The sequence below is a fragment of the Pristiophorus japonicus genome, chromosome 11 (assembly GCF_044704955.1).
Source record: "Pristiophorus japonicus isolate sPriJap1 chromosome 11, sPriJap1.hap1, whole genome shotgun sequence".
In the NCBI taxonomy this organism is placed as follows: Eukaryota; Metazoa; Chordata; class Chondrichthyes; family Pristiophoridae; genus Pristiophorus; species Pristiophorus japonicus.
In genome coordinates this window covers 148611302-148899659 of record NC_091987.1, presented here as the reverse complement: position 1 = coordinate 148899659, position 288358 = coordinate 148611302, and the positions used below count along the sequence as shown (strand labels likewise).

General features: G+C 50.9%; 1 long non-coding RNA gene across 1 annotated transcript in view; it reads left to right on the top strand.

Annotated features, from left to right (window-relative positions):
- The first annotated feature begins 285174 nt into the window (after positions 1-285174).
- The window catches only part of LOC139275871 (uncharacterized), a 47595-nt gene continuing 44411 nt past the window's right edge, over positions 285175-288358 (top strand). The window contains exon 1 of the long non-coding RNA XR_011595776.1: positions 285175-285257. This is a non-coding gene — a long non-coding RNA (uncharacterized lncRNA). The remainder of the gene's footprint in view (positions 285258-288358) is intronic.

Here is a 288358-nt window from a genome sequence, read left to right as displayed (position 1 = left end):
CATCCCTGGATACATGAGCACGAGAAACCCAGCCCTGGATACATGAGCCTGAGCTCAAACCCAGCTCTGGATACATGATCCTGAGCTCAAGCCCATCCCTGGATACGTGAGCCTGAGCTCAAAGCCAGCCCTCGATACATGAGCCTGAGCTCAAGCCCAGGCCTAGATACATGAGACTGAGCTCAAGCCCAGCCCTGGATACATGAGCCTGAGAAACCCAGCCCTGGAGACATGAGCCCGAGCTCAAACCCAGCATTGGATACGTGAGCCTGAGCTCAAACCCAGCCCTCGATACATGAGCCTGAGCTCAATCCCATCCCTGGATACATGAGCCCGAGTTCAAACCCAGCCCTGGATAAATGAGCCCGAGAACCCAGCCCTGAATACATGAGCCTGAGAAACCCAGCCCTAGATACATGAGTCCGAGCTCAAACCCAGCTCTGGATACATGAGGCTGAGCTCAAACCGAGCTCTGGATATATGAGCCTGAGCTCAAACCCAGCACTGGATACATGAGCCTGAGCTCAAACCCAGCCCTCGATACATGAGCCTGAGTTCAAACCCAACCCTGGATCCATGAGACTGAGCTCAAACCCAACCCTGGATACATGAGCCTGAGCTCAAACACAGCCCTGGATACGTGAGCCTGAGCTCAAACCCAGCCCTGGATACATGAGCCCGAGCTCAAACCCAGCCCTGGATACATGAGCCTGAGAAACCCAGCCCTGGATACATGAGCCCGAGCTCAAACCCAGCCCTGGATACATGAGCCTGAGCTCAAACCCAGCCATGGACACATGAGCCCGAGCTCAAACCCAGTCCTGGATACATGAGACTGAGCTCAAACCCAGCCCAGGATACATGAGCCAGAGCTCAAACCCAGTCCTGGATACATGAGACTGAGCTCAAACCCAGCCCTGGATACATGAGCCCGAGAAACCCAGCCCTGGATGCATGAGCCTGAGCTCAAACCCAGCCCTGGATACATGAGCCTGAGCTCAAACACAGCCCTGGATACATGAGCCTGAGCCCAAACCCAGCCCTGGATACATGAGCCCGAGCTCAAACACAGCCCTGGATACATGAGCCTGAGCTCAAACCCAGCCATGGACACATGAGCCCGAGCTCAAACCCAGTCCTGGATACATGAGACTGAGCTCAAACACAGCCCCTGGATACATGAGCCTGAGCTCAAACCCAGCCCTGGACACATGAGCCCGAGCTCAAACCCAGCCCTGGATACATGAGCCTGAGAAACCCAGCCCTCTATACATGAGCCCGAGCTCAAACCCAGCCCTGGATACATGAGCCTGAGCTCAAACACAGCCCTGGATACATGAGCCTGAGCTCAAACCCAGCCCTGGATACATGAGCCCGAGCTCAAACCCAGCCCTGGATACATGAGCCTGAGCTCAAACCCAGCCATGGACACATGAGCCCGAGCTCAAACCCAGTCCTGGATACATGAGACTGAGCTCAAACCCAGCCCAGGATACATGAGCCAGAGCTCAAACCCAGACCTGGATACATGAGACTGAGCTCAAACCCAGCCCTGGATACATGAGCCCGAGAAACCCAGCCCTGGATACATGAGCCTGAGCTCAAACCCAGCACTGGATACATGATCCTGAGCTCGAACACAGCCCTGGATGCATGAGCCTGAGCTCAAACCCAGCCCTGGATACATGAGCCTGAGCTCAAACACAGCCCTGGATACATGAGCCTGAGCTCAAACCCAGCCCTGGACACATGAGCCCGAGCTCAAACACAGCCCTGGATACATGAGCCTGAGCTCAAACCCAGCCATGGACACATGAGCCCGAGCTCAAACCCAGTCCTGGATACATGAGACTGAGCTCAAACCCAGCCCAGGATACATGAGCCAGAGCACAAACCCAGTCCTGGATACATGAGACTGAGCTCAAAGCCAGCCCTGGATACATGAGCCCGAGAAACCCAGCCCTGGATACATGAGCCTGAGCTCAAACACAGCCCTGGATACATGATCCTGAGCTCTAACACAGCCCTGGATGCATGAGCCTGAGCTCAAACCCAGCCCTGGATACATGAGACTGAGAAACCGAGCCCTGGATACATGAGCCCGAGCTCAAACCCAACTCTGGATACATCAGCCCGAGCTCAAACCCAGCCCTGGATACATGAGCCTGAGCTAAAATCCAGCCCTGGATACATGAGCCCGAGAAACCCAGCCCTGGATACATGTGCCTGAGCTCAAACCCAGCCCTGGATACATGAGCCCGAGGAACCCAGCCCTGGGTACATGAGCCTGTGCTCACACCCAGCCCTGGATACATGAGCCTGAGAAACCCAGCCCTGGATACATGAGCCCGAGCTCAAACCCAGCTCTGGATACATGAGACTGATGCTCAAACCCAGCCCAGGATACATGAGCCAGAGCACAAACCCAGTCCTGGATACATGAGACTGAGCTCAAACCCAGCCCTGGATACATGAGCCCGAGAAACCCAGCCCTGGATACATGAGCCTGAGCTCAAACCCAGCCCTGGATACATGATCCTGAGCTCTAACACAGCCCTGGATGCATGAGCCTGAGCTCAAACCCAGCCCTGGATACATGAGCCCGAGCTCAAACCCAGCTCTGGATACATCAGCCCGAGCTCAAACCCAGCCCTGGATACATGAGCCTGAGCTCAAACCCAGCCCTGGATACATGAGCCCGAGAAACCCATCCCTGGATACATGTTCCTGAGCTCAAGCACAGCCCTGGATACATGAGCCTGACCTCAAACCCAGCCCTGGATACATGAGCCCGAGAAACCCAGTCCATGTTACATGAGCCTGAGCTCAAATCCAGCCCTGGATACAGATCCTGAGCTCTAACACAGCTCTGGATACATCAGCCCGAGCTCAAACCCAACCCTGGATACATGAGCCTGAGCTCAAACCCAGCCCTGGATACATGAGCCCGAGAAACCCAGCCCTGGATACATGTTCCTGAGCTCAAACCCAGCCCTGGATACATGAGCCCGAGGAACCCAGCCCTGGGTACATGAGCCTGTGCTCAAACCCAGCCCTGGATACATGATCCTGAGCTCAAACCCATTCCTGGATACATGAGCACGAGAAACCCAGCCCTGGATACATGAGCCCGAGGAACCCAGCCCTGGGTACATGAGCCTGAGCTCAAACTCAGCTCTGGATACATGATCCTGAGCTCAAGCCCATCCCTGGATACATGAGCCCGAGCTCAAAGCCAGCACTGGATACATGAGCCTGAGCTCAAACCCAGCCCTCGATACATGAGCCTGAGCTCAAACCCAGCCCTGGATACATGAGCCCGAGCTCAAACACAGCCCTGGATACATGAGCCTGAGCTCAAACCCAGCCATGGACACATGAGCCCGAGCTCAAACCCAGTCCTGGATTCATGAGACTGAGCTCAAACCCAGCCCAGGATACATGAGCCAGAGCACAAACCCAGTCCTGGATACATGAGACTGAGCTCAAAGCCAGCCCTGGAGACATGAGCCCGAGAAACCCAGCCCTGGATACATGAGCCTGAGCTCAAACCCAGCCCTGGATACATGAGCCTGAGCTCTAACACAGCCCTGGATGCATGAGCCTGAGCTCAAACCCAGCCCTGGATACATGAGACTGAGAAACCGAGCCCTGGATACATGAGCCCGAGCTCAAACCCAACTCTGGATACATCAGCCCGAGCTCAAACCCAGCCCTGGATACATGAGCCTGAGCTAAAATCCAGCCCTGGATACATGAGCCCGAGAAACCCAGCCCTGGATACATGTGCCTGAGCTCAAACCCAGCCCTGGATACATGAGCCCGAGGAACCCAGCCCTGGGTACATGAGCCTGTGCTCACACCCAGCCCTGGATACATGAGCCTGAGAAACCCAGCCCTGGATACATGAGCCCGAGCTCAAACCCAGCTCTGGATACATGAGACTGATGCTCAAACCCAGCCCAGGATACATGAGCCAGAGCACAAACCCAGTCCTGGATACATGAGACTGAGCTCAAACCCAGCCCTGGATACATGAGCCCGAGAAACCCAGCCCTGGATACATGAGCCTGAGCTCAAACCCAGCCCTGGATACATGATCCTGAGCTCTAACACAGCCCTGGATGCATGAGCCTGAGCTCAAACCCAGCCCTGGATACATGAGCCCGAGCTCAAACCCAGCTCTGGATACATCAGCCCGAGCTCAAACCCAGCCCTGGATACATGAGCCTGAGCTCAAACCCAGCACTGGATACATGAGCCCGAGAAACCCATCCCTGGATACATGTTCCTGAGCTCAAATCCAGCCCTGGATACATGAGCCCGAGGAACCCAGCCCTGGGTACATGAGCCTGTGCTCAAACCCATCCCTGGATACATGAGCCCAAGAAACCCAGTCCATGTTACATGAGCCTGAGCTCAAATCCAGCCCTGGATACAGATCCTGAGCTCTAACACAGCTCTGGATACATCAGCCCGAGCTCAAACCCAACCCTGGATACATGAGCCTGAGCTCAAACCCAGCCCTGGATACATGAGCCCGAGAAACCCAGCCCTGGATACATGTTCCTGAGCTCAAACCCAGCCCTGGATACATGAGCCCGAGGAACCCAGCCCTGGGTACATGAGCCTGTGCTCAAACCCAGCCCTGGATACATGATCCTGAGCTCAAACCCATTCCTGGATACATGAGCACGAGAAACCCAGCCCTGGATACATGAGCCCGAGGAACCCAGCCCTGGGTACATGAGCCTGAGCTCAAACTCAGCTCTGGATACATGATCCTGAGCTCAAGCCCATCCCTGGATACATGAGCCCGAGCTCAAAGCCAGCACTGGATACATGAGCCTGAGCTCAAACCCAGCCCTCGATACATGAGCCTGAGCTCAAACCCAGCCCTGGATACATGAGCCCGAGCTCAAACACAGCCCTGGATACATGAGCCTGAGCTCAAACCCAGCCATGGACACATGAGCCCGAGCTCAAACCCAGTCCTGGATTCATGAGACTGAGCTCAAACCCAGACCAGGATACATGAGCCAGAGCACAAACCCAGTCTTGGATACATGAGACTGAGCTCAAAGCCAGCCCTGGATACATGAGCCCGAGACACCCAGCCCTGGATACATGAGCCTGAGCTCAAACCAAGCCCTCGATACATGAGCCTGAGCTCAAACCCAGCCATGGACACATGAGCCCGAGCTCAAACCCAGTCCTGGATACATGAGACTGAGCTCAAACCCAGCCCAGGATACATGAGCCAGAGCACAAACCCAGTCCTGGATACATGAGACTGAGCTCAAAGCCAGCCCTGGATACATGAGCCCGAGAAACCCAGCCCTGGATACATGAGCCTGAGCTCAAACCCAGCCCTGGATACATGATGCTGAGCTCTAACACAGCCCTGGATGCATGAGCCTGAGCTCAAACCCAGCCCTGGATACATGAGACTGAGAAACCCAGCCCTGGATACATGAGCCCGAGCTCAAACCCAACTCTGGATACATCAGCCCGAGCTCAAACCCAGCCCTGGATACATGAGCCTGAGCTAAAACCCAGCCCTGGATACATGAGCCCGAGAAACCCAGCCCTGGATACATGTGCCTGAGCTCAAACCCAGCCCTGGATACATGAGCCCGAGGAACCCAGCCCTGGGTACATGAGCCTGTGCTCAAACCCAGCCCTGGATACATGAGCCTGAGAAACCCAGCAGTGGATACATGAGCCCGAGCTCAAACCCAGCTCTGGATACATGAGACTGAGCTCAAACCCAGCCCAGGATACATGAGCCAGAGCACAAACCCAGTCCTGGATACATGAGACTGAGCTCAAACCCAGCCCTGGATACATGAGCCCGAGAAACCCAGCCCTGGATACATGAGCCTGAGCTCAAACCCAGCCCTGGATACATGATCCTGAGCTCTAACACAGCCCTGGATGCATGAGCCTGAGCTCAAACCCAGCCCTGGATACATGAGCCCGAGCTCAAACCCAGCTCTGGATACATCAGCCCGAGCTCAAACCCAGCCCTGGATACATGAGCCTGAGCTCAAACCCAGCCCTGGATACATGAGCCCGAGAAACCCAGCCCTGGATACATGTTCCTGAGCTCAAGCACAGCCCTGGATACATGAGCCTGAGCTCAAATCCAGCCCTGGATACAGATCCTGAGCTCTAACACAGCTCTGGATACATCAGCCCGAGCTCAAACCCAACCCTGGATACATGAGCCTGAGCTCAAACCCAGCCCTGGATACATGAGCCCGAGAAACCCAGCCCTGGATACATGTTCCTGAGCTCAAACCCAGCCCTGGATACATGAGCCCGAGGAACCCAGCCCTGGGTACATGAGCCTGTGCTCAAACCCAGCCCTGGATACATGATCCTGAGCTCAAACCCATTCCTGGATACATGAGCACGAGAAACCCAGCCCTGGATACATGAGCCCGAGGAACCCAGCCCTGGGTACATGAGCCTGAGCTCAAACCCAGCTCTGGATACATGATCCTGAGCTCAAGCCCATCCCTGGATACATGAGCCCGAGCTCAAAGCCAGCACTGGATACATGAGCCTGAGCTCAAACCCAGCCCTCGATACATGAGCCTGAGCTCAAACCCAGCCCTGGATACATGAGCCCGAGCTCAAACACAGCCCTGGATACATGAGCCTGAGCTCAAACCCAGCCATGGACACATGAGCCCGAGCTCAAACCCAGTCCTGGATTCATGAGACTGAGCTCAAACCCAGACCAGGATACATGAGCCAGAGCACAAACCCAGTCCTGGATACATGAGACTGAGCTCAAAGCCAGCCCTGGATTCATGAGCCCGAGAAACCCAGCCCTGGATACATGAGCCTGAGCTCAAACCCAGCCCTGGATACATGATCCTGAGCTCTAACACAGCCCTGGATGCATGAGCCTGAGCTCAAACCCAGCCCTGGATACATGAGCCTGAGCTCAAACACAGCCCTGGATACATGAGCCTGAGCTCAAACCCAGCCCTGGATACATGAGCCCGAGAAACCCAGCCCTGGATACATGAGCCTGAGCTCAAACCCAGCCATGGACACATGAGCCCGAGCTCAAACCCAGTCCTGGATACATGAGACTGAGCTCAAACCCAGCCCAGGATACATGAGCCAGAGCTCAAACCCAGACCTGGATACATGAGACTGAGCTCAAACCCAGCCCTGGATACATGAGCCCGAGAAACCCAGCCCTGGATACATGAGCCTGAGCTCAAACCCAGCCCTGGATACATGATCCTGAGCTCTAACACAGCCCTGGATGCATGAGCCTGAGCTCAAACCCAGCCCTGGATACATGAGCCTGAGCTCAAACACAGCCCTGGATACATGAGCCTGAGCTCAAACCCAGCCCTGGATACATGAGCCCGAGCTCAAACACAGCCCTGGATACATGAGCCTGAGCTCAAACCCAGCCATGGACACATGAGCCCGAGCTCAAACCCAGTCCTGGATTCATGAGACTGAGCTCAAACCCAGCCCAGGATACATGAGCCAGAGCACAAACCCAGTCCTGGATACATGAGACTGAGCTCAAAGCCAGCCCTGGATACATGAGCCCGAGAAACCCAGCCCTGGATACATGAGCCTGAGCTCAAACCCAGCCCTGGATACATGATCCTGAGCTCTAACACAGCCCTGGATGCATGAGCCTGAGCTCAAACCCAGCCCTGGATACATGATACTGAGAAACCCAGCCCTGGATACATGAGCCCGAGCTCAAACCCAGCTCTGGATACATCAGCCCGAGCTCAAACCCAGCCCTGGATACATGAGCCTGAGCTCAAACCCAGCCCTGGATACATGAGCCCGAGAAACCCAGTCCTGGATACATGTTCCTGAGCTCAAACCCAGCCCTGGATACATGAGCCCGAGGAACCCAGCCCTGGATACATGAGCCTGAGCTCAAACCCATCCCTGGATACATGAGCACGAGAAACCCAGCCCTGGATACATGAGCCTGAGCTCAAACCCAGCCCTGGATACATGATCCTGAGCTCAAGCCCATCCCTGGAAATATGAGCCCGAGCTCAAAGCCAGCCCTGGATACATGAGCCCGAGCTCAAACCCAGCCCTGGATACATGATCCTGAGCTCAAACAAAGCCCTGGATACACGAGCCTGAGCTCAAAGCCAGCCCTGGATACATGAGCCCGAGAAATCCAGCCCTGGATACTTGAGCCCAGGAAACCCAGCCCTGGATACATGAGCCTGTGCTCAAACCCAGCCCTGGATACATGAGCCCGAGAAACTCAGCACTGCATACATGAGCCCGGGAAACCAACACTGGATACATGAGCCCAAGAAACCCAGCACTGGATACGTGAGCCTGAGCTCAAACCTTGCCCTGGATAGATGAGCCTGAGCTCAAACCCAGCCCTGGATACATGAGACTGAGCTCAAAGCCAGCCCTGGGTACGTGAGCCTGAGCTCAAACCCAGCCCTGCATCCATGAAAATGAGCTCAAACCCAGCCCTGGATACATGAGCTTGAGCTCAAACCCAGCCATGGATTCATGAGCCCGAGCTCAAACCCAGTCCTGGATTCATGAGACTAAGCTCAAACTCAGCCCAGGATACATGAGCCTGAGCTCAAACCCAGCCCTGGATAGATAAGCCCGAGAAACGCAGCCCTGGATACATGAGCCCGAGCTCAAACCCAGTCCTGGATAGATGAGACTAAGCTCAAACCCAGCCGAAGACACATGAGCCTGAGTCAACCCCACCCCTGGATACATGAGCCTGAGCTCAAACCCATCCCTGGATACATGAGCCTGAGCTCAAACCGAGCCCTGGATACATGAGCCTGAGCTCAAACACAGCTCTGGATACAAGAGGCTGTGCTCAAACCTAGCTCTGGATACATGAGCCTGAGCTCAAACCCAGCCCTCGATACATGAGCCTGAGTTGAAACCCAGCCCTGGATACATGAGCCCGAGCTCAAACTCAGCTCTGGATACATGAGCCTAAGTTCAAACACAGCACTGGATACATGAGCCTGAGCTCAAAACCAGCTCTGTATATATGAGCCCGAGATCAAACCCAGCCCTGGATACATGAGTCTGAGCTCAAACCCAGCCGTAGATACATGATGCCGAGAAACCCAGCCCTGGATACATGAGACTGAGCTCAAATCTAGCCCTGGATAGATGAGCCCGAGCAACTCAGCCCTAGATCCATGAGCCTGAGCTCAAACCTAGTTCTGGAGACATGGGCCTGAGCTCAAACACAGCCCTCGATACATGAGCACGAGAAACCCAGCACTGGATACATGAGCCCGAGCAACTCAGCCCTAGATCCATGAGCCTGAGCTCAAACCCAGCCCTGGATACGTGAGCCTGAGCTCAAAGCCAGCCCTCGATACATGAGCCTGAGCTCAAGCCCAGGCCTAGATACATGAGACTGAGCTCAAGCCCAGCCCTGGATACATGAGCCTGAGAAACCCAGCCCTGGAGACATGAGCCCGAGCTCAAACCCAGCATTGGATACGTGAGCCTGAGCTCAAACCCAGCCCTCGATACATGAGCCTGAGCTCAATCCCGTCCCTGGATACATGAGCCCGAGTTCAAACCCAGCCCTGGATAAATGAGCCCGAGAACCCAGCCCTGGATACATGAGCCTGAGAAACCCAGCCCTGGATACATGAGTCCGAGCTCAAACCCAGCTCTGGATACATGAGGCTGAGCTCAAACCGAGCTCTGGATATATGAGCCTGAGCTCAAACCCAGCACTGGATACATGAGACTGAGCTCAAACCCAACCCTGGATACATGAGCCTGAGCTCAAGCACAGCCCTGGATACATGAGCCTGAGATCAAACCCAGCCCTGGATACATGAGCCCGAGCTCAAACCCAGCCCTGGATACATGAGCCTGAGAAACCCAGCCCTGGATACATGAGCCCGAGCTCAAACCCAGCCCTGGATACATGAGCCTGAGCTCAAACCCAGCCATGGACACATGAGCCCGAGCTCAAACCCAGTCCTGGATACATGAGACTGAGCTCAAACCCAGCCCAGGATACATGAGCCAGGGCACAAACCCAGTCCTGGATACATGAGACTGAGCTCAAAGCCAGCCCTGGATACATGAGCCCGAGAAACCCAGCCCTGGATACATGAGCCTGAGCTCAAACCCAGCCCTGGATACATGATCCTGAGCTCTAACACAGCCCTGGATGCATGAGCCTGAGCTCAAACCCAGCCCCGGATACATGACCCCGAGAAACCCAGCCCTGGATACATCAGCCCGAGCTCAAACCCAGCCCTGGATACATGAGCCTGAGCTCAAACCCAGCCCTGGATACATGAGCCTGAGAAACCCAGCCCTGGATACATGTTCCTGAGCTCAAGCACAGCCCTGGATACATGAGCCTGACCTCAAACCCAGCCCTGGATACATGAGCCCGAGAAACCCAGCCCATGTTACATGATCCTGAGCTCTAACACAGCTCTCGATACATCAGCCCGAGCTCAAACCCAACCCTGGATACATGAGCCTGAGCTCAAACCCAGCCCTTGATACATGAGCCCAAGAACCCAGCCCTGGATACATGTTCCTGAGCTCAAACCCAGCCCTGGATACATGAGCCCGAGGAACCCAGCCCTGGGTACATGAGCCTGTGCTCAACCCCAGCCCTGGATACATGAGACTGAGCTCAAGCCCATCCCTGGATACATGAGCCCGAGCTCAAAGCCAGCCCTGGATACATGAGCCCGAGCTCAAACCCAGTTCTGGAGACATGAGACACAGCTCAAACCCAGCCCTGGATACATCAGCCCGAGCTCAAACCCAGCCCTGGATACATGATCCTGAGCTCAAACCCAGTTCTGGAGACATGAGACACAGCTCAAACCCAGCCCTGGATACATCAGCCCGAGCTCAAACACAGCCCTGGATACATGAGCCTGAGCTCAAAGCCAGCCCTGGATACATGAGCCCGAGAAATCCAGTCCTGGATACTTGAGCCTTTGCTCAAACCCAGCCCTGGATACATGAGCCCGAGAAACTCAGCACTGGATACATGAGCCCGGGAAACCAACACTGGATACATGAGCCCAAGAAACCCAGCACTGGATACGTGAGCCTGAGCTCAAACCCTGCCCTGGATAGATGAGCCTGAGCTCAAACCCAGCCCTGGATACATGAGACTGAGCTCAAACCCAGCCCTGGGTACGTGAGCCTGAGCTCAAACCCAGCCCTGCATACATGAAAATGAGCTCAAACCCAGCCCTGGATACATGAGCCCGAGCTCCAACCCAGCCCTGGATATATGAGCCCGAGCTCCAACCCAGCCCTGGATGCATGAGCCTGAGCTCAAACCCAATCCTGGATAGAAACATAGAAAATAGGTGCAAAAGCAGGCCATTTGGCCCTTCGAGTCTGCACTGCCATTCAATTATTTAATCGCTGAACATGCAACTTCAGTACCCCATTCCTGCTTTCTCGCCATACACCTTGATCCCCTAGTAGTAAGGACTACATCTAACTCCTTTTTGAAAATATTGAGTGAATTGACCTCCACAACGTTCTGTGGAAGAGAATTACACAGGTTCACCACTCTCTGGGTGAAGAAGTTTCTCCTCATCGCGGTCCTAAATGGCTTTCCTCTTATCCTTAGACTGTGACCCCATGATACATGAGCTCAAACCCAGCCCTGGATACATCAGCCCGAGCTGAAACCCAGCACTGGATACATGAGCCCGAGAAACGCAGCCCTGGATACATGAGCTTGAGCTCAAACCCAGCCATGGATTCATGAGCCCGAGCTCAAACCCAGTCCTGGATACATGAGACTAAGCTCAAACTCAGCCCAGGATACATGAGCCTGAGCTCAAACCCAGCCCTGGATAGATAAGCCCGAGAAACGCAGCCCTGGATACATGAGCCCGAGCTCAAACCCAGTCCTGGATAGATGAGACTAAGCTCAAACCCAGCCGAAGATACATGAGCCTGAGTCAACCCCACCCCTGGATACATGAGCCTGAGCTCAAATCCATCCCTGGGTACATGATCCTGAGCTCTAACACAGCCCTGGATACATGAGCCTGAGCTCAAACCCATCCCTGGATACATGAGCCTGAGCCCAAACCCAGCCCTCGATACATGAGCCTGAGTTCAAACCCAGCCCTGGATACATGAGCCCGAGCTCAAACTCAGCTCTGGATACATGCGTCTGAGCTCAAACCCAGCTCTGTATATATGAGCCCGAGATCAAACCCAGCCCTGGATACATGAGTCTGAGCTCAAACCCAGCCGTGGATACATGATGCCGAGAAACCCAGCCCTGGATACATGAGACTGAGCTCAAATCTAGCCCTGGATAGATGAGCCCGAGCAACTCAGCCCTAGATCCATGAGCCTGAGCTCAAACCCAGTTCTGGAGACATGGGCCTGAGCTCAAACACAGCCCTCGATACATGAGCACGAGAAACCCAGCACTGGATACATGAGCCCGAGCAACTCAGCCCTAGATCCATGAGCCTGAGCTCAAACCCAGCCCTGGATACGTGAGCCTGAGCTCAAAGCCAGCCCTCGATACATGAGCCTGAGCTCAAGCTCAGGCCTAGATACATGAGACTGAGCTCAAGCCCAGCCCTGGATACATGAACCTGAGAAACCCAGCCCTGGAGACATGAGCCCGAGCTCAAACCCAGCATTGGATACGTGAGCCTGAGCTCAAACCCAGCCCTCGATACATGAGCCTGAGCTCAATCCCATCCCTGGATACATGAGCCCGAGTTCAAACCCAGCCCGGGATACATGAGCCTGAGCTCAAACCCAGCTCTGGATACATGAGGCTGAGCTCAAACCGAGCTCTGGATATATGAGCCTGAGCTCAAACCCAGCACTGGATACATGAGACTGAGCTCAAACCCAACCCTGGATACATGAGCCTGAGAAACCCAGCCCTGGATACATGAGTCCGAGCTCAAACCCAGCTCTGGATACATGAGGCTGAGCTCAAACCGAGCTCTGGATATATGAGCCTGAGCTCAAACACAGCACTGGATACATGAGACTGAGCTCAAACCCAACCCTGGATACATGAGCCTGAGCTCAAACACAGCCCTGGATACATGAGCCTGAGCTCAAACCCAGCCCTGGATACATGAGCCCGAGCTCAAACCCAGCCCTGGATACATGAGCCTGAGAAACCCAGCCCTGGATACATGAGCCCAAGCTCAAACCCAGCCCTGGATACATGAGCCTGAGCTCAAACACAGCCCTGGATACATGAGCCTGAGCTCAAACCCAGCCCTGGATACATGAGCCCGAGCTCAAACCCAGCCCTGGATACATGAGCCTGAGCTCAAACCCAGCCATGGACACATGAGCCCGAGCTCAAACCCAGTCCTGGATACATGAGACTGAGCTCAAACCCAGCCCAGGATACATGAGCCAGAGCTCAAACCCAGTCCTGGATACATGAGACTGAGCTCAAACCCAGCCCTGGATACATGAGCCCGAGAAACCCAGCCCTGGATACATGAGCCTGAGCTCAAACCCAGCCCTGGATACATGATCCTGAGCTCTAACACAGCCCTGGATGCATGAGCCTGAGCTCAAACCCAGCCCTGGATACATGAGCCTGAGCTCAAACACAGCCCTGGATACATGAGCCTGAGCTCAAACCCAGCCCTGGATACATGAGCCTGAGCTCAAACCCAGACCTGGATACATGAGCCTGAGCTCAAACCCAGCCATGGACACATGAGCCCGAGCTCAAACCCAGTCCTGGATACATGAGACTGAGCTCAAACACAGCCCAGGATACATGAGCCAGAGCACAAACCCAGTCCTGGATACATGAGACGGAGCTCAAAGCCAGCCCTGGATACATGAGCCCGAGTTCAAACCCAGCCCTGGATACATGAGCCTGAGCTCAAACCCAGCCCTGGATACATGATCCTGAGCTCTAACACAACCCTGGATTCATTAGCCTGAGCTCAAACCCAGCCCTGGATACATGACCCTGAGAAACCCAGCCCTGGATACATGAGCCCGAGCTCAAACCCAGCTCTGGATACATCAGCCCGAGCTCAAACCCAGCCCTGGATACATGAGCCTGAGCTCAAACCCAGCCCTGGATACATGAGCCTGAGAAACCCAGCCCTGGATACATGTTCCTGAGCTCAAGTACAGCCCTGGATACATGAGCCTGACCGCAAACCCAGCCCTGGATACATGAGCCCGAGAAACCCAGCCCATGTTACATGAGCCTGAGCTCAAACCCAGCCCTGGATACATGATCCTGAGCTCTAACACAGCTCTGGATACATCAGCCTGAGCTCAAACCCAACCCTGGATACATGAGCCTGAGCTGAAACCCAGCCCTTGATACATGAGCCCAAGAAACCCAGCCCTGGATACATGTTCCTGAGCTCAAACCCAGCCCTGGATATATGAGCCCGAGGAACCCAGCCCTGGGTACATGAGCCTGTGCTCAAACCCAGCCCTGGATACATGATCCTGAGCTCAAACCCATCCCTGGATACATGAGCACGAGAAACCCAGCCCTGGATACATGAGCCTGAGCTCAAACCCAGCTCTGGATACATGATCCAGAGCTCAAGCCCATCCCTGGATACATGAGCCCGAGCTCAAAGCCAGCCCTGGATACATGAGCCCGAGCTCAAACCCAGTTCTGGAGACATGAGACACAGCTCAAACCCAGCTCTGGATACATCAGCCCGAGCTCAAACCCAGACCTGGATACATGATCCTGAGCTCAAACACAGCCCTGGATACATGAGCCTGAGCTCAAAGCCAGCCCTGGATACATGAGCCCGAGAAATCCAGCCCTGGATACTTGAGCCCAGGAAACCCAGCCCTGGATACATGAGCCTGTGCTCAAACCCAGCCCTGGATACATGAGCCCGAGAAACTCAGCACTGGATACATGAGCCCGGGAAACCAACACTGGATACATGAGCCCAAGAAACCCAGCACTGGATACGTGAGCCTGAGCTCAAACCCTGCCCTGGATAGATGAGCCTGAGCTCAAAGCCAGCCCTCGATACATGAGTCTGAGCTCAAACCCAGCCGTGGATAAATGATGCCGAGCAACTCAGCCCTAGATCCATGAGCCTGAGCTCAAACCCAGTTCTGGAGACATGAGCCTGAGCTCAAACACAGCCCTCGATACATGAGCACGAGAAACCCAGCACTGGATACATGAGCCCGAGCAACTCAGCCCTCGATCCATGAGCCTGAGCTCAAACCCAGCCCTGGATACGTGAGCCTGAGCTCAAAGCCAGCCCTCGATACATGAGCCTGAGCTCAAGCCCAGCCCTGGATACATGAGCCTGAGCTCAATCCCATCCCTGGATACATGAGCCCGAGTTCAAACCCAGCCCTGGATAAATGAGCCCGAGAACTCAGCCCTGGATACATGAGCCTGAGAAACCCAGCCCTGGATACATGAGTCCGAGCTCAAACCCAGCTCTGGATACATGAGGTTGAGCTCAAACCGAGCTCTGGATATATGAGCCTGAGCTCAAACCCAGCACTGGATACATGAGCCTGAGCTCAAACCCAGCCCTCGATACATGAGCCTGAGTTCAAACCCAACCCTGGATCCATGAGACTGAGCTCAAACCCAACCCTGGATACATGAGCCCGAGCTCAAACACAGCCCTGGATACATGAGCTGAGCTCAAACCCAGCCCTGGATACATGAGCCCGAGCTCAAACCCAGCCCTGGATACATGAGCCTGAGAAACCCAGCCCTGGATACATGAGCCCGAGCTCAAACCCAGCCCTGGATACATGAGCCTGAGCTCAAACACAGCCCTGGATACATGAGCCTGAGCTCAAACCCAGCCCTGGATACATGAGCCCGAGCTCAAACCCAGCCCTGGATACATGAGCCTGAGCTCAAACCCAGCCCTGGATACATGAGCCTGAGCTCAAACCCAGTTCTGGAGACATGAGCCTGAGCTCAAACACAGCCCTCGATACATGAGCACGAGAAACCCAGCACTGGATACATGAGCCCGAGCAACTCAGCCCTAGATCCATGAGCCTGAGCTCAAACCCAGCCCTGGATACATGAGCCTGAGCTCAAAGCCAGCCCTCGATACATGAGCCTGAGCTCAAGCCCAGGCCTAGATACATGAGACTGAGCTCAAGCCCAGCCCTGGATACATGAGCCTGAAAAACCCAGCCCTGGAGACATGAGCCCGAGCTCAAACCCAGCATTGGATACGTGAGCCTGAGCTCAAACCCAGCCCTCGATACATGAGCCTGAGCTCAAACCCATCCCTGGATACATGAGCCCGAGTTCAAACCCAGCCCTGGATAAATGAGCCCGAGAACCCAGCCCTGGATACATGAGCCTGAGAAACCCAGCCCTGGATATATGAGGCCGAGCTCAAACCCAGCTCTGGATACATGAGGCTGAGCTCAAACCGAGCTCTGGATATATGAGCCTGAGCTCAAACCCAGCACTGGATACATGAGCCTGAGCTCAAACCCAGCCCTCGATACATGAGCCTGAGTTCAAACCCAACCCTGGATCCATGAGCCTGAGCTCAAACCCATCCCTGGATACATGAGCCCGAGCTCAAACCGAGTCCTGGATACATGAGCCCGAGAAACCCAGCCCTGGATACATGAGCCCGAGCTCAAACCCAGTCCTGGATACATGAGACTGAGCTCAAACCCAGCCCTGGATACATGAGCCCGAGCTCCAAAGCAGACCTGGATACATGAGCCTGAGCTCAAACCCAGCCCTGCATAGAAACATAGAAAATAGGTGCAAGATTAGGCCATTTGGCCCTTCGAGCTTGCACCGCCATTCAATGACTTCATCGCTGAACATGCAACTTCAGTACCCCATTCCTGCTTTCTCGCCATACCCCTTGATCCCCCAGTAGTAAGGACTACATCGAACTCCTTTTTGAAAATATTGAGTGATTTGGCCTCAACAACTTTCTGTGGAAGAGAATTCCACAGGTTCACCAGTCTCTGGGTGAAGAAGTTTCTCCTCATCGCGGTCCTAAATGGCTTTCCCTTATCCTTAGACTGTGACCCCATGATACATGAGCTCAAACCCAGCCCTGGATGCATCAGCCCGAGCTCAAACCCAGCGCTGAATACATGAGCCTGAGCTCAAACCCAGCCATGGACACATGAACCTGAGTCAAACCAAGCCCAGGATACATGAGCCTGAGCTCAAACACAGCCCTATATACATGAGCCCGAGAAACCCAGCCCTGGATACATGAGCCTGAGCTCAAAACCAGCCCTGGCTACATTAGCCCAAGAAACTCAGCACTGGATATATGAGCCCAAGAAAGCCAGCCCTGGATACATGAGCCTGAGCTCAAACTCAGCTCTGGATACATGAGCCTAAGATCAAACACAGCCCTGGATACATGAGCCTGAGCTCAAAACCAGCTCTGTATATATGAGCCCGAGCTCAAACCCAGCCCTGGATACATGAGTCTGAGCTCAAAGCCAGCCGTGGATACATGATGCCGAGAAACCCAGCCCTGGATACATGAGACTGAGCTCAAACCCAGCCCTGGATACACGAGCGCGAGCAACTCAGCCCTAGATCCATGAGCCTGAGCTGAAACCCAGTTCTGGATACATGAGCCTGAGCTCAAACACAGCCCTCGATACATGAGCCTGAGCTCAAACACAGCCCTCGAGACATGAGCACGAGAAACCCAACACTGGATACATGAGCCCGAGCAACTCAGCCCGAGATCCATGAGCCTGAGCTCAAACCCATCTCTGGATATATGAGCCTGAGCTCAAAGACAGCCCTCGATACATGAGCCTGAGCTCAAGCCCAGGCCTGGATACATGAGACTGAGCTCAAACACAGCCCTCGATACATGAGCGTGAGCTCAAAGCCAGCCCTCGATACATGAGCCTGAGCTCAAACCCAGCCCTGGATACATTAGCCTGAGATCAAAGCCAGCCCTCGATACATGAGCATGAGCTCAAGCCCAGGCCTAGATAGATGAGACTGAGCTCAAGCCCAGCCCTGGATACATGAGCCCGAGAAACTCAGCCCTGGATACATGAGCCTGAGAAACCCAGCCCTGGATACATGAGCCCGAGCTCAAACCCAGCATTGGATACGTGAGCCTGAGCTCAAACCCAGCCCTCGATACATGAGCCTGAGCTCAATTCCATCCCTGGATACATGAGCCCGAGATCAAACCCAGCCCTGGATACATGAGCGCGAGAACCCAGCCCTGGATACATGAGCCTGAGAAACCCAGCCCTGGATACATGAGTCCGAACTCAAACCCAGCTCTGGATACATGAGGCTGAGCTCAAACCTAGCTCTGGATATATGAGCCTGAGCTCAAACCCAGCACTGGATACTTGAGTCTGAGCTCAAACCCAGCCCTCGATACATGAGCCTGAGTTCAAACCCAGCCCTGGATCCATGAGACTGAGCTCAAACCCAGCCCTGGATACATGAGCCCGAGCTCAAACCGAGCCCTGGATACATATGCCCGAGAAACCCAGCCCTGGATACATGACCCCTAGCTCAAACCCAGCCCAGGATACATGAGCCCGAGCTCAAACCCAGTCCTGGAGACATGAGACTGAGCTGAAACCCAGCCCTGTATACATGAGCCCGAGCTCCAACGCAGCCCTGGATACATGAGACTGAGCTCAAACCCAGCCCTGGATAGAAACATAGAAAATAGGTGCAAGATTAGGCCATTTGGCCCTTCGAGCTTGCACTGCCATTCAATGACTTCATCGCTGAACATGCAACTTCAGTACCCCATTCCTGCTTTCTCGCCATACCCCTTGATCCCCTAGTAGTAAGGAATACATCAAACTCCTTTTTGAAAATATTGAGTGAATTAGCCTCAACAACTTTCTGTGGAAGAGAATTCCACAGGTTCACCACTCTCTGGGTGAAGAAGTTTCTCCTCATCGCGGTCCTAAATGGCTTTCCCTTATCCTTAGACTGTGACCCCATGATACATGAGCTCAAACCCAGCCCTGGATACATCAGCCCGAGCTCAAGCCCAGCGCTGGATAAATGAGCCTGAGCTCAAATCCAGCCATGGACACATGAGCCTGAGTCAAACCCAGCCCAGGATACATGAGCCTGAGCTCAAACACAGCCCTTGATACATGAGCCCGAGAAACCCAGCCCTGGATACATGAGCCTGAGCTCAAAACCAGCCCTGGATACATTAGCCCGAGAAACTAAGCACTGGAAATATGAGCCCAAGAAAGCCAGCCCTGGATACATGAGCCTGAGTTCAAACTCAGCTCTGGATACATGAGCCTAAGTTCAAACACAGCCCTGGATACATCAGCCCGAGCTCAAGCCCAGCGCTGGATAAATGAGCCTGAGCTCAAATCCAGCCATGGACACATGAGCCTGAGTCAAACCCAGCCCAGGATACATGAGCCTGAGCTCAAACACAGCCCTTGATACATGAGCCCGAGAAACCCAGCCCTGGATACATGAGCCTGAGCTCAAAACCAGCCCTGGATACATTAGCCCGAGAAACTAAGCACTGGAAATATGAGCCCAAGAAAGCCAGCCCTGGATACATGAGCCTGAGTTCAAACTCAGCTCTGGATACATGAGCCTAAGTTCAAACACAGCCCTGGATACATGAGCCTGAGCTCAAAACCAGCTCTGTATATATGAGCCCGAGATCAAACCCAGCCCTGGATACATGAGTCTGAGCCCAAACCCAGCCGTGGATAGATGATGCCGAGAAACCGAGCCCTGGATACATGAGACTGAGCTCAAACCCAGCCCTGGATACAGGAGCCCGAGCAACTCATCCCTAGATCCATGAGCCTGAGCTCAAACCCAGTTCTGGATACATGAGCCTGAGCTCAAGCCCAGCCCTGGATACATGAGCCCGAGCAACTCAGTCCTAGATCCATGAGCCCGAGCTCAAACCCAGCATTGGATACGTGAGCCTGAGCTCAAACCCAGCTTCGATACATGAGCCCGAGAAACCCAGCCCTGGATACATGAGACTGAGCTCAAACCCAGCCCTGGATACATGAGTCCGAGCTCAAACCCAGCCCTGGATACATGAGCCCAAGAAACCTAGCACTGGATACATGAGCCCGAGCAACTCAGCCCTAGACCCATGAGTCTGAGCTCAAACCCAGCTCCGGATACATGAGCCCGAGAAACCCAGCCCTGGATACATGAGCCTGAGAAACCCAGCCCTGGGTACATGAGCCCGAGCTCAAACCCAGCATTGGATACGTGAGCCTGAGCTCAAACCCAGCCCTCGATACATGAGCCCGAGAAACCCAGCCCTAGATACATGAGACTGAGCTCAAACCCAGCCCTGGATACATGAGTCCGAGCTCAAACCCAGTCCTGGATACATGAGCCCGAGAAACCCAGCACTGGATACATGAGCCCGAGCAACTCAGCCCTAGACCCATGAGTCTGAGCTCAAACCCAGCTCTGGATACATGAGCCTGAGCTCAAACCCAGCCCTTGATACATGAAACTGATCTCAAGCCCATCCGTAGATACATGAGCCCGAGTTCAAACAAGCCCTGGATACATGAGCCCGAGAACCCAGCCCTGGATACATGAGCCTGAGAAACCCAGCCCTCGATACATGAGCCCGAGAATCCCAGCCCTGGATACATGAGCCTGAGCTCAAACACAGCCCTGCATACATGAGCCTGAGCTCAAACCCAGCCCTGGATACATGAGCCCGAGAAACCCAGCCCATGATACATGAGCCTGAGCTCAAACCCAGCCCTGGATACATGATCCTGAGCTCTAACACAGCCCTGGATGCATGAGCCTGAGCTCAAACCCAACCCTGGATACATGAGCCTGAGAAACCCAGCCCTGGATACATGAGCCTGAGCTCAAACCCAGCTCTGGATACATGATCCTGAGCTCAAGCCCATCCCTGGATACATGAGCCCGAGCTCAAAGCCAGCCCTGGATACATGAGCCCGAGCTCAAATCCAGCTCTGGATACATGAGACACAGCTCAAACCCAGCCCTGGATACATGAGCCCGAGCAACTCAGCCCTAGATCCTGAGCCTGAGCTCAAACCCAGTTCTGTATACATGAGCCTGAGCTCAAACACAGCCCTCGATACATGAGCACGAGAAACCCAGCATTGGATACATGAGCCCGAGCAACTCAGCCCTAGATCCATGAGCCTGAGCTCAAACCCAGCTCTGGATACATGAGCCTGAGCTCAAAGACAGCCCTCGATACATGAGCCTGAGCTCAAGCCCAGGCCTGGATACATGAGACTGAGCTCAAGCCCAGCCCTGGATACATGAGCCCGAGAAACCCAGCCCTGGATACATGAGCCTGAGAAACCCAGCCCTGGATACATGAGCCCGAGCTCAAACCCAGCATTGGATACGTGAGCCTGAGCTCAAACCCAGCCCTCGATACATGAGCCTGAGCTCAATCCCATCCCTGGATACATGAGCCCGAGTTCAAACCCAGCCCTGGATACATGAGCCCGAGAACCCAGCTCTGGATACATCAGCCTGAGAAACCCAGCCCTGGATACATGAGACTGAGCTCAAACCCAGCTCTGGATACATGAGGCTGAGCTCAAACCTAGCACTGGATATATGAGCCTGAGCTCAAACTCAGCACTGGATACATGAGCCTGAGCTCAAACACAGCCCTCGATACATGAGCCTGAGTTCAAACCCAGCCCTGGATCCATGAGACTGAGCTCAAACCCAGCCCTGGATACATGAGCCCGAGCTCAAACCGAGCCCTGGATACATGAGCCCGAGAAACCCAGCCCTGGATACATGAGCCCTAGCTCAAACCCAGCCCAGGATACATGAGCCCGAGCTCAAACCCAGTCCTGGATACATGAGACTGAGCTCAAACCCAGCCCTGGATACATGAGCCCAAGCTCCAACGCAGCCCTGGATAAATGAGCCTGAGCTCAAACCCAGCCCTGGATAGAAACATAGAAAATAGGTGCAAGATTAGGCCATTTGGACCTTCGAGCTTGCACCGCCATTAAATGACTTCATCGCTGAACATGCAACTTCAGTACCCCATTCCTGCTTTCTCGCCATACCCCTTGATCCCCCAGTAGTAAGGAATACATCGAACAGCTTTTTGAAAATATTGAGTGAATTGGCCTCAACAACTTTCTATGGAAGAGAATTCCACAGGTTCACCACTCTCTGGGTGAAGAAATTTCTCCTCATCGCGGTTCTAAATGGCTTTCCCTTATCCTTAGACTGTGACCCCATGATACATGAGCTCAAACCCAGCCCTGGATACATCAGCCCGAGCTCAAACCCAGCGCTGGATACATGAGCCTGAGCTCAAATCCAGCCATGGACACATGAGCCTGAGTCAAACCCAGCCCAGGATACATGAGCCTGAGCTCAAACACAGGCCTTGATACATGAGCCCGAGAAACCCAGCCCTGGATACATGAGCCTGAGCTCAAAACGAGCCCTGGATACATTAGCCCGAGAAACTCAGCACTGGATATATGAGCCCAAGAAAGCCAGCCCTGGAAACATGAGCCTGAGCTCAAACTCAGCTCTGGATACATGAGCCTAAGGTCAAACACAGCCCTGGATACATGAGCCTGAGCTCAAAACCAGCTCTGTATGTATGAGCCCGAGCTCAAACCCAGCATTGGATACGTGAGCCTGAGCTCAAACCCAGCCCTCGATACATGAGCCTGAGCTCAATTCCATCCCTGGATACATGAGCCCGATATCAAACCCAGCCCTGGATACATGAGCGCGAGAACCCAGCCCTGGATACATGAGCCTGAGAAACCCAGCCCTGGATACATGAGTCCGAACTCAAACCCAGCTCTGGATACATGAGGCTGAGCTCAAACCTAGCTCTGGATATATGAGCCTGAGCTCAAACCCAGCACTGGATACTTGAGTCTGAGCTCAAACCCAGCCCTCGATACATGAGCCTGAGTTCAAACCCAGCCCTGGATCCATGAGACTGAGCTCAAACCCAGCCCTGGATACATGAGCCCGAGCTCAAACCGAGCCCTGGATACATATGCCCGAGAAACCCAGCCCTGGATACATGACCCCTAGCTCAAACCCAGCCCAGGATACATGAGCCCGAGCTCAAACCCAGTCCTGGAGACATGAGACTGAGCTGAAACCCAGCCCTGGTTAGAAACATAGAAAATAGGTGCAAGATTAGGCCATTTGGCCCTTCGAGCTTGCACTGCCATTCAATGACTTCATCGCTGAACATGCAACTTCAGTACCCCATTCCTGCTTTCTCGCCATACCCCTTGATCAACTAGTAGTAAGGAATACATCAAACTCCTTTTTGAAAATATTGAGTGAATTAGCCTCAACAACTTTCTATGGAAGAGAATTCCACAGGTTCACCACTCTCTGGGTGAAGAAGTTTCTCCTCATCGCGGTCCTAAATGGCTTTCCCTTATCCTTAGACTGTGACCCCATGATACATGAGCTCAAACCCAGCCCTGGATACATCAGCCCGAGCTCAAACCCAGCGCTGGATAAATGAGCCTGAGCTCAAATCCAGCCATGGACACATGAGCCTGAGTCAAACCCAGCCCAGGATACATGAGCCTGAGCTCAAACACAGCCCTTGATACATGAGCCCGAGAAACCCAGCCCTGGATACATGAGCCTGAGCTCAAAACCAGCCCTGGATACATTAGCCCGAGAAACTAAGCACTGGAAATATGAGCCCAAGAAAGCCAGCCCTGGATACATGAGCCTGAGTTCAAACTCAGCTCTGGATACATGAGCCTAAGTTCAAACACAGCCCTGGATACATGAGCCTGAGCTCAAAACCAGCTCTGTATATATGAGCCCGAGATCAAACCCAGCCCTGGATACATGAGTCTGAGCCCAAACCCAGCCGTGGATAGATGATGCCGAGAAACCGAGCCCTGGATACATGAGACTGAGCTCAAACCCAGCCCTGGATACAGGAGCCCGAGCAACTCATCCCTAGATCCATGAGCCTGAGCTCAAACCCAGTTCTGGATACATGAGCCTGAGCTCAAGCCCAGCCCTGGATACATGAGCCCGAGCAACTCAGTCCTAGATCCATGAGCCCGAGCTCAAACCCAGCATTGGATACGTGAGCCTGAGCTCAAACCCAGCTTCGATACATGAGCCCGAGAAACCCAGCCCTGGATACATGAGACTGAGCTCAAACCCAGCCCTGGATACATGAGTCCGAGCTCAAACCCAGCCCTGGATACATGAGCCCAAGAAACCCAGCACTGGATACATGAGCCCGAGCAACTCAGCCCTAGACCCATGAGTCTGAGCTCAAACCCAGCTCCGGATACATGAGCCCGAGAAACCCAGCCCTGGATACATGAGCCTGAGAAACCCAGCCCTGGGTACATGAGCCCGAGCTCAAACCCAGCATTGGATACGTGAGCCTGAGCTCAAACCCAGCCCTCGGTACATGAGCCCGAGAAACCCAGCCCTAGATACATGAGACTGAGCTCAAACCCAGCCCTGGATACATGAGTCCGAGCTCAAACCCAGTCCTGGATACATGAGCCCAAGAAACCCAGCACTGGATACATGAGCCCGAGCAACTCAGCCCTAGACCCATGAGTCTGAGCTCAAACCCAGCTCTGGATACATGAGCCTGAGCTCAAACCCAGCCCTTGATACATGAAACTGATCTCAAGCCCATCTGTAGATACATGAGCCCGAGTTCAAACAAGCCCTGGATACATGAGCCCGAGAACCCAGCCCTGGATACATGAGCCTGAGAAACCCAGCCCTGGATACATGAGCCCGAGAATCCCAGCCCTGGATACATGAGCCTGAGCTCAAACACAGCCCTGCATACATGAGCCTGAGCTCAAACCCAGCCCTGGATACATGAGCCCGAGAAACCCAGCCCATGATACATGAGCCTTTGCTCAAACCCAGCCCTGGATACATGATCCTGAGCTCTAACACAGCCCTGGATGCATGAGCCTGAGCTCAAACCCATCCCTGGATACATGAGCCTGAGAAACCCAGCCCTGGATACATGAGCCTGAGCTCAAACCCAGCTCTGGATACATGATCCTGAGCTCAAGCCCATCCCTGGATACATGAGCCCGAGCTCAAAGCCAGCCCTGGATACATGAGCCCGAGCTCAAATCCAGCTCTGGATACATGAGACACAGCTCAAACCCAGCCCTGGATACATGAGCCCGAGCAACTCAGCCCTAGATCCTGAGCCTGAGCTCAAACCCAGTTCTGTGTACATGAGCCTGAGCTCAAACACAGCCCTCGATACATGAGCACGAGAAACCCAGCATTGAATACATGAGCCCGAGCAACTCAGCCCTAGATCCATGAGCCTGAGCTCAAACCCAGCTCTGGATACATGAGCCTGAGCTCAAAGACAGCCCTCGATACATGAGCCTGAGCTCAAGCCCAGGCCTGGATACATGAGACTGAGCTCAAGCCCAGCCCTGGATACATGAGCCCGAGAAACCCAGCCCTGGATACATGAGCCTGAGAAACCCAGCCCTGGATACATGAGCCCGAGCTCAAACCCAGCATTGGATACGTGAGCCTGAGCTCAAACCCAGCCCTCGATACATGAGCCTGAGCTCAATCCCATCCCTGGATACATGAGCCCGAGTTCAAACCCAGCCCTGGATACATGAGCCCGAGAACCCAGCCCTGGATACATCAGCCTGAGAAACCCAGCCCTGGATACATGAGACTGAGCTCAAACCCAGCTCTGGATACATGAGGCTGAGCTCAAACCTAGCACTGGATATATGAGCCTGAGCTCAAACTCAGCACTGGATACATGAGCCTGAGCTCAAACCCAGCCCTCGATACATGAGCCTGAGTTCAAACCCAGCCCTGGATCCATGAGACTGAGCTCAAACCCAGCCCTGGATACATGAGCCCGAGCTCAAACCGAGCCCTGGATACATGAGCCCGAGAAACCCAGCCCTGGATACATGAGCCCTAGCTCAAACCCAGCCCAGGATACATGAGCCCGAGCTCAAACCCAGTCCTGGATACATGAGACTGAGCTCAAACCCAGCCCTGGATACATGAGCCCGAGCTCCAACGCAGCCCTGGATAAATGAGCCTGAGCTCAAACCCAGCCCTGGATAGAAACATAGAAAATAGGTGCAAGATTAGGCCATTTGGACCTTCGAGCTTGCACCGCCATTAAATGACTTCATCGCTGAACATGCAACTTCAGTACCCCATTCCTGCTTTCTCGCCATACCCCTTGATCCCCCAGTAGTAAGGAATACATCGAACAGCTTTTTGAAAATATTGAGTGAATTGGCCTCAACAACTTTCTATGGAAGAGAATTCCACAGGTTCACCACTCTCTGGGTGAAGAAATTTCTCCTCATCGCGGTTCTAAATGGCTTTCCCTTATCCTTAGACTGTGACCCCATGATACATGAGCTCAAACCCAGCCCTGGATACATCAGCCCGAGCTCAAACCCAGCGCTGGATACATGAGCCTGAGCTCAAATCCAGCCATGGACACATGAGCCTGAGTCAAACCCAGCCCAGGATACATGAGCCTGAGCTCAAACACAGGCCTTGATACATGAGCCCGAGAAACCCAGCCCTGGATACATGAGCCTGAGCTCAAAACCAGCCCTGGATACATTAGCCCGAGAAACTCAGCACTGGATATATGAGCCCAAGAAAGCCAGCCCTGGAAACATGAGCCTGAGCTCAAACTCAGCTCTGGATACATGAGCCTAAGGTCAAACACAGCCCTGGATACATGAGCCTGAGCTCAAAACCAGCTCTGTATGTATGAGCCCGAGCTCAAACCCAGCCCTGGATACATGAGTCTGAGCTCAAACCCAGCCGTGGATACATGATGCCGAGAAACCCAGCCCTGGATACATGAGACTGAGCTCAAACCCAGCCCTGGATACATGAGCCCGAGCAATTCAGCCCTAGATCCATGAGCCTGAGCTCAAACCCTGTTCTGGATACATGAGCCTGAGCTCAAACACAGCCCTCGATGCATGAGCACGAGAAACCCAGCACTGGATACATGAGCCCGAGCAACTCAGCCCTAGATCCATGAGCCTGAGCTCAAACCCAGCCCTGGATACATGAGACTGAGCTCAAGCCCAGCCCTGGATACATGAGCCTGAGAAACCCAGCCCTGGAAACATGAGCCTGAGAAATGCAGCCCTGGGTACATGAGCCTGAGCTCAAACCCAGCTCTCGATACATGAGCCTGAGCTCAATCCCATCCCTGGATACATGAGCCCGAGTTCAAACCCAGCCCTGGATACATGAGCCCGAGAACCCAGCCCTGGATACATGAGCCTGAGAAACCCAGCCCTGGATACATGAGCCGGAGCTCAAACCCAGCCCTGGATACATGAGACTGAGCTCAAACCCATCCCTGGATACATGAGCCTGAGCTCAAACCCAGCCCTGGATACATGAGTCCGAGCTCAAACCCAGCTCTGGATACATGAGACACAGCTCAAAACCAGCCCTGGATACATGAGCCCAAGAAACCCAGCCCTGGATACATGAGCCGGAGCTCAAACCCAGCCCTGGATACATGAGACTGAGCTCAAACCCATCCCTGGATACATGAGCCTGAGCTCAAACCCAGCCCTGGATACATGAGCCCGAGAAACCCAGCCCTGGATACATGTTCCTGAGCTCAAACACAGCCCTGGATACATGAGTCTGAGCTCAAACCCAGCCCTGGATACATGATGCCGAGAAACCCAGCCCTGGATACATGAGACTGAGCTCAAACCCAGCCCTGGATACATGAGACACAGCTCAAAACCAGCCCTGGATACATGAGCCCAAGAAACCCAGCCCTGGATACATGAGCCGGAGCTCAAACCCAGCCCTGGATACATGAGACTGAGCTCAAACCCATCCCTGGATACATGAGCCTGAGCTCAAACCCAGCCCTGGATACATGAGCCCGAGAAACCCAGCCCTGGATACATGTTCCTGAGCTCAAACACAGCCCTGGATACATGAGCCCGAGAAACCCAGTCCTGGATACATGAGCCTGAGCTCAAACCCAGCCCTGGATACATGATCCTGAGCTCAAACCCATCCCTGGATACATGAGCCCGAGTTCAAACAAGCCCTGGATACATGAGCCCGAGAACCCAGCCCTGGATACATGAGCCCGAGAATCCCAGCCCTGGATACATGAGCCTGAGCTCAAACACAGCCCTGGATACATGAGCCTGAGCTCAAACCCAGCCCTGGATAAATGAGCCCGAGCTCAAACCCAGTCCTGGATACATGAGCCTGAGCTCAAACCCAGCCATGGGAACATGAGCCCGAGCTCAAACCCAGTCCTGGATACATGAGACTGAGCTCAAACCCAGCCCAGGATACATGAGCCCGAGCTCAAACCCTGTCCTGGATACATGAAACTGAGCTCAAACCCAGTCCTGGATACATGAGACTAAGCTCAAACCCAGCCCAAGATACATGAGCCTGAGCTCAAACCTAGGCCTGGATACATGATCCTGAGATCTAACACAGCCCTGGATGCATGAGCCTGAGCTCAAACCCAGCCCTGGATACATGAGCCCGAGAATCCCAGCCCTGGATACATGAGCCCGAGCTCAAACACACCTCTGGATACATGAGACACAGCTCAAACCCAGCCCTGGATACATGAGCCCGAGAAACCCAGCCCTGGATACATGAGCCTGAGCTCAAACCCAGCCCTGGATACATCAGCCCGAGCTCAAACCGAGACCTGGATACATGAGCCTGAGCTCAAATCCATACTTGGATACATGAGCCTGAGTTCAGACCCAGCCCTGGATACATGAGCCCGAGAAACTCAGCACTGGATACATGAGCCTGGGAAACCAACACTGGATACATGAGCCCAAGAAACCCAGCCCTGGATACATGAGCCTGAGCTCAAACCCTGCCCTGGATAGATGAGCCTGAGCTCAAACCTTGACCTGGATACATGAGACTGGTCTCAAATCCAGCCCTGAATACATGAGCCTGAGGTCAAACACAGCACTGGATAGAAACATAGAAAATAGGTGCAAGAGCAGGCCATTTGGCGCTTCGAGCCTGCACCGCCATTCAATGATTTAATCGCTGAACATGTAACTTCAGTACCCCATTCCTGCTTTCTCGCCATACACCTTGATCCCCGAGTAGTAAGGACTACATATAACTCCTTTTTGAAAATATTGAGTGAATTGGCCTCAACAACTCTCTGTGGAAGAGAATTCCACAGGTTCACCACTCTCTGGGTGAAGAAGTTTCTCCTCATCGCGGTCCTAAATGGCTTTCCCCTTATCCTTAGACTGTGACCCCATCATACATGAGCTGAAACCCAGCACTGGATACATGATCCCGAGAAACGCAGCCCTGGATACATGAGCTTGAGCTCAAACCCAGCCTTGGATTCATTAGCCCGAGCTCAAACCCAGTCCTGGATACATGAGACTAAGCTCAAACTCAGCCCAGGATACATGAGCCTGAGCTCAAACCCAGCCCTGGATAGATAAGCCCGAGAAACGCAGTCCTGGATACATGAGCCCGAGCTCAAACCCAGTCCTGGATACATGAGACTAAGCTCAAACTCAGCCCAAGATACATGAGCCTGAGCTCAAACCCAGCCCTGGATAGATAAGCCCGAGAAACGCAGTTCTGGATACACGAGACTAAGCTCAAATCCAGCTCTGGATACATGAGACGAAGCTCAAATCCAGCTCTGGCTACATGAGCCTGAGTCAAACCCAGCCCTGGATAGATAAGCCCGAGAAACGCAGTTCTGGATACACGAGACTAAGCTCAAATCCAGCTCTGGATACATGAGACTAAGCTCAAATCCAGCTCTGGATACATGAGCCTGAGTCAAACCCAGCCCTGGATACATGAGCCTGAGAAACCCAGTCCTGGATACATGAGCCCGAGCTCAAACCCAGCTCTGGATACATGAGACACAGCTCAAACCCAGCCCTGGATACATCAGCCCGAGCTCAAACCCAGCACTGGATACATGAGCCCGAGAAACCCAGCCCTGGATACATGAGCCTGAGCTCAAATCCAGCCCTGGATACATGATCCTGAGCTCAAACTAAGCCCTGGATACATGAGCCTGAGCTCAAACCCAGCACTGGATACATGAGCCCGAGAAACCCAGCCCTGGATACTTGAGCCCAGGAAACCCAGCCCTGGATACATGAGCCTGTGCTAAAACCCAGCCCTGGATACATGAGCCCGAGCTCAATCCCAGCCCTGGATAGATGAGCCTGAGTTCAAACCCAGCCCTGGATACATGAGACTGAGCCCAAACCCATCCCTGGATACATGAGCCTGAGCTCAAACCCAGCCCTGGATACATGAGCCCGAGAAACCCAGCCCTGGATACATGTTCCTGAGCTCAAACACAGCCCTGGATACATGAGCCCGAGAAATCCAGTCCTGGATACATGAGCCTGAGCTCAAACCCAGCCCTGGATACATTATCCTGAGCTCAAACACAGCCCTGGATACATGAGGCTGAGCTCAAACCCAGCCCTGGATACATGAGCCCGAGAAACCCAGCCCTGGATACTTGAGCCCAGGAAACCCAGCCCTGGAGACATGAGCCTGTGCTCAAACGCAGCCCTGGATACATGAGCCTGAACTCAAACCCAGCCCTGGATACATGAGACTAAGCTCAAACACAGCCCTGGATACATGAGCCTGAGCTCAAACCCAGCCCTGGATACATGAGCCTGAGCTCAAACCCAGCCCTGGATACATGAAACTGAGCTCAAACCCAGTCCTGGATACATGAGACTAAGCTCAAACCCAGCCCAAGATACATGAGCCTGAGCTCAAACCCAGCCCTGGATAGATAAGCCCGAGAAACGCAGTTCTGGATACACGAGACTAAGCTCAAATCCAGCTCTGGATACATGAGACGAAGCTCAAATCCAGCTCTGGCTACATGAGCCTGAGTCAAACCCAGCCCTGGATAGATAAGCCCGAGAAACGCAGTTCTGGATACACGAGACTAAGCTCAAATCCAGCTCTGGATACATGAGACTAAGCTCAAATCCAGCTCTGGATACATGAGCCTGAGTCAAACCCAGCCCTGGATACATGAGCCTGAGAAACCCAGCCCTGGATACATGAGCCCGAGCTCAAACCCAGCTCTGGATACATGAGACACAGCTCAAACCCAGCCCTGGATACATCAGCCCGAGCTCAAACCCAGCACTGGATACATGAGCCCGAGAAACCCAGCCCTGGATACATGAGCCTGAGCTCAAATCCAGCCCTTGATACATGATCCTGAGCTCAAACTAAGCCCTGGATACATGAGCCTGAGCTCAAACCCAGCACTGGATACATGAGCCCGAGAAACCCAGCCCTGGATACTTGAGCCCAGGAAACCCAGCCCTGGATACATGAGCCTGAGTCAAACCCAGCCCAGGATACATGAGCCTGAGCTCAAACACAGGCCTTGATACATGAGCCCGAGAAACCCAGCCCTGGATACATGAGCCTGAGCTCAAAACCAGCCCTGGATACATTAGCCCGAGAAACTCAGCACTGGATATATGAGCCCAAGAAAGCCAGCCCTGGAAACATGAGCCTGAGCTCAAACTCAGCTCTGGATACATGAGCCTAAGGTCAAACACAGCCCTGGATACATGAGCCTGAGCTCAAAACCAGCTCTGTATGTATGAGCCCGAGCTCAAACCCAGCCCTGGATACATGAGTCTGAGCTCAAACCCAGCCGTGGATACATGATGCCGAGAAACCCAGCCCTGGATACATGAGACTGAGCTCAAACCCAGCCCTGGATACATGAGCCCGAGCAATTCAGCCCTAGATCCATGAGCCTGAGCTCAAACCCTGTTCTGGATACATGAGCCTGAGCTCAAACACAGCCCTCGATGCATGAGCACGAGAAACCCAGCACTGGATACATGAGCCCGAGCAACTCAGCCCTAGATCCATGAGCCTGAGCTCAAACCCAGCCCTGGATACATGAGACTGAGCTCAAGCCCAGCCCTGGATACATGAGCCTGAGAAACCCAGCCCTGGAAACATGAGCCTGAGAAACGCAGCCCTGGGTACATGAGCCTGAGCTCAAACCCAGCTCTCGATACATGAGCCTGAGCTCAATCCCATCCCTGGATACATGAGCCCGAGTTCAAACCCAGCCCTGGATACATGAGCCCGAGAACCCAGCCCTGGATACATGAGCCTGAGAAACCCAGCCCTGGATACATGAGCCGGAGCTCAAACCCAGCCCTGGATACATGAGACTGAGCTCAAACCCATCCCTGGATACATGAGCCTGAGCTCAAACCCAGCCCTGGATACATGAGTCTGAGCTCAAACCCAGCTCTGGATACATGAGACACAGCTCAAAACCAGCCCTGGATACATGAGCCCAAGAAACCCAGCCCTGGATACATGAGCCGGAGCTCAAACCCAGCCCTGGATACATGAGACTGAGCTCAAACCCATCCCTGGATACATGAGCCTGTGCTCAAACCCAGCCCTGGATACATGAGCCCGAGAAACCCAGCCCTGGATACATGTTCCTGAGCTCAAACACAGCCCTGGATACATGAGCCCGAGAAACCCAGTCCTGGATACATGAGCCTGAGCTCAAACCCAGCCCTGGATACATGATCCTGAGCTCAAACCCATCCCTGGATACATGAGCCCGAGTTCAAACAAGCCCTGGATACATGAGCCCGAGAACCCAGCCCTGGATACATGAGCCCGAGAATCCCAGCCCTGGATACATGAGCCTGAGCTCAAACACAGCCCTGGATACATGAGCCTGAGCTCAAACCCAGCCCTGGATAAATGAGCCCGAGCTCAAACCCAGTCCTGGATACATGAGCCTGAGCTCAAACCCAGCCATGGGAACATGAGCCCGAGCTCAAACCCAGTCCTGGATACATGAGACTGAGCTCAAACCCAGCCCAGGATACATGAGCCCGAGCTCAAACCCTGTCCTGGATACATGAGACTGAGCTCAAACCCAGCCCTGGATACATGAGCCCGAAAAAAACCCAGCCCTGGATACATGAGCCTGAGCTCAAACCTAGGCCTGGATACATGATCCTGAGATCTAACACAGCCCTGGATGCATGAGCCTGAGCTCAAACCCAGCCCTGGATACATGAGCCCGAGAATCCCAGCCCTGGATACATGAGCCCGAGCTCAAACACACCTCTGGATACATGAGACACAGCTCAAACCCAGCCCTGGATACATGAGCCCGAGAAACCCAGCCCTGGATACATGAGCCTGAGCTCAAACCCAGCCCTGGATACATCAGCCCGAGCTCAAACCGAGACCTGGATACATGAGCCTGAGCTCAAATCCATACTTGGATACATGAGCCTGAGTTCAGACCCAGCCCTGGATACATGAGCCCGAGAAACTCAGCACTGGATACATGAGCCTGGGAAACCAACACTGGATACATGAGCCCAAGAAACCCAGCCCTGGATACATGAGCCTGAGCTCAAACCCTGCCCTGGATAGATGAGCCTGAGCTCAAACCTTGACCTGGATACATGAGACTGGTCTCAAATCCAGCCCTGAATACATGAGCCTGAGGTCAAACACAGCACTGGATAGAAACATAGAAAATAGGTGCAAGAGCAGGCCATTTGGCGCTTCGAGCCTGCACCGCCATTCAATGATTTAATCGCTGAACATGTAACTTCAGTACCCCATTCCTGCTTTCTCGCCATACACCTTGATCCCCGAGTAGTAAGGACTACATATAACTCCTTTTTGAAAATATTGAGTGAATTGGCCTCAACAACTCTCTGTGGAAGAGAATTCCACAGGTTCACCACTCTCTGGGTGAAGAAGTTTCTCCTCATCGCGGTCCTAAATGGCTTTCCCCTTATCCTTAGACTGTGACCCCATCATACATGAGCTGAAACCCAGCACTGGATACATGATCCCGAGAAACGCAGCCCTGGATACATGAGCTTGAGCTCAAACCCAGCCTTGGATTCATTAGCCCGAGCTCAAACCCAGTCCTGGATACATGAGACTAAGCTCAAACTCAGCCCAGGATACATGAGCCTGAGCTCAAACCCAGCCCTGGATAGATAAGCCCGAGAAACGCAGTCCTGGATACATGAGCCTGTGCTCAAACGCAGCCCTGGATACATGAGCCTGAACTCAAACCCAGCCCTGGATACATGAGACTAAGCTCAAACTCAGCCCAGGATACATGAGCCTGAGCTCAAACCCAGCCCTGGATACATGAGCCTGAGCTCAAACCCAGCCCTGGATACATGAAACTGAGCTCAAACCCAGTCCTGGATACATGAGACTAAGCTCAAACCCAGCCCAAGATACATGAGCCTGAGCTCAAACCCAGACCTGGATAGATAAGCCCGAGAAACGCAGTTCTGGATACACGAGACTAAGCTCAAATCCAGCTCTGGATACATGAGACGAAGCTCAAATCCAGCTCTGGCTACATGAGCCTGAGTCAAACCCAGCCCTGGATAGATAAGCCCGAGAAACGCAGTTCTGGATACACGAGACTAAGCTCAAATCCAGCTCTGGATACATGAGACTAAGCTCAAATCCAGCTCTGGATACATGAGCCTGAGTCAAACCCAGCCCTGGATACATGAGCCTGAGAAACCCAGCCCTGGATACATGAGCCCGAGCTCAAACCCAGCTCTGGATACATGAGACACAGCTCAAACCCAGCCCTGGATACATCAGCCCGAGCTCAAACCCAGCACTGGATACATGAGCCCGAGAAACCCAGCCCTGGATACATGAGCCTGAGCTCAAATCCAGCCCTTGATACATGATCCTGAGCTCAAACTAAGCCCTGGATACATGAGCCTGAGCTCAAACCCAGCACTGGATACATGAGCCCGAGAAACCCAGCCCTGGATACTTGAGCCCAGGAAACCCAGCCCTGGATACATGAGCCTGTGCTAAAACCCAGCCCTGGATACATGAGCCCGAGCTCAATCCCAGCCCTGGATACATGAGCCTGAGTTCAAACCCAGCCCTGGATACATGAGACTGAGCCCAAACCCATCCCTGGATACATGAGCCTGAGCTCAAACCCAGCCCTGGATACATGAGCCCGAGAAACCCAGCCCTGGATACATGTTCCTGAGCTCAAACGCAGCCCTGGATTCATGAGCCTGAACTCAAACACAGCCCTGGATACATGAGACTAAGCTCAAACACAGCCCTGGATACATGAGCCTGAGCTCAAACCCAGCCCTGGATACATGAGCCTGAGCTCAAACCCAGCCCTGGATACATGAAACTGAGCTCAAACCCAGTCCTGGATACATGAGACTAAGCTCAAACCCAGCCCAAGATACATGAGCCTGAGCTCAAACCCAGCCCTGGATAGATAAGCCCGAGAAACGCAGTTCTGGATACACGAGACTAAGCTCAAATCCAGCTCTGGATACATGAGACGAAGCTCAAATCCAGCTCTGGCTACATGAGCCTGAGTCAAACCCAGCCCTGGATAGATAAGCCCGAGAAACGCAGTTCTGGATACACGAGACTAAGCTTAAATCCAGCTCTGGATACATGAGACTAAGCTCAAATCCAGCTCTGGATACATGAGCCTGAGTCAAACCCAGCCCTGGATACATGAGCCTGAGAAACCCAGCCCTGGATACATGAGCCCGAGCTCAAACCCAGCTCTGGATACATGAGACACAGCTCAAACCCAGCCCTGGATACATCAGCCCGAGCTCAAACCCAGCACTGGATACATGAGCCCGAGAAACCCAGCCCTGGATACATGAGCCTGAGCTCAAATCCAGCCCTTGATACATGATCCTGAGCTCAAACTAAGCCCTGGATACATGAGCCTGAGTCAAACCCAGCCCAGGATACATGAGCCTGAGCTCAAACACAGGCCTTGATACATGAGCCCGAGAAACCCAGCCCTGGATACATGAGCCTGAGCTCAAAACCAGCCCTGGATACATTAGCCCGAGAAACTCAGCACTGGATATATGAGCCCAAGAAAGCCAGCCCTGGAAACATGAGCCTGAGCTCAAACTCAGCTCTGGATACATGAGCCTAAGGTCAAACACAGCCCTGGATACATGAGCCTGAGCTCAAAACCAGCTCTGTATGTATGAGCCCGAGCTCAAACCCAGCCCTGGATACATGAGTCTGAGCTCAAACCCAGCCGTGGATACATGATGCCGAGAAACCCAGCCCTGGATACATGAGACTGAGCTCAAACCCAGCCCTGGATACATGGGCCCGAGCAATTCAGCCCTAGATCCATGAGCCTGAGCTCAAACCCTGTTCTGGATACATGAGCCTGAGCTCAAACACAGCCCTCGATGCATGAGCACGAGACACCCAGCACTGGATACATGAGCCCGAGCAACTCAGCCCTAGATCCATGAGCCTGAGCTCAAACCCAGCCCTGGATACATGAGACTGAGCTCAAGCCCAGCTCTGGATACATGAGCCTGAGAAACCCAGCCCTGGAAACATGAGCCTGAGAAACGCAGCCCTGGGTACATGAGCCTGAGCTCAAACCCAGCTCTCGATACATGAGCCTGAGCTCAATCCCATCCCTGGATACATGAGCCCGAGTTCAAACCCAGCCCTGGATACATGAGCCCGAGAACCCAGCCCTGGATACATGAGCCTGAGAAACCCAGCCCTGGATACATGAGCCGGAGCTCAAACCCAGCCCTGGATACATGAGACTGAGCTCAAACCCATCCCTGGATACATGAGCCTGAGCTCAAACCCAGCCCTGGATACATGAGTCCGAGCTCAAACCCAGCTCTGGATACATGAGACACAGCTCAAAACCAGCCCTGGATACATGAGCCCAAGAAACCCAGCCCTGGATACATGAGCCGGAGCTCAAACCCAGCCCTGGATACATGAGACTGAGCTCAAACCCATCCCTGGATACATGAGCCTGAGCTCAAACCCAGCCCTGGATACATGAGCCCGAGAAACCCAGCCCTGGATACATGTTCCTGAGCTCAAACACAGCCCTGGATACATGAGCCCGAGAAACCCAGTCCTGGATACATGAGCCTGAGCTCAAACCCAGCCCTGGATACATGATCCTGAGCTCAAACCCATCCCTGGATACATGAGCCCGAGTTCAAACAAGCCCTGGATACATGAGCCCGAGAACCCAGCCCTGGATACATGAGCCCGAGAATCCCAGCCCTGGATACATGAGCCTGAGCTCAAACACAGCCCTGGATACATGAGCCTGAGCTCAAACCCAGCCCTGGATAAATGAGCCCGAGCTCAAACCCAGTCCTGGATACATGAGACTGAGCTCAAACCCAGCCCAGGATACATGAGCCCGAGCTCAAACCCTGTCCTGGATACATGAGACTGAGCTCAAACCCAGCCCTGGATACATGAGCCCGAAAAAAACCCAGCCCTGGATACATGAGCCTGAGCTCAAACCTAGGCCTGGATACATGATCCTGAGATCTAACACAGCCCTGGATGCATGAGCCTGAGCTCAAACCCAGCCCTGGATACATGAGCCCGAGAATCCCAGCCCTGGATACATGAGCCCGAGCTCAAACACACCTCTGGATACATGAGACACAGCTCAAACCCAGCCCTGGATACATGAGCCCGAGAAACCCAGCCCTGGATACATGAGCCTGAGCTCAAACCCAGCCCTGGATACATCAGCCCGAGCTCAAACCGAGACCTGGATACATGAGCCTGAGCTCAAATCCATACTTGGATACATGAGCCTGAGTTCAGACCCAGCCCTGGATACATGAGCCCGAGAAACTCAGCACTGGATACATGAGCCTGGGAAACCAACACTGGATACATGAGCCCAAGAAACCCAGCCCTGGATACATGAGCCTGAGCTCAAACCCTGCCCTGGATAGATGAGCCTGAGCTCAAACCTTGACCTGGATACATGAGACTGGTCTCAAATCCAGCCCTGAATACATGAGCCTGAGGTCAAACACAGCACTGGATCGAAACATAGAAAATAGGTGCAAGAGCAGGCCATTTGGCGCTTCGAGCCTGCACCGCCATTCAATGATTTAATCGCTGAACATGTAACTTCAGTACCCCATTCCTGCTTTCTCGCCATACACCTAGATCCCCGAGTAGTAAGGACTACATATAACTCCTTTTTGAAAATATTGAGTGAATTGGCCTCAACAACTCTCTGTGGAAGAGAATTCCACAGGTTCACCACTCTCTGGGTGAAGAAGTTTCTCCTCATCGCGGTCCTAAATGGCTTTCCCCTTATCCTTAGACTGTGACCCCATCATACATGAGCTGAAACCCAGCACTGGATACATGATCCCGAGAAACGCAGCCCTGGATACATGAGCTTGAGCTCAAACCCAGCCTTGGATTCATTAGCCCGAGCTCAAACCCAGTCCTGGATACATGAGACTAAGCTCAAACTCAGCCCAGGATACATGAGCCTGAGCTCAAACCCAGCCCTGGATAGATAAGCCCGAGAAACGCAGTCCTGGATACATGAGCCCGAGCTCAAACCCAGTCCTGGATACATGAGACTAAGCTCAAACTCAGCCCAAGATACATGAGCCTGAGCTCAAACCCAGCCCTGGATAGATAAGCCCGAGAAACGCAGTTCTGGATACACGAGACTAAGCTCAAATCCAGCTCTGGATACATGAGACGAAGCTCAAATCCAGCTCTGGCTACATGAGCCTGAGTCAAACCCAGCCCTGGATAGATAAGCCCGAGAAACGCAGTTCTGGATACACGAGACTAAGCTCAAATCCAGCTCTGGATACATGAGACTAAGCTCAAATCCAGCTCTGGATACATGAGCCTGAGTCAAACCCAGCCCTGGATACATGAGCCTGAGAAACCCAGTCCTGGATACATGAGCCCGAGCTCAAACCCAGCCCTGGATACATGAGCCTGAGCTCAAACACAGCCCTGGATACATGAGCCTGAGCTCAAACCCAGCCCTGGATAAATGAGCCCGAGCTCAAACCCAGTCCTGGATACATGAGACTGAGCTCAAACCCAGCCCAGGATACATGAGCCCGAGCTCAAACCCTGTCCTGGATACATGAGACTGAGCTCAAACCCAGCCCTGGATACATGAGCCCGAAAAAAACCCAGCCCTGGATACATGAGCCTGAGCTCAAACCTAGGCCTGGATACATGATCCTGAGATCTAACACAGCCCTGGATGCATGAGCCTGAGCTCAAACCCAGCCCTGGATACATGAGCCCGAGAATCCCAGCCCTGGATACATGAGCCCGAGCTCAAACACACCTCTGGATACATGAGACACAGCTCAAACCCAGCCCTGGATACATGAGCCCGAGAAACCCAGCCCTGGATACATGAGCCTGAGCTCAAACCCAGCCCTGGATACATCAGCCCGAGCTCAAACCGAGACCTGGATACATGAGCCTGAGCTCAAATCCATACTTGGATACATGAGCCTGAGTTCAGACCCAGCCCTGGATACATGAGCCCGAGAAACTCAGCACTGGATACATGAGCCTGGGAAACCAACACTGGATACATGAGCCCAAGAAACCCAGCCCTGGATACATGAGCCTGAGCTCAAACCCTGCCCTGGATAGATGAGCCTGAGCTCAAACCTTGACCTGGATACATGAGACTGGTCTCAAATCCAGCCCTGAATACATGAGCCTGAGGTCAAACACAGCACTGGATCGAAACATAGAAAATAGGTGCAAGAGCAGGCCATTTGGCGCTTCGAGCCTGCACCGCCATTCAATGATTTAATCGCTGAACATGTAACTTCAGTACCCCATTCCTGCTTTCTCGCCATACACCTAGATCCCCGAGTAGTAAGGACTACATATAACTCCTTTTTGAAAATATTGAGTGAATTGGCCTCAACAACTCTCTGTGGAAGAGAATTCCACAGGTTCACCACTCTCTGGGTGAAGAAGTTTCTCCTCATCGCGGTCCTAAATGGCTTTCCCCTTATCCTTAGACTGTGACCCCATCATACATGAGCTGAAACCCAGCACTGGATACATGATCCCGAGAAACGCAGCCCTGGATACATGAGCTTGAGCTCAAACCCAGCCTTGGATTCATTAGCCCGAGCTCAAACCCAGTCCTGGATACATGAGACTAAGCTCAAACTCAGCCCAGGATACATGAGCCTGAGCTCAAACCCAGCCCTGGATAGATAAGCCCGAGAAACGCAGTCCTGGATACATGAGCCCGAGCTCAAACCCAGTCCTGGATACATGAGACTAAGCTCAAACTCAGCCCAAGATACATGAGCCTGAGCTCAAACCCAGCCCTGGATAGATAAGCCCGAGAAACGCAGTTCTGGATACACGAGACTAAGCTCAAATCCAGCTCTGGATACATGAGACGAAGCTCAAATCCAGCTCTGGCTACATGAGCCTGAGTCAAACCCAGCCCTGGATAGATAAGCCCGAGAAACGCAGTTCTGGATACACGAGACTAAGCTCAAATCCAGCTCTGGATACATGAGACTAAGCTCAAATCCAGCTCTGGATACATGAGCCTGAGTCAAACCCAGCCCTGGATACATGAGCCTGAGAAACCCAGTCCTGGATACATGAGCCCGAGCTCAAACCCAGCTCTGGATACATGAGACACAGCTCAAACCCAGCCCTGGATACATCAGCCCGAGCTCAAACCCAGCACTGGATACATGAGCCCGAGAAACCCAGCCCTGGATACATGAGCCTGAGCTCAAATCCAGCCCTGGATACATGATCCTGAGCTCAAACTAAGCCCTGGATACATGAGCCTGAGCTCAAACCCAGCACTGGATACATGAGCCCGAGAAACCCAGCCCTGGATACTTGAGCCCAGGAAACCCAGCCCTGGATACATGAGCCTGTGCTAAAACCCAGCCCTGGATACATGAGCCCGAGCTCAATCCCAGCCCTGGATAGATGAGCCTGAGTTCAAACCCAGCCCTGGATACATGAGACTGAGCCCAAACCCATCCCTGGATACATGAGCCTGAGCTCAAACCCAGCCCTGGATACATGAGCCCGAGAAACCCAGCCCTGGATACATGTTCCTGAGCTCAAACACAGCCCTGGATACATGAGCCCGAGAAATCCAGTCCTGGATACATGAGCCTGAGCTCAAACCCAGCCCTGGATACATTATCCTGAGCTCAAACACAGCCCTGGATACATGAGGCTGAGCTCAAACCCAGCCCTGGATACATGAGCCCGAGAAACCCAGCCCTGGATACTTGAGCCCAGGAAACCCAGCCCTGGAGACATGAGCCTGTGCTCAAACGCAGCCCTGGATACATGAGCCTGAACTCAAACCCAGCCCTGGATACATGAGACTAAGCTCAAACACAGCCCTGGATACATGAGCCTGAGCTCAAACCCAGCCCTGGATACATGAGCCTGAGCTCAAACCCAGCCCTGGATACATGAAACTGAGCTCAAACCCAGTCCTGGATACATGAGACTAAGCTCAAACCCAGCCCAAGATACATGAGCCTGAGCTCAAACCCAGCCCTGGATAGATAAGCCCGAGAAACGCAGTTCTGGATACACGAGACTAAGCTCAAATCCAGCTCTGGATACATGAGACGAAGCTCAAATCCAGCTCTGGCTACATGAGCCTGAGTCAAACCCAGCCCTGGATAGATAAGCCCGAGAAACGCAGTTCTGGATACACGAGACTAAGCTCAAATCCAGCTCTGGATACATGAGACTAAGCTCAAATCCAGCTCTGGATACATGAGCCTGAGTCAAACCCAGCCCTGGATACATGAGCCTGAGAAACCCAGCCCTGGATACATGAGCCCGAGCTCAAACCCAGCTCTGGATACATGAGACACAGCTCAAACCCAGCCCTGGATACATCAGCCCGAGCTCAAACCCAGCACTGGATACATGAGCCCGAGAAACCCAGCCCTGGATACATGAGCCTGAGCTCAAATCCAGCCCTTGATACATGATCCTGAGCTCAAACTAAGCCCTGGATACATGAGCCTGAGCTCAAACCCAGCACTGGATACATGAGCCCGAGAAACCCAGCCCTGGATACTTGAGCCCAGGAAACCCAGCCCTGGATACATGAGCCTGTGCTAAAACCCAGCCCTGGATACATGAGCCCGAGCTCAATCCCAGCCCTGGATACATGAGCCTGAGTTCAAACCCAGCCCTGGATACATGAGACTGAGCCCAAACCCATCCCTGGATACATGAGCCTGAGCTCAAACCCAGCCCTGGATACATGAGCCCGAGAAACCCAGCCCTGGATACATGTTCCTGAGCTCAAACACAGCCCTGGATACATGAGCCCGAGAAATCCAGTCCTGGATACATGAGCCTGAGCTCAAACCCAGCCCTGGATACATTATCCTGAGCTCAAACACAGCCCTGGATACATGAGGCTGAGCTCAAACCCAGCCCTGGATACATGAGCCCGAGAAACCCAGCCCTGGATACTTGAGCCCAGGAAACCCAGCCCTGGAGACATGAGCCTGTGCTCAAACGCAGCCCTGGATACATGAGCCTGAACTCAAACCCAGCCCTGGATACATGAGACTAAGCTCAAACACAGCCCTGGATACATGAGCCTGAGCTCAAACCCAGGCCTGGATACATGAGCCTGAGCTCAAACCCAGCCCTGGATACATGAAACTGAGCTCAAACCCAGTCCTGGATACATGAGTCCGAGCTCCAACCCAGCCCTGGATACATGAGCCTGAGCTCAAACCCAGCCCTGGATAGAAACATAGAAAATAGGTGCAAGAGTAGGCCATTTGGCCCTTCGGGTCTGCACCCCCATTCAATGAGTTAATCGCTGAACATGCAACTTCAGTACCCCATTCCTGCTTTCTCGCCATACACCTTGATCCCCTAGTAGTAAGGACAACATCTAACTCATTTTTGAAAATATTGAGTGAATTGGCCTCACCAACTTTCTATGGTAGAGAATTACACAGGTTCACCACTCTCTGGGTGAAGAAGTTTCTCCTCATCGCGGTCCTAAATGGCTTACCCCTTATCCTAAGACTGTGACCCCATGATACATGAGCTCAAACCCAGCCCTGGATACATCAGCCCGAGCTCAAACCCTGTTCTGGATACATGAGTCTGAGCTCAAACACAGCCCTCGATGCATGAGCACGAGAAACCCAGCACTGGATACATGAGCCCGAGCAACTCAGCCCTAGATCCATGAGCCTGAGCTCAAACCCAGCCCTGGATACATGAGACTGAGCTCAAGCCCAGCCCTGGATACATGAGCCTGAGAAACCCAGCCCTGGAAACATGAGCCTGAGAAACGCAGCCCTGGGTACATGAGCCTGAGCTCAAACCCAGCTCTCGATACATGAGCCTGAGCTCAATCCCATCCCTGGATACATGAGCCCGAGTTCAAACCCAGCCCTGGATACATGAGCCCGAGAACCCAGCCCTGGATACATGAGCCTGAGAAACCCAGCCCTCGATACATGAGCCGGAGCTCAAACCCAGCCCTGGATACATGAGACTGAGCTCAAACCCATCCCTGGATACATGAGCCTGAGCTCAAACCCAGCCCTGGATACATGAGTCCGAGCTCAAACCCAGCTCTGGATACATGAGACACAGCTCAAAACCAGCCCTGGATACATGAGCCCAAGAAACCCAGCCCTGGATACATGAGCCGGAGCTCAAACCCAGCCCTGGATACATGAGACTGAGCTCAAACCCATCCCTGGATACATGAGCCTGAGCTCAAACCCAGCCCTGGATACATGAGCCCGAGAAACCCAGCCCTGGATACATGTTCCTGAGCTCAAACACAGCCCTGGATACATGAGCCCGAGAAACCCAGTCCTGGATACATGAGCCTGAGCTCAAACCCAGCCCTGGATACATGATCCTGAGCTCAAACCCATCCCTGGATACATGAGCCCGAGTTCAAACAAGCCCTGGATACATGAGCCCGAGAACCCAGCCCTGGATACATGAGCCCGAGAATCCCAGCCCTGGATACATGAGCCTGAGCTCAAACACAGCCCTGGATACATGAGCCTGAGCTCAAACCCAGCCCTGGATAAATGAGCCCGAGCTCAAACCCAGTCCTGGATACATGAGCCTGAGCTCAAACCCAGCCATGGGAACATGAGCCCGAGCTCAAACCCAGTCCTGGATACATGAGACTGAGCTCAAACCCAGCCCAGGATACATGAGCCCGAGCTCAAACCCTGTCCTGGATACATGAGACTGAGCTCAAACCCAGCCCTGGATACATGAGCCCGAAAAAAACCCAGCCCTGGATACATGAGCCTGAGCTCAAACCTAGGCCTGGATACATGATCCTGAGATCTAACACAGCCCTGGATGCATGAGCCTGAGCTCAAACCCAGCCCTGGATACATGAGCCCGAGAATCCCAGCCCTGGATACATGAGCCCGAGCTCAAACACACCTCTGGATACATGAGACACAGCTCAAACCCAGCCCTGGATACATGAGCCCGAGAAACCCAGCCCTGGATACATGAGCCTGAGCTCAAACCCAGCCCTGGATACATCAGCCCGAGCTCAAACCGAGACCTGGATACATGAGCCTGAGCTCAAATCCATACTTGGATACATGAGCCTGAGTTCAGACCCAGCCCTGGATACATGAGCCCGAGAAACTCAGCACTGGATACATGAGCCTGGGAAACCAACACTGGATACATGAGCCCAAGAAACCCAGCCCTGGATACATGAGCCTGAGCTCAAACCCTGCCCTGGATAGATGAGCCTGAGCTCAAACCTTGACCTGGATACATGAGACTGGTCTCAAATCCAGCCCTGAATACATGAGCCTGAGGTCAAACACAGCACTGGATAGAAACATAGAAAATAGGTGCAAGAGCAGGCCATTTGGCGCTTCGAGCCTGCACCGCCATTCAATGATTTAATCGCTGAACATGTAACTTCAGTACCCCATTCCTGCTTTCTCGCCATACACCTTGATCCCCGAGTAGTAAGGACTACATATAACTCCTTTTTGAAAATATTGAGTGAATTGGCCTCAACAACTCTCTGTGGAAGAGAATTCCACAGGTTCACCACTCTCTGGGTGAAGAAGTTTCTCCTCATCGCGGTCCTAAATGGCTTTCCCCTTATCCTTAGACTGTGACCCCATCATACATGAGCTGAAACCCAGCACTGGATACATGATCCCGAGAAACGCAGCCCTGGATACATGAGCTTGAGCTCAAACCCAGCCTTGGATTCATTAGCCCGAGCTCAAACCCAGTCCTGGATACATGAGACTAAGCTCAAACTCAGCCCAGGATACATGAGCCTGAGCTCAAACCCAGCCCTGGATAGATAAGCCCGAGAAACGCAGTCCTGGATACATGAGCCCGAGCTCAAACCCAGTCCTGGATACATGAGACTAAGCTCAAACTCAGCCCAAGATACATGAGCCTGAGCTCAAACCCAGCCCTGGATAGATAAGCCCGAGAAACGCAGTTCTGGATACACGAGACTAAGCTCAAATCCAGCTCTGGATACATGAGACGAAGCTCAAATCCAGCTCTGGCTACATGAGCCTGAGTCAAACCCAGCCCTGGATAGATAAGCCCGAGAAACGCAGTTCTGGATACACGAGACTAAGCTCAAATCCAGCTCTGGATACATGAGACTAAGCTCAAATCCAGCTCTGGATACATGAGCCTGAGTCAAACCCAGCCCTGGATACATGAGCCTGAGAAACCCAGTCCTGGATACATGAGCCCGAGCTCAAACCCAGCTCTGGATACATGAGACACAGCTCAAACCCAGCCCTGGATACATCAGCCCGAGCTCAAACCCAGCACTGGATACATGAGCCCGAGAAACCCAGCCCTGGATACATGAGCCTGAGCTCAAATCCAGCCCTGGATACATGATCCTGAGCTCAAACTAAGCCCTGGATACATGAGCCTGAGCTCAAACCCAGCACTGGATACATGAGCCCGAGAAACCCAGCCCTGGATACTTGAGCCCAGGAAACCCAGCCCTGGATACATGAGCCTGTGCTAAAACCCAGCCCTGGATACATGAGCCCGAGCTCAATCCCAGCCCTGGATAGATGAGCCTGAGTTCAAACCCAGCCCTGGATACATGAGACTGAGCCCAAACCCATCCCTGGATACATGAGCCTGAGCTCAAACCCAGCCCTGGATACATGAGCCCGAGAAACCCAGCCCTGGATACATGTTCCTGAGCTCAAACACAGCCCTGGATACATGAGCCCGAGAAATCCAGTCCTGGATACATGAGCCTGAGCTCAAACCCAGCCCTGGATACATTATCCTGAGCTCAAACACAGCCCTGGATACATGAGGCTGAGCTCAAACCCAGCCCTGGATACATGAGCCCGAGAAACCCAGCCCTGGATACTTGAGCCCAGGAAACCCAGCCCTGGAGACATGAGCCTGTGCTCAAACGCAGCCCTGGATACATGAGCCTGAACTCAAACCCAGCCCTGGATACATGAGACTAAGCTCAAACACAGCCCTGGATACATGAGCCTGAGCTCAAACCCAGCCCTGGATACATGAGCCTGAGCTCAAACCCAGCCCTGGATACATGAAACTGAGCTCAAACCCAGTCCTGGATACATGAGACTAAGCTCAAACCCAGCCCAAGATACATGAGCCTGAGCTCAAACCCAGCCCTGGATAGATAAGCCCGAGAAACGCAGTTCTGGATACACGAGACTAAGCTCAAATCCAGCTCTGGATACATGAGACGAAGCTCAAATCCAGCTCTGGCTACATGAGCCTGAGTCAAACCCAGCCCTGGATAGATAAGCCCGAGAAACGCAGTTCTGGATACACGAGACTAAGCTCAAATCCAGCTCTGGATACATGAGACTAAGCTCAAATCCAGCTCTGGATACATGAGCCTGAGTCAAACCCAGCCCTGGATACATGAGCCTGAGAAACCCAGCCCTGGATACATGAGCCCGAGCTCAAACCCAGCTCTGGATACATGAGACACAGCTCAAACCCAGCCCTGGATACATCAGCCCGAGCTCAAACCCAGCACTGGATACATGAGCCCGAGAAACCCAGCCCTGGATACATGAGCCTGAGCTCAAATCCAGCCCTTGATACATGATCCTGAGCTCAAACTAAGCCCTGGATACATGAGCCTGAGCTCAAACCCAGCACTGGATACATGAGCCCGAGAAACCCAGCCCTGGATACTTGAGCCCAGGAAACCCAGCCCTGGATACATGAGCCTGAGTCAAACCCAGCCCAGGATACATGAGCCTGAGCTCAAACACAGGCCTTGATACATGAGCCCGAGAAACCCAGCCCTGGATACATGAGCCTGAGCTCAAAACCAGCCCTGGATACATTAGCCCGAGAAACTCAGCACTGGATATATGAGCCCAAGAAAGCCAGCCCTGGAAACATGAGCCTGAGCTCAAACTCAGCTCTGGATACATGAGCCTAAGGTCAAACACAGCCCTGGATACATGAGCCTGAGCTCAAAACCAGCTCTGTATGTATGAGCCCGAGCTCAAACCCAGCCCTGGATACATGAGTCTGAGCTCAAACCCAGCCCTGGATACATGAGTCTGAGCTCAAACCCAGCTCTGGATACATGAGACACAGCTCAAAACCAGCCCTGGATACATGAGCCCAAGAAACCCAGCCCTGGATACATGAGCCGGAGCTCAAACCCAGCCCTGGATACATGAGACTGAGCTCAAACCCATCCCTGGATACATGAGCCTGAGCTCAAACCCAGCCCTGGATACATGAGCCCGAGAAACCCAGCCCTGGATACATGTTCCTGAGCTCAAACACAGCCCTGGATACATGAGCCCGAGAAACCCAGTCCTGGATACATGAGCCTGAGCTCAAACCCAGCCCTGGATACATGATCCTGAGCTCAAACCCATCCCTGGATACATGAGCCCGAGTTCAAACAAGCCCTGGATACATGAGCCCGAGAACCCAGCCCTGGATACATGAGCCCGAGAATCCCAGCCCTGGATACATGAGCCTGAGCTCAAACACAGCCCTGGATACATGAGCCTGAGCTCAAACCCAGCCCTGGATAAATGAGCCCGAGCTCAAACCCAGTCCTGGATACATGAGCCTGAGCTCAAACCCAGCCATGGGAACATGAGCCCGAGCTCAAACCCAGTCCTGGATACATGAGACTGAGCTCAAACCCAGCCCAGGATACATGAGCCCGAGCTCAAACCCTGTCCTGGATACATGAGACTGAGCTCAAACCCAGCCCTGGATACATGAGCCCGAAAAAAACCCAGCCCTGGATACATGAGCCTGAGCTCAAACCTAGGCCTGGATACATGATCCTGAGATCTAACACAGCCCTGGATGCATGAGCCTGAGCTCAAACCCAGCCCTGGATACATGAGCCCGAGAATCCCAGCCCTGGATACATGAGCCCGAGCTCAAACACACCTCTGGATACATGAGACACAGCTCAAACCCAGCCCTGGATACATGAGCCCGAGAAACCCAGCCCTGGATACATGAGCCTGAGCTCAAACCCAGCCCTGGATACATCAGCCCGAGCTCAAACCGAGACCTGGATACATGAGCCTGAGCTCAAATCCATACTTGGATACATGAGCCTGAGTTCAGACCCAGCCCTGGATACATGAGCCCGAGAAACTCAGCACTGGATACATGAGCCTGGGAAACCAACACTGGATACATGAGCCCAAGAAACCGAGCCCTGGATACATGAGCCTGAGCTCAAACCCTGCCCTGGATAGATGAGCCTGAGCTCAAACCTTGACCTGGATACATGAGACTGGTCTCAAATCCAGCCCTGAATACATGAGCCTGAGGTCAAACACAGCACTGGATAGAAACATAGAAAATAGGTGCAAGAGCAGGCCATTTGGCGCTTCGAGCCTGCACCGCCATTCAATGATTTAATCGCTGAACATGTAACTTCAGTACCCCATTCCTGCTTTCTCGCCATACACCTTGATCCCCGAGTAGTAAGGACTACATATAACTCCTTTTTGAAAATATTGAGTGAATTGGCCTCAACAACTCTCTGTGGAAGAGAATTCCACAGGTTCACCACTCTCTGGGTGAAGAAGTTTCTCCTCATCGCGGTCCTAAATGGCTTTCCCCTTATCCTTAGACTGTGACCCCATCATACATGAGCTGAAACCCAGCACTGGATACATGATCCCGAGAAAGGCAGCCCTGGATACATGAGCTTGAGCTCAAACCCAGCCTTGGATTCATTAGCCCGAGCTCAAACCCAGTCCTGGATACATGAGACTAAGCTCAAACTCAGCCCAGGATACATGAGCCTGAGCTCAAACCCAGCCCTGGATAGATAAGCCCGAGAAACGCAGTCCTGGATACATGAGCCTGTGCTCAAACGCAGCCCTGGATACATGAGCCTGAACTCAAACCCAGCCCTGGATACATGAGACTAAGCTCAAACACAGCCCTGGATACATGAGCCTGAGCTCAAACCCAGCCCTGGATACATGAGCCTGAGCTCAAACCCAGCCCTGGATACATGAAACTGAGCTCAAACCCAGTCCTGGATACATGAGACTAAGCTCAAACCCAGCCCAAGATACATGAGCCTGAGCTCAAACCCAGCCCTGGATAGATAAGCCCGAGAAACGCAGTTCTGGATACACGAGACTAAGCTCAAATCCAGCTCTGGATACATGAGACGAAGCTCAAATCCAGCTCTGGCTACATGAGCCTGAGTCAAACCCAGCCCTGGATAGATAAGCCCGAGAAACGCAGTTCTGGATACACGAGACTAAGCTCAAATCCAGCTCTGGATACATGAGACTAAGCTCAAATCCAGCTCTGGATACATGAGCCTGAGTCAAACCCAGCCCTGGATACATGAGCCTGAGAAACCCAGCCCTGGATACATGAGCCCGAGCTCAAACCCAGCTCTGGATACATGAGACACAGCTCAAACCCAGCCCTGGATACATCAGCCCGAGCTCAAACCCAGCACTGGATACATGAGCCCGAGAAACCCAGCCCTGGATACATGAGCCTGAGCTCAAATCCAGCCCTTGATACATGATCCTGAGCTCAAACTAAGCCCTGGATACATGAGCCTGAGCTCAAACCCAGCACTGGATACATGAGCCCGAGAAACCCAGCCCTGGATACTTGAGCCCAGGAAACCCAGCCCTGGATACATGAGCCTGTGCTAAAACCCAGCCCTGGATACATGAGCCCGAGCTCAATCCCAGCCCTGGATAGATGAGCCTGAGTTCAAACCCAGCCCTGGATACATGAGACTGAGCCCAAACCCATCCCTGGATACATGAGCCTGAGCTCAAACCCAGCCCTGGATACATGAGCCCGAGAAACCCAGCCCTGGATACATGTTCCTGAGCTCAAACGCAGCCCTGGATTCATGAGCCTGAACTCAAACACAGCCCTGGATACATGAGACTAAGCTCAAACACAGCCCTGGATACATGAGCCTGAGCTCAAACCCAGCCCTGGATACATGAGCCTGTGCTAAAACCCAGCCCTGGATACATGAGCCTGAGCTCAAATCCAGCCCTTGATACATGATCCTGAGCTCAAACTAAGCCCTGGATACATGAGCCTGAGTCAAACCCAGCCCAGGATACATGAGCCTGAGCTCAAACACAGGCCTTGATACATGAGCCCGAGAAACCCAGCCCTGGATACATGAGCCTGAGCTCAAAACCAGCCCTGGATACATTAGCCCGAGAAACTCAGCACTGGATATATGAGCCCAAGAAAGCCAGCCCTGGAAACATGAGCCTGAGCTCAAACTCAGCTCTGGATACATGAGCCTAAGGTCAAACACAGCCCTGGATACATGAGCCTGAGCTCAAAACCAGCTCTGTATGTATGAGCCCGAGCTCAAACCCAGCCCTGGATACATGAGTCTGAGCTCAAACCCAGCCGTGGATACATGATGCCGAGAAACCCAGCCCTGGATACATGAGACTGAGCTCAAACCCAGCCCTGGATACATGAGCCCGAGCAATTCAGCCCTAGATCCATGAGCCTGAGCTCAAACCCTGTTCTGGATACATGAGCCTGAGCTCAAACACAGCCCTCGATGCATGAGCACGAGAAACCCAGCACTGGATACATGAGCCCGAGCAACTCAGCCCTAGATCCATGAGCCTGAGCTCAAACCCAGCCCTGGATACATGAGACTGAGCTCAAGCCCAGCCCTGGATACATGAGCCTGAGAAACCCAGCCCTGGAAACATGAGCCTGAGAAACGCAGCCCTGGGTACATGAGCCTGAGCTCAAACCCAGCTCTCGATACATGAGCCTGAGCTCAATCCCATCCCTGGATACATGAGCCCGAGTTCAAACCCAGCCCTGGATACATGAGCCCGAGAACCCAGCCCTGGATACATGAGCCTGAGAAACCCAGCCCTGGATACATGAGCCGGAGCTCAAACCCAGCCCTGGATACATGAGACTGAGCTCAAACCCATCCCTGGATACATGAGCCTGAGCTCAAACCCAGCCCTGGATACATGAGTCCGAGCTCAAACCCAGCTCTGGATACATGAGACACAGCTCAAAACCAGCCCTGGATACATGAGCCCAAGAAACCCAGCCCTGGATACATGAGCCGGAGCTCAAACCCAGCCCTGGATACATGAGACTGAGCTCAAACCCATCCCTGGATACATGAGCCTGAGCTCAAACCCAGCCCTGGATACATGAGCCCGAGAAACCCAGCCCTGGATACATGTTCCTGAGCTCAAACACAGCCCTGGATACATGAGCCCGAGAAACCCAGTCCTGGATACATGAGCCTGAGCTCAAACCCAGCCCTGGATACATGATCCTGAGCTCAAACCCATCCCTGGATACATGAGCCCGAGTTCAAACAAGCCCTGGATACATGAGCCCGAGAACCCAGCCCTGGATACATGAGCCCGAGAATCCCAGCCCTGGATACATGAGCCTGAGCTCAAACACAGCCCTGGATACATGAGCCTGAGCTCAAACCCAGCCCTGGATAAATGAGCCCGAGCTCAAACCCAGTCCTGGATACATGAGACTGAGCTCAAACCCAGCCCAGGATACATGAGCCCGAGCTCAAACCCTGTCCTGGATACATGAGACTGAGCTCAAACCCAGCCCTGGATACATGAGCCCGAAAAAAACCCAGCCCTGGATACATGAGCCTGAGCTCAAACCTAGGCCTGGATACATGATCCTGAGATCTAACACAGCCCTGGATGCATGAGCCTGAGCTCAAACCCAGCCCTGGATACATGAGCCCGAGAATCCCAGCCCTGGATACATGAGCCCGAGCTCAAACACACCTCTGGATACATGAGACACAGCTCAAACCCAGCCCTGGATACATGAGCCCGAGAAACCCAGCCCTGGATACATGAGCCTGAGCTCAAACCCAGCCCTGGATACATCAGCCCGAGCTCAAACCGAGACCTGGATACATGAGCCTGAGCTCAAATCCATACTTGGATACATGAGCCTGAGTTCAGACCCAGCCCTGGATACATGAGCCCGAGAAACTCAGCACTGGATACATGAGCCTGGGAAACCAACACTGGATACATGAGCCCAAGAAACCCAGCCCTGGATACATGAGCCTGAGCTCAAACCCTGCCCTGGATAGATGAGCCTGAGCTCAAACCTTGACCTGGATACATGAGACTGGTCTCAAATCCAGCCCTGAATACATGAGCCTGAGGTCAAACACAGCACTGGATAGAAACATAGAAAATAGGTGCAAGAGCAGGCCATTTGGCGCTTCGAGCCTGCACCGCCATTCAATGATTTAATCGCTGAACATGTAACTTCAGTACCCCATTCCTGCTTTCTCGCCATACACCTAGATCCCCGAGTAGTAAGGACTACATATAACTCCTTTTTGAAAATATTGAGTGAATTGGCCTCAACAACTCTCTGTGGAAGAGAATTCCACAGGTTCACCACTCTCTGGGTGAAGAAGTTTCTCCTCATCGCGGTCCTAAATGGCTTTCCCCTTATCCTTAGACTGTGACCCCATCATACATGAGCTGAAACCCAGCACTGGATACATGATGCCGAGAAACGCAGCCCTGGATACATGAGCTTGAGCTCAAACCCAGCCTTGGATTCATTAGCCCGAGCTCAAACCCAGTCCTGGATACATGAGACTAAGCTCAAACTCAGCCCAGGATACATGAGCCTGAGCTCAAACCCAGCCCTGGATAGATAAGCCCGAGAAACGCAGTCCTGGATACATGAGCCCGAGCTCAAACCCAGTCCTGGATACATGAGACTAAGCTCAAACTCAGCCCAAGATACATGAGCCTGAGCTCAAACCCAGCCCTGGATAGATAAGCCCGAGAAACGCAGTTCTGGATACACGAGACTAAGCTCAAATCCAGCTCTGGATACATGAGACGAAGCTCAAATCCAGCTCTGGCTACATGAGCCTGAGTCAAACCCAGCCCTGGATAGATAAGCCCGAGAAACGCAGTTCTGGATACACGAGACTAAGCTCAAATCCAGCTCTGGATACATGAGACTAAGCTCAAATCCAGCTCTGGATACATGAGCCTGAGTCAAACCCAGCCCTGGATACATGAGCCTGAGAAACCCAGTCCTGGATACATGAGCCCGAGCTGAAACCCAGCTCTGGATACATGAGACACAGCTCAAACCCAGCCCTGGATACATCAGCCCGAGCTCAAACCCAGCACTGGATACATGAGCCCGAGAAACCCAGCCCTGGATACATGAGCCTGAGCTCAAATCCAGCCCTGGATACATGATCCTGAGCTCAAACTAAGCCCTGGATACATGAGCCTGAGCTCAAACCCAGCACTGGATACATGAGCCCGAGAAACCCAGCCCTGGATACTTGAGCCCAGGAAACCCAGCCCTGGATACATGAGCCTGTGCTAAAACCCAGCCCTGGATACATGAGCCCGAGCTCAATCCCAGCCCTGGATAGATGAGCCTGAGTTCAAACCCAGCCCTGGATACATGAGACTGAGCCCAAACCCATCCCTGGATACATGAGCCTGAGCTCAAACCCAGCCCTGGATACATGAGCCCGAGAAACCCAGCCCTGGATACATGTTCCTGAGCTCAAACACAGCCCTGGATACATGAGCCCGAGAAATCCAGTCCTGGATACATGAGCCTGAGCTCAAACCCAGCCCTGGATACATTATCCTGAGCTCAAACACAGCCCTGGATACATGAGGCTGAGCTCAAACCCAGCCCTGGATACATGAGCCCGAGAAACCCAGCCCTGGATACTTGAGCCCAGGAAACCCAGCCCTGGAGACATGAGCCTGTGCTCAAACGCAGCCCTGGATACATGAGCCTGAACTCAAACCCAGCCCTGGATACATGAGACTAAGCTCAAACACAGCCCTGGATACATGAGCCTGAGCTCAAACCCAGCCCTGGATACATGAGCCTGAGCTCAAACCCAGCCCTGGATACATGAAACTGAGCTCAAACCCAGTCCTGGATACATGAGACTAAGCTCAAACCCAGCCCAAGATACATGAGCCTGAGCTCAAACCCAGCCCTGGATAGATAAGCCCGAGAAACGCAGTTCTGGATACACGAGACTAAGCTCAAATCCAGCTCTGGATACATGAGACGAAGCTCAAATCCAGCTCTGGCTACATGAGCCTGAGTCAAACCCAGCCCTGGATAGATAAGCCCGAGAAACGCAGTTCTGGATACACGAGACTAAGCTCAAATCCAGCTCTGGATACATGAGACTAAGCTCAAATCCAGCTCTGGATACATGAGCCTGAGTCAAACCCAGCCCTGGATACATGAGCCTGAGAAACCCAGCCCTGGATACATGAGCCCGAGCTCAAACCCAGCTCTGGATACATGAGACACAGCTCAAACCCAGCCCTGGATACATCAGCCCGAGCTCAAACCCAGCACTGGATACATGAGCCCGAGAAACCCAGCCCTGGATACATGAGCCTGAGCTCAAATCCAGCCCTTGATACATGATCCTGAGCTCAAACTAAGCCCTGGATACATGAGCCTGAGCTCAAACCCAGCACTGGATACATGAGCCCGAGAAACCCAGCCCTGGATACTTGAGCCCAGGAAACCCAGCCCTGGATACATGAGCCTGTGCTAAAACACAGCCCTGGATACATGAGCCCGAGCTCAATCCCAGCCCTGGATACATGAGCCTGAGTTCAAACCCAGCCCTGGATACATGAGACTGAGCCCAAACCCATCCCTGGATACATGAGCCTGAGCTCAAACCCAGCCCTGGATACATGAGCCCGAGAAACCCAGCCCTGGATACATGTTCCTGAGCTCAAACACAGCCCTGGATACATGAGCCCGAGAAATCCAGTCCTGGATACATGAGCCTGAGCTCAAACCCAGCCCTGGATACATTATCCTGAGCTCAAACACAGCCCTGGATACATGAGGCTGAGCTCAAACCCAGCCCTGGATACATGAGCCCGAGAAACCCAGCCCTGGATACTTGAGCCCAGGAAACCCAGCCCTGGAGACATGAGCCTGTGCTCAAACGCAGCCCTGGATACATGAGCCTGAACTCAAACCCAGCCCTGGATACATGAGACTAAGCTCAAACACAGCCCTGGATACATGAGCCTGAGCTCAAACCCAGGCCTGGATACATGAGCCTGAGCTCAAACCCAGCCCTGGATACATGAAACTGAGCTCAAACCCAGTCCTGGATACATGAGTCCGAGCTCCAACCCAGCCCTGGATACATGAGCCTGAGCTCAAACCCAGCCCTGGATAGAAACATAGAAAATAGGTGCAAGAGTAGGCCATTTGGCCCTTCGGGTCTGCACCCCCATTCAATGAGTTAATCGCTGAACATGCAACTTCAGTACCCCATTCCTGCTTTCTCGCCATACACCTTGATCCCCTAGTAGTAAGGACAACATCTAACTCATTTTTGAAAATATTGAGTGAATTGGCCTCACCAACTTTCTATGGTAGAGAATTACACAGGTTCACCACTCTCTGGGTGAAGAAGTTTCTCCTCATCGCGGTCCTAAATGGCTTACCCCTTATCCTAAGACTGTGACCCCATGATACATGAGCTCAAACCCAGCCCTGGATACATCAGCCCGAGCTCAAACCCTGTTCTGGATACATGAGTCTGAGCTCAAACACAGCCCTCGATGCATGAGCACGAGAAACCCAGCACTGGATACATGAGCCCGAGCAACTCAGCCCTAGATCCATGAGCCTGAGCTCAAACCCAGCCCTGGATACATGAGACTGAGCTCAAGCCCAGCCCTGGATACATGAGCCTGAGAAACCCAGCCCTGGAAACATGAGCCTGAGAAACGCAGCCCTGGGTACATGAGCCTGAGCTCAAACCCAGCTCTCGATACATGAGCCTGAGCTCAATCCCATCCCTGGATACATGAGCCCGAGTTCAAACCCAGCCCTGGATACATGAGCCCGAGAACCCAGCCCTGGATACATGAGCCTGAGAAACCCAGCCCTCGATACATGAGCCGGAGCTCAAACCCAGCCCTGGATACATGAGACTGAGCTCAAACCCATCCCTGGATACATGAGCCTGAGCTCAAACCCAGCCCTGGATACATGAGTCCGAGCTCAAACCCAGCTCTGGATACATGAGACACAGCTCAAAACCAGCCCTGGATACATGAGCCCAAGAAACCCAGCCCTGGATACATGAGCCGGAGCTCAAACCCAGCCCTGGATACATGAGACTGAGCTCAAACCCATCCCTGGATACATGAGCCTGAGCTCAAACCCAGCCCTGGATACATGAGCCCGAGAAACCCAGCCCTGGATACATGTTCCTGAGCTCAAACACAGCCCTGGATACATGAGCCCGAGAAACCCAGTCCTGGATACATGAGCCTGAGCTCAAACCCAGCCCTGGATACATGATCCTGAGCTCAAACCCATCCCTGGATACATGAGCCCGAGTTCAAACAAGCCCTGGATACATGAGCCCGAGAACCCAGCCCTGGATACATGAGCCCGAGAATCCCAGCCCTGGATACATGAGCCTGAGCTCAAACACAGCCCTGGATACATGAGCCTGAGCTCAAACCCAGCCCTGGATAAATGAGCCCGAGCTCAAACCCAGTCCTGGATACATGAGCCTGAGCTCAAACCCAGCCATGGGAACATGAGCCCGAGCTCAAACCCAGTCCTGGATACATGAGACTGAGCTCAAACCCAGCCCAGGATACATGAGCCCGAGCTCAAACCCTGTCCTGGATACATGAGACTGAGCTCAAACCCAGCCCTGGATACATGAGCCCGAAAAAAACCCAGCCCTGGATACATGAGCCTGAGCTCAAACCTAGGCCTGGATACATGATCCTGAGATCTAACACAGCCCTGGATGCATGAGCCTGAGCTCAAACCCAGCCCTGGATACATGAGCCCGAGAATCCCAGCCCTGGATACATGAGCCCGAGCTCAAACACACCTCTGGATACATGAGACACAGCTCAAACCCAGCCCTGGATACATGAGCCCGAGAAACCCAGCCCTGGATACATGAGCCTGAGCTCAAACCCAGCCCTGGATACATCAGCCCGAGCTCAAACCGAGACCTGGATACATGAGCCTGAGCTCAAATCCATACTTGGATACATGAGCCTGAGTTCAGACCCAGCCCTGGATACATGAGCCCGAGAAACTCAGCACTGGATACATGAGCCTGGGAAACCAACACTGGATACATGAGCCCAAGAAACCCAGCCCTGGATACATGAGCCTGAGCTCAAACCCTGCCCTGGATAGATGAGCCTGAGCTCAAACCTTGACCTGGATACATGAGACTGGTCTCAAATCCAGCCCTGAATACATGAGCCTGAGGTCAAACACAGCACTGGATAGAAACATAGAAAATAGGTGCAAGAGCAGGCCATTTGGCGCTTCGAGCCTGCACCGCCATTCAATGATTTAATCGCTGAACATGTAACTTCAGTACCCCATTCCTGCTTTCTCGCCATACACCTTGATCCCCGAGTAGTAAGGACTACATATAACTCCTTTTTGAAAATATTGAGTGAATTGGCCTCAACAACTCTCTGTGGAAGAGAATTCCACAGGTTCACCACTCTCTGGGTGAAGAAGTTTCTCCTCATCGCGGTCCTAAATGGCTTTCCCCTTATCCTTAGACTGTGACCCCATCATACATGAGCTGAAACCCAGCACTGGATACATGATCCCGAGAAACGCAGCCCTGGATACATGAGCTTGAGCTCAAACCCAGCCTTGGATTCATTAGCCCGAGCTCAAACCCAGTCCTGGATACATGAGACTAAGCTCAAACTCAGCCCAGGATACATGAGCCTGAGCTCAAACCCAGCCCTGGATAGATAAGCCCGAGAAACGCAGCCCTGGATACATGAGCCCGAGCTCAAACCCAGTCCTGGATACATGAGACTAAGCTCAAACTCAGCCCAAGATACATGAGCCTGAGCTCAAACCCAGCCCTGGATAGATAAGCCCGAGAAACGCAGTTCTGGATACACGAGACTAAGCTCAAATCCAGCTCTGGATACATGAGACGAAGCTCAAATCCAGCTCTGGCTACATGAGCCTGAGTCAAACCCAGCCCTGGATAGATAAGCCCGAGAAACGCAGTTCTGGATACACGAGACTAAGCTCAAATCCAGCTCTGGATACATGAGACTAAGCTCAAATCCAGCTCTGGATACATGAGCCTGAGTCAAACCCAGCCCTGGATACATGAGCCTGAGAAACCCAGTCCTGGATACATGAGCCCGAGCTCAAACCCAGCTCTGGATACATGAGACACAGCTCAAACCCAGCCCTGGATACATCAGCCCGAGCTCAAACCCAGCACTGGATACATGAGCCCGAGAAACCCAGCCCTGGATACATGAGCCTGAGCTCAAATCCAGCCCTGGATACATGATCCTGAGCTCAAACTAAGCCCTGGATACATGAGCCTGAGCTCAAACCCAGCACTGGATACATGAGCCCGAGAAACCCAGCCCTGGATACTTGAGCCCAGGAAACCCAGCCCTGGATACATGAGCCTGTGCTAAAACCCAGCCCTGGATACATGAGCCCGAGCTCAATCCCAGCCCTGGATAGATGAGCCTGAGTTCAAACCCAGCCCTGGATACATGAGACTGAGCCCAAACCCATCCCTGGATACATGAGCCTGAGCTCAAACCCAGCCCTGGATACATGAGCCCGAGAAACCCAGCCCTGGATACATGTTCCTGAGCTCAAACACAGCCCTGGATACATGAGCCCGAGAAATCCAGTCCTGGATACATGAGCCTGAGCTCAAACCCAGCCCTGGATACATTATCCTGAGCTCAAACACAGCCCTGGATACATGAGGCTGAGCTCAAACCCAGCCCTGGATACATGAGCCCGAGAAACCCAGCCCTGGATACTTGAGCCCAGGAAACCCAGCCCTGGAGACATGAGCCTGTGCTCAAACGCAGCCCTGGATACATGAGCCTGAACTCAAACCCAGCCCTGGATACATGAGACTAAGCTCAAACACAGCCCTGGATACATGAGCCTGAGCTCAAACCCAGCCCTGGATACATGAGCCTGAGCTCAAACCCAGCCCTGGATACATGAAACTGAGCTCAAACCCAGTCCTGGATACATGAGACTAAGCTCAAACCCAGCCCAAGATACATGAGCCTGAGCTCAAACCCAGCCCTGGATAGATAAGCCCGAGAAACGCAGTTCTGGATACACGAGACTAAGCTCAAATCCAGCTCTGGATACATGAGACGAAGCTCAAATCCAGCTCTGGCTACATGAGCCTGAGTCAAACCCAGCCCTGGATAGATAAGCCCGAGAAACGCAGTTCTGGATACACGAGACTAAGCTCAAATCCAGCTCTGGATACATGAGACTAAGCTCAAATCCAGCTCTGGATACATGAGCCTGAGTCAAACCCAGCCCTGGATACATGAGCCTGAGAAACCCAGCCCTGGATACATGAGCCCGAGCTCAAACCCAGCTCTGGATACATGAGACACAGCTCAAACCCAGCCCTGGATACATCAGCCCGAGCTCAAACCCAGCACTGGATACATGAGCCCGAGAAACCCAGCCCTGGATACATGAGCCTGAGCTCAAATCCAGCCCTTGATACATGATCCTGAGCTCAAACTAAGCCCTGGATACATGAGCCTGAGCTCAAACCCAGCACTGGATACATGAGCCCGAGAAACCCAGCCCTGGATACTTGAGCCCAGGAAACCCAGCCCTGGATACATGAGCCTGAGTCAAACCCAGCCCAGGATACATGAGCCTGAGCTCAAACACAGGCCTTGATACATGAGCCCGAGAAACCCAGCCCTGGATACATGAGCCTGAGCTCAAAACCAGCCCTGGATACATTAGCCCGAGAAACTCAGCACTGGATATATGAGCCCAAGAAAGCCAGCCCTGGAAACATGAGCCTGAGCTCAAACTCAGCTCTGGATACATGAGCCTAAGGTCAAACACAGCCCTGGATACATGAGCCTGAGCTCAAAACCAGCTCTGTATGTATGAGCCCGAGCTCAAACCCAGCCCTGGATACATGAGTCTGAGCTCAAACCCAGCCCTGGATACATGAGTCTGAGCTCAAACCCAGCTCTGGATACATGAGACACAGCTCAAAACCAGCCCTGGATACATGAGCCCAAGAAACCCAGCCCTGGATACATGAGCCGGAGCTCAAACCCAGCCCTGGATACATGAGACTGAGCTCAAACCCATCCCTGGATACATGAGCCTGAGCTCAAACCCAGCCCTGGATACATGAGCCCGAGAAACCCAGCCCTGGATACATGTTCCTGAGCTCAAACACAGCCCTGGATACATGAGCCCGAGAAACCCAGTCCTGGATACATGAGCCTGAGCTCAAACCCAGCCCTGGATACATGATCCTGAGCTCAAACCCATCCCTGGATACATGAGCCCGAGTTCAAACAAGCCCTGGATACATGAGCCCGAGAACCCAGCCCTGGATACATGAGCCCGAGAATCCCAGCCCTGGATACATGAGCCTGAGCTCAAACACAGCCCTGGATACATGAGCCTGAGCTCAAACCCAGCCCTGGATAAATGAGCCCGAGCTCAAACCCAGTCCTGGATACATGAGCCTGAGCTCAAACCCAGCCATGGGAACATGAGCCCGAGCTCAAACCCAGTCCTGGATACATGAGACTGAGCTCAAACCCAGCCCAGGATACATGAGCCCGAGCTCAAACCCTGTCCTGGATACATGAGACTGAGCTCAAACCCAGCCCTGGATACATGAGCCCGAAAAAAACCCAGCCCTGGATACATGAGCCTGAGCTCAAACCTAGGCCTGGATACATGATCCTGAGATCTAACACAGCCCTGGATGCATGAGCCTGAGCTCAAACCCAGCCCTGGATACATGAGCCCGAGAATCCCAGCCCTGGATACATGAGCCCGAGCTCAAACACACCTCTGGATACATGAGACACAGCTCAAACCCAGCCCTGGATACATGAGCCCGAGAAACCCAGCCCTGGATACATGAGCCTGAGCTCAAACCCAGCCCTGGATACATCAGCCCGAGCTCAAACCGAGACCTGGATACATGAGCCTGAGCTCAAATCCATACTTGGATACATGAGCCTGAGCTCAGACCCAGCCCTGGATACATGAGCCCGAGAAACTCAGCACTGGATACATGAGCCTGGGAAACCAACACTGGATACATGAGCCCAAGAAACCGAGCCCTGGATACATGAGCCTGAGCTCAAACCCTGCCCTGGATAGATGAGCCTGAGCTCAAACCTTGACCTGGATACATGAGACTGGTCTCAAATCCAGCCCTGAATACATGAGCCTGAGGTCAAACACAGCACTGGATAGAAACATAGAAAATAGGTGCAAGAGCAGGCCATTTGGCGCTTCGAGCCTGCACCGCCATTCAATGATTTAATCGCTGAACATGTAACTTCAGTACCCCATTCCTGCTTTCTCGCCATACACCTTGATCCCCGAGTAGTAAGGACTACATATAACTCCTTTTTGAAAATATTGAGTGAATTGGCCTCAACAACTCTCTGTGGAAGAGAATTCCACAGGTTCACCACTCTCTGGGTGAAGAAGTTTCTCCTCATCGCGGTCCTAAATGGCTTTCCCCTTATCCTTAGACTGTGACCCCATCATACATGAGCTGAAACCCAGAACTGGATACATGATCCCGAGAAAGGCAGCCCTGGATACATGAGCTTGAGCTCAAACCCAGCCTTGGATTCATTAGCCCGAGCTCAAACCCAGTCCTGGATACATGAGACTAAGCTCAAACTCAGCCCAGGATACATGAGCCTGAGCTCAAACCCAGCCCTGGATAGATAAGCCCGAGAAACGCAGTCCTGGATACATGAGCCTGTGCTCAAACGCAGCCCTGGATACATGAGCCTGAACTCAAACCCAGCCCTGGATACATGAGACTAAGCTCAAACACAGCCCTGGATACATGAGCCTGAGCTCAAACCCAGCCCTGGATACATGAGCCTGAGCTCAAACCCAGCCCTGGATACATGAAACTGAGCTCAAACCCAGTCCTGGATACATGAGACTAAGCTCAAACCCAGCCCAAGATACATGAGCCTGAGCTCAAACCCAGCCCTGGATAGATAAGCCCGAGAAACGCAGTTCTGGATACACGAGACTAAGCTCAAATCCAGCTCTGGATACATGAGACGAAGCTCAAATCCAGCTCTGGCTACATGAGCCTGAGTCAAACCCAGCCCTGGATAGATAAGCCCGAGAAACGCAGTTCTGGATACACGAGACTAAGCTCAAATCCAGCTCTGGATACATGAGACTAAGCTCAAATCCAGCTCTGGATACATGAGCCTGAGTCAAACCCAGCCCTGGATACATGAGCCTGAGAAACCCAGCCCTGGATACATGAGCCCGAGCTCAAACCCAGCTCTGGATACATGAGACACAGCTCAAACCCAGCCCTGGATACATCAGCCCGAGCTCAAACCCAGCACTGGATACATGAGCCCGAGAAACCCAGCCCTGGATACATGAGCCTGAGCTCAAATCCAGCCCTTGATACATGATCCTGAGCTCAAACTAAGCCCTGGATACATGAGCCTGAGCTCAAACCCAGCACTGGATACATGAGCCCGAGAAACCCAGCCCTGGATACTTGAGCCCAGGAAACCCAGCCCTGGATACATGAGCCTGTGCTAAAACCCAGCCCTGGATACATGAGCCCGAGCTCAATCCCAGCCCTGGATAGATGAGCCTGAGTTCAAACCCAGCCCTGGATACATGAGACTGAGCCCAAACCCATCCCTGGATACATGAGCCTGAGCTCAAACCCAGCCCTGGATACATGAGCCCGAGAAACCCAGCCCTGGATACATGTTCCTGAGCTCAAACGCAGCCCTGGATTCATGAGCCTGAACTCAAACACAGCCCTGGATACATGAGACTAAGCTCAAACACAGCCCTGGATACATGAGCCTGAGCTCAAACCCAGCCCTGGATACATGAGCCTGTGCTAAAACCCAGCCCTGGATACATGAGCCTGAGCTCAAATCCAGCCCTTGATACATGATCCTGAGCTCAAACTAAGCCCTGGATACATGAGCCTGAGTCAAACCCAGCCCAGGATACATGAGCCTGAGCTCAAACACAGGCCTTGATACATGAGCCCGAGAAACCCAGCCCTGGATACATGAGCCTGAGCTCAAAACCAGCCCTGGATACATTAGCCCGAGAAACTCAGCACTGGATATATGAGCCCAAGAAAGCCAGCCCTGGAAACATGAGCCTGAGCTCAAACTCAGCTCTGGATACATGAGCCTAAGGTCAAACACAGCCCTGGATACATGAGCCTGAGCTCAAAACCAGCTCTGTATGTATGAGCCCGAGCTCAAACCCAGCCCTGGATACATGAGTCTGAGCTCAAACCCAGCCGTGGATACATGATGCCGAGAAACCCAGCCCTGGATACATGAGACTGAGCTCAAACCCAGCCCTGGATACATGAGCCCGAGCAATTCAGCCCTAGATCCATGAGCCTGAGCTCAAACCCTGTTCTGGATACATGAGCCTGAGCTCAAACACAGCCCTCGATGCATGAGCACGAGAAACCCAGCACTGGATACATGAGCCCGAGCAACTCAGCCCTAGATCCATGAGCCTGAGCTCAAACCCAGCCCTGGATACATGAGACTGAGCTCAAGCCCAGCCCTGGATACATGAGCCTGAGAAACCCAGCCCTGGAAACATGAGCCTGAGAAACGCAGCCCTGGGTACATGAGCCTGAGCTCAAACCCAGCTCTCGATACATGAGCCTGAGCTCAATCCCATCCCTGGATACATGAGCCCGAGTTCAAACCCAGCCCTGGATACATGAGCCCGAGAACCCAGCCCTGGATACATGAGCCTGAGAAACCCAGCCCTGGATACATGAGCCGGAGCTCAAACCCAGCCCTGGATACATGAGACTGAGCTCAAACCCATCCCTGGATACATGAGCCTGAGCTCAAACCCAGCCCTGGATACATGAGTCCGAGCTCAAACCCAGCTCTGGATACATGAGACACAGCTCAAAACCAGCCCTGGATACATGAGCCCAAGAAACCCAGCCCTGGATACATGAGCCGGAGCTCAAACCCAGCCCTGGATACATGAGACTGAGCTCAAACCCATCCCTGGATACATGAGCCTGAGCTCAAACCCAGCCCTGGATACATGAGCCCGAGAAACCCAGCCCTGGATACATGTTCCTGAGCTCAAACACAGCCCTGGATACATGAGCCCGAGAAACCCAGTCCTGGATACATGAGCCTGAGCTCAAACCCAGCCCTGGATACATGATCCTGAGCTCAAACCCATCCCTGGATACATGAGCCCGAGTTCAAACAAGCCCTGGATACATGAGCCCGAGAACCCAGCCCTGGATACATGAGCCCGAGAATCCCAGCCCTGGATACATGAGCCTGAGCTCAAACACAGCCCTGGATACATGAGCCTGAGCTCAAACCCAGCCCTGGATAAATGAGCCCGAGCTCAAACCCAGTCCTGGATACATGAGACTGAGCTCAAACCCAGCCCAGGATACATGAGCCCGAGCTCAAACCCTGTCCTGGATACATGAGACTGAGCTCAAACCCAGCCCTGGATACATGAGCCCGAAAAAAACCCAGCCCTGGATACATGAGCCTGAGCTCAAACCTAGGCCTGGATACATGATCCTGAGATCTAACACAGCCCTGGATGCATGAGCCTGAGCTCAAACCCAGCCCTGGATACATGAGCCCGAGAATCCCAGCCCTGGATACATGAGCCCGAGCTCAAACACACCTCTGGATACATGAGACACAGCTCAAACCCAGCCCTGGATACATGAGCCCGAGAAACCCAGCCCTGGATACATGAGCCTGAGCTCAAACCCAGCCCTGGATACATCAGCCCGAGCTCAAACCGAGACCTGGATACATGAGCCTGAGCTCAAATCCATACTTGGATACATGAGCCTGAGTTCAGACCCAGCCCTGGATACATGAGCCCGAGAAACTCAGCACTGGATACATGAGCCTGGGAAACCAACACTGGATACATGAGCCCAAGAAACCCAGCCCTGGATACATGAGCCTGAGCTCAAACCCTGCCCTGGATAGATGAGCCTGAGCTCAAACCTTGACCTGGATACATGAGACTGGTCTCAAATCCAGCCCTGAATACATGAGCCTGAGGTCAAACACAGCACTGGATAGAAACATAGAAAATAGGTGCAAGAGCAGGCCATTTGGCGCTTCGAGCCTGCACCGCCATTCAATGATTTAATCGCTGAACATGTAACTTCAGTACCCCATTCCTGCTTTCTCGCCATACACCTAGATCCCCGAGTAGTAAGGACTACATATAACTCCTTTTTGAAAATATTGAGTGAATTGGCCTCAACAACTCTCTGTGGAAGAGAATTCCACAGGTTCACCACTCTCTGGGTGAAGAAGTTTCTCCTCATCGCGGTCCTAAATGGCTTTCCCCTTATCCTTAGACTGTGACCCCATCATACATGAGCTGAAACCCAGCACTGGATACATGATGCCGAGAAACGCAGCCCTGGATACATGAGCTTGAGCTCAAACCCAGCCTTGGATTCATTAGCCCGAGCTCAAACCCAGTCCTGGATACATGAGACTAAGCTCAAACTCAGCCCAGGATACATGAGCCTGAGCTCAAACCCAGCCCTGGATAGATAAGCCCGAGAAACGCAGTCCTGGATACATGAGCCCGAGCTCAAACCCAGTCCTGGATACATGAGACTAAGCTCAAACTCAGCCCAAGATACATGAGCCTGAGCTCAAACCCAGCCCTGGATAGATAAGCCCGAGAAACGCAGTTCTGGATACACGAGACTAAGCTCAAATCCAGCTCTGGATACATGAGACGAAGCTCAAATCCAGCTCTGGCTACATGAGCCTGAGTCAAACCCAGCCCTGGATAGATAAGCCCGAGAAACGCAGTTCTGGATACACGAGACTAAGCTCAAATCCAGCTCTGGATACATGAGACTAAGCTCAAATCCAGCTCTGGATACATGAGCCTGAGTCAAACCCAGCCCTGGATACATGAGCCTGAGAAACCCAGTCCTGGATACATGAGCCCGAGCTGAAACCCAGCTCTGGATACATGAGACACAGCTCAAACCCAGCCCTGGATACATCAGCCCGAGCTCAAACCCAGCACTGGATACATGAGCCCGAGAAACCCAGCCCTGGATACATGAGCCTGAGCTCAAATCCAGCCCTGGATACATGATCCTGAGCTCAAACTAAGCCCTGGATACATGAGCCTGAGCTCAAACCCAGCACTGGATACATGAGCCCGAGAAACCCAGCCCTGGATACTTGAGCCCAGGAAACCCAGCCCTGGATACATGAGCCTGTGCTAAAACCCAGCCCTGGATACATGAGCCCGAGCTCAATCCCAGCCCTGGATAGATGAGCCTGAGTTCAAACCCAGCCCTGGATACATGAGACTGAGCCCAAACCCATCCCTGGATACATGAGCCTGAGCTCAAACCCAGCCCTGGATACATGAGCCCGAGAAACCCAGCCCTGGATACATGTTCCTGAGCTCAAACACAGCCCTGGATACATGAGCCCGAGAAATCCAGTCCTGGATACATGAGCCTGAGCTCAAACCCAGCCCTGGATACATTATCCTGAGCTCAAACACAGCCCTGGATACATGAGGCTGAGCTCAAACCCAGCCCTGGATACATGAGCCCGAGAAACCCAGCCCTGGATACTTGAGCCCAGGAAACCCAGCCCTGGAGACATGAGCCTGTGCTCAAACGCAGCCCTGGATACATGAGCCTGAACTCAAACCCAGCCCTGGATACATGAGACTAAGCTCAAACACAGCCCTGGATACATGAGCCTGAGCTCAAACCCAGCCCTGGATACATGAGCCTGAGCTCAAACCCAGCCCTGGATACATGAAACTGAGCTCAAACCCAGTCCTGGATACATGAGACTAAGCTCAAACCCAGCCCAAGATACATGAGCCTGAGCTCAAACCCAGCCCTGGATAGATAAGCCCGAGAAACGCAGTTCTGGATACACGAGACTAAGCTCAAATCCAGCTCTGGATACATGAGACGAAGCTCAAATCCAGCTCTGGCTACATGAGCCTGAGTCAAACCCAGCCCTGGATAGATAAGCCCGAGAAACGCAGTTCTGGATACACGAGACTAAGCTCAAATCCAGCTCTGGATACATGAGACTAAGCTCAAATCCAGCTCTGGATACATGAGCCTGAGTCAAACCCAGCCCTGGATACATGAGCCTGAGAAACCCAGCCCTGGATACATGAGCCCGAGCTCAAACCCAGCTCTGGATACATGAGACACAGCTCAAACCCAGCCCTGGATACATCAGCCCGAGCTCAAACCCAGCACTGGATACATGAGCCCGAGAAACCCAGCCCTGGATACATGAGCCTGAGCTCAAATCCAGCCCTTGATACATGATCCTGAGCTCAAACTAAGCCCTGGATACATGAGCCTGAGCTCAAACCCAGCACTGGATACATGAGCCCGAGAAACCCAGCCCTGGATACTTGAGCCCAGGAAACCCAGCCCTGGATACATGAGCCTGTGCTAAAACACAGCCCTGGATACATGAGCCCGAGCTCAATCCCAGCCCTGGATACATGAGCCTGAGTTCAAACCCAGCCCTGGATACATGAGACTGAGCCCAAACCCATCCCTGGATACATGAGCCTGAGCTCAAACCCAGCCCTGGATACATGAGCCCGAGAAACCCAGCCCTGGATACATGTTCCTGAGCTCAAACACAGCCCTGGATACATGAGCCCGAGAAATCCAGTCCTGGATACATGAGCCTGAGCTCAAACCCAGCCCTGGATACATTATCCTGAGCTCAAACACAGCCCTGGATACATGAGGCTGAGCTCAAACCCAGCCCTGGATACATGAGCCCGAGAAACCCAGCCCTGGATACTTGAGCCCAGGAAACCCAGCCCTGGAGACATGAGCCTGTGCTCAAACGCAGCCCTGGATACATGAGCCTGAACTCAAACCCAGCCCTGGATACATGAGACTAAGCTCAAACACAGCCCTGGATACATGAGCCTGAGCTCAAACCCAGGCCTGGATACATGAGCCTGAGCTCAAACCCAGCCCTGGATACATGAAACTGAGCTCAAACCCAGTCCTGGATACATGAGTCCGAGCTCCAACCCAGCCCTGGATACATGAGCCTGAGCTCAAACCCAGCCCTGGATAGAAACATAGAAAATAGGTGCAAGAGTAGGCCATTTGGCCCTTCGAGTCTGCACCCCCATTCAATGAGTTAATCGCTGAACATGCAACTTCAGTACCCCATTCCTGCTTTCTCGCCATACACCTTGATCCCCTAGTAGTAAGGACAACATCTAACTCATTTTTGAAAATATTGAGTGAATTGGCCTCACCAACTTTCTATGGTAGAGAATTACACAGGTTCACCACTCTCTGGGTGAAGAAGTTTCTCCTCATCGCGGTCCTAAATGGCTTACCCCTTATCCTAAGACTGTGACCCCATGATACATGAGCTCAAACCCAGCCCTGGATACATCAGCCCGAGCTCAAACCCTGTTCTGGATACATGAGTCTGAGCTCAAACACAGCCCTCGATGCATGAGCACGAGAAACCCAGCACTGGATACATGAGCCCGAGCAACTCAGCCCTAGATCCATGAGCCTGAGCTCAAACCCAGCCCTGGATACATGAGACTGAGCTCAAGCCCAGCCCTGGATACATGAGCCTGAGAAACCCAGCCCTGGAAACATGAGCCTGAGAAACGCAGCCCTGGGTACATGAGCCTGAGCTCAAACCCAGCTCTCGATACATGAGCCTGAGCTCAATCCCATCCCTGGATACATGAGCCCGAGTTCAAACCCAGCCCTGGATACATGAGCCCGAGAACCCAGCCCTGGATACATGAGCCTGAGAAACCCAGCCCTGGATACATGAGCCGGAGCTCAAACCCAGCCCTGGATACATGAGACTGAGCTCAAACCCATCCCTGGATACATGAGCCTGAGCTCAAACCCAGCCCTGGATACATGAGTCCGAGCTCAAACCCAGCTCTGGATACATGAGACACAGCTCAAAACCAGCCCTGGATACATGAGCCCAAGAAACCCAGCCCTGGATACATGAGCCGGAGCTCAAACCCAGCCCTGGATACATGAGACTGAGCTCAAACCCATCCCTGGATACATGAGCCTGAGCTCAAACCCAGCCCTGGATACATGAGCCCGAGAAACCCAGCCCTGGATACATGTTCCTGAGCTCAAACACAGCCCTGGATACATGAGCCCGAGAAACCCAGTCCTGGATACATGAGCCTGAGCTCAAACCCAGCCCTGGATACATGATCCTGAGCTCAAACCCATCCCTGGATACATGAGCCCGAGTTCAAACAAGCCCTGGATACATGAGCCCGAGAACCCAGCCCTGGATACATGAGCCCGAGAATCCCAGCCCTGGATACATGAGCCTGAGCTCAAACACAGCCCTGGATACATGAGCCTGAGCTCAAACCCAGCCCTGGATAAATGAGCCCGAGCTCAAACCCAGTCCTGGATACATGAGCCTGAGCTCAAACCCAGCCATGGGAACATGAGCCCGAGCTCAAACCCAGTCCTGGATACATGAGACTGAGCTCAAACCCAGCCCAGGATACATGAGCCCGAGCTCAAACCCTGTCCTGGATACATGAGACTGAGCTCAAACCCAGCCCTGGATACATGAGCCCGAAAAAAACCCAGCCCTGGATACATGAGCCTGAGCTCAAACCTAGGCCTGGATACATGATCCTGAGATCTAACACAGCCCTGGATGCATGAGCCTGAGCTCAAACCCAGCCCTGGATACATGAGCCCGAGAATCCCAGCCCTGGATACATGAGCCCGAGCTCAAACACACCTCTGGATACATGAGACACAGCTCAAACCCAGCCCTGGATACATGAGCCCGAGAAACCCAGCCCTGGATACATGAGCCTGAGCTCAAACCCAGCCCTGGATACATCAGCCCGAGCTCAAACCGAGACCTGGATACATGAGCCTGAGCTCAAATCCATACTTGGATACATGAGCCTGAGTTCAGACCCAGCCCTGGATACATGAGCCCGAGAAACTCAGCACTGGATACATGAGCCTGGGAAACCAACACTGGATACATGAGCCCAAGAAACCCAGCCCTGGATACATGAGCCTGAGCTCAAACCCTGCCCTGGATAGATGAGCCTGAGCTCAAACCTTGACCTGGATACATGAGACTGGTCTCAAATCCAGCCCTGAATACATGAGCCTGAGGTCAAACACAGCACTGGATAGAAACATAGAAAATAGGTGCAAGAGCAGGCCATTTGGCGCTTCGAGCCTGCACCGCCATTCAATGATTTAATCGCTGAACATGTAACTTCAGTACCCCATTCCTACTTTCTCGCCATACACCTTGATCCCCGAGTAGTAAGGACTACATATAACTCCTTTTTGAAAATATTGAGTGAATTGGCCTCAACAACTCTCTGTGGAAGAGAATTCCACAGGTTCACCACTCTCTGGGTGAAGAAGTTTCTCCTCATCGCGGTCCTAAATGGCATTCCCCTTATCCTTAGACTGTGACCCCATCATACATGAGCTGAAACCCAGCACTGGATACATGATCCCGAGAAACGCAGCCCTGGATACATGAGCTTGAGCTCAAACCCAGCCTTGGATTCATTAGCCCGAGCTCAAACCCAGTCCTGGATACATGAGACTAAGCTCAAACTCAGCCCAGGATACATGAGCCTGAGCTCAAACCCAGCCCTGGATAGATAAGCCCGAGAAACGCAGTCCTGGATACATGAGCCCGAGCTCAAACCCAGTCCTGGATACATGAGACTAAGCTCAAACTCAGCCCAAGATACATGAGCCTGAGCTCAAACCCAGCCCTGGATAGATAAGCCCGAGAAACGCAGTTCTGGATACACGAGACTAAGCTCAAATCCAGCTCTGGATACATGAGACGAAGCTCAAATCCAGCTCTGGCTACATGAGCCTGAGTCAAACCCAGCCCTGGATAGATAAGCCCGAGAAACGCAGTTCTGGATACATGAGCCCGAGCTGAAACCCAGCTCTGGATACATGAGACACAGCTCAAACCCAGCCCTGGATACATCAGCCCGAGCTCAAACCCAGCACTGGATACATGAGCCCGAGAAACCCAGCCCTGGATACATGAGCCTGAGCTCAAATCCAGCCCTGGATACATGATCCTGAGCTCAAACTAAGCCCTGGATACATGAGCCTGAGCTCAAATCCAGCACTGGATACATGAGCCCGAGAAACCCAGCCCTGGATACTTGAGCCCAGGAAACCCAGCCCTGGATACATGAGCCTGTGCTAAAACCCAGCCCTGGATACATGAGCCCGAGCTCAATCCCAGCCCTGGATAGATGAGCCTGAGTTCAAACCCAGCCCTGGATACATGAGACTGAGCCCAAACCCATCCCTGGATACATGAGCCTGAGCTCAAACCCAGCCCTGGATACATGAGCCCGAGAAACCCAGCCCTGGATACATGTTCCTGAGCTCAAACACAGCCCTGGATACATGAGCCCGAGAAATCCAGTCCTGGATACATGAGCCTGAGCTCAAACCCAGCCCTGGATACATTATCCTGAGCTCAAACACAGCCCTGGATACATGAGGCTGAGCTCAAACCCAGCCCTGGATACATGAGCCCGAGAAACCCAGCCCTGGATACTTGAGCCCAGGAAACCCAGCCCTGGAGACATGAGCCTGTGCTCAAACGCAGCCCTGGATACATGAGCCTGAACTCAAACCCAGCCCTGGATACATGAGACTAAGCTCAAACACAGCCCTGGATACATGAGCCTGAGCTCAAACCCAGCCCTGGATACATGAGCCTGAGCTCAAACCCAGCCCTGGATACATGAAACTGAGCTCAAACCCAGTCCTGGATACATGCACTAAGCTCAAACCCAGCCCAAGATACATGAGCCTGAGCTCAAACCCAGCCCTGGATAGATAAGCCCGAGAAACGCAGTTCTGGATACACGAGACTAAGCTCAAATCCAGCTCTGGATACATGAGACGAAGCTCAAATCCAGCTCTGGCTACATGAGCCTGAGTCAAACCCAGCCCTGGATAGATAAGCCCGAGAAACGCAGTTCTGGATACACGAGACTAAGCTCAAATCCAGCTCTGGATACATGAGACTAAGCTCAAATCCAGCTCTGGATACATGAGCCTGAGTCAAACCCAGCCCTGGATACATGAGCCTGAGAAACCCAGCCCTGGATACATGAGCCCGAGCTCAAACCCAGCTCTGGATACATGAGACACAGCTCAAACCCAGCCCTGGATACATCAGCCCGAGCTCAAACCCAGCACTGGATACATGAGCCCGAGAAACCCAGCCCTGGATACATGAGCCTGAGCTCAAATCCAGCCCTTGATACATGATCCTGAGCTCAAACTAAGCCCTGGATACATGAGCCTGAGCTCAAACCCAGCACTGGATACATGAGCCCGAGAAACCCAGCCCTGGATACTTGAGCCCAGGAAACCCAGCCCTGGATACATGAGCCTGTGCTAAAACCCAGCCCTGGATACATGAGCCCGAGCTCAATCCCAGCCCTGGATACATGAGCCTGAGTTCAAACCCAGCCCTGGATACATGAGACTGAGCCCAAACCCATCCCTGGATACATGAGCCTGAGCTCAAACCCAGCCCTGGATACATGAGCCCGAGAAACCCAGCCCTGGATACATGTTCCTGAGCTCAAACACAGCCCTGGATACATGAGCCCGAGAAATCCAGTCCTGGATACATGAGCCTGAGCTCAAACCCAGCCCTGGATACATTATCCTGAGCTCAAACACAGCCCTGGATACATGAGGCTGAGCTCAAACCCAGCCCTGGATACATGAGCCCGAGAAACCCAGCCCTGGATACTTGAGCCCAGGAAACCCAGCCCTGGAGACATGAGCCTGTGCTCAAACGCAGCCCTGGATACATGAGCCTGAACTCAAACCCAGCCCTGGATACATGAGACTAAGCTCAAACACAGCCCTGGATACATGAGCCTGAGCTCAAACCCAGCCCTGGATACATGAGCCTGAGCTCAAACCCAGCCCTGGATACATGAAACTGAGCTCAAACCCAGTCCTGGATACATGAGTCCGAGCTCCAACCCAGCCCTGGATACATGAGCCTGAGCTCAAACCCAGCCCTGGATAGAAACATAGAAAATAGGTGCAAGAGTAGGCCATTTGGCCCTTCGAGTCTGCACCCCCATTCAATGAGTTAATCGCTGAACATGCAACTTCAGTACCCCATTCCTGCTTTCTCGCCATACACCTTGATCCCCTAGTAGTAAGGACAACATCTAACTCATTTTTGAAAATATTGAGTGAATTGGCCTCACCAACTTTCTATGGTAGAGAATTACACAGGTTCACCACTCTCTGGGTGAAGAAGTTTCTCCTCATCGCGGTCCTAAATGGCTTACCCCTTATCCTAAGACTGTGACCCCATGATACATGAGCTCAAACCCAGCCCTGGATACATCAGCCCGAGCTCAAACCCTGTTCTGGATACATGAGCCTGAGCTCAAACACAGCCCTCGATGCATGAGCACGAGAAACCCAGCACTGGATACATGAGCCCGAGCAACTCAGCCCTAGATCCATGAGCCTGAGCTCAAACCCAGCCCTGGATACATGAGACTGAGCTCAAGCCCAGCCCTGGAGACATGAGCCTGAGAAACCCAGCCCTGGAAACATGAGCCTGAGAAACGCAGCCCTGGGTACATGAGCCTGAGCTCAAACCCAGCTCTCGATACATGAGCCTGAGCTCAATCCCATCCCTGGATACATGAGCCCGAGTTCAAACCCAGCCCTGGATACATGAGCCCGAGAACCCAGCCCTGGATACATGAGCCTGAGAAACCCAGCCCTCGATACATGAGCCGGAGCTCAAACCCAGCCCTGGATACATGAGACTGAGCTCAAACCCATCCCTGGATACATGAGCCTGAGCTCAAACCCAGCCCTGGATACATGAGTCCGAGCTCAAACCCAGCTCTGGATACATGAGACACAGCTCAAAACCAGCCCTGGATACATGAGCCCAAGAAACCCAGCCCTGGATACATGAGCCGGAGCTCAAACCCAGCCCTGGATACATGAGACTGAGCTCAAACCCATCCCTGGATACATGAGCCTGAGCTCAAACCCAGCCCTGGATACATGAGCCCGAGAAACCCAGCCCTGGATACATGTTCCTGAGCTCAAACACAGCCCTGGATACATGAGCCCGAGAAACCCAGTCCTGGATACATGAGCCTGAGCTCAAACCCAGCCCTGGATACATGATCCTGAGCTCAAACCCATCCCTGGATACATGAGCCCGAGTTCAAACAAGCCCTGGATACATGAGCCCGAGAACCCAGCCCTGGATACATGAGCCCGAGAATCCCAGCCCTGGATACATGAGCCTGAGCTCAAACACAGCCCTGGATACATGAGCCTGAGCTCAAACCCAGCCCTGGATAAATGAGCCCGAGCTCAAACCCAGTCCTGGATACATGAGCCTGAGCTCAAACCCAGCCATGGGAACATGAGCCCGAGCTCAAACCCAGTCCTGGATACATGAGACTGAGCTCAAACCCAGCCCAGGATACATGAGCCCGAGCTCAAACCCTGTCCTGGATACATGAGACTGAGCTCAAACCCAGCCCTGGATACATGAGCCCGAAAAAAACCCAGCCCTGGATACATGAGCCTGAGCTCAAACCTAGGCCTGGATACATGATCCTGAGATCTAACACAGCCCTGGATGCATGAGCCTGAGCTCAAACCCAGCCCTGGATACATGAGCCCGAGAATCCCAGCCCTGGATACATGAGCCCGAGCTCAAACACACCTCTGGATACATGAGACACAGCTCAAACCCAGCCCTGGATACATGAGCCCGAGAAACCCAGCCCTGGATACATGAGCCTGAGCTCAAACCCAGCCCTGGATACATCAGCCCGAGCTCAAACCGAGACCTGGATACATGAGCCTGAGCTCAAATCCATACTTGGATACATGAGCCTGAGTTCAGACCCAGCCCTGGATACATGAGCCCGAGAAACTCAGCACTGGATACATGAGCCTGGGAAACCAACACTGGATACATGAGCCCAAGAAACCCAGCCCTGGATACATGAGCCTGAGCTCAAACCCTGCCCTGGATAGATGAGCCTGAGCTCAAACCTTGACCTGGATACATGAGACTGGTCTCAAATCCAGCCCTGAATACATGAGCCTGAGGTCAAACACAGCACTGGATAGAAACATAGAAAATAGGTGCAAGAGCAGGCCATTTGGCGCTTCGAGCCTGCACCGCCATTCAATGATTTAATCGCTGAACATGTAACTTCAGTACCCCATTCCTGCTTTCTCGCCATACACCTTGATCCCCGAGTAGTAAGGACTACATATAACTCCTTTTTGAAAATATTGAGTGAATTGGCCTCAACAACTCTCTGTGGAAGAGAATTCCACAGGTTCACCACTCTCTGGGTGAAGAAGTTTCTCCTCATCGCGGTCCTAAATGGCTTTCCCCTTATCCTTAGACTGTGACCCCATCATACATGAGCTGAAACCCAGCACTGGATACATGATCCCGAGAAACGCAGCCCTGGATACATGAGCTTGAGCTCAAACCCAGCCTTGGATTCATTAGCCCGAGCTCAAACCCAGTCCTGGATACATGAGACTAAGCTCAAACTCAGCCCAGGATACATGAGCCTGAGCTCAAACCCAGCCCTGGATAGATAAGCCCGAGAAACGCAGTCCTGGATACATGAGCCCGAGCTCAAACCCAGTCCTGGATACATGAGACTAAGCTCAAACTCAGCCCTGGATAGATAAGCCCGAGAAACGCAGTTCTGGATACACGAGACTAAGCTCAAATCCAGCTCTGGATACATGAGACGAAGCTCAAATCCAGCTCTGGCTACATGAGCCTGAGTCAAACCCAGCCCTGGATAGATAAGCCCGAGAAACGCAGTTCTGGATACACGAGACTAAGCTCAAATCCAGCTCTGGATACATGAGACTAAGCTCAAATCCAGCTCTGGATACATGAGCCTGAGTCAAACCCAGCCCTGGATACATGAGCCTGAGAAACCCAGTCCTGGATACATGAGCCCGAGCTCAAACCCAGCTCTGGATACATGAGACACAGCTCAAACCCAGCCCTGGATACATCAGCCCGAGCTCAAACCCAGCACTGGATACATGAGCCCGAGAAACCCAGCCCTGGATACATGAGCCTGAGCTCAAATCCAGCCCTGGATACATGATCCTGAGCTCAAACTAAGCCCTGGATACATGAGCCTGAGCTCAAACCCAGCACTGGATACATGAGCCCGAGAAACCCAGCCCTGGATACTTGAGCCCAGGAAACCCAGCCCTGGATACATGAGCCTGTGCTAAAACCCAGCCCTGGATACATGAGCCCGAGCTCAATCCCAGCCCTGGATAGATGAGCCTGAGTTCAAACCCAGCCCTGGATACATGAGACTGAGCCCAAACCCATCCCTGGATACATGAGCCTGAGCTCAAACCCAGCCCTGGATACATGAGCCCGAGAAACCCAGCCCTGGATACATGTTCCTGAGCTCAAACACAGCCCTGGATACATGAGCCCGAGAAATCCAGTCCTGGATACATGAGCCTGAGCTCAAACCCAGCCCTGGATACATTATCCTGAGCTCAAACACAGCCCTGGATACATGAGGCTGAGCTCAAACCCAGCCCTGGATACATGAGCCCGAGAAACCCAGCCCTGGATACTTGAGCCCAGGAAACCCAGCCCTGGAGACATGAGCCTGTGCTCAAACGCAGCCCTGGATACATGAGCCTGAACTCAAACCCAGCCCTGGATACATGAGACTAAGCTCAAACACAGCCCTGGATACATGAGCCTGAGCTCAAACCCAGCCCTGGATACATGAGCCTGAGCTCAAACCCAGCCCTGGATACATGAAACTGAGCTCAAACCCAGTCCTGGATACATGCACTAAGCTCAAACCCAGCCCAAGATACATGAGCCTGAGCTCAAACCCAGCCCTGGATAGATAAGCCCGAGAAACGCAGTTCTGGATACACGAGACTAAGCTCAAATCCAGCTCTGGATACATGAGACGAAGCTCAAATCCAGCTCTGGCTACATGAGCCTGAGTCAAACCCAGCCCTGGATAGATAAGCCCGAGAAACGCAGTTCTGGATACACGAGACTAAGCTCAAAATCCAGCTCTGGATACATGAGACTAAGCTCAAATCCAGCTCTGGATACATGAGCCTGAGTCAAACCCAGCCCTGGATACATGAGCCTGAGAAACCCAGCCCTGGATACATGAGCCCGAGCTCAAACCCAGCTCTGGATACATGAGACACAGCTCAAACCCAGCCCTGGATACATCAGCCCGAGCTCAAACCCAGCACTGGATACATGAGCCCGAGAAACCCAGCCCTGGATACATGAGCCTGAGCTCAAATCCAGCCCTTGATACATGATCCTGAGCTCAAACTAAGCCCTGGATACATGAGCCTGAGCTCAAACCCAGCACTGGATACATGAGCCCGAGAAACCCAGCCCTGGATACTTGAGCCCAGGAAACCCAGCCCTGGATACATGAGCCTGTGCTAAAACCCAGCCCTGGATACATGAGCCCGAGCTCAATCCCAGCCCTGGATACATGAGCCTGAGTTCAAACCCAGCCCTGGATACATGAGACTGAGCCCAAACCCATCCCTGGATACATGAGCCTGAGCTCAAACCCAGCCCTGGATAGATAAGCCCGAGAAACGCAGTTCTGGATACACGAGACTAAGCTCAAATCCAGCTCTGGATACATGAGCCCGAGCTCAATCCCAGCCCTGGATACATGAGCCTGTGCTAAAACCCAGTCCTGGATACATGAGCCTGAGCTCAAACCCAGCCCTGGATACATTATCCTGAGCTCAAACACAGCCCTGGATACATGAGGCTGAGCTCAAACCCAGCCCTGGATACATGAGCCCGAGAAACCCAGCCCTGGATACTTGAGCCCAGGAAACCCAGCCCTGGAGACATGAGCCTGTGCTCAAACGCAGCCCTGGATACATGAGCCTGAACTCAAACCCAGCCCTGGATACATGAGACTAAGCTCAAACACAGCCCTGGATACATGAGCCTGAGCTCAAACCCAGCCCTGGATACATGAGCCTGAGCTCAAACCCAGCCCTGGATACATGAAACTGAGCTCAAACCCAGTCCTGGATACATGCACTAAGCTCAAACCCAGCCCAAGATACATGAGCCTGAGCTCAAACCCAGCCCTGGATAGATAAGCCCGAGAAACGCAGTTCTGGATACACGAGACTAAGCTCAAATCCAGCTCTGGATACATGAGACGAAGCTCAAATCCAGCTCTGGCTACATGAGCCTGAGTCAAACCCAGCCCTGGATAGATAAGCCCGAGAAACGCAGTTCTGGATACACGAGACTAAGCTCAAAATCCAGCTCTGGATACATGAGACTAAGCTCAAATCCAGCTCTGGATACATGAGCCTGAGTCAAACCCAGCCCTGGATACATGAGCCTGAGAAACCCAGCCCTGGATACATGAGCCCGAGCTCAAACCCAGCTCTGGATACATGAGACACAGCTCAAACCCAGCCCTGGATACATCAGCCCGAGCTCAAACCCAGCACTGGATACATGAGCCCGAGAAACCCAGCCCTGGATACATGAGCCTGAGCTCAAATCCAGCCCTTGATACATGATCCTGAGCTCAAACTAAGCCCTGGATACATGAGCCTGAGCTCAAACCCAGCACTGGATACATGAGCCCGAGAAACCCAGCCCTGGATACTTGAGCCCAGGAAACCCAGCCCTGGATACATGAGCCTGTGCTAAAACCCAGCCCTGGATACATGAGCCCGAGCTCAATCCCAGCCCTGGATACATGAGCCTGAGTTCAAACCCAGCCCTGGATACATGAGACTGAGCCCAAACCCATCCCTGGATACATGAGCCTGAGCTCAAACCCAGCCCTGGATAGATAAGCCCGAGAAACGCAGTTCTGGATACACGAGACTAAGCTCAAATCCAGCTCTGGATACATGAGACGAAGCTCAAATCCAGCTCTGGCTACATGAGCCTGAGTCAAACCCAGCCCTGGATAGATAAGCCCGAGAAACGCAGTTCTGGATACACGAGACTAAGCTCAAATCCAGCTCTGGATACATGAGACTAAGCTCAAATCCAGCTCTGGATACATGAGCCTGAGTCAAACCCAGCCCTGGATACATGAGCCTGAGAAACCCAGCCCTGGATACATGAGCCCGAGCTCAAACCCAGCTCTGGATACATGAGACACAGCTCAAACCCAGCCCTGGATACATCAGCCCGAGCTCAAACCCAGCACTGGATACATGAGCCCGAGAAACCCAGCCCTGGATACATGAGCCTGAGCTCAAATCCAGCCCTGGATACATGATCCTGAGCTCAAACTAAGCCCTGGATACATGAGCCTGAGCTCAAACCCAGCACTGGATACATGAGCCCGAGAAACCCAGCCCTGGATACTTGAGCCCAGGAAACCCAGCCCTGGATACATGAGCCTGTGCTAAAACCCAGTCCTGGATACATGAGCCTGAGCTCAAACCCAGCCCTGGATACATTATCCTGAGCTCAAACACAGCCCTGGATACATGAGGCTGAGCTCAAACCCAGCCCTGGATACATGAGCCCGAGAAACCCAGCCCTGGATACTTGAGCCCAGGAAACCCAGCCCTGGAGACATGAGCCTGTGCTCAAACGCAGCCCTGGATACATGAGCCTGAACTCAAACCCAGCCCTGGATACATGAGACTAAGCTCAAACACAGCCCTGGATACATGAGCCTGAGCTCAAACCCAGCCCTGGATACATGAGCCTGAGCTCAAACCCAGCCCTGGATACATGAAACTGAGCTCAAACCCAGTCCTGGATACATGCACTAAGCTCAAACCCAGCCCAAGATACATGAGCCTGAGCTCAAACCCAGCCCTGGATAGATAAGCCCGAGAAACGCAGTTCTGGATACACGAGACTAAGCTCAAATCCAGCTCTGGATACATGAGACGAAGCTCAAATCCAGCTCTGGCTACATGAGCCTGAGTCAAACCCAGCCCTGGATAGATAAGCCCGAGAAACGCAGTTCTGGATACACGAGACTAAGCTCAAAATCCAGCTCTGGATACATGAGACTAAGCTCAAATCCAGCTCTGGATACATGAGCCTGAGTCAAACCCAGCCCTGGATACATGAGCCTGAGAAACCCAGCCCTGGATACATGAGCCCGAGCTCAAACCCAGCTCTGGATACATGAGACACAGCTCAAACCCAGCCCTGGATACATCAGCCCGAGCTCAAACCCAGCACTGGATACATGAGCCCGAGAAACCCAGCCCTGGATACATGAGCCTGAGCTCAAATCCAGCCCTTGATACATGATCCTGAGCTCAAACTAAGCCCTGGATACATGAGCCTGAGCTCAAACCCAGCACTGGATACATGAGCCCGAGAAACCCAGCCCTGGATACTTGAGCCCAGGAAACCCAGCCCTGGATACATGAGCCTGTGCTAAAACCCAGCCCTGGATACATGAGCCCGAGCTCAATCCCAGCCCTGGATACATGAGCCTGAGTTCAAACCCAGCCCTGGATACATGAGACTGAGCCCAAACCCATCCCTGGATACATGAGCCTGAGCTCAAACCCAGCCCTGGATAGATAAGCCCGAGAAACGCAGTTCTGGATACACGAGACTAAGCTCAAATCCAGCTCTGGATACATGAGACGAAGCTCAAATCCAGCTCTGGCTACATGAGCCTGAGTCAAACCCAGCCCTGGATAGATAAGCCCGAGAAACGCAGTTCTGGATACACGAGACTAAGCTCAAATCCAGCTCTGGATACATGAGACTAAGCTCAAATCCAGCTCTGGATACATGAGCCTGAGTCAAACCCAGCCCTGGATACATGAGCCTGAGAAACCCAGCCCTGGATACATGAGCCCGAGCTCAAACCCAGCTCTGGATACATGAGACACAGCTCAAACCCAGCCCTGGATACATCAGCCCGAGCTCAAACCCAGCACTGGATACATGAGCCCGAGAAACCCAGCCCTGGATACATGAGCCTGAGCTCAAATCCAGCCCTGGATACATGATCCTGAGCTCAAACTAAGCCCTGGATACATGAGCCTGAGCTCAAACCCAGCACTGGATACATGAGCCCGAGAAACCCAGCCCTGGATACTTGAGCCCAGGAAACCCAGCCCTGGATACATGAGCCTGTGCTAAAACCCAGTCCTGGATACATGAGCCTGAGCTCAAACCCAGCCCTGGATACATTATCCTGAGCTCAAACACAGCCCTGGATACATGAGGCTGAGCTCAAACCCAGCCCTGGATACATGAGCCCGAGAAACCCAGCCCTGGATACTTGAGCCCAGGAAACCCAGCCCTGGAGACATGAGCCTGTGCTCAAACGCAGCCCTGGATACATGAGCCTGAACTCAAACCCAGCCCTGGATACATGAGACTAAGCTCAAACACAGCCCTGGATACATGAGCCTGAGCTCAAACCCAGCCCTGGATACATGAGCCTGAGCTCAAACCCAGCCCTGGATACATGAAACTGAGCTCAAACCCAGTCCTGGATACATGCACTAAGCTCAAACCCAGCCCAAGATACATGAGCCTGAGCTCAAACCCAGCCCTGGATAGATAAGCCCGAGAAACGCAGTTCTGGATACACGAGACTAAGCTCAAATCCAGCTCTGGATACATGAGACGAAGCTCAAATCCAGCTCTGGCTACATGAGCCTGAGTCAAACCCAGCCCTGGATAGATAAGCCCGAGAAACGCAGTTCTGGATACACGAGACTAAGCTCAAAATCCAGCTCTGGATACATGAGACTAAGCTCAAATCCAGCTCTGGATACATGAGCCTGAGTCAAACCCAGCCCTGGATACATGAGCCTGAGAAACCCAGCCCTGGATACATGAGCCCGAGCTCAAACCCAGCTCTGGATACATGAGACACAGCTCAAACCCAGCCCTGGATACATCAGCCCGAGCTCAAACCCAGCACTGGATACATGAGCCCGAGAAACCCAGCCCTGGATACATGAGCCTGAGCTCAAATCCAGCCCTTGATACATGATCCTGAGCTCAAACTAAGCCCTGGATACATGAGCCTGAGCTCAAACCCAGCACTGGATACATGAGCCCGAGAAACCCAGCCCTGGATACTTGAGCCCAGGAAACCCAGCCCTGGATACATGAGCCTGTGCTAAAACCCAGCCCTGGATACATGAGCCCGAGCTCAATCCCAGCCCTGGATACATGAGCCTGAGTTCAAACCCAGCCCTGGATACATGAGACTGAGCCCAAACCCATCCCTGGATACATGAGCCTGAGCTCAAACCCAGCCCTGGATACATGAGCCCGAGAAACCCAGCCCTGGATACATGTTCCTGAGCTCAAACACAGCCCTGGATACATGAGCCCGAGAAATCCAGTCCTGGATACATGAGCCTGAGCTCAAACCCAGCCCTGGATACATTATCCTGAGCTCAAACACAGCCCTGGATACATGAGGCTGAGCTCAAACCCAGCCCTGGATACATGAGCCCGAGAAACCCAGCCCTGGATACTTGAGCCCAGGAAACCCAGCCCTGGAGACATGAGCCTGTGCTCAAACGCAGCCCTGGATACATGAGCCTGAACTCAAACCCAGCCCTGGATACATGAGACTAAGCTCAAACACAGCCCTGGATACATGAGCCTGAGCTCAAACCCAGCCCTGGATACATGAGCCTGAGCTCAAACCCAGCCCTGGATACATGAAACTGAGCTCAAACCCAGTCCTGGATACATGAGTCCGAGCTCCAACCCAGCCCTGGATACATGAGCCTGAGCTCAAACCCAGCCCTGGATAGAAACATAGAAAATAGGTGCAAGAGTAGGCCATTTGGCCCTTCGAGTCTGCACCCCCATTCAATGAGTTAATCGCTGAACATGCAACTTCAGTACCCCATTCCTGCTTTCTCGCCATACACCTTGATCCCCTAGTAGTAAGGACAACATCTAACTCCTTTTTGAAAATATTGAGTGAATTGGCCTCACCAACTTTCTATGGTAGAGAATTACACAGGTTCACCACTCTCTGGGTGAAGAAGTTTCTCCTCATCGCGGTCCTAAATGGCTTACCCCTTATCCTAAGACTGTGACCCCATGATACATGAGCTCAAACCCAGCCCTGGATACATCAGCCCGAGCTCAAACCCTGTTCTGGATACATGAGCCTGAGCTCAAACACAGCCCTCGATGCATGAGCACGAGAAACCCAGCACTGGATACATGAGCCCGAGCAACTCAGCCCTAGATCCATGAGCCTGAGCTCAAACCCAGCCCTGGATACATGAGACTGAGCTCAAGCCCAGCCCTGGATACATGAGCCTGAGAAACCCAGCCCTGGAAACATGAGCCTGAGAAACGCAACCCTGGGTACATGAGTCTGAGCTCAAACCCAGCTCTCGATACATGAGCCTGAGCTCAATCCCATCCCTGGATACATGAGCCCGAGTTCAAACCCAGCCCTGGATACATGAGCCCGAGAACCCAGCCCTGGATACATGAGCCTGAGAAACCCAGCCCTCGATACATGAGCCGGAGCTCAAACCCAGCCCTGGATACATGAGACTGAGCTCAAACCCATCCCTGGATACATGAGCCTGAGCTCAAACCCAGCCCTGGATACATGAGTCCGAGCTCAAACCCAGCTCTGGATACATGAGACACAGCTCAAAACCAGCCCTGGATACATGAGCCCAAGAAACCCAGCCCTGGATACATGAGCCGGAGCTCAAACCCAGCCCTGGATACATGAGACTGAGCTCAAACCCATCCCTGGATACATGAGCCTGAGCTCAAACCCAGCCCTGGATACATGAGCCCGAGAAACCCAGCCCTGGATACATGTTCCTGAGCTCAAACACAGCCCTGGATACATGAGCCCGAGAAACCCAGTCCTGGATACATGAGCCTGAGCTCAAACCCAGCCCTGGATACATGATCCTGAGCTCAAACCCATCCCTGGATACATGAGCCCGAGTTCAAACAAGCCCTGGATACATGAGCCCGAGAACCCAGCCCTGGATACATGAGCCCGAGAATCCCAGCCCTGGATACATGAGCCTGAGCTCAAACACAGCCCTGGATACATGAGCCTGAGCTCAAACCCAGCCCTGGATAAATGAGCCCGAGCTCAAACCCAGTCCTGGATACATGAGCCTGAGCTCAAACCCAGCCATGGGAACATGAGCCCGAGCTCAAACCCAGTCCTGGATACATGAGACTGAGCTCAAACCCAGCCCAGGATACATGAGCCCGAGCTCAAACCCTGTCCTGGATACATGAGACTGAGCTCAAACCCAGCCCTGGATACATGAGCCCGAAAAAAACCCAGCCCTGGATACATGAGCCTGAGCTCAAACCTAGGCCTGGATACATGATCCTGAGATCTAACACAGCCCTGGATGCATGAGCCTGAGCTCAAACCCAGCCCTGGATACATGAGCCCGAGAATCCCAGCCCTGGATACATGAGCCCGAGCTCAAACACACCTCTGGATACATGAGACACAGCTCAAACCCAGCCCTGGATACATGAGCCCGAGAAACCCAGCCCTGGATACATGAGCCTGAGCTCAAACCCAGCCCTGGATACATCAGCCCGAGCTCAAACCGAGACCTGGATACATGAGCCTGAGCTCAAATCCATACTTGGATACATGAGCCTGAGTTCAGACCCAGCCCTGGATACATGAGCCCGAGAAACTCAGCACTGGATACATGAGCCTGGGAAACCAACACTGGATACATGAGCCCAAGAAACCCAGCCCTGGATACATGAGCCTGAGCTCAAACCCTGCCCTGGATAGATGAGCCTGAGCTCAAACCTTGACCTGGATACATGAGACTGGTCTCAAATCCAGCCCTGAATACATGAGCCTGAGGTCAAACACAGCACTGGATAGAAACATAGAAAATAGGTGCAAGAGCAGGCCATTTGGCGCTTCGAGCCTGCACCGCCATTCAATGATTTAATCGCTGAACATGTAACTTCAGTACCCCATTCCTGCTTTCTCGCCATACACCTTGATCCCCGAGTAGTAAGGACTACATATAACTCCTTTTTGAAAATATTGAGTGAATTGGCCTCAACAACTCTCTGTGGAAGAGAATTCCACAGGTTCACCACTCTCTGGGTGAAGAAGTTTCTCCTCATCGCGGTCCTAAATGGCTTTCCCCTTATCCTTAGACTGTGACCCCATCATACATGAGCTGAAACCCAGCACTGGATACATGATCCCGAGAAACGCAGCCCTGGATACATGAGCTTGAGCTCAAACCCAGCCTTGGATTCATTAGCCCGAGCTCAAACCCAGTCCTGGATACATGAGACTAAGCTCAAACTCAGCCCAGGATACATGAGCCTGAGCTCAAACCCAGCCCTGGATAGATAAGCCCGAGAAACGCAGTCCTGGATACATGAGCCCGAGCTCAAACCCAGTCCTGGATACATGAGACTAAGCTCAAACTCAGCCCAAGATACATGAGCCTGAGCTCAAACCCAGCCCTGGATAGATAAGCCCGAGAAACGCAGTTCTGGATACACGAGACTAAGCTCAAATCCAGCTCTGGATACATGAGACGAAGCTCAAATCCAGCTCTGGCTACATGAGCCTGAGTCAAACCCAGCCCTGGATAGATAAGCCCGAGAAACGCAGTTCTGGATACACGAGACTAAGCTCAAATCCAGCTCTGGATACATGAGACTAAGCTCAAATCCAGCTCTGGATACATGAGCCTGAGTCAAACCCAGCCCTGGATACATGAGCCTGAGAAACCCAGCCCTGGATACATGAGCCCGAGCTCAAACCCAGCTCTGGATACATGAGACACAGCTCAAACCCAGCCCTGGATACATCAGCCCGAGCTCAAACCCAGCACTGGATACATGAGCCCGAGAAACCCAGCCCTGGATACATGAGCCTGAGCTCAAATCCAGCCCTGGATACATGATCCTGAGCTCAAACTAAGCCCTGGATACATGAGCCTGAGCTCAAACCCAGCACTGGATACATGAGCCCGAGAAACCCAGCCCTGGATACTTGAGCCCAGGAAACCCAGCCCTGGATACATGAGCCTGTGCTAAAACCCAGCCCTGGATACATGAGCCCGAGCTCAATCCCAGCCCTGGATAGATGAGCCTGAGTTCAAACCCAGCCCTGGATACATGAGACTGAGCCCAAACCCATCCCTGGATACATGAGCCTGAGCTCAAACCCAGCCCTGGATACATGAGCCCGAGAAACCCAGCCCTGGATACATGTTCCTGAGCTCAAACACAGCCCTGGATACATGAGCCCGAGAAATCCAGTCCTGGATACATGAGCCTGAGCTCAAACCCAGCCCTGGATACATTATCCTGAGCTCAAACACAGCCCTGGATACATGAGGCTGAGCTCAAACCCAGCCCTGGATACATGAGCCCGAGAAACCCAGCCCTGGATACTTGAGCCCAGGAAACCCAGCCCTGGAGACATGAGCCTGTGCTCAAACGCAGCCCTGGATACATGAGCCTGAACTCAAACCCAGCCCTGGATACATGAGACTAAGCTCAAACACAGCCCTGGATACATGAGCCTGAGCTCAAACCCAGCCCTGGATACATGAGCCTGAGCTCAAACCCAGCCCTGGATACATGAAACTGAGCTCAAACCCAGTCCTGGATACATGCGACTAAGCTCAAACCCAGCCCAAGATACATGAGCCTGAGCTCAAACCCAGCCCTGGATAGATAAGCCCGAGAAACGCAGTTCTGGATACACGAGACTAAGCTCAAATCCAGCTCTGGATACATGAGACGAAGCTCAAATCCAGCTCTGGCTACATGAGCCTGAGTCAAACCCAGCCCTGGATAGATAAGCCCGAGAAACGCAGTTCTGGATACACGAGACTAAGCTCAAATCCAGCTCTGGATACATGAGACTAAGCTCAAATCCAGCTCTGGATACATGAGCCTGAGTCAAACCCAGCCCTGGATACATGAGCCTGAGAAACCCAGCCCTGGATACATGAGCCCGAGCTCAAACCCAGCTCTGGATACATGAGACACAGCTCAAACCCAGCCCTGGATACATCAGCCCGAGCTCAAACCCAGCACTGGATACATGAGCCCGAGAAACCCAGCCCTGGATACATGAGCCTGAGCTCAAATCCAGCCCTTGATACATGATCCTGAGCTCAAACTAAGCCCTGGATACATGAGCCTGAGCTCAAACCCAGCACTGGATACATGAGCCCGAGAAACCCAGCCCTGGATACTTGAGCCCAGGAAACCCAGCCCTGGATACATGAGCCTGTGCTAAAACCCAGCCCTGGATACATGAGCCCGAGCTCAATCCCAGCCCTGGATACATGAGCCTGAGTTCAAACCCAGCCCTGGATACATGAGACTGAGCCCAAACCCATCCCTGGATACATGAGCCTGAGCTCAAACCCAGCCCTGGATACATGAGCCCGAGAAACCCAGCCCTGGATACATGTTCCTGAGCTCAAACACAGCCCTGGATACATGAGCCCGAGAAATCCAGTCCTGGATACATGAGCCTGAGCTCAAACCCAGCCCTGGATACATTATCCTGAGCTCAAACACAGCCCTGGATACATGAGGCTGAGCTCAAACCCAGCCCTGGATACATGAGCCCGAGAAACCCAGCCCTGGATACTTGAGCCCAGGAAACCCAGCCCTGGAGACATGAGCCTGTGCTCAAACGCAGCCCTGGATACATGAGCCTGAACTCAAACCCAGCCCTGGATACATGAGACTAAGCTCAAACACAGCCCTGGATACATGAGCCTGAGCTCAAACCCAGCCCTGGATACATGAGCCTGAGCTCAAACCCAGCCCTGGATACATGAAACTGAGCTCAAACCCAGTCCTGGATACATGAGTCCGAGCTCCAACCCAGCCCTGGATACATGAGCCTGAGCTCAAACCCAGCCCTGGATAGAAACATAGAAAATAGGTGCAAGAGTAGGCCATTTGGCCCTTCGAGTCTGCACCCCCATTCAATGAGTTAATCGCTGAACATGCAACTTCAGTACCCCATTCCTGCTTTCTCGCCATACACCTTGATCCCCTAGTAGTAAGGACAACATCTAACTCATTTTTGAAAATATTGAGTGAATTGGCCTCACCAACTTTCTATGGTAGAGAATTACACAGGTTCACCACTCTCTGGGTGAAGAAGTTTCTCCTCATCGCGGTCCTAAATGGCTTACCCCTTATCCTAAGACTGTGACCCCATGATACATGAGCTCAAACCCAGCCCTGGATACATCAGCCCGAGCTGAAACCCAGCACTGGATACATGAGCCCGAGCTCAATCCCAGCCCTGGATACATGAGCCTGAGTTCAAACCCAGCCCTGGATACATGAGCCCGAGCTCAATCCCAGCCCTGGATACATGAGCCTGAGTTCAAACCCAGCCCTGGATACATGAGCCCGAGCTCAATCCCAGCCCTGGATACATGAGCCTGAGTTCAAACCCAGCCCTGGATACATGAGCCTGAGCTCAAATCCAGACTTGGATACATGATCCCGAGAAACGCAGCCCTGGATACATGAGCTTGAGCTCAAACCCAGCCATGGATACATGAGCCCGAGCTCAAACCCAGCTCTGGATACATGAGGCTGAGCTCGAACCTAGCTCTGGAAATATGAGCATGAGCTCAAACCCAACCCTGGATACATGAGCCTGAGCTCAAACCCAGCCCTGCATACATGAGCCCAAGAAACACAGCACTGGATACATGAGCCCAAGAAAGCCAACCCTGGATACATGAGCCTGAGCTCAAACATAGCTCTGGATACATGAGCCTAAGTTCATACCCAGCCCTGGATACATGAGCCTCAGCTGATAACCAGTTCTGGTTACATGAGCCTTGCTCAAACCCAGCCCTGGGTACATGAGACTGAGCTCAAACCCAGCCCTGGATACATGATGCCGAGAAACCCAATCCTGTATGCATGAGACTGAGCTCAAGCCCAGCCCTGGATACATGAGCCCGAGCAACTCAGCCCGAGATCCATGAGGTTGAGCTCAAACCCAGCTCTGGATACATGAGCCTGAGCTCAAACCCAGCCCTGGATACATGAGCCCGAGAAACCCAGCACTGGATACATGAGCCCGAGAAACCCAGCACTGCATACATGAGCCCGAGCAACTCAGCCCTAGACATGAGCCTGAGCTGAAACCCAGCTCTGGATACATCAACACGAGCTCAAATCCAGCCTTGGATACATGAACCTGAGCTCAAACCCAGCCCTCGATACATGAGCCTGAGTTCATGCCCAGCCCTGGATACATGAAACTGAGCTCAAACCCAGCCGTGGATACATGAGCCCGAGCTCAAACCGAGCCCTGGATACATGAGACCGAGAAACATAGCCCTGGATACATGAGCCCGAGCTCAAACCCAGCCCTGGATACATGAGCCCTAGCTCAAACCCAGCCGAGGATACATGAGCCTGAGCTCAAACACAGCCCTGGATACATGAAACTGAGCTCAACTCCAGCCCTGGATACATGAGCCTGAGCTCAAACCCAGCCCTGGATTAGTCAGCCCGAGCTCAAACCCAGCCCTGGATACATGAGCCCGAGAAACTCAGCCATGAATACATGATCCTGAACTCAAACACAGCCCTAGATACATGAGCCTGAGCCCAAACCCAGCCCTGGATACATGAGCCCGAGCTCCAACCCAGCCCTGGATACATGAGCCTGAGCTCAAACTCAGCACTGGATAGAAACATAGAAAATAGGTGCAAGAGCAGGCCATTTGGCCCTTCGAGCCTGCACCGCCATTCAATGATTTAATCGCTGAACATGCAACTTCAGTACCCCATTCCTGCTTTCTCGCCATACCCCTTGATCCGCTAGTAGTAAGGACTACATCTAACTCCTTTTTGAAAATATTGAGTGAATTGACCTCAACAACTTTCTGTGGAAGAGAATTCCACAGGTTCACCACTCTCTGAGTGAAGAAATTTCTCCTCATCGCGGTCCTAAATGGCTTTCCCCTTATCCTTAGACTGTGACCCCATCATACATGAGCTCAAACCCAGCCCTGGATACATCAGCCAAAGCTGAAACCCAGCACTGGATACATGAGCCCGAGAAATGCAGCCCTGGATACATGAGCTTGAGCTCAAACCCAGCCATGGATTCATGAGCCCGAGCTCAAACCCAGTCCTGGATACATGCGACTAAGCTGAAACTCAGCCCAGGATACATGAGCCTGAGCTCAAACACAGCCCTGGATAGATAAGCCCGAGAAACGCAGCCCAGGATACATGAGCCTGAGCTCAAACCCAGCCCTGGATAGATAAGCCCGAGAAACGCAGCCCTGGATACACGAGACCGAGCTCAAACCCAGTCCTGGATACATGAGACTAAGCTCAAATCCAGCTCTGGATACATGAGCCTGAGTCAAACCCATCCCTGGATTAATGAGCCTGAGCTCAAACCCAGCCCTGGATACATGAGGCTGAGCTCAAATCTAGCTCTGGATACATGAGCCTGAGCTCAAACCCAGCACTGGATACATGAGCCAGAGCTCAAACCCAGCCCTGGATACATGAGACTGAGCTCAAACCCAGCCGTGGATACATGAGCCTGAGCTCAAACCCATCCCTGGATACATGAGCACGAGAAACCCAACTCTGGATACATGAGCCTGAGCTCAAACCCAGCTCTGAATACATGATCATGAGCTCAAGCCCATCCCTGGATACATGAGCCCGAGCTCAAACCTAGCCCTGGATACATGAGCCCGAGAACCCAGCCCTGGATACAGGAGTCTGAGAAACCCAGCCCTGGATACATGAGCGCGAGCTCAAACCCAGCTCTGGATACATGAGACACAGCTCAAACCCAGCACTGGATACATGAGCCCGAGAAACCCAGGCCTGGATACATGAGCCTGAGCTCAAACCCAGCCCTGGATACATGATCATGAGCTCAAACTAAGCCCTGGATACATGAGCCTGAGCTCAAACCCAGCCCTGGATACATGAGACTGAGCTCAAACCCAGCCCTGGATACATGAGCCTGAGCTCAAACCCAGCCCTGGATACATGAGCCCGAGAAACCCAGCCCTGGATACATGTTCCTGAGCTCAAACACAGCCCTGGATACATGAGCCCGAGAAACCCAGTCCTGGATACATGAGCCTGAGCCCAAACCCAGCCCTGGATACATGATCTTGAGCTCAAACACAGCCCGAGATACATGAGCCTGAGCCCAAACCCAGCCCTGGATACATGAGCCCGAGCTCCAACCCAGCCCTGGATACATGAGCCTGAGCTCAAACTCAGCACTGGATAGAAAGATAGAAAATAGGTGCAAGAGCAGGCCATTTGGCCCTTCGAGCCTGCACCGCCATTCAATGATTTAATCGCTGAACATGCAACTTCAGTACCCCATTCCTGCTTTCTCGCCATACCCCTTGATCCCCTAGTAGTAAGGACTACATCGAACACCTTTTTGAAAATATTGAGTGAATTGACCTCAACAACTTTCTGTGGAAGAGAATTCCACTGGTTCACCACTCTCTGAGTGAAGAAGTTTCTCCTCATCGCGGTCCTAAATGGCTTTCCCCTTATCCTTAGACTGTGACCCCATCATACATGAGCTCAAACCCAGCCCTGGATACATCAGCCCGAGCTGAAACCCAGCACTGGATACATGAGCCCGAGAAATGCAGCCCTGGATACATGAGCTTGAGCTCAAACCCACCCCTGGATACATCAGCCCGAGCTCAAACCCAGCACTAGATACATGAGCCCGAGAAACCCAGCCCTGGATACATGAGCCTGAGCTCAAACCCAGCCCTGGATACATGATCCTGAGCTCAAACTAAGCCCTGGATACATGAGCCTGAGCTCAAACCCAGCACTGGATACATGAGCCCGAGAAACCCAGCCCTGGATACTTTAGCCCAGGAAACCCAGCCCTGGATACATGAGCCTGTGCTAAAACCCAGCCCTGGATACATGAGCCCGAGCTCAATCCCAGCCCTGGATTCATGAGCCTGAGTTCAAACCCAGCCCTGGATACATGAGCCTGAGCTCAAACCCAGCCCTGGATAGATAAGCCCGAGAAACGAAGCCCAGGATACATGAGCCTGAGCTCAAACCCAGCCCTGGATAGATAAGCCCGAGAAACGCAGCCCTGGACACACGAGACCGAGCTCAAACCCAGTCCTGGATACATGAGACTAAGCTCAAATCCAGCTCTGGATACATGAGCCTGAGTCAAACCCATCCCTGGATTAATGAGCCTGAGCTCAAACCCAGCCCTGGATACATGAGCCTGAGCTCAAACCGAGCCCTGGATACATGAGCCTGAGCTCAAACACAGCTCTGGATACATGAGCCTGAGCTCAAACCCAGCATTGGATACATGAGCCAGAGCTCAAACCCAGCCCTGGATACATGAGACTGAGCTCAAACCCAGCCGTGGATACATGAGCCTGAGCTCAAACCCATCCCTGGATACATGAGCACGAGAAACCCAGCTCTGGATACATGAGCCTGAGCTCAAACCCAGCTCTGAATACATGATCCTGAGCTCAAGCCCATCCCTGGATACATGAGCCCGAGCTCAAACCTAGCCCTCAATACATGAGCCCGAGAACCCAGCCCTGGATACATGAGCCTGAGAAACCCAGCCCTGGATACATGAGCGCGAGCTCAAACCCAGCTCTGGATACATGAGACACAGCTCAAACCCACCCCTGGATACATCAGCCCGAGCTCAAACCCAGCACTGGATACATGAGCCCGAGAAACCCAGCCCTGGATACATGAGCCTGAGCTCAAACCCAGCCCTGGATACATGATCCTGAGCTCAAACTAAGCCCTGGATACATGAGCCTGAGCTCAAACCCAGCACTGGATACATGAGCCCGAGAAACCCAGCCCTGGATACTTTAGCCCAGGAAACCCAGCCCTGGATACATGAGCCTGTGCTAAAACCCAGCCCTGGATACATGAGCCCGAGCTCAATCCCAGCCCTGGATTCATGAGCCTGAGTTCAAACCCAGCCCTGAATACATGAGCCTGAGCTCAAATCCAGACTTGGATACATGAGCCTGAGTTCAAACCCAGCCTTGGATACATGAGCCCGAGAAACTCAGCACTGGATACATGAGCCAAGGAAACCAACACTGGATACATGAGCCCAAGAAACCCAGCCCTGGATACATGAGCCTGAGCTCAAACCCAGCCCTGGATACATGAGACTGAGCTCAAACCCAGCCCTGGATACATGAGCCTGAGCTCAAACCCAGCCCTGGATACATGAGCCCGAGAAACCCAGCATTGGATACATGTTCCTGAGCTCAAACACAGCCCTGGATACATGAGCCCGAGAAACCCAGTCCGGGATACATGAGCCTGAGCTCAAACCCAGCCCTGGATACATGATCCTGAGCTCAAACACAGCCCTGGATACATGAGCCTGAGCTCAAACACAGCCCTGGATACATGAGCCCGAGAAACTCAGCCCTGCATACTTGAGCCCAGGAAACCCAGCCCTGGATACATGAGCCTGAGCTCAAACCCAGCCCTGGATAGAAACATAGAAATAGGTGCAAGAGTAGGCCATTTGGCCCTTCAAGCCTGCACCGCCATTCAATGAGTTAATCGCTGAACATGCAACTTCAGTACCTCATTCCTGCTTCCTCACCATACACCTTGATTCCCCTAGTAGTAAGGACTACATCTAACTCCTTTTTGAAAATATTGAGTGAATTGGCCTCAACAACTCTCTGTGGAAGAGAATTCCACAGGTTCACCACTCTCTGGGTGAAGAAGTTTCTCCTCATCGCGGTCCTAAATGGTTTACCCCTTATCCTTAGACTGTGACCCCATGATACATGAGCACAAACCCAGCCCTGGATACATCAGCCCGAGTTGAAACCCAGCACTGGATACATGAGCCCGAGAAATGCAGCCCTGGATACATGAGCTTGAGCTCAAACCCAGCCATGGATTCATGAGCCCGAGCTCAAACCCAGTCCTGGATACATGAGATTAAGCTCAAACTCAGCCCAGGATACATGAGCCTGAACTCAAACCCAGCCCTGGATAGATAAGCCCGAGAAACGCAGCCCAGGATACATGAGCCTGAGCTCAAACCCAGCCCTGGATAGATAAGCCCGAGAAACGCAGCCCTGGATACACGAGACCGAGCTCAAACCCAGTCCTGGATACATGAGACTAAGCTCAAATCCAGCTCTGGATACATGAGCCTGAGTCAAACCCATCCCTGGATTAATGAGCCTGAGCTCAAACCCAGCCCTGGATACATGAGCCTGAGCTCAAACCCAGCCCTGGATACATGAGCCTGAGCTCAAACACAGCTCTGGATACATGAGGCTGAGCTCAAATCTAGCTCTGGATACATGAGCCTGAGCTCAAACCCAGCACTGGATACATGAGCCAGAGCTCAAACCCAGCCCTGGATACATGAGACTGAGCTCAAACCCAGCCGTGGATACATGAGCCTGAGCTCAAACCCATCCCTGGATACATGAGCACGAGAAACCCAGCTCTGGATACATGAGCCTGAGCTCAAACCCAGCTCTGAATACATGATCCTGAGCTCAAGCCCATCCCTGGATACATGAGCCCGAGCTCAAACCTAGCCCTGGATACATGAGCCCAAGAACCCAGCCCTGGATACATGAGCCTGAGAAACCCAGCCCTGGATACATGAGCGCGAGCTCAAACCCAGCTCTGGATACATGAGACACAGCTCAAACCCACCCCTGGATACATCAGCCCGAGCTCAAACCCAGCACTGGATACATGAGCCCGAGAAACCCAGCCCTGGATACTTGAGCCCAGGAAACCCAGCCCTGGATACATGAGCCTGTGCTAAAACCCAGCCCTGGATACATGAGCCCAAGCTCAATCCCAGCCCTGGATACATGAGCCCGAGAAACCCAGCCCTGGATACATGTTCCTGAGCTCAAACACAGCCCTGGATACATGAGCCCGAGAAACCCAGTCCTGGATACATGAGCCTGAGCTCAAGCCCAGCCCTGGATACATGATCTTGAGCTCAAACACAGCCCGAGATACATGAGCCTGAGCCCAAACCCAGCCCTGGATACATGAGCCCGAGCTCCAACCCAGCCCTGGATACATGAGCCTGAGCTCAAACTCAGCACTGGATAGAAAGATAGAAAATAGGTGCAAGAGCAGGCCATTTGGCCCTTCGAGCCTGCACCGCCATTCAATGATTTAATCGCTGAACATGCAACTTCAGTACCCCATTCCTGCTTTCTCGCCATACCCCTTGATCCCCTAGTAGTAAGGACTACATCGAACTCCTTTTTGAAAATATTGAGTGAATTGACCTCAACAACTTTCTGTGGAAGAGAATTCCACAGGTTCACCACTCTCTGAGTGAAGAAGTTTCTCCTCATCGCGGTCCTAAATGGCTTTCCCCTTATCCTTAGACTGTGACCCCATCATACATGAGCTCAAACCCAGCCCTGGATACATCAGCCCGAGCTGAAACCCAGCACTGGATACATGAGCCCGAGAAATGCAGCCCTGGATACATGAGCTTGAGCTCAAACCCACCCCTGGATACATCAGCCCGAGCTCAAACCCAGCACTGGATACATGAGCCCGAGAAACCCAGCCCTGGATACATGAGCCTGAGCTCAAACCCAGCCCTGGATTCATGATCCTGAGCTCAAACTAAGCCCTGGATACATGAGCCTGAGCTCAAACCCAGCACTGGATACATGAGCCCGAGAAACCCAGCCCTGGATACTTTAGCCCAGGAAACCCAGCCCTGGATACATGAGCCTGTGCTAAAACCCAGCCCTGGATACATGAGCCCGAGCTCAATCCCAGCCCTGGATTCATGAGCCTGAGTTCAAACCCAGCCCTGGATACATGAGCCTGAGCTCAAACCCAGCCCTGGATAGATAAGCCCGAGAAACGCAGCCCAGGATACATGAGCCTGAGCTCAAACCCAGCCCTGGATAGATAAGCCCGAGAAACGCAGCCCTGGATACACGAGACCGAGCTCAAACCCAGTCCTGGATACATGAGACTAAGCTCAAATCCAGCTCTGGATTCATGAGCCTGAGTTCAAACCCAGCCCTGGATACATGAGCCTGAGCTCAAACCCAGCCCTGGATAGATAAGCCCGAGAAACGCAGCCCAGGATACATGAGCCTGAGCTCAAACCCAGCCCTGGATAGAAAAGCCCGAGAAACGCAGTCCTGGATACACGAGACCGAGCTCAAACCCAGTCCTGGATACATGAGACTAAGCTCAAATCCAGCTCTGGATACATGAGCCTGAGTCAAACCCATCCCTGGATTAATGAGCCTGAGCTCAAACCCAGCCCTGGATACATGAGCCTGAGCTCAAACCGAGCCCTGGATACATGAGCCTGAGCTCAAACACAGCTCTGGATACATGAGCCTGAGCTCAAACCCAGCATTGGATACATGAGCCAGAGCTCAAACCCAGCCCTGGATACATGAGACTGAGCTCAAACCCAGCCGTGGATACATGAGCCTGAGCTCAAACCCATCCCTGGATACATGAGCACGAGAAACCCAGCTCTGGATACATGAGCCTGAGCTCAAACCCAGCTCTGAATACATGATCCTGAGCTCAAGCCCATCCCTGGATACATGAGCCCGAGCTCAAACCTAGCCCTCGATACACGAGCCCGAGAACCCAGCCCTGGATACATGAGCCTGAGAAACCCAGCCCTGGATACATGAGCACGAGCTCAAACCCAGCTCTGGATACATGAGACACAGCTCAAACCCACCCCTGGATACATCAGCCCGAGCTCAAACCCAGCACTGGATACATGAGCCCGAGAAACCCAGCCCTGGATACATGAGCCTGAGCTCAAACCCAGCCCTGGATACATGATCCTGAGCTCAAACTAAGCCCTGGATACATGAGCCTGAGCTCAAACCCAGCACTGGATACATGAGCCCGAGAAACCCAGCCCTGGATACTTTAGCCCAGGAAACCCAGCCCTGGATACATGAGCCTGTGCTAAAACCCAGCCCTGGATACATGAGCCCGAGCTCAATCCCAGCCCTGGATTCATGAGCCTGAGTTCAAACCCAGCCCTGAATACATGAGCCTGAGCTCAAATCCAGACTTGGATACATGAGCCTGAGTTCAAACCCAGCCTTGGATACATGAGCCCGAGAAACTCAGCACTGGATACATGAGCCAGGGAAACCAACACTGGATACATGAGCCCAAGAAACCCAGCCCTGGATACATGAGCCTGAGCTCAAACCCAGCCCTGGATACATGAGCCTGAGCACAAAACGGGCCCTGGATACATGAGCCTGAGCTCAAACACAGCTCTGGATACATGAGCCTGAGCTCAAACCCAGCATTGGATACATGAGCCAGAGCTCAAACCCAGCCCTGGATACATGAGACTGAGCTCAAACCCAGCCGTGGATACATGAGCCTGAGCTCAAACCCATCCCTGGATACATGAGCACGAGAAACCCAGCTCTGGATACATGAGCCTGAGCTCAAACCCAGCTCTGAATACATGATCCTGAGCTCAAGCCCATCCCTGGATACATGAGCCCGAGCTCAAACCTAGCCCTCGATACACGAGCCCGAGAACCCAGCCCTGGATACATGAGCCTGAGAAACCCAGCCCTGGATACATGAGCGCGAGCTCAAACCCAGCTCTGGATACATGAGACACAGCTCAAACCCACCCCTGGATACATCAGCCCGAGCTCAAACCCAGCACTGGATACATGAGCCCGAGAAACCCAGCCCTGGATACTTTAGCCCAGGAAACCCAGCCCTGGATACATGAGCCTGTGCTAAAACCCAGCCCTGGATACATGAGCCCGAGCTCAATCCCAGCCCTGGATTCATGAGCCTGAGTTCAAACCCAGCCCTGAATACATGAGCCTGAGCTCAAATCCAGACTTGGATATATGAGCCTGAGTTCAAACCCAGCCTTGGATACATGAGCCCGAGAAACTCAGCACTGGATACATGAGCCAGGGAAACCAACACTGGATACATGAGCCCAAGAAACCCAGCCCTGGATACATGAGCCTGAGCTCAAACCCAGCCCTGGATACATGAGACTGAGCTCAAACCCAGCCCTGGATACATGAGCCTGAGCTCAAACCCAGTCCTGGATACATGAGCCCGAGAAACCCAGCCCTGGATACATGTTCCTGAGCTCAAACACAGCCCTGGATACATGAGCCCGAGAAACCCAGTCCTGGATACATGAGCCTGAGCTCAAACCCAGCCCTGGATACATGATCCTGAGCTCAAACACAGCCCTGGATACATGAGCCTGAGCTCAAACACAGCCCTGGATACATGAGCCCGAGAAACCCAGCCCTGCATACTTGAGCCCAGGAAACCCAGCCCTGGATACATGAGCCTGAGCTCAAACCCAGCCCTGGATAGAAACATAGGAATAGGTGCAAGAGTAGGCCATTTGGCCCTTCAAGCCTGCACCGCCATTCAATGAGTTAATCGCTGAACATGCAACTTCAGTACCTCATTCCTGCTTTCTCACCATACACCTTGATCCCCTAGTAGTAAGGACTACATCTAACTCCTTTTTGAAAATATTGAGTGAATTGGCCTCAACAACTCTCTGTGGAAGAGAATTCCACAGGTTCACCACTCTCTGGGTGAAGAAGTTTCTCCTCATCGCGGTCCTAAATGGTTTACCCCTTATCCTTAGACTGTGACCCCATGATACATGAGCACAAACCCAGCCCTGGATACATCAGCCCGAGTTGAAACCCAGCACTGGATACATGAGCCCGAGAAATGCAGCCATGGATACATGAGCTTGAGCTCAAACCCAGCCATGGATTCATGAGCCCGAGCTCAAACCCAGTCCTGGATACATGAGACTAAGCTCAAACTCAGCCCAGGATACATGAGCCTGAGCTCAAACCCAGCCCTGGATAGATAAGCCCGAGAAACGCAGCCCAGGATACATGAGCCTGAGCTCAAACCCAGCCCTGGATAGATAAGCCCGAGAAACGCAGCCCTGGATACACGAGACCGAGCTCAAACCCAGTCCTGGATACATGAGACTAAGCTCAAATCCAGCTCTGGATACATGAGCCTGAGTCAAACCCATCCCTGGATTAATGAGCCTGAGCTCAAACCCAGCCCTGGATACATGAGCCTGAGCTCAAACCGAGCCCTGGAGACATGAGCCTGAGCTCAAACACAGCTCTGGATACATGAGGCTGAGCTCAAATCTAGCTCTGGATACATGAGCCTGAGCTCAAACCCAGCACTGGATACATGAGCCAGAGCTCAAACCCAGCCCTGGATACATGAGACTGAGCTCAAACCCAGCCGTGGATACATGAGCCTGAGCTCAAACCCATCCCTGGATACATGAGCACGAGAAACCCAGCTCTGGATACATGAGCCTGAGCTCAAACCCAGCTCTGAATACATGATCCTGAGCTCAAGCCCATCCCTGGATACATGAGCCCGAGCTCAAACCTAGCCCTGGATATATGAGCCCAAGAACCCAGCCCTGGATACATGAGCCTGAGAAACCCAGCCTTGGATACATGAGCGCGAGCTCAAACCCAACTCTGGATACATGAGACACAGCTCAAACCCACCCCTGGATACATCAGCCCGAGCTCAAACCCAGCACTGGATACATGAGCCCGAGAAACCCAGCCCTGGATACTTGAGCCCAGGAAACCCAGCCCTGGATACATGAGCCTGTGCTAAAACCCAGCCCCGGATACATGAGCCCGAGCTCAATCCCAGCGCTGGATACATGAGCCTGAGTTCAAACCCAGCCCTGGAAACATGAGCCTGAGCTCAAATCCAGACTTGGATACATGAGCCTGAGTTCAAACCCAGCCCTGGATGTATGAGCCCGAGAAACTCAGCACTGGATACATGAGCCTGGGAAACCAACACTGGATACATGAGCCCAAGAAACCCAGCCCTGGATACATGAGCCTGAGCTCAAACCCAGCCCTGGATACATGAGACTGAGCTCCAACCCAGCCCTGGATTCATGAGCCCGAGAAACCCAGCCCTGGATACATGATCCTGAGCTCAAACACAGCCCTGGATACATGAGCCCGAGAAACCCAGTCCTGGATACATGAGCCTGAGCTCAAACACAGCCCTGGATACATGATCCTGAGCTCAAACACAGCCCTGGATACATGAGCCTGAGCTCAAACACAGCCCTGGATACATGAGCCTGAGCTAAAACCCAGCCCTGGATACATGAGCCCGAGAAACCCAGCCCTGGATACATGAGCCTGAGCTCAAACCCAGCCCTGGATAGAAACATAGAAATAGGTGCAAGAGCAGGCCATTTGGCCCTTCAAGCCTGCACCGCCATTCAATGAGTTAATCGCTGAACATGCAACTTCAGTACCCCATTCCTGCTTTCTCACCATAAACCTTGATCCCCCAGTAGTAAGGACTAAATCTAACTCCTTTTTGAAAATATTGAGTGAATTGGCCTCAACAACTTTCTGTGGAAGAGAATTCCACAGGTTCACCACTCTCTGGGTGAAGAGGTTTCTCCTCATCGCGGTACGAAATGGCTTACCCCTTATCCTTAGACTGTGACCCCATGATACATGAGCACACACCCAGCCCTGGATACATCAGCCCGAGTTGAAACCCAGCACTGGATACATGAGCCCGAGAACCCCAGCCCTGGATACATGAGCTTGAGCTCAAAGCCAGCCATGGATACATGAGCCCGAGCTCAAACCCAGCTCTGGATACATGAGCATGAGCTCAAACCCAGCCCTGGATATATGAGCCCAAGAACCCAGCCCTGGATACATGAGCCTGAGAAACCCAGCCTTGGATACATGAGCGCGAGCTCAAACCCAACTCTGGATACATGAGACACAGCTCAAACCCACCCCTGGATACATCAGCCCGAGCTCAAACCCAGCACTGGATACATGAGCCCGAGAAACCCAGCCCTGGATACTTGAGCCCAGGAAACCCAGCCCTGGATACATGAGCCTGTGCTAAAACCCAGCCCTGGATACATGAGCCCGAGCTCAATCCCAGCGCTGGATACATGAGCCTGAGTTCAAACCCAGCCCTGGAAACATGAGCCTGAGCTCAAATCCAGACTTGGATACATGAGCCTGAGTTCAAACCCAGCCCTGGATGTATGAGCCCGAGAAACTCAGCACTGGATACATGAGCCTGGGAAACCAACACTGGATACATGAGCCCAAGAAACCCAGCCCTGGATACATGAGCCTGAGCTCAAACCCAGCCCTGGATACATGAGACTGAGCTCCAACCCAGCCCTGGATTCATGAGCCCGAGAAACCCAGCCCTGGATACATGATCCTGAGCTCAAACACAGCCCTGGATACATGAGCCCGAGAAACCCAGTCCTGGATACATGAGCCTGAGCTCAAACACAGCCCTGGATACATGATCCTGAGCTCAAACACAGCCCTGGATACATGAGCCTGAGCTCAAACACAGCCCTGGATACATGAGCCTGAGCTAAAACCCAGCCCTGGATACATGAGCCCGAGAAACCCAGCCCTGGATACATGAGCCTGAGCTCAAACCCAGCCCTGGATAGAAACATAGAAATAGGTGCAAGAGCAGGCCATTTGGCCCTTCAAGCCTGCACCGCCATTCAATGAGTTAATCGCTGAACATGCAACTTCAGTACCCCATTCCTGCTTTCTCACCATAAACCTTGATCCCCCAGTAGTAAGGACTAAATCTAACTCCTTTTTGAAAATATTGAGTGAATTGGCCTCAACAACTTTCTGTGGAAGAGAATTCCACAGGTTCACCACTCTCTGGGTGAAGAGGTTTCTCCTCATCGCGGTACGAAATGGCTTACCCCTTATCCTTAGACTGTGACCCCATGATACATGAGCACACACCTAGCCCTGGATACATCAGCCCGAGTTGAAACCCAGCACTGGATACATGAGCCCGAGAACCCCAGCCCTGGATACATGAGCTTGAGCTCAAAGCCAGCCATGGATACATGAGCCCGAGCTCAAACCCAGCTCTGGATACATGAGCATGAGCTCAAACCCAGCCCTGGATACATAAGCCCGAGAAACCCAGCCCTGGATACATTAGCCTGATCTCAAATCAAGCTCTGGTGACATGACCCTGAGCTCAAACCCAGCCCTGGATACATCAGCCCGAGAAACCCAGCACTGGATACATGTTCCTGAGCTCAAACGCAGTCCTGGATACATGAAAATGAGCTCAAACCTAGCTCTGGATACATAAGGCTGAGAAACCCAGCCCTGGATACATGAGCCTGAGCTCAAATCCAGCTCTGGATACATGAGCATGAGCTCAAACCCAGCTCTGGATCCATGAGCCTGAGTTCAAACCCAGCTGTGGATACATGAGCATGAGCTCAAAGCCAGCCCTGGATACATGAGCCTGAGAAAACCCAGCTCTGGATACAGGAGCCCAAGAAACCCAGCCCTGGATACATGAGCCTAAGCTCAAACCCAGCTCTGGTTACATGAGCCTGTGCTCAAACGCAGCCCTGGATACATCAGCCCGAGCTCAAATCCAGCCATGGATACATCAGCCCGAGCTCAAATCCAGCCCTGGATACATCAACCTGAGTAAAACCCAGTCCAGGATATATGAGCCTGAGCTCAAACACAGCCCTGGATACATGAGCCTGAGCTCAAAACCAGGCCTGGATATATGAGGCCGAGGAAGTCAGCTCTGGATACATGAGACTAAGTTCAAACACAGCCCTGGATACATGAGACTGAGCACAAAACCAGCTCTGGATATATGAGCCCGAGCTCAAACCCAGCCCTGGATACATGAAACTGAGCTCAAACACAGCCCTGGATACATGAGACTGAGCTCAAATGCAGCCCTGGATACATGAGCCCGAGAAACCCAGCACTGGATACATGTGCCCGAGCTCCAACCCAGCCCTGGATACATGAGCCTGAGCTCAAGCCCAAGCCTGGATACATGAGACTGCGCTCAAACCCAGCAATGGATACATGAGCCTGAGCTCAAACCGAGCCCTGGATGCATGAGCCTGAGCTCAAACCCAGCTCTGGATACATGAGGCTGAGCTCAAACCTAGCTCTGGATGCATGAGCATGAGCTCAAATCCAGTTCTGGATACATAAGCCCGAGAAACCCAGCCCTGGATACATGAGCCTGAGCTCAATTCCAGCTCTGGATATATGAGCATGAGCTCAAACCCAGCTCTGGATACATAAGCCCGAGAAACCCAGCCCTGGATACATGAGCCTGAGCTCAAATCCAGCTCTGGATACATGAGCATGAGCTCAAACCCAGCTCTGGATACATGAGCCTGAGTTCAAACCCAGCTTTGGATGCATGAGCATAAGCTCAAAGCAAGCCCTGGATACATGAGCCTGAGAAAACCCAGCCCTGGATACATGAGCCCAAGAAACACAGCCCTGGATATATGAGCCTAAGCTCATATCCAGCTCTGGTTACATGAGCCTGTGCTCAAACGCAGCCCTGGATATATCAGCCCGAGCTCAAATCCAGCCCTGGATACATCAGCCTGAGTCAAACTCAGCCCAGGATACATGAGCCTGAGCTCAAAACCAGGCCTGGATATATGAGGCCGAGGAAGTCAGCTCTGGATACATGAGCCCGACCAACTCAGCCCTAGACCCATGTGCCCGAGCTCAAACCCAGCCCTGGATACATGAGCCTGAGCTCAAGCCCAAGCCTGGATACATGAGACTGCGCTCAAACCCAGCACTGGATACATGATCCTGATCTCAAATCCAGCTCTGGATACATGAGCCTGAGCTCAAACCCAGCCCTCCATACATGAGCCTGAGCTCAAGCCCATCGCTGGATACATGAGCCCGAGTTCAAACCCAGCCCTGGATACATGAGCCTGAGAACCCAGCCCTGGATACATGAGCCCGGGAAACCAACACTGGATACATGAGCCCAAGAAACCCAGCCTTGGATACATGAGCCTGAGCTCAAACCCTGCCCTGGATACATGAGCCTGAGCTCAAACCCAGCCCTGGATACATGAGACTGAGCTCAAACCCAGCCCTGGATACATGAGCTTGAGCTCAAAGCCAGCCATGGATACATGAGCCCGAGCTCAAACCCAGCTCTGGATACATGAGCATGAGCTCAAACCCAGCCCTGGATACATAAGCCCGAGAAACCCAGCCCTGGATACATTAGCCTGATCTCAAATCAAGCTCTGGTGACATGACCCTGAGCTCAAACCCAGCCCTGGATACATCAGCCCGAGAAACCCAGCACTGGATACATGTTCCTGAGCTCAAACGCAGTCCTGGATACATGAAAATGAGCTCAAACCTAGCTCTGGATACATAAGGCTGAGAAACCCAGCCCTGGATACATGAGCCTGAGCTCAAATCCAGCTCTGGATACATGAGCATGAGCTCAAACCCAGCTCTGGATCCATGAGCCTGAGTTCAAACCCAGCTGTGGATACATGAGCATGAGCTCAAAGCCAGCCCTGGATACATGAGCCTGAGAAAACCCAGCTCTGGATACAGGAGCCCAAGAAACCCAGCCCTGGATACATGAGCCTAAGCTCAAACCCAGCTCTGGTTACATGAGCCTGTGCTCAAACGCAGCCCTGGATACATCAGCCCGAGCTCAAATCCAGCCATGGATACATCAGCCCGAGCTCAAATCCAGCCCTGGATACATCAACCTGAGTAAAACCCAGTCCAGGATATATGAGCCTGAGCTCAAACACAGCCCTGGATACATGAGCCTGAGCTCAAAACCAGGCCTGGATATATGAGGCCGAGGAAGTCAGCTCTGGATACATGAGACTAAGTTCAAACACAGCCCTGGATACATGAGACTGAGCACAAAACCAGCTCTGGATATATGAGCCCGAGCTCAAACCCAGCCCTGGATACATGAAACTGAGCTCAAACACAGCCCTGGATACATGAGACTGAGCTCAAATGCAGCCCTGGATACATGAGCCCGAGAAACCCAGCACTGGATACATGTGCCCGAGCTCCAACCCAGCCCTGGATACATGAGCCTGAGCTCAAGCCCAAGCCTGGATACATGAGACTGCGCTCAAACCCAGCAATGGATACATGAGCCTGAGCTCAAACCGAGCCCTGGATGCATGAGCCTGAGCTCAAACCCAGCTCTGGATACATGAGGCTGAGCTCAAACCTAGCTCTGGATGCATGAGCATGAGCTCAAATCCAGTTCTGGATACATAAGCCCGAGAAACCCAGCCCTGGATACATGAGCCTGAGCTCAATTCCAGCTCTGGATATATGAGCATGAGCTCAAACCCAGCTCTGGATACATAAGCCCGAGAAACCCAGCCCTGGATACATGAGCCTGAGCTCAAATCCAGCTCTGGATACATGAGCATGAGCTCAAACCCAGCTCTGGATACATGAGCCTGAGTTCAAACCCAGCTTTGGATGCATGAGCATAAGCTCAAAGCAAGCCCTGGATACATGAGCCTGAGAAAACCCAGCCCTGGATACATGAGCCCAAGAAACACAGCCCTGGATATATGAGCCTAAGCTCATATCCAGCTCTGGTTACATGAGCCTGTGCTCAAACGCAGCCCTGGATATATCAGCCCGAGCTCAAATCCAGCCCTGGATACATCAGCCTGAGTCAAACTCAGCCCAGGATACATGAGCCTGAGCTCAAAACCAGGCCTGGATATATGAGGCCGAGGAAGTCAGCTCTGGATACATGAGCCCGACCAACTCAGCCCTAGACCCATGTGCCCGAGCTCAAACCCAGCCCTGGATACATGAGCCTGAGCTCAAGCCCAAGCCTGGATACATGAGACTGCGCTCAAACCCAGCACTGGATACATGATCCTGATCTCAAATCCAGCTCTGGATACATGAGCCTGAGCTCAAACCCAGCCCTCCATACATGAGCCTGAGCTCAAGCCCATCGCTGGATACATGAGCCCGAGTTCAAACCCAGCCCTGGATACATGAGCCTGAGAACCCAGCCCTGGATACATGAGCCCGGGAAACCAACACTGGATACATGAGCCCAAGAAACCCAGCCTTGGATACATGAGCCTGAGCTCAAACCCTGCCCTGGATACATGAGCCTGAGCTCAAACCCAGCCCTGGATACATGAGACTGAGCTCAAACCCAGCCCTGGATACATGAGCCTGAGCTCAAACCGAGCCCTGGATACATGAAACTGAGCTTAAACCCAGCCCTGGATACATGAGCCCGAGCTCCAACCCAGCCCTGGATACATGAGCCTGAGCTCAAACCCAGCCCTGGATAGAAACATAGAAAATAGGTGCAAGAGTAGGCCATTTGGCCCTTCGAGCCTGCACCGCCATTCAATGAGTTCATCGCTGAACATGCAACTTCAGTACCCCATTCCTGCTTTCTCGCCATTCACCTTGACCCCCTCGTAGTGAGGACGACATCTAACTCCTTTTTGAAAATATTGAGTGAATTGGCCTCAACAACTTTCTATGAAAGAAAATTCCACAGGTTCACCACTCTGGGTGAAGAAGTTTCTCCTCATCGCGGTCCTAAATGGCTTACCCCTTATCCTTAGACTGTGACCCCATTATACATGAGCTCAACTCCAGCTCTGGATACATGAGCATGAGTTCAAACCCAGCTCTGGATACATGAGCCTGAATTGAAACCCAGCTTTGGATACATGAGTATGAGCTCAAACCCAGCTCTGGATACATGAGCCTGAGCTCAAACCCAGCTCTGGATACATGAGCTTGAGCTCAAAGCCAGCCCTGGATACATGAGCCTGAGAAAACCCAGCCCTGGATACATGAGGCCAAAAAACCCAGCCCTGGATACATGAGCCGAAGGTTAAACCCAGCTCTGGTTACATGAGCCTGTGCTCAAACGCAGCCCTGGATACATCAGCCCGAGCTCAAATCCATCCCTGCATACATCAGCCTGAGTCAAACATAGCCCAGGATACATGAGCCTGAGCTCAAACACAGCCCTGGATATACGAGCCCGAGAAACCCAGCCCTGGATACATGAGCCTGAGCTCAAAATCAGCCTTGGATACATGAGGCCGAGGAAGACAGCTCTGGATACATCAGCCTGAGCTCAAACACAGCCCTGGATACATGAGCCCGAGAAACCCAGCCCTGGATACATGAACCTGAGCTCAAAACCAGGCCTGGATACATGAGGCCGAGGAAGTCAGCTCTGGATACATGAGCCTAAGTTCAAACACAGCCCTGGATACATGAGACTGAGCACAAAACCAGCTCTGGATATATGAGCCCGAGCAACTCAGCCCTAGATCCATGAGCCTTAGCTCAAACCCAGCTCTGGATACATGAGCCTGAGCTCAAATGCAGCCCTGGATACATGAGCCCGAGACACCCAGCAATGTTTCCATGAGCCCGAGAAACCCAGCACTGGATACATGAGCCCGAGCAACTCAGCCCTAGACCCATGTGCCCGAGCTCAAACCTAGCCCTGGATACATGAGCCTGAGCTCAAGCCCAAGCCTGGATACATGAGACTGCGCTCAAACCCAGCACTGGATACATAAGCCCGAGCTCAAATCCAGCTCTGGATACATGAGCCTGAGCTCAAACCCAGCCCTCGATACATGAGCTTGAGCTCAAGCCCATCCCTGGATACATGGGCCCGAGTTCAAACCCTGCCCTGGATACATGAGCCTGAGAACCCAGCCCTGAATACATGAGCCCGAGAAACTCAGCACTGGATACATGAGCCCGGGAAACCAACACTGGATACATGAGCCCAAGAAACCCAGCCCTGGATACATGAGCCTGAGCTCAAACCCTGCCCTGGATAGATGAGCCTGAGCTCAAACCCAGCCCTGGATACATGAGACTGAGCTCAAACCCAGCCCTGGATACATGAGCCTGAGAAACCCAGCCGTGGAGACAAGAGGCGGAGAAACCCAGCCGTGGATACATGAGCCCGCTAAACCCAGTCCTGGATACATGAGCCTGAGGTCAAAACCAGGCCTGGATACATGAGCCTGAGCTCAAACCCAGCCGTGGATACATGAACCCGAGAAACCCAACCCTAGATACATGAGCCTGAGCTCAAACCCAGCCTGGATACATGAGCCCGAGAAACCCAGCCGTGGATACTTCAGCCCTCGATCAAACCCAGCCCTGGACACATGAGCCTGAGCACAAACCCAGCCCTGGATAAATGAACCCGAGAAACCCAGCCCTGGATACAAGAGTGCAAGAAAGCCAGCCGTGGATACATGATCCTGAGCTCAAACACAGCCGTGGATACATGAGCCCGAGCTGTAACCCAGCCCTGGATACATGGGACCAAGCTCAAATCAAACCCAGCTCTGGATACATGAGCACGAGAAACCCAGCCCTGGAAACATGAGAACGAGAAACCCAGCACTGGTACATGAGCCCGAGCTCAAACCAAGCCCTGGATACATGAGCCTGAGTCAAACCCAGACCTGGACACATGAGCCCGAGAAACCCAGCCCTGGATACCTGAGCCCGAGCTCAAACCAAGCCCGGGATACATGAGCCCGAGAAACCCAGCCCTGGTTCCATGAGCCTGTGCTCAAACCCAGCCCCGGATACATGAGTCTGAGAAACCCAGCCCTACATGCATGAGCGCGAGAAACCCAGCCCTGGATACATGAGCCCGAGCTCAAACCCAGCCTTGGATACATGAGACTAAGCTCAAACCCAGCCCTGGATACATGAGCCCGAGCTCAAACCCAGCCCTCGATACAGGATCCTGAGCTCAAACCCAGCCCTGGATAAATGGGCCGAGAAACCCAGCCCTGGATACATGAGCCCGAGAAACCCAGCTCTGGATACATGAGCCCGAGCTCAAACCCAGCCCTGGATACCTGAGCCTGAGCTCAAATGCAGCCCTGCATACCTCAGCCCGAGAAACCCAGTCCTGGATACATGAGCCCGAGAAACCCAGCCCTGGATACATGAGCCCAAGCTCAAACTCAGCCCTGGATACATGAGCCCGAGAAACCCAGCCCTGGATACATGAACCTGAGATCAAACCCAGCTCTGGATACATGTGCCTGAGCTCAAACCCAGCTCTGGATACATGAGCCCGAGAAACCACCCTGGATACATGAGCCCGCGAAACCCAGCCCTGGAAATATAAGCCCGAGAAACCCAGCCCTGGACACATGACCCCGAGCTCAAACCCAGACCTGGATACATGAGCCCGAGCTCAAACCCAGACCTGGATACATGAGCCAGAGTTCAAACCCAGCCCTGGATACATGAGCCTGAGACACTCAGCTCTGGACACATGAGTCTGAGCTCAAACCCAGCTCTGGATACATGAGTCTGAGCTCAAACCCAGCCCTGCATACATAAGACTCAGCTCAAACACAGCCTGGATACATGAGGCCGAGAAACCCAGCTTTGGATACACGAGTACGAGCAACTCACCCCTCGATCCATGAGCCTGAGCTCAAGCCAGGCTCTGGATACATGAGACTGAGCTCAAACCCAGCCCTGGATACATGAGCCCGAGAAACCCTGCCCTGGATACATCAGAACGAGCTCAAACCCAGCCCTAGATTCATGAGACTAAGCTCAAACCCAGCCCTGAATACATGAGACCGAGAAATCCAGCCCTGGATACATGAGCCCGAGAAACCCAGCCATGGATACATCAGTCCGAGCTCAAATCAAACCCAGCCCTGAATAGATGAGCTCGAGAAACCCAGCCCTTGATGCATGAGACTGAGCTCAGCCCCAGCCCTGGAAACATGAGCCTGAGCTCAAATCCAGCCCTGGATACATAAGACTGAGAATCCCAGCCCTGGATACATGAGCCCGAGCTAAAACCCAGATCTGGATATATGAGACCGAGCTCAAATCAAACCCAGCCCTAGGTACATGAGCCCGAGAAAACCAGCCCTGGATATATGAGCCGGAGAAACCCAGCCCTGGATACATGAGCCCGAGAAACCCAGCCCTGAATACATGAGCCCGAGAAACCCAGCCGTGGATACATGAGCCTGAGCTCTAACCCAGCCCTGGATACATGAGCCTCAGCTCAAACCCAGCCCTGGATGCATGAGCCCGAGAAACCCAGCTTTGGATACATGAGCCCGAGAAACCCAGCAGTGGATACATGAGCCCGAGAAACCCAGGCTTAGATGCATGAGCCTGAGCTCAAACCCAGCCCTGGATACATGAGCCTGAGTCAAACCCAGCCCTGGATACATGAGCCCAAGAAACACAGCCGTGGATACATGAGCCTGAGCTCAAACCCAGCCCTGGATACATGAGCCTGAACTCAAACGCAGCCCTGCATACATGAGCCTGAACTCAAACCCATCCCTAGGTACATGAGCTTAACTCAAACCCAGCCCTGGATACATGAGCCTGAGGTCAAACCCAGCCCTGGATACATGAGCCTGAACTCAAACCCAGCCCTGGATACATGAGCCCGAGAAACCCAGCCGTGGATACATGAGCCCGAGAAACACAACCCTGGATACATGAACCTGACCTCAAACCCAGCCGTGGATACATGAACCCGAGAAACCCAACCCGAGATACATGAGCCTGAGCTCAAACCCAGCCTGGATACATGAGCCCGAGAAACCCAGCCGTGGATACTTCAGCCCTCGATCAAACCCAGCCCTGGACACATGAGCCTGAGCTCAAACCCAGCCCTGGATAAATGAACACGAGAAACCCAGCCCAGGATACATGAGCCCGAGAAACCCAGCGCTGGATACATGAGCCCGAGAAACCCAGCCCTGGATACATGAGCCCGACAAAGCCAGCCGTGGATACATGATCCTGAGCTCAAACACAGTCCTGCATACATGAGCCTGAGCTCAAACTCAGCCCTGGATACGTGAGCCTGAGTCAAACACAGCCTGGATACATGAGCCCAAGAAATTCAGCCCTGGACACTTCGGCCCTAGCTCAAACCCAGCTCCGGATACATGAGTACGAGCTCAAACCCAGCCCTGGATACATGAGCCCGAGCTGAAACCCAGCCCTGGATACATGGGACCGAGCTCAAATCAAACCCAGCTCTGGATACATGAGCACGAGAAACCCAGCCCTGGAAACATGAGCTCGAGAAACCCAGCACTGGATACATGAGCCTGAGTCAAACCCAGACCTGGACACATGAGCCCGAGCTCAAACCCAGCCGTGGATGCATGAGCCCGAGCTCAAACCAAGCCCTGGATACATGAGCTCGAGCTCAAACCCAAACCTGGATACATGAGCCCGAGCTCAAACCCAGACCTGGCTACATGAGCCCGAGAAACCCAGCCCTGGTTCGATGAGCCTGTGCTCAAACCCAGCCCTGGATACATGAGTCTGAGAAACCCAGCCCTATATGCATGAGCCCGAGAAACCGAGCCCTGGATACATGAGCCCGAGCTCAAACCCAGCCCTGGATAGCTGAGCCTGAGCTCAAATGCAGCCCTGCATACCTGAGACCGAGAAACCCAGCCCTGGATACATGAGCCCGAGCTCAAACTCAGCCCTGGATACATGAGCCCGAGAAACCCAGCCCTGGATACATGAACCTGAGATCAAACCCAGCTCTGGATACATGTGCCTGAGCTCAAACCCAGCTCTGGATACATGAGCCCGAGAAACCCAGCCCTGTATACATGAGCCCGAGAAACCCAGCCCTGGATACATGAGCCCGAGAAACCCAGCCCTGTATACATGAGCCCGAGAAACCCAGCCCTGGATATATGAGCCCGAGAAACCCAGCCCTGGATACATGAGCCCGAGAAACCCAGCCCTGCACACATGACCCCGAGCTCAAATCCAGACCTGGATACATGAGCCTGAGACACTCAGCTCTGGACACATGAGTCTGAGCTCAAACCCAGCTCTGGATACATGAGCCTGAGCTCAAACACAGCCCTGCATACATGAGACTCATCTCAAACACAGCCCTGGATACACGAGCCCGAGCAACTCAGTCCTCGATCCATGAGCCTGAGCTCAAGCCAGGCTCTGGATACATGAGAATGAGCTCAAACCCAGCCCTGGATACATGAGCAGAGAAACCCAGCGCTGAATACATGAGCCCGAGAAACCCAGCCATGGATAGATGATCCTGAGCTGAAAACCAGCCCTGGATACATGAGCCTGAGGTCAAAAACAGCCCTGGATACATGAGCCTGAGCTCAAACCCAGCCCAGGATACATGAGACTGAGCTCAAACCCAGCCTTGGATACATGAGCCCGACAAACCCAGCCCTGGATATATGAGCCCGAGAAACCCAGCTCTGGATAGATGAGCCCGAGAAACCCAGCCCTGCACACATGACCCCGAGCTCAAATCCAGACCTGGATACATGAGCCCGAGCTCAAACCCAGACCTGGATACATGAGCCAGAGTTCAAACCCAGCCCTGGATACATGAGCCTGAGACACTCAGCTCTGGACACATGAGTCTGAGCTCAAACCCAGCTCTGGATACATGAGCCTGAGCTCAAACACAGCCCTGCATACATGAGACTCATCTCAAACACAGCCCTGGATACACGAGCCCGAGCAACTCAGTCCTCGATCCATGAGCCTGAGCTCAAGCCAGGCTCTGGATACATGAGAATGAGCTCAAACCCAGCCCTGGATACATGAGCCCGAGATCAAACCCAGCCCTGGATACATGAGCCCGAGAAACCCAGCCCTGGATGCATGCGCCTGAGAAACCCAGCACTGGATACATGAGCCTGAGCTCAAATCCAGCCCTGGATACATGAGCCCGAGCTCAAAACCAGCCCTGGATACATGAGCCCGAGCTCTAACCCAGCCCTGGATACATGAGCCCGAGCTCAAACCCAGCCGTGGATACATGAGACCGAGAAATCCAGCCCTGGATACATGAGCCCGAGAAACCCAGCCATGGATACATCAGTCCGAGCTCAAATCAAACCCAGCCCTGAATAGATGAGCCCGAGAAACCCAGCCCTTGATGCATGAGACTGAGCTCAGCCCCAGCCCTGGAAACATGAGCCCAAGAAACCCAGCCCTGGATACATGAGCCTGAGCTCAAATCCAGCCCTGGATACATGAGACTGAGAACCCCAGCCCTGGATACACGACCTGGATATATAAGACCGAGCTCAAATCCAGCCCTGGATACATGAGACCGAGCTCAAATCAAACCCAGCCCTAGATACATGAGCCCGAGAAAACCAGCCCTGGATATATGAGCCGGAGAAACCCAGCCCTGGATACATGAGCCCGAGAAACCCAGCCCTGAATACATGAGCCCGAGAAACCAAGTCCTGGATACATGAGCCTGAGCTCAAACCCAGCCCTGGATACATGAGCCTGAACTCAAACGCAGCCCTGGATACATGAGCCTGAACTCAAACCCATCCCTAGGTACATGAGCCTGAACTCAAACCCAGCCCTGGATACATGAGCCTGACCTCAAACCCAGCCCTGGATACATGAACCGAGCTCAAACCCAGCCCTGGATACATGAGCCCGAGAAACCCAGCCGTGGATACATGAGCCTGACCTCAAACCCAGCCCTGGATACATGATCCTGAGCTCAAACCCAGCTCTGGATATTTGAGCATGAGCTCAAACCCAGCCCTGGATACATAAGCCTGAGCTCAAACCCAGCTCTGGAGATTTGAGCATGAGCTCAACCCCAGCCCTGGATACATGAGCCCGAGAAACCAAGTCCTGGATACATGAGCCTGAGCTCAAACCCAGCCCTGGATACGTGAGCCTGAGCTCAATCCCAGCCCTGGATACATGAGCCCAAGAAACCAAGTCCTGGATACATGAGCCTGAGCTCAAATCCAGCTCTGGATATATGAGCCTGAGCTCAAACCAAGCCCTGGATACATGAGCCTGAGCTCAAACCCAGCCCTGGATACATGAGCCTGAGCTCAAACCCAGCCCTGGATACATGAGCCTGATGTCAAACCCAGCCCTGGATACATGAGCCTGAACTCAAACCCAGCCCTGGATACATGAGCCCGAGAAACCCATCCGTGGATACATGAGCCCGAGAAACACAACCCTGGATACATGAGCCTGACCTCAAACCCAGCCCTGGATACATGAACCGAGCTCAAACCCAGCCCTGGATACATGAGCCCGAGAAACCCAGCCGTGGATACATGAGCCTGACCTCAAACCCAGCCCTGGATACATGATCCTGAGCTCAAACCCAGCTCTGGATATTTGAGCATGAGCTCAAACCCAGCCCTGGATACATAAGCCTGAGCTCAAACCCAGCTCTGGATATTTGAGCATGAGCTCAACCCCAGCCCTGGATACATGAGCCCGAGAAACCAAGTCCCGGATACATGAGCCTGAGCTCAAACCCAGCCCTGGATACGTGAGCCTGAGCTCAATCCCAGCCCTGGATACATGAGCCCAAGAAACCAAGTCCTGGATACATGAGCCTGAGCTCAAATCCAGCTCTGGATATATGAGCCTGAGCTCAAACCAAGCCCTGGATACATGAGCCTGAGCTCAAACCCAGCCCTGGATACATGAGCCTGAGCTCAAACCCAGCCCTGGATACATGAGCCTGAGCTCAAACCCAGCCCTGGATACATGAGCCTGAGCTCAAACCCAGCCCTGGATACATGAGCCCGAGAAACCCAGCTTTGGATACATGAGCCCGAGCTCAAACCCAGCTCTCTGCCCCGGAGCTACTTATCAAATGCTTGACTCGGTTACAAATAGAGAGGTTTTAACTGATGAATCTGACTCCCTCAATAGATGGTCCACCTTCCCTGCACATAAAAGCTTCACCTTTAGGCTAGAAGTCCACACCGTGCAGATCAATTCTTAATCTTAAATACTCAAAGGGGAAAGCAAGCCTAGTCCCATTGAATTATAGAAATTGACATCACAGAAGGAGGCCATTCGGCTCATCATGTCTGTTCCAGATGAAAAAGAGCTATCCAGTCTAATCCCACTTTCCTGTAGTTTACAGCATTTCAAGTGCATATCCAAGTACATTTTAAATGCATTGTGGGATTCTGCCTCTACCACCCTTTCAGGCAGTGAGTTCCAGAGCCCCAGCATTCTCTGTGTGAAAAGAAATTCTCAATTCCCCTCTTATCCTTCTACCAATTGCTTTAAATCTATGCCACCTGGTTATTGACCAGGATGCTAAGGGATTTAGATACTTCTAAACCAATCTATCTAGGCCCCTCATAATTTTATACACCTCAATACGGTCACCCCTCAGCCCACTATGTTCCAAAAAAACAAACCCAGCCTATCCAATCTTTCCTCATCGCTAAATTTCTCCAGTCCTGGCAAAATCCTCGTAAATGTCCTCTGTATTCTCTCCAGTGCAATCACGTCTTTCCTGTAGTGTGGTGAGCAGAACTGTGCGCAATACTCTAGTTGTGGTCTAACTAGTGTTTTATACAGTTCAAGCATAACCTCCCTGTTCTTGTATTCTATTCCTCGGGTAATAAAGGAAAGCATCCCGAATGCCTTCTTAACCACATTATCTACCTGTCCAGCTACCTTCAAGGTTCTGTAGACATGCACTCCAAGTCCCTCTGTTACTGTATACTTCTCAGTATCCTACCATTTATTATGTATTCCCTTGCTTTGGTGGCCCTATCCAAATGCATTACGTCACACTTTTCCGGATTGAATTCCATTTGCCACTTTTCTGCCCATTTGACCAGTTCATTGATATTACATAGGAATTCCATAGCATATACAGCACAGAAACACCATTCGGCCCAACCAGTCTATGCTGGTGTTTATGCTCCACTCGAGTCTCCTACTGTCTTTCCTCATCTAACCCTAATGGCAAAACCCTCTATTCTGTCTCCCTCATATGCTTAACCAATCCTTAAATGCATCCATACGATTCGCTTCAACCACTTCCTGTGGTAGCAAGTTCCAGATTCTCACCATTCTCTGAGTAAAGAAGTTTCTTCTGAATTACCTATTTGATTTCTTGTTGACTATCTTATATTGATGGCCTCTAGCTTTGCTCTTCCCCACATGTGGAGACACTCTCTCTGTATTCACTTTATCAAAACCTTTCATGATTTTAAAGACCTCTATTAGGCCATCCCTCTGCCTTCTCTTTTCAAGAGAAAAGAAACCCAGCCTATTCGTCCTTTCCTGATAGGTACAATCCCACATTTCTGGTATAATTCTTGTGCATCGTCTCTGCACCCTCTCTAGTGCCTCTATATCCTTCCTATAATACAGCGACCAGAACGCAGTACTCCAAGTGGGGTCTAACCGAGGTTCGATACAGGTTTAGCATAACTTCCCTACTTTTCAATTCTATCCCTCTACAAATAAACCCTAGTGCTTGGTTTGCTTTTTTACCTGTGTCGATACTTTTAGTGATTTGTGTATCTGTACTCCTAGATCCCTTTGCTCCTCTACCCCATTTAAATTCTTATTTTCCAAGTAACGTGTGACCTCCCTATGTTTCTTACCAAAATGTAACACTTCACAAAATGTAATTTGTTAATTATATGACCATTCTGCAAGTTTATTAATGGCTTCATGTCATTTCCTCAGTATTGACTATACCCCCAACTTTGGTGTTGTCTGCAAATTTAGAAATTGTGTTTTTGAGGGATGACCTTGTTGAGGTATATAAAATTATGACGGGCCTAGATAGAGTGAATAGGAAGGACCTATTTCCCTTGGCAGAGGGGTCAACAACCAGGGAGCATAGATTTAAAGCAGTTGTTAGGAGGTTTAGAGGGGATTTGAGGGGACATTTCTTCCTCTAGAGGGTGGTGGGGTCTGGTACTCACTGCCTGAACGGGGGGTAGAGGCAGAAACCCTCAGCACATTTAAAAAGTACTTGGATGTGCACTTGAAGTGCTATAACCTGCAGGGCTACGGACCAAGAGCTGGACAGTGAAATTAGACTGGAAAGCTGTTTGTCGGTCGGCACGGACATGATGCGCCGAAAAGGCCTCCTTCTGTGCCGTAAATTTCTATGATTCTATGGCTCGGGTAATAATCCAGAGATTATAATCCAGAGATTATTATCCTCGAGGTCCTGCTTTTTAATTTAGCTCCTAACTCCTGATTCTCCGGCAGCAGGAACTCCTCCCTGTTCTTATCGAAGTTGTTTGCCATCTTTCTCCCCACCTGACCAGTACATTGATATCTTCTTGCAGTCTACAGCGTTCTTCCTCACTATCAACCACATGGACAACTTTTGTATCATCTGCAAACTTCCTAATCATGCCCCCCACATTGAAGTCTAAGTCATTGATATATATCACAAAAAGCAAGGGACCTAGGGCTAGATTTTTTATTATTTTTGCATTCATAACGCCCACTTAATGTCCATTTTACCGGTGAAATGAGGAATACTGCCCAGATATCGCCCATTTAGCCACAAAATGGAAATTGACACCCATTTTTCGGACATTTATCGCCTAGGGTTATTGTCCCCATGTATGTAACGCCGGGAAAAAATAATACCGCCCGCCCACTTTTTGGGTGGAATCATCAGAATGGGTGAAACCAACGCCCATAATATCGCCCAGCGTTACTTTCTGCAAGTAATTAATGCCGAGATTCAATAATACCGACCGCCCACTTTATTTTGTCATAAAGATCAAATTTGCCGAAACTAACGCGCAGGAGATCGCTCAGCGTCTCTTTCACCACCTCCCACACATCTCGCATACAATATCGCTCGCCCAAAACACTGCTCTGAAAAAGTGGAACTGTTCTGAACAAATCATAGCGGTATGGGTGCCATTTTTCAAATCGCAGGTCGCTTCATTCAAAAGGCTGCTTCAACTTTGGGGGAGTTTGGATTGACTCTGGAGTTCTTCTCAGGTGAAGTGACCATCTCAACAGACATCTTTTCAGACTCTGGACAATTGGGGTTTAATGTAGGTGTATTTTAGTGTGGAAATTATTGCTTCTGATCAATCGTTATTATACTTTCATTGGAATGGGGCCAGCCATTTCTCAGCCTGTATCGATTAATACGCAGATTCTGCAGAGTGCAAATGGCACAACGTCGAATGCACATTATTATGTGCTCAATCTAAGACATGCCAGAATGAGGAGGTCGACCATACACACCCCTCACTTACAGGGAGAAGAGGTCTTAACTCGACGTGTCCAAGCACACCTGCCTTCGGAGATTGCGCTTCCACAAGGTGGTGATCACTGAAATATGTGAGCTCATCAGGCCAGATAAGCAGCCTGCCATCAGGACATCACTGTTGGTCGAGGTCAAGGTCACCGCAGCACTGGCTTTCTACGCGTCCGGTTCCTTTCGAGCCTCTGCAGTCGAGATTCCCCCTCTGTCTCCCATGCCACACATCGCTTCATTAGACAGGCCATGGAGGCCCTGTACGCGCGTAGGATGGACTTTATCAGCTTCCCCATGAGTACAGAGGCTCAGGCGGACAGGGCTGGAGCATTCTAACGCATTGCTAAGTTCCCCAGGGTGCAGGGAGCAATACAGTGCACTCACATCGCCATGCGGGCACCTTCTCTGGACCCAGAGCTTTTTCATAACAGAAAAGGATTTCACTCCCTGAAGATCCAACTAGTTGTTGACCACAACCAGATAATAATAGCAGTGAATGCCAAATGTCCGAGCAGCTTCGATGAGGCTCACATCTTGTCGTCTGGCATGGACACGATGGGCCGAAATGGTTCCTTCTGCACTGTAAATTTCTATGTTTCTATGTTTCTATCCTGCGTGAGAGCACTGTCTCTGACACGTTTACGAGTCAGCCACAAGGACAATGCTGGATGCTTGGTGACAACCGATATGGCCTAGCCACCTGGCTGATGATCCCCCGCGTGACACCCACACCGAGGTCGAGAAGTGATACAACCAGAGCCACAGAGACAATTGCAATGTGATCCAGAAAACATTAACTGCGCTTAAGCAGCACTTTAGATGCTGGAGCACTTAGGAGGGGAGCTACAATACAACCCTGAGCAAGTAGCTAAATTCGTGCTCGTGTGCTCCATGCTGCACAACCTGGCTATCAGGAGGGGACAAGAACTGCCAGAAGGGACCTCAGGAGAGAGAGGAAGAGAACGACAAGGGGCTGGATGCTGATCAGGCTGACTATGCAACTATGCCCACGTCCCCCCTTCATACAGCAGGAAACGGCCCGTGGTGGCTACATAGCTGCAAGTCTCTTACGTCAGGAGCTCATAACCAAAGGAATCAATGGTGGGCATTACTTTGGTGCCAGTTAAACTTTAAGTTGATTCAAGTTAAGTTTTATTTAACCCTTTCATGTTAAAGAATCACCAGAGTGTAACGGTCCAGCTATCTGAAACAATGCGCAACAAAGTTATGTTGAATAAAAAACATTTTATACAGCCATTGGTCTGAAATCATAAGCATCACAGGCAAAAACACCCAACCCCCACTGCACTTTTTCGATCATTGACATCAATCAAATGGTCAACATGTCCAGCAACACAAAATACAAATGCAAAGCAGGAGGGTGTCCCCCTCCCCCATACATTACAACAAATTGCATACACCCAGATGGAGATATAACACAGCCATCACCTGCGGACATGCACCTCACTTTCCTTCCTCCCTCCCCTTCTTCTCCCCACCTCTACGTCTTGCCCTCCTCGCTCCATGCCACTTGGCCGAAGAGCTCCTCAGGCAGTGCCTCATTGTGGGGGGATGAAGGCAGAGGCGGTATTTGGACGGGTATGGGAGCGGGGGTGGGTGCCGAGGTGGGAACGTTCTCGGATCCAGAAGTAGGATCTTGGTCCTGCCTCTCATCAGTCATTGGCACTGGTGGTGCGGAACCGAGGATGGAGTGCCGCGCTCTGGGATCACTGGGAGGTCTGTACCAGCAGTGTTCCTGGCTATCGCATCCAGGGCCTCTGCTAGCCGCGGAATGTACTCAGTCATGGTGGCCAGCTGTTGGGATATGCCCCCCAATGCATCGATGAGCTGGTCACCAATGTCTACAGTCCTCCTGGATAACTATACCATCTCTCCGCTCTCATATGGCGCTCGTGGAACAGACCTGCTGCGTCCACGAAACATCCGCAGGGTCGTTCCCGTCCTGGGGACAAATGGGGTGCCCTGTGGCGAGGTGCTTGGGCCAGAGTGGAGGCGGGAATGACCGGAGGACCACTAGATGGCCTTGGGGTGGAATGGCTTCTGGAGTGTGGCGAGGCAGGTTCCTCGAAGTCCGCGCTCTCATCCATCAAGAACAGACTCAGCAGATTGATGGGCGAGAATCGGAGCTCCTCAGCACCAGATGTAGGATCGTCCGGCGAGTCTGGCCCCGCGCCCCCACCTTCTGGCCTCTATGGTCTTGCCTGGGGATGTGCTGCTGGCTGAGCTTCAAAACACAAATGAGGTTATTAGAAGAGAAGGAGGTGCGAGGGTCACAAGGTGATTCCAGCACTACACACAGTATATGCACGACAAAAGCACCACGGCTATCAAAATCATCACAGACATCACATTTCATGACCATCAACACATTCTGCATTGCAATGATTTTCATTAGGCCAGCATTATTTATAGGACAATTTTAGAAATCATCTATCATTTATTATTGTTCAGATATGAGTGGCTGTGGCATCTATTGACTTTACATCACGCAATGGTGTAAACTTTACTCACGTCGCAACACTTCAGGATCTGCAGATGCTTGCGTGGATGCTTGCGTGGTCATCCGGGGGTGTTTCCCCACGAATGCGATCATCCGCTCCTCCATCTCAGTGATGTCGCTAGTGACTGGTGGCCTCTCCAACCACCCGTTCGCCTCTGCATGGACCTCATCATCGATAGCTTCTTCTGTAAAAGGTAACAGGACGACATGGCATGAGATAATTGCATGATATCATTGCTAGGTACTGTCACAGAGACTGATACAACACATAACCAACAGATGTAATCATGATTATTATGATAATTACCATTTTTTACCTAAAGACGTACACCGTGACTGCAGGCTTTGAGAACAACATTCCTGGTAAAAGTGAAAGACCTCACATCTGATGATAGTCACTCATGACTCTTACAAATCTAATTATATAAATTCATAAGTACATGTAAATAAGTATAATACTTATTCTTGTGGATCTGACAAGATCGTTCCATCGTTTGCGGCATTGGTTGCCCTCACATTCCTCATTGGTCGCCGACGAGACCACTTCTGCTATCTTGGCCCATATCTGTTGGTAGGCCTTTGGGGTGGGCTTCCCACGCCCTCCCTGTGTCAAATTACCCCAGCATGACTCGACCTCCTGCAGGAGGGAGGCATTTGCCACGTCCGAGAACCTCCTCGCTCTTTTGCGTCTTCCAACATGCTTCTCTCCCAGCTCATTGCTCTCGCCAGCATCAGTTGCCTCCTCCTCTCCCTCCATTATAGGCACCAAATTCGGGCAAACATCTGGCTGGTAACAGCTAATTTTATTTTCCCAATTTGCTCTAAAGCTCTAAACTCTCCCTCCTTCCTCCCAAAGCGGCCACACCACACCCACACATGCCTTCACTCCTTCTCAGCTCCCTCTCTCTGTCTCCTCTTCTGCACATGTCATGATGACCCTTGACCTCCTGAATCGCGGGAATCGAACGCTGCCATGCCATTGCTAAGGACGGCGATACTTTACAGCAGAAGGTCAGAGAAATTTAGTGCTAATGCCCATTTCATATCGCTCGCGGTAACGCCCAATTTAAAAAATGGAGACTAGGGGCTTTGAGAATGGGCGACAAGCCGGCGATCTGAAAATCCATTTTTACCACCCACGCCGGAAATAACGCCCATCTATGGGCGATCTACACAAAATTGTAAAATCTAGCCCCTAGTACTAAACCCAGCGCAACCTCACTGGAAACAGCCTTCCAGTCACAAACATGCTCGTTAACCATTATACTTTCCTTCCTGCCACTGAGCCAATTCTGGATCCAACTTGCCACTTTCCCTTGAATCCCATGGGCTTTTACTTTTCTGATCAGTCTGCCATGTGGGACCTTGTCAAAAGCCTTGCTAAAATCCATGTAGACTACATCAAATGCACGACCCTCATCGACTCTCCTTGTTTCCTCCTCAAAAATTCAATAAAGTTAGTCACACACCACCTTCACTTAACATTCATGCTGACTGTCCTTGATTATTCGTGCCTTCCCAGTTGACGATTTACCCTGTCCCTCAGAATTTTTTCCATAACTTTCCCACCACCGAGGTTAGGCTCACTGGCCTGAAATTGCTCCATCTATCCCTTTCTTCCTTTTTAAACAACGATACAACATTAGCAGTCTTCCAGCTCCACACCTGTAGTCAGAAAGGCTTGGAAAATGATGGTCAGAGCCTCCGCTATTTCCTCCCTTGCTTCTCTTCAAAGCCTGGGATACATTTCTGTAATGTATTTGCTTCATGGGCTTTTTGAGGAATCATAGCAACACATTGCTATTAAGAATTAGTTGGTTTATTAACAAAGGTTTAACAATCACACTACACATTACCAGCTCATCCACTAGGCTCATAACTGCATACCTCGTTGTGGATGCCGAGACCAGGGGTGGACAATTATTTTGGCTGGAGGGTCAGTTAACAGGTTTTGGTGAGCTATTGAGGGCCACCCATCAATGTTCTCCCTAAGGCGCGTGGCTGTACGATCGCACAACAATCGTGCGGTCCTGCGCAGGTCACTCTCCAGCTCCTGCCGCTGGAAGAGATATGGCGCATGTACGGCTGCATAGTGGCCAGCCACGCAGCAAATTTAAAGGGACAACGCACAAAAAAAAGTTGAGGGAACATTACATAAACATAAACATTGCATTAACATAAATTCAGATAGCAGTTAGATGCTATCTTACATACATATATTGGATACTGCTTAGAAATAAATCAAAGATAAAAGTTGAACATGTGGTGGTATCTTCTGGTCTCTGTAAATCAGTGCTGTGAAATAGAACTGTTCCCTCTTTAGAGCCTGTTTCAGCATCAATTCTCCACCTCAGTCATCCTTATGCCCCTCTGCAAAGATTACTATTGCCGTTCTAATTGGTGTCAGATGAAAACTCCCCTGCCGTCGTACTCTGGATACCGGGAGAGGAAATATGCAGCACCGTTCACTTTCTTCGTTAAAGGGTAGTGGAGATGAGCAGCCATGACACCACTCTAAAATGGATAGGGCATATTCGAGGACACAATGCATTCTGGGTATGGACGTCCACCATTGGGGCCCAGAATCAAGGACCTGATCCTTTTAAGATCGGGCCATGGAGAATCGATTTTGTGAATTATTAATCTGAATGAAGTATTACTCTGGTTTTTCCATTACTGCAGTTCGAGTCTGTCTCTGACCCAAGAGAAGTGAAAGTGGATAGATGAATGCGCAGCTTGAGCTCTGGCTCACGTTCTATTTCTGTCCCATCCTGCAGGCTGGATAGAATGACCTGGCGGGCCGGATATTTTGCCCACCACTGACCTATACCCAACTGACTGGGGTTTTATTGAGACTTGTGAACATCACATGACTGACTAAGCCACTTACAATGCAACATGCCCACAGGTGCAAACATTACAATTTCATTCGGGCCTGGCGATTTATCGACTTTCAAAGATGCTAAACCCCTTAATATTTCCTCTCTTATTATGTTTATCTGATCGCATATTTCACACACCTCCTTAATTAAAATGTCTGCTGTGCCGTATTCATTAAGAACCATACCCACGTTTTCTGCCTCCACACATAGGTTACCGATGTGACCTCTAATAGGCCCTTCACTTCCTTTAGTTACCCGCTTGCTCTTAATGTATTTATAAAACATCTTTGGGTTTTCCTTGATTTTACATGCTAATATTTTTCCATGCTGATGCGTTCATAACAAAGGATGAAACTGAGTACTGTGTACAATGAGGAAGTGTGACCTTAGCTCCTTTAATAAGATTCCAGTGTGCAGGTACCTTATGGGTGACCTGCTTATATACCGTGCTCCCAAGGGATGCTGAGATCCCTTGGGACTCCAACAGGTAGGCCCTCTGGTGGTAGTGTAATACAGGTTGCAAGGGGTTAAATATATAACATCACTCCCTCGTAAAGTCAATAGTACACTTATTTATAAAGTGAGACGATCTGGGGCTTTTCGCTCCCTTGTCGATCGTCTCGGTACAAATGCGGGTAATTCAAAGGTTGTGGGTGAGTTGGTTAGTTCTTCACTGGGCTGCTGGGCAGCCAGCCTTGCCGGGCTGCTGGGGATGGTGAATCCGGCTTCGTAGTCAACCATGATGTCAGTTGCCACTTGTGTCTGTGATGGAGGGTCCAAGTTGGTGATGTCTTCTTCGGTTTGTTCGTAGCTATTGGTGAATCGCAATTTGATTTGGTCCAAATGTTTTCTGCACGTTAGTCCATTGGCCAATTTGACCTGAAGCACCCTACTCCCCTCTTTGGCTATGACCGTGCCAGCGAGCCATTTGGGACCATGTCCATACAGGGATCAGTTCCTCGGTGTAAGTCCTTAGTTTGGTGTGAATGGGGCTGAGCTTGGGCCTGTGTGCCTTGTTGCCCCACAGCCTGCTGAAGGCCTTTTTATTCATTATGGACTGACTCGCACCCATGTCAGTTCCATAGATACTGGAATTCCGTTCAGTTCAACTTTCAACATTATTGGTGGACATTTCGTGGTGAATGTGTGTACCCCGTACACTTCTGCCTCCTTGGTACGAGACTCCAATTCAGCCTGATCCACAGTGGATCAATCTTCCTCTGCAATGTGGTGGTTTGCAGGGTTTGCAGCTCGCCTGCACATTCGCTGGAGGTGTCCCATTGTTCTGCAACCGTTGCACGCATAGTGCTTGAAGTGGCATCGATAGGGCCGATGATCACCTCCACAGCGCCAACAAAGTGTTAACTGCCTCACATTAACGATTGATGGCGGACTCTGGGTTATCTGAGGTCATGCAACAGCAGGCGGCGTATACGTTCTGCTATGTATATTCCTGCTTGAAAACGACGTTACTTTGTGCACAGTACTGGCCGAAACGTCTTTACTTTACGAAATCTGTTTGGTGTTGTCGCTGGTAGACAGAAATGCCTGGGCTATCATTATGGCTTTACTTAGATTCGGAGTTTCAACAGTCAACAGTTTGCGAAGGATTACCTTGTGGCCAATGCCCAGTACAAAAAAGTCTCTAAGCATTTGTTCTAGGAATCCCTCAAATTCACAATGTCCTGCGAGGCGCCTCAGTTCGGCGACATAGCTCGCCACTTCCTGGCCCTCCGACCGTTGACACGGGTAGAACCGATATTTCACCATTAAAACGCTTTCCTTAGGATTTAGGTGCTCCTGGACCAGCATACACAATTCTTTATAGGACTTAGCTGTTGGTTTTACCGGAGCTAGGAGATTCTTCACGAGGCCATAGATTGTTGCCCCACAGACAAGTTATGAGATTCGCAGTGGTTGACAGCGTTCTCGTCCCCTTCCAGCTCGTTGGCCACAAAGTCTTGGTCGAGTCTCTCTATGAAGGCCTCTCAATCATCCCCTTCTGAGAACTTCTCCAGGATACCAACTGTTCTTTGCATTTTCACGCGGTTGTTTGTTACCTCGTTACTAATTGATGCGTTCATAATAAAGGATGAAACTCAGTACTGTGTACAATGAGCAAGTGTGACCTTAGCTCCTTTAATAAGATTCCAGAGTGTACGTACCTCGTGGGTGGCCTGCTTATATACCATGCTCCCAAGGGATGCTGGGATCCCTTGAGACTCCAACAGGTAGGCCCTCTGGTGGTAGTGTAATACAGGTTGCAAAAGGTTAAATACATGCCTTTTCTTTGCTTTTCTAATTTCCTTTTTAATTTCACTCCTGCACTTTCTACACTCTATGGTTTCTGCAGTATTTAGCACTCGGTATGTAACATAAGTTTCCCTTCTTCTCCTTATCCCACCCTGTTTACCCCTTGACATCCAGGGGACTCTATGTTTGGGAGTCACACCCTTTTTCTTTGTGGAAACATATTTGCTCTGAACCCTCACTATCTCCTCCTTGAATGCCTCCCACTGCTCTGGCACTGATTTACCTTCAAGTAGCTGTTTCTAGTCCACTAAAATTGGCCTGTCCCAATTGAGAACTTTTATTCCTGGTCTATCATGTCCTATTCCATAACTACACTAAATGTAACTGAATTATGATCACGACCACCAAAATGATCTCCCACTGATACCCTTCCCACCTGCCCAGCTTCATTCTCTAAAACCAAATCCAGAATTGCCACCTCTCTTGTTGGACTTGCGACATTCTGGCTAAAAAAACTTCTCCTGAATGCATTTTAAGAATTCTGCACCCTCTATAACTTTTATACTGATTCTATCCTGGTTAATATTAGGGTTGTGATGTATTGTCCAGGTACATTAAATGTATAAGTACAATGGTGCGCCACAGAGGGCGCTGTGGTGGGAGACCTGAAGGTACCTGCAAGACAGAGTATAAAAGGCTGCCCACCACACCCGAGAGGCACTCTGGAGTTACACAATAAAGGACTAAGGTCACAGCAGTTACTACAACATCAGACTGCGTGGAGTCAGTGATTTGAGTGCTGCATGCACTACATTGGCAACAAGGACACGGACGAGCTTCACGCAACCATGGCTACTCTGGGCTCGTTAAAGGATTTTATGGTGGGCAATGATTGGAAGGCCTTTACGGAAAGACTCGAGTACTACTTTACAGCAAACGACCTGACGGGGAACACGGATGCACTGAGAGAGAAGCGTAAGGCGATATTGCTTTCCAGTTGTGATGATGAGATTTACTGTCTCGTCAAGGATTTGTTGGCACCCGCGAGCGCCAAGGACAAGTCATATGAGCAGCTGATTGAACTTATTCGTGACCAACTGAAACCGAAGGAGAGCATCCTCACGGCCAGGCACAAATCCTACCACCACTGCAGACCTGAGGGCCAGGATGTCACCAAATATGCTGCGGATATCAGGAGACTCGCGGCGCCGTGTGATTTTAACATAAGAACATAAGAATTAGGAACAGGAGTAGGCCATCTAGCCCCTCGAGCCTGCTCCGCCATTCAACAAGATCATGGCTGATCTGGCCGTGGACTCAGTTCCACTTACTCGCCCGCTCCCCATAACCCTTAATTACCTTATTGGTTAAAAATCTATCTATCTGTGACTTGAATACATTCAATGAGCTAGCCTCAACTGCTTCCTTGGGCAGAGAATTCCACAGATTCACAACCCTCTGGGAGAAGAAATTCCTTCTCAACTCGATTTTAAATTGGCTCCCCCATATTTTGAGGCTGTGCCCCCTAGTTCTAGTCTCCCCGACCAGTGGAAACAACCTCTCTGCCTCTATCTTGTCTATCTCTTTCATTATTTTAAATGTTTCTATAAGATCACCCCTCATCCTTCTGAACTCCAACGAGTAAAGACCCAGTCTACTCAATCTATCATCATAAGGTAACCCCCTCATCTCTGGAATCAGCCTAGTGAATCATCTCTGTACCCCCTCCAAAGCTAGTATATCCTTCCTTAAGTAAGGTGACCAAAACTGCACGCAGTACTCCAGGTGCGGCCTCACCAATACCCTATACAGTTGCAGCAGGACCTCCCTGCTTTTGTACTCCATCCCTCTCGCAATGAAGGCCAACATTCCATTCGCCTTCCTGATTACCTGCTGCACCTGCAAACTAACTTTTTGAGATTCATGCACAAGGACCCCCAGGTCCCTCTGCACCTCAGCATGTTGTAATTTCTCCCCATTCAAATAATATTCCCTTTTACTGTTTCTTTCCCCCAAGGTGGATGACCTCACACTTTCCGACATTGTATTCCATCTGCCAAACCTTAGCCCATTCGCTTAACATATCTAAATCTCTTTGCAGCCTTTCTGTGTCCTCTACACAACCCGCTTTCCCACTAATCTTTGTGTCATCTGCAAATTTTGTTACACTACATTCTGTCCCCTCTTCCAGGTCATCTATGTATATTGTAAACAGTTGTGGTCCCAGCACCGATCCCTGTGGCACACCACTAACCACCGATTTCCAAACCGAAAAGAACCCATTTATCCCGACTCTCTGCTTTCGGTTCGCCAGCCAATTCTCTATCCATGCTAATAAATTTCCTCCGACTCCGCGTACCTTTATCTTCTGCAGTAACCTTTTGTGTGGCACCTTATCGAATGCCTTTTGAAAATCTAAATACACCACATCCATCGGTACAGCTCTATCCACCATGCTCGTTATATCCTCAAAGAATTCCAGTAAATTAGTTAAACATGATTTCCCCTTCATGAATCCATGCTGCGTCTGCTTGTGATTGCACTATTCCTATCTAGATGTCCTGCTATTTCTTCCTTAATGATAGTTTCAAGCATTTTCCCCACTTCAGATGTTGAACTAACCGGTCTATAGTTACCTGCCTTTTGTCTGCCCCCTTTTTTAAACAGAGGCATTACATTAGCTGCTTTCCAATCCGCTGGTACCTCCCCAGAGTCCAGAGAATTTTGGTAGATTATAACGAATGCATCTCCTATAACTTCCGCCATCTCTTTTAATACCCTGGGATGCATTTCATCGGGACCAGGGGACTTGTCTACCTTGAGTCCCATTACCCTGTCCAGCACTACCCCCCTAGTGATAGTGATTGTCTCAAGGTCTTCCTTTCCCACATTCCTGTGAGCAGCAATTTTTGGCATGGCTTTTGTGTCTTCCACTGTGAAGACCGAAGCAAAATAATTGTTTAAGGTCTCAGCCATTTCCACATTTCCCATTATTAAATCCCCCTTCTCATCTTCTAAGGGACCAAAATTTACTTTAGTCACTCTTTTCCGTTTTATATATCTGTAAAAGCTTTTACTATCCGTTTTTATGTTTTGCGCAAGTTTACCTTCGTAATCTATCTTTCCTTTCTTTATTGCTTTCTTAGTCATTCTTTGCTGTCGTTTAAAATTTTCCCAATCTTCTATTTTCCCACTAACCTTGGCCACCTTATACGCATTGGTTTTTAATTTGATACTCTCCTTTATTTCCTTGGTTATCCACGGCTAGTTATCCCTTCTCTTACCGCCCTTCTTTTTCACTGGAATATATTTTTGTTGAGCACTATGAAAGAGCTCCTTAAAAGACCTCCACTGTTCCTCAATTGTGGAACACACCTTGACGAGGCGTTGTGAGACATCTTTGTTATGGGGATTGGACATGATGGTCTCCTCCACAAGCTGCTATCCACTGAACCCACAGTCACCCTGAAGCAAGCCATCACCATCAGCAGGGCATTTATGACCTCGACTTGCAGCACCAAGCAGATGAAACACACAGTCTCGAACCCGGCAGGCACTGTCCACAGGATAGCGCCCACCATGGACAAAACTGCAGAACGTGGCTCTACCCAGGGCAGAGAGCACGGACCTCAGGGTCCTGGAACTCAGAGTCCGCCGAGGGGGGCTAATCGAGCAGCACCATGCTGGCGCTGCGGAGGAAGCCATGGGGTCACCGGTGAGTATACATGCAATGCCTGCCATACGAAAGGCCACCTTCAGCGTATGTGAAAAAGAAATCTGACTCACCGTGTGGCTGAGGAGATGGTAGAGGGTCCATCTTCCAGTGAGGAGCAGGCAGAAGAAGATGAGGTGTTTGGACTGTATACGTGTACCGACGGTTCAGCCCCAATGATTATGGAAGTCAAGATTAACAGAGTCCCAGTGAGTATGTAAGTGGATCAGGTCCGTTGTTGATGAGTCAGAAAACTTTTGATAAACTGTGGGTCAACCCAGCTGCACGACCCAATCTGGTCCCGGTCACGGCAAAGCTGCGTACCTACACCAAGGAACTGATACCTGTTCTTAGCAGAGGCACGGTTTACCTTTGTGGGTCATTGCAGGCGATGGGCCGACGCTTCTCGGCCAGAGGTGGATAGGGAAGGTCCGTGGGAGCTGGAAAGACTTCATTCCTCCACAGACTGCTGTTCCCCGGGTTCCCAAAGAGCAGCGCCGACCGTGCTGGAGGAGAAATCCCCACACAGACGAGCAGACGAGCTGAGGTGCGAGCCGGCGACGCGCTGCAGGCGATGAACGGGAAATCCATCGATGGCCGACAAATCCGGGGGGGGCCCACACGGAGAAAAAGTCGGGCGGCGGTCGCGGCTACGGTGGCACAGTTACTGGGACAACGGCAGGAGCAGAGGCTACAGGAGAGGTGGCAGTTACTGGTACAATGGCAGGAGCGGAGGCTACAGCGGCGGCGGCAGGTATGACTCGGGTGAACGCGATAGCTACTCGGGTGGGTACAAGAGCCAGAGCGGCGGATACGGCAGCAATTACGGAGGCTGCTCTCACAGGGACTATGACTGATCGAATCCAAAGAGCCACGATCAAATTGTCTTGGCCATTTTCCTTTCTTCTTTCCTCTTTAATCCTTCTATTCCAGAGAGTAAAACGTCATCCCAGCGAGCTCAAGATGGTGGGGAGCCTCGTGGCAGCAGAGCTCTGCAGACAAAGGCAAGCAGAGCAACTAAAATGGCGACGCCCAAGGGAAGCCTCGTGGGAACCACAAGATGGTGTCTTAAAAGGGCTTTACACCGTGGCGGGCTCCACAAAGGGACTTTTGTAAGGCAAGAGCGAGTCTAAATGAGCAATGTGATTTGTATGATGACGTGAGTTATGATAAGAGTTAATATTTTGATGCTGAATGGGTACTGTGTTTAAAATAAGGGATATGTATTACGAAAAGAGTTAATACCACAAGGTACAGTAAAAGGGTAAATGGATCCGTGACTAACATGATTAATGGACCAATGCGATTCTCGATCTATGTGATTCATGCAATGGTTCAGCGGCTGCAGATGAGCCGCGAAGGCGATCACTTTCTGAGAACAGAGGCAACGCACTAGTTGTGATATCCTGTCTCAGCGCAGCCCGTTACTTCGGGCAAAAAGGGGCAGTACACCGCCACCGCACCTCACCCAGAGGAGCTGGAATTAAATAACTGTTCAGTGTACCTGCAACATCTGTACCACATATTATATGTACCATACTGTCTATGTATACCTGTTTTCTGTTGGAGGTTATGCTTGTGTACTTCACCACCCATGTAAGGACTGCAAATACCACAGGCTTGCACCGGATCGCAAGCATAACCTTTACATGGGGGAGAACAGGGAAGTGGATGCTCATGGACTTCATGGACTCACACTCGCAAATCAACTAGGACGAACAAGGCCGAGGTCACCGGCAATAGCTTCTGGAACTGGTGGGGGGGAGTGAGATGTTATGTATTGTCCAGGTACATTAAATGTATAAGTGCAATGATGCACCACAGAGGGTGCTGTGGTGGGAGACCTGAAGGCACCTGCAAGACAGAGTATAAAAGGCTGCCTACCACACCTGAGAGGCACTCTGGAGTTACACAATAAAGGACTAAGGTCACAGCAGTTACTACACCACCAGACTGCGTGGAGTCAGTGATTTGAGTGCTGCATACACTACAAGGGTAGTTCAAATCCCCTACTATTAATGCCCTATTGTTTTTACAATTCTCAGAAATGTGCCTACATATTTGCTCTTCTATTGCCCTCTGACATTTTTGTGGTCTATAGTACACTCCCAGCAGTGTGATTGCCCCTTTTTTGTTCTTCCATTCAACTTATATGGCCTCATTTGATGACCCTTCTATCATCCCTCCTCAAAACTGTAAGTGTTTCTTTAACCAATATTGCGACCACTCCCATCTTTCTATCTCGTCTGAAAACCCTGTAACCAGGAATGTTGAGCTACCATTCCTGCCCCTCTTTCAGCCCTGTTTCAGTTAGAGGTTGGAGACATTTTCACTATATGGGAGGCAGAGGAAATGAGGTGAATGTCAGTTTGCAGAGGAGAAGGAGGGGCTGGGGGACAGGATGCTGATCAAGGAACTGCAAGGAGTTTTAAGGAGTTTGAAGTTGTCTGATGTAGAAAAGGACAGTGATTTGGGGATGCAAATCACTGGGGAGGGGAAGAAATAATTGTGTAAAGAAAGTGCAAGTAATAGTTATGAGGTTTCTATCATTTGTGGATCTGCAGCTGTAGTCAGGGTCAAAAAGTCTTTGGAAAGGGAGGATGAGAAGTTATGGTTCACGTTGAAACCAAACACAAGGAGAATCCAGATGGAGGTAATGACATCTATGGGGAAAGAATGGGGCAGTGAGATTAGTCTTTGATTGATATGGGGCTATGGGGAGAGAGTGGGGCAGTGGGATTAGTTTTGGATTGATACAGAGCTGTGGGGAGAGAGTGGGGCAGTGGGATTAATCTTTGGTTGATACGGGGCTATGGGGAGAGAGTGGAGCAGTGGTATTAGTTTTGGATTGATACAGGGCTCTGAGTAGAGGGGGGCAGTGGGTTTAGTTTTGGATTGACACAGGGCTATGGGGAGAGAGTGGGCAGTGGGATTTTAACTAAGTGTGACTACATTTCAAAAGTAATTAATTGGCTGTGAAGTGCATTGGGGCATTACAGTACAGGAGGTGGGGGGGGGAGGCGGTGGGGGGAGGTGCAGGAGGAGTGGGAGAGCCGGGTTGTGGGGGGAGGGGGGCGTTTGGGTACAGTGGGAGGTGGGGATACGTGAAGAGCAGGGGGAGCAGAGGGTGGGGGGAGGGACACGTGGCGAGCCAGGGGTTACAGGAGGAGCGGGGGAGCCAGGTTGCCGGGAGGGTGGGGGGGGTACATGGGGAGCCGGGAGGATGGGGCTACAGGAGGAGCCAGGGGTCGAGGGTGCGGGTAATACAGGAGGGAGCCGGGGGTTATAGGAGGAACAGGAGAGCCGGGTTGCCGGGGGTGGGGGTTACATGAGGAGCAGGAGAGTCGGGTTGCCGGGGGCGGTGGAGGGATACATGGGGAGTCGGGGGTTACAGGAGGAGCAGGGGGAGCTGGGTGTCGGGTAGTACAGGAGGGAGCCAGGGGTTACAGGAGGAGTTGGGGAGCCAGGTTGCAGGGGTGGGTGGGGGATACAGGGGGAGCCGGAGAGCTATAGGAGGAGCGGAGGAGCCAGGGGTTTACAGGAGCAGCGGGAGAGCCCGGTTGCCGGGGGTGGAGGTGGGAGTACATGGTGAGCCAGGGGTTACAGGAGGAGCGGGGAGACGGGTGGTGATACAGGGTGGAGCTGGGGGTTACAGGGGAACGGGGAGGTGAACAGGGATACAGGGGGATCCTGGGGTTACAGGAAGAGCGGGGAGGCTGGTGGTGATACAGGGGCGAGCCGGGGGTTACAGGAGGAGCCGCGGGGGAGGCGGGCAGGGATACAGGGGGATCTGGGGGGCTTCAGAAGGAGCGGGGGAGCCAGGTTGCCGGGGGCTGTGGAGGGGAGGGGTACATGGGGAGCCGGTGGGCTACAGGAGGACCGGAGAAGCCGGGGGATTACAGGAGGAGCGGTGGAGGCGGGCGGTGATACAGGGGGAGCCCAGGTGTTACAGGAGGGGTGGGAGAGGCAGGCGGTGATACAGGGGGAGCCGGGGGGTACTAGTAGAGTGGAGGGGCGCTCTATTGTGGGGTGGAGAGGGACCACCGGCAGTGCCTATACCACCTGCCACATGCAAATATTAGCAGGAGACTGGGCTCGGCCTCCCATCCACCCGTTATCACCATTCCTCAGGTGGTGGAAGGTGTTGGGCTGGGTTAGTGGCAACATTGGCTCCGATTACCACGAATGGGAGGAGAGGACCCAGTTCAGGCTATTTCTCCCTCCAATCTTGCCCAGGCACTTACTTTTATAGGCTCTGGTCTCTGGGGACTCTTCTGCCCAGATAAGGGCTCTTGGCATCTATTTGGGTGCTGCAGCAGTGCCTGATATTCTCCTGTGGCACTGGCAGGAATCCTACCGGGATCCTGCTGTGCATAGACAATGACCCCTAACCTCAGACAGTGGGGGAGCATTACAGAAGTGTCAGGAGCAGATGGAAGTGCCACTGTTGGGAGGATAAAAATCTAGTTCAAGCTCGTTTGTATCTTTGATATATGAAAGGTGATTTTAACCTTGCCCACCCAGTTGGAACCGGGCAGGGAGCTAAAATTGGCTGGATGACTTACTCACCAACATCCTGCTCCTTTTCCAGTCTTCAATTTTAATCTGTTCTTCTGAGCGGGCGGCACATACCCCCACTGGACCCCAGAGAGGTCCTCCGAAAATTGTCAGATTGATGCTCTGATCGGGGCCACACTGTTACTGTAACCAGCGGCCTGAGTGGGGATGCTTTTAAGGCTTTCAGAATGGGCCCAAAGTGACTTTTTTAAAAAACTTGTGATGCCAGGAGTTGCTAGCGCTAATGTCAATCAGGTTTGGCTTTCAATAAGTGTAAGCCCTGGCAGTCAGTTACTTGCCATAAGGATGCTCCATTATATTGTGCATTAGAAATTTGCATTGTGTATTTACATCTGCAGACTTGACACTGCAGGCAGAGGGCTGATTTTGGCTGCAGGCTATGGTCCCAAGTTTCCACATGATTTGCTCCTGATTTTTAGGAGCAACTGGTGTAGAACGAAGTATCTTAGAAATCGGAATTCTCCACATTTAGTTTGCTCCAGTTCTAGTCAGGTAGAACAGTTTCACTTTGGAACAGAATTTTTTTTCAAAAGGGGGCGTGTCCGGCCACTTACGTCTGATTTCAAAGTTTCGTGAGTGAAAACTTACTCCAAACTAACTTAGAATGGAGTAAGTGAAGATTTTTGTACGCTTGAAAAAACCTTGTCTACACTTTAGAAAATCAGGCGTAGGGGGGGAAGGGAAGTCATTAAATTCTACAATCAATCCTTAGTTATACTTATACAAATATTATACAAATAAATCCAACCTGAATAAAAATTTATAAGCAAAGAAAAGATTAAATAAACCATGTTCCTACCTGTGTGAAAGTGCTTCAGGCAGGCCTTTCATGTTGGAGACAGGCAGCGGTGTGGCGTCAGTGTCTCAACGGCAGCGGCAGCAAGCTTCGAGCTGAGCTGCAGTGCTTGATGCAGGCCTTCATTCTCTTCGTGGCTGGCCGCGAAGAAGCAGCACCGGACGGACCCGAGGCCATTCGGCCATGAGATATCAGCGGTGTCAGTGGCTGGCCGGCAGCCGAAGAATCAGCGGACCGATGTGAGGCCATTCGGCCATGAGATAGCAGCGGCGTCAGTGGCTGGCCGGCAGCCGAAGAATCAACGCAGGACACACGCAGCTCATTAAGGTTCTTGAGGCCATTCGGCCACGCTTTATGGGCGACGTCAGTGTCTGGCCGGCAGCCAAAAATACATCAGCAGCCTTCGAGCTGTGAGGGGGATTGAGGCCATTTGGACAGGGAGAGGCAGCCACATCGACAGTTTTATATTTAAATTTGCAGAATGGGTGCTGTATTGTCAACACCATGTATTATTGCAAAGTTGAATTGGCACTCTTATTTCTCCAAACACACAGTCCTTAATTTGCATGCACCAATGCAGCACCGGTTCTGCAAGTTTAGCAGTGAAAAGCTGAACTCACTGATTTCAGCAGGTGATTTATTCAGCAGTGCTGCTAAAAGCACTCCCTCATACACAGAAATATCAAAAAAAATTAAATTACAAGCCTTTGCAGGGGTCCAAGAAACAAATCTTCACTTTTTCTGCAGTATTTTTAAAAATGGCCGAGTGTCAATGTTTGTGTGAGATTGCGCGTGCGCGCATGCTCCAACGTGCACGCGCAGGGTTGCCGGCACCACGAAGGCTAATTTAAATTGTACCCGCCCCTGCTGCTTAGAAAATCGGCGCGAGTGTTATGTTCCGCCCCCTGCTGCGAAGAGCGCGCCATGCCAAGCAGACATCGAGCTCCAAGGAGCTCGAGAATATCGGATTTTTTTTTAGGTGGGGAGGGGAGGGAGGGCGGGTGGACCCTGACCCCTTGATCACTCAGTGTGTGAGGTGGGCCCTGACCCCTCAATCACTCAGTGTGTGAGGTGGGCCCTGACCCCTCGATTACTCAGTGTGTGAGGTGGGGAGTGAGGGAAGGAGAGTGGACCCTGGCCCCTCAATCACTCAGTGTGAGAGGTGGTGAGGGAGGGTGGGTGGACCCTGACCCCTCGATCACTCAGTGTGTGAGGTGGGGAGTGAGGGAAGGAGGGTGGACCCTGACCCCTCGATCACTCTGTGCGTGAGGTGGGGAGTGAGGGAAGGAGAGTGGACCCTGACCCCTCGATCATTCAGTGTGTGAGGTGGGCCCTGACCCCTTCGATCACTTGGTGTGTGAGGTGGGCCCTGACCCCTCAATCACTCGGTGTGTGAGGTGGGGAGGAAGGGCGAGTGGACCCTGACCCCTTGATCACTCGGTGTGTGAGGTGGGCCCTGACCCCTCGATCACTCGGTGTGTGAGGTGGGCCCTGACCCCTCAATCACTCGGTGTGTGAGGTGGGGATGGAGGGCGGGTAGACCCTGAACCCTCGATCACTCAATGTGTGAGGTGGGGAGGGAGGGCGGGTGGACCCTGACCCCTCGATCACTCAGTGTGTGAGGTGGGGAGGGAGGGCGGCTGGACCCTGACCCCTCGATCACTCAATGTGTGAGGTGGGGAGGGAGGGCGAGTGGACCCTGACCCCTCGATCACTCTGTGCGTGAGGTGGGGAGTGAGGGAAGGAGAGTGGACCCTGACCCCTCGATCATTCAGTGTGTGAAGTGGGCCTTGACCCCTTCGATCACTTGGTGTGTGAGGTGGGCCCTGACCCCTCAATCACTCGGTGTGTGAGGTGGGGAGGGAGGGCGAGTGAACCCTGACCCCTTGATTACTCGGTGTGTGAGGTGGGCCCTGACCCCTCGATCACTCGGTGTGTGAGGTGGGCCCTGACCCCTCAATTACTCGGTGTGTGAGGTGGGGAGGGAGGGCGGGTGGACCCTGACCCCTCGATCACTCAGTGTGTGAGGTGGGGAGGGAGGGCGGCTGGACCCTGACCCCTCGATCACTCAATGTGTGAGGTGGGGAGGGAGGGCGGGTGGACCCTGACCCCTCGATCACTCAGTGCGTGAGGTGGGGAGGGAGGGCGAGTGGACCCTGACCCCTCGATCACTCAATGTTTGAGGTGGGCCCTGACTCCTCGATCACTCAGTGTGTGAGGTGGGGACAGAGGGAGGGTGGACCCTGACCCCTCGATCACTCAGGTCACGCCACGTCCCATACCATACCCACTCAAGGAGAAAGTTGAACAAGAATTCAAAAGACTATTAACTGAGAACATTATCTCTAAGTAATTGAGCTATACCCATTGTTGTTTTACCTAAGTCAGGTGGTAAGGTAAGGTTGAGGTTGTGTGGTGATTATAAAGTAATTGTAAACCAGGTTTTAAAGGGTAATCTACCCAATACATTGCCAAATGTAGAAGCTTTGTTCACAACACTGACAGGGGCTAGATTTTCTCAAAGTTAGATCTTACAACTGCCTACTTACAACTTGAACTAGATGAGGAGTCCAAGTCAAGCTTGACTATAAATACTCATCTAGGCCTATGTCAATTTAATAGGCTACCATTTGGAGTGTCTTCCTTCCCCGCAATATTCCAAGAGGTGATGAACCAGATTCTGCAAGGCATTGAAGGGGTAGTATGTTATTTAGATGACATATTAATTTTAGCCAGTCAAATACATAATAATATGTTGAATGAAGTGCTCAAACGGCTAGAGAAGCACAGAGTATGAGTGGCTGCTCACAAGTGTGAGTTATTTCAAAACTCAGTGGAATACTTAGGGCACTGAGTAGACAAAGATGGTTTACATCCAACCAAGGGAACACTGGATGCAATCAGAAATGTACCCACTCCCAAGTATATCACTGAACTTCAATCACTGGATCTTTTGAACTATTATGGGAAGTTCCTACCAAATTTGGCGACAGTATTATATCCACTGAATGAGCTGTTGAAAAAACAAGTCCATTGGAAGTAGTCAGAAGAATGCGACGCAGCATTCAAGGAGTGTAAAAGCCATGGTAGAGAGTACCATGTTGGTCCACTATGACGTATCTACGGAGAGAAAGCTAGCGTGTGACGCCTCTCCATATGGAGTTGGAGCAGTGATTGCTCATGTATTAGTTAGTGGGGAGGAGAGACCAAATGCTTTTGCTTCGCGCACTCTCAGTGCCAGTGAGCATAATTATGCGTAGATAAAAAGGAAAGCTTTGGCGTTGATTTTTGGGGTCAAAAGTTCCACAAATACATGTATGGTCATAGTTTACCATCGTTACTGACCATAAAGCCCCTGACAACAATCCTCCATCCAAAGTCCCCAATTCCAACCTTAGCTTCAGCTTGAATGCAGAGATGGGCTTTGATTTTGTAAGCATATATGTATGACATTGAGTACAGATGATCAGCTGATCACAGTAATGCTGATGCAATGTCTAGATTTCCATCTCCATCACAAGTTGCATCCAATAGGGAAGAAGTGTTTTATTTGTCATACATTGATGAACTGCCAGTCACAGCTGAAGAGATTGGTAGAGAAACCAAACGTAACCCAGTTATCTCAAAAGTGTATGATTACATAGCAAATGGATGGCCAAACCAGGTATCAGAGAAAAATATGTATCCATACTTCATTTGTAGGAATGAATTGTCAGTGGATAAAGATTGTATCATGTAGGGTGCAAGAGTAGTTATCCCAAATAAGTTCAGGTCCAAATTATTCGGAAATCTTCATGACCAGCACCTGGGAATAGAACACAAGAAATAGGAGCAGGAGTAGGCCATTTGACCCCTCGAGCCTGCTCCGCCATTTAATAAGATCATGGTTGATCTGATCATGGACTCAGTTCCACTTCCCTGCCTGCTCATCATAACCCTTTATTCCCTTATCGCTCAAAAATCTGTCTATCTGCGCCTTAAATATATTCAATGGCCTCCACAGCTCTCTGGGGCAAAGAATTCCACAGATTTACAACCCTCTGAGAGAAGAAATTCCTCCTCATCTCAGTTTTAAATGGGTGGCCCATTATTCTGAGATTATGCCCCCTAGTTTTAGTTTCCTCTATGATTGGAAATATACTCTCTGCATCCACTGGTTCCCCCTTATCCACCCTGCTCGTTACATCCTCAAAGAACTCCAGTAAATTTGTCAAACATGATTTTCCTTTCATAAAACCATGCTGACTCTGCTTGATTGAATTATGCTTTTCCAAATGTCCTGCTACTGCTGCCTTAATAATGGATTCCAGCATTTTCCCAGACAGATGTTAGGTTAACCAGTCTATCGATTCCTGCTTTCTGTCTGCCTCCTTTTTAAATAAAGGTGTTACATTTGCAGTTTTCCAATCCGCTGGGACCTCCCCAGAATCCAGGGAATGTTGGTAGATTACAATCAATGCATCCACTATCTCTGCAGCCACTTCTTTTAGGACTCTAGGATGCAAGCCATCAGGTCCAGGGGACCAAGAGTTTTGCACGCAGTTACTTATGGTGGCCAGATTTAGATAAAGATATAGGGCTAGACTTTCCATTATTGTGCAGATCGCCCAAAAATAGGCGTTATAGCCAGCATTGGCATTTATTATGGGTTTTGAGATCGCCGGATTATCGCCCATTTTCAAAACCCCTACTTTGTAAAATGGGCGTTAGCGGGAGCAATGTGTAATGGGCGTTGGTGGTAATTTTTTCCCCCCTCTGCTGTAAAATGTCGGCGTCCATAGCAACGCCATAGCAATGGTCTTTTCCTGCATTTCAGGAGGTCAGGGATCATCAATACATGCGCAGAAGAGGAAAGAGAGAGAGAGAGAGCAGAGAGGAAGTGAAAGCATGTGTGGGTGTGTTGTCTGGTTCTTTGAGGTTTGTTTGGCTGTTGTGGGAGGTAGTAAAGATTTTTGGGAGGAGTAAGAAGAATTTACTGCACTATTTAGGTTGGTGACACCGAAATTTTGGCAAAAAAAAATTAATTACATTGAAGGCATGGAGCAGGTGAGTCAGCACGATGTGGAGGGGGAGGCTGGCGAGAGCAGTGAAATTGGAGAGGAAGTCGAGTTGGGAGGACGAAAACAAGCTCGGAGATTTTCTGCAGGAGGTGGAGTCATGTTGGGGTCAATTGACCCGGGGTAGGTATGGGAAGCCTACCCCGAAGGTTTACCATAAAATTTGGGCCGAGATAGCTAAGGTACTCTTGTCGGTGACGCACGAGGTGTGTGAGGGCAACCAGTGCCGCAAGCGCTGGAACGACCTTGTCGGATCTGGCAGAGTAAGTATTACATTTACTTACATTTATTTATATATTTATATAATTGGAATTGTAAGTGTAATGAGTGAATAAGATCAGATGAATTGCAGTTAGACCGGGAATGTTTAACTCAAAGCCTAAGTTTACGGTGGACGTCTTTAGGTATTATTATAACATATGTCGGTTATGTGTTGTATCAGTTTCTGTGACAGTACCTAGTAATGATCTTACACCATGTCATGCTGTTGTTACCTTTTGCAGAAGAAGCTTTCAAAGAATAGGGCCGAACAGCGGTGCACGGGTGGTGGCCCACCAGTGATCAGTTGATCAGTGAGCTGACCGACCTTGAGGAGCGGGCGCTGGCACTAGTGGGGAACACCTCCGGTTGACCACGCATGCAGCAGCAACCTGATGTGATGCCACGTGAGTAAAGTATACATCATTGTGTGATGTAAAGTCAATAGATGCTACACCGACTTATATCCGAACAATATGTGATAGATGAAAATGTTATCTTATTAATGATGGGCTCATGAAAATCATTACAATGCAGAATTTGGTTATGTTCATTAAATGCGATGTCTGTGATTACTCTGATAGCGGTAGTGCCGTTCTCGTGCATATGCTCTGTGTAACGTTTGAGTCACCCTGTGACCCTAGCTTCCCCTTCTCCTCTAATAACCTCATTTATGTTTTGTAGTTCAGCCAGCAGCACAGTCACAGGCAACACCACCAAGACAAGGTGCGGATCCGGTGTCGGTGGGGGATTGTCATTCTGGTGGTGAGGAGCCCCGAATCTCACCCGTGGAGCTGCAGGATTCCTGCTCCACTGATGACAGCGTGGAGTTTGAGGAGCCTGCAGCGACAAGCTCCATCATGTCAACAACACTGATGACATTTAGTGCTCCTGCGGCCATGTCCTCCTCCACCGTGGAGGTAGCGGGTCTAAGCACATTGCCGCAGGGCACCCCAAGTGTCTCCATGCTGGCGCCAACCCAGTGGAGGTTGGTTCGACGCAGCAGGACTGCTCCATGAGCGGCAGATCTAAGCGGGTACATGGTTAATTTGTCCAGGAGGAGTGTTGACATAGGTCAGCAGATCCTCCAGACAATAAGGGGGCATATCCCAACAGCTGGCCACCATATCCGCGATCATGACAGAGTACATGTCGCAGATAGCAGTGGCCCTGGAGATGATAGCCAGGAACACTGGTGCCACAGGGCTACCAGTGTTCCCAGAACGCGGCACTGAACCCCAAGGTGTAGCACCCCCATTGTCAACGACACATGAGAGCCAGAAGGAAGCTCTTGCTTCTGGCTCAGAGGTCATTCCCTTCTCGGGACAGTCCTCTCCAGCATCTGGCCAACTAGAGGATCTGCCATCACCGCCCCCCAAAAGAAGCAATGCCCGAGGATCGCTTCGGCAAGGTGGCTTGGAGTCAGGAGAGGGAGGGGAAGGGGAAGAGGTGGGAAGGAGAAGTGGGGGAAAAAGGAAAGTGAGATGTACGGCCACAGGAGTTGTAGTTGTGAGAATATTTTGATGCTTTGAATAAATGTTGGGAGGTAAGGGGGGTAGGGGGGTACCTTGTTTTTTTGTATTTGTGTTCTCTGCTTTTGAAGTCTTGTTTGAAATGTTCTAAATGAAATAAATGAAATAAATGTTTTAATTTTATTGTGGAGTGGGGTGGGGGGGGGATAGGTGGGAGGTGGGGTGTTCTGTACAGTTCTCAGTATGAATTAATACACATATTAAATTAATTTTATTTAACATAACATTGTTGCGCATTTTCTCAGATAAGACCGCTTCTCCCGGTAAGTGCATCGGGTGTAAGTTCTCGTCCTCCTCCTCCTCCTCCTCAGTCTGCCACCTCTTTGATTGGGCACATAATGCTCTTCAATATATCGTCTGCCATCTCTAGTTTGCAGCATAGATTAAAGTGTAGGACGGTTGATGAATAGTGGTGTACATTTAAGGAGCTATTTCATAACTCTCAAGAAAAATATATTCCAGTGAGGAGGAAAGGGTGTAAGAAAAAAGATAGCCATCCGTGGCTAACGAAAGAAATAAAGAACGGTATCCAACTAAAAACAAGGGCATCCAAAGTGGCCAAAACTAGTGAGAGGGCAGAAGACTGGGAAGCTTTTAAAAGCCAGCAAAGAACGACTAAAAAAAATGATTAAGGGATGATAGACTGTGAAAGTAAACTAGCGCAAAATATAAAAACAGATAGCAAGAGTTTCTATAAGTATATAAAAAGGAAAAGGGTGGCTAAAGTAAATGTTGGTCCCTTAGAAGACAAGACCGGGGAGTTAGTAATGGGGAACATGGAGATGGCAGGAACTCTGAACAAATATTTTGTATCCGTCTTTACGGTAGAGGACACTAACAATATTCCGACAGTGGATAGTCTCGGGGCTAAAGGGGGGGAGGAACTTAACACAATTACAATCACTAAGGAGGTGGTAGTCAGTGAGATAATGGGACTAAAGGCAGATAAATCCCCTGGACCTGATGGCTTGCATCCTATGGTCTTAAGAGAAGTAGCGGCAGGGATTGTGGATGCATTGCTTGTAATTTACCAAAATTCCCTGGATTCTGGGGAGGTCCCAGCAGATTGGAAAACTGCAAATGTAATGCCCCTATTTAAAAAAGGATGCAGACAAAAGGCAGGAAACTATAGACCAGTTAGTCTAACATTTGTGGTTGGGAAAATGTTGGAGTCCATTATTAAAGAAGCAGTAGCAGGACATTTGGAAAAGCAAATTCAGTCAGGCAGAGTCAACATGGATTTATGAAGGGGAAGTCATGTTTGACATATTTGCTGGAGTTCTTTGAGGCTGTAACGAATAGGGTGGAAAAAGGGGAACCAGTGGATGTGATGTATTTGGACTTCCAGAAGGCATTTGGCAAGGTGCCACATAATAGGTTACTGCACAAGATAAAAGTTCATGGAATTGGGGGTAATATATTAGCATGGATAGAGAATTGGCTGGCGAACAGAAAGCAGAGAGTCGGGATAAATGGGTCCTTTTCGGGTTGGAAATCGGTGGTTAGTGGTGTGCCACAGGGATCAGTGCTGGGACCACAACTGTTTACAATATACATAGATGACCTGGAAGAGGGGACAGAGTGTAGTGCAACAAAATTTGCAGATGACACAAAGATTAGTGGGAAAGCGGGTTGTGTAGAGGACACAGAGAGGCTGCAAAGAGATTTGGATAGGTTAAGCAAATGGGCTAAGGTTTGGCAGATGGAATACAATGTCGGAAAGTGTGAGGTCATTCAACTTGGGAAAAAAAACAGTAAAAGGGAATATTATTTGAATGGGGAGAAATTACAACATGCTGAGGTGCAGAGGGATCTGGGGGTCCTTGTGCATTAAACTCTTTTAGAGTCTACCTATAAAACATAAAACATTAAACCGTGCCACCCGACCTGGATGACACACCAGACATTTACAAGGCCCTTTTTTTTTTTTTTTTTGTGTTTTTCTTTTTTTGGGGTTTTTTTTTTGGGCACTAAAATCACCTTTTTTCCCCAGTGCCCTCTATAAAAGGGAAGGGGACACTAAAAACACCGGCAATTAAAACAAATTAAACTTTAAAACGTAAAATCAAATTAAAATTTGGTTGCCGGGCGACATGATGCACTCCAGTCCCTCCGGTGCCCACCTCTCGCGGAAGGCCGCGAGCGTACCGGTGGACACCGCGTGCTCCATCTCCAAGGACACCCTGGACCGGATGTAAGAGCGGAAGAGAGGCAGGCAGTCAGGTTGAACGACCCCCTCGACCGCCCGCTGCCTGGACCGGCTGATGGCACCCTTGGCCGTGCCCAGGAGCAGTCCTACGAGGAGGCCCTCGGACCTACCCGCTCCCCTCCGCATAGGGTGCCCAAAGATCAGGAGAGTGGGACTGAAGTGCAGCCAGAATTTCAGGAGCAGCCCCTTCAAATAATGGAACAGGGGCTGCAACCTCGTGCACTCATAAAAACATGGAACACGGACTCCTCCAGACCGCAGAAATTGCAGGCGGCCTGGGAGTCTGTGAACCGGCTTAAAAATTTGTTGCACGGCACTGCTCCGTGCACCACCCTCCAGGCCAAGTCCCCGATGAATAGTGGGAGGACCCCTGCATAGAGTGCCCTCCATCGGGGACCCCCGCCTCCTCCGGACGGCAAAATGGTACGCCATGGCGTGTGCAGGAGCAGCCCGTACAAGAAACCCCTCCGCGCGGAACTGAAAGGCACGGAGGGGATTTCCCCGAGGCGGCTCAAGTTGTGAGGCGCCGGCCCCCGAGGGAGGTTCCGGGGTTTGGCGCCGATGAGGAACCGGATCCGCGACCTCACGAACGCGCCTCGGGACCCGACGAGCTGCAGGTCCTTCAGCGCGGCCTTCTTCGCTTCGTACACCGTCCGCAGGGCCGGGTCCTGGACGACTTGACCGAGACGGGCTTCCAGGTCGAGCACCTCTTTTTCTAGGCGCCCGACCCTGGCCGCCCGCCTCTTGGTCGACCCCCTCGCGTACTCTTGACAGAAGACGCGGACGTGAGCCTTGCCCACGTCCCACCATAGCCTCAAGGAGGGGAAGCCCCCCTGCTTCCTTCTCCAGTCGGACCAGAATCGACGGAACGGGTCCTGGAACCGCTCGTCCTCCAGCAGCTGGTTGTTAAAGTGCCAGTACGCGGACCCCGTCCTCGCGCGGAGCGAAGCGAGCTCCGCCCACACCAGGTGGTGGTCCGAACACGGCACCGGCCGCATGGAGGCCGCCGGGACGCAGGAAACGTACGCCCGAGACACGTAAAGGCGGTCGACTCTGGACCATCCTACTCCAGGCCTCACCCAAGTAAAGGCGCTGGAGTCGGGGTGGAGATTTCGCCAGACGTCCACCAAGTCGAAGGACCCGACCAGGTCCCTCAACTTCTCCATCGCCGTCATGCACTGCGGGGCACCGGAGCGGTCCCTCGCCTCGAGGGTGCAGTTAAAATCCCCCCCGAGGACAATGCAGTCGCCGACGTCGACGGAGCCAAGAAGAGCGGACACCTCTTCAAAGAAGCGCGTTTGCTGCGGGCCGGGCTGAGGGGCGTACACGTTCACGAGATGGAGCGGCACGTCCCCCAGGCGAACCGTTACGTGCAGCAAGCGGCCTGGCACGGGCTCCTCGACCCCCAAGATCTCCGGCTGAAAATGCGGGCCCAGCAAGATGGCCACCCCACTAGAAATGGCGGTGAGGTGGCTCATGCGGACCTCTCCTTGCCATTCCAGGAGCCACGTGGCTTCGTCTCCCGGAACGGTGTGGGTTTCTTGCAGGAAGCACACCGCATATTTCCCCTCCCGCAGGAGCGAAAAATTGTCAAATCTACGGCGTGCCCCTCTGCCGCCGTTGATGTTGAGGCTGGCTATGGTTATCTTCATGGCAAAAGCATAGTGCAACCTCTACCTTAACCTATTGTGGGGGAGGGAGCGGAGTCTTTTGTTGAACTCCACTCCCTCCGCAGCCCAGCGAGGAGTCCCTCGAGCTCGCGCTGCTCAAGGTGTTGCGCCTTTGTCAAGGGCCCGCCCGCGGCCAAGGTTTTAGCGGCGGCGAGGACGGACCCCTTGATCAGCTCTGGCTCGGACCATTTTTCCAGGGCCAGTCGGGCTTGGTCGCAGCGACCCCGGCTCTGGGCCAAAAAGTCCCGGAGTTCCTTTGCAGGAATGAGGATGGTCTCAGCGGCGGCCACGAGCAGATCCACCGCCTCGCTGGCGGTGGTCTCTAGATTTTCTCCCGCGTCCCCCACCGAGTCCCCGTCCTCCTCCGGGAGATGGCCGCCAGCAGCCGGCCCATCGACCGCTCAAGGTACGGCAAATGACCCGGCCACTCCAACCGGCCCTGGCTCTGCCCCGATCCCACCCCCAGGATCGTCGGCAGAGGAGTCCCCACTGGGCTCTTTTAAAAATGGTGCTGGGTCGGGAAACGACAGCGGAAGGGGTTCCCCCTCTGCCCCAGGAACCGGGGAACAAGGAGAGACCCGGCCATAGGAAATCCCCAGGCTCCCCAAGTGCTCCAACTCCAAAGTAAGGGGCGAGGGTGGGTGTTCCTCCCCCTCCCCGCTGCCACCCCCCGGCCCAGCATTTACAGTTTCATTAGAATTCTTAATAATTTCGGTTTCTGCCGGGTCGAGCAAATCCCGGGGGAAGTTGGATATTGGCTGGGCGGGCTCAGGTTCGGCCTTTTCGGCCCCGCCCGCCTCAGTCCCCGGGACGCCCGGCCCGGCGGCAATGCATTCCTCCGCGATCCCCACGACCCCCACGACAGGCAGATCCTCCACGCCATCCCCGGGAGGCAGAGGCTGGGCAGCCTCGACTGTCTCACCCTCCCCGGGGACAGACTCTTCCCGCCTACGGCGCTGCTTGGGGGCGCTGGTGGGGGACGCGGGACACGCGGCGGGCACCGACTCCTCCGCGGAGGGATGTTGTTCCCTCTCCGCCTCAACGGAGCGGCGCCTCCTTTTGTTGCTGGGGGTGCGCTGAGGCAGGGAGACCTCCATGTCTGCCGAGGCCACCCGCTCCGCCCCCCCCTTTTCCTTTTCCTTTTCTTGCCCGCGCCCGGGCCCCTCTGTGGTGTTGTTCAAGGGCTCGGGCACAGGCTCAGGGCACCCCGCGCTCGCCGGTGACTGGGTCTGGCGCACTGAGGGGACCCGCCTCTAGATGTTTCGCTTTGTTCCGCGCCTTCTTTCCGGTCGGACGCTCTCCCTCCCCCCCGCCGGAGGCCCTTAAAACAAAGGTCCCCGACGATGCCCGCGCACCTACGGCTCCCGGCACGCGGACGCAACTAGGGGGAGGGTTGGCGGCGGCGCCAGCCTTGGACGCCTTCGGTGGTTTGGCGGCCTTGGAGGCGGGGCAGTTCTTACGAACATGCCCCACCTCCCTACAGGCATGGCACCGCACGCCGTCCGACGTCCAGAAGATGCAGTAGGCAGTCCCCTCGTGCACCACATTAAAATGCCCTTCCGTCGTGTCCTCCCGCGCCAGCCGGACAAAGAGCTGGCGGCGGAAGGAGAACACGTGGCGCAGGCTGTTCTCCCTGAGGCCGAGCGGCATGGGGTCGATCCCCGACCTTACCTCCCCCAGTTTGTGTAGGTGAGGGAGGAGGAGCTCAGCGGGAACAAAGGGCGGGACGTTTGACACGATGACCCTCTGCGCGGTGGCCTCGAGAGGGTCCACCAGCAGGAACGTCCCGCCCACCGTGAGCCCCTTTTCGAGGGCCAGGGACACCGCCCGCTCCGACCCCAGGAAGAACACGGCCTTCCCAGACATCTTGGAGGCTGCGACAATGGCCGAGGGGCCGACGACCCCAGCCATCGCCCGCACACACTCCTCGATGCTCATTGTGGGGTGAGTGTAGCTCTTGACCCCGTGTTTCTTCGTAATTAGTGTAAAAGGTGGCAGGGCAGCGGGTGGCGCAGGAGGTGCCGTAGTTATGGACACCGCCTGCGCATATGTCCTCGCTGGCCCCGCCACCGGCGTGGATGGGGTCGCCATCACGGGGTCCCTTTAAGGGCTACACCCACCCCAAAGTCACAGGCCTTAATGGTCTTAATTGGCCTCGTATATAGACTGAGCAGAGGAGCTCTTAACGAGGCACAACTCTCCCCTAGTTGGCAATTGGGGAGGGGCCTTGCTCCCTCTCCTCAGTTGTCTCAATTGTTTTTTTTTTCCAATTTGGGAGGAAGGGCTCTCAGAGAGAGAGGGGAGAAACAGAGAGTAACAGAGAAAGAGAGAGGGGGGGGTGGGAAGGGGTGGGAACTGCGAGGGCAGGTCTCCCCTCGCAGCTGTGGGTGGGTGCAATCCCCAGATGGCAAAACACAAATAGTCTTTGGGGTGGTCTTCGGGTGAGGGGAGAAGATGTCTTCACCTGGGGCAGCGAGGCACACACTCCTAACGATGTTAAATAGGTGGTTAAAGAAATGTTCAGCCTGGTAGCTCCAGCTATCCCAGGCTAGGCAATGGGCTGGGGGGGGGGTTCAATTGTGTGTGGGGCCTAGCTGTAGGCAAGACCCCCACACACACTATCCACACACACACACACCCCGCGATGTTCCGGCCCTCAGTGGTCTTCTTTCCTCCCCCCACCGATACAGCAAAGTCTATTGGGGAATGCACCAATACACCCACCTGTAGAATGGTAGAGTCTCCCTCCTTCCACACTGGATGTTGTTGTTGGTCTTTCCCCCTCTCTCCAACTCTTTGTAGAATGTTAAAGTTGGTAAAAGTTTTCTGCTTTCCTCCTCTCCCTCTGGGTGAAAGTTGGTGGTGAAGCCCCTTCCTTCCTTCTCTTCCTGGGCTGTTCTCAGGGCTCTCTAGGCAGGAGCTAAGGATGGTAGCTGCTCCTCTCACTGCAGCTCAGCTCCAACTGAATAGGACACGCCTCCACTGCTCCACCATTGGTGCATGAAACTCTTTTTGGAGTTTACCTGCAAGACAAAAACATTAATCGGTGCCACCCGCCCTGGATGACACACCAGACATTTACAAGGCCCTCTTTTTTTTCCTTTTTTTGGTTTTTTTTTTGGGGCACTAAAATCAAATTTTCCTTTATCCAGTGCCCCCTAAAAAAGGGGAGGGGGGACACTAAAAGCACCGGCAATTAAAACAAATTAAACTTTAAAACGTAAAATCAAATTAAAATTTGGTTGCCGGGCGTGATGATGCACTCCAGTGCCTCCGGTGCCCACCTCTCGCGGAAGGCCGCGAGCGTACCGGTGGACACCGCGTGCTCCATCTCCAAGGACACCCTGGACCGGATGTAAGAGTGGAAGAGAGGCAGGCAGTCAGGTTGAACGACCCCCTCGACCGCCCGCTGCCTGGACCGGCTGATGGCACCCTTGGTCGTGCCCAGGAGCAGTCCTAGTGGAGGCCCTCGGACCTACCCGCTCCCCTCCGCACAGGGTGCCCAAAGATCAGGAGAGTGGGACTGAAGTGCAGCCAGAATTTCAGGAGCAGCCCCTTCAAATAATGGAACAGGGGCTGCAACCTCGTGCACTCAATAAAAACATGGAACTCGGACTCCTCCAGACCGCAGAAATTGCAGGCGGCCTGGGAGTCTGTGAACCGGCTTAAAAATTTGTTGCACGGCACTGCTCCATGCACCACACTCCAGGCCAAGTCCCCAATGAATAGTGGGAGGACCCCTGCGTAGAGTGCCCTCCATCGGGGACCCCCGCCTCCTCCGGACGGCAAGATGGTACGCCATGGCGTGTACGGACGACAGGCGAGGATGGCAAAGTTGAGAGTGTGCAGGAGCAGCTCGTACAAGAAACCCCTCCGCGCGGAACTGAAAGGCACGGAGGGGATTTCCCCGAGGCGGCTCAAGTTGTGAGGCGCCAGCCCCCGAGGGAGGTTCCGGGGTTTGGCGCCGATGAGGAATTCCGTCCGGACGGGGGTCAGTTCGGACGGGATCTCCCCACGTGCTTGAGCCTCCTCGATGCACCTAACAGAGTCAGGGCCCAGAGCTGTTTTTAGCGACTCGATGGCATCGGCCGCGTGGCGGACGTTGGCAGAATTTAGGCGCCGCGCCAGCGTGTCTGGCACCATCCAGCCCGCTCCTCCGCCATCGAGCAGGTCCCTGACCCTGGTCACCTCACCAGCCACAGCCCTCTCTTCCGACCGCCACATAAAACCTCGGTCGTGGAGGTACGGATTCCCGAGCAGCGGCTCCTGCAGGACGGCCGCCACTCCAGCCGGCGGAGAGCTGCGCTTGGTGGAGACTTTGTTCCAGACCCTGATGAGTTCCTTGTAAAAGACAGGCAGCTCCCGGAGGGCGGTCCTGACACCCCCCAAGTTCACAAACAGGAGCTGCGTGTCGTAATTGAGGTCGCGCTGCTGGCGGAAGAAATACGTCGCCAGAGCACACAACCTAGGAGGGAGCTCGACGTAAAGGTATCTCTGCAGGGTCTGAAGACGGAAAGTCGCGAGCTGGGCGCTGACGCACACCAACGACTGACCACCCTCCTCAAGCGGGAGACTCAAGACCGCGGCAGATACCCAGTGCTTCCTGTTGTTCCAGAAGAAGTCCACCAGCTTCTTCTGTATCTTGGCGACAAACGCAGGGGGAGGGGTCAAAGTGACCAGCCGGTACCACAACATTGCGGCCACCAGCTGGTTTATGACTAGCGCTCGACCCCTGTAGGACAGCACTCGGAGCAGTCCTGTCCAGCGCCCTAGGCGAGCGGCGACCTTGGCCTCCATCTCCTGCCAGTTTGCCGGCCAGGCTCCCTCGTCGGGGCTAAGGTAGACTCCCAGATAGAGGAGATGGGTCGTGCTCCAGGAAAAAGGCCTGAGCTCCTCCGGCAGGGAGTCCACCCGCCACTGACCCACCAGGAGTCCGGAACATTTCTCCCAGTTGATCCTGGCGGAGGACGCGGCCGAGTAAATCTCCTGGCACTCACGCATCCTCCGCAGGTCAGCGGGATCCTCTACCGCGAGGAGCACGTCATCGGCGTAAGCCGAGAGGACGACCTCCACGCCCGGCCCTTGCAGAGCCAGTCCCGTCAACCTCGTCCGCAAGAGGCGCAGGAAAGGCTCCATGCAGATGGCATATAACTGGCCGGACATGGGGCATCCCTGGCGCACCCCTCTCCTAAAGCGAAGGGGCGCCATCAAGGACCCGTTAACCTTAATCAGACACTCTGCGGCGGCGTACAAAAGTCGGATCCGGGTGACGAAATGCGTCCCGAACCCGAAAGCGCGCAGAGTTCCGAGCAGATAGTCGTGATCCACCCTGTCGAACGCCTTCTCTTGGTCGAGGGATAGGAAGGCGACCGACAGACCAGCCTCCTGGGAACAATGGATGAGGTCCCGGACCAGATGGATGTAATCGTGGATTGTCCGGTCCGGGACCGTATAGGACTGGTCGGGGTGTATCATGTGGTCCAGCACGGCACCAAGGCGAGCAGACATCGCCCTGGCGAAGATTTTGTAGTCCGTGCTGAGGAGGGAGACCGGGCGCCAGTTCTTAAGGAGGCGGAGATCGCCCTTCTTAGGTAGCAGGACGATAACTGCCCTGCGCCAAGAGAGGGGCATCTCCCCGGTCGCCAGACTTTCCCCCAGGACCCGCGCGTAGTCGCTCCCCAGGACGTCCCAGAACGCCCTGTGGAACTCCACGGTCAGCCCGTCCAGCCCCGGGGATTTTCCCCTCGAGAGCCGGTCGAGGGCACCGGTCAGCTCCGCCAGGCTTAGCGGAGCTTCCAGATTTTCGGCGCCCTCCGGGCTGACCTTCGGCAGGTCCTCCCACAAAACTCTACGCGCTTCCTCGCTGGACGGATCCGGAGAGAACAGAGCCCCGTAATATTCACGGGCCCTGTTGTTGACGCCCTCCGGATCCGAGACGAGAGAGCCGTCGTCGGCCAGCAGCGTCAAGAGCTGCTTACGGACACTCTGCCTTTTTTCCAGCGAGTAGAAGAAGCGGGAGCCGCGGTCCAGATCCCGCAGGAACCGGATCCGCGACCTCACGAACGCGCCTCGGGACCCGACGAGCTGCAGGTCCTTCAGCAGGGCCGGGTCCTGGACGACTTGACCGAGACGGGCTTCCAGGTCGAGCAGCTCTTTTTCTAGGCGCCCGACCCTGGCCGCCCGCCTCTTGGTCGACCCCCTCGCGTACTCTTGACAGAAGACGCGGACGTGAGCCTTGCCCACGTCCCACCATAGCCTCAAGGAGGGGAAGCCCCCCTGCTTCCTTCTCCAGTCGGACCAGAATCGACGGAACGGGTCCTGGAACCGCTCGTCCTCCAGCAGCCGGTTGTTAAAGTGCCAGTACGCGGACCCCGTCCTCGCGCGGAGCGAAGCGAGCTCCGCCCACACCAGGTGGTGGTCCGAACACGGCACCGGCCGCATGGAGGCCGCCGGGACGCAGGAAACGTACACCCGAGACACGTAAAGGCGGTCGACTCTGGACCATCCTACTCCAGGCCTCACCCAAGTAAAGGCGCTGGAGTCGGGGTGGAGATTTCGCCAGACGTCCACCAAGTCGAAGGACCCGACCAGGTCCCTCAACTTCTCCATCGCCGTCATGCACTGCGGGGCACCGGAGCGGTCCCTCGCCTCGAGGGTGCAGTTAAAATCCCCCCCGAGGACAATGCAGTCGCCGACGTCGACGGAGCCAAGAAGAGCGGACACCTCTTCAAAGAAGCGCGTTTGCTGCGGGCCGGGCTGAGGAGCGTACACGTTCACGAGATGGAGCGGCACGTCCCCCAAGCGAACCGTTACGTGCAGCAAGCGGCCTGGCACGGGCTCCTCGACCCCCAAGATCTCCGGCTGAAAATGCGGGCCCAGCAAGATGGCCACCCCACTAGAAATGGCGGTGAGGTGGCTCATGCGGACCTCTCCTTGCCATTCCAGGAGCCACGTGGCTTTGTCTCCCGGAACGGTGTGGGTTTCTTGCAGGAAGCACACCGCATATTTCCCCTCCCGCAGGAGCGAAAAATTGTCAAATCTACGGCGTGCCCCTCTGCCGCCGTTGATGTTGAGGCTGGCTATGGTTATCTTCATGGCAAAAGCATAGTGCAACCTCTACCTTAACCTATTGTGGGGGAGGGAGCGGAGTCTTTTGTTGAACTCCACTCCCTCCGCAGCCCAGCGAGGAGTCCCTCGAGCTCGCGCAGCTCAAGGTGTTGCGCCTTTGTCAAGGGTCCGCCCGCGGCCAAGGTTTTAGCGGCGGCGCGGACGGACCCCTTGATCAGCTCTGGCTCGGACCATTTTTCCAGGGCCAGTCGGGCTTGGTCGCAGCGACCCCGGCTCTGGGCCAAAAAGTCCCGGAGTTCCTTTGCAAGAATGAGGAGGGTCTCAGCGGCGGCCGCGAGCAGATCCACCGCCTCCCTGGCGGTGGTCTCTAGTTCTTCTCCCGCGTCCTCCACTGAGTCCCCGTCCTCCTCCGGGAGGTGGCCGCCAGCAGCCAGCCCATCGACCGCACAAGGTACGGCAAATGACCCGGCCGCTCCAACCGGCCCTGCCTCTGCCCCGATCCCACCCTCAGGATCGTCGGCAGAGGAGTCCCCACTGGGCTCTTTTAAAAATGGTGCTGGGTCGGGAAACGACAGCGGAAGGGGTTCCCCCTCCGCCCCAGGAACCGGGGAACAAGGAGAGACCCGGCCATAGGAAATCCCCAGGCTCCCCAATTGCTCCAGCTCCAAAGTAAGGGGCGAGGGTGGGTGTTCCTCCCCCTCCCCGCTGCCACCCACCGGCCCAGCATGTACAGTTTCATTAAAATTCTTAATAATTTCGGTTTCTGCCGGGTCGAGCAAATCCCGGGGGAAGTTGGATATTGGCTGGGCGGGCTCAGGTTCGGCCTTTTCGGCCCCGCCCGCCTCAGTCCCCGGGACGCCCGGCCCGGCGGCAATGCATTCCTCCGCGATCCCCACGCCCTCCACGACAGGCAGATCTTCCACGCCATCCCCGGGAGGCAGAGGCTGGGCAGCCTCGACTGTCTCACCCTCCCCGGGGACAGACTCCTCCCGCCTACGGCGCTGCTTGGGGGCGCTGGTGGGGGACGCGGGACACGCGGCGGGCACCGACTCCTCCGCGGAGGGTTGTTGTTCCCTCTCCGCCTCAACGGAGCGGCGCCTCCTTTTGTTGCTGGGGGTGCGTTGAGGCAGGGAGACCTCCATGTCTGCCGAGGCCTCCCGCTCCGCCCCCCCCTTTTCCTTTTCTTGCCCGCGCCCGGGCCCCTCTGTGGTGTTGTTCAAGGGCTCGGGCACGGGCTCAGGGCACCCCGCGCTCGCCAGTGACTGGGTTGGGCCGAGCGCGGTGGTCAAACTTTCTGGCGCACTGAGGGGACCCGCCTCTAGATGTTTCGCCTTGTTCCGCGCCTTCTTTCCGGTCGGACGCTCTCCCTCCCCCCCGCCCGAGGCCCTGAAAACAAAGGCCTCTGACGATGCCCGCGCACCTACGGCTCCCGGCACGCGGACGCAACTAGGGGGAGGGGTGGCGGCGGCGCCAGCCTTGGCCGCCTTCGGTGGTTTGGCGGCCTTGGAGGCGGGGCAGTTCTTACGAACATGCCCCACCTCCCTACAGGCATGGCACCGCACGCCGTCCGACGTCCAGAAGACGCGGTAGGCAGTCCCCTCGTGCACCACATTAAAGTGCCCTTCCGTCGTGTCCTCCCGCGCCAGCCGGACAAAGAGCTGGCGGCGGAAGGAGAACACGTGGCGCAGGCTGTTCTCCCTGAGGCCGAGCGGTATGGGGTTGATCCCCGACCTTACCTCCCCCAGTTGGTGTAGGTGAGGGAGGAGGAGCTCAGCGGGAACAAAGGGCGGGACGTTTGACACGATGACCCTCTGCGCGGTGGCCTCGAGAGGGTCCACCGGCAGGAACGTCCCGCCCACCGTGAGCCCCTTTTCGAGGGCCAGGGACACCGCCCGCTCCGACCCCAGGAAGAACACGGCCTTCCCAGACATCTTGGAGGCTGCGACAATGGCCGAGGGGCCGACTACCCCAGCCATCGCCCACACGCCATCCTCGATGCTCATTGTGGGGTGAGTGTAGCTCTTGACCCCGTGTTTTTTTGTGATGAGTCTGAATGGTGGCAGGGCAGCGGGTGGCGCAGGAGGTGCCGTGGAAGCGGTTGCCACCTGCGCATATGTCTTCGCTGGCCCTGCCACCGGCGTGGATGGGGTCGCCATCACGGGGTCCCTTTAAGAGCTACACCCACCCCAAAGTCACAGGCCTTAATGGTCTTAATTGGCCTCGTTTAATGTGACTGAGCAGAGGAGCTCTTAACGAGGCACACCTCTCCCCTAGTTGGCAATTGGGGAGGGGCCTTGCTCCCTCTGCTCAGTTGTTTTTTTTGTTTGGTTTTTTTAAATTAGGAGGAAAGGGTCTCAGAGAGAGAGGGGAGAAACAGAGAGTAACAGAGAAAGAGAGAGGGGGGTGGGAAGGGGGGGGAACTGCGAGGGCAGGTCTCCCCTCACAGCTGTGGGTGGGTGCAATCCCCAGATGGCAAAACACAAATAGTCTTTGGGGTGGTCTTCGGGTGAGGGGAGAAGATGTCTTCACCTGGGGCAGCTAGAGCCACCAGGCACACACTCCTAACGATGTTAAATAGGTGGTAAATATTCTTGAGCCTGGTAGCTCCAGCTATCCCAGGCTAGGCAATGGGGCGGGGGGAGGGGGGGTTCAATTGTGTGTGGGGCCTAGCTGTAGGCAAGACCCCCACACACACTATCCACACACACACACCCCCCGCGATGTTCCGGCCTTCAGTGGTCTTCTTTCCTCCCCCCACCGGTACAACAAAGTCTATTGGGGACTGCACCAATACACCCACCTTTCGAAATGGTAGAGTCTCCCTCCTTCCACACTGGATGTTGTTGTTCGTCTTTCCCCCTCTCTTCAACTCTTTGTAGAATTGTTAAAGTTGGTAAAAGTTTTCTGCTTCCCTCCTCTCCCTCTGGGTGAAAGTTGGTGGTGAAGCCCCTTCCTTCCTTCTCTTCCTGGGCTGTTCTCAGGGCTCTCCAGGCCTTCCAGGCAAGAGCAAAAGTTGATAGCTGCTCCTCTCACTGCAGCTCAGCTCCAACTGTGCAGGACATGCCTCCACTGCTCCACAATTGGTCCTTGTGCATGAAACTCTTTTGATTTTACCTGAAAAAAAACATAAACATTAAACCGTGCCACCCGCCCTGGATGACACAGCAGACATTTTCAAGGCCCCTTTTTTATTCCCCTTTTTTTGTGTTTTTTTTTCTTTTTTGGGGGTTTTTTTTGGGCGCTAAAATCACATTTTTCCAAGTGCCCCCTGTAAAAGGGGAGGGGGACACTAAAAGCACCGGCAATTAAAACAAATTAAACTTTAAAACATAAAATCAAATTAAAATTTGGTTGCCGGGCGACATGATGCACTCCAGTCCCTCCGGTGCCCACCTCTCGCGGAAGGCCGCGAGCGTACCAGTGGACACCGCGTGCTCCATCTCCAAGGACACCCTGGACCGGATGTAAGAGCGGAAGAGAGGCAGGCAGTCAGGTTGAACGACCCCCTCGACCGCCCGCTGCCTGGACCGGCTGATGACACCCTTGGCCGTGCCCAGGAGCAGTCCTACGAGGAGGCCTTCGGACCTACCCGCTCCCCTCCGCACAGGGTGCCCAAAGATCAGGAGAGTGGGACTGAAGTGCAGCCAGAATTTCAGGAGCAGCCCCTTCAAATAATAAAACAGGGGCTGCAATCTTGTGCATTCCATAAAAACATGGAACACGGACTCTTCCAGACCGCAGAAATTGCAGGCGGCCTGGGAGTCCGTGAACCGGCTTAAAAATTTGTTGCACGGCACTGCTCCGTGCACCACCCTCCAGGCCAAGTCCCCGATGAATAGTGGGAGGAACCCTGCGTACAGTGCCCTCCATCGGGGACCCCCGCCTCCTCAGGACGGCAAGATGGCGTGTCCGGACGGCAGGCGAGGATGGCAAAGTTGAGAGTGTGCAGGAGCAGCCCGTACAAGAAACCCCTCCGCGCGGCTCTGGCTCTGGCTCGGACCATTTTTCAGGGCCAGTCGGGCTTGGTCGCAGCGACCCCGGCTCTGGGCCAAAAAGTCCCGGAGTTCCTTTGCAAGAATGAGGAGGGTCTCAGCGGCGGCCGCGAGCAGATCCACCGCCTCCCTGGCGGTGGTCTCTAGTTCTTCTCCCGCATCCTCCACCGAGTCCCCGTCCTCCTCCGGGAGGTGGCCGCCAGCAGCCGGCCCATCGACCGCACAAGGTACGGCAAATGACCCAGCCGCTCTAACCGGCCCTGGCTCTGCCCCGATCCCACCCCCAGAATCGTCGGCAGAGGAGTCCCCACTGGGCTCTTTTAAAAATGGTGCTGGGTCGGGAAACGACAGCGGAAGGGGTTCCCCCTCCGCCCCAGGAACCGGGGAACAAGGAGAGACCCGGCCATAGGGAATCCCCAGGCTCCCCAAGTGCTCCAGCTCCAAAGTAAGGGGCGAGGGTGGGTGTTCCTCCCCCTCCCCGCTGCCACCCCCCGGCCCAGCATGTACAGTTTCATTAAAATTCTTAATAATTTCGGTTTCTGCCGGGTCGAGCAAATCCCGGGGGAATATTGGCTGGGCGGGCTCAGGTTCGGCCTTTTCGGCCCCGCACGCCTCAGTCCCCGGGACGCCCTGCCCGGCGGCAATGCATTCCTCCGCGATCCCCACGCCCCCCACGACAGGCAGATCTTCCACGCCATCCCCGGGAGGCAGAGGCTGGGCAGCCTCGACTGTCTCACCCTCCCCGGGGACAGACTCCTCCCGCCTACGGCGCTGCTTGGGGGCGCTGGTGGGGGACCCGGGACACGCGGCGGGCACCGACTCCTCCGCGGAGGGATGTTGTTCCCTCTCCGCCTCAACGGAACGGCGCCTCCTTTTGTTGCTGGGGGTGCGCTGAGGCAGGGAGACCTCCATGTCTGCCGAGGCCTCCCGCTCCGCCCCCCCCTTTTCCTTTTCTTGCCCGCGCCCGGGCCCCTCTGTGGTGTTGTTCAAGGGCTCGGGCACGGGCTCAGGGCACCCCGCGCTCGCCGGTGACTGGGTTGGGCCGAGCGCGGTGGTCAAACTTTCTGGCGCACTGAGGGGACCCGCCTCTAGATGTTTCGCCTTGTTCCGCGCCTTCTTTCCGGTCAGACGCTCTCCCTCCCCCCCGCCCGAGGCCCTGAAAACAAAGGCCTCTGACGATGCCCGCGCACCTACGGCTCCCGGCACGCGGACGCAATTAGGGGGAGGGGTGGCGGCGGCGCCAGCCTTGGCCGCCTTCGGTGGTTTGGCGGCCTTGGAGGCGGGGCAGTTCTTACGAACATGCCCCACCTCCCTACAGGCATGGCACCGCACGCCGTCCGACGTCCAGAAGACGCGGTAGGCAGTCCCCTCGTGCACCACATTAAAGTGCCCTTCCGTCGTGTCCTCTCGCGCCAGCCGGACAAAGAGCTGGCGGCGGAATGAGAACACGTGGCGCAGGCTGTTCTCCCTGAGGCCGAGCGGTATGGGGTTGATCCCCGACCTTACCTCCCCCAGTTGGTGTAGGTGAGGGAGGAGGAGCTCAGCGGGAACAAAGGGCGGGACGTTTGACACGATGACCCTCTGCGCGGTGGCCTCGAGAGGGTCCACCGGCAGGAACGTCCCGCCCACCGTGAGCCCCTTTTCGAGGGCCAGGGACACCGCCCGCTCTGACCCCAGGAAGAACACGGCCTTCCCAGACATCTTGGAGGCTGCGACAATGGCCGAGGGGCCGACTACCCCAGCCATCGCCCGCACGCACTCCCCGATGCTCATTGTGGGGTGAGTGTAGCTCTTGACCCCGTGTTTTTTCGTGATGAGTCTGAATGGTGGCAGGGCAGCGGGTGGCGCAGGAGGTGCCGTGGAAGCGGTTGCCACCTGCGCATATGTCTTCGCTGGCCCTGCCACCGGCGTGGATGGGGTCACCATCACGGGGTCCCTTTAAGGGCTACACCCACCCCAAAGTCACAGGCCTTAATGATCTTAATTGGCCTCGTTTAATGTGACTGAGCAGAGGAGCTCTTAACGAGGCACAACTCTCCCCTAGTTGGCAATTGGGGAGGGGCCTTGCTCCCTCTGCTCAGTTGTTTTTTTTGTTTGTTTTTTTTAAATTAGGAGGAAGGGGTCTCAGAGAGAGAGGGGAGAAACAGAGAGTAACAGAGAAAGAGAGAGGGGGGGTGGGAAGGGGGGGGAACTGCGAGGGCAGGTCTCCCCTCACAGCTGTGGGTGGGTGCAATCCCCAAATGGCAAAACACAAATAGTCTTTGGGGTGGTCTTCGGGTGAGGGGAGAAGATGCCTTCACCTGGGGCAGCTAGAGCCACCAGGCACACACTCCTAACGATGTTAAATAGGTGGTAAATATTCTTGAGCCTGGTAGCTCCAGCTATCCCAGGCTAGGCAATGGGGGAGTGGGTGGGTTCAATTGTGTGTGGGGCCTAGCTGTAGGCAAGACCCCCACACACACTATCCACACACACACACACCCCCCGCGACGTTCCGGCCCTCAGTGGTCTTCTTTCCTCCCCCCACCGATACAACAAAGTCTATTGGGGACTGCACCAATACACCCACCTGTCGAAATGGTAGAGTCTCCCTCCTTCCACACTGGATGTTGTTGTTGGTCTTTCCCCCTCTCTCCAACTCTTTGTAGAATTGTTAAAGTTGGTAAAAGTTTTCTGCTTCCCTCCTCTCCCTCTGGGTGAAAGTTGGTGGTGAAGCCCCTTCCTTCCTTCTCTTCCTGGGCTGTTCTCAGGGCTCTCCAGGCCTTCCAGGCAAGAGCAAAAGTTGATAGCTGCTCCTCTCACTGCAGCTCAGCTCCAACTGTGCAGGACACGCCTCCACTGCTCCACAATTGGTCCTTGTGCATGAAACACAAAAAGGTAGTTTGCAGGTGCAGCAAGTAATCAGGAAGGCGAATGGAATGTTGGCCTTCATTGCGAGAGGGATGGAGTACAAAAGCAGGGAGGTCCTGCTGAAACTGTATCGGGTATTGATGAAGCCGCACCTGGAGTACTGTGTGCAGTTTTGGTCACCTTACTTAAGGAAGGATATACTGATTTTGGAGGGGGTACAGAGACAATTCTCTCGGCTGATTCCGGAGATGAGGGGGTTACCTTATGTTGATAGATTGAGGAGACTGGGTCTTTACTCATTGGAGTTCAGAAGGATGAGGGGTGATCTTATAGAAACATTTAAAATAATGAAAGGGATAGACAAGATAGAGGCAGAGAGGTTGTTTCCACTGGTAGGGGAGACGAGAACTAGGGGGCACAGCCTCAAAATACGGGGGAGCCAATTTTAAACCGAGTTGAGAAGGAATTTCTTCTCCCAGAGGGTTGTGAATCTGTGGAATTCTCTGCCCAAGGAAGCAGTTGAGGCTAGCTCATTAAATGTATTCAAGTCACAGATAGATAGATTTTTAACCAATAAGGGAATTAAGGGTTACGGGGAGCGGGCGTGTAAGTGGAGCTGAGTCCACAGCCAGATCAGCCATGATCTTGTTGAATGGCGGAGCAGGCTCGAGGGGCTAGATGGCCTACTCCTGTTCCTAATTCTTATGTTCTTATGTTCTTATGTTCTAAAAAATCTGCAATACGATATAGATAGTCTAAGTGAGTGGGCAAAAATTTGGCAGATGTTGGAAAGTGTGAGGTCACGCACTTTGGCAGAAAAAAATCAAAGGGCAAGTTATTATTTAAATGGAGAAAGATTGCAAAGTGCCGCGGTACAGCGGGACCTGGGGGTACTTGTGCATGAAACACAAAAGGATAGTATGCAGGTACAGCAGGTGATCAGGAAGGCCAATCGTATCTTGGCCTTTATTACAAAGGGGATGGAGTACAAAAGCAGGTAAGTCTTGCTACAGCTATACCAGGCCACACCTGGAATAGTGTGTGCAGTTTTGGTTTCCATATTTACGAAAGGATATACTTGCTTTGGAGGCAGTTCAGAGAAGGTTCACTAGGTTGATTCTGGGAATGAGGGGGTTGACTTGTGAGGAAAGGTTGAGTAGGTTGGGCTTCGACTCATTGGAATTCAGGAGAATGAGAGGTGATCTTATCGAAACGTATAAGATTATGAAGGGACTTGACAAGGTGGATGCAGAGAGGATGTTTCCACTGATGGGGGAGACTAGAACTAGAGGGCCTGATCTTAGAATAAGGGGCCGCCCATTTAAAACAAGAGATGAGGAGAAATTTCTTCTCTCAGAGGGTTGTAAATCTGTGGAATTTGCTGCCTCAGAGAGCTGTGGAAGCTGGGACATTGAATAAATTTAAGACAGAAATAGACAGTTTCTTGAACAATAAGGGGATAAGGGGCTATGGAGAGCAGGCAGGGAAGTGGAGCTGAGTCCATGATCAGATCAGCCATGATCTTATTGAATGGTGGAGCAGGCTCAAGGGGCCGTATGACCTACTCCTGTTCCTATTTCTTATGTTCTTATTGTCATCAAGACAGACTGAGAAATTACAGGCCCCATTACAATAACTATTAGTATTATACCTATTGTTCACAAACAATAAACTTACCTACTAAAACAAATAAAATAAATTCAATTCGTCCACAGTATAATAAGTTGTTTGTTCAGATGTTCAAATCACCTTAAAATAACTCCAGGTTACATCAAAACTCCCCAGAAGTTGAAGAAGCCTTTTTTATAAAAACTCCTCCGATTTACAACATTGCATCCATACTGCTGGGTTAGGTTCAGGTGAGAACAACTTTTTCTCAGCGTTTATTTCGGTGAGCGATATTTTCAGTGATATGTGGGCGAGATGCCGAAAGTAACGCTCGCCGATATTATGGGCGTTAGTTATCATTTTTCTGATGTTTATGGCAGGAAAAAATGGGCGGGCGGTATTAATAATTCTCGGCGTTAGCTAAATGGCTAAAGTAACGCTGGGCGATAAGTGAGCGATAAATGGGCGTTAGTGCCCATTTTGCAAAAAAATGGACACTATCTGGGCGGTATACCTTATCTCAGCGTTAAAATAGCCATTAAGTGGGCGGTAGCGATGCAAAACTAATGGAATGTCTAGCCCATAGAGTACATCATCAATCAGTGTACAATATGTCAATCGGTCAGCAAGAAACCACCATCAATACCATTATAGCCGTTGGAATGACCTCCCAGGGTATGGCAAAGTTTACATATAGGTTTTGCTGAGCTAGAAGGACAACAATTGTACATTGTGATTGATAGTCATTCAAAGTGGGTAGAGGTGTTTCCAATGCGGAAAATAACAACAAGTAAAACAATAGACAATTTGCGAAGATTGTTTTCTTCATCTGACCTCCCAGAAGAAATTGTGTCTGATAATGGGCCGCAATTTTGTTCAGAACAATTTGCACAGTTGACGAGTAGAAATGGTGTGAAACACACCAAAGTTCCACCATACCACCCTTGCTTCAAATGATGCAGCAGAGCGCACAGTACAAATTGTAAAATGTTCCCTCATCAAGTAAATGTTGGATCCAAATCCAAAGAAGCGGCAGTTGTCATTGGACAACAAATTGGCAAATGTTCAAATTACTTATCATAATACTCCAGTAGAGTTCTTTCTCAAACGACAGCCATGAACCAGATTCTCGTTCTTAAAGCCAAACTTGGTATAGTCAGTAGATGAGAAACAATTAAGACAGAAAGAGAATCACGATGGAGGTAAAGTAAAAGAGAGAAGTGTGAAATTGAATCAGAAGGTGAGAGTGAAGAACCATCACCATAAATGTTTAAAGTGGTTACCAGGAAGAGTGGTGAAGATATGTGGCCCTCGCACATATTTGGTCAAAATGTTTGATCATGGAAAGGTTACTTTTGTTCACATTGGTCATATTTTACCTACAGATGTAGAAGGAGTTGAAAGTTGGAATGATTCGATTATTTCTGATGAGTGAGATAGCCTTTTTACAACTAGAGTACCAGTAGCAGATCCTACATCAGATGTACTAGAAACAAGTCCAAGAGAAAGTCAGAATTTGACTCTGAGTCCGAGTTAGGCAGACAAACAGTCTGAAATTGTAGAGCGTCCACAGATAGATTAAGAGTTGCCCTTGGAGAAAAACTCTCCTCAGGATCAGCCTAGAATGAGTCTAAGATCGACACCAAGTTTGGAAAGTTCTGTTCGAGAAAGAAGGTCTCATTTTCGAAACAGAAAACAAGTGGTTAAGTTTGATTTTTAAATATGGAAAAATAAGTCCATATCTTTTGTTGTGCATAACCATGCAAGTTATGTATGGTGATTGTTTTGTTATGATTACTTCTTCATTAAGGAGGGAGAATTGTAATCGAGCTCTCCCCAGTGGACCACCTCGTGGACAACCAATGGAATGAAACTACTAATGCAAATTCAATAAAAGGGTTATGTGGAAAAGTCACATGATGACAATTGGCGCCATCTGTAGAGTGTGTTTGTTAGTGATGTCCTAAGAATATATCACTAAAGTTTCGGGGCCTCGCCGCTCCATAACTTCCCCTCTCCCCTGGGACAAGGCGGGCCGACAGCCCCTGGGTCTTCTTCAAAGAGCTTCTTTCATCATGGAAACAGCATGTCACTTTTAACCGAGTGTGGGGGTGGAGGGGGGATGGGGAATCAGATCCTCTTGGGTGAGGTTAATAATATTGGTCATTGACATAACACAGCAAGTCTGACTCTCCCCGTCTGTCGCTCTCTCTCTCTCGTTCTCTCTCTCTCTCTGTCAGTCTCTAAATCTCCCTCTATTTCTCTCTCTCTGTCTCTCCGACTCTCTCGCTCTGTCACTCTCTCTATCTCTATTTCTCTTTCTCTGTCTCTCTGACTCTGTCTCTGTTTTTCTCTCTCTCTTGTCTGTCTCTCTATTTCTCTTTGACTCTCTCTCTCTATCTGACTCTCTCTCTATCTGTCTGTCTGTCCTTGTCTATCTCTTTATTTCTCTCTGACTCTCTCGCTCTATCTGTCTCTCTCTCTATCTGTCTGTCTCTGTCTCTCTCTTTCTCTGTCTCTCTGACTCGCTCTGTCTCTCCCTCTCTCAATCCCTCACTCCCTCTCTCGGGAACATATATTGCCATGTCAGTATTGCCTTGCCATAAAAAAACAATCTAAATCGCTGTTGCTCCTTTAAATGCTTGGCTCTGTGTGGGGGAAGAAAATTAAATGATCAGGGGTGGTAGTAAACCAGCAGAGGACAGGAAGGAAGGGGGCAGCACAAAGAGCGAATGGTTCCTGATTCTCTTGCAGTTCCCAACTTGTGCTGTTGAACAACACTAACTGCACAAGAGGGGAGATCGCAACTTTCACCAGTTGAGGATTCTAGCTGCAGTTCCCCTTTAAGAAGGGACCCTACTGGGTGGGTGAGTGGGTGGCAGGGTGCAGGATCATCTCATGGCTAGCAGGGGCAGCATTGCTCCATGTGGCAGGGTGCAGGATCACCTTATGCCCAGCGGAGGCAGCATTGCTTCACGTGAGGCCAGCCGGCAATTATTTGCACAGCACCGCGGCTCCTATTGGGTTCCCAGTGGTACTGCAAGCAGGGAGAGAGGTCAGTGGGATTAGTTTGGGATTGATATATGGCTATGGGGGGGGGCGGCGGCGGAGAGCGGGACAGTGGGATTAGTATGGGATTGATACAGGGCTATGGGGAGAGAGCGGGGCAGTGGGGTTAGTTTGGAATTGATACAGGGCTATAGGGAGAGAACGGAGCAATGAGATTAGTTTGGGACAGACACTGGACTATGGGGAGAGCGCGGGGCAGTGGGATTAGTTTGGGGGTTGACACTGGGCTATGGTGAGAGAGCAGGGCAGTGGGATTAGTTTGGGGGTTGACACTGGGCTATGGTGAGAGCGGGGCAGTGGGATTAGTTTGGGGGTTGACACTGGGCTACGGTGAGAGAGCGGGGCAGTGGGATTAGTTTGGGGGTTGACACTGGGCTATAGTGAGAGCGGGGCTGTGGTGAACTGGTTGTCAGACAGGAAGTAAAGAGTAGGAGTAAATGGGTACTTTTCAGAATGGCAGGCAGTGACTAGTGGGGTACCGCAAGGTTCTGTGCTGGGGCCCCAGCTGTTTACACTGTACATTAATGATTTAGATGAGGGGATTAAATGTAGTATCTCCAAATTTGCGGATGACACTAAGTTGGGTGGCAGTGTGAGCTGCGAGGAGGATGCTGTGAGGCTGCAGAGCGACTTGGATAGGTTAGGTGAGTGGGCAAATGCATGGCAGATGAAGTATAATGTGGATAAATGTGAGGTTATCCACTTTGGTGGTAAAAACAGAGAGACAGACTATTATCTGAATGGTGACAGATTAGGAAGAGGGGAGGTGCAAAGAGACCTGGGTGTCATGGTACATCAGTCATTGAAGGTTGGCATGCAGGTGCAGCAGGCGGTTAAGAAAGCAAATGGCATGTTGGCCTTCATAGCAAGGGGATTTGAGTACAGGGGCAGGGAGGTGTTGCTACAGTTGTACAGGGCATTGGTGAGGCCACACCTGGAGTATTGTGTACAGTTTTGGTCTCCTAACCTGAGGAAGGACATTCTTGCTATTGAGGGAGTGCAGCGAAGGTTCACCAGACTGATTCCCGGGATGGCGGGACTGACCTATCAAGAAAGACTGGATCAACTGGGCTTGTATTCACTGGAGTTCAGAAGAATGAGAGGGGACCTCATAGAAACGTTTAAAATTCTGACGGGGTTAGACAGGTTAGATGCAGGAAGAATGTTCCCAATGTTGGGGAAGTCCAGAACCAGAGGTCACAGTCTAAGGATAAGGGGTAAGCCATTTAGGACCGAGATGCGGAGGAACTTCTTCACCCAGAGAGTGGTGAACCTGTGGAATTCTCTACCACAGAAAGTTGTTGAGGCCAATTCACTAAATATATTCAAAAAGGAGTTAGATGAGGTCCTTACTACTAGGGGGATCAAGGGGTATGGCGAGAAAGCAGGAATGGGGTACTGAAGTTGAATGTTCAGCCATGAACTCATTGAATGGCGGTGCAGGCTAGAAGGGCCGAATGGCCTACTCCTGCACCTATTTTCTATGTTTCTATTAGTTTGGAGGTTGACACTGGGATATGCAGCTGAGCAAATCCTGGAGAAGATGTTTGGAGGGAAGGTGGGAGATGTTTGGAGGGAAAGTGGGAGAGAGGCTTCAATGAACAACGGGATATATCACCTGGGACGGTGAACTCGAAGCGAGATTCTCAGTGAAGGAGGGACTGAGTTGGTGAAGTTTGAAGGGATTGGAATCAGAAGCCGGGACACCAGCTCATGGATGTTGAGGGAAGGCTGAAGCCTTCGCGAGGTCAGGACACCGAGGGTCCATCGTGCAGGGCCCAGCCACTAAATCGGGGATGTCAAGAGAGAGACTGGGAAGATCCGTGACTGGTCGCCAGGTCCCGGAGAGATAGTTGGCGAGAGAGGTACTGTGACAATAGATTAAAGATTAATTTCAGCTCGCAGTCTCGCTGTATCTGTCCTGTGGAGGATTCCCTGCTGATTCCTGCTTTCATTCAGGCTTGGGATGTGGGCGTCACTGGCTAGGCCGGCAATTATTGCCCATCCCTAGTCACCCTGTGTGTGTGTGTGTGTGTGTGTGTGTGTCTGTCTGTGTTTGTGTGTATAGCACTGTGTGCGTGTGTATGTGTCAATGTGTCTGTGTGTCGGTGTGTGAGCGTGTGTGTGTGTCTGTGGGCTGGTACTGAGGGAGCGTTGCACTGTCGGAGATGCCGTCTTTGAGAGGAGACATTAAACTTAGGCCCTGTCTGCCCTCTCAGGTAGCCAAAAACGATCCCATGGCCAGTATTTCGATGAGGAGCAGAGGTTGTTCTCCCCGATGTCCTGGGGCCAATATTTATCCCTCAAGCAACATCCGAAACAGATTCTCTGGTCATATATCTCAGTGCTGTTTGCAGGACCCTGCTGTGTGTAAATTGGCATGAAAGACACCCTATAAGCGCAAGTCATTCTTTTTTTTTATGAAGGAACCAACTTGAAGTGCAGGAAGTAAACTGAAAAGTGGATTTACTTTTCCGAGATGCATTGGACTGTTGTTTGGAGGTCTCTCCTCATGCTGCTATGATTTGGGAGATGTTTGACTGTCCGTGTGGCCTCAAGACACCCTACTTTTGATTACTCCAGGATCAACTCGACTTTCCTCATCGTTGCAACTACATCGAACCCTCCATTGGTTGCTGCAGGGTTTGTTCTAGTATCTGAGACACATTGAACCTTCTCGTGGCTGTGGCTTTTTCACCACACGCTCTCTCTTTACCTCTTTACCATGATCCCTACTTGTTTCCTCTAGCCTGATGAGCGGAGGCGAGAATTCCAGTCGATGAATCCTGGGTTGACATCCAGCGAGGTACTGGTGCCTGATTGGAGCGGACTGTCACCCCGCTACCCATCATATCTAGTCGGACCCTCCTGGTCGGGCGTTGTTCGTCAGGCTGAGGACCCGTCCATATAAAAAGGGTCTTCCTTATGGAGCATAATCTACTGGGTGTAAAAGTAGTGGAAGGAATGAGTTGCCTCATTTGTAAAATAATAATTCTCGAGATATCGCTGTTGAGGCCGGCATTTGTTGCCCATCCCTCATTACACCTCGAGAGGGGTGGTGGGCCGCCTTCTTGAACCGTTGCCGTCCCGTGCGGTGAAGGTGACCCCGTGGCGCCGTTAGGTCAGAAATTGCGGGACTTTGACCCGTCGACGATGACGGAACGGCCGATATTTCTCCAAGCTGGGGACGGTGTGTGTGTGTGTGAGACTCGGAGGGGGAACTTGGAGGCGATGATGTTCCCATGCGCCGGCTGCCCTTGTCCTTCGAGGAGGGGGGGCTGGAGATGGCGGGTTTGGGAAGTTTTGTCGAAAGATGTGGTGCTGGGCACAGAAGAGAAAGAAGACGTGTTGTCCTCTTTGTCCTGTCACCCTCCTCTGGGAAGCCTCAATCCCAGTCAATAAACTCATTCTTCCACTGGAAAACACTCCATTAAGGTAAATCCAACTGCTTCTCCCATCTCATTGAACATTTTCCCGCTCAACAGCTCCTTCTCTGGGCTTCCTGAGTGTGATTTGCCCCCAATGGACCGAGCTTTCTGAAATTGGCAGTTGAACTGACCGTTAACCTTCCAGCCCGCTTTCCAATTTGAACCAAATCTTTTCCTCCAACGGCTTCTGCTCGCGGAAGCCGCAGGCCGGGAGGCAGTCGGCCAATCAGCGTCCGAGGAGCGCTGTCACTCAGCGGCCCGTCACGCGCACCGTGACCCCGCCACCTCCAACGATTGCTGATCCACATGGTGTGGGAGGCATCCGGCCAATCAGGATCCGGGGTGCGCTGTCACTCAGCAGCCTGCCCCGCCTACTTTGGGTCTGCCCCGCGTGAATGTGCGACCGATTATAAATGTGGGTTCAGTTCATCCGGAGAGAGACTCCTGGGATCACTGCGGTAACAAGGGTTGCAAGTGATATGAACGCTGTATCTTATTATAAATGTGGGGATAAGTATTTATAATGGGAAACATTGACAGCCAGCAACTGACGGTTGATGCTAGACTTTGAATCTAGAATCATGCAGCACAGAGGGAGACCATTCGGCTCTTTGACAGAGCTGTCCAATTATTGCCACGCCCGTGTCCTGTCCCCAAACCCTGTAAATTGCTCCTCTTCAAATACAGGCCTTTTGAAAGTTGCTATTGAGTCACATTGCACCACCCTTTCAGGGAGTGTGATCAGATCTTAACAAACCCTCTGTGCGTGTGAAGGAATCTCTCCTCATTTATCCTCTGGGTCTTCACCAACTATTTTAAATCTGTGTCCTCTGGTTCCCCACCCTTACCAGAGGGAACAGTTTCTCCCCACTTGCTCCATCAAAACCCCTCATGATTTTGAACACCTGCATGAGGTCTCCCCTTAACCTTCTCTGCTGTAAGGAGAACAATCCCAGCTTCTCCAGTCTCTCCACGAAAGGAGAAGGCTGCAGAGGTGACCTGCTGGAGGTCTTTGCAATTGCAAATGGGTTCGATGGAGTAAACGGAGAGACGATGTTTCCACCTGTGTGGGGGAGACCAAGACTAGGGGCCATGAATATGAGAGTCTCCCTGCCAGTAACTCCAGCTCGCTGGGTGCAGTGGGTTGTGTAATATGATTGTAAAACATGAAACCAACATTCTATTGGTTCCCAGTTTGCGACCGTGTGTAAAATACCCGATCCTTGTACACGCTTGGAATTAGCATTCAGATTTAAAGGAAAAAAAAGACTGCATTTTTAAAATGCCTTTCACGATCTCAGGACGTCCCAAAGCGTTTCACAGCCAATGAAGTCCTTTTTGAAGAGTGGTCACTGTAGGAAACGTAGCAGCCAATCGCCCACAGCAAGCTCCCGCAAACAGCAATGTGATAATGACCAGATCATCTGTACTAGTGCTGTTGGCTGGACGGATGAATATTGGGTCCAGGACACCGGGGAGAACTCTCCTGTTCTTCCAATTGCGTCTGTGGGATCTTTTATGTCCACCAGAGTGACCATGGTTTAAGGTCTCATCCTGAAAGACAGCAACTCCGACAGTATTGGACTTCCGACACTGCAGCACTCCTTCAATACTGCCCCTCTGACAGTGCAGCACTCAGTACTGCCCCTCCAACAGTGCAGCGCTCCCTCAGTACTGCCCCTCTGACAGTGCAGTACCTCCCTGCATACTGTCCCTCCGACACTGTAGTGTTCCCTCAGTACTGCCCCTCCAACAATGCAGCGCTCCCTCAGTACTGCCCCTCCGACACTGCAGCTCTCCCTCAGTACTGCTCCTCCGACAGTGCAGCGTTCCCGCAGTACTGCCCCTCCGACACTGCAGCGCTTCCTCAGTACTGCTCCTCCGACAGTGCAGCGTTCCCTCAGTACTGCCCCTCTGACAGTGCAGTACCTCCCTCAGTACTGTCCCTCCAACACTGAAGCGCTCCCTCAGTACTGCCCCTCCGACACTGCAGTGCTCCCTCAGTACTGCCCCTCCGACAGTGCAGTACCTCCCTCAGTACTGCTCCTCCGACAGTGCAGCGTTCCCTCATTTCTGCTCCTCCGACAGTGCAGCTTTCCCTCAGTACTACTCCGACAGTGCAGCGCTCCCTCATTACTGCCCCTCCAAAAGTGCAGCGTTCCCTCAGTACTCCCCCTCCGACAGTGCATTGACACTGACTATTTGGGATAACAGCAGTCGGTGCCATTGTTGCAGAATCCAGTCTCGGGGGTGTACCCGGGGGCACAAGGCGGAGCCCTGCACATTCCACCCAGATAGTCACAGTTTATGGTGGTCGAATCTAAAGCCCACAACGGATTGACCCAGAGTTAATCCGGGAATAGATAGAGAGAGAGAGAGTTGCAGAGACTGTTAGATAGAGAGAGAGAGTCAGAGGGAGCGAGACTGACAGGAAGGGAGAGACATGAACGAGACACACATAAAGTTAGGGAGACAGAAAGAAAGACACCGAGAGACAGATATCCGTGGCTAACTAAGGAAGTAAAGGATGCTATCAAATTGAAAACAAAGGCATACAATGTTGCGAAGATTAGTGGAAGGCCAGAGGATTGGGAAATTTTTAGAAACCAGCAAAGGACAACTAAAAAAATAATAGTGAGAGAAGATAGATTACAAGAGTAAACATGCAAGAAATATAACAACAGGCAGTAAAAGCTTCTACAGGTATATAAAAAGGAAGTAGCTAAAGTAAACGTTGGTCCCTTAGAGGATGAGACTGGGGAATTAATAATGGGAAACATTGAAATGGCAGAGACTGAACAAATATTTTGTATTGGTCTTCACAGTAGAAGACACTAAAAGATTCCCAATGATTGATAATTTTGGGGCTATTGGGAGGGAGGGGGGGACATAAAACAATCACTATCGCTAGAGAAAAAGTACTAGGCAAATTAATGGGACTAAATGTGGACAAGTCCCCTGGACCTGATGGCCTGCATCTTAGGGTGTTAAAAAAAAGTGGCTGCAGAGATAGGGAATGCATTGGTTATAATCTACCAAAATTCCCGGGATTCTGGAGAGATCCCAGCAGATTGGAAAACCACAAATGTAACACCCCTATTCAAGAAAGGAGGAGACAGAAAGCAGGAAACTATAGACCGGTTAGCCTAACATGTGTCATTGGAAAAATGCCGGAGTCCATTATTAAGGAAGTACTGGCAGGACATTTAGAAAATCATAATACAGTCAAGCAGAGTCAGTATGGTTTTATGAAAGGGAAATCAGGTTTGACAAATTTGCTGGAGTTCTTTGAGGATGTAACAAGCAGGGTGGATAAAGGGGGACCAGTGGATGTCATGTATTTGGATTTACAGAAGGTATTCGATAAGTTGCCACATAAAAATTTACTGCACAAGATACAAACTCATGGGTTGAGAGTAATATATTAGCATGGATAGAGGATTGACTCACTAACAGAAAACAGAGTTGGGATACATGGGTCATTTTCCAGTTGGTAAACTGTAACTAGTGGGGTGCTACAGGCCTCAAATATTTATAATATATATTAATGACTTGGGTGAAGGGATCGAGTGTAATATAGCCAAGTTTGCTGACGATACAAAGATAGGTGGGAAAGCAAGATGTGAGGAGAATGCAAAGAATCTGCAAAGGGATATAGATAGGCTAAGTGAGTGGGCAAATATTTGCCAGATTGAAAAATAATGTGGAAAAATGTGAGGCTAGTCACTTTGGCAAGAAAAATAAAAAACTAAATTATTATTTAAATTGGGAGAGATTACAAAATGCTGTGGTACAGAAGGATCTGGCGGTGTTGATTTCTGAGTTCTTTTCCCTCAATCTGGTTCAGTGAAATCACTGAGTCGAATACCGATTGTACTTTAAACAAAGCAGTCTTTATTTCTCATCGGCCGAGACTCATCAGACAGAAGGGGTACTCTCTTGATAGAGCGTACACACTTCCTACGGACAAGTGAAGTTACATCTTAAAGCGACGACAGTTATACATTTTCGGAAATAGATAACAAGATACCATTAGAGTGACATCCTAGTTCAGCCGATCTCTTTTGATCCTTCCTTTCCTTTGTCCACTCATGAGCCGACATCTATATGGGCTGTTTTTATTAAAGCTCAGGCATTGCTTCTAAATGTTACAATTTTACTGGCGTGACTACTAACTGAAACCTTGAAATTCTTCTACTTGTGCTGATGTTGTATTTTCATATTTTCATTTATCCATTTCATGTTACAATTTATACTGGCATGATTAGTAACTTAAAACCTTGAGAAAGTCTGTTAATTGTGCTGATGTTGTATTATTTGCAATCTGACATTCTCTTAGCTATTTTTCCATGACTTATACATTTTCATATATCCAGTTCACTTCACTGTCTTTATTTCCATATATTCAGTTCACATATCCACATTCCCCCCTTTTATCATTCTATGATAACATTTAGGATCATTCTAGGAGTATTGCATTCATCTGTTCACACTCTATTTCCTGAATCATATTGTTGTTATTGTCGAGTAGTTCTTTAGTTCGTTGGATCATAACCCGGGAGCCCTTGACCACAAGAGGGTTTGCTAACCTTGCCATCATTATTTTACAGTAGAGGTTAAGGCAACCAACAATCAGACAACAGGTAATTATTACTACGATGAGAATAATTGCCCCATGCATTAGATAGGATCTCCAAGATCCACCTAACAGCCAATCAGTCCTGCTGGTGTGGATAACTTCTTCACCTCCCTTCTTATGTGATAGTCTGGCTCTGAATCCATCTGACAGTCTCAGTTAGGGTCAGTGGAACAGGGCGCAAAGGAATTCCCCCTTTGGAATGTATAGGGATATGGGAACACACCCAGCATCTAGAAAAGTGCCCATTTTGCGCATAAACATAAGACATATACAAAAAGGTGTTTACATGGAGCTCTCGCCTCTGTTTCCTTTCCCATGCGCCAAAACTGTCATATATCAATACTATTATATAGACTGTGGCAAACAGACATGGTTTCTTCTTACGGCTCAGGATTCAGATAAATAGTCCAATTATTTTGCTGATTAAAAGAGTTCAGTTTTCCCGTCTCTCTTCTCAGGTCACCGTCGGTGTAGCTGGCTGTCTATCACTACGGGTAAAAGTTCAAACTGGTCTCCTCGGGACCCACTCTTTTAATCAGGACGCCGCTAGAGATGGCCTTGTTCAGCTATGGAGAAGAGGAAATCTGGAACAGAAACAGGAATTAGAATAACCAGTAAAATAGGTTTGTTAGAGGGTGGTGAGCTTGCAGTGATGCAGGTGAACCCAGGCACTTTTCCCCTCAACCTTGGCTGCAGTGGGGGTAGTGAGTAACACCTGAAAAGGCCCCACCCATCGTGGCTCTAATCCCTTCCGAATCCAATTTCTTAATCAGGACATACTTCCCTGGTGCCACGAGGGACATTTCGAGTAAAACTGGGAAGTCGAGGTGAGCCTCTCGAACCTGGTTGTGAGCTAGTCGCAGAGCCTGTGTCAGAGAAAGAACATAGGTGGTCATCAGTCGAGCCGGGATACCATATCTAGGAACAATTTCCCTCATTAACACCTTAACAATAGTTTGAGCCTTATTGTCCAGGCTTCAATCCATTTGCTAAACACATCTACTATTACTAACACATATTTGTAACACTGAACTTTTTGCAACTCAATGTAATCCAACTGCAATGTCTCAAAGGGACCTTCGAGTAAGGGCGTTTTACCCCAATCACAGGGGACTCCCTTCCCTGGATTATGCTGCTGGCAAACCAGGCAACGACTACTGATGTTCTGGGCCAACGCCTGGAGTCTAGGGTGCCACCAAGTAGCCAAAAGTGTGTCCTTGCTCCACAATGAGTAGCAAAATACATACATTCAATAACCCATAGAGCCAACTCGTCAGACATGCAAGTCTGTTCCGCGGGAGTGGTCCAGAGTTTAGAAACATTGGCATAAGTACATCCATAATTTTTCCATAACAGTTTATCTTTTTCAGGAGCGTCCTCCTGTGCTTTAATGACATCTTGGATGGTTGGCATTGGTTTTTCCGAGGCTAACTTATCCTTCAGGATTTTTAGTTTGACTCATCATTCTGGGCACCACCATTTGTTGTCCACGAGAGGCCTGTTTGGCCTCTTGGTCAGCACAGCGGTTTCCTATATCAACCGGAGAGTTTCCGGTAGTGTGGGCGGTACATTTGACAATGGCAATGTGCTTGGGGAGCATGAGGGCTTGCAACAAATCAGATACTAGCTGCTTATGAGATATCTCATTCCCATTTGAAGTTAGGAATCCCCTATTTTTCCATAATTGTCCGAAATCATGGGCTACTCCAAAGGCATACCCAGAGTCAGTATAGATATTGACCTTGAGGTTTTTAGCCAATATACAGGCTCGGGTGAGGGCGAATAGCTCAGCTTGTTGAGCAGAATAGGCAGTCTCAAAGGCAGCAGATTCCCGTACCTGATTCTCCTGGTCTACTATGGCGTATCCCGAATTTCGTCTGCCTTCTGGGTCAATGGAAGAGCTTCCGTCAACATATATAGTACAGTCAGGATCCTCCATTGGTACATCAACTAAATCTTCCCTGACCGAGTTAGCTTCTTGAATTAAAGATAAAACAGTCATGACTTGGTTCTTCCTCATCTTGGGGTGGCTTGGTTAGAAAACAGGCCGGATTAATGGCAGTACAGTGCCGAAAGGTCAGCCTTGGATTATTTAGTAGGTAGATCTCATATATACTTTGCCTGGCCATGGTAAGGTGTTGAGTCTGCAGTTGACCCAAGAGGGCAGCTACGGAGTGAGAGGTATATACGACAATATCCTGCTAGAGGGTAAGGTTGGCGGCAGATTGAAGGCTATTGTAGATGGCAGTTAATATTTGAGTACATACGGGATGTCCCAAGGCAACAGGATTTATTTTAGAAGAGTGGTAGGCAACAGGCCTATGCTTATCCCCATGTTTCTGAGTTAAGACAGCGGTAGCACAATCTTTCAAGATCGTACAATACAGTTGAAAGGGCCGGTCATAGAGAGGCCGGCCCAAAGCCGGAGCTTGCAGCAGGGCTGTTTTTAGTTCCTTAAAGGCTTGGACGTCTGTGGTTTCTATTTCAAAGCTGCCTTCCTTGGTAGTGTATGGTGTGAGTTGCTTGGTCATCAGGGCAGCATTAGGGATCCAGGATCTACAGTAATTTATCATCCCCAACCACTGCCGCATTTGTCTAGCCATGCTAGGGACTGGAAACTGGCAGATGGGTTTGATTCGACATGCCTCCAAGGCTCGGTGGGTGCCTGATAAAATGATCCCAAGAAATTTGACTTGAGACTGGCCAATTTTGACCTTTGACGGGGAAACTATGTATCCCAGGGAGGACAAGTAATTCAATAACTGATTAGCATCCACTCTATTACTTGGTTCATCTGTGCTGGATACCAGTAAATCGTCCACATACTGAATTAAAGTAGATCCCTTAGTCAGCGTGAGGGATTGTAACTGTTCCTGCAGGCACCTTGAGGATAAGGTCGGGGAGTGGATGAACCCTTGGGGAAGTCTAGTCCAGGTATATTGCTGTCCCTGGTAAGTGAAGGCGAATAGGTACTGACTCGCCTGGGCTAGCGGCAAAGCGAAGAAGGCGTGTTGGAGGTCTATTATTGCGAAGATCTTGGCGTTTGCTGGGATTAAAGACAGTATCTGTGCTGGGTTGGGAACCAGAGCGTGCAGGGGCTGGACGATAGCATTGATAGCTCGAAGGTCTTGGACTAAACGCTATTCGTTTGGTCTGCCTGGCTTAGGGACTGCCAGTATAGGAGTATTACACAGGGACTGGCATCGGACCAAAATCCCCTGTTCCATTAGCCCCTTAATCAGTCGGTGGATACTCGGTATTGCCTGTGATTTCAGTGGGTACTGTCGGATAGAGGGCCAGTCCACATTGCCCTGCACCGAGATCTCAATCGGATCAATGGGAGTATAACCCACATGGGAGGGGTCCTCTGCCCACACATGAAGATCCACATAGTCAGGTATGTCAGAGCCAGTATGACGCTGCAGAGTCGTTAAGACCTTCTCGGGGTCCCCATGAAATTGGACTGTTCGGCCATGTTTCACAATTTGCACATCCCGGCTGGTAGGGTCAGCCTCATCTATAGCCTGGCGCACCATAACTCCCAAATCTTTAACGTGGTGAGGGGCTAATACTTCACGAGTAATATGTGGTTCCACCATTGGGGGCTGTCTCCACAGATTCTTATCCATTTCCACAAAATCTGCCTTCCCTTCCGGTCCAGTCACTCTAGCCCTCAATAGAATTTCCTTCACTTCCCCTTCGTGATCCTAATAACAGTTCTGCAGGTCCTGATTCTTTCCACTGGGATCGTATGCTAGGGTCATGTGATAGGCTGCCTGCGGCAGGTCCAGAGACCACCACTGAGGGGTTCTAGTGGTATTATATTGCTGCTTAGGGGTTCCTTGTTTTACAGTAATCCCATCATCTCCACACTCCAAATGCAAGTGGAATTTGCAAAGGAGGTCTCTAGCCATCAAGTTACAGTCCAGATTGGTAGTGATAACAAATCGATGTTCCACCGATTCTTCCTGGTAACCCACTTTAACCGGTTCTGACACCAGGAATGTAGAGACTCGTCCCAGAAATCCTGACAGTCCCTGTGTTTCAGTGGAGGCAGGGAGTTTAAGCTTTGATTGTACAGAAGACATGAAGGCTCCCATATCTATCAAGAAGGGTTGCCACTCATTCAGAACTTTTAACAATATCATCAGTTCGTCATCCGGGGAGGGTCCCTGCACAATCAAGCTACGTAGTCAGTAATTGGGGGACGATTGGCCAAAGGGGTTGTTCTGGGAGAAGTTAGTGTAAGATCCTCGTCTTCTCCCCCCTTGCCCCCCTCCTCTTCCTCTTCCTTTTTCGTGCTGACGGTAGGGGCAATTTTTATTCCAATGTCCTTCTTGCCCACAAATAAAACATTCATTTCCTCTTACCCAGTCCCGACCTCTTCCCATACTATGTCGGGGACAATAGGGCGGTCTGTAATTAGCAGGGCCCGGGCTGTTTGGGTGTTTAGTATAACCATATCCTTGCTTATCCACCCAATCCTGCATGCAACACTGCGGTTCCATCTGGTATCCCCTTGGGTCGGGTTTTAGTCCTTCCACCCGAGACGGCTCTTCCTTTCTAGTCACGTATTCAGACTTGACCCGGGTTGGGGGCGCACCTCCCACCTCTCCTTTCTTTTCCTGCCAATAATATCTAACCGCCCTTTCCATCTGGGCTTTACTGTTATCTGCCCAATTCATATTATTTGTCCAGATAGCGTGAGCAATCGAATAGGGCAGGCACTGAAGTAGAATAGCGCAAAATTGAGGAGAATCCTTCCCTCCCTGAAGGCATTATCTCCTGATTGACTCCCCAATATTTCAAAAAATCTTTCCATAAATTCATCGGCAGTTTCTTCTCGCTTGGGTTTAGTTTCTAATACTGTGGCCATACTGATGGGCTTCTGAAGGGTCGTGGTGAGAGCATTAAAGATAGCGTTTAGGCGATTCTGGACATCGTTAGGGTGAGCAACCACCAATGCATCATGAGTAGCACGTCCTAGGTGAGTTAGAAATAGGGTATGCTCAGTTGCGCTCAGGGTTTGCTTTACCAAGGCCCACAGGTCCCTTGATTCTGCATTATAAACTGAAATAGTAGTTCGAAGATGATCTATAAATTTGATAGGTTCCTTTTTTCGATCTGGTATGCTGGCCATAAGGGCCATAATTTCGTTCGGTTTCCAGGGCACATAGACATCTATGGTGGTGCGGTTTGCAGCTTGTTGTGCATCAGGGTTTGGCATTGGTCTGACAGGGAATTGGTGTCGGAACTTTGGGATCTTGGAAGGCATTTCTAGGTCAGAGGATGTTTCGGAGCTGTCTGACTGCTTGATAATTCCGCGTCTCGATCGGCGGGAGTGTTTGCTATGCCTTTCACAACTGGGACTGGTAGATTGACTAGAAGATTTACGGGACTGTCTGTGATATCGAGATATAGTTCTGCCCTTCCGAGTGTGAGATCTGGTCCTCTCGGCTATATTGCCTGTGAACTGGGGATCCGAATCGCTATCAGAGGATGAGGAGTCAGTTTAGATTTGTTGCTTCGTTGGTATGGGGTTACATTTATATATTTTTTTTTCGCCGGAGTGTAAGGTGGAGGGGGATGAGAAGAGGACTGGAGCAAGGGGCTAGGGGGTGCGGGAGGCGCCGTTGGGCGCTGAGTCAGTGACCATTCATCATCAGCCTCGGTCAACACAAAGCCAGCCATTTGACTACGTAGTCGGTCAATTCCTTTCTCAGAGGTCCCAGCGGATCTCTTAGTACGTTTCTCGTACGCGCATTCTTTTTTTAAGACGTCTACAATTTTAACATGTCCTCCCTCTGTCAATGAGAGTCCTAATTTAATAGCATTTATTTGCCAACTTGACAGAAGTGATGCATCTTTTAATTTTTGACAATAGTGTCGCCATGTTGCAATTAAGTTTTTGTCCCCTTTCCCTCATCCCCTTCTCCAAATTAATCCCTGTGCTTTTTTTGCTACCTCCACGCTTCTAGTACCACCTAGAGGCCATTGGTCATCTCCTAATAATTTGTTCAGGGCTCCAGATAATTTTCTAAATTCTTCAGCTCTTTCAGGGAATTCCTCACATAACTTTTGTAGCGGACTACCCGCATCCGTTGTTTTATCCAACTGATTACCCATTTTCACGCCGCCCCTCGTATTTAAACTAACTCTAACTTCCGCGTCGCCCCGCAGTTTGCGTCACCTCGCAATCGCGTCAGCCCACGGTTCACGTCGCTGCGCGATCGCATCGGCCCGCGGTTCACATCACCTCGCAATCGCGTCGGCCCACGGTTCACGTCGCTGCGCGATCGCGTCGGTGCGCGATGTTGCATTATCCCGCGGTTCGCGTCGCTGCGCGATTTTGCATTACCCCGCAGTTCGCGTCGCTGCGCCGTCGCGTGATTTTGCATTACCCTGCAGTTCGCGTCGCTGTGCGATTTTGCGTTACCCCGCGGTTCGCGTCGCTGCGCGATCGCGTCGCTGCGTATTGTATCTAGCCCTATCTAGCCCTACCTTCCATGTTGCCGCGTGATTTGAATCCAATCAGTGCCTAGATGGGCCAAGTGATATACAAGGTCGACGTCACACCAGACTTGGTCACTTATCCCCTATGAACCTTAAGCCTTACTTAATTCCCTGTGAGCCTAATTTAATTCCCTATGAGCCTAATTTAATTTGTTCTAGTCTCCAGATTTCCCTATCCTTTCGCGTCACTGCGCAGTTTAAATCCAATCAATGCCTAGACGGGCCAAGTGATATACAAGGTCGACATCACACCTGACTTGGACACTTATTTCCTAAGTTTAGAAGGTATTCGCCAGATTGTTATGGATCTCGTTCAGACACTACCTGAGAACCAGCGAGTGGCCAAACTTTCCTCAGACTTTTGAAACCGGGGGAAACTGGAGCTGTATTAAAAGTATACTTACTCCAGTGGCCACTTTCCCCTCGTCTCGTCCAAGGCTAGTCTGGCTCTTAATTCGCAAATTTTCGGCAGTCGTCCATTGAGATCCCATTTCTGACACCAAATGTTGATTTCTGAGTTCTTTTCCCTCAATCTGGTTCAGTGAAATCACTGAGTCGAATACCGATTGTACTTTAAACAAAGCAGTCTTTATTTCTCATCGGCCGAGACTCATCAGACAGAAGGGGTACTCTCTTGATAGAGCGTACACACTTCCTACGGACAAGTGAAGTTACATCGTAAAGCGACGACAGTTATACATTTTCGGAAATAGATAACAAGATACAATTAGAGTGACATTCTAGTTCAGCCTATCCCTTTTGATCCTTCCTTTCCTTTGTCCACTCATGAGCCGACATCTATATGGGCTGTTTTTACTAAAGCTCAGGCATTGCTTCTAAATGTTACAATTTTACTGGCGTGACTACTAACTGAAACCTTGAAATTCTTCTACTTGTGCTGATGTTGTATTTTCATATTTTCATTTATCCATTTCATGTTACAATTTATACTGGCATGATTAGTAACTTAAAACCTTGAGAAAGTCTGTTAATTGTGCTGATGTTGTATTATTTGCAATCTGACATTCTCTTAGCTATTTTTCCATGACTTATACATTTTCATATATCCAGTTCACTTCACTGTCTTTATTTCCATATATCCAGTTCACATATCCACAGGGGACCTTGTACATGACGCACAAAATGTTAGCGTGCAGGTACAGCAAGTAATTAGAAAGGCAAATGGAATGTTGGCCTTTATTGCAAGGGGGACGGAGTATAAAAGTAGGAAAGTCCTGCTACAACTGTACAGGGCATTGGTGAGGCCACATCTGGAGTACTGCTTGCAGTTTTGGACTACTTATTTAAGGCATTGGAAGCAGTTCAGAGAAGGTTCACGAGGTTGATTCCTGAGATGATGGGGTTGTGTTATGAAGAAAAGTTGAGCAGGTTGGGCCTATTGGAGTTTAGAAGAATGAGAGGTGATCTTAATGAAACTTATAAGATTCTGAGGGGGCTTGACAGGATAGATGCAGAGAGGATGTTTACCCTCGGGGAATCTAGAACTAGGGGGCATAATTCAACCACACCCTCACTACCACCTTTAATGCGCTAGTCCCTATTAAGTTATTACTCTCTCCCAGCCTGGCTATTCCCCCTTGGTACAACCTCATCTTCGCTCCCTCAAGTCAAAAGGGCGCAGACTTGAATGGATGTGGCGGACAAATGATTTAGCCATTCACTGCCAGATCTGGCTGGAACACATAAAACACTATCGGTCCCTACTCTTGTCACAAAAACTGCTCACTATTTCAGGGTCATTGTGAAAGGTAAAAATAACCCCAAGCTACTATTCTCTACTGCTAACTGTCTCCTTAAAACCCTCTCCCGTGTCTTCACCACACTCACCTCCAACAACAAGTGTGAGGAGCTCATGGACTTCTTTGTCTCAAAGATTGAGACCATCCGATCAGCTGCCTCTGTGAGTTCCCTTCCTTCACCGAGCCCACAGGTCCAAACTTCATCTGATGCTCCCACCTGCCCTAGCCCTAAACTCATATCTTTCTCTCTGATCTCCCCTCTTGATCTCTCGAAGCTCATCTTATCCGTGAGACCCACTTCCTGCTCTCTTGACCCTATTCCCACTAAACTGCTGACCACCCAACTTCCTTTTTTGGCACCCATGTTAGCTGACATTGTTAACGGTTCTCTCTGCTCAGGTACTGTTCCTCTCTTCTTCAAATCTGCTGTCATCACCCCTCTCCTCAAAAACCAACCCTTGACCCCACTTTGCTTGCGAAATATCACCCCATCTCCAACCTTCCTTTCCTGTCCAAAGTACTTGAACGTGTTGTCACCTCCCAAATCCGTGACCATCTTTCCATGAATTCAATGTTTGAATTCAATCTGGTTTTTGCCCCTGTCACAGTACCAAAACTGTTATCATCAAAGTCACAAATTGCATCCTTTGTGACTGTGACAAAGGTAAACTATCCCTCCTCATCCTTCTGGAACTGTCTGCAGCCTTTGACACAGTTGACCACTCCATCCTCCTCCACGCCCCTGCACTATCATCCAGCTGGGTGGGACTGCACTCACCTGTTTCATTCTCATCTATCTAATCATAGCCAGAGAATCTCCTGCAATGGCTTCTCTTCCCACTCCTGCATCGTTACCTCTGGTCCTTGGACCCCTCTTATTTCACATCTATATGTTGCCCCTTGGCGATACCATCCGAAAACACAGAGTCAGTTTCCACATGTACGCTGACGACACCCAGCTCTACCTTTCCACCACTTCTGTCGACCCCTGCTTGGTATCTAAATTATCAGATTGCTTGTCTGACATCCAGCACTGGAGGAGCAGAAATTTTCTGCAATTAAATACTAGGAGAGCGAAGCCATTATCTTTGGTCCCCGCCACAAACTGCGTTCCCTAACCACTGACTCTATCACTCTCCTTAGCATCAATCTGAGGGTAAATAAGACTGTTTAGGGTCCTAAATCTAAACAAAGGAAACTTTGAAGGTATAAGGAATGAATTGGCTATGATAGATTGGGAGGATTTATTAAAAAGCATGACGGTGGATAGGCAATGGCTAACATTTAAGGAACGAATGCATGAATTACAACAGTTATACATCCCTTTCTGGCGTAAAAACATAAAAAGAAAAGTGGTTCAACCGTGGCTAACAAAAGAAATTAAGGATAGTATTAGATCCAAAGAGGAGTTAAACAAAGTTGCCAGAAAAAGTAGCAAACCTGAGGTTTGGGAGCAGTTTAGAATTCAGCAAAAAAGGACGAAGAGATTGATTAAGAGGAGAAAAATAGAGTATGAGAATAAACTTGCAAGGAACATAAAAACCGACTGCAGAAGTTTCTACGAGTACGTAAAAAGAAAATGATTAATGAAGACAAATGTAGGTCCTTTACAGACAGAAACGGGGGAATTTGTAATGGGAAACAAGGAAATGGCAGAACAATTAAATAAATACTTCGGTTCTGTCTTCACGGAAGAGGACACAAATAACGTCCCAGAAATGCTAGGGAACCAAGGGTCTAAAGAGCAAGAGGAATTAAAGGAAATGATTATTAGTAAGAAAATAGTATTGGAGAAACTAATGGGACGGAAGGCCGATAAATCCCCAGGGCCTGATGATCTGAATCCCAGAGAGGTAGCCATGGAAATAGTAGATGCATTGGTTGTCATCTTCCAAAATTCCATAGATTATGGAACAGTTCCTGCAGATTGGAGGGTAGCAAATGCAACCCCACTATTTAAAAAGGAGAGAGACAGAAAACGGGGAACTACAGACTGGTAATAGGGAAAATGCTAGAGTCTATTATAAAGAATGTGATAATGGCACACTTAGATAATATCAAAGGGATTAAACAAGTCAACATGTATTTATGAAAGGAAAATCATGTTTGACAAACCTACTGGAGTTTTTTGAGGATGTAACTGATAGAATAGATAAGGGAGAACCAGTGGATGTAGTGTATTTGGATTTTCAGAAGGCCTTTGATAAAGTCCCACATAAGAGGTTAGTGTGCAAAATTAAAGCACATGGGATTGGGGGTAAAGTATTGGAATGGATTGAAAATTGGTTAATTGACAGAAAACAGAGAGTAGAAATAAACGGGTCTTTTCGGGGTGACAGGCAGTGACTAGTCGGATACCACAGGGATCAGTGCTTGGGCCCCATCTATTCACAATATATATATAAATGATTTGGATGAGGGAACCAAATGTAATATTTCCAAGTTTGCTGATGACATAAAACTAGGTGGGATTTTGAGGAGGATGCAAAGACACTGCAAGACGATTTAGATAGGTTGAGTGAGTGGGCAAACACATGGCATATGCAGTATAACATGGATAAATGTGAAGTTATCCACTTTGGTAGGAAAAACATAAGGACAAAGTATTATCTAAATGGTGATGGCTTGGGAAGTGTTGATGTACTGAGGGACCTGGGTGTCCTTGTACACCAGTCATTGAAAGCAAACATGCAGGTGTAGCAAGCAGTTAGGAAGGAAAATTGTTTGTTGGCCTTCATTGCAAGAGGATTTGAGTACAGGAGCAAGGGTGTCTTACTAAGTTATACAGGGCCTTGGTGAGACCGCACCTGGAGTATTGTGTGCAGTTTTGGTCTCCTTACCTAAGAAAGGGTATACTTGCCATTGAGGGAGTGCAGCGAAGGTTCACCAGACTGATTCCTGGGATGGTAGGACTGTCGTATGAAGAGAGATTGGGTCGACTAGACCTGTATTCACTAGTTTATAAGGAGAGGGGATCTCATTGAAACGTATAAAATTCTGACTGGGTTGGAACGACTGGATGCGGGGAGGATGTTTCCCCTGGCTGGGAAGTCTAGAACAAAGGGTCACAGTCTCAGGATACGGGGTAGGAAATTTAGGACCGAGATGAGGAGAAATTTTTCCACTCAGAGGGTGGTGAACCTGTGGAATTATCTACCACAGAAGGCTGTGGAAGCCAAGTCACTGAATATATTTAAGAGGGAGATAGATAGATCTCGAGAAACAAAAGGCATTAAGGGATATGGGGAAAAAGGGGGATTATGGTGTTGAGATAGAGGATCAACCATGATCATAGTGAATGGCAGTGCAGACTCGAAGGGCCAAATGACCTACTAATGCTCCTATTTTCTATGTTTCTATGCAACCTAGGTGTCATATTTGACACTGAAATGAGTTTCCAGCCACATATCCGTGACATAACTAAAACCACCTTTTTCCACCTCCGTAATATTGCCTGCCTCCGCCACTGCCTCAGCTCTTCTGCTGTTGAAACCCACATTCATGTCTTTGTTACCTCTAGAGTTGACTACTCCTGGTTGGCCTTCCACATTCCACAATACGTAAATTTGAGGTCATCCAAAACTGGTACATCCGTGTACTAACTCGCACCAAGTCAAGATCACCCATCACCCCTTGTTTTCTCACCTACATTTGCTCCCAGTTAAACAGTTCAAAATTCTCATCCTTATTTACAACTCACTGCATGGACATACCTCTCCCCAGCTCTAATCTTTTTCAGCCTCACAACCCCACAAGATGTCTGTGTTCCTCAAATTTTGGTCTCTTGGACATCCCTCATTATCACTGCTCACCCATTGGTGGACGTGTCTTCAGCTGCCTGGGCCCCAAGCTCTGGAACTCCCCACCCCTAAACCTCTCCGCCTCTCTACCTCTCTTTGCTCCTTTAAGATGTTCCTTAAAACTTACCTCTTTAAACATGCTTTTGGTCATCTGCCTTAATTTCTTCTTTTGTGGCTCGGTGTCAAATTTACCTATTTTGTCTTGTAACACTGTTATGAAGCGCCTGGGACATTTTACGACATTAAAGTTATTATTATAGTTTCGTAATAAGGGGTCGCCCATTTAGAACGGAAATGAGGAAGAATTTCTTCTCTCAGAGGGTTGTGAATCTTTGGAATTCTCTACCTCAGAGAGCTGTGGAGGCTGGGTCATTGAATATACTCCCTGTCTGGGTCATTGAATTTACTCCCTGTCTGGAGTAAAAATAAAACGGGGAAGGTGGCTCAACTGTGGCTGACAAGGGAAATTAAGGATAGTGTTAAATCCAAGGAAGAGGCATATAAATTGGCCAGAAAAAACAGCAAATCTGAGGAATGGGAGAAATTTAGAATTCAGCAGAATAGGACAAAGGGTTTAATTAGGAAGGGGAAAATAGAGTATGAGAGGAAGCTTGCTGGGAACATAAAAACTGACTGCAAACGCTTCTATAGCTATGTGAAGAGAAAAAGATTAGTGAAGACAAACATAGGTCCCTTGCAGTCAGATTCAGGTGAATTTATAATGGGGAACAAAGAAATGGCAGACCAGTTGAACAAATACTTTGGTTCTGTCTTCACGAAGGAAGACACAAATAACCTTCCGGAAATACTAGGGGACTGAGGGTCTAGTGAGAAGGAGGAACTGAAGGAAATCCTTATTAGACGGGAAATTGATGGGATTGAAGGCCGATAAAGCCCCAGGGCCTGATAGACCGCATCCCAGAGTACTTAAGGAAGTGGCCCTAGAAATAGTGGATGCATTGGTGATCATTTTCCAACAGTCTTATCGACTCTGGATCAGTTCCTATGGACTGGAGGGTAGCTAATGTAACACCACTTTTTTAAAAAGTAGGGAGAGAAAACGGGTAATTATAGACCGATTAGCCTGATATCAGTAGTGGTGAAAATGTTGGAATCAATTATTAAAATTGAAATAGCAGCGCATTTGGAAAGCAGTGACAGCATGGATTTATGAAAGGGAAATCATGCTTGACAAATCTTCTAGAATTTTTTGAGGATGTAACTAGTAGAGGGGACAAGGGAGAACCAGTGAATATGGTGTATTTGGACTTTCAAAAGGCTTTTGATAAGGTCCCACACAAGAGATTGGTGTGCAAAATTAAAGCACATGATATTGGGGGTAATGTACTGACGTTGATAGAGAATTGGTTGGCAGACAGGAACGAGAGAGTTGGGATAAACGGGTCCTTTTCAGAATGGCAGGCAGTGACGAGTGGAGTGCCGCAGGGCTCAGTGCTGGGACCCCAGCTATTTACAATATAGATTAATGATTTAGATGAAGGAATTGCATGCAATATCTCCAAATTTGCAGACGACACTAAGCTGGGTGGCGGTGTGAGCTGTGAGGAGGACGCTAAGAGGCTGCAGGGTAACTTGGACAGATTAGGCGAGTGGGCAAATGCATGGCAGATGCAGTATAATGTGGATTATTCTGAGGTTATCCACTTTGGGGGCAAAAACACGAAGGCAGAATATTATCTGAATGGCGGCAGATTAGGAAAAGGGGAGGTGCAACGAGACCTGGGTGTCACGGTACATCAGTCATTGAAAGTTGGCATGCAGGTACATCAAGCGGTGAAGAAGGCAAATGGTATGTTGACCTTCATAGCTCGGAAATTTGAGTATAAGACCAGGGAGGTCTTACTGCAGTTGTACAAGGCCTTGGTGAGGCCTCACCTGGAATATTGTGTTCAGCTTTGGTCTCCTAATCCGAGCAAGGATGTTCTTGCTCCTGAGGGAGTGCAGCGAAAGTTCACCAGACTGATTCCCGGGATGGCAGGACTGACATACGAGGAGACACTGGATCGACTGGGCCTGTATTCACTGGAGTTTGGAAGGATGAGAGGGGATCTTATAGAAACATATAAAATTCTGACGGGACTGGACAGGTTAGATGCAGGAAGAATGTTCCCGATGTTGGGGAAGTCCAGAACCAGAGGACACAGTCTAAGGATAAGGGGTAAGCCATTTAGGTCTGAGATGAGGAGAAACTTTTTCACTCAGAGAGTTGTTAGCCTGTGGAATTCCCTAACGCAGAGAGTTGTTGATGCCAGTTCATTGGATATATTCAAGAGGGAGTTAGATGTGGCCCTTATGGCTAAAGGGATCAAGGGATAGGGAGAGAAAGCAGGAAAGGGGTACTGAGGTGAATGATCAGCCATAATCTTATTGAATGGTGGTGCAGGCTCGAAGGGCTGAATGGCCTACTCCTGCACCTATTTTCTATGAGAGAGACAGATTTTTGAACGATAAGGGAGTGAAGGGTTAGGGGGAGTGGGCAGGGAAGTGGAGTTGAGGTCAAGATCAGATCAGCCATGATCTTATTGAATGGCGGAGTAGGCTTGAGGGGTCAAATGGCCTACTGCTGCTCCTATTTCTTATGTTCTCATGTAAGAAGGTCTTTGTGGGTGCAACTGGTTGAAGTTGTGGGCTCTTCTCGTGCCTGTGACATGCATTTGTCCCTTCACTGGCTGAGAAATTTTCAACGCCATCTAGGACAGAGCAGTTCACTTGATCAGTGCCCCTACCATTGGACTCAAAGTGGCTGCAGTATATACTTCAATAATACCTTCCTGCCCTGTAGTCTCTACCACCAAGTAGGTAAAGAAAGAAAGACTTGCATTTATATAGTGCCTTTCACGACCACCGGGCATCCCAAAGCGCTTTACAGCCAATGATGTACATTTTGAAGTGTAGTCACTATTGTAATGTAGGAAACGCGGCAGCCACTTTGCTCCCACAAACAGCAATGTGATAAATACCCAGATAATCTGTTTATTTGTTAATGTTGATTGAGGGATAAATATTGGCCAGGAGACAAGTAGCAAGATCCTGAGTTCGCCATTGACTCCGAGTTCCTCTCCAAGTCACACAGTCCGGACTGAGACATATATCGCTGTTACATCATTGTTTGTTGGATCAAAATCCTGGAATTCCCTAACACCTTTGCCTAAGAACCATCACAACAAAAGGACTGCGATGGTTCAAGGAGAAGGTCCACCTCCAACTTCTCAGGGCACCTTAGGATGGACAATAATACTGCCTTGCCAGCATCTCCATTATCCCAGGAACAATAAAATGTAACTTGAAATCTCTCCTCGATCGAATAGGTAAAATGCTTGAAATGTGACAGTCATTCGGGAAGATAATACAATGTGTTTTCTGTAAGCTCTAAGTAGCTGATGGTGCATTTCCCATGACCTTACATATATTTCACTCTGAAAGTCTGAGGGAAAATGTTGTTTGCGTTCAGAAAACCTTAGTTCTGAGCTATCGGGTCCGTTTGCTGCACCTGGACTCAGGAAATTGAGGGTGAAGAGTCCTTATCCAGAAAACATTTTCCCTGTGGAGGTGGAGTGTAGGGGTTTTGTGGGAGCATGGATCATGAGATGTGCAGCAGTCTGGGTGTATGAGGAACAAAGGCTGGTAGTGGGACGGAACAGATTGAGAGTACACTAGAGAGGGAGTCTAGGTGGAGTGCTGGCTAACTTACACAAGGGATCAGGACAAGAATGGAGACATCCATACTCCCACTAGTTCCTCTCCCCCCACCCCCACCCCCAGGAAGTAGAACGTGCCAAAACTATGATGTTTATTATGACCATTTGACTTGCTTGGTGGTAAAGTAACGATTTTTGCTGATTTGTGTGATTTAAAGTATATAATACAAAGATATGATGGATTGCTGTTTTCTACACATGAAAAATGTTACAAATCTGCAGATTTGTGTCAACACTTAAATGCTGACAACATAAATAATGAGCATTTTAATATGAAGTATCCCTTCCCTTTTCTCCCACAATAAGGTTTAAAGGCTTTTCCACCAAGTTGGAGAAATCCTTGTTGTAGAGTTATACACATGGATGATATTGTACAATTTAGGGTGCATTTATATAACTGCAGCATTGGGGCAGCCCGAATTTAGAAGCTGGTGTCGTGCTGACTTGACTCTGTAACAATGTGAAGTGAGGCACCCTGGAGGAGTATCCCATTCCACTTCACTTCAGTGATGATACAGACCTTAATAGCTATAGACCCATACAGCACAGAAGGAGGCCATTCAGACATCTTGTCTGTGACAGTTGTTTCTGGAGCACTCCAAAACTAGTCCCACTTCCCACTCTCTCCTAATATCTTTTGTATCGTAGTCCTTATTCATTTTTCTCTTAAGAGTCAGTGGTTCCATTGACTTCATTTCCAAAAGGTCCCATGGGATTAAAAGCGTTACAAGTTGAGGAGCTTGTCAGATGCCAAATAGGTAACCAGGCAGAAAATAGTTGTAACAGCTCCTTCAGATGGAGATAGACAGATTTTTGAATGATAAGGGAGTCCAGGATTATGGGGAGCGGGCAGGGAAGTGGAGCTGAGGCCAAGATCTGATCAGCCATGATCTTATGAAATGGCGGAGCAGGCTCAAGGGGCCAAATGGCCTCCTACTGCTCCTATTTCTTCTGGTCTTATGTTCACTGAGCTCAGATAAAGTCTGGAATTCTTGAGACTAAGGAAACAGCTTCTAATTGTGACTACTGCAGTTGGATCTGTCAGATAAGTAACCCTTATGCTTGGTTTTCCTTCAAGATACCAGCAAAAGTTAGCATGACACTAGGTAACGTTTATGCACAAAGTGAGAGGTCGTGTACAGTGTATACAATATGATGAGAATCAGCATAATCCACTCAACTAAACACTCTTGAAAGGAGGAAGTGCATGACACCTGTTTGGATTGCTGGGTTCAGGGATAAACCCATAGATTTGGAGGAGACTTTCATTTGAGAAAGGATGATTATGGAGTCCTAGTGAATAATTTACATTTTTAATTGAATTTGTTTAAAATGTCTATTCATTGAGGAGAAATACTTTTATTACAATTCTAGAAGTTACTTGTATATTTATTAACCTGTATATAAAGTGTTCAGATCAATATATCAGGACAGACTATAAATTGTCATATAACCGTCAACACACATGCACCAAAAAACTGGTCAAATTTAGAGAATAACATAGGTTAATATTCTCCATGTGTCACAGATGAGTTACATGTCACAAGTCAATATCCACATGTCACAGATCAATATCCACTTGTCACAGCATTGAGTTACATGTCACAGATCAATATCCACATGTCACAGCATTGAGTTACATGTCACAGGTCAATATCCACATGTCACAGCATTGAGTTACATGTCACAGGATTGAGTTACATGTTTGTCCAAGATTAGTTATGGGAAGACAAACCTTCTCACAGACGGTATTACCTTTAATAGCAAAGCACGAGGAGGAATTAATTTTGCATCAACACAGATGTAGGAGAAATACATTGAGTCGGGATTGCTTGTTCTTGCTGCCTTGTATCTGACAGGAATGCCTGTGGTTTTTATGAGGAATGTTAAGCACGAGCTATTACTGCTTTACAGCAATGCAGCAATACAAGGGCTGCTCTTATTGACCATTAGTGATTGTAGTATTGCTGTTACCTGTGCATGAAGCCGAACTTTTGACAGAATGTTCACCATTTCCTAATTTTAAGTTTTTTATTTCTCTGCAGGCGACTGAGATGCTTGATGTCTCCATGGAGCTGGGTTGTTTCTTGGCCGGGGCATTGATTTCATCGCAAGGTCACATTGCTTCAGAGGAAGTGATGTTGTGTATGGAACCTAGACGAGATTTTCTAGCCATCATTTTCTTTGCGTCTATTGGTAATTAAAAGCTTTAAGGTGGGAGGGAGTTAATGGTTCCTACTTAAAAGTTTATAAGTTATTCCTCAGGATAATAGGGTTCAAAAATATTTATTGACTATCATAGAAATTTAACCATAACAATAATTACACACATATAAAAGCGCACTTGCGGCAAGACAGTTTCGAGCTCGAGGTTGTCTGTTGGCCAAGCCTTAACGAATTCTGAGCTAGAAGGTTAAGCGGTGATTTGATGGAAGTTTGCAAGCTATTAAGGGGAACAGATAGGGTAGGGAGAGAGAGACTATTTCCCCAGGTTGGGGAGTCTAGGACTAGGGGCCATAGTCTTAAAAGTTAGAGCCAGACCTTTCAGGAGTGAAATTAGGAAACACTTCTACACGCAAAGGGTGGTAGAAGTTTGGAACTCTCTTCTGCAAATGGCAATTGATGCGAGATCAATTGTTAATTTTAAATCTGAGATTGATAGATTTTTGTTCACCAAAATAATTTTGGGATATGGGCCAAAGGCAGGTAGATGAAGTTAGGTCGTAGGGCAGCCATGATCTCATTGAATGACGGAACAGGCTCAAGGGACTAAATGGCCACCTCCTATTCCTGTGAAGAATCCTTTTTCCACTCTGGCTACGTGAGAATTTGCATGTTTGCACATTTACCATTCAACACGGATTTGATTGTCCTGGCCTTGCAGCACATAGATCACACTCCCCTGCTCAGTTTCCCTTCCTAATTTTCCAGTTTTCAAGACTGGATCTAATGAAGGCAGCAATTTTGTAATTTCTTCTCGGCCAAAATGTATCTCTGACTGATGCAACTGTTAATTCCCAATTGATTAAAGTGAACATTGAAACCCACTCAGTGAGCAAATAATAAAATGTTAGTAGCACTACAATAGAAAGAGAATTTACCCTTTGCTTACACAGGTTTCTTAAGTGTGAGTATTTTATTAGAAACATAGAGAATAGGTGCAGGAGCAGGCCATTCGGCCCTTCGAGCCTGCACCACCATTCACTATGATCATGGCTGATCATACAACTTCAGTACCCCTTTCCTGCTTTCTCTCCATACTCCTTGATCCCTTTAGCCATAAGGGCCACATCTAACCCCCTTTTGAATATATTCAACGAACTGGACTCAACAACTTTCTGTGGTAGAGAATTCCATAGGTTCACAATTCTCTGGGTGAAAAAGTTTCTCCTCATCTCCTAGATGGCTTACCCCTTATCCTTAGACTGTGACCCTTGGTTCTGGACTTCCCCAACATCGGGAACATTCTTCCTGCATCTAACCTGTCCAACCCCATCAGAATGTTACATGTTTCTGTGAGATTCCCTCTCATTCTTCTAAATTCCAGTGAATATAAGCCTAGTCGATCCAGTCTTTCTTCATATGTCAGTCCTGCCATCCCGGGAATCAGTCTGGTGAATGTTCGCTGCACTCCCTCAATGTTCTTCCTCAGATTAGGACACCAAAACTGCACACAATATTCAAGATGTGATCTCAATAAGGCCCTGTACAACTGCAGTAAGACCTCCCTGCTCCTATACTAAAATCCTCTCGCTATGCAGGCCAACATGCCATTTGCTTTCTTTACTGCCTGCTGTACCTGCATGCCTACTTTCAATGACTGATGTACCATGACACACAGGTCTTGTTGCACCTCCCATTTTCCTAATCTGTCACCATTCAGATAATAATCTGCCTTCCTGTTTTTGCCACCAAAGTGGATAACCTCACACTTATCCACATTATACTGCATCTGCCATGCATTAGCCCACTCACCCAACCTGTCCAAGTCACCCTGCAGCCTCTTAGCATCCTCCTCACAGCTCACACTGCCACCCAGGTTCATGTCATCTGCAAACTTGGAGATATTACATTCAATTCCTTCGTCTAAATCATTAATGTATATTGTAAATAGCTGAGGCCCCAGCACTGAACCTTGCGGTACCCCACTAGTCACTGCCTGCCGTTCTGAAAAGGACCCATTTATTCCCACTCTTATTTCCTGTCTGCCAACCAGTTCTCTATCCACGTCAATACATTACCCCCAATACCATGTGCCTTCATTTTGCACACTAATCTCTTGTGTGGGACCTTGTCAAAAGCCTTTTGAAAGTCCAAATACACCACATCGACTGGTTCTCCCTTGTCCACACTACGAGTTAAATCCTCAAAAAATTCTAGAAGATTTGTCAAGCATGATTTCCCTTTCATAAATCCATGCTGACTTGTACCGATCCTGTCACTGCTTTCCAAATGCGCTGCTATTACATCTTTAATAATTGATTCCAACATTTTCCCCACTACCGATGTCAGGCTAACCGGTCTATAATTCCGTTTTCTCTCCCTCCTTTTTTAAAAAGTGGTGTTACATTAGCTACCCTCCAGTCCATAGGAACTGATCCAGAATCCATGGAATGTTGGAAAATGATCACCAATGCATCTACTATTTCGCGGGCCACTTCCTTAAATACTCTGGGATGCAGACGATCAGGCCTTCAATCCCATTAATTTCCCTAACATCATTTCCTGACTAATAAGGATTTCCCTCAGTTCCCTGAGTGGGCAAATGCATGGCAGATGAAGTATAATGTGGATAAATGTGAGGTTATCCACTTTGGTGGTAAAAACAGAGAGACAGACTATTATCTGAATGGTGACAGATTAGATAAAGGGGAGGTGCAAAGAGACCTGGGTGTCATGGTACATCAGTCATTGAAGGTTGGCATGCAGGTACAGCAGGCGGTTAAGAAAGCAAATGGCATGTTGGCCTTCATAGCGAGGGGATTTGAGTACAGGGGCAGGGAGGTGTTGCTACAATTGTACAGGGCCTTGGTGAGGCCACACCTGGAGTATTGTGTACAGTTTTGGTCTCCTAACCTGAGGAAGGACATTCTTGCTATTGAGGGAGTGCAGCGAAGGTTCACCAGACTGATTCCAGGGATGGCGGGACTGACCTATCAAGAAAGACTGGATCAACTGGGCTTGTATTCACTGGAGTTCAGAAGAATGAGAGGGGACCTCATAGAAACGTTTAAAATTCTGACGGAGTTAGACAGGTTAGATGCAGGAAGAATGTTCCCAATGTTGGGGAAGTCCAGAACCAGGGGACACAGTCTAAGGATAAGGGGGAAGCCATTTAGGACCGAGATGAGGAGGAATTTCTTCACCCAGAGAGTGGTGAACCTGTGGAATTCTCTACCACAGAAAGTTGTTGAGGCCAATTCACTAAATATATTCAAAAAGGAGTTAGATGAAGTCCTTACTACTAGGGGAATCAAGGGGTATGGTGAGAAAGCAGGAATGGGGTACTGAAGTTGCATGTTCAGCCATGAACTCATTGAATGGCGGTGCAGGCTAGAAGGGCCGAATGGCCTACTCCTGCACCTATTTTCTATGTTTCTATGTTTCTTTCCTCCTTCTCGCGAGATCCTCGGTCCCCTAGAATTTTCGGGAGGTTATTCGTGTCTTCCTTCTGGAGTGAAGACAGAACCAAAGTATTTGTTCAGTTGGTCTGCCATTTCCTTGTTCCCCGTTATGAATTCACCTGATTCTGACTGCAAGGGACCTACATTAGTCTTCACTAATCTTTTTCTCTTCACATATCTATAGAAGCTTTTGCAGTCAATTTTAATGTTCACTGCAAGCTTAATCTGATACTCTATTTCCCCCCTCCTAATTAAACCCTTAGTCCTCCTCTGCTGAATTGGTTACTGTTGCACAGTCTCTGTAGCAGAATCAAAATCTACTCCAAAATAAGTTCACAATTTTTGTTTCTGGAATATGGGTACTTGTGTCCATCTCGAGTTGTCCTGAAATGGTGTTGGTGCGTCTGCTCCTTGAACTGCTGCACTCCTTGTGTTGATGGTAATCCCCCAATAGTGTTAGGTATGGAATTTCAGGATATTAACCCAGTGATAATGAAGGAATGATATATTTCCAAGTCAGAAAAGTGAGGCTAGTGGCAGAGGCATTGATGGTGTCCTGACTCCCTCGACCCTATTGCCACTACACGACTAACCACCCAACTTCCTTTTCTGGCTCCCATGTTAGCTGACATTGTTCCCGGTTCTCTCTCCTCACGTACTGTCCTCCTCGCCTTCAAATCTGCTGTTATCACCCCTCCCCTCACAAAAACCCAACCCTTGACCCCTCCGTCCTTGCAAACTACCACCCCATCTCCAACCTCCCTTTCCTCTCCAAAGACCTTGAACGTGTTATCGCCTCCCAAATCCGTGCCCACCTTTCCCGGAACTCCATGTTTGAATCCCTCCATTAACGCTTCCGCCCTCGGCACAGTACCGAGTCACAAATGACATCTTTTGCGATTGTGACAAAGGTAACCTATCCCTCCTCGTCCTTCTCCACCTGTCTGCAGCCTTTGACACGGTTGACCATTCCATTCTCCTCCAACGCCTCTCCATCATCGTCCAGCTGGGTGGGACTGCACTCGCTTGGTTTCATTCTTATCTATCTAACCGTAGCCAGAGAATCACCTGCAACGGCTTTTCCTCCCACTCCTGCATTGTATCTATCCTTGGCCCCCTCATCTACATGCTGATCCTCGGCGACATCGTCCAAAAAAGCAGCATCATTATCCACATGTACGCTGATGACACCCAGCTCTACCTCACCACCACTTCTCTCGACCCCTCCACTGCTTGTTCAACATCCAGTACTGGATGAGCAGAAAATTCCTCCAATTAAATATGGGGAAGACCGAAGCCATTGTCTTTGGTCCCCATTCCTGAGCTTCACAAACTGCGTTCCCGAGCACTGACTCCATTCCTTTTCCCAGCCCCTGTTCGCAACGTGGTGCCATATTTGACCTTGGAATGAGCTTCTGACCATACATCCATGCCATAACTAAGACAGCCTATTTCCACCACCGTAACATCCCCTCTGCCTCAGTCATCTGCTGCTGAAGCCCTCATCCATGCCTTTATTACTTCTAGACTTGACTACTCCAAAACACTCCTTGCTGGCCTCCCACGTTCTATCCTACGTAAAGTTGAGGTCATCCAAAACTCGGCTGCAAGTGTCCTAACTCGCACCAAGTCCCGCTCACCCATTACCCCTGTGGTCGCTGACCTACAGTGGCTCTCGGATAAGCAATCCTTGCTTTCAGACCCCTCCCTTACTGCACCCCTCCTTTAAGCTGCGTAGCCAATTAAAGGGGTTGCTCGTCAGCAAAAAAATTAAAGGGAACTTTGGTTATGAGCTTTGGTCTGTTGCAGGAGGTCTGTCACGAGGGGCAGGCTCTGTCACTGGGGGCAGGCTCTGTCACTGGGGGTGGGGCTCTGTCACTGCGGGCAGGGCTCTGTCACTGCGGGCAGGGCTCTGTCACTGGGGGGCGGGGCTCTGTCACTGGGGGGTGGGCTCTGTCACTGAGGGGAGACTCTGTCACTGGGCGCAGGCTGGGTCACTGGGTGCGAGTGGTGGGGTATCTCGCTCAGTATGTGAGGTAAAACTGATGATGGATATCGAAGTTGTTTGTCTCATAGCTGTAAACTAAGGAAAATGAGCCTCAGTTGATGTCAGTAATGTGTGAACTATGTTTGATAAAGATAACTGCTAAATACCTACTTATTTTAAGGGTTGACACTTACAATTATTGTTCCTCTGCCCTTCATAGGTCTTCATGTCTTCCCAAAATTTGTGCTTTATGAACTGACTGTGCTAATGTGCCTTACTCTGGCAGTGGTGATGTCCAAGGTAATGTACTTAACGTCGGTCTTGAAAAAGGGCATTTAGATCTGAAATGTTGACTGATGACTTGTTTCTCCACAGAGACTGAATGAACTGCTGAGTATTTCCAGCCCCTTATGTTTTAGATTGCAGACTTCCAGTATCTGCAGTATTTTCCTGTTTTTTTATTTGTATTTGGGATGTGGGTGATGCGGGCAAGGCCCCATTTGTTGTTCCCCCTCATTGCCCCGAGAAGATGGTGGTGAGCCTTCGCCCACGATGGTGTAAGGTCAGGAACTGTAGGATTCTGACCAGCAACAATGAAGGAGTGTTGCTATATGTCTGAGTCAGGGTGGTGAGTGATGGAGGGGAACGTGGAGGTGATGGTGTTCCAACAGATTGCTGCTCTTGCCCTTTCTCAGTGATGGAGGTTGCGGGGCCGGGAGGTGCTGTTGAAGTAACATTGGTGAGTTGCTACAGTTTCTCTCCCTGTTTCACTCTCTTCCTCTCCCTTTCCCTGTTTCATTATCACTCACTCTCTCCCTCTCCCTGTTTCACTATCACTCACTCTCTCTCTCCCTGTTTCACTCTCTCTCTCCCTCTCCCTGTTTTTCTCTCTCTCTCCCTGTTTCACTATCTCTCTCTCCCTGTTTCACTCACTCTCTCCCTCTCCCTTTTTGACTCTCTCACTCTCCCTGTTTCACTCATTCTCTCTTTTTCTCTCACTCGCCCTGCTTCACTCACTCTCTCACTCGCACTGTTTCACTTTCTCTCTCACTCTCTCGCTACCTGTTTCACTCTCTCTTACTCTCCCTCTCCCTGTTTCAGTCCCTCTCACTCTCCCTCTCCCGATTTCACTCTCTCACTTTCCCATCCTGGTTTCACTCACTCTCTCACCCTCACTCACCCTGTTTCACTGTCTCTCGCTCTCACTCGCCCTGTTCCACTCTCTATCACTCTCCCTCTTCCTGTTTCTCTCTCGCTCACTCTACATGTTTCACTCTCTCCCTGTTTAACTCTCTCCCTCTCTCTCCCACTCCTTGTTTCTCTCTCTCTCTCACACCCCCTGTTTTGCTCTTCCACTCTCATAGAAACATAGAAAATAGGTGCAGAAATAGGCCATTTGGCCCTTCGAGCCTGCACCGCCATTCAACGAGTTCATGGCTGAACATGCAACTTCAGTACCCCATTCCTGCTTTCTCGCCATACCCCTTGATCCCCCTAGTAGTAAGGATGACATCTAACTCCTTTTTGAATATACTTAGTGAATTGGCCTCAACAACTTTCTGTGGTAGAGAATTCCACAGGTTCACCACTCTCTGGGTGAAGAAGTTTCTCCTCATCTCGGTCCTAAATGGCTTACCCCTTATCCTTAGACTGTGACCCCTGGTTCTGGACTTCCCCAACTTTGGGAACATTCTTCCTGCATCTAACCTGTCTAAACCCATCAGAATTTTAAACGTTTCTATGAGATCCCCTCTCATTCTTCTGAACTCCAGTGAATACAAGCCCAGTTGATCCAGTCTTTCTTGATATGTCAGTCCCGCCATCCCGGGAATCAGTCTGGTGAACCTTCGCTGCACTCCCTCAATAGCAAGAATGTCCTTCCTCAAGTTAGGAGACCAAAACTGTACACAATACTCCAGTTGTGGCCTCACCAAGGCCCTGTACAACTGTAGTAACACCTCCCTGCCCCTGTACTCAAATCCCCTCACTATGAAGTCCAACATACCACTTGCTTTCTTAACCGCCTGCTGTACCTGCATGCCAACCTTCAATGACTGATGTATCAAGACACCCAGGTCTCGTTGCACCTCCCCTTTTCCTAATCTGTCACCATTCAGATAATAGTCTGTCTCTTTGTTTTTACCACCAAAGTGGATAACCTCACATTTATCCACATTATACTTCATCTGCCATGCATTTGCCTACTCATCTAACCTATCCAAGTCACTCTGCAGCCTCATAGCATCCTCCTCGCAGCTCACACTGCCAGCCAACTTAGTGTCATCCGCAAATTTGGAGATACGACATTTAATCCCCTTGTGTAAATCATTAATGTACAATGTAAACAGCTGGGGCCCCAGCACAGAACCTTGCGGTACCCCACTAGTCACTGCCTGCCATTCTGAAAAGTACCCATTTACTCCTACTCTTTGCTTCCTGTCTGCCAACCAGTTCTCAATCCACGTCAGCACACTACCCCTAATCCCATATGCTTCAACTTTGCACATTAATCTCTGGTGTGGGACCTTGTCGAAAACCTTCTGAAAGTCCAAATACATCACATCAACTGGTTCTACCTTGTCCACTCTACTGGAAACATCCTCAAAAAATTCCAGAAGATTTGCCAAGGAAATCCATGCTGACTTGGACCTATCATGTCACCTCTTTCCAAATGCACTGCTATGACATCCTTAATAATTGATTCCATCATTTTATCACTACCGATGTCAGGCTGACCGGTCTATAATTCCCTGTTTTCTCTCTCCCTCCTTTTTTAAAAAGTGGGGTTACATTGGCTACCCTCCACTCCATAGGAACTGATCCAGAGTCTATGGAATGTTGGAAAATGACTGTCAATGCATCCGCTATTTCCAAGGCCATCTCCTTAAGTACTCTGGGATGCAGTCCATCAGGCCCTGAGAATTTATCGGCCTTCAATCCCATCAATTTCCCCAACACAATTTCCCAACTAATAAGGATTTCCCTCAGTTCCTCCTTCTTACTAGACCCTCTGACCCCTTTTATATCCGAAAGGTTGTTTGTGTCCTCCTTAGTGAATACCGAACCAAAGTACTTGTTCAAATGGTCTGCCATTTCTTTGTTCCCCGTTATGACTTCCCCTGATTCTGACTGCAGGGGACCTACGTTTGTGTTTACTAACCTTTTTCTCTTTACATACCTATAGAAGCTTTTGCAGTCCGTCTTAATGTTCCCTGCAAGCTTCCTCTCGTACTCTATTTTCCCTGCCCTAATCAAACCTTCTGCTGAGTTCTAAATTTCTCCCAGTCCCCGGGTTCGCTGCTATTTCTGGATAATTTTTATGCCATTTCCTTGGCTTTAATACTATCCCTGATTTCCCTTGATAGCCACGGTTGAGCCACCTTCCCTTTTTTATTTTTACGCCAGATAGGGATGTACAATTGTTGTAGTTCATCCATGCAGTCTCTAAATGTCTGCCATTGCCCATCCACTGTCAACCCCTTAAGTATCATTCACCAATCTATCCTAGCCAATTCACGCCTCATACCTTCAAAGTTACCCTTCTTTAAGTTCTGGACCATGGTCTCTGAATTAACTGTTTCATTCTCCATCCTAATGTAGAATTCCACCATATTATGGTCACTCTTCCCCAAGGGGCCTCGCACAACAAGATTGCTAATTAATCCGCTCTCATTACACAACACCCAGTCTAAGATGGCCTCTCCCCTAGTTGGTTCCTCGACATATTGGTCTAGAAAACCATCCCTTATGCACTCCAGGAAATCCTCCTCCACCATGTTGCTTCCAGTTTGGTTAGCCCAATCTATATGAATATTAAAGTCACCCATGATAACTGCTGCACCTTTATTGCATGCACCCCTAATTTCCTGTTTGATGCCCTCCCCAACATCACTACTACTGTTTGGAGGTCTGTACACAACTCCCACTAACGTTTCTGGCCTTTGGTGTTCTGCAGCTCTACCCATATAGATTCCACATCATCCAAGCTAATGTCCTTCCTAACTATTGCATTAATCTCCTCTTTAACCAGCAATGCTACCCCACCTCCTTTTCCTTTTATTCTATCCTTCCTGAATGTTGAATACCCCTGGATATTGAGTTCCCAGCCCTGATCATCCTGGAGCCACGTCTCTGTAATCCCAATCACATCATATCTGTTAACATCTATTTGCAGTTAATTCATCCACCTTATTACGGATACTCCTTGCATTAAGACACAAAGCCCTCAGGCTTGTTTTTTTAACACCCTTTGTCCTTTTAGAATTATGATGTAGTGTGGCCCTTTTTGTTTCTTGCCTTTGTTTACTCGGCCTTCCTACCATCTGTTTCTGACTCTATATTACTTCGCCCTATCTCGCTGCATAGGTTCCCATCCCCCTGCCATATTAGTTTAAACACTCCAGAACTGCATTAGCAAATGTTACCCCCAGGACATTAATTCCAGTCCTGCCCAAGTGCAAACCGTCCCTTTTGTACAGGTCCCACTTCCCCCAGAACTGGTTCCAATGTCCCAGGAATTTGAATCCCTCCCTCTTGCACCACTGCTCAAGCCATGTATTTATTCTAACTATCCTGCTCCCTCTACTCTGATTAGCACGTGGCACTGATAGCAATCCAGAGATTACTACCTTTAAGGTCCTACTTTTTAATTTAACTCCTAGCTCCCTAAATTCAGCTTGTATGACCTCTTCCCGCTTCTTACCTATATCGTTGGTACCTACATGTACCACGACAACTGGCTGTTCACCCTCCCTCTCTAGAATGCTCTCACTACTTCACTCACTCTCACTCACCCTGTTTCACTCTCACCCTGTTTCACTCTCTCTCTCTCTCCGCCTCTCCCTGTTTCACTCTCACTCTCACTCTCCCTGCTTCAATCTCTCTCTGTTTCACTCTTTTTCACTCTCCCTCTCTCTGTTTCAATCTCGCTCACTCTCACTCTCCCTGTTCCACTCTCTCTCTCTCCCTGTTTCACTCCATCTCTTACTCTGTCACTCTCACTCTCCCTGCTTCTCTCTGTCTCTCTCTTTCTCTCCCCCTGTTTCATTCATTCACCCTCTCCCTCTTCTTGTTTTAATCTCTCTCCCTCTCCCTGGTTCTCTCTCTCTCTCTCTCCCTGTTTCTCTCACTCTCCGTGTTTCACTCTTCCTCTTCCTGTTTGACTCTCTCACTCTCTTTGTTTCACTCTCTCACTGTTTAACTCTCTCTCTCTATCCCACTCCTTGTTCCTCTCTCTCTCTCTCACTCCCTGTTTCACACTCTCTCTCTCCCTGTTTCATTCTCACTCTCACACTCTTCCTGTTTGACTCTCACTCACTCTTTCACACTCTCACTCTCCCTGTTCTAATATCTCACTCTCCCTGCTTCACTGTCTCTCGATCTCCCTCTCCCTGTTTCTCTCTCTCTCCCTGTTTCAACTCACTCTCACTCTCCCTGTTTCACTCTCTCACTCTCCCTCCCTGTTTTATTCTCCCTCACTCTCTCTGCCTGTTTCACTCACTCACTCTCCCTCTCCTAGTTTCACTCACTCACTGTCACCCTCACCCTCCCTGTTCTCCTCTCTCTTTCTTTCCCTGTTTCACACTCTCTCACTCTCACTCTCCCTGTTTCACTCTCACTCTCCCTTTTGCATTCTCTCTCTCTCTCTCCCTCTCCCTGTTTTTCTCTCTCACACTCTTCCTGTTTCACTCTCTCATTCTCTTTCGCACGCTTCCTCTCCCTGTTTGACTCTCTCACTCTCACTGTTTCACTCTCTCCCTCTCACTCTTCCTGTTTCACTCTCTCTCCCTGTTTCACTCTCTCATTCTCTTTCGCATTCTTCCTCCCCCTGTTTCACTCTCTCTCTCACTCTCCCTGTTTCACTCACTGTCACTCTCACCCTCCCTGCTCCTCTCTCTCTCTTTCCCTGTTTCACACTCTCTCACTCTCACACTCTGTCTGTTGCACTCTCTCTCTCTCCCTCTCCCTGTTTCTCTCTCACTCTCCCTGTTTCATGCTCCTTGTTTCACGCACTCTCTCTCACTCACCCTGTCTCTCTCTCTCTCTCTCTCTCACTCTCACTGTTTCACTCTTTCTCTCTCGCTCGCTCTCTCACTCTCCCTGTTTCACTCTCTCACTCTCTTTGCACTCTTCCTCTCCTAGTTTGACTCTCTCTCACTTTCACTATTTCATGCTCTCTCTCTCACACTCCACTTTACTCTTTCTCACTCTCCATCTCTCTCTCTTCCTGTTTCACTCTCTCTCACTCTCCCACTCTCACTCTTCCGGTTGTATTCTCACTCTCCTGGTTTCACACTCTCACAGTCACTCTTACCCTCCCTGCTCTCGCTCTCTCCTTGTTTCAACTCACTCTCACTCTCCCTGTTTCACTCTCACTCTCCCTCCCTGTTTTACTCTCCCTCACTCTCACTCTGCCTGTTGCACTCACTCACTCTCCCTCTCCTAGTTTCACTCACTCACTGACACCCTCACTCTCCCTGCTCTCCTCTCTCTCTCTTTCCCTCTTTCACACTCTCTCACTCTCACTCTCCCTGTTTCACTCTCACTCTCCCTTTTGCACTCTCTCTCTCTCTCTCTCCCCCTCTCCCTGTTTCTCTCTCTCACTCTTCCTGTTTCACTCTCTCATTCGCTTTCGCACGCTTCCTCTCCCTGTTTGACTCTCTCACTCTCACTGTTTCACTCTCTCCCTCTCACTCTCCCTGTTTCACTCACCCTCTCTCTGTTTCTCTCACTCTTCCTGTTTCACTCCCTCGCCCTGTTTCACTCTCTCATTCTCTTTCGCATTCTTCCTCCCCTTGTTTCACTCTCTCACTCTCCCTCTCCCTGTTTCACTCTCTCTCTCTCTCACTCTCCCTGTTTCACTCTCTCTCACTCTCCCTGTTTCACTCATTCTCCCTCTCACTCTCCCTGTTTTACTCTCCCTCACTCTCACTCTCTCTGTTTCACTCACTTACTCTTCCTCTCCCGGTTTCACTCACTCACTGTCACCCTCACCCTCCCAGCTCCTCTCGCTCTCTCTTTCCCTGTTTCACACTCTCTCACTCTCCCTGTTTCACTCTCTCTCTCACTCTCCCTGTTGCACTCTCTCTCTCGCTCTCTCTCTCTCTCCCTCTCCCTGTTTCACTCTCTCTCTCTCCCTCTCCCTGTTTCTCTCTCTCACTCTCCCTGTTTCATGCTCCTTGTTTCACGCACTCTCTCTCACTCACCCTGTCTCTCTCTCTCTCTCTCACAGTTGCACTCTCTCTCACTCTCCCTCCCTGTTTCACTCTCTCTCTCTCTCTCTCCCTCTCCCTGTTTCTCTCATTCTCCGTTTCATTCTCTCTCCCTGTTTCACTCTCTCACTCTCACTGTTTCACTCTCTATCTCTCACTCACCCTGTTTCACTCTTCCTCTCACTCCCGGTTTCACTCTATCACTCTCCCATTCTCTCTGTTTCACAATCTCCCTCTCCCTCTCCGTGTTTCACTCACTCTTCCTCTCCCGGTTTCACTAACTCTCTCCCTCTCCCTGTTTCATTCTCTCTCTCTTTCTCTCTCTCTCTCACTCCCTCTCACTCTCTCTCTCTCTCTCTCTCTCTCTCTCTCCCTGATTGACACTCTCTCACACTCCATCTCCCTGCTTCACTCATTCTCTCTCTGGCTCTCGCTGTTTCACTCACTCTCCCTCTCACTCTCCCTGTTCCACTCTCTCTCACTCTCCCTGTTTCATTCTCTCTCTCTTTCTCTCTCTCTCTCTCACTCCCTCTCTCTCTCTCTCTCTCTCTCTCTCCCTGTTTGACACTCTCTCACACTCCATCTCCCTGCTTCACTCATTCTCTCTCTGGCTCTCGCTGTTTCACTCACTCTCCCTCTCACTCTCCCTGTTTTACTCTCCCTCACTCTCACTCTCTCTGTTTCACTCACTTACTCTTCCTCTCCTGGTTTCACTCACTCACTCACTGTCACCCTCACCCTCCCTGCTCCTCTCTCTCTCTTTTCCTGTTTCACTCTCTCTCACTGACTCTCCTTGTTTCACTCTCACTCTCCCTGTTGCACTCTCTTTCTCTCTCTCCCTGTCCCTGTTTCTCTCCCTCACTCTCCCTGTATCACTCTCTCTCCCTGTTTCACTCTCTCATTCTCTTAGGCACTCTTCCTCTCCTTGTTTCACTCTCTCACTTTCACTGTTTCACTCTCTCCCTCTCACTCTCTCTGTTTCACTCACTCTCCCTCTTCCTGTTTCACTCACTTTCACTCTCTTTGTTTCACTCTCACTCTCACTCTCCCTTTTTCACTCTCTCTCTCCCGGTTTCACTATCTCACTCTCGCTCTCCCTATTCCACTCTCTCTCTCTCCCTATTCCACTCTCTCTCTCTCCCTGTTTCACTCCCTCTCTCACTCTGTCATTCTCACTCTCCCTGCTTCTCTCTCTATCTCTCTCTCTCCCTGTTTCACTCTTTCTCACTCTCCCTCTCCCTGTTTCACTCTCTCTTTCCCTGTTTCATGCTCCTTGTTTGATGCACACTCTCTCACTCTCCCTGTTTCTCTTTCTCTCTCTCTCTCTGTTTGACTCTCACTGTTTCACTCTCTCCCTCTCCCTGTTTCTCTCATTATCTCTTTCTCTCCTTCTCCATGTTTCACTCACTCTACTGTTTCACTCCCTCTCACTCTCCCTCTCCCTGTTTCAATCTCCCTCTCTCTCTCTTGATCTCTCTCTCTCTCACTCTCCCTGTTTGACTCACTCACTCACATTGTTTCACTCTCTCTCTCACACTCCGTTCACTCTTTCTCACTCTCCCCCTCTCTCTCTCTCCCTGTTTCAATCTCTCTTATTCTCACTCTCTCTCTCACTCTCTCTCACTCCCTGTTTCACTCTCTCACTCTCTTTCGCACTCTTCCTTTCCCTTTTTGACTCTCTCACTCTCCCTGTTTCACTCACTCGCTCTCTCACTCTCCCTGTTTCACTCTCTCTCCCTGTTTCACTCTCTCACTCTCCCTCCCTGTTTCACTCTCACTCACTCTCCCTCTCCCTGTTTCACTCTCTCTCTCACTCTCCTGCTTTCACTCACTCTGCCACTCTCACTCTCCCGGTTTCACTCTCTCACTGTCACTCTCTCCGTCCCTGCTCTCACTCTCTCTCTCTCTCTCTCTTTCTGATTCACTCTTTCTCACTCTCCCTCTTCCTATTTCACTCTCTCTCACTCTCACTCTCCCTGTTTCACTCTCTCATTCTCCGTTTCACTCTCTCTCCCAGTTTCACTCTCTTACTCCCTTTTGCACTCTTCCTCTCCCTGTTTGACTCTCACTTGCCCTGTTTCACTCTTCCTCTCACTCCCGGTTTCACTGTATCGCTCTCCCACTCTCCCTGCTTCACTCTCTCCCTCTCCGTGTTTCACTCACTCTTCCTCTCCCGGTTTCACTAGCTCTCTCCCTCTCCCTATTTCACATTCTCTCACTCACTCTCCCTGTTTCACGCGCCCTCTCTCACTCTCCCTGTTTCACTCTCTCACTTTCCCTGTTTGACTCTCTCACTCTCACTGTTTCACCCTCTTTCTCTCTCTCTCTCTCCCTGTTTGACTCACTCTCACTGTTTCACTCTTTCTCCTTCTCCCTGTTTCTCTCATTCTCCATTTCACTCTCTCGCACAATTTCACTCTCTCATTCTCTTTCGCACTCTTCCTCTCCCTGTTTTACTCCCACTCTCCCTGTTTCACATTCTCCCTGTTTCACTCTCCCTCTCCGTGTTTCACTCACTCTTCCTCTCCCGGTTTCACTAACTCTCTCACTCTCACTGTTTCACTCTCTCCCTCTCACTCTCCCTGTTTCACTCCCTCTACCTCTCCCGGTTTCTTTCACTCACTCACCCTCTCCCTGTTTCACTCTCACTCTCCCTGTTTCACTCTCACTCTCACTCTCCTGGTTTCACTCTCACACACCCTGTTTCACTCTCTCACTCTCCCTGCTTCTCTCTCTCCCTGTTTCTCTCTCTCACTTTCCCTGTTTGACTCTCTCACTCTCACTGTTTCACCCTCTTTCTCTCCCTCTCTCTCTCCCTGTTTCTCTCTCTCACTTTCCCTGTTTGACTCTCTCACTCTCCCTGTTTCTGCCCTCTACCTCTCCCGGTTTCACTCACTCACCCTCTCCCTGTTTCACTCACCCTCTCCCTGTTTCACTCTCACTCTCCCTGTTTCACGCTCCCTTTTTCATGCACTCTCTCTATTTCTCTCTTTCTCTCTCTCTCACTCTCCCTCCCCGTTTCACTCTTTCTCACTCCCTCTCCCTATTTCAATCTCTCTCACGCTCTCTCTCCCTGGTTCACTCTCACTCTCTCTCTCTTGCTCTCTCCCTCTTTCTCTCATTCTCCCTGTTTCACTCCCTCACTCTCTTCCGCACTCTTCCTCTCCCTGTTTCACTCTCTCTCCTGCTTTCACTCACTCTCACTCTCCCTGTTTCACTCACTCTCTCACTCTCCCTGTTTCACTCTCTCTCACTCTCCCACTCTCACTCTCTCCCGGTTTCATTCTCACTCGCCCGGTTTCACTCTCTCACTGTCACTCTCACCCTCCCTGCTCTCTCTCTCTCTCTCTCTCTCTCTCCCTCCCTGATTCACTCTTTCATCCTCTCCCTCTCCCTATTTCACTCTCTCTCACTCTTACTGTCCCTGTTTCACTCTCTCTCTCACTCCCCCTGTTTCACTCTCTGTCTCTCTTTCTCTCTCTTTCTCCTTCTCCCTCTCCCTGTTTCTCTCATTCTCCGTTTCACTCTCTCTCCCTGTTTCACTCTCTCACTCCCTTTCGCACTCTTCCTCTTCCTTCCTCTCCCTGTTTGACTCTCACTCTCACTGTTTCACTCTATCTCTCACTCGTCACGTTTCACTCTTCCTCTCACTCCCGGTTTCACTCTGTCACTCTCCCACTCTCCCTGTTTCACTCTCTCCCTCTCCGTGTTTCACTAGCTCTCTCCCTCTCCCTGTTTCATTCTCTCTCACTCACTCTCCCTGTTTCACTCTCACTCTCCTGCTTCTCTCTCTCACTACCTGTTTGAATCTCTCACTCCCTGTTTGAATCTCTCACTCTCCCTGTTTCACTCTCTCCCTGTTTCACGCGCCCTCTCTCACTCTCTCTGTTTCACTCTCTTTCTCTCTCTCTCACTCTCCCTGTTTCACTCTCTTTCTCTCTCTCTCTCTCTCTCTCTCTCCCTGTTTCTCTCTCTCTCACTTTCCCTGTTTGACACGCTCACTGTTTCACTCTCTCCCTCTCACTCTCCCTGTTTCACTCCCACTCTCAATCTCCTGGTTTCACTCTCACTCTCCCTGCTTCACGCTCCCTGTTTCACTCTTTTTCACTCTCCCTCTCCCTGTTTCACTCTCACTCTCCCTGTTTCATACACTCTCTCTCTCTCTCTCTCTCTCTCCCTCCCTCCCTCTCCCTGTTTCACTCCCTCTCTCTCTCTCACTCTCCCTGGTTCTCTCTCACTCTCTCTTTCTTGCTCTCTCCCTCTTTCTCTCATTCTCCCTCTCTCACTCTCTTCCGCACTCTTCCTCTCCCTGCTTCACTCTCTCACACTAACTCTCCCTGTTTCACTCACTCGCTCTCTCACTCTCCCTGTTTCACTCTCCCTCCCTGTTTCACTCTCCCTCCCTGTTTCACTCTCTTTCCCTGTTTCATTCTCTCTCACTCTCCCTGTTTCACTCTCCCTCCCTGTTTTACTCTCACTCACTCTCCCTCTCCTGGTTTCACTCACTCACTCACTCTCTCTCTCATTCTCCCTGTTTCACTCTCTCTCACTCTCCCACTCTCACTCTCTCCCTGTTTCATTCTCACTCTCCCGGTTTCACTCTCTCACTATCACTCTCACCCTCCCTGCTCTCTCTCTCTCTCTCTCTCTCTCTCCCTCCCTGATTCACTCTTTCTCCCTCTCCCTCTCCCTATTTCACACTCTCTCACTCACTCTCCCTGTTACACTCTCACTCCCCAGCTTCTCTCTCTCCCTCCCTGTTTGACTCTCTCACTCTCCCTGTGTCTCCCTGTTTCACGCACCCTCTCTCACGCTCCCTCTTTCATTCTCTCTCTCTCTCTCTCTCTCTCTCCCTCTCTCTCATTCTCTCTGTTTCACTCTCTCTCCCTGTTTCACTCTCTCACTCTCTTTTGCACTCTTCCTCTCCCTGTTTGACTCTCACTCTCACTGTTTCACTCTCTCTATCTCCCACTCTCCCTGTTTCACTCTCACTCTCCCGGTTTCACTAACTCTCTCCCTCTCCCTGTTTCATTCTCTCTCTCCCTCTCTCCCTGTTTGACTCTCTCACTCTCACTGTTTCACTCTCTTTCTCTCTCTCTCTCTCCCTCCCCCTTTCTCTCCCTCTCCGTTTCACTTACTCTACTGTTTCACTCTCTCTCTCACCCTCTCCCTGTTTAGCACTCTCACCCACTAACTCTCTGTCACTTTCACTCTCCCAGTTTCACTCTCACTCTCTCATTCTCCCTCTCACTCTCTCTCTCCCACTCCCTGTTTCACTCTCTCTCTCTCCCATTCTCTGTTTCACTCGCGCATTCTCGATCTCCCTCTCCCTGTTTCACTCGCTCTCATTCTCACTCTCACTGTTTTATTCTCTCAATCTCATTGTTTCGCATTCTCTCTCTCACTCTCCGTTTTCACACTCTCCCTGTTTCACTCTCTCACTCTCCCTTTTCATATTCTCACTGTTCCACTCTCTCTCTCTCACCCTCTCCCTGTTTAATACTCTCTCTCACTCACTAATTCGCTCTCCCTCTCCCTGTTTCATTCTCTCTCACTCTCCCGGTTTCACTCTCTCACTCTCACTCGCCCTGTTTCACTCTCTCTCACTCTCTCTCTCTCGCCCTCTTTCACTTTCTCACTCACTATCTCCGTTTAACTCTCTCTCTCACACTCCCTGCTTCACTCTCTCTCTCTCACTCTCCCTGTTTCATTCACTCTCTCACCCTGTTTCACACTCACTTTCTCTCTATCTCACTCTCCCTGTTTCCTTCTCTCCCCTTCTCCCTGTTTCACTCTTTCTCTTTCTCTATCCTGTTTCACTCTCACTCTCACACTCTTCCTCTCCCTGTTTGACTCTCACTCATTCTTTCACTTTCTCTCTCACTCTCCCTGTTTTGCTCTCCCACTCTCTCTCTCTCCCTGTTTCACTCTCTCTCACTCTCACACTCCCAATTTCAATCTCTCACTCACCCTGTTTCACTCTCACCCTGTTTCACACTCTCTTTCTCTCTCTCTCACTCTCCCTGTTTCCCTCTCTCCCCCCTCTCTCTGTTTCAATCTCTTACCCTCACTCTCCCTGTTTGACTCTCTCTCACTCTCCCTCTCCCTGCTTCACTCATTCTCTCTCTGACTCTCCCTGTTTCACTCCCTCTCCCTCTGTTTCACTCTCTCTCACTCTCCCTGTTTCACTCTCTCATTCTCTTTCGAACTCTTCCTCTCCCTGTTTGACTCTCTCACTCTCACTGATTCACTCTCTCCCTCTCACTCTCTCTGTTTCACTCACTCTCCCTCTCCCGGTTTCACTCACTCACTCTCCCTCTCCCTGTTTCACTCACTTTCACTCTCTTTGTTACTCTCTCACTCTCCCTTTTTCACTCTCCCTCTCACTCTCCCGGTTTCACTCTCACTCTCCCAGTTTCACTCCCTCTCTCACTTTGTCACTCTCCCTGCTTCTCTCTCTCTCTCTCTCTCTCCCTGTTTCCCTCTTTCTCACTCTCCCTCTTGTTGTTTCACTCTCCTTGTTTCATGCATTCTCTCTCTCCCTGTTTCTCTCTCTCACTCTCACTGTTTCACTTTCTCACTCTCCCTGTTTCTCATTCTCCCTTTCTCTCCCTCTCCATGTTTCACTCACTCTCACTGTTTCACTTTCTCTCACTCTCCCTCACTCTCTCTCTCTCGCTCTCTTTCTCACTCTCCCTGTTTCACTCTCTCACTCTCTTTCGCACTCTTCCTCTCCCTGTTTGACTCTCTCACTCTCCCTGTTTCACTCACTCGCTCTCTCACTCTCACTGTTTCACTCTCTCTCCCTGTTTCACTCGCTCTCACTCTCCCTCCTGGTTTTACTCTCACTCTCCCTCTCCCGGTTTCACTCACTCATTCACTCACTCACTTTCTTACTCCCCCTCTCCCTGTTTCACTCGCTCTCTCACTCTCCCTGTTTCAATCTCTCTCACTCTCCCACTCTCACTCTCCCGGTTTTATTCTCTCTCTCCCGGTTTCACACTCTCAATGTTACTCTCACCCTCCCTGCTCTTGCTCTCTCTCTCTCTCCCTGGTTCACTCTTTCTCACTCTCCCTCTCCCTATTTCACTCTCTCTCACTCTCACTCACCCTGTTTCACTCTTCCTCTCACTCCTGTATTCACTCTATCACTCTCCCTGTTTCACACTCTCCCTCTCCCTCTCCCTCTCTGTGTTTCACTCACTCTTCCTCTCTCGGTTTCACTAACTCTCTCCCTCTCCCTGTTTCATTCTCTCTCTCTCACTCTCCCTCTCTCTCCCTCTCACTCACTCTCCCTGTTTGACGCTCTCTCACTCTCCATCTCCCTGCTTCACTCATTCTCTCTCTCTCCATCTCCCTGCTTCACTCATTCTCTCTCTGACTCTCCCTGTTTTTCTCACTCTCCCTCTCACTCTGCCTGTTTCACTCTCTCTCACTCTCCCGGTTTCACTGTCTCACTCTCGCTCTCCCTGTTCCACTCTCTCTCTCTCTCTCTCTCTCCCTGTTTCACTCTCTCTCTCACTCCCTCTCTCACTCTGTCACTCTCCCTGCTTCTCTCTCTCTTTCTTTATCCCTGTTTCATTCTTTCTCACTCTCCATCTTGTTGTTTCACTCTCCTTGTTTCATGCACTCACTCTTACTCTCCCTGTTTCTCTCTCACTCTCTCTCCCTCTCTGTCACTCTCACTGTTTCACTTTCTCAATCTCCCTGTTTCTCTCATTCTCCCTTTCTCTACCTCTCCATGTTTCACTCACTCTCACTGTTTCACTCTCTCTCACTCTCCCTCACTCTCTCTCGCTCTCTTTCTCACTCTCCCTGTTTCACTCTCTCACTCTCTTCCGCACTCTTCCTCTCCATGTTTGACTTTCTTACTCTCTTGATTCACTCTCTCTCTCACACTCCGTTTCACTCTCTCACTCTCCCTCTCTCTCTCCCTGTTTCAATCTCTCTCATTCTCCCTCTCTCTCTCTCTCTCTCTCCCTGTTTAATTCTCTCACTCTCTTTCGCACTCTTCCTCTCCGTTTGACTCTCTCACTCTCCCGGTTTCACTCACTCATTCACTCACTCACTTTCTTACTCCCCCTCTCCCTGTTTCACTCTATCACTCTCCCTGTTTCACTCATTCTCACTCCCTGTTTTACTCTCACTCTCCCTCTCCCGGTTTCACTCACTCACTTTCTTACTCCCCCTCTCCCTGTTTCACTCTCTCTCTATCCCTGTTTCACTCTCACACTCTTCCTCTCCCTGTTTGACTCTCACTCACTCTTTCACTCTCTCCCTCTCTCTCTCACTCTCCCTGTTTCACTCTCTCACCCTGTTTCACGTTCTCTTTCTCTCTCCCCCTCTCCTTGTTTCACTCTCGTTATGTATTGATGTGTGTATCGTCCTGGTACCTTAAATGTAATGTAAGCACAATGCTACACCACAGAGGGCGCTGTGGTGGGAAACCTGGAAGTGCCTGCAACAGGCGCTATAAAAGGCTGACCACCACACCTGAGAGGCACGCTGGAGCTGAACAATAAAGGACGAAGGTCACAGCAGTTAGTTTTATATGAATAAAGTATATTTTGAAATTTTTTTTAAAGTTAGTTTTACACCAGACCGTGTGGAGTCAGTGATTTGTGTGCTACATATAGCGACTAGGAAGCGGATGAACTCCACGCAACCATGGCTACTCTGGGCTTGCTAAAGGATTTTACCGTGGGCAATGATTGGGAGGCGTTCACGGAACGGCTAGAGTAACTACTTCACAGCAAACGACCTGACGGAGGACACGGACGCAATGAGAGATAAGCGTAAGGCGATATTGCTCTCCAGTTGTGGAGATGAGGTTTGCTGTCTCGTCAGGGATTTGCTGGTACCCGGCAGTGCCAGGGACAAGTCATAGGAGGAGCTGACTGAACTCATTCGTGACCAGTTGAAACCGAAGGAGAGCATCCTCACGGCCAGATACAAATTTTACCATCACTGCAGACCTGAGTGCCAGGATATCACCAAATATGCTGCGGACCTCAGGAGACTCGCGGCGCCGTGTGATTTTGGCGCACACCTTGACGAGGCTTTGCGGAACGTTTTCGTTATGGGGATTGGCCACGAGGGACTCCTTCACAAGCTGTTAGCCACGGAACCCACAGTCATTCTGACAAAGGCCATCGCCATCAACCGGGCATATATGACCTCGACTTGCAGCACCAAGCAAATAATCCACACAGTCTCGAACCCGGCAGGCACTGTCCACAGGATAGCGCCCGTCACAGACAGAACTGCAGAACGTGGCTCTGCCCGGGGCAGAGAGCACGGACCTCAGGGTCCTGGAACTCAGAGTCCGCTGAGGGGGCGCCAATCAAGCAGCACCATGCTGGCGTTGTGGAGGAAGCCATGGGGCTCACCGGTGCAGGTTTGTGGAGTATACGTGCAATACCTGCCATGTTAAAGGCCACCTTCAGCGTATGTGTAAAAGAAACCGGACTCACCATGTGGCTGAGGAGATGGGGGTGATCCATCATCCAGCGAGGGGCAGGCAGAAGATGATGAGGTGTTGTGACTGTACACGTGTACCGACGATTCGCCCCCAGTGATAAGGGAAGTAAAAATCAACGGAGTCCTTGTGAGTGTGGAAGTGGACACGGGCTCGGGTCCGTCGTTGATGAGTCGTAGAACTTTTGATAACCTGTGGATTAACCCAGTTGCACGACCCAAGCTGGTCCCGGTCACGGCGAAGCTGCGTACCTACACCAGGGAACTGATACCTGTTCTTGGCAGAGCGATGGTGCAAGTATCCCACGGGGACGAGACGCACAGTTTTATTTGTGGGTCGTTGCAGGCGATGGGCTGACACTCCTCGGCTGCAGGTGGATGGGGATGGTCCGTGGGAGCTGGGAAGACTTCATCACTCCCCGGGGCGCTGCCGTGCCCCGGGTCCCCAGAGAGCAGCGCCGACCGAGCTGGAGCTGCAGCTTCAATCCACCCACAGGCAAGCCCCAGCCCCGGACCTCACACAGAGATCCTGCAGCCTTAATCCACCCACAGGCAAGCCCCAGCCCCGGACCTCACACAGAGATCCTGCAGCCTCAGCCCCCACAGGCAAGCAGCCCTGCAGAGAGGGGCCTAGTGGGGGCGGGGGGGGGGGGGGGGGGTGAGCCGGCGGGGTGCAAGGGATCCAGGATGGCCGGCAGATTGGAGGGGCCCACGCAGAGGGAGAGTCGGGCGGCGGCAGCAGCTGGAGGTCGGCGGCCGCATGGGAGGCCGCTACGGAGGCCGCGGGGAAAGCGGCAAGTGCGGCCGCTAGAGAGGCCACGACGGCCGCATGGGAGGCGGCTATGGTGGCCGCCGGAGAAGCCAAGACGATGGCCGCAGGAGAGGCGGCAAGTCAGGTGGCAGCGGAGGCTGCGACGGCGGAGGGCATCAGGAGCGACGGAGAGCAAGGTGGCGGCAGCATCATGTCCAGAGCAGCAGAGCATCAAAGATGGCGGCGCTCAAGGAGAAGCCTCGTGGAATCCTCCTGCATCAAAGATGGCGCCTTAAAAACGAAATGCACCCGGGAGTCTTAAAAGGGCCTTACCATGAGGTGGTCCCCACAAAGGACTTCTGTAAGGCAGAGCGATTCTAAAATGAACTAGGTTAATGTGAGATGGCGAATTTATAACAAGAATGGCCACTGTATTTGGGTAAAATAATGGATATGAAGTACAATTAATGATAAGGGCTAACAAGGAAATCAGGGATCGTTACCAGTCAATAACTAGTTAATGTACCAGATAACATGTACCATACTAACGCACTGTCTATGCCTACCTGCCTTCCGTTGGACAAGTGTGATGTTATGTATTGATGTGTGTATCGTCCTGGTACCTTAAATGTAATGTAAGCACAATGCTACACCACAGAGGGCGCTGTGGTGGGACAACCTGGAAGTGCCTGCAACAGGCGCTATAAAAGGCTGACCACCACACCTGAGAGGCACTCTGGAGCTGAACAATAAAGGACGAAGATCACAGCAGTTAGTTTTACACCAGACTGTGTGGAGTCAGTGATTTGTGTGCTACATATACCACATCTCTATCCCTGTTTCACTCTCACTCTCACACTCTTCCTCTCCCTGTTTCAATCTCACTCACTCTTTCACTCTCACTCCCCCTGTTTTGCTCTCACTCTCTCCCTGTTTCACTCTCTCTCACTCTCTCCCGATTTCAATCTCTCACTCACCCTGTTTCACTCTCACCCTGTTTCACACTCTCTTTCTCTCTCTCTCACTCCCCCTGTTTCCCTCTCTCCCCCTCTCTCTGTTTCAATCTCTCTCACTCTCCCTCTCCCTGGTTCTCTCTCTCTCTCTCTCTCTCTCTCCCTGTTTCTCTCACTCTCCCTGTTTCACTCTCCCACTTTTACACTCTTCCTCTCCCTGTTTGATTCTCACTCTCACTTTTTCAATCACTTTCCCTCTCTCTCTCACTCTCCCTGTGTTGCTCTCTCACTCTCACTCTCTGTTTCATGCTCTCATTCTTCCTGTTTCATTCTCTCTCACTCTCCGTTTCATTCACTCTCGCTGTTTGACTCTCTCACTCTCACTGTTTCTCTCTCTCCCTATTTCACTCACTCTCACACTCCCTGTTTCACTCTCTCACTGTCCCTCCCCGTTTTACTCTCCCTCACTCTCACTGTTTCACTCACTCACTCTCCCTCTCCCAGTTTCACTCACTCACTGTCACCCTCACACTCCCTGCTCCTCTCTCTCTCTCTCTCTCCCTGTTTCACACTCTCGCTCTCAGTCTCCCTGTTTCACTCTCACTCTCCCTGTTGCACTCTCTTTCTCCCTCTCCCTGTTTCTCTCATTCTTCCTGTTTCACTATCTCTCCCTGTTTCTCTCTCTCACTCTTCCTGTTTCACTCTCTCTCCCTGTTTCACTCTCTCATTCTCTTTCGCACTCTTCCTCACCCTGTTTGACACTCTCTCTCTCACTGTTTCACTCCCTCCCTCTCACTCTCTCTGTTTAAATCTCTGCCACTCTCACTCTCCCGGTTTCATTCTCTCTCTCCTGGTTTCACACTCTCACTGTCACTCTCACCTTCCCTGCTCTCTCGCTCTCTCTCTCCCTGATTCACTCTTTCTCACTCTCCCTCTCCCTATTTCACTCTCTCTCTCACTCTCACTGTTTCACTCTCTCTTTCTCTCTCTCCCTCTCCCTGTTTCTCTCATTCTCCGTTTCACTCTCTCTCCCTGTTTCACTCATTCTCTCTCTGACTTTCCCTGTTTCACTCACTCTCCCTCTCACCCTGTTTCACTCTCTCTCACTCTCCCTGTTTCACTCTCTCACTCTCCCTCTCCCAGTTTCACTCACTCACTGTCACCCTCACCCTCCCTGCTCCTCTCTCTCTCTCTGTTTCACACTCTCTCACTCACACTCTCCCTGTTTCACTGTCACTCTCCCTGTTGCACTCTCTTTCTCTCTCTCCCTCTCAGTGTTTCTCTCACTCTCCCTGTATCACACTCTCTCCCTGTTTCACTCTCTCATTCTCTTTCGCACTCTTCCTCACCCTGTTTGACTCTCTCCCTCTCACTGTTTCACTCTCTCTGTTTCACTCACTCTTCCTCTCCCGGTTTCACTCACTCACTCTCCCTCTCCCTGTTTCACTCACTTTCACTCCCTTTGTTCCTCTCTCACTCTCCCTTTTTCACTCTCATTCTCACTCTCCCAGTTTCACTCTCACTCTCCCGGTTTCACTATATCACTCTTGTTCTCCCTGTTCCACTTTCTCTCTCTCTCCCGGTTTCACACTCTCAATGTCACTCTCAACCTTCCTGCTCTCGCTCTCTCTCCCACTCTCCCTGATTCACTCTTTCTCACTCTCCCTCTCCCTATTTCACTCTCTCTCACTCTCCCTGTTTCACTCTCACTCTCACTGTTTCACTCTCTCTCTTTCTCTCTCTCCCTCTCCCTGTTTCTCTCTCTCATTCTCCGTTTCACTCTCTCTCCCTGTTTCACTCATTCTCTCTCTGACTCTCCCTGTTTCACTCACTCTCCCTCTCACCCTGTTTCACTCTCTTTCACTCTCCCTGTTTCACTCTCTCACTCTCCCTGTTTTACTCTCCCTCACTCTCACTCTCCCTGTTTCACTCACTCACTCTCCCTCTCCCAGTTTCACTCACTCACTGTCCCCCTCACCCTCCCTGCTCCTCTCTCTCTCTCTCTCTCTCTCTCTCTCTGTTTCACACTCTCTCACTCTCCCTGTTGCACTGTCACTCTCCCTGTTGCACTCACTTTCTCTCTCTCCCTCTCCCTGTTTCTCTCTCTCCCTCTCCCTGTTTCTCTCTCTCCCTCCCTGTTTCACTCTCTCTCCCTGTTTCACTCTCTCTCCCTGTTTCACTCTCTCATTCTCTTTCGCACTCTTCCTCTCCCTGTTTGACTCTCTCCCTCTCACTGTTTCACTCTCTCCCTCTCACTCTCTGTTTCACTCACTCTCACTCTCCCGGTTTCACTTACTCACTCTCCCTCTCCCTGTTTCACTCACTTTCACTCTCTTTGTTACTCTCTCACTCTCCCTTTTTCACTCTCACTCTCACTCCCGGTTTCACTATCTCACTCTCGCTCTACCTGTTCCACTCTCTCTCTCTCTCTCTCTCCCTGTTTCACTCACTCTGTCACTCTCCCTGCTTCTCTCTCTTTCTCTCTTTCTCCCTGTTTCACTCTTTCTCACTCTCCCTCTTGTTGTTTCACTCTCCTTGTTTCATGCACTCTCTCTCTCACTCTCCCTGTTTCTCTCTCTTCCCTCTCTCTCTCTCTCTCTCTCACTGTTTCACTTTCTCACTTCCCTGTTTCTCTCATTCTCCCTTTCTCTCCCTCTCCATGTTGCACTCACTCTCCCTGTTTCACTCTCTCACTCTCTTTCACACTCTTCCTCTCCATGTTTGACTCTCTCACTCTCACTGATTCTCTCTCTCACACTTTGTTTCACTCTTTGTCACTCTCCCTCTCTCTCTCCCTGTTTCAATCTCTCTCATTCTCCCTCTCTCCCTGTTTAATTCTCTCTCTCTTTCGCACTCTTCCTCTCCCTGTTTTACTCTCTCACTCTCACTGTTTCACTCACTCGCTCTCTCACTCTCCCTGTTTCACTCTCTCTCCCTGTTTCACTCGCTCTCACTCTCCCTCCCGGTTTTACTCTCACTCACTCTCCCTCTCCCGGTTTCACTCACTCATTCACTCACTCACTTTCTTACTCCCCCTCTCCCTGTTTTACTCGCTCTCTCACTCTCCCTGTTTCACTCTCTCTCACTCTCCCGGTTTCATTCTCTCTCTCCCGGTTTCTCACACTAACTGTCACTCTCACCCTCCCTGCTCTCGCTCTCTCTCTCTCTCTCTCTCTCCCTGATTCACTCTTTCTCACTCTCACTCTCCCTGTTACACTCTCTTTCTCTCCCTCTCAGTGTTTCTCTCTCTCATTCTCCCTGTTTCACCTTCTCTCTCACTCTCACTCTCCCTGTTTCACTCTCACTCTCACTGTTTCACTCTCTTTCTCTCTCTCCCTCTCCCTGTTTCTCTCTCTCATTCTCCGTTTCACTCTCCCTGTTTCACTCTCTCACTCTCTTTCGCATTCTTCCTCTCCCTGTTTGACTCTCACTCTCACTGTTTCACTCTTTCTGTCTCTCACTGCCCTGTTTCACTCTTCCTCTCACTCCCAGATTCACTCTATCACCTTCCCACTCTCCCTGTTTCACTCTCTCTCACTCTCCCTGTTTCACTCTTTCACTCTCCCTCCCTGTTTTACTCTCCCTCACTCTCACTCTTTCACTCTCCCTCTCCCAGTTTCACTCACTCGCTGTCACCCTCACCGTCCCTGCTCCCCTCTCTCTCTTTCCCTGTTTCACACTCTCTCACTCTCACTCTCCCTGTTACACTCACTTTCTCTCCCTCTCAGTGTTTCTCTCTCTCATTCTCCCTGTTTCACCTTCTCTCCCTGTTTCACTCTCTCATTCTCTTTCGCACTTTTCCTCTCCCTGTTTGACTCTCTCACTCTCCCTGTTTCACTCACTTTCACTTTCTTTGTTTCACTCTCACTCTTCCTGTTTCACTCTCACTCTCCCTTTTTCACTCTCACTCTTACTCTCCCGGTTTCACTCTCACTCCCCCGGAAACACTATCTCACTCTCGCTCTCCCTGTTCCACTCTCTCTCTCTCCCTGTTTCACTCTCACTTACCCTGTTTCACGCTCCTTGTTTCATGCACTCTCTCTCACTCTCCCTGTTTCTCTCTCTCTCTCTCACTCTCCCTGTTTGACTCTCTCTCACTGTTTCACTCTCTCCCTCTCCCTGTTTCTCTCATTCTCTCTTTCTGTCCCTATCCTTGTTTCACTCACTCTCCCTCCCTCTCTCTCTCGCTCACTCTCCCTGTTTCACTCTCTCACTCTCTTTCGCATTCTCACTCTCCCTGTTTGACACTCTCACTCTCACTGTTTCACTCTCTCACACTCCGTTTCACTCTTTCTCACTCCCTCTCTCCTTGTTTCAATCTCTCTCATTCTCTCTCGCTCTCTCACTCCCTGTTTCACTCTCTCACTCTCTTTTGCACTCTTCCTCTCCCTGTTTTACTCTCTCACTCTCACTGTTTCACTCACTCGCTCTCTCACTCTCCCTGTTTCACTCTCTCTCCCTGTTTCACTCGCTCTCACTCTCCCTCCCGGTTTTACTCTCACTCACTCTCCCTCTCCCGGTTTCACTCACTCATTCACTCACTCACTTTCTTACTCCCCCTCTCCCTGTTTCACTCGCTCTCTCACTCTCCCTGTTTCACTCTCTCTCACTCTCCCGGTTTCATTCTCTCTCTCCCGGTTTCTCACACTAACTGTCACTCTCACCCTCCCTGCTCTCGCTCTCTCTCTCTCTCTCTCTCTCTCTCCCTGATTCACTCTTTCTCACTCTCACTCTCCCTGTTACACTCTCTTTCTCTCCCTCTCAGTGTTTCTCTCATTCTCCCTGTTTCACCTTCTCTCTCACTCTCACTCTCCCTGTTTCACTCTCTCACTGTCCCTCCCCGTTTTACTCTCCCTCACTCTCACTGTTTCACTCACTCACTCTCCCTCTCCCAGTTTCACTCACTCACTGTCACCCTCACACTCCCTGCTCCTCTCTCTCTCTCTCTCCCTGTTTCACACTCTCGCTCTCAGTCTCCCTGTTTCACTCTCACTCTCCCTGTTGCACTCTCTTTCTCCCTCTCCCTGTTTCTCTCATTCTTCCTGTTTCACTATCTCTCCCTGTTTCTCTCTCTCACTCTTCCTGTTTCACTCTCTCTCCCTGTTTCACTCTCTCATTCTCTTTCGCACTCTTCCTCACCCTGTTTGACACTCTCTCTCTCACTGTTTCACTCCCTCCCTCTCACTCTCTCTGTTTAAATCTCTGCCACTCTCACTCTCCCGGTTTCATTCTCTCTCTCCTGGTTTCACACTCTCACTGTCACTCTCACCTTCCCTGCTCTCTCGCTCTCTCTCTCCCTGATTCACTCTTTCTCACTCTCCCTCTCCCTATTTCACTCTCTCTCTCACTCTCACTGTTTCACTCTCTCTTTCTCTCTCTCCCTCTCCCTGTTTCTCTCATTCTCCGTTTCACTCTCTCTCCCTGTTTCACTCATTCTCTCTCTGACTTTCCCTGTTTCACTCACTCTCCCTCTCACCCTGTTTCACTCTCTCTCACTCTCCCTGTTTCACTCTCTCACTCTCCCTCTCCCAGTTTCACTCACTCACTGTCACCCTCACCCTCCCTGCTCCTCTCTCTCTCTCTGTTTCACACTCTCTCACTCACACTCTCCCTGTTTCACTGTCACTCTCCCTGTTGCACTCTCTTTCTCTCTCTCCCTCTCAGTGTTTCTCTCACTCTCCCTGTATCACACTCTCTCCCTGTTTCACTCTCTCATTCTCTTTCGCACTCTTCCTCACCCTGTTTGACTCTCTCCCTCTCACTGTTTCACTCTCTCTGTTTCACTCACTCTTCCTCTCCCGGTTTCACTCACTCACTCTCCCTCTCCCTGTTTCACTCACTTTCACTCCCTTTGTTCCTCTCTCACTCTCCCTTTTTCACTCTCATTCTCACTCTCCCAGTTTCACTCTCACTCTCCCGGTTTCACTATATCACTCTTGTTCTCCCTGTTCCACTTTCTCTCTCTCTCCCGGTTTCACACTCTCAATGTCACTCTCAACCTTCCTGCTCTCGCTCTCTCTCCCACTCTCCCTGATTCACTCTTTCTCACTCTCCCTCTCCCTATTTCACTCTCTCTCACTCTCCCTGTTTCACTCTCACTCTCACTGTTTCACTCTCTCTCTTTCTCTCTCTCCCTCTCCCTGTTTCTCTCTCTCATTCTCCGTTTCACTCTCTCTCCCTGTTTCACTCATTCTCTCTCTGACTCTCCCTGTTTCACTCACTCTCCCTCTCACCCTGTTTCACTCTCTTTCACTCTCCCTGTTTCACTCTCTCACTCTCCCTGTTTTACTCTCCCTCACTCTCACTCTCCCTGTTTCACTCACTCACTCTCCCTCTCCCAGTTTCACTCACTCACTGTCCCCCTCACCCTCCCTGCTCCTCTCTCTCTCTCTCTCTCTCTCTCTGTTTCACACTCTCTCACTCTCCCTGTTGCACTGTCACTCTCCCTGTTGCACTCACTTTCTCTCTCTCCCTCTCCCTGTTTCTCTCTCTCCCTCTCCCTGTTTCTCTCTCTCCCTCCCTGTTTCACTCTCTCTCCCTGTTTCACTCTCTCTCCCTGTTTCACTCTCTCATTCTCTTTCGCACTCTTCCTCTCCCTGTTTGACTCTCTCCCTCTCACTGTTTCACTCTCTCCCTCTCACTCTCTGTTTCACTCACTCTCACTCTCCCGGTTTCACTTACTCACTCTCCCTCTCCCTGTTTCACTCACTTTCACTCTCTTTGTTACTCTCTCACTCTCCCTTTTTCACTCTCACTCTCACTCCCGGTTTCACTATCTCACTCTCGCTCTACCTGTTCCACTCTCTCTCTCTCTCTCTCTCCCTGTTTCACTCACTCTGTCACTCTCCCTGCTTCTCTCTCTTTCTCTCTTTCTCCCTGTTTCACTCTTTCTCACTCTCCCTCTTGTTGTTTCACTCTCCTTGTTTCATGCACTCGCTCTCTCACTCTCCCTGTTTCACTCTCTCTCCCTGTTTCACTCGCTCTCACTCTCCCTCCCGGTTTTACTCTCACTCACTCTCCCTCTCCCGGTTTCACTCACTCATTCACTCACTCACTTTCTTACTCCCCCTCTCCCTGTTTCACTCGCTCTCTCACTCTCCCTGTTTCACTCTCTCTCACTCTCCCGGTTTCATTCTCTCTCTCCCGGTTTCTCACACTAACTGTCACTCTCACCCTCCCTGCTCTCGCTCTCTCTCTCTCTCTCTCTCTCTCTCTCCCTGATTCACTCTTTCTCACTCTCACTCTCCCTGTTACACTCTCTTTCTCTCCCTCTCAGTGTTTCTCTCATTCTCCCTGTTTCACCTTCTCTCTCACTCTCACTCTCCCTGTTTCACTCTCTCACTGTCCCTCCCCGTTTTACTCTCCCTCACTCTCACTGTTTCACTCACTCACTCTCCCTCTCCCAGTTTCACTCACTCACTGTCACCCTCACACTCCCTGCTCCTCTCTCTCTCTCTCTCCCTGTTTCACACTCTCGCTCTCAGTCTCCCTGTTTCACTCTCACTCTCCCTGTTGCACTCTCTTTCTCCCTCTCCCTGTTTCTCTCATTCTTCCTGTTTCACTATCTCTCCCTGTTTCTCTCTCTCACTCTTCCTGTTTCACTCTCTCTCCCTGTTTCACTCTCTCATTCTCTTTCGCACTCTTCCTCACCCTGTTTGACACTCTCTCTCTCACTGTTTCACTCCCTCCCTCTCACTCTCTCTGTTTAAATCTCTGCCACTCTCACTCTCCCGGTTTCATTCTCTCTCTCCTGGTTTCACACTCTCACTGTCACTCTCACCTTCCCTGCTCTCTCGCTCTCTCTCTCCCTGATTCACTCTTTCTCACTCTCCCTCTCCCTATTTCACTCTCTCTCTCACTCTCACTGTTTCACTCTCTCTTTCTCTCTCTCCCTCTCCCTGTTTCTCTCATTCTCCGTTTCACTCTCTCTCCCTGTTTCACTCATTCTCTCTCTGACTTTCCCTGTTTCACTCACTCTCCCTCTCACCCTGTTTCACTCTCTCTCACTCTCCCTGTTTCACTCTCTCACTCTCCCTCTCCCAGTTTCACTCACTCACTGTCACCCTCACCCTCCCTGCTCCTCTCTCTCTCTCTGTTTCACACTCTCTCACTCACACTCTCCCTGTTTCACTGTCACTCTCCCTGTTGCACTCTCTTTCTCTCTCTCCCTCTCAGTGTTTCTCTCACTCTCCCTGTATCACACTCTCTCCCTGTTTCACTCTCTCATTCTCTTTCGCACTCTTCCTCACCCTGTTTGACTCTCTCCCTCTCACTGTTTCACTCTCTCTGTTTCACTCACTCTTCCTCTCCCGGTTTCACTCACTCACTCTCCCTCTCCCTGTTTCACTCACTTTCACTCCCTTTGTTCCTCTCTCACTCTCCCTTTTTCACTCTCATTCTCACTCTCCCAGTTTCACTCTCACTCTCCCGGTTTCACTATATCACTCTTGTTCTCCCTGTTCCACTTTCTCTCTCTCTCCCGGTTTCACACTCTCAATGTCACTCTCAACCTTCCTGCTCTCGCTCTCTCTCCCACTCTCCCTGATTCACTCTTTCTCACTCTCCCTCTCCCTATTTCACTCTCTCTCACTCTCCCTGTTTCACTCTCACTCTCACTGTTTCACTCTCTCTCTTTCTCTCTCTCCCTCTCCCTGTTTCTCTCTCTCATTCTCCGTTTCACTCTCTCTCCCTGTTTCACTCATTCTCTCTCTGACTCTCCCTGTTTCACTCACTCTCCCTCTCACCCTGTTTCACTCTCTTTCACTCTCCCTGTTTCACTCTCTCACTCTCCCTGTTTTACTCTCCCTCACTCTCACTCTCCCTGTTTCACTCACTCACTCTCCCTCTCCCAGTTTCACTCACTCACTGTCCCCCTCACCCTCCCTGCTCCTCTCTCTCTCTCTCTCTCTCTCTCTCTGTTTCACACTCTCTCACTGTTTCACACTCTCTCACTCTCCCTGTTGCACTGTCACTCTCCCTGTTGCACTCACTTTCTCTCTCTCCCTCTCCCTGTTTCTCTCTCTCCCTCTCCCTGTTTCTCTCTCTCCCTTCCTGTTTCACTCTCTCTCCCTGTTTCACTCTCTCATTCTCTTTCGCACTCTTCCTCTCCCTGTTTGACTCTCTCCCTCTCACTGTTTCACTCTCTCCCTCTCACTCTCTGTTTCACTCACTCTCACTCTCCCGGTTTCACTTACTCACTCTCCCTCTCCCTGTTTCACTCACTTTCACTCTCTTTGTTACTCTCTCACTCTCCCTTTTTCACTCTCACTCTCACTCCCGGTTTCACTATCTCACTCTCGCTCTACCTGTTCCACTCTCTCTCTCTCTCTCTCTCCCTGTTTCACTCACTCTGTCACTCTCCCTGCTTCTCTCTCTTTCTCTCTTTCTCCCTGTTTCACTCTTTCTCACTCTCCCTCTTGTTGTTTCACTCTCCTTGTTTCATGCACTCTCTCTCTCACTCTCCCTGTTTCTCTCTCTTCCCTCTCTCTCTCTCTCTCTCTCACTGTTTCACTTTCTCACTTCCCTGTTTCTCTCATTCTCCCTTTCTCTCCCTCTCCATGTTGCACTCACTCTCCCTGTTTCACTCTCTCACTCTCTTTCACACTCTTCCTCTCCATGTTTGACTCTCTCACTCTCACTGATTCTCTCTCTCACACTTTGTTTCACTCTTTGTCACTCTCCCTCTCTCTCTCCCTGTTTCAATCTCTCTCATTCTCCCTCTCTCCCTGTTTAATTCTCTCTCTCTTTCGCACTCTTCCTCTCCCTGTTTTACTCTCTCACTCTCACTGTTTCACTCACTCGCTCTCTCACTCTCCCTGTTTCACTCTCTCTCCCTGTTTCACTCGCTCTCACTCTCCCTCCCGGTTTTACTCTCACTCACTCTCCCTCTCCCGGTTTCACTCACTCATTCACTCACTCACTTTCTTACTCCCCCTCTCCCTGTTTTACTCGCTCTCTCACTCTCCCTGTTTCACTCTCTCTCACTCTCCCGGTTTCATTCTCTCTCTCCCGGTTTCTCACACTAACTGTCACTCTCACCCTCCCTGCTCTCGCTCTCTCTCTCTCTCTCTCTCCCTGATTCACTCTTTCTCACTCTCACTCTCCCTGTTACACTCTCTTTCTCTCCCTCTCAGTGTTTCTCTCTCTCATTCTCCCTGTTTCACCTTCTCTCTCACTCTCACTCTCCCTGTTTCACTCTCACTCTCACTGTTTCACTCTCTTTCTCTCTCTCCCTCTCCCTGTTTCTCTCTCTCATTCTCCGTTTCACTCTCCCTGTTTCACTCTCTCACTCTCTTTCGCATTCTTCCTCTCCCTGTTTGACTCTCACTCTCACTGTTTCACTCTTTCTGTCTCTCACTGCCCTGTTTCACTCTTCCTCTCACTCCCAGATTCACTCTATCACCTTCCCACTCTCCCTGTTTCACTCTCTCTCACTCTCCCTGTTTCACTCTTTCACTCTCCCTCCCTGTTTTACTCTCCCTCACTCTCACTCTTTCACTCTCCCTCTCCCAGTTTCACTCACTCGCTGTCACCCTCACCGTCCCTGCTCCCCTCTCTCTCTTTCCCTGTTTCACACTCTCTCACTCTCACTCTCCCTGTTACACTCACTTTCTCTCCCTCTCAGTGTTTCTCTCTCTCATTCTCCCTGTTTCACCTTCTCTCCCTGTTTCACTCTCTCATTCTCTTTCGCACTTTTCCTCTCCCTGTTTGACTCTCTCACTCTCCCTGTTTCACTCACTTTCACTTTCTTTGTTTCACTCTCACTCTTCCTGTTTCACTCTCACTCTCCCTTTTTCACTCTCACTCTTACTCTCCCGGTTTCACTCTCACTCCCCCGGAAACACTATCTCACTCTCGCTCTCCCTGTTCCACTCTCTCTCTCTCCCTGTTTCACTCTCACTTACCCTGTTTCACGCTCCTTGTTTCATGCACTCTCTCTCACTCTCCCTGTTTCTCTCTCTCTCTCTCACTCTCCCTGTTTGACTCTCTCTCACTGTTTCACTCTCTCCCTCTCCCTGTTTCTCTCATTCTCTCTTTCTGTCCCTATCCTTGTTTCACTCACTCTCCCTCCCTCTCTCTCTCGCTCACTCTCCCTGTTTCACTCTCTCACTCTCTTTCGCATTCTCACTCTCCCTGTTTGACACTCTCACTCTCACTGTTTCACTCTCTCACACTCCGTTTCACTCTTTCTCACTCCCTCTCTCCTTGTTTCAATCTCTCTCATTCTCTCTCGGTCTCTCACTCCCTGTTTCACTCTCTCACTCTCTTTTGCACTCTTCCTCTCCCTGTTTTACTCTCTCACTCTCACTGTTTCACTCACTCGCTCTCTCACTCTCCCTGTTTCACTCTCTCTCCCTGTTTCACTCGCTCTCACTCTCCCTCCCGGTTTTACTCTCACTCACTCTCCCTCTCCCGGTTTCACTCACTCATTCACTCACTCACTTTCTTACTCCCCCTCTCCCTGTTTCACTCGCTCTCTCACTCTCCCTGTTTCACTCTCTCTCACTCTCCCGGTTTCATTCTCTCTCTCCCGGTTTCTCACACTAACTGTCACTCTCACCCTCCCTGCTCTCGCTCTCTCTCTCTCTCTCTCTCTCTCTCCCTGATTCACTCTTTCTCACTCTCACTCTCCCTGTTACACTCTCTTTCTCTCCCTCTCAGTGTTTCTCTCATTCTCCCTGTTTCACCTTCTCTCTCACTCTCACTCTCCCTGTTTCACTCTCTCACTGTCCCTCCCCGTTTTACTCTCCCTCACTCTCACTGTTTCACTCACTCACTCTCCCTCTCCCAGTTTCACTCACTCACTGTCACCCTCACACTCCCTGCTCCTCTCTCTCTCTCTCTCCCTGTTTCACACTCTCGCTCTCAGTCTCCCTGTTTCACTCTCACTCTCCCTGTTGCACTCTCTTTCTCCCTCTCCCTGTTTCTCTCATTCTTCCTGTTTCACTATCTCTCCCTGTTTCTCTCTCTCACTCTTCCTGTTTCACTCTCTCTCCCTGTTTCACTCTCTCATTCTCTTTCGCACTCTTCCTCACCCTGTTTGACACTCTCTCTCTCACTGTTTCACTCCCTCCCTCTCACTCTCTCTGTTTAAATCTCTGCCACTCTCACTCTCCCGGTTTCATTCTCTCTCTCCTGGTTTCACACTCTCACTGTCACTCTCACCTTCCCTGCTCTCACGCTCTCTCTCTCCCTGATTCACTCTTTCTCACTCTCCCTCTCCCTATTTCACTCTCTCTCTCACTCTCACTGTTTCACTCTCTCTTTCTCTCTCTCCCTCTCCCTGTTTCTCTCATTCTCCGTTTCACTCTCTCTCCCTGTTTCACTCATTCTCTCTCTGACTTTCCCTGTTTCACTCACTCTCCCTCTCACCCTGTTTCACTCTCTCTCACTCTCCCTGTTTCACTCTCTCACTCTCCCTCTCCCAGTTTCACTCACTCACTGTCACCCTCACCCTCCCTGCTCCTCTCTCTCTCTCTGTTTCACACTCTCTCACTCACACTCTCCCTGTTTCACTGTCACTCTCCCTGTTGCACTCTCTTTCTCTCTCTCCCTCTCAGTGTTTCTCTCACTCTCCCTGTATCACACTCTCTCCCTGTTTCACTCTCTCATTCTCTTTCGCACTCTTCCTCACCCTGTTTGACTCTCTCCCTCTCACTGTTTCACTCTCTCTGTTTCACTCACTCTTCCTCTCCCGGTTTCACTCACTCACTCTCCCTCTCCCTGTTTCACTCACTTTCACTCCCTTTGTTCCTCTCTCACTCTCCCTTTTTCACTCTCATTCTCACTCTCCCAGTTTCACTCTCACTCTCCCGGTTTCACTATATCACTCTTGTTCTCCCTGTTCCACTTTCTCTCTCTCTCCCGGTTTCACACTCTCAATGTCACTCTCAACCTTCCTGCTCTCGCTCTCTCTCCCACTCTCCCTGATTCACTCTTTCTCACTCTCCCTCTCCCTATTTCACTCTCTCTCACTCTCCCTGTTTCACTCTCACTCTCACTGTTTCACTCTCTCTCTTTCTCTCTCTCCCTCTCCCTGTTTCTCTCTCTCATTCTCCGTTTCACTCTCTCTCCCTGTTTCACTCATTCTCTCTCTGACTCTCCCTGTTTCACTCACTCTCCCTCTCACCCTGTTTCACTCTCTTTCACTCTCCCTGTTTCACTCTCTCACTCTCCCTGTTTTACTCTCCCTCACTCTCACTCTCCCTGTTTCACTCACTCACTCTCCCTCTCCCAGTTTCACTCACTCACTGTCCCCCTCACCCTCCCTGCTCCTCTCTCTCTCTCTCTCTCTCTCTCTGTTTCACACTCTCTCACTCTCCCTGTTGCACTGTCACTCTCCCTGTCGCACTCACTTTCTCTCTCTCCCTCTCCCTGTTTCTCTCTCTCCCTCTCCCTGTTTCTCTCTCTCCCTCCCTGTTTCACTCTCTCTCCCTGTTTCACTCTCTCTCCCTGTTTCACTCTCTCATTCTCTTTCGCACTCTTCCTCTCCCTGTTTGACTCTCTCCCTCTCACTGTTTCACTCTCTCCCTCTCACTCTCTGTTTCACTCACTCTCACTCTCCCGGTTTCACTTACTCACTCTCCCTCTCCCTGTTTCACTCACTTTCACTCTCTTTGTTACTCTCTCACTCTCCCTTTTTCACTCTCACTCGCACTCCCGGTTTCACTATCTCACTCTCGCTCTACCTGTTCCACTCTCTCTCTCTCTCTCTCTCCCTGTTTCACTCACTCTGTCACTCTCCCTGCTTCTCTCTCTTTCTCTCTTTCTCCCTGTTTCACTCTTTCTCACTCTCCCTCTTGTTGTTTCACTCTCCTTGTTTCATGCACTCGCTCTCTCACTCTCCCTGTTTCACTCTCTCTCCCTGTTTCACTCGCTCTCACTCTCCCTCCCGGTTTTACTCTCACTCACTCTCCCTCTCCCGGTTTCACTCACTCATTCACTCACTCACTTTCTTACTCCCCCTCTCCCTGTTTCACTCGCTCTCTCACTCTCCCTGTTTCACTCTCTCTCACTCTCCCGGTTTCATTCTCTCTCTCCCGGTTTCTCACACTAACTGTCACTCTCACCCTCCCTGCTCTCGCTCTCTCTCTCTCTCTCTCTCTCTCTCTCCCTGATTCACTCTTTCTCACTCTCACTCTCCCTGTTACACTCTCTTTCTCTCCCTCTCAGTGTTTCTCTCATTCTCCCTGTTTCACCTTCTCTCTCACTCTCACTCTCCCTGTTTCACTCTCTCACTGTCCCTCCCCGTTTTACTCTCCCTCACTCTCACTGTTTCACTCACTCACTCTCCCTCTCCCAGTTTCACTCACTCACTGTCACCCTCACACTCCCTGCTCCTCTCTCTCTCTCTCTCTCCCTGTTTCACACTCTCGCTCTCAGTCTCCCTGTTTCACTCTCACTCTCCCTGTTGCACTCTCTTTCTCCCTCTCCCTGTTTCTCTCATTCTTCCTGTTTCACTATCTCTCCCTGTTTCTCTCTCTCACTCTTCCTGTTTCACTCTCTCTCCCTGTTTCACTCTCTCATTCTCTTTCGCACTCTTCCTCACCCTGTTTGACACTCTCTCTCTCACTGTTTCACTCCCTCCCTCTCACTCTCTCTGTTTAAATCTCTGCCACTCTCACTCTCCCGGTTTCATTCTCTCTCTCCTGGTTTCACACTCTCACTGTCACTCTCACCTTCCCTGCTCTCTCGCTCTCTCTCTCCCTGATTCACTCTTTCTCACTCTCCCTCTCCCTATTTCACTCTCTCTCTCACTCTCACTGTTTCACTCTCTCTTTCTCTCTCTCCCTCTCCCTGTTTCTCTCATTCTCCGTTTCACTCTCTCTCCCTGTTTCACTCATTCTCTCTCTGACTTTCCCTGTTTCACTCACTCTCCCTCTCACCCTGTTTCACTCTCTCTCACTCTCCCTGTTTCACTCTCTCACTCTCCCTCTCCCAGTTTCACTCACTCACTGTCACCCTCACCCTCCCTGCTCCTCTCTCTCTCTCTGTTTCACACTCTCTCACTCACACTCTCCCTGTTTCACTGTCACTCTCCCTGTTGCACTCTCTTTCTCTCTCTCCCTCTCAGTGTTTCTCTCACTCTCCCTGTATCACACTCTCTCCCTGTTTCACTCTCTCATTCTCTTTCGCACTCTTCCTCACCCTGTTTGACTCTCTCCCTCTCACTGTTTCACTCTCTCTGTTTCACTCACTCTTCCTCTCCCGGTTTCACTCACTCACTCTCCCTCTCCCTGTTTCACTCACTTTCACTCCCTTTGTTCCTCTCTCACTCTCCCTTTTTCACTCTCATTCTCACTCTCCCAGTTTCACTCTCACTCTCCCGGTTTCACTATATCACTCTTGTTCTCCCTGTTCCACTTTCTCTCTCTCTCCCGGTTTCACACTCTCAATGTCACTCTCAACCTTCCTGCTCTCGCTCTCTCTCCCACTCTCCCTGATTCACTCTTTCTCACTCTCCCTCTCCCTATTTCACTCTCTCTCACTCTCCCTGTTTCACTCTCACTCTCACTGTTTCACTCTCTCTCTTTCTCTCTCTCCCTCTCCCTGTTTCTCTCTCTCATTCTCCGTTTCACTCTCTCTCCCTGTTTCACTCATTCTCTCTCTGACTCTCCCTGTTTCACTCACTCTCCCTCTCACCCTGTTTCACTCTCTTTCACTCTCCCTGTTTCACTCTCTCACTCTCCCTGTTTTACTCTCCCTCACTCTCACTCTCCCTGTTTCACTCACTCACTCTCCCTCTCCCAGTTTCACTCACTCACTGTCCCCCTCACCCTCCCTGCTCCTCTCTCTCTCTCTCTCTCTCTCTCTGTTTCACACTCTCTCACTCTCCCTGTTGCACTGTCACTCTCCCTGTTGCACTCACTTTCTCTCTCTCCCTCTCCCTGTTTCTCTCTCTCCCTCTCCCTGTTTCTCTCTCTCCCTCCCTGTTTCACTCTCTCTCCCTGTTTCACTCTCTCTCCCTGTTTCACTCTCTCATTCTCTTTCGCACTCTTCCTCTCCCTGTTTGACTCTCTCCCTCTCACTGTTTCACTCTCTCCCTCTCACTCTCTGTTTCACTCACTCTCACTCTCCCGGTTTCACTTACTCACTCTCCCTCTCCCTGTTTCACTCACTTTCACTCTCTTTGTTACTCTCTCACTCTCCCTTTTTCACTCTCACTCGCACTCCCGGTTTCACTATCTCACTCTCGCTCTACCTGTTCCACTCTCTCTCTCTCTCTCTCTCCCTGTTTCACTCACTCTGTCACTCTCCCTGCTTCTCTCTCTTTCTCTCTTTCTCCCTGTTTCACTCTTTCTCACTCTCCCTCTTGTTGTTTCACTCTCCTTGTTTCATGCACTCTCTCTCTCACTCTCCCTGTTTCTCTCTCTTCCCTCTCTCTCTCTCTCTCACTGTTTCACTTTCTCACTTCCCTGTTTCTCTCATTCTCCCTTTCTCTCCCTCTCCATGTTGCACTCACTCTCCCTGTTTCACTCTCTCACTCTCTTTCACACTCTTCCTCTCCATGTTTGACTCTCTCACTCTCACTGATTCTCTCTCTCACACTTTGTTTCACTCTTTCTCACTCTCCCTCTCTCTCTCCCTGTTTCAATCTCTCTCATTCTCCCTCTCTCCCTGTTTAATTCTCTCTCTCTTTCGCACTCTTCCTCTCCCTGTTTTACTCTCTCACTCTCACTGTTTCACTCACTCGCTCTCTCACTCTCCCTGTTTCACTCTCTCTCCCTGTTTCACTCGCTCTCACTCTCCCTCCCGGTTTTACTCTCACTCACTCTCCCTCTCCCGGTTTCACTCACTCATTCACTCACTCACTTTCTTACTCCCCCTCTCCCTGTTTTACTCGCTCTCTCACTCTCCCTGTTTCACTCTCTCTCACTCTCCCGGTTTCATTCTCTCTCTCCCGGTTTCTCACACTAACTGTCACTCTCACCCTCCCTGCTCTCGCTCTCTCTCTCTCTCTCCCTGATTCACTCTTTCTCACTCTCACTCTCCCTGTTACACTCTCTTTCTCTCCCTCTCAGTGTTTCTCTCTCTCATTCTCCCTGTTTCACCTTCTCTCTCACTCTCACTCTCCCTGTTTCACTCTCACTCTCACTGTTTCACTCTCTTTCTCTCTCTCCCTCTCCCTGTTTCTCTCTCTCATTCTCCGTTTCACTCTCCCTGTTTCACTCTCTCACTCTCTTTCGCATTCTTCCTCTCCCTGTTTGACTCTCACTCTCACTGTTTCACTCTTTCTGTCTCTCACTGCCCTGTTTCACTCTTCCTCTCACTCCCAGATTCACTCTATCACCTTCCCACTCTCCCTGTTTCACTCTCTCTCACTCTCCCTGTTTCACTCTTTCACTCTCCCTCCCTGTTTTACTCTCCCTCACTCTCACTCTTTCACTCTCCCTCTCCCAGTTTCACTCACTCGCTGTCACCCTCACCGTCCCTGCTCCCCTCTCTCTCTTTCCCTGTTTCACACTCTCTCACTCTCACTCTCCCTGTTACACTCACTTTCTCTCCCTCTCAGTGTTTCTCTCTCTCATTCTCCCTGTTTCACCTTCTCTCCCTGTTTCACTCTCTCATTCTCTTTCGCACTTTTCCTCTCCCTGTTTGACTCTCTCACTCTCCCTGTTTCACTCACTTTCACTTTCTTTGTTTCACTCTCACTCTTCCTGTTTCACTCTCACTCTCCCTTTTTCACTCTCACTCTTACTCTCCCGGTTTCACTCTCACTCCCCCGGAAACACTATCTCACTCTCGCTCTCCCTGTTCCACTCTCTCTCTCTCCCTGTTTCACTCTCACTTACCCTGTTTCACGCTCCTTGTTTCATGCACTCTCTCTCACTCTCCCTGTTTCTCTCTCTCTCTCTCACTCTCCCTGTTTGACTCTCTCTCACTGTTTCACTCTCTCCCTCTCCCTGTTTCTCTCATTCTCTCTTTCTGTCCCTATCCTTGTTTCACTCACTCTCCCTCCCTCTCTCTCTCGCTCACTCTCCCTGTTTCACTCTCTCACTCTCTTTCGCATTCTCACTCTCCCTGTTTGACACTCTCACTCTCACTGTTTCACTCACTCACACTCCGTTTCACTCTTTCTCACTCCCTCTCTCCTTGTTTCAATCTCTCTCATTCTCTCTCGGTCTCTCACTCCCTGTTTCACTCTCTCACTCTCTTTTGCACTCTTCCTCTCCCTGTTTTACTCTCTCACTCTCACTGTTTCACTCACTCGCTCTCTCACTCTCCCTGTTTCACTCTCTCTCCCTGTTTCACTCGCTCTCACTCTCCCTCCCGGTTTTACTCTCACTCACTCTCCCTCTCCCGGTTTCACTCACTCATTCACTCACTCACTTTCTTACTCCCCCTCTCCCTGTTTCACTCGCTCTCTCACTCTCCCTGTTTCACTCTCTCTCACTCTCCCGGTTTCATTCTCTCTCTCCCGGTTTCTCACACTAACTGTCACTCTCACCCTCCCTGCTCTCGCTCTCTCTCTCTCTCTCTCTCTCTCTCCCTGATTCACTCTTTCTCACTCTCACTCTCCCTGTTACACTCTCTTTCTCTCCCTCTCAGTGTTTCTCTCATTCTCCCTGTTTCACCTTCTCTCTCACTCTCACTCTCCCTGTTTCACTCTCTCACTGTCCCTCCCCGTTTTACTCTCCCTCACTCTCACTGTTTCACTCACTCACTCTCCTTCTCCCAGTTTCACTCACTCACTGTCACCCTCACACTCCCTGCTCCTCTCTCTCTCTCTCTCCCTGTTTCACACTCTCGCTCTCAGTCTCCCTGTTTCACTCTCACTCTCCCTGTTGCACTCTCTTTCTCCCTCTCCCTGTTTCTCTCATTCTTCCTGTTTCACTATCTCTCCCTGTTTCTCTCTCTCACTCTTCCTGTTTCACTCTCTCTCCCTGTTTCACTCTCTCATTCTCTTTCGCACTCTTCCTCACCCTGTTTGACACTCTCTCTCTCACTGTTTCACTCCCTCCCTCTCACTCTCTCTGTTTAAATCTCTGCCACTCTCACTCTCCCGGTTTCATTCTCTCTCTCCTGGTTTCACACTCTCACTGTCACTCTCACCTTCCCTGCTCTCTCGCTCTCTCTCTCCCTGATTCACTCTTTCTCACTCTCCCTCTCCCTATTTCACTCTCTCTCTCACTCTCACTGTTTCACTCTCTCTTTCTCTCTCTCCCTCTCCCTGTTTCTCTCATTCTCCGTTTCACTCTCTCTCCCTGTTTCACTCATTCTCTCTCTGACTTTCCCTGTTTCACTCACTCTCCCTCTCACCCTGTTTCACTCTCTCTCACTCTCCCTGTTTCACTCTCTCACTCTCCCTCTCCCAGTTTCACTCACTCACTGTCACCCTCACCCTCCCTGCTCCTCTCTCTCTCTCTGTTTCACACTCTCTCACTCACACTCTCCCTGTTTCACTGTCACTCTCCCTGTTGCACTCTCTTTCTCTCTCTCCCTCTCAGTGTTTCTCTCACTCTCCCTGTATCACACTCTCTCCCTGTTTCACTCTCTCATTCTCTTTCGCACTCTTCCTCACCCTGTTTGACTCTCTCCCTCTCACTGTTTCACTCTCTCTGTTTCACTCACTCTTCCTCTCCCGGTTTCACTCACTCACTCTCCCTCTCCCTGTTTCACTCACTTTCACTCCCTTTGTTCCTCTCTCACTCTCCCTTTTTCACTCTCATTCTCACTCTCCCAGTTTCACTCTCACTCTCCCGGTTTCACTATATCACTCTTATTCTCCCTGTTCCACTTTCTCTCTCTCTCCCGGTTTCACACTCTCAATGTCACTCTCAACCTTCCTGCTCTCGCTCTCTCTCCCACTCTCCCTGATTCACTCTTTCTCACTCTCCCTCTCCCTATTTCACTCTCTCTCACTCTCCCTGTTTCACTCTCACTCTCACTGTTTCACTCTCTCTCTTTCTCTCTCTCCCTCTCCCTGTTTCTCTCTCTCATTCTCCGTTTCACTCTCTCTCCCTGTTTCACTCATTCTCTCTCTGACTCTCCCTGTTTCACTCACTCTCCCTCTCACCCTGTTTCACTCTCTTTCACTCTCCCTGTTTCACTCTCTCACTCTCCCTGTTTTACTCTCCCTCACTCTCACTCTCCCTGTTTCACTCACTCACTCTCCCTCTCCCAGTTTCACTCACTCACTGTCCCCCTCACCCTCCCTGCTCCTCTCTCTCTCTCTCTCTCTCTCTCTGTTTCACACTCTCTCACTCTCCCTGTTGCACTGTCACTCTCCCTGTTGCACTCACTTTCTCTCTCTCCCTCTCCCTGTTTCTCTCTCTCCCTCTCCCTGTTTCTCTCTCTCCCTCCCTGTTTCACTCTCTCTCCCTGTTTCACTCTCTCTCCCTGTTTCACTCTCTCATTCTCTTTCGCACTCTTCCTCTCCCTGTTTGACTCTCTCCCTCTCACTGTTTCACTCTCTCCCTCTCACTCTCTGTTTCACTCACTCTCACTCTCCCGGTTTCACTTACTCACTCTCCCTCTCCCTGTTTCACTCACTTTCACTCTCTTTGTTACTCTCTCACTCTCCCTTTTTCACTCTCACTCGCACTCCCGGTTTCACTATCTCACTCTCGCTCTACCTGTTCCACTCTCTCTCTCTCTCTCTCTCTCCCTGTTTCACTCACTCTGTCACTCTCCCTGCTTCTCTCTCTTTCTCTCTTTCTCCCTGTTTCACTCTTTCTCACTCTCCCTCTTGTTGTTTCACTCTCCTTGTTTCATGCACTCTCTCTCTCACTCTCCCTGTTTCTCTCTCTTCCCTCTCTCTCTCTCTCTCACTGTTTCACTTTCTCACTTCCCTGTTTCTCTCATTCTCCCTTTCTCTCCCTCTCCATGTTGCACTCACTCTCCCTGTTTCACTCTCTCACTCTCTTTCACACTCTTCCTCTCCATGTTTGACTCTCTCACTCTCACTGATTCTCTCTCTCACACTTTGTTTCACTCTTTGTCACTCTCCCTCTCTCTCTCCCTGTTTCAATCTCTCTCATTCTCCCTCTCTCCCTGTTTAATTCTCTCTCTCTTTCGCACTCTTCCTCTCCCTGTTTTACTCTCTCACTCTCACTGTTTCACTCACTCGCTCTCTCACTCTCCCTGTTTCACTCTCTCTCCCTGTTTCACTCGCTCTCACTCTCCCTCCCGGTTTTACTCTCACTCACTCTCCCTCTCCCGGTTTCACTCACTCATTCACTCACTCACTTTCTTACTCCCCCTCTCCCTGTTTTACTCGCTCTCTCACTCTCCCTGTTTCACTCTCTCTCACTCTCCCGGTTTCATTCTCTCTCTCCCGGTTTCTCACACTAACTGTCACTCTCACCCTCCCTGCTCTCGCTCTCTCTCTCTCTCTCTCTCCCTGATTCACTCTTTCTCACTCTCACTCTCCCTGTTACACTCTCTTTCTCTCCCTCTCAGTGTTTCTCTCTCTCATTCTCCCTGTTTCACCTTCTCTCTCACTCTCACTCTCCCTGTTTCACTCTCACTCTCACTGTTTCACTCTCTTTCTCTCTCTCCCTCTCCCTGTTTCTCTCTCTCATTCTCCGTTTCACTCTCCCTGTTTCACTCTCTCACTCTCTTTCGCATTCTTCCTCTCCCTGTTTGACTCTCACTCTCACTGTTTCACTCTTTCTGTCTCTCACTGCCCTGTTTCACTCTTCCTCTCACTCCCAGATTCACTCTATCACCTTCCCACTCTCCCTGTTTCACTCTCTCTCACTCTCCCTGTTTCACTCTTTCACTCTCCCTCCCTGTTTTACTCTCCCTCACTCTCACTCTTTCACTCTCCCTCTCCCAGTTTCACTCACTCGCTGTCACCCTCACCGTCCCTGCTCCCCTCTCTCTCTTTCCCTGTTTCACACTCTCTCACTCTCACTCTCCCTGTTACACTCACTTTCTCTCCCTCTCAGTGTTTCTCTCTCTCATTCTCCCTGTTTCACCTTCTCTCCCTGTTTCACTCTCTCATTCTCTTTCGCACTTTTCCTCTCCCTGTTTGACTCTCTCACTCTCCCTGTTTCACTCACTTTCACTTTCTTTGTTTCACTCTCACTCTTCCTGTTTCACTCTCACTCTCCCTTTTTCACTCTCACTCTTACTCTCCCGGTTTCACTCTCACTCCCCCGGAAACACTATCTCACTCTCGCTCTCCCTGTTCCACTCTGTCTCTCTCCCTGTTTCACTCTCACTTACCCTGTTTCACGCTCCTTGTTTCATGCACTCTCTCTCACTCTCCCTGTTTCTCTCTCTCTCTCTCACTCTCCCTGTTTGACTCTCTCTCACTGTTTCACTCTCTCCCTCTCCCTGTTTCTCTCATTCTCTCTTTCTGTCCCTATCCTTGTTTCACTCACTCTCCCTCCCTCTCTCTCTCGCTCACTCTCCCTGTTTCACTCTCTCACTCTCTTTCGCATTCTCACTCTCCCTGTTTGACACTCTCACTCTCACTGTTTCACTCTCTCACACTCCGTTTCACTCTTTCTCACTCCCTCTCTCCTTGTTTCAATCTCTCTCATTCTCTCTCGCTCTCTCACTCCCTGTTTCACTCTCTCACTCTCTTTTGCACTCTTCCTCTCCCTGTTTTACTCTCTCACTCTCACTGTTTCACTCACTCGCTCTCTCACTCTCCCTGTTTCACTCTCTCTCCCTGTTTCACTCGCTCTCACTCTCCCTCCCGGTTTTACTCTCACTCACTCTCCCTCTCCCGGTTTCACTCACTCATTCACTCACTCACTTTCTTACTCCCCCTCTCCCTGTTTCACTCGCTCTCTCACTCTCCCTGTTTCACTCTCTCTCACTCTCCCGGTTTCATTCTCTCTCTCCCGGTTTCTCACACTAACTGTCACTCTCACCCTCCCTGCTCTCGCTCTCTCTCTCTCTCTCTCTCTCTCTCCCTGATTCACTCTTTCTCACTCTCACTCTCCCTGTTACACTCTCTTTCTCTCCCTCTCAGTGTTTCTCTCATTCTCCCTGTTTCACCTTCTCTCTCACTCTCACTCTCCCTGTTTCACTCTCTCACTGTCCCTCCCCGTTTTACTCTCCCTCACTCTCACTGTTTCACTCACTCACTCTCCTTCTCCCAGTTTCACTCACTCACTGTCACCCTCACACTCCCTGCTCCTCTCTCTCTCTCTCTCCCTGTTTCACACTCTCGCTCTCAGTCTCCCTGTTTCACTCTCACTCTCCCTGTTGCACTCTCTTTCTCCCTCTCCCTGTTTCTCTCATTCTTCCTGTTTCACTATCTCTCCCTGTTTCTCTCTCTCACTCTTCCTGTTTCACTCTCTCTCCCTGTTTCACTCTCTCATTCTCTTTCGCACTCTTCCTCACCCTGTTTGACACTCTCTCTCTCACTGTTTCACTCCCTCCCTCTCACTCTCTCTGTTTAAATCTCTGCCACTCTCACTCTCCCGGTTTCATTCTCTCTCTCCTGGTTTCACACTCTCACTGTCACTCTCACCTTCCCTGCTCTCTCGCTCTCTCTCTCCCTGATTCACTCTTTCTCACTCTCCCTCTCCCTATTTCACTCTCTCTCTCACTCTCACTGTTTCACTCTCTCTTTCTCTCTCTCCCTCTCCCTGTTTCTCTCATTCTCCGTTTCACTCTCTCTCCCTGTTTCACTCATTCTCTCTCTGACTTTCCCTGTTTCACTCACTCTCCCTCTCACCCTGTTTCACTCTCTCTCACTCTCCCTGTTTCACTCTCTCACTCTCCCTCTCCCAGTTTCACTCACTCACTGTCACCCTCACCCTCCCTGCTCCTCTCTCTCTCTCTGTTTCACACTCTCTCACTCACACTCTCCCTGTTTCACTGTCACTCTCCCTGTTGCACTCTCTTTCTCTCTCTCCCTCTCAGTGTTTCTCTCACTCTCCCTGTATCACACTCTCTCCCTGTTTCACTCTCTCATTCTCTTTCGCACTCTTCCTCACCCTGTTTGACTCTCTCCCTCTCACTGTTTCACTCTCTCTGTTTCACTCACTCTTCCTCTCCCGGTTTCACTCACTCACTCTCCCTCTCCCTGTTTCACTCACTTTCACTCCCTTTGTTCCTCTCTCACTCTCCCTTTTTCACTCTCATTCTCACTCTCCCAGTTTCACTCTCACTCTCCCGGTTTCACTATATCACTCTTGTTCTCCCTGTTCCACTTTCTCTCTCTCTCCCGGTTTCACACTCTCAATGTCACTCTCAACCTTCCTGCTCTCGCTCTCTCTCCCACTCTCCCTGATTCACTCTTTCTCACTCTCCCTCTCCCTATTTCACTCTCTCTCACTCTCCCTGTTTCACTCTCACTCTCACTGTTTCACTCTCTCTCTTTCTCTCTCTCCCTCTCCCTGTTTCTCTCTCTCATTCTCCGTTTCACTCTCTCTCCCTGTTTCACTCATTCTCTCTCTGACTCTCCCTGTTTCACTCACTCTCCCTCTCACCCTGTTTCACTCTCTTTCACTCTCCCTGTTTCACTCTCTCACTCTCCCTGTTTTACTCTCCCTCACTCTCACTCTCCCTGTTTCACTCACTCACTCTCCCTCTCCCAGTTTCACTCACTCACTGTCCCCCTCACCCTCCCTGCTCCTCTCTCTCTCTCTCTCTCTCTCTCTGTTTCACACTCTCTCACTCTCCCTGTTGCACTGTCACTCTCCCTGTTGCACTCACTTTCTCTCTCTCCCTCTCCCTGTTTCTCTCTCTCCCTCTCCCTGTTTCTCTCTCTCCCTCCCTGTTTCACTCTCTCTCCCTGTTTCACTCTCTCTCCCTGTTTCACTCTCTCATTCTCTTTCGCACTCTTCCTCTCCCTGTTTGACTCTCTCCCTCTCACTGTTTCACTCTCTCCCTCTCACTCTCTGTTTCACTCACTCTCACTCTCCCGGTTTCACTTACTCACTCTCCCTCTCCCTGTTTCACTCACTTTCACTCTCTTTGTTACTCTCTCACTCTCCCTTTTTCACTCTCACTCGCACTCCCGGTTTCACTATCTCACTCTCGCTCTACCTGTTCCACTCTCTCTCTCTCTCTCTCTCCCTGTTTCACTCACTCTGTCACTCTCCCTGCTTCTCTCTCTTTCTCTCTTTCTCCCTGTTTCACTCTTTCTCACTCTCCCTCTTGTTGTTTCACTCTCCTTGTTTCATGCACTCTCTCTCTCACTCTCCCTGTTTCTCTCTCTTCCCTCTCTCTCTCTCTCTCACTGTTTCACTTTCTCACTTCCCTGTTTCTCTCATTCTCCCTTTCTCTCCCTCTCCATGTTGCACTCACTCTCCCTGTTTCACTCTCTCACTCTCTTTCACACTCTTCCTCTCCATGTTTGACTCTCTCACTCTCACTGATTCTCTCTCTCACACTTTGTTTCACTCTTTGTCACTCTCCCTCTCTCTCTCCCTGTTTCAATCTCTCTCATTCTCCCTCTCTCCCTGTTTAATTCTCTCTCTCTTTCGCACTCTTCCTCTCCCTGTTTTACTCTCTCACTCTCACTGTTTCACTCACTCGCTCTCTCACTCTCCCTGTTTCACTCTCTCTCCCTGTTTCACTCGCTCTCACTCTCCCTCCCGGTTTTACTCTCACTCACTCTCCCTCTCCCGGTTTCACTCACTCATTCACTCACTCACTTTCTTACTCCCCCTCTCCCTGTTTTACTCGCTCTCTCACTCTCCCTGTTTCACTCTCTCTCACTCTCCCGGTTTCATTCTCTCTCTCCCGGTTTCTCACACTAACTGTCACTCTCACCCTCCCTGCTCTCGCTCTCTCTCTCTCTCTCTCTCCCTGATTCACTCTTTCTCACTCTCACTCTCCCTGTTACACTCTCTTTCTCTCCCTCTCAGTGTTTCTCTCTCTCATTCTCCCTGTTTCACCTTCTCTCTCACTCTCACTCTCCCTGTTTCACTCTCACTCTCACTGTTTCACTCTCTTTCTCTCTCTCCCTCTCCCTGTTTCTCTCTCTCATTCTCCGTTTCACTCTCCCTGTTTCACTCTCTCACTCTCTTTCGCATTCTTCCTCTCCCTGTTTGACTCTCACTCTCACTGTTTCACTCTTTCTGTCTCTCACTGCCCTGTTTCACTCTTCCTCTCACTCCCAGATTCACTCTATCACCTTCCCACTCTCCCTGTTTCACTCTCTCTCACTCTCCCTGTTTCACTCTTTCACTCTCCCTCCCTGTTTTACTCTCCCTCACTCTCACTCTTTCACTCTCCCTCTCCCAGTTTCACTCACTCGCTGTCACCCTCACCGTCCCTGCTCCCCTCTCTCTCTTTCCCTGTTTCACACTCTCTCACTCTCACTCTCCCTGTTACACTCACTTTCTCTCCCTCTCAGTGTTTCTCTCTCTCATTCTCCCTGTTTCACCTTCTCTCCCTGTTTCACTCTCTCATTCTCTTTCGCACTTTTCCTCTCCCTGTTTGACTCTCTCACTCTCCCTGTTTCACTCACTTTCACTTTCTTTGTTTCACTCTCACTCTTCCTGTTTCACTCTCACTCTCCCTTTTTCACTCTCACTCTTACTCTCCCGGTTTCACTCTCACTCCCCCGGAAACACTATCTCACTCTCGCTCTCCCTGTTCCACTCTCTCTCTCTCCCTGTTTCACTCTCACTTACCCTGTTTCACGCTCCTTGTTTCATGCACTCTCTCTCACTCTCCCTGTTTCTCTCTCTCTCTCTCACTCTCCCTGTTTGACTCTCTCTCACTGTTTCACTCTCTCCCTCTCCCTGTTTCTCTCATTCTCTCTTTCTGTCCCTATCCTTGTTTCACTCACTCTCCCTCCCTCTCTCTCTCGCTCACTCTCCCTGTTTCACTCTCTCACTCTCTTTCGCATTCTCACTCTCCCTGTTTGACACTCTCACTCTCACTGTTTCACTCTCTCACACTCCGTTTCACTCTTTCTCACTCCCTCTCTCCTTGTTTCAATCTCTCTCATTCTCTCTCGCTCTCTCACTCCCTGTTTCACTCTCTCACTCTCTTTTGCACTCTTCCTCTCCCTGTTTTACTCTCTCACTCTCACTGTTTCACTCACTCGCTCTCTCACTCTCCCTGTTTCACTCTCTCTCCCTGTTTCACTCGCTCTCACTCTCCCTCCCGGTTTTACTCTCACTCACTCTCCCTCTCCCGGTTTCACTCACTCATTCACTCACTCACTTTCTTACTCCCCCTCTCCCTGTTTCACTCGCTCTCTCACTCTCCCTGTTTCACTCTCTCTCACTCTCCCGGTTTCATTCTCTCTCTCCCGGTTTCTCACACTAACTGTCACTCTCACCCTCCCTGCTCTCGCTCTCTCTCTCTCTCTCTCTCTCTCTCCCTGATTCACTCTTTCTCACTCTCACTCTCCCTGTTACACTCTCTTTCTCTCCCTCTCAGTGTTTCTCTCATTCTCCCTGTTTCACCTTCTCTCTCACTCTCACTCTCCCTGTTTCACTCTCTCACTGTCCCTCCCCGTTTTACTCTCCCTCACTCTCACTGTTTCACTCACTCACTCTCCCTCTCCCAGTTTCACTCACTCACTGTCACCCTCACACTCCCTGCTCCTCTCTCTCTCTCTCTCTCCCTGTTTCACACTCTCGCTCTCAGTCTCCCTGTTTCACTCTCACTCTCCCTGTTGCACTCTCTTTCTCCCTCTCCCTGTTTCTCTCATTCTTCCTGTTTCACTATCTCTCCCTGTTTCTCTCTCTCACTCTTCCTGTTTCACTCTCTCTCCCTGTTTCACTCTCTCATTCTCTTTCGCACTCTTCCTCACCCTGTTTGACACTCTCTCTCTCACTGTTTCACTCCCTCCCTCTCACTCTCTCTGTTTAAATCTCTGCCACTCTCACTCTCCCGGTTTCATTCTCTCTCTCCTGGTTTCACACTCTCACTGTCACTCTCACCTTCCCTGCTCTCTCGCTCTCTCTCTCCCTGATTCACTCTTTCTCACTCTCCCTCTCCCTATTTCACTCTCTCTCTCACTCTCACTGTTTCACTCTCTCTTTCTCTCTCTCCCTCTCCCTGTTTCTCTCATTCTCCGTTTCACTCTCTCTCCCTGTTTCACTCATTCTCTCTCTGACTTTCCCTGTTTCACTCACTCTCCCTCTCACCCTGTTTCACTCTCTCTCACTCTCCCTGTTTCACTCTCTCACTCTCCCTCTCCCAGTTTCACTCACTCACTGTCACCCTCACCCTCCCTGCTCCTCTCTCTCTCTCTGTTTCACACTCTCTCACTCACACTCTCCCTGTTTCACTGTCACTCTCCCTGTTGCACTCTCTTTCTCTCTCTCCCTCTCAGTGTTTCTCTCACTCTCCCTGTATCACACTCTCTCCCTGTTTCACTCTCTCATTCTCTTTCGCACTCTTCCTCACCCTGTTTGACTCTCTCCCTCTCACTGTTTCACTCTCTCTGTTTCACTCACTCTTCCTCTCCCGGTTTCACTCACTCACTCTCCCTCTCCCTGTTTCACTCACTTTCACTCCCTTTGTTCCTCTCTCACTCTCCCTTTTTCACTCTCATTCTCACTCTCCCAGTTTCACTCTCACTCTCCCGGTTTCACTATATCACTCTTGTTCTCCCTGTTCCACTTTCTCTCTCTCTCCCGGTTTCACACTCTCAATGTCACTCTCAACCTTCCTGCTCTCGCTCTCTCTCCCACTCTCCCTGATTCACTCTTTCTCACTCTCCCTCTCCCTATTTCACTCTCTCTCACTCTCCCTGTTTCACTCTCACTCTCACTGTTTCACTCTCTCTCTTTCTCTCTCTCCCTCTCCCTGTTTCTCTCTCTCATTCTCCGTTTCACTCTCTCTCCCTGTTTCACTCATTCTCTCTCTGACTCTCCCTGTTTCACTCACTCTCCCTCTCACCCTGTTTCACTCTCTTTCACTCTCCCTGTTTCACTCTCTCACTCTCCCTGTTTTACTCTCCCTCACTCTCACTCTCCCTGTTTCACTCACTCACTCTCCCTCTCCCAGTTTCACTCACTCACTGTCCCCCTCACCCTCCCTGCTCCTCTCTCTCTCTCTCTCTCTCTCTCTGTTTCACACTCTCTCACTCTCCCTGTTGCACTGTCACTCTCCCTGTCGCACTCACTTTCTCTCTCTCCCTCTCCCTGTTTCTCTCTCTCCCTCTCCCTGTTTCTCTCTCTCCCTCCCTGTTTCACTCTCTCTCCCTGTTTCACTCTCTCTCCCTGTTTCACTCTCTCATTCTCTTTCGCACTCTTCCTCTCCCTGTTTGACTCTCTCCCTCTCACTGTTTCACTCTCTCCCTCTCACTCTCTGTTTCACTCACTCTCACTCTCCCGGTTTCACTTACTCACTCTCCCTCTCCCTGTTTCACTCACTTTCACTCTCTTTGTTACTCTCTCACTCTCCCTTTTTCACTCTCACTCGCACTCCCGGTTTCACTATCTCACTCTCGCTCTACCTGTTCCACTCTCTCTCTCTCTCTCTCTCCCTGTTTCACTCACTCTGTCACTCTCCCTGCTTCTCTCTCTTTCTCTCTTTCTCCCTGTTTCACTCTTTCTCACTCTCCCTCTTGTTGTTTCACTCTCCTTGTTTCATGCACTCTCTCTCTCACTCTCCCTGTTTCTCTCTCTTCCCTCTCTCTCTCTCTCTCACTGTTTCACTTTCTCACTTCCCTGTTTCTCTCATTCTCCCTTTCTCTCCCTCTCCATGTTGCACTCACTCTCCCTGTTTCACTCTCTCACTCTCTTTCACACTCTTCCTCTCCATGTTTGACTCTCTCACTCTCACTGATTCTCTCTCTCACACTTTGTTTCACTCTTTGTCACTCTCCCTCTCTCTCTCCCTGTTTCAATCTCTCTCATTCTCCCTCTCTCCCTGTTTAATTCTCTCTCTCTTTCGCACTCTTCCTCTCCCTGTTTTACTCTCTCACTCTCACTGTTTCACTCACTCGCTCTCTCACTCTCCCTGTTTCACTCTCTCTCCCTGTTTCACTCGCTCTCACTCTCCCTCCCGGTTTTACTCTCACTCACTCTCCCTCTCCCGGTTTCACTCACTCATTCACTCACTCACTTTCTTACTCCCCCTCTCCCTGTTTTACTCGCTCTCTCACTCTCCCTGTTTCACTCTCTCTCACTCTCCCGGTTTCATTCTCTCTCTCCCGGTTTCTCACACTAACTGTCACTCTCACCCTCCCTGCTCTCGCTCTCTCTCTCTCTCTCTCTCCCTGATTCACTCTTTCTCACTCTCACTCTCCCTGTTACACTCTCTTTCTCTCCCTCTCAGTGTTTCTCTCTCTCATTCTCCCTGTTTCACCTTCTCTCTCACTCTCACTCTCCCTGTTTCACTCTCACTCTCACTGTTTCACTCTCTTTCTCTCTCTCCCTCTCCCTGTTTCTCTCTCTCATTCTCCGTTTCACTCTCCCTGTTTCACTCTCTCACTCTCTTTCGCATTCTTCCTCTCCCTGTTTGACTCTCACTCTCACTGTTTCACTCTTTCTGTCTCTCACTGCCCTGTTTCACTCTTCCTCTCACTCCCAGATTCACTCTATCACCTTCCCACTCTCCCTGTTTCACTCTCTCTCACTCTCCCTGTTTCACTCTTTCACTCTCCCTCCCTGTTTTACTCTCCCTCACTCTCACTCTTTCACTCTCCCTCTCCCAGTTTCACTCACTCGCTGTCACCCTCACCGTCCCTGCTCCCCTCTCTCTCTTTCCCTGTTTCACACTCTCTCACTCTCACTCTCCCTGTTACACTCACTTTCTCTCCCTCTCAGTGTTTCTCTCTCTCATTCTCCCTGTTTCACCTTCTCTCCCTGTTTCACTCTCTCATTCTCTTTCGCACTTTTCCTCTCCCTGTTTGACTCTCTCACTCTCCCTGTTTCACTCACTTTCACTTTCTTTGTTTCACTCTCACTCTTCCTGTTTCACTCTCACTCTCCCTTTTTCACTCTCACTCTTACTCTCCCGGTTTCACTCTCACTCCCCCGGAAACACTATCTCACTCTCGCTCTCCCTGTTCCACTCTCTCTCTCTCCCTGTTTCACTCTCACTTACCCTGTTTCACGCTCCTTGTTTCATGCACTCTCTCTCACTCTCCCTGTTTCTCTCTCTCTCTCTCACTCTCCCTGTTTGACTCTCTCTCACTGTTTCACTCTCTCCCTCTCCCTGTTTCTCTCATTCTCTCTTTCTGTCCCTATCCTTGTTTCACTCACTCTCCCTCCCTCTCTCTCTCGCTCACTCTCCCTGTTTCACTCTCTCACTCTCTTTCGCATTCTCACTCTCCCTGTTTGACACTCTCACTCTCACTGTTTCACTCTCTCACACTCCGTTTCACTCTTTCTCACTCCCTCTCTCCTTGTTTCAATCTCTCTCATTCTCTCTCGCTCTCTCACTCCCTGTTTCACTCTCTCACTCTCTTTTGCACTCTTCCTCTCCCTGTTTTACTCTCTCACTCTCACTGTTTCACTCACTCGCTCTCTCACTCTCCCTGTTTCACTCTCTCTCCCTGTTTCACTCGCTCTCACTCTCCCTCCCGGTTTTACTCTCACTCACTCTCCCTCTCCCGGTTTCACTCACTCATTCACTCACTCACTTTCTTACTCCCCCTCTCCCTGTTTCACTCGCTCTCTCACTCTCCCTGTTTCACTCTCTCTCACTCTCCCGGTTTCATTCTCTCTCTCCCGGTTTCTCACACTAACTGTCACTCTCACCCTCCCTGCTCTCGCTCTCTCTCTCTCTCTCTCTCTCTCTCCCTGATTCACTCTTTCTCACTCTCACTCTCCCTGTTACACTCTCTTTCTCTCCCTCTCAGTGTTTCTCTCATTCTCCCTGTTTCACCTTCTCTCTCACTCTCACTCTCCCTGTTTCACTCTCTCACTGTCCCTCCCCGTTTTACTCTCCCTCACTCTCACTGTTTCACTCACTCACTCTCCCTCTCCCAGTTTCACTCACTCACTGTCACCCTCACACTCCCTGCTCCTCTCTCTCTCTCTCTCTCCCTGTTTCACACTCTCGCTCTCAGTCTCCCTGTTTCACTCTCACTCTCCCTGTTGCACTCTCTTTCTCCCTCTCCCTGTTTCTCTCATTCTTCCTGTTTCACTATCTCTCCCTGTTTCTCTCTCTCACTCTTCCTGTTTCACTCTCTCTCCCTGTTTCACTCTCTCATTCTCTTTCGCACTCTTCCTCACCCTGTTTGACACTCTCTCTCTCACTGTTTCACTCCCTCCCTCTCACTCTCTCTGTTTAAATCTCTGCCACTCTCACTCTCCCGGTTTCATTCTCTCTCTCCTGGTTTCACACTCTCACTGTCACTCTCACCTTCCCTGCTCTCTCGCTCTCTCTCTCCCTGATTCACTCTTTCTCACTCTCCCTCTCCCTATTTCACTCTCTCTCTCACTCTCACTGTTTCACTCTCTCTTTCTCTCTCTCCCTCTCCCTGTTTCTCTCATTCTCCGTTTCACTCTCTCTCCCTGTTTCACTCATTCTCTCTCTGACTTTCCCTGTTTCACTCACTCTCCCTCTCACCCTGTTTCACTCTCTCTCACTCTCCCTGTTTCACTCTCTCACTCTCCCTCTCCCAGTTTCACTCACTCACTGTCACCCTCACCCTCCCTGCTCCTCTCTCTCTCTCTGTTTCACACTCTCTCACTCACACTCTCCCTGTTTCACTGTCACTCTCCCTGTTGCACTCTCTTTCTCTCTCTCCCTCTCAGTGTTTCTCTCACTCTCCCTGTATCACACTCTCTCCCTGTTTCACTCTCTCATTCTCTTTCGCACTCTTCCTCACCCTGTTTGACTCTCTCCCTCTCACTGTTTCACTCTCTCTGTTTCACTCACTCTTCCTCTCCCGGTTTCACTCACTCACTCTCCCTCTCCCTGTTTCACTCACTTTCACTCCCTTTGTTCCTCTCTCACTCTCCCTTTTTCACTCTCATTCTCACTCTCCCAGTTTCACTCTCACTCTCCCGGTTTCACTATATCACTCTTGTTCTCCCTGTTCCACTTTCTCTCTCTCTCCCGGTTTCACACTCTCAATGTCACTCTCAACCTTCCTGCTCTCGCTCTCTCTCCCACTCTCCCTGATTCACTCTTTCTCACTCTCCCTCTCCCTATTTCACTCTCTCTCACTCTCCCTGTTTCACTCTCACTCTCACTGTTTCACTCTCTCTCTTTCTCTCTCTCCCTCTCCCTGTTTCTCTCTCTCATTCTCCGTTTCACTCTCTCTCCCTGTTTCACTCATTCTCTCTCTGACTCTCCCTGTTTCACTCACTCTCCCTCTCACCCTGTTTCACTCTCTTTCACTCTCCCTGTTTCACTCTCTCACTCTCCCTGTTTTACTCTCCCTCACTCTCACTCTCCCTGTTTCACTCACTCACTCTCCCTCTCCCAGTTTCACTCACTCACTGTCCCCCTCACCCTCCCTGCTCCTCTCTCTCTCTCTCTCTCTCTCTCTGTTTCACACTCTCTCACTCTCCCTGTTGCACTGTCACTCTCCCTGTCGCACTCACTTTCTCTCTCTCCCTCTCCCTGTTTCTCTCTCTCCCTCTCCCTGTTTCTCTCTCTCCCTCCCTGTTTCACTCTCTCTCCCTGTTTCACTCTCTCTCCCTGTTTCACTCTCTCATTCTCTTTCGCACTCTTCCTCTCCCTGTTTGACTCTCTCCCTCTCACTGTTTCACTCTCTCCCTCTCACTCTCTGTTTCACTCACTCTCACTCTCCCGGTTTCACTTACTCACTCTCCCTCTCCCTGTTTCACTCACTTTCACTCTCTTTGTTACTCTCTCACTCTCCCTTTTTCACTCTCACTCGCACTCCCGGTTTCACTATCTCACTCTCGCTCTACCTGTTCCACTCTCTCTCTCTCTCTCTCTCCCTGTTTCACTCACTCTGTCACTCTCCCTGCTTCTCTCTCTTTCTCTCTTTCTCCCTGTTTCACTCTTTCTCACTCTCCCTCTTGTTGTTTCACTCTCCTTGTTTCATGCACTCTCTCTCTCACTCTCCCTGTTTCTCTCTCTTCCCTCTCTCTCTCTCTCTCACTGTTTCACTTTCTCACTTCCCTGTTTCTCTCATTCTCCCTTTCTCTCCCTCTCCATGTTGCACTCACTCTCCCTGTTTCACTCTCTCACTCTCTTTCACACTCTTCCTCTCCATGTTTGACTCTCTCACTCTCACTGATTCTCTCTCTCACACTTTGTTTCACTCTTTGTCACTCTCCCTCTCTCTCTCCCTGTTTCAATCTCTCTCATTCTCCCTCTCTCCCTGTTTAATTCTCTCTCTCTTTCGCACTCTTCCTCTCCCTGTTTTACTCTCTCACTCTCACTGTTTCACTCACTCGCTCTCTCACTCTCCCTGTTTCACTCTCTCTCCCTGTTTCACTCGCTCTCACTCTCCCTCCCGGTTTTACTCTCACTCACTCTCCCTCTCCCGGTTTCACTCACTCATTCACTCACTCACTTTCTTACTCCCCCTCTCCCTGTTTTACTCGCTCTCTCACTCTCCCTGTTTCACTCTCTCTCACTCTCCCGGTTTCATTCTCTCTCTCCCGGTTTCTCACACTAACTGTCACTCTCACCCTCCCTGCTCTCGCTCTCTCTCTCTCTCTCTCTCCCTGATTCACTCTTTCTCACTCTCACTCTCCCTGTTACACTCTCTTTCTCTCCCTCTCAGTGTTTCTCTCTCTCATTCTCCCTGTTTCACCTTCTCTCTCACTCTCACTCTCCCTGTTTCACTCTCACTCTCACTGTTTCACTCTCTTTCTCTCTCTCCCTCTCCCTGTTTCTCTCTCTCATTCTCCGTTTCACTCTCCCTGTTTCACTCTCTCACTCTCTTTCGCATTCTTCCTCTCCCTGTTTGACTCTCACTCTCACTGTTTCACTCTTTCTGTCTCTCACTGCCCTGTTTCACTCTTCCTCTCACTCCCAGATTCACTCTATCACCTTCCCACTCTCCCTGTTTCACTCTCTCTCACTCTCCCTGTTTCACTCTTTCACTCTCCCTCCCTGTTTTACTCTCCCTCACTCTCACTCTTTCACTCTCCCTCTCCCAGTTTCACTCACTCGCTGTCACCCTCACCGTCCCTGCTCCCCTCTCTCTCTTTCCCTGTTTCACACTCTCTCACTCTCACTCTCCCTGTTACACTCACTTTCTCTCCCTCTCAGTGTTTCTCTCTCTCATTCTCCCTGTTTCACCTTCTCTCCCTGTTTCACTCTCTCATTCTCTTTCGCACTTTTCCTCTCCCTGTTTGACTCTCTCACTCTCCCTGTTTCACTCACTTTCACTTTCTTTGTTTCACTCTCACTCTTCCTGTTTCACTCTCACTCTCCCTTTTTCACTCTCACTCTTACTCTCCCGGTTTCACTCTCACTCCCCCGGAAACACTATCTCACTCTCGCTCTCCCTGTTCCACTCTCTCTCTCTCCCTGTTTCACTCTCACTTACCCTGTTTCACGCTCCTTGTTTCATGCACTCTCTCTCACTCTCCCTGTTTCTCTCTCTCTCTCTCACTCTCCCTGTTTGACTCTCTCTCACTGTTTCACTCTCTCCCTCTCCCTGTTTCTCTCATTCTCTCTTTCTGTCCCTATCCTTGTTTCACTCACTCTCCCTCCCTCTCTCTCTCGCTCACTCTCCCTGTTTCACTCTCTCACTCTCTTTCGCATTCTCACTCTCCCTGTTTGACACTCTCACTCTCACTGTTTCACTCTCTCACACTCCGTTTCACTCTTTCTCACTCCCTCTCTCCTTGTTTCAATCTCTCTCATTCTCTCTCGCTCTCTCACTCCCTGTTTCACTCTCTCACTCTCTTTTGCACTCTTCCTCTCCCTGTTTTACTCTCTCACTCTCACTGTTTCACTCACTCGCTCTCTCACTCTCCCTGTTTCACTCTCTCTCCCTGTTTCACTCGCTCTCACTCTCCCTCCCGGTTTTACTCTCACTCACTCTCCCTCTCCCGGTTTCACTCACTCATTCACTCACTCACTTTCTTACTCCCCCTCTCCCTGTTTCACTCTCTCTCACTCTCCCGGTTTCATTCTCTCTCTCCCGGTTTCTCACACTAACTGTCACTCTCACCCTCCCTGCTCTTGCTCTCTCTCTCTCTCTCTCTCTCTCTCTCCCTGATTCACTCTTTCTCACTCTCACTCTCCCTGTTACACTCTCTTTCTCGCTCTCTCAGTGTTTCTCTCATTCTCCCTGTTTCACCTTCTCTCTCACTCTCACTCTCCCTGTTTCACTCTCACTCTCACTTTTCACTCTCTTTCTCTCTCTCCCTCTCCCTGTTTCTCTCTCTCATTCTCCGTTTCACTCTCCCTGTTTCACTCTCTCACTCTCTTTCGCACTCTTCCTCTCCCTGTTTGACTCTCACTCTCCCTGTTTCACTCTCTCTGTCACTCACTGCCCTGTTTCACTCTTCCTCTCACTCCCGGATTCACTCTATCACCTTCCCACTCTCCCTGCTTCACTCTCTCTCACTCTCCCTGTTTCACTCTTTCACTCTCCCCTCCTGTTTTACTCTCCCTCACTCTCCCTCTTTCACTCTTTCACTCACCCTCTCCCAGTTTCACTCACTCGCTGTCACCCTCACCGTCCCTGCTCCCCTCTCTCTCTCTTTCCCTGTTTCACACTCTCTCACTCTCTCTGTTACACTCACTTTCTCTCCCTCTCAGTGTTTCTCTCTCTCATTCTCTCTGTTTCACCTTCTCTCCCTGTTTCACTCTCTCATTCTCTTTCGCACTTTTCCTCTCCCTGTTTGACTCTCTCACTCTCCCTGTTTCACGCACTTTCACTTTCTTTGTTTCACTCTCACTCTTCCTGTTTCACTCTCACTCTCCCTTTTTCACTCTCACTCTTACTCTCCCGGTTTCACTCTCACTCTCCCGGAAACACTATCTCACTCTCGCTCTCCCTGTTCCACTCTCTCTCTCTCCCTGTTTCACTCTCACTTACCCTGTTTCACGCTCCTTGTTTCATGCACTCTCTCTCACTCTCCCTGTTTCTCTCTCTCTCTCTCACTCTCCCTGTTTGACTCTCTCTCACTGTTTCACTCTCTCCCTCTCCCTGTTTCTCTCATTCTCTCTTTCTGTCCCTATCCATGTTTCACTCACTCTCACTGTTTCACTCTCTCACTCTCCCTTTTTCTCTGATACTCTCTTTCTCTCCCTCTCCATATTTCACTCTCTCGCTCACTCTCCCTGTTTCACTCTCTCACTCTCTTTCGCATTCTCACTCTCCCTGTTTGACACTCTCACTCTCACTGTTTCACTCTCTCACACTCCGTTTCACTCTTTCTCACTCCCTCTCTCCTTGTTTCAATCTCTCTCTCTCTCACTCCCTGTTTCACTCTCACTCTCTTTTGCACTCTTCCTCTCCCTGTTTTACTCTCTCACTCTCACTGTTTCACTCACTCGCTCTCTCACTCTCCCTGTTTCACTCTCTCTCCCTGTTTCACTCGCTCTCACTCTCCCTCCCGGTTTTACTCTCACTCACTCTCCCTCTCCCGGTTTCACTCACTCATTCACTCACTCACTTTCTTACTCCCCCTGTCCATGTTTCACTCTCACTCTCACTCTCCCTGTTTCACTCTCACTCTCACTTTTCACTCTCTTTCTCTCTCTCCCTCTCCCTGTTTCTCTCTCTCATTCTCCGTTTCACTCTCCCTGTTTCACTCTCTCACTCTCTTTCGCACTCTTCCTCTCCCTGTTTGACTCTCACTCTCCCTGTTTCACTCTCTCTGTCTCTCACTGCCCTGTTTCACTCTTCCTCTCACTCCCGGATTCACTCTATCACCTTCCCACTCTCCCTGTTTCACTCTCTCTCACTCTCCCTGTTTCACTCTTTCACTCTCCCTCCCTGTTTTACTCTCCCTCACTCTCCCTCTTTCACTCTTTCACTCTCCCTCTCCCAGTTTCACTCACTCGCTGTCACCCTCACCGTCCCTGCTCCCCTCTCTCTCTCTCTTTCCCTGTTTCACACTCTCTCACTCTCTCTGTTACACTCACTTTCTCTCCCTCTCAGTGTTTCTCTCTCTCATTCTCCCTGTTTCACCTTCTCTCCCTGTTTCACTCTCTCATTCTCTTTCGCACTTTTCCTCTCCCTGTTTGACTCTCTCACTCTCCCTGTTTCACTCACTTTCACTTTCTTTGTTTCACTCTCACTCTTCCTGTTTCACTCTCACTCTCCCTTTTTCACTCTCACTCTTACTCTCCCGGTTTCACTCTCACTCTCCCGGAAACACTATCTCACTCTCGCTCTCCCTGTTCCACTCTCTCTCTCTCCCTGTTTCACTCTCACTTACCCTGTTTCACGCTCCTTGTTTCATGCACTCTCTCTCACTCTCCCTGTTTCTCTCTCTCTCTCTCACTCTCCCTGTTTGACTCTCTCTCACTGTTTCACTCTCTCCCTCTCCCTGTTTCTCTCATTCTCTCTTTCTGTCCCTATCCATGTTTCACTCACTCTCACTGTTTCACTCTCTCACTCTCCCTTTTTCTCTGATACTCTCTTTCTCTCCCTCTCCATATTTCACTCTCTCGCTCACTCTCCCTGTTTCACTCTCTCACTCTCTTTCGCATTCTCACTCTCCCTGTTTGACACTCTCACTCTCACTGTTTCACTCTCTCACACTCCGTTTCACTCTTTCTCACTCCCTCTCTCCTTGTTTCAATCTCTCTCTCTCTCACTCCCTGTTTCACTCTCACTCTCTTTTGCACTCTTCCTCTCCCTGTTTTACTCTCTCACTCTCACTGTTTCACTCACTCGCTCTCTCACTCTCCCTGTTTCACTCTCTCTCCCTGTTTCACTCGCTCTCACTCTCCCTCCCGGTTTTACTCTCACTCACTCTCCCTCTCCCGGTTTCACTCACTCATTCACTCACTCACTTTCTTACTCCCCCTGTCCATGTTTCACTCGCTCTCTCACTCTCCCTGTTTCACTCTCTCTCACTCTTCCGGTTTCATTCTCTCTCTCCCGGTTTCTCACACTAACTGTCACTCTCACCCTCCCTGCTCTCGCTCTCTCTCTCTCTCTCTCCCTGATTCACTCTTTCTCACTCTCACTCTCCCTGTTACACTCTCTTTCTCTCCCTCTCAGTGTTTCTCTCATTCTCCCTGTTTCACCTTCTCTCTCACTCTCACTCTCCCTGTTTCACTCTCACTCTCACTGTTTCACTCTCTTTCTCTCTCTCCCTCTCCCTGTTTCTCTCTCTCATTCTCCGTTTCACTCTCCCTGTTTCACTCTCTCACTCTCTTTCGCACTCGTCCTCTCCCTGTTTGACTCTCACTCTCACTGTTTCACTCTCTCTGTCTCTCACTGCCCTGTTTCACTCTTCCTCTCACTCTCACTCTCCCTGTTACACTCACTTTCTCTCCCTCTCAGTGTTTCTCTCTCTCATTCTCCCTGTTTCACCTTCTCTCCCTGTTTCACTCTCTCATTCTCTTTCGCACTTTTCCTCTCCCTGTTTGACTCTCTCACTCTCCCTGTTTCACTCACTTTCACTTTCTTTGTTTCACTCTCACTCTTCCTGTTTCACTCTCACTCTCCCTTTTTCACTCTCACTCTTACTCTCCCGGTTTCATTCTCACTCCCCCGGAAACAATATCTCACTCTCGCTCTCCCTGTTCCACTCTCTCTCTCTCCCTGTTTCACTCTCACTTACCCTGTTTCACGCTCCTTGTTTCATGCACTCTCTCTCACTCTCCCTGTTTCTCTCTCTCTCTCTCACTCTCCCTGTTTGACTCTCTCTCACTGTTTCACTCTCTCCCTCTCCCTGTTTCTCTCATTCTCTCTTTCTGTCCCTATCCTTGTTTCACTCACTCTCCCTCCCATCTCTCTCGCTCACTCTCCCTGTTTCACTCTCTCACTCTCTTTCGCATTCTCACTCTCCCTGTTTGACACTCTCACTCTCACTGTTTCACTCTCTCACACTCCGTTTCACTCTTTCTCACTCCCTCTCTCCTTTTTCAATCTCTCTCATTCTCTCTCGCTCTCTCACTCCCTGTTTCACTCTCTCACTCTCTTTTGCACTCTTCCTCTCCCTGTTTTGTTCTCTCACTCTCACTGTTTCACTCACTCGCTCTCTCACTCTCCCTGTTTCACTCTCTCTCCCTGTTTCACTCGCTCTCACTCTCCCTCCCGGTTTTACTCTCACTCACTCTCCCTCTCCCGGATTCACTCACTCACTTTCTTACTCCCCCTCTCCCTGTTTCACTCGCTCTCTCACTCTTCCTGTTTCACTCTCTCTCACTCTCTCTCACTCTCCCGGTTTCATTCTCTCCCTCCCGGTTTCTCACACTAACTGTCACTCTCACCCTCCCTGCTCATGCTCTCTCTCTCTCTCTCTCTCTCTCCCTGATTCACTCTTTCTCACTCTCACTCTCCCTGTTACACTCTCTTTCTCTCCCTCTCAGTGTTTCTCTCATTCTCCCTGTTTCACCTTCTCTCTCACTCTCACTCTCCCTGTTTCACTCTCACTCTCACTGTTTCACTCTCTTTCTCTCTCTCCCTCTCCCTGTTTCTCTCTCTCATTCTCCGTTTCATTCTCCCTGTTTCACTCTCTCACTCTCTTTCGCACTCTTCCTCTCCCTGTTTGACTCTCACTGTTTCACTCTCTCTGTCTCTCACTGCCCTGTTTCACTCTTCCTCTCACTCCCGGATTCACTCTATCACCTTCCCACTCTCCCTGTTTCACTCTCTCTCACTCTCCCTGTTTCACTCTTTCACTCTCCCTCCCTGTTTTACTCTCCCTCACTCTCCCTCTTTCACTCTTTCACTCTCCCTCTCCCAGTTTCACTCACTCGCTGTCACCCTCACCGTCCCTGCTCACCTCTCTCTCTCTCTTTCCCTGTTTCACACTCTCTCACTCTCTCTGTTACACTCACTTTCTCTCCCTCTCAGTGTTTCTCTCTCTCATTCTCCCTGTTTCACCTTCTCTCCCTGTTTCACTCTCTCATTCTCTTTCGCACTTTTCCTCTCCCTGTTTGACTCTCTCACTCTCCCTGTTTCACTCACTTTCACTTTCTTTGTTTCACTCTCACTCTTCCTGTTTCACTCTCACTCTCCCTTTTTCACTCTCACTCTTACTCTCCCGGTTTCACTCTCACTCTCCCGGAAACACTATCTCACTCTCGCTCTCCCTGTTCCACTCTCTCTCTCTCCCTGTTTCACTCTCACTTACCCTGTTTCACGCTCCTTGTTTCATGCACTCTCTCTCACTCTCCCTGTTTCTCTCTCTCTCTCTCACTCTCCCTGTTTGACTCTCTCTCACTGTTTCACTCTCTCCCTCTCCCTGTTTCTCTCATTCTCTCTTTCTGTCCCTATCCATGTTTCACTCACTCTCACTGTTTCACTCTCTCACTCTCCCTTTTTCTCTGATACTCTCTTTCTCTCCCTCTCCATATTTCACTCTCTCGCTCACTCTCCCTGTTTCACTCTCTCACTCTCTTTCGCATTCTCACTCTCCCTGTTTGACACTCTCACTCTCACTGTTTCACTCTCTCACACTCCGTTTCACTCTTTCTCACTCCCTCTCTCCTTGTTTCAATCTCTCTCTCTCTCACTCCCTGTTTCACTCTCACTCTCTTTTGCACTCTTCCTCTCCCTGTTTTACTCTCTCACTCTCACTGTTTCACTCACTCGCTCTCTCACTCTCCCTGTTTCACTCTCTCTCCCTGTTTCACTCGCTTTCACTCTCCCTCCCGGTTTTACTCTCACTCACTCTCCCTCTCCCGGTTTCACTCACTCATTCACTCACTCACTTTCTTACTCCCCCTCTCCCTGTTTCACTCGCTCTCTCACTCTCCCTGTTTCACTCTCTCTCACACTCCCGGTTTTATTCTCTCTCTCCCGGTTTCTCACACTAACTGTCACTCTCACCCTCCCTGCTCTCACTCGCTCTCTCTCTCTCTCCCTGATTCACTCTTTCTCACTCTCACTCTCCCTGTTACACTCTCTTTCTCTCCCTCTCAGTGTTTCTCTCATTCTCCCTGTTTCACCTTCTCTCTCACTCTCACTCTCCCTGTTTCACTCTCACTCTCACTGTTTCACTCTCTTTCTCTCTCTCCCTCTCCCTGTTTCTCTCTCTCATTCTCCGTTTCACTCTCCCTGTTTCACTCTCTCACTCTCTTTCGCACTCGTCCTCTCCCTGTTTGACTCTCACTCTCACTGTTTCACTCTCTCTGTCTCTCACTGCCCTGTTTTACTCTTCCTCTCACTCTCACTCTCCCTGTTACACTCACTTTCTCTCCCTCTCAGTGTTTCTCTCTCTCTCTCCCAGTTTCACTCACTCGCTGTCACCCTCACCGTCCCTGCTCCCCTCTCTCTCTCTCTTTCCCTGTTTCACACTCTCTCACTCTCTCTGTTACACTCACTTTCTCTCCCTCTCAGTGTTTCTCTCTCTCATTCTCCCTGTTTCACCTTCTCTCCCTGTTTCACTCTCTCATTCTCTTTCGCACTTTTCCTCTCCCTGTTTGACTCTCTCACTCTCCCTGTTTCACTCACTTTCACTTTCTTTGTTTCACTCTCACTCTTCCTGTTTCACTCTCACTCTCCCTTTTTCACTCTCACTCTTACTCTCCCGGTTTCACTCTCACTCTCCCGGAAACACTATCTCACTCTCGCTCTCCCTGTTCCACTCTCTCTCTCTCCCTGTTTCACTCTCACTTACCCTGTTTCACGCTCCTTGTTTCATGCACTCTCTCTCACTCTCCCTGTTTCTCTCTCTCTCTCTCACTCTCCCTGTTTGACTCTCTCTCACTGTTTCACTCTCTCCCTCTCCTTGTTTCTCTCATTCTCTCTTTCTGTCCCTATCCATGTTTCACTCACTCTCACTGTTTCACTCTCTCACTCTCCCTTTTTCTCTGATTCTCTCTTTCTCTCCCTCTCCATATTTCACTCACTCTCCCTCCCTCTCTCTCTCGCTCACTCTCCCTGTTTCACTCTCTCACTCTCTTTCGCATTCTCACTCTCCCTGTTTGACACTCTCACTCTCACTGTTTCACTCTCTCACACTCCGTTTCACTCTTTCTCACTCCCTCTCTCCTTGTTTCAATCTCTCTCATTCTCTCTCGCTCTCTCACTCCCTGTTTCACTCTCTCACTCTCTTGCACTCTTCCTCTCCCTGTTTGACTCTCTCACTCCCTGTTTCACTCACTCGCTCTCTCACTCTCCCTGTTTCACTCTCACTCACTCTCCCTCTCCCGGTTTCACTCACACATTTACTCACTCACTTTCTTACGCTCCCTCTCCCTGTTTCACTCTCTCTCACCCTCCCTCTCCGTGTTTCACTCTCTCTCTCTCACTCAACTGCTTTCAGTCACTCTCCCATTCTCATTCTGCCGGTTTCACTCTGACTGTCACTCTCACCCTCCCTGCTCTCACTCTCTCTCTCTCCCTGATTCACTCTTTCTCTCTCTCCCTCTCCCTATTTCACTCTCTCACTCTCTCTGTTTCACACTCTCTCACTCTCCCTGTTTCTCTCTCTCCCTGTTTCACTCTCTCTCTTTCTCTCTCTCCCTCTCCCTGTTTCTCGCTCTCATTCTCCATTTCACTCTCTCGCCCTGTTTCACTCTCTCACTCTCTTTCGCACTCTTCCTCTCCCTGTTTAACTCTCACTCTCACTGTTTCACTCTCTCTATCTCTCACTCGCCCTGTTTCACTCTTCCTCTCACACCCAGTTTCACTCTATCACTCTCCCACTCTCCCTGTTTCACTCTCTCCCTCTCTCTCTTCGTGTTTTACTCACCCATCCTCTCCTGGTTTCACGAACTCCTCCCTCTCCCTGTTTCATTCTCTCTCTCTCACTCCCAGTTTCACTCACTCTCCTGCTTCTCTCCCTCTCTCCCTGTTTCTCTCTCTCACTTTCCCTGTTTGACACTCTCACTCTCCCTGTTTCGCTCCCTCTCCCTGTTTCACTCTCACTCTCACTCTCCCTTTTTCACTCTCACTCTCACTCTCCCTTTTTCACTCTCACTCTCACTCTCCTCGTTTCACTCTCACTCTCCCGGTTTCACTCTCCCTGCTTCTCTCTCTCACTCTCCCTGCTTCTCTCTCTCCCTGTTTCACTCTCACTCTCCCTGTTTCACGCTCCCTGTTTCATGCACTCTCTCTCACTCTCTCTGTTTCTCTCTCTCTCTCCCTGTTTCTCTCACTCTCCCTATTTGACTCTCTCACTCTCACTGTTTCACTCTCCCTGTTTGACTCTCTCACTCTCTCTGTTTCACTCTCTCTTACTCTCCCTGTTTTTCTCTCTCCCTGTTTTACTCTCTCTCTCTTTCTCTCTCTCCCTCTCCCTGTTTCTCGCTCTCATTCTCCATTTCACTCTCTCGCACTGTTTCACTCTCTCTATCTCTCACTCGCCCTGTTTCACTCTTCCTCTCACACCCAGTTTCACTCTCCCACGCTCCCTGTTTCACTCTCTCCGTGTTTTACTCACTCTTCCTCTCCTGGTTCCACGAACTCCTCCCTCTCCCTGTTTCATTCTCTCTCTCTCACTCTCCCTGTTTCACTCTCACTCTCCTGCTTCTCTCCCTCTCTCCCTGTTTCTCTCTCTCACTTTCCCTGTTTGACACTCTCACTCGCCCTGTTTCACTCCCTCTCCCTGTTTCACTCTCACTCTCACTCTCCCTTTTTCACTCTCACTCTCACTCTCCCTTTTTCACTCTCATTCTCACTCTCCTGGTTTCACTCTCACTCTCCTGGTTTCACTCTCTCACTCTCCCTGCTTCTCTCTCTCTCACCCTGTATCCCTCTCCCTGATTCACTCTCACTCTCCCTGTTTCACGCTCCCTGTTTCATGCACTCTCTCTCACTCTCTCTATTTCTCTCTCCCTGTTTCTCTCACTCTCCCTATTTGACTCTCACTCTCACTGTTTCACTCTCCCTGTTTGACTCTCTCACTCTCCCTGTTTCACTCTCACCCACTCTCCCTCTCCCGGTTTCACTCACTCATTCACTCACTCACTTTCTTACGCTCCCTCTCCCTGTTTCACTCTCTCTCACTCTCCCTCTCCCTGTTTCACTCTCTCTCTCACTCAACTGCTTTCACTCACTCTCCCATTCTCACTCTGCCGGTTTCACTCTGACTGTCACTCTCACCCTCCCTGCTCTCACTCTCTCTCTCTCCCTGATTCACTCTTTCTCTCTCTCCCTCTCCCTATTTCACTCTCTCACTCTCTCTGTTTCTCTCTCTCTCACTCTCCCTGTTTCTCTCTCTCCCTGTTTCACTCTCTCTCTTTCTCTCTCTCCCTCTCCCTGTTTCTCGCTCTCATTCTCCATTTCACTCTCTCGCCCTGTTTCACTCTCTCACTCTCTTTCGCACTCTTCCTCTCCCTGTTTAACTCTCACTCTCACTGTTTCACTCTCTCTATCTCTCACTCGCCCTGTTTCACTCTTCCTCTCACACCTGGTTTCACTCTATCACTCTCCCACTCTCCCTGTTTCATCTCTCCCTCTCTCTCTCCGTGTTTTACTCACTCTTCCTCTGCTGGTTTCACGAGCTCCTCCCTCTCCCTGTTTAATTCTCTCTCTCTCACTCTCCCTGTTTCACTCTCACTCTCCTGCTTCTCTCTCTCTCTTCCTGTTTCTCTCTCTCACTTTCCCTGTTTGACTCTCTCCCTCTCATTCTCCCTGTTTCACTCCCTCTCCCTGTTTCACTCCCTCTCACTCTCACTCTCCCTTTTTCACTCTCACTCTCACTCTCCTTTTTTCACTCTCATTCTCACTCTCCTGGTTTCACTCTCACTCTCCCGGTTTCACTCTCTCACTCTCCCTGCTTCTCTCTCTCTCACCCTGTATCCCTCTCCCTGTTTCACTCTCACTCTCCCTGTTTCATGCTCCCTGTTTCATGCACTCTCTCTCACTCTCTCTGTTTCTCTCTCTCTCTCTCCCTGTTTCTCTCACTCTCCCTATTTGACTCTCTCACTCTCACTGTTTCACTCTCCCTGTTTCACTCTCTTCCTCCCTGTTTCTCTCATTCTCTCTATCTCTCCCTCTCCATGTTTCACTCACATTCTCTATTTCACTCTCCCTCTCCCTGTTTCACTCTCTCTCTCTCTCATTCTCTATTTCTCTCCCTTTCCATGTTTCACCTCACTCTCTCTCTCTCCCTTCCCCTGTTTCACTCTTTCTCACTCCCTCTCCCTATTTCAATCTCTCTCACTCTCTCTCTCTCCCTTGTTCATTCTCACTCTCTCTCTCTTGCTCTCTCCCTCTTTCTCTCATTCCCCCTCTCTCACTCTCTTCAGCACTATTCCTCTCCCTGTTTGACTCTCTCTCTTTGCCTGCTTCACTCTCTCACTCTCACTCTCCCTGTTTCACTCACTCGCTCTCTCTCTGTTTCACTCTCCCTCCCTGTTTCACTCTCTCTCACTCTCCCACTCTCACTCTCTCCCGGTTTCATTCTCACTCTCCCGGTTTCACACTCTCATTGTCACTCTCACCCTCCCTGCTCTCTCTCTCTCTCTCCCGATTCACTCTTTCTCCCTCTCCCTCTCTCTATTTCACACTCTCTCACTCTCCCTGTTTCACTCTCACTCTCCTGTTTCTCTCTCTCTCTCTCCCTGTTTGACTCTCACTCTCCCTGTTTGACTCTATCCCAGTTTTACGCACCCTCTCTTACTTTCCCTGGTTCAGTCTCTTTTTTCCTCTCTCTCGCTCCCTTTCTCTGTTTTACACTCTCATTCTCCTTGTTTCACTCGCCCTTTTTCACTCTCTCACTCTCTTTTGCACTCTTCCTCTCCCTGTTTGACTCTCACTCTCACTGTTTCACTCTCTCTATCTCTCACTCTCCCTGTTTCACTCTCTCCCTCTCTCTCCTGATTTCACTCAATCACTCTCCCACTCTCCCTGTTCTTCTCACTCTCTCCCTCTCCCTCTCCCTCTCCGTGTTTCATTCACTCTCCCTCTCCTGGTTTCACTAACTCGCACCCTCTCCCTATTTCATTCTCTCTCCCACCCTCTCTCACTCACTCATTAACTCTCTGTCACTTTCACTCTCCCAGTTTCACTCTCACTCTCCCTCTCTCCCACTCCCTGTTTCACTCTCTCTCTCTCCCACTCTCTGTTTCACTCTCGCATTCTCGATCTCCCTCTCCCTGTTTCACTCTCTCTCATTCTCACTCTCACTGTTTTATTCTCTCACTCTCCCTTTTCACACTCTCCCTGTTTCACTCTCTCACTCTCCCTTTTCACACTCTCACTGTTTCACTCTCTCTCTCTCTCACCCTCTCCCTGTTTAATACTCTCTCACTCACTAACTCTCTCTCCCTCTCCCTGTTTAATACTCGCTCTCACTTACCAACTCTCTATCCCTCTCCCTGTTTCACTCTCTCACTCTCCCAGTTTCACATTCTCACTCTCACTCACCCTGTTTCATTCTCTCTCACTCTTTCTCTCGCCTTCTTTCACTTTCTCACTCACTCTCTCCGTTTAACTCTCTCTCACTCTCCCTGTTTCACTCTCTCTCTATCCCTGTTTCACTCTCACTCTCACACTCTTCCTCTCCCTGTTTGACACTCACTCTTTCACTCTCTCTCTCTCACTCTCCCTGTTTCACTCACTCTTGTTATATATTGATGTGTGTATCGTCCTGGTACCTTAAATGTAATGTAAGCACAATGCTACACCACAGAGGGCGCTGTGGTGGGAAACCTGGAAGTGCCTGCAACAGGCGCTATAAAAGGCTGACCACCACACCTGAGAGGCACTCTGGAGCTGAACAATAAAGGATGAAGGTCACAGCAGTAGTTTTATATGAATAAAGTATATTTTGAAATTTAAAAAAGTTAGTTTTACACCAGACTGTGTGGAGCCAGTGATTTGTGTGCTACATATACCACATTGGCGACTAGGAAGCGGACGAACTCCACGCAACCATGGCTACTCTGGGCTTGCTAAAGGATTTTACCGTGGGCAATGATTGGGAGGCCTTCACGGAAAGGCTCGAGTACTACTTCACAGCAAACGACCTGACGGAGGACACGGACGCAATGAGAGATAAGCGTAAGGCGATATTGCTCTCCAGTTGTGGAGATGAGGTTTGCTGTCTCGTCAGGGATGTGCTGGCACCCGGGAGCGCCAGGGACAAGTCATACGAGGAGCTGACTGAACTCATTCATCACCAGTTGAAACCAAAGGAGAGCATCCTCACGGCCAGATACAAATTTTACCGTCACTGCAGACCCGAGGGCCAGGATGTCACCAAATATGCTGCGGACCTCAGGAGACTCGCGGCGCCGTGTGATTTTGGCACACACCTTGACGAGGCTTTGTGGGACGTTTTCGTTATGGGGATTAGCCACGAGGGACTCCTTCACAAGCTGTTAGCCACGGAACCCACAGTCACTCTGACAAAGGCCATCGCCATCAGCCGGGCATATATGACCTCGACTTGCAGCACCAAGCAAATAATCCACACAGTCTCGAACCCGGCAGGCACTGTCCACAGGATAGCGCCCACCACGGACAAAACTGCAGAAAGTGGCTCTGCCCGGGGCAGAGAGCACGGACCTCGGGGTCCTGGAACTCAGAGTCCGCTGAGGGGGGGCCAATCAAGCAGCACCATGCTGGCGTTGTGGAGGAAGCCATGGGGCTCACCGGTGCAGGTTTGCGGAGTATACGTGCAATACCTGCCACGTTAAAGGCCACCTTCAGAGTATGTGTAAAAGAAACCGGACTCACCATGTGGCTGAGGAGATGGGGGTGATCCATCATCCAGCGAGGGGCAGGCAGAAGATGATGAGGTGTTGTGACTGTACACGTGTACCGACGATTCGCCCCCAGTGATAAGGGAAGTAAAAATCAACGGAGTCCTTGTGAGTGTGGAAGTGGACACGGGCTCGGGTCCATCGTTGATGAGTTGTAGAACTTTTGATAAACTGTGGATTAACCCAGTTGCACGACCCAAGCTGGTCCCGGTCACGGCGAAGCTGCGTACCTACACCAGGGAACTGATACCTGTTCTTGGCAGAGCGATGGTGCAAGTATCCCACGGGGACGAGACGCACAGTTTACCTTTGTGGGTCGTTGCAGGCGATGGGCCGACACTCCTCGGCTGCAGGTGGATGGGGACGGTCCGTGGGAGCTGGGAAGACTTCATCACTCCCCGGGGTGCTGCCGTGCCCCGGGTCCCCAGAGAGCAGCGCCAACCGAGCTGGAGCTGCAGCTTCAATCCACCCACAGGCAAGCCCCAGCCCCGGACCTCACACAGAGATCCTGCAGCCTTAATCCACCCACAGGCAAGCCCCAGCCCCGGACCTCACACAGAGATCCTGCAGCCTCAGCCCCCACAGGCAAGCAGCCCTGCAGAGAGGGGCCGAGTGGTGGGGGGTGAGCTGGCGGGGCGCTGCGGGCGGGGTGCGAAGGATCCAGGATGGCTGGCGGATTGGAGGGGCCCACGCAGAGGGGGAGTCGGGCGGCGGCAGCAGCTGGAGGTCGACGGCCGCATGGGAGGCGGCTACCGTGGCCGTCGGAGAAGCGACGACGATGGCTGCAGGAGAAGCGGCAAGTCAGGTGGGAGCGGAGGCTACGATGGCGGAGGGCATCCAGAGCGACGGAGAGCAAGATGGCAGCGGCATCGTGTCCAGAGCAGCAGAGCGTCAAAGATGGTGGCGCCCAAGGGGAAGCCTCGTGGAATCCTTCTGCATCAAATATGGCGCCTTAAAAACGAAATGCACCCGGGAGTCTTAAAAGGGCCTTACCATGAGGTGGTCCCCACAAAGGACTTCTGTAAGGCAGAGCGAGTCTAAAATGAGCTAGGTTAATGTGAGATGGCGAATTTATAACAAGAATTTATTTTTTTATGCTGAATGGCCACTGTATTTGGGTAAAATATAACTATAAAAATAATTATCTGTATATTAAATAACCTCTGCACCATTTTTGTAGAATGCTAACAATATTTTTTATATACTGAATACCTGTGCATTTTTTTTTACATTTCTTGCTTCTATTTCAAACTATTGATAATGCAAGAGCAACTGAACACGTTGATAAGGGCTCACAAGGAAATCAGGGATCGTTACCAGTCAATAACTAGTTAATGTACCAGATAACATGTACCATACTAACGCACTGTCTATGCCTACCTGCCTTCCGTTGGACAAGTGTGATGTTATGTATTGATGTGTGTATCGTCCTGGTACCTTAAATGTAATGTAAGCACAATGCTACACCACAGAGGGCGCTGTGGTGGGAAACCTGGAAGTGCCTGCAACAGGCGCTATAAAAGGCTGACCACCACACCTGAGAGGCACTCTGGAGCTGAACAATAAAGGACGAAGGTCACAGCAGTTAGTTTTACACCAGACCGTGTGGAGTGAGTGATTTGTGTGCTACATATACCACATCTCTATCCCTGTTTCACTCTCACTCTCACACTCTTCCTCTTCCTGTTTGACTCTCACTCACTCATTCACTCTCTCTCTCTCTCACTCTCCCTGTTTTGCTCTCCCGCTCTCACTCTCTCTCTCCCTGTTTCACTCTCTCTCACTCTCACTCACCCGATTTCAATCTGTCACTCACCCTGTTTCACACTCACACTGTTTCACACTCTCTTTCTCTCTCTCTCACGCCCCCTGTTTCCCTCTCTCCCCCTCTCTCTGTTTCAATCACTCTCACTCTCCCTCTCCCTGGTTCTCTCTCTCTCTCCCTGTTTCTCTCACTCTCTCCCTGTTTCACTCTCTCACTTTTACACTCTTCCTCTCCCTGTTTGACTCTCACTCTCACTTTTTCACTCTCTTTCTCTCTCTCTCTCTCACTCACCCTCTGTTGCTCTCTCACTCTCACTCTCTGTTTCACGCTCTCATTCTCCCTGTTTCACTCTCTCTCTCACTCTCCGTTTCATTCACTCTCCCTGTTTGACTCTCCCACTCTCACTGTTTCTCTCTCTCACTCCCTGTTTCACTCACTCTCACACTCCTTGTTTCACTCTCACTCTCACTCTCCCTGTTTCACTCTCTCTCACTCTCCCTCTCCCTGCTTCACTCATTCTCTCTCTGACTCTCCCTGTTTCACTCACTCTCCCTCTCACCCTGTTTCACTCTCTCTCACTCTCCCTGTTTCACTCTCTCACTCTACCTCCCTGTTTTACTTTCGCACTCTTCCTCTCCCTGTTTGACTCTCTCACTCTCACTATTTCACTCTCTCACTCTCCCTTTTTCACTCTCAGTCTCATTCTCCTAGTTTCACTCTCACTCTCCCGGTTTCACCATCTCACTCTCGCTCTCCCTGTTCCACTCTATCTCTCTCTCTCTCCCTGTTTCAATCCCTCGCTCACTCTCTTTCTCCCTGTTTCACTCTTTCTCACTCTCCCACTCCCTGTTTCACTCTCCTTGTTTCATGCATTCTCTCTCACTCTCCCTGTTTCTCTCTCTCTCCCTCCCTCTCTCTCTCTCATTCTCACTCTCTGTTTCACTCTCACGCTCCCTGTTTCTCTCATTCTCTTTTCTCTCCCTCTCCATGTTTCACTCACTCACTGTTTTACTCTCTCTCACTCTCCCTCTCTCTCGCTCTCTTTCTCACTCTCCCTGTTTCACACTCTCACTCTCTTTCGCACTCTTACTCTCCATGTTTGACTCTCTCACTCTCACTGTTTCACTCTCTCACACTCCGTTTCACTCTTTCTCACTCTCCCTCTCACTCTCCCTGTTTCACTCTCTCATTCTCTTTCGCACTCTTCCTCTCCCTGTTTGACTCACTCTCACTGTTTCACATTCTCCCTGTTTCACTCTCCCTCTCCCTCTCCCTCTCCCTGTTTCACTCTCTCATTCTCTTTCGCACTCTTCCTCTCCCAGTTTCACTAACTCTCCCTGTTTCATTCTCTCTCTCTCTCACTCTCCCTCTCTCTCACTCTCCCTGTTTCACTCTCTCACTCTCACTCTCCCTGTTTGACGCTCTCTCACTCTCCATCTCCCTGCTTCACTCATTCTCTCTCTCTCCATCTCCCTGCTTCACTCATTCTCTCACTGACTCTCCCTGTTTCACTCACTCATTCACTCACTCACTTTCTTACTCCCCCTCTCCCTGTTTCACTCGCTCTCTCACTCTCCCTGTTTCACTCTCTCTCACACTCCCGGTTTTATTCTCTCTCTCCCGGTTTCTCACACTAACTGTCACTCTCACCCTCCCTGCTCTCACTCGCTCTCACTCTCACTCTCTCTGATTCACTCTTTCTCACTCTCACTCTCCCTGTTACACTCTCTTTCTCTCCCTCTCAGTGTTTCTCTCATTCTCCCTGTTTCACCTTCTCTCTCACTCTCACTCTCCCTGTTTCACTCTCACTCTCACTGTTTCACTCTCTTTCTCTCTCTCCCTCTCCCTGTTTCTCTCTCTCATTCTCCGTTTCACTCTCCCTGTTTCACTCTCTCACTCTCTTTCGCACTCGTCCTCTCCCTGTTTGACTCTCACTCTCACTGTTTCACTCTCTCTGTCTCTCACTGCCCTGTTTTACTCTTCCTCTCACTCTCACTCTCCCTGTTACACTCACTTTCTCTCCCTCTCAGTGTTTCTCTCTCTCATTCTCCCTGTTTCACCTTCTCTCCCTGTTTCACTCTCTCATTCTCTTTCGCACTTTTCCTCTCCCTGTTTGACTCTCTCACTCTCCCTGTTTCACTCACTTTCACTTTCTTTGTTTCACTCTCACTCTTCCTGTTTCACTCTCACTCTCCCTTTTTCACTCTCACTCTTACTCTCCCGGTTTCACTCTCACTCTCCCGGAAACACTATCTCACTCTCGCTCTCCCTGTTCCACTCTCTCTCTCTCCCTGTTTCACTCTCACTTACCCTGTTTCACGCTCCTTGTTTCATGCACTCTCTCTCACTCTCCCTGTTTCTCTCTCTCTCTCTCACTCTCCCTGTTTGACTCTCTCTCACTGTTTCACTCTCTCCCTCTCCTTGTTTCTCTCATTCTCTCTTTCTGTCCCTATCCATGTTTCACTCACTCTCACTGTTTCACTCTCTCACTCTCCCTTTTTCTCTGATTCTCTCTTTCTCTCCCTCTCCATATTTCACTCACTCTCCCTCCCTCTCTCTCTCGCTCACTCTCCCTGTTTCACTCTCTCACTCTCTTTCGCATTCTCACTCTCCCTGTTTGACACTCTCACTCTCACTGTTTCACTCTCTCACACTCCGTTTCACTCTTTCTCACTCCCTCTCTCCTTGTTTCAATCTCTCTCATTCTCTCTCGCTCTCTCACTCCCTGTTTCACTCTCTCACTCTCTTGCACTCTTCCTCTCCCTGTTTGACTCTCTCACTCCCTGTTTCACTCACTCGCTCTCTCACTCTCCCTGTTTCACTCTCACTCACTCTCCCTCTCCCGGTTTCACTCACACATTTACTCACTCACTTTCTTACGCTCCCTCTCCCTGTTTCACTCTCTCTCACCCTCCCTCTCCGTGTTTCACTCTCTCTCTCTCACTCAACTGCTTTCAGTCACTCTCCCATTCTCATTCTGCCGGTTTCACTCTGACTGTCACTCTCACCCTCCCTGCTCTCACTCTCTCTCTCTCCCTGATTCACTCTTTCTCTCTCTCCCTCTCCCTATTTCACTCTCTCACTCTCTCTGTTTCACACTCTCTCACTCTCCCTGTTTCTCTCTCTCCCTGTTTCACTCTCTCTCTTTCTCTCTCTCCCTCTCCCTGTTTCTCGCTCTCATTCTCCATTTCACTCTCTCGCCCTGTTTCACTCTCTCACTCTCTTTCGCACTCTTCCTCTCCCTGTTTAACTCTCACTCTCACTGTTTCACTCTCTCTATCTCTCACTCGCCCTGTTTCACTCTTCCTCTCACACCCAGTTTCACTCTATCACTCTCCCACTCTCCCTGTTTCACTCTCTCCCTCTCTCTCTTCGTGTTTTACTCACCCATCCTCTCCTGGTTTCACGAACTCCTCCCTCTCCCTGTTTCATTCTCTCTCTCTCACTCCCAGTTTCACTCACTCTCCTGCTTCTCTCCCTCTCTCCCTGTTTCTCTCTCTCACTTTCCCTGTTTGACACTCTCACTCTCCCTGTTTCGCTCCCTCTCCCTGTTTCACTCTCACTCTCACTCTCCCTTTTTCACTCTCACTCTCACTCTCCCTTTTTCACTCTCACTCTCACTCTCCTCGTTTCACTCTCACTCTCCCGGTTTCACTCTCCCTGCTTCTCTCTCTCACTCTCCCTGCTTCTCTCTCTCCCTGTTTCACTCTCACTCTCCCTGTTTCACGCTCCCTGTTTCATGCACTCTCTCTCACTCTCTCTGTTTCTCTCTCTCTCTCCCTGTTTCTCTCACTCTCCCTATTTGACTCTCTCACTCTCACTGTTTCACTCTCCCTGTTTGACTCTCTCACTCTCTCTGTTTCACTCTCTCTTACTCTCCCTGTTTCTCTCTCTCCCTGTTTTACTCTCTCTCTCTTTCTCTCTCTCCCTCTCCCTGTTTCTCGCTCTCATTCTCCATTTCACTCTCTCGCACTGTTTCACTCTCTCTATCTCTCACTCGCCCTGTTTCACTCTTCCTCTCACACCCAGTTTCACTCTCCCACGCTCCCTGTTTCACTCTCTCCGTGTTTTACTCACTCTTCCTCTCCTGGTTCCACGAACTCCTCCCTCTCCCTGTTTCATTCTCTCTCTCTCACTCTCCCTGTTTCACTCTCACTCTCCTGCTTCTCTCCCTCTCTCCCTGTTTCTCTCTCTCACTTTCCCTGTTTGACACTCTCACTCGCCCTGTTTCACTCCCTCTCCCTGTTTCACTCTCACTCTCACTCTCCCTTTTTCACTCTCACTCTCACTCTCCCTTTTTCACTCTCATTCTCACTCTCCTGGTTTCACTCTCACTCTCCTGGTTTCACTCTCTCACTCTCCCTGCTTCTCTCTCTCTCACCCTGTATCCCTCTCCCTGATTCACTCTCACTCTCCCTGTTTCACGCTCCCTGTTTCATGCACTCTCTCTCACTCTCTCTATTTCTCTCTCCCTGTTTCTCTCACTCTCCCTATTTGACTCTCACTCTCACTGTTTCACTCTCCCTGTTTGACTCTCTCACTCTCCCTGTTTCACTCTCACCCACTCTCCCTCTCCCGGTTTCACTCACTCATTCACTCACTCACTTTCTTACGCTCCCTCTCCCTGTTTCACTCTCTCTCACTCTCCCTCTCCCTGTTTCACTCTCTCTCTCACTCAACTGCTTTCACTCACTCTCCCATTCTCACTCTGCCGGTTTCACTCTGACTGTCACTCTCACCCTCCCTGCTCTCACTCTCTCTCTCTCCCTGATTCACTCTTTCTCTCTCTCCCTCTCCCTATTTCACTCTCTCACTCTCTCTGTTTCTCTCTCTCTCACTCTCCCTGTTTCTCTCTCTCCCTGTTTCACTCTCTCTCTTTCTCTCTCTCCCTCTCCCTGTTTCTCGCTCTCATTCTCCATTTCACTCTCTCGCCCTGTTTCACTCTCTCACTCTCTTTCGCACTCTTCCTCTCCCTGTTTAACTCTCACTCTCACTGTTTCACTCTCTCTATCTCTCACTCGCCCTGTTTCACTCTTCCTCTCACACCTGGTTTCACTCTATCACTCTCCCACTCTCCCTGTTTCATCTCTCCCTCTCTCTCTCCGTGTTTTACTCACTCTTCCTCTGCTGGTTTCACGAGCTCCTCCCTCTCCCTGTTTAATTCTCTCTCTCTCACTCTCCCTGTTTCACTCTCACTCTCCTGCTTCTCTCTCTCTCTTCCTGTTTCTCTCTCTCACTTTCCCTGTTTGACTCTCTCCCTCTCATTCTCCCTGTTTCACTCCCTCTCCCTGTTTCACTCCCTCTCACTCTCACTCTCCCTTTTTCACTCTCACTCTCACTCTCCTTTTTTCACTCTCATTCTCACTCTCCTGGTTTCACTCTCACTCTCCCGGTTTCACTCTCTCACTCTCCCTGCTTCTCTCTCTCTCACCCTGTATCCCTCTCCCTGTTTCACTCTCACTCTCCCTGTTTCATGCTCCCTGTTTCATGCACTCTCTCTCACTCTCTCTGTTTCTCTCTCTCTCTCTCCCTGTTTCTCTCACTCTCCCTATTTGACTCTCTCACTCTCACTGTTTCACTCTCCCTGTTTCACTCTCTTCCTCCCTGTTTCTCTCATTCTCTCTATCTCTCCCTCTCCATGTTTCACTCACATTCTCTATTTCACTCTCCCTCTCCCTGTTTCACTCTCTCTCTCTCTCATTCTCTATTTCTCTCCCTTTCCATGTTTCACCTCACTCTCTCTCTCTCCCTTCCCCTGTTTCACTCTTTCTCACTCCCTCTCCCTATTTCAATCTCTCTCACTCTCTCTCTCTCCCTTGTTCATTCTCACTCTCTCTCTCTTGCTCTCTCCCTCTTTCTCTCATTCCCCCTCTCTCACTCTCTTCAGCACTATTCCTCTCCCTGTTTGACTCTCTCTCTTTGCCTGCTTCACTCTCTCACTCTCACTCTCCCTGTTTCACTCACTCGCTCTCTCTCTGTTTCACTCTCCCTCCCTGTTTCACTCTCTCTCACTCTCCCACTCTCACTCTCTCCCGGTTTCATTCTCACTCTCCCGGTTTCACACTCTCATTGTCACTCTCACCCTCCCTGCTCTCTCTCTCTCTCTCCCGATTCACTCTTTCTCCCTCTCCCTCTCTCTATTTCACACTCTCTCACTCTCCCTGTTTCACTCTCACTCTCCTGTTTCTCTCTCTCTCTCTCCCTGTTTGACTCTCACTCTCCCTGTTTGACTCTATCCCAGTTTTACGCACCCTCTCTTACTTTCCCTGGTTCAGTCTCTTTTTTCCTCTCTCTCGCTCCCTTTCCCTGTTTTACACTCTCATTCTCCTTGTTTCACTCGCCCTTTTTCACTCTCTCACTCTCTTTTGCACTCTTCCTCTCCCTGTTTGACTCTCACTCTCACTGTTTCACTCTCTCTATCTCTCACTCTCCCTGTTTCACTCTCTCCCTCTCTCTCCTGATTTCACTCAATCACTCTCCCACTCTCCCTGTTCTTCTCACTCTCTCCCTCTCCCTCTCCCTCTCAGTGTTTCATTCACTCTCCCTCTCCTGGTTTCACTAACTCGCACCCTCTCCCTATTTCATTCTCTCTCCCACCCTCTCTCACTCACTCATTAACTCTCTGTCACTTTCACTCTCCCAGTTTCACTCTCACTCTCCCTCTCTCCCACTCCCTGTTTCACTCTCTCTCTCTCCCACTCTCTGTTTCACTCTCGCATTCTCGATCTCCCTCTCCCTGTTTCACTCTCTCTCATTCTCACTCTCACTGTTTTATTCTCTCACTCTCCCTTTTCACACTCTCCCTGTTTCACTCTCTCACTCTCCCTTTTCACACTCTCACTGTTTCACTCTCTCTCTCTCTCACCCTCTCCCTGTTTAATACTCTCTCACTCACTAACTCTCTCTCCCTCTCCCTGTTTAATACTCGCTCTCACTTACCAACTCTCTATCCCTCTCCCTGTTTCACTCTCTCACTCTCCCAGTTTCACATTCTCACTCTCACTCACCCTGTTTCATTCTCTCTCACTCTTTCTCTCGCCTTCTTTCACTTTCTCACTCACTCTCTCCGTTTAACTCTCTCTCACTCTCCCTGTTTCACTCTCTCTCTATCCCTGTTTCACTCTCACTCTCACACTCTTCCTCTCCCTGTTTGACACTCACTCTTTCACTCTCTCTCTCTCACTCTCCCTGTTTCACTCACTCTTGTTATATATTGATGTGTGTATCGTCCTGGTACCTTAAATGTAATGTAAGCACAATGCTACACCACAGAGGGCGCTGTGGTGGGAAACCTGGAAGTGCCTGCAACAGGCGCTATAAAAGGCTGACCACCACACCTGAGAGGCACTCTGGAGCTGAACAATAAAGGATGAAGGTCACAGCAGTAGTTTTATATGAATAAAGTATATTTTGAAATTTAAAAAAGTTAGTTTTACACCAGACTGTGTGGAGCCAGTGATTTGTGTGCTACATATACCACATTGGCGACTAGGAAGCGGACGAACTCCACGCAACCATGGCTACTCTGGGCTTGCTAAAGGATTTTACCGTGGGCAATGATTGGGAGGCCTTCACGGAAAGGCTCGAGTACTACTTCACAGCAAACGACCTGACGGAGGACACGGACGCAATGAGAGATAAGCGTAAGGCGATATTGCTCTCCAGTTGTGGAGATGAGGTTTGCTGTCTCGTCAGGGATGTGCTGGCACCCGGGAGCGCCAGGGACAAGTCATACGAGGAGCTGACTGAACTCATTCATCACCAGTTGAAACCAAAGGAGAGCATCCTCACGGCCAGATACAAATTTTACCGTCACTGCAGACCCGAGGGCCAGGATGTCACCAAATATGCTGCGGACCTCAGGAGACTCGCGGCGCCGTGTGATTTTGGCACACACCTTGACGAGGCTTTGTGGGACGTTTTCGTTATGGGGATTAGCCACGAGGGACTCCTTCACAAGCTGTTAGCCACGGAACCCACAGTCACTCTGACAAAGGCCATCGCCATCAGCCGGGCATATATGACCTCGACTTGCAGCACCAAGCAAATAATCCACACAGTCTCGAACCCGGCAGGCACTGTCCACAGGATAGCGCCCACCACGGACAAAACTGCAGAAAGTGGCTCTGCCCGGGGCAGAGAGCACGGACCTCGGGGTCCTGGAACTCAGAGTCCGCTGAGGGGGGGCCAATCAAGCAGCACCATGCTGGCGTTGTGGAGGAAGCCATGGGGCTCACCGGTGCAGGTTTGCGGAGTATACGTGCAATACCTGCCACGTTAAAGGCCACCTTCAGAGTATGTGTAAAAGAAACCGGACTCACCATGTGGCTGAGGAGATGGGGGTGATCCATCATCCAGCGAGGGGCAGGCAGAAGATGATGAGGTGTTGTGACTGTACACGTGTACCGACGATTCGCCCCCAGTGATAAGGGAAGTAAAAATCAACGGAGTCCTTGTGAGTGTGGAAGTGGACACGGGCTCGGGTCCATCGTTGATGAGTTGTAGAACTTTTGATAAACTGTGGATTAACCCAGTTACACGACCCAAGCTGGTCCCGGTCACGGCGAAGCTGCGTACCTACACCAGGGAACTGATACCTGTTTTTGGCAGAGCGATGGTGCAAGTATCCCACGGGGACGAGACGCACAGTTTACCTTTGTGGGTCGTTGCAGGCGATGGGCCGACACTCCTCGGCTGCAGGTGGATGGGGACGGTCCGTGGGAGCTGGGAAGACTTCATCACTCCCCGGGGTGCTGCCGTGCCCCGGGTCCCCAGAGAGCAGCGCCAACCGAGCTGGAGCTGCAGCTTCAATCCACCCACAGGCAAGCCCCAGGCCCGGATCTCACACAGAGATCCTGCAGCCTTAATCCACCCACAGGCAAGCCCCAGGCCCGGACCTCACACAGAGATCCTGCAGCCTCAGCCTCCACAGGCAAGCAGCCCTGCAGAGAGGGGCCGAGTGGGGGGGGGGTGAGCTGGCGGGGCGCTGCGGGCGGGGTGCGAAGGATCCAGGATGGCTGGCGGATTGGAGGGGCCCACGCAGAGGGGGAGTCGGGCGGCGGCAGCAGCTGGAGGTCGACGGCCGCATGGGAGGCGGCTACCGTGGCCGTCGGAGAAGCGACGACGATGGCTGCAGGAGAAGCGGCAAGTCAGGTGGGAGCGGAGGCTACGATGGCGGAGGGCATCCAGAGCGACGGAGAGCAAGATGGCAGCGGCATCGTGTCCAGAGCAGCAGAGCGTCAAAGATGGTGGCGCCCAAGGAGAAGCCTCGTGGAATCCTTCTGCATCAAATATGGCGCCTTAAAAACGAAATGCACCCGGGAGTCTTAAAAGGGCCTTACCATGAGGTGGTCCCCACAAAGGACTTCTGTAAGGCAGAGCGAGTCTAAAATGAGCTAGGTTAATGTGAGATGGCGAATTTATAACAAGAATTTATTTTTTTATGCTGAATGGCCACCGTATTTGGGTAAAATATAACTATAAAAATAATTATCTGTATATTAAATAACCTCTGCACCATTTTTGTAGAATGCTAACAATATTTTTTATATACTGAATACCTGTGCATTTTTTTTTACATTTCTTGCTTCTATTTCAAACTATTGATAATGCAAGAGCAACTGAACACGTTGATAAGGGCTCACAAGGAAATCAGGGATCGTTACCAGTCAATAACTAGTTAATGTACCAGATAACATGTACCATACTAACGCACTGTCTATGCCTACCTGCCTTCCGTTGGACAAGTGTGATGTTATGTATTGATGTGTGTATCGTCCTGGTACCTTAAATGTAATGTAAGCACAATGCTACACCACAGAGGGCGCTGTGGTGGGAAACCTGGAAGTGCCTGCAACAGGCGCTATAAAAGGCTGACCACCACACCTGAGAGGCACTCTGGAGCTGAACAATAAAGGACGAAGGTCACAGCAGTTAGTTTTACACCAGACCGTGTGGAGTGAGTGATTTGTGTGCTACATATACCACATCTCTATCCCTGTTTCACTCTCACTCTCACACTCTTCCTCTTCCTGTTTGACTCTCACTCACTCATTCACTCTCTCTCTCTCTCACTCTCCCTGTTTTGCTCTCCCGCTCTCACTCTCTCTCTCCCTGTTTCACTCTCTCTCACTCTCACTCACCCGATTTCAATCTGTCACTCACCCTGTTTCACACTCACACTGTTTCACACTCTCTTTCTCTCTCTCTCACGCCCCCTGTTTCCCTCTCTCCCCCTCTCTCTGTTTCAATCACTCTCACTCTCCCTCTCCCTGGTTCTCTCTCTCTCTCCCTGTTTCTCTCACTCTCTCCCTGTTTCACTCTCTCACTTTTACACTCTTCCTCTCCCTGTTTGACTCTCACTCTCACTTTTTCACTCTCTTTCTCTCTCTCTCTCTCACTCACCCTCTGTTGCTCTCTCACTCTCACTCTCTGTTTCACGCTCTCATTCTCCCTGTTTCACTCTCTCTCTCACTCTCCGTTTCATTCACTCTCCCTGTTTGACTCTCCCACTCTCACTGTTTCTCTCTCTCACTCCCTGTTTCACTCACTCTCACACTCCTTGTTTCACTCTCACTCTCACTCTCCCTGTTTCACTCTCTCTCACTCTCCCTCTCCCTGCTTCACTCATTCTCTCTCTGACTCTCCCTGTTTCACTCACTCTCCCTCTCACCCTGTTTCACTCTCTCTCACTCTCCCTGTTTCACTCTCTCACTCTACCTCCCTGTTTTACTTTCGCACTCTTCCTCTCCCTGTTTGACTCTCTCACTCTCACTATTTCACTCTCTCACTCTCCCTTTTTCACTCTCAGTCTCATTCTCCTAGTTTCACTCTCACTCTCCCGGTTTCACCATCTCACTCTCGCTCTCCCTGTTCCACTCTATCTCTCTCTCTCTCCCTGTTTCAATCCCTCGCTCACTCTCTTTCTCCCTGTTTCACTCTTTCTCACTCTCCCACTCCCTGTTTCACTCTCCTTGTTTCATGCATTCTCTCTCACTCTCCCTGTTTCTCTCTCTCTCCCTCCCTCTCTCTCTCTCATTCTCACTCTCTGTTTCACTCTCACGCTCCCTGTTTCTCTCATTCTCTTTTCTCTCCCTCTCCATGTTTCACTCACTCACTGTTTTACTCTCTCTCACTCTCCCTCTCTCTCGCTCTCTTTCTCACTCTCCCTGTTTCACACTCTCACTCTCTTTCGCACTCTTACTCTCCATGTTTGACTCTCTCACTCTCACTGTTTCACTCTCTCACACTCCGTTTCACTCTTTCTCACTCTCCCTCTCACTCTCCCTGTTTCACTCTCTCATTCTCTTTCGCACTCTTCCTCTCCCTGTTTGACTCACTCTCACTGTTTCACATTCTCCCTGTTTCACTCTCCCTCTCCCTCTCCCTCTCCCTGTTTCACTCTCTCATTCTCTTTCGCACTCTTCCTCTCCCAGTTTCACTAACTCTCCCTGTTTCATTCTCTCTCTCTCTCACTCTCCCTCTCTCTCACTCTCCCTGTTTCACTCTCTCACTCTCACTCTCCCTGTTTGACGCTCTCTCACTCTCCATCTCCCTGCTTCACTCATTCTCTCTCTCTCCATCTCCCTGCTTCACTCATTCTCTCACTGACTCTCCCTGTTTCACTCACTCATTCACTCACTCACTTTCTTACTCCCCCTCTCCCTGTTTCACTCGCTCTCTCACTCTCCCTGTTTCACTCTCTCTCACACTCCCGGTTTTATTCTCTCTCTCCCGGTTTCTCACACTAACTGTCACTCTCACCCTCCCTGCTCTCACTCGCTCTCTCTCTCTCTCCCTGATTCACTCTTTCTCACTCTCACTCTCCCTGTTACACTCTCTTTCTCTCCCTCTCAGTGTTTCTCTCATTCTCCCTGTTTCACCTTCTCTCTCACTCTCACTCTCCCTGTTTCACTCTCACTCTCACTGTTTCACTCTCTTTCTCTCTCTCCCTCTCCCTGTTTCTCTCTCTCATTCTCCGTTTCACTCTCCCTGTTTCACTCTCTCACTCTCTTTCGCACTCGTCCTCTCCCTGTTTGACTCTCACTCTCACTGTTTCACTCTCTCTGTCTCTCACTGCCCTGTTTTACTCTTCCTCTCACTCTCACTCTCCCTTTTACACTCACTTTCTCTCCCTCTCAGTGTTTCTCTCTCTCATTCTCCCTGTTTCACCTTCTCTCCCTGTTTCACTCTCTCATTCTCTTTCGCACTTTTCCTCTCCCTGTTTGACTCTCTCACTCTCCCTGTTTCACTCACTTTCACTTTCTTTGTTTCACTCTCACTCTTCCTGTTTCACTCTCACTCTCCCTTTTTCACTCTCACTCTTACTCTCCCGGTTTCACTCTCACTCTCCCGGAAACACTATCTCACTCTCGCTCTCCCTGTTCCACTCTCTCTCTCTCCCTGTTTCACTCTCACTTACCCTGTTTCACGCTCCTTGTTTCATGCACTCTCTCTCACTCTCCCTGTTTCTCTCTCTCTCTCTCACTCTCCCTGTTTGACTCTCTCTCACTGTTTCACTCTCTCCCTCTCCTTGTTTCTCTCATTCTCTCTTTCTGTCCCTATCCATGTTTCACTCACTCTCACTGTTTCACTCTCTCACTCTCCCTTTTTCTCTGATTCTCTCTTTCTCTCCCTCTCCATATTTCACTCACTCTCCCTCCCTCTCTCTCTCGCTCACTCTCCCTGTTTCACTCTCTCACTCTCTTTCGCATTCTCACTCTCCCTGTTTGACACTCTCACTCTCACTGTTTCACTCTCTCACACTCCGTTTCACTCTTTCTCACTCCCTCTCTCCTTGTTTCAATCTCTCTCATTCTCTCTCGCTCTCTCACTCCCTGTTTCACTCTCTCACTCTCTTGCACTCTTCCTCTCCCTGTTTGACTCTCTCACTCCCTGTTTCACTCACTCGCTCTCTCACTCTCCCTGTTTCACTCTCACTCACTCTCCCTCTCCCGGTTTCACTCACACATTTACTCACTCACTTTCTTACGCTCCCTCTCCCTGTTTCACTCTCTCTCACCCTCCCTCTCCGTGTTTCACTCTCTCTCTCTCACTCAACTGCTTTCAGTCACTCTCCCATTCTCATTCTGCCGGTTTCACTCTGACTGTCGCTCTCACCCTCCCTGCTCTCACTCTCTCTCTCTCCCTGATTCACTCTTTCTCTCTCTCCCTCTCCCTATTTCACTCTCTCACTCTCTCTGTTTCACACTCTCTCACTCTCCCTGTTTCTCTCTCTCCCTGTTTCACTCTCTCTCTTTCTCTCCCTCTCCCTGTTTCTCGCTCTCATTCTCCATTTCACTCTCTCGCCCTGTTTCACTCTCTCACTCTCTTTCGCACTCTTCCTCTCCCTGTTTAACTCTCACTCTCACTGTTTCACTCTCTCTATCTCTCACTCGCCCTGTTTCACTCTTCCTCTCACACCCAGTTTCACTCTATCACTCTCCCACTCTCCCTGTTTCACTCTCTCCCTCTCTCTCTTCGTGTTTTACTCACTCATCCTCTCCTGGTTTCACGAACTCCTCCCTCTCCCTGTTTCATTCTCTCTCTCTCACTCCCAGTTTCACTCACTCTCCTGCTTCTCTCCCTCTCTCCCTGTTTCTCTCTCTCACTTTCCCTGTTTGACACTCTCACTCTCCCTGTTTCGCTCCCTCTCCCTGTTTCACTCTCACTCTCACTCTCCCTTTTTCACTCTCACTCTCACTCTCCCTTTTTCACTCTCACTCTCACTCTCCTCGTTTCACTCTCACTCTCCCGGTTTCACTCTCCCTGCTTCTCTCTCTCACTCTCCCTGCTTCTCTCTCTCCCTGTTTCACTCTCACTCTCCCTGTTTCACGCTCCCTGTTTCATGCACTCTCTCTCACTCTCTCTGTTTCTCTCTCTCTCTCCCTGTTTCTCTCACTCTCCCTATTTGACTCTCTCACTCTCACTGTTTCACTCTCCCTGTTTGACTCTCTCACTCTCTCTGTTTCACTCTCTCTTACTCTCCCTGTTTCTCTCTCTCCCTGTTTTACTCTCTCTCTCTTTCTCTCTCTCCCTCTCCCTGTTTCTCGCTCTCATTCTCCATTTCACTCTCTCGCACTGTTTCACTCTCTCTATCTCTCACTCGCCCTGTTTCACTCTTCCTCTCACACCCAGTTTCACTCTCCCACGCTCCCTGTTTCACTCTCTCCGTGTTTTACTCACTCTTCCTCTCCTGGTTCCACGAACTCCTCCCTCTCCCTGTTTCATTCGCTCTCTCTCACTCTCCCTGTTTCACTCTCACTCTCCTGCTTCTCTCCCTCTCTCCCTGTTTCTCTCTCTCACTTTCCCTGTTTGACACTCTCACTCGCCCTGTTTCACTCCCTCTCCCTGTTTCACTCTCACTCTCACTCTCCCTTTTTCACTCTCACTCTCACTCTCCCTTTTTCACTCTCATTCTCACTCTCCTGGTTTCACTCTCACTCTCACTCTCCTGGTTTCACTCTCTCACTCTCCCTGCTTCTCTCTCTCTCACCCTGTATCCCTCTCCCTGATTCACTCTCACTCTCCCTGTTTCACGCTCCCTGTTTCATGCACTCTCTCTCACTCTCTCTATTTCTCTCTCCCTGTTTCTCTCACTCTCCCTATTTGACTCTCACTCTCACTGTTTCACTCTCCCTGTTTGACTCTCTCATTCTCCCTGTTTCACTCTCACCCACTCTCCCTCTCCCGGTTTCACTCACTCATTCACTCACTCACTTTCTTACGCTCCCTCTCCCTGTTTCACTCTCTCTCACTCTCCCTCTCCCTGTTTCACTCTCTCTCTCACTCAACTGCTTTCACTCACTCTCCCATTCTCACTCTGCCGGTTTCACTCTGACTGTCACTCTCACCCTCCCTGCTCTCACTCTCTCTCTCTCCCTGATTCACTCTTTCTCTCTCTCCCTCTCCCTATTTCACTCTCTCACTCTCTCTGTTTCTCTCTCTCTCACTCTCCCTGTTTCTCTCTCTCCCTGTTTCACTCTCTCTCTTTCTCTCTCTCCCTCTCCCTGTTTCTCGCTCTCATTCTCCATTTCACTCTCTCGCCCTGTTTCACTCTCTCACTCTCTTTCGCACTCTTCCTCTCCCTGTTTAACTCTCACTCTCACTGTTTCACTCTCTCTATCTCTCACTCGCCCTGTTTCACTCTTCCTCTCACACCTGGTTTCACTCTATCACTCTCCCACTCTCCCTGTTTCATCTCTCCCTCTCTCTCTCCGTGTTTTACTCACTCTTCCTCTGCTGGTTTCACGAGCTCCTCCCTCTCCCTGTTTAATTCTCTCTCTCTCACTCTCCCTGTTTCACTCTCACTCTCCTGCTTCTCTCTCTCTCTTCCTGTTTCTCTCTCTCACTTTCCCTGTTTGACTCTCTCCCTCTCATTCTCCCTGTTTCACTCCCTCTCCCTGTTTCACTCCCTCTCACTCTCACTCTCCCTTTTTCACTCTCACTCTCACTCTCCTTTTTTCACTCTCATTCTCACTCTCCTGGTTTCACTCTCACTCTCCCGGTTTCACTCTCTCACTCTCCCTGCTTCTCTCTCTCTCACCCTGTATCCCTCTCCCTGTTTCACTCTCACTCTCCCTGTTTCATGCTCCCTGTTTCATGCACTCTCTCTCACTCTCTCTGTTTCTCTCTCTCTCTCTCCCTGTTTCTCTCACTCTCCCTATTTGACTCTCTCACTCTCACTGTTTCACTCTCCCTGTTTCACTCTCTTCCTCCCTGTTTCTCTCATTCTCTCTATCTCTCCCTCTCCATGTTTCACTCACATTCTCTATTTCACTCTCCCTCTCCCTGTTTCACTCTCTCTCTCTCTCATTCTCTATTTCTCTCCCTTTCCATGTTTCACCTCACTCTCTCTCTCTCCCTTCCCCTGTTTCACTCTTTCTCACTCCCTCTCCCTATTTCAATCTCTCTCACTCTCTCTCTCTCCCTTGTTCATTCTCACTCTCTCTCTCTTGCTCTCTCCCTCTTTCTCTCATTCCCCCTCTCTCACTCTCTTCAGCACTATTCCTCTCCCTGTTTGACTCTCTCTCTTTGCCTGCTTCACTCTCTCACTCTCACTCTCCCTGTTTCACTCACTCGCTCTCTCTCTGTTTCACTCTCCCTCCCTGTTTCACTCTCTCTCACTCTCCCACTCTCACTCTCTCCCGGTTTCATTCTCACTCTCCCGGTTTCACACTCTCATTGTCACTCTCACCCTCCCTGCTCTCTCTCTCTCTCTCCCGATTCACTCTTTCTCCCTCTCCCTCTCTCTATTTCACACTCTCTCACTCTCCCTGTTTCACTCTCACTCTCCTGTTTCTCTCTCTCTCTCTCCCTGTTTGACTCTCACTCTCCCTGTTTGACTCTATCCCAGTTTTACGCACCCTCTCTTACTTTCCCTGGTTCAGTCTCTTTTTTCCTCTCTCTCGCTCCCTTTCCCTGTTTTACACTCTCATTCTCCTTGTTTCACTCGCCCTTTTTCACTCTCTCACTCTCTTTTGCACTCTTCCTCTCCCTGTTTGACTCTCACTCTCACTGTTTCACTCTCTCTATCTCTCACTCTCCCTGTTTCACTCTCTCCCTCTCTCTCCTGATTTCACTCAATCACTCTCCCACTCTCCCTGTTCTTCTCACTCTCTCCCTCTCCCTCTCCCTCTCCGTGTTTCATTCACTCTCCCTCTCCTGGTTTCACTAACTCGCACCCTCTCCCTATTTCATTCTCTCTCCCACCCTCTCTCACTCACTCATTAACTCTCTGTCACTTTCACTCTCCCAGTTTCACTCTCACTCTCCCTCTCTCCCACTCCCTGTTTCACTCTCTCTCTCTCCCACTCTCTGTTTCACTCTCGCATTCTCGATCTCCCTCTCCCTGTTTCACTCTCTCTCATTCTCACTCTCACTGTTTTATTCTCTCACTCTCCCTTTTCACACTCTCCCTGTTTCACTCTCTCACTCTCCCTTTTCACACTCTCACTGTTTCACTCTCTCTCTCTCTCACCCTCTCCCTGTTTAATACTCTCTCACTCACTAACTCTCTCTCCCTCTCCCTGTTTAATACTCGCTCTCACTTACCAACTCTCTATCCCTCTCCCTGTTTCACTCTCTCACTCTCCCAGTTTCACATTCTCACTCTCACTCACCCTGTTTCATTCTCTCTCACTCTTTCTCTCGCCTTCTTTCACTTTCTCACTCACTCTCTCCGTTTAACTCTCTCTCACTCTCCCTGTTTCACTCTCTCTCTATCCCTGTTTCACTCTCACTCTCACACTCTTCCTCTCCCTGTTTGACACTCACTCTTTCACTCTCTCTCTCTCACTCTCCCTGTTTCACTCACTCTTGTTATATATTGATGTGTGTATCGTCCTGGTACCTTAAATGTAATGTAAGCACAATGCTACACCACAGAGGGCGCTGTGGTGGGAAACCTGGAAGTGCCTGCAACAGGCGCTATAAAAGGCTGACCACCACACCTGAGAGGCACTCTGGAGCTGAACAATAAAGGATGAAGGTCACAGCAGTAGTTTTATATGAATAAAGTATATTTTGAAATTTAAAAAAGTTAGTTTTACACCAGACTGTGTGGAGCCAGTGATTTGTGTGCTACATATACCACATTGGCGACTAGGAAGCGGACGAACTCCACGCAACCATGGCTACTCTGGGCTTGCTAAAGGATTTTACCGTGGGCAATGATTGGGAGGCCTTCACGGAAAGGCTCGAGTACTACTTCACAGCAAACGACCTGACGGAGGACACGGACGCAATGAGAGATAAGCGTAAGGCGATATTGCTCTCCAGTTGTGGAGATGAGGTTTGCTGTCTCGTCAGGGATGTGCTGGCACCCGGGAGCGCCAGGGACAAGTCATACGAGGAGCTGACTGAACTCATTCATCACCAGTTGAAACCAAAGGAGAGCATCCTCACGGCCAGATACAAATTTTACCGTCACTGCAGACCCGAGGGCCAGGATGTCACCAAATATGCTGCGGACCTCAGGAGACTCGCGGCGCCGTGTGATTTTGGCACACACCTTGACGAGGCTTTGTGGGACGTTTTCGTTATGGGGATTAGCCACGAGGGACTCCTTCACAAGCTGTTAGCCACGGAACCCACAGTCACTCTGACAAAGGCCATCGCCATCAGCCGGGCATATATGACCTCGACTTGCAGCACCAAGCAAATAATCCACACAGTCTCGAACCCGGCAGGCACTGTCCACAGGATAGCGCCCACCACGGACAAAACTGCAGAAAGTGGCTCTGCCCGGGGCAGAGAGCACGGACCTCGGGGTCCTGGAACTCAGAGTCCGCTGAGGGGGGGCCAATCAAGCAGCACCATGCTGGCGTTGTGGAGGAAGCCATGGGGCTCACCGGTGCAGGTTTGCGGAGTATACGTGCAATACCTGCCACGTTAAAGGCCACCTTCAGAGTATGTGTAAAAGAAACCGGACTCACCATGTGGCTGAGGAGATGGGGGTGATCCATCATCCAGCGAGGGGCAGGCAGAAGATGATGAGGTGTTGTGACTGTACACGTGTACCGACGATTCGCCCCCAGTGATAAGGGAAGTAAAAATCAACGGAGTCCTTGTGAGTGTGGAAGTGGACACGGGCTCGGGTCCATCGTTGATGAGTTGTAGAACTTTTGATAAACTGTGGATTAACCCAGTTACACGACCCAAGCTGGTCCCGGTCACGGCGAAGCTGCGTACCTACACCAGGGAACTGATACCTGTTTTTGGCAGAGCGATGGTGCAAGTATCCCACGGGGACGAGACGCACAGTTTACCTTTGTGGGTCGTTGCAGGCGATGGGCCGACACTCCTCGGCTGCAGGTGGATGGGGACGGTCCGTGGGAGCTGGGAAGACTTCATCACTCCCCGGGGCGCTGCCGTGCCCCGGGTCCCCAGAGAGCAGCGCCAACCGAGCTGGAGCTGCAGCTTCAATCCACCCACAGGCAAGCCCCAGCCCCGGACCTCACACAGAGATCCTGCAGCCTTAATCCACCCACAGGCAAGCCCCAGGCCCGGATCTCACACAGAGATCCTGCAGCCTTAATCCACCCACAGGCAAGCCCCAGCCCCGGACCTCACACAGAGATCCTGCAGCCTCAGCCCCCACAGGCAAGCAGCCCTGCAGAGAGGGGCCGAGTGGGGGGGGGTGAGCTGGCGGGGCGCTGCGGGCGGGGTGCGAAGGATCCAGGATGGCTGGCGGATTGGAGGGGCCCACGCAGAGGGGGAGTCGGGCGGCGGCAGCAGCTGGAGGTCGACGGCCGCATGGGAGGCGGCTACCGTGGCCGTCGGAGAAGCGACGACGATGGCTGCAGGAGAAGCGGCAAGTCAGGTGGGAGCGGAGGCTACGATGGTGGAGGGCATCCAGAGCGACGGAGAGCAAGATGGCAGCGGCATCGTGTCCAGAGCAGCAGAGCGTCAAAGATGGTGGCGCCCAAGGAGAAGCCTCGTGGAATCCTTCTGCATCAAATATGGCGCCTTAAAAACGAAATGCACCCGGGAGTCTTAAAAGGGCCTTACCATGAGGTGGTCACCACAAAGGACTTCTGTAAGGCAGAGCGAGTCTAAAATGAGCTAGGTTAATGTGAGATGGCGAATTTATAACAAGAATTTATTTTTTTATGCTGAATGGCCACTGTATTTGGGTAAAATATAACTATAAAAATAATTATCTGTATATTAAATAACCTCTGCACCATTTTTGTAGAATGCTAACAATATTTTTTATATACTGAATACCTGTGCATTTTTTTTTACATTTCTTGCTTCTATTTCAAACTATTGATAATGCAAGAGCAACTGAACACGTTGATAAGGGCTCACAAGGAAATCAGGGATCCGTTACCAGTCAATAACTAGTTAATGTACCAGATAACATGTACCATACTAACGCACTGACTATGCCTACCTGCCTTCCGTTGGACAAGTGTGATGTTATGTATTGATGTGTGTATCGTCCTGGTACCTTAAATGTAATGTAAGCACAATGCTACACCACAGAGGGCGCTGTGGTGGGAAACCTGGAAGTGCCTGCAACAGGCGCTATAAAAGGCTGACCACCACACCTGAGAGGCACTCTGGAGCTGAACAATAAAGGACGAAGGTCACAGCAGTTAGTTTTACACCAGACCGTGTGGAGTCAGTGATTTGTGTGCTACATATACCACATCTCTATCCCTGTTTCACTCTCACTCTCACACTCTTCCTCTTCCTGTTTGACTCTCACTCACTCTTTCACTCTCTCTCTCTCTCACTCTCCCTGTTTTGCTCTCACTCTCTCTCTCCCTGTTTCACTCTCTCTCACTCTCACTCACCCGATTTCAATCTGTCACTCACCCTGTTTCACACTCACACTGTTTCACACTCTCTTTCTCTCTCTCTCACTCCTCCTGTTTCCCTCTCTCCCCCTCTCTCTGTTTCAATCACTCTCACTCTCCCTCTCCCTGGTTCTCTCTCTCTCTCCCTGTTTCTCTCACTCTCTCCCTGTTTCACTCTCTCACTTTTACACTCTTCCTCTCCCTGTTTGACTCTCACGTTTTCACTCTCTTTCTCTCTCTCTCTCTCACTCACCCTCTGTTGCTCTCTCACTCTCACTCTCTGTTTCACGCTCTCATTCTCCCTGTTTCACTCTCTCTCTCACTCTCCGTTTCATTCACTCTCCCTGTTTGACTTTCCCACTCTCACTGTTTCTCTCTCTCACTCCCTGTTTCACTCACTCTCACACTCCCTGTTTCACTCTCACTCTCACTCTCCCTGTTTCACTCTCTCTCACTCTCCCTCTCCCTGTTTCACTCATTCTCTCTCTGACTCTCCCTGTTTCACTCACTCTCCCTCTCACCCTGTTTCACTCTCTCTCACTCTCCCTGTTTCACTCTCTCACTCTACCTCCCTGTTTTACTCTCCCTTACTCTCACTCTCCCTGTTTTACTCACTCACTCTCCCTCTCCCAGTTTCACTCACTCACTGTCACGCTCACCCTCCCTGCTCCTCCCTCTCTCTCTCTCTCTCTCTCTCTCTCCCTGTTTCACACTCTCTCACTCTCACTCTCCCTGTTTCACTCTCACTCTCCCTGTTGTACTCTCTCTCCCTCTCCCTCTCCCTGTTCCTCTCTCTCACTCTTCCTGTTTCACTCTCTCTCCCTGTTTCACTCTCTCATTCTCTTTCGCACTCTTCCTCTCCCTGTTTGACTCTCTCACTCTCACTATTTCACTCTCTCACTCTCCCTTTTTCACTCTCAGTCTCATTCTCCTAGTTTCACTCTCACTCTCCCGGTTTCACCATCTCACTCTCGTTCTCCCTGTTCCACTCTATCTCTCTCTCTCTCCCTGTTTCAATCCCTCGCTCACTCTCTTTCTCCCTGTTTCACTCTTTCTCACTCTCCCACTCCCTGTTTCACTCTCCTTGTTTCATGCATTCTCTCTCACTCTCCCTGTTTCTCTCTCTCTCCCTCCCTCTCTCTCTCTCATTCTCACTCTCTGTTTCACTCTCACGCTCCCTGTTTCTCTCATTCTCTTTTCTCTCCCTCTCCATGTTTCACTCACTCTCACTGTTTTACTCTCTCTCACTCTCCCTCTCTCTCGCTCTCTTTCTCACTCTCCCTGTTTCACACTCTCACTCTCTTTCGCACTCTTACTCTCCATGTTTGACTCTCTCACTCTCATTGTTTCACTCTCTCTCTCACACTCCGTTTCACTCTTTCTCACTCTCCCTCTCACTCTCCCTGTTTCACTCTCTCATTCTCTTTCGCACTCTTCCTCTCCCTGTTTGACTCACTCTCACTGTTTCACTCTCTCCCCTTCTCCCTGTTTCTCTCATTCTCCATTTCACTCTCTCGCCCAATTTCACTCTCTCATTCTCTTTCGCACTCTTCCTCTCCCTGTTTGACTCCCACTCTCCCTGTTTCACATTCTCCCTGTTTCACTCTCCCTCTCCCTCTCCCTCTCCGTGTTTCACTCACTCTTCCTCTCCCAGTTTCACTAACTCTCCCTGTTTCATTCTCTCTCTCTCTCTCACTCTCCCTCTCTCTCACTCTCCCTGTTTCACTCTCTCACTCTCACTCTCCCTGTTTGACGCTCTCTCACTCTCCATCTCCCTGCTTCACTCATTCTCTCTCTCTCCATCTCCCTGCTTCACTCATTCTCTCACTGACTCTCCCTGTTTCACTCACTCTCCCTCTCTCCCTGTTTCACTCTCTCTCACTCTCCCTGTTTCACTCTCTTACTCTCCCTCCCTGTTTTACTCTCCCTCACTCTCCCTGTTTCACTCTCTCACTCTCCCTGTTTCACTCTCTCACTCTCCCTCCCTGTTTTACTCTCCCACACTCTCACTCTCGATCTCACTCTCCCTGTTTCACACTCTCACTCTCTCGCACTCTTCCTCTCCATGTTTGACTCTCACACTCTCACTGTTTCACTCTCTCTCTCACACTCCGTTTCACTCTTTCTCACTCTCCCTCTCTCTCTCTCTCCCTGTTTCAATCGCTCTCATTCTCCTCTCTCTCTCGCTCGCTCTCACTCTCTGTTTCACTCTCTCACTCTTTTTCGCACTCTTCCTCTCCCTGTTTGACTCTCTCACTCTCACTGTTTCACTCTCTCCCTCTCAATCTCCCTGTTTCACTCCCTCTCCCGGTTTCACTCACTCACTCTCCCTCTCCCTGTTTCACTCACTCCCTCTCCCTCTCCCTGCTTCACTCTCACTCTCACTTTCCTGGTTTCATTCTCACTCTCCCGGTTTCACTCTCTCACTCTCCCTGCTTCTCTCTCTCTCACCGTTTCCCTCTCCCTGTTTCACTCTTTTTCACTCGCCCTCTCCCTGTTTCACGCTCCCTGTTTCATGCATTCTCTCTCACTCTCTCTGTTTCTCTCTCTTCCTCTCCCTCTCCCTGTTTCTCTCACTCTCCCTATTTGACTCTCTCACTCTCACTGTTTCACTCTGCCTGTTTCACTCTCACTCTCCCTATTTCTCTCATTCTCTCTATTCCTCCCTCTCCATGTTTCACTCACACTCTCTATTTCACTCTCCCTCACCCTGTTTCACTCTCTCTCTCTCTCACTCTCCCTGTTTCTCTCATTCTCTATTTCTCTCCCTTTCCATGTTTCACCTCACTCTCTCTCTCTCTCTCTCTCTCTCTCCCCCATTTCACTCTTTCTCACTCCCTTTCCCTATTTCAATCTCTCTCACTCTCTCTCTCTGTGGTTCACTCTCACTCTCTCGCTCTCATTCTCCCTGTTTCACTCTCT